Source organism: Lontra canadensis, unplaced genomic scaffold, assembly GCF_010015895.1.
Source record: "Lontra canadensis isolate GAN:19392208 unplaced genomic scaffold, GSC_riverotter_1.0 scaffold57, whole genome shotgun sequence".
Lineage (NCBI taxonomy): Eukaryota > Metazoa > Chordata > Mammalia > Carnivora > Mustelidae > Lontra > Lontra canadensis.
In genome coordinates, this window is record NW_022631051.1 from 3,549,231 (window position 1) to 3,837,588 (window position 288,358).

The window sequence follows — 288,358 nt, forward strand, 5'->3', positions numbered from 1 at the left end:
AGGCAGGCAAGAGGGAGAGGAGGAAGCAGGCTCCCTGCTGAGCAGAGAGCCTGATGTGGGGCTCTCAATCCCAGGACCCTGGGATCATGACCTGAGCTGAAGGCAGAGGCTTTAACCCACTGAGCCACCCAGGCGCCCCTGATTTGTTCTTTTTTATATTGAGTGTTTACACTCTTCTCTCCAGTCCAATGGGAATCTTTAAGATCATTATTTTTTTTAAGATCATTATTTTAAACTCTATTAGGCATATTGTTTATCTCTGTTTCATTTCTTTTTCTAAAGTTTTGTTTTAAATTCTTTCATTGGGAGCATATTCCTCTGGCTCCCCATTTTGTTTGACTTTCTGTGTTTGCTTTCATGAATTAGGCTGAAGAGCTACTTCTAAACCTAAATCATCTTGTGTATGGTTGTCCCTTATGTAGACTGTGTGTGCCTGGTGACTTTGGCTGTCTGGCTAGAGCTACGGCTGGTATGTGCTAGGAGTCATGCGGCAGTCTGTGCTGGAGCTGTCTTTGCAGTAAGGCCAGCACTGAAGTGGTGCAGGCTGCAGGGCTCCTGAGGATCTCTATGTGGGGGGCACCCTGGAAGGGCAGCTATAACAAAGTGGGTACAGGTCTAAGGGTTCTGGGTGTCTATGTGCAGAAAACACCCTGGTAGGACCAGTATAGTTGAAGTGGGTACAACCAGGGGGATCCTGAGGTTTATATGAAGAGGGCACCCTGGCAGGAGAGCTAAAGCTGAAGTGGATTTTAAGCCAGGAGGTTGCATAGCTCTACATGCAGAGGGCACCCTACCAGGATGGCTTATGGGTGGATGCGGTCCCTGGGCTCTCTGTGAAGAAAGTGTTCTGGCAGGACAGCTAAATCTGAAAGTTGGTACAAGTTGGACTGTCCTTGGGCTCTAGACGCAGAGGGCATCTTGGCAGGATAGCTGAAGCTGACTGACATAGGTGTAAGCCAGGATGTTCTGGGGCTCTTCACACGAAAGTTGCCCTGGCAGAGTGGCGGGAGGGGAGGCAGGTTGTGGACTGGGAAGTACTAGGGCTCTCCATGCAGAGGGGACTCTGGGAGGATAGCTACAGCTGAGGTGGGTGCAAGTGTGGCCTGGGAAGGACCTGGGGTGTTCAGAGGGCACCTTGGCAGGATAGCAGAACTAAAGTTGGGATGGTCCGGGACTCTCTACACAGGATGTTGTGGCAGACCAGCTGGAGCCAAGGCTGAGTGTGGGCCAGGGGATACTGGTGTATGCAGCCTAGGGGCAGACCTGGTTAGACAGCTGCAGCTAAGCAGGTGTGCATTGATATTGTGGCTGGGCTCTGTGAGTAGAGGGTGCCCTAGCAGCATAATTAAAGCTGAGGTGGGTACAAGCCAGGGTGTCCTGGGGTACTCAGTGCGGAAGGTGCCCTGGCAGGGTAGTTGGAACTGAGAGGGCACAGGCTGGAGGTTCCCAAGGCATTAGGCACAGGGGCACCTTGGTGGGGTGGCTGGAGCCAAAGCACACATCAGCTGGGAGGTTCCAGATCACTCTCCACCAGGGATGCGCTGCCCTAGCAAGCTGTCTAAAGCCAGAGTGGTGTGGGTCTGTAGTGTTCCAGGGTGCTTTGCACCTGTGTCACATTGTCATGACAGCTGGAGCTGTAGTGAGTGCTAACCCAAGGGTTTCCCTATGTGTACTGTTCTGGGACTGCCTTGGTGGGATGGGTGGGACTGGTGTGGGGTAAGGACCTGGTGCTCACCGAGGCAGCAGGCCAGCTATGGCTTCCAGACCTTGCTGGAGTCTACCCACTCAAGGTAGAGGGGGAATGTAAACCATGGCTCTTGCCAACTCCTTCAACTTCAGCAGCTTACCTGGCACTTGGCAGATTTCCAGGGGTGGATCTTTTATGTATTAGTTGCTCTTTTAAACTGCGGCTTTTTTTTTTTCCCCTCTGCCCCAGGGGACATGAATCTGTCTGCTCAGGGTCCCTCAATGCTCTTCTGCCCCACTGTAGTTCACATCTTTGTCAGGGGTGGGGGTTCCCTTTGTTTCCTCATCTTTGTCTCTCTTGCCCTTGTCTTATCTTTTGTTGTGTAGGAGTTGTTAAGTCAGCCTTCAGTTCTTCTTCAGGGGGAATTGCTCTATAAATAGGTGTAGATTTAGTGTGTCTGTGGAGGAGGTTAAGTTCAGGTTCCTCCTGTGTTGCCATCTTGGACTAGAACTCAGATCCATTTTGGTTTTAATTTGCATATTCCTAATGACTAATGACGTTGAGCATCTTTTCTTCTGAATGTTGGCCATTCATATTTTTTTGTGTGAAATATCTGTCCAAATATTTTGCTTATTTTTAATAAGGTTATTTATATTATTATAGAGTCCTAAGTGTCTTTTATATATATTCCAAATATATGAACAGGACTGCTCTTGATTAATTCTTTTCATTTTCTTTCATCTGAGAATGTCTTTTTTTTTTTTTCCACTTTTATCCTTGAAAGACATTTTCATACTTTCACTGGGTGTAGAAGTCTGGGTTGATCAACTCCTGCAGTGCATTAAATATGTGGTTCTGCTGTCTTCTGGCCTTCATGGTTTCTCTTGAGAAATTCATGGATATTTGAATCATTGTTCCCCTATACATAATATGTGTTTTCATTTTTTCTCCAGCTGCTTTCAAGAATTCTTTAGTGATCTTTGGATTTTAGAAATTTGGTTATTGTGTTGAGGCATTGGTTTGAGTTTATTCTATATGCAACTTGCTAAGTGTCTTGATTTTTTAAATGTATGCCTTTCACTAAATTGGGGAAGTATTTTGCCATTCTTGCTAATTATTTTATCTGTTTCAATCTGTCTTCTCTCTGTGGGACTCTAATTATACTATATTAAATCTTCAGATGCTATCTATAGACACTGGTCACTCTTTTTGTTTTCAGTCTTTTATCTCTGTTCGGCAGGTTGGATAATTTATATTTGTATATTCAAGTGTACTGACCCTTTATCATCTTTATTCTGATATTGAGTCCATCCAGTCATTTTTTTTCCACTTCAGATATTGTATTTCTCAGTTCAATAATTTTCAGTTGGTTCCTTTTTCTATTTTCCATTTCTCTGTTGAAAATTTGTATCCTTTCATATATATCAAATGTGTTTTCCCTGACCTTATGAAACATAGATATAATAGCTACCTTAATATCTTTGGTAATTCTCTCTTGAGATTGGCATTTGTTGACTGTTATTTTTCCTTGAGAGTTCATCCTATTTTCCTAGTTGTGTGTATGTTGAGAGATTTTGAATTATATCCTGGATATTGCAAATGTTATATATTGTAGCCCCTGGTCCTGTTGTAAGCCTCTGAAGAATTCTTAATGTTGAAAATAACTAGGTGTATTCAGACCCTAAGTTCTATCTCATTTGTTGTTAAATCCAATTAAAAAAATACATATATGCATATATTTCCACTTGATATTGGAGATTGCTCTAAGAGCAATAATTCATTTATTCACCTAGTCACTTTATTACTTTAGGATTCCTCTTTTTCTTTATTCTCCCTGATCTATTTCATTTCTAGTATAACACTTAATAAAAGGGGGGAGATGTTCTCTTTTAGGTTAGCCCATTAAGAAGTGCTTTCTTCAGTTCACTTCTGATCTCACCTAGAAGATCAAGAGAGTCTTCAATTTTGGAGATTTTTCCCCCAGCCAGTCTTAATTTCTCCTGCCAGATCATTCCTACTTTTTCTTTTGCCCTTTTCATTCATATTGCTTCTTAGATTCTGCCTTCACTTTAATCAGACTTCAAGGGTACAGAATTACATTGAAATCATACAGTACTAATCACAGTGCCTTCCTGCCTCCACCTAATCCTGAGTACCTTTCTAGTCCAGTTGTAGAGCCTTATATCTAACATCTGGTGTATCGGCTTCTCACTAGCTCCCCGCTTCTACCTCAACTGATGTTCTTTCCCTAACTGTTCTTTTCTGACCACCTAATAGAGACACAATTCTATTAGCTATGCATTCTTCAGTTTTTATCAAAGCTTTTGCTGCTTTTTGTTTATAAAACAAAATTTGGATTTTGAACACATGCTAAAAATTAAATTATTCATGAAATGCTTGATGCTTATAATGGTTCTGGCTAAAACCAGCTGCCAAAAACCTTCTTACATAGCTCTGAAATTCTTCTAATTATGCAAACAGAGACCACAGCTCTTCAATATTCAAACTGGAGGTTGTGCTTTAAAACTTTATAACTAAGTATTACATACAACATACACTATAAGAAGAAAATATTTCTAAATTGTGTTAGAAAAAAATGATTTCCATTATGTTCTCATCCAAGTCTTTGCTTCAGACAACTGCTCTGGGTTCCATTGCTCAACATTGAAAAAGTTTGAAAGGAACATGGGCTATTTCCTTGTTGCCCTTTGAAAAATTCTGATAGTTTTGACATTTCAGGATATATTAAGCTGAAAATTTCACTAATTATGAAAACTGGTAAGCTTCTAGAATTTCTTTTGGGAATACCTTGTTAAAGAGGCATATTTGCCTCTTTGTTTTATGCTTATTAGATAGTTCAGAGGAATTTGTAAAGAAGTTTTGATATTTATAGGAAGAACTACACTGGTGAGGTACTTTTAGAAAGAATGATAAACTAATGTTTGGTAATTACTTACTAAGAATCTTACACAAGTCCCAATTATGTTAGCTCTGGGAGAAAGGCCTAAGAAATATCCAACACAATATAGACCTTCCAGGAGCTGTGAAACAACTTAGAGGATCACAGAGGACCACATAGGGGCTGAGGACAAAATGGATTTTAATTAAGAGCCATTAGAACAATGACAGGTCCCTAATCAGAGCAGTTAGTGCTGCACAGGGCTGCTGTGCGAAGACATCAGCGACATTGGAAGATAAATATGTAACTTCACACAATAAAATAGAGTCATGAACTACACAGACTTGAAATTCATGTGGCATTTTTGGAATTTTGGAAATTATTTGAAATACTAACTTGATAGAGAAACTTTGAGGCTTCAGAATACACTTAACTAAAAGTGGCTACCAGAAGATGTTCGGTTTGACCACATTCACTTTGCTTTTCAGTGCTGTCCAAAAGAAAAAGTCCTGATGCTTTCCCACTCAGGCTTTTGCTGCATTTAGACATTTGGAACTGCACTAGAGATACTGTGTCATTAGGAACAAGTGATTCTGAGGCTGATATATAAACAATGAAGGTTGTAGTTGTGAAACACTCCTGGGTTGGGGACAGGGCAGAAATGCTTCCAGTCACAGTTCCAAGGAAGAGAGAAAAGTAGATAACCATGTGGGGGTTCAGATGCCTTTTATTTATTTATTTTTTTTTTTTGTTGTTTGAATCCTGAGGGTAGGACTTCTAGTACTATGTTAAACAACAGTGGTGAGTGGACATCTCTGCTGTGTTCCTGACTTTAAGGGAAAAGCTCTGTTTTTCCCCTTTGAGAATGATATTCACTGTGGGCTTTTCTTATATGGCTCTTATGATATTGAGGTATGTTCCCTCTATGCCTACACTGTGAAGAACTTTAAGAAAGGATGCTGTACTTTGTCAAATGCTTTTTCTGCATCTATCGAGAGATCATGTGGTTCTTGTCCTTTCTGTTAATGTAGTGTGTCACATTGATTGACTTGTGGATGTTGAACCACCCTTGCAGCCCAGGAATAAATCTCACCTGGTCATGGTGAATAATCCTTTTAATGTACTGTTGTATCCTGTTCGCTAATATCTTGGTGAGAATTTTTGCATCCATGTTCATCAGGGATATTGGTCTGTAATTCTCCTTTTTGGTGGGTGGAGTCTTTGTCTGGTTTAGGGATCAAGTTAATACTGGCCTCATAGAGTTTGGAAGTTTTCCTTCCATTTCTGTTTTTTGAAGCATCTTCAGAAGAATAGATATTAATTCTTTAAACATTTGGTAGAATTCCCCTGCGAAGCCATCTGGCCCTGGACTCTTGTTTGTTGGGAAATTTGGGGTTACTAATTCAATTTCCTTTATGGGCCTTTCTGTTTCTTCCTGTTGCAGTTTTGGTAGTTTATATGTTTCCAGGAATGCATCCATTTCTTCCAGATTGTCTCATTTGTTGGCATATAGTTGCTCATAATATGTTCTTATAATTGTATTTCTTCGGTGTTGGTGATTGATCGGTCCTATTATTTCAAAGAACCAGCTCCTAGTTTCGTTGATCTGTTCTGTTCTTCTGGTTTCTATTTCATTGATTTCTGCTCTAATATTTATTCTTTTCTTCTGCTTGGTTTATACTTTATTTGCTGTTCTTTCGTCAGCTCTTCTAGGTGTAAGGTTAAGTTGTATATTTGAGACCTTTCTTGTTTCTCGAGAAATGCTTAGGACTGCCTTTGCTGAATCCCAAAGATTTTGAACAGTTTTGTTTTCATTTTAATTTGTTTCCATGGATTTTTAAAATTCTTCTATAATTACCCATTCATTTTTTAGTAGGGTGTTCTTTAATCTCCAACTATTTGAGCTCCTTCCAAATTTCATCTTGTCATTGAGTTCAAGTATGAAAACACTGTGGTCTGAAAATATGCAGGGAGTAATCCCAGTCTTTTGGTACTGGATGAAACCTGATTTGTGACCCAGTATGCGATCTGTTCTGGAGAGTGATCCATGTACACTCAATAAGAATGTGTGTTCTGTTTTTGTAGGATGGAATACTGGAATATATATCTGTGAAGTCCATCTGGTCCAGTGTGTCATTCAAAGCCCTTGTTTCCTTGTTGATCTTCTACTTACATGATCTACCCATTGCAGTGAGAGTGGTATTAAAGTCACCTACTATTATTGTATTATTATCAATGTTTCTTTAATTTTTTTATTTGTTGCTTTATATAATTGGCTGCTCCCATGTTGAGTATAAATATTTACAATTGTTAGACATTCTTGTTGGATAGACCCTTTAATTACAGTATAGTAGTCTTCCTCATCTCTTTGATTTAAAATCTAATTTGTCTGATACAAGGATTGCTACCCCAGCTTTCTTTTAATGTCCATTAGCATGATAAATGGTTTTCCACCCCTCACTTTCAATCTGGAGGGGTCTTTGGGTCAAAAATGAGTCTTGTGCAGAAAGCATATCAATGGGTCTTGCTTTTTTATCCAATCTAATACCCTGTGTCTTTTGATTGGGGCATTAGACCAATTACATTCACCATAACTATTGAAAGATAGGAGTTTAGTGCCATTGTATTGCCTGTAAAATCATTGTTTCTGTAAATTGTCTCTGCTCCTTTCTAGACTATGTTACAAAGTTTGACTCTTCACAAATGACATGCTCTATGTGGAAAATCCAAAAGACTGCACCCCAAAATTGCTAGAATTCATACAGGAATTCAACAGTGTGGCAGGATATAAAATCAATGCACAGAAATCAGTTGCATTTCTATACACTAACAATTAGAAGAAAGAGAAATTAAGGAGTCAGTACCATTTACAGTTATACCCAAGATGGTAAGATACCTAGGAATAAAACTAACCAAAGAGGCAAAGGATCTGTAGTCAGAAAATTAAAGAAATTGAGGAAGACTAAAAGGAATGGAAAAACATTCCATGCTTATGGATTAGAAGAACAAATATTGTTAAAATGTCTGTGCTACTTAGGGCAATCTATACTTTGAATGCAGTCGCTATCAAAATACCATCAACTTTTTTTGCAGAGCTGGAACAAATAATCCTAAAATTTGTATGGAACCAGAAAAGACCCCAAATAGCCAGAAGAATATTGAAAAAGAAAACCAAAGCTGGTGGCATCACAATGCTGGACTTCAAGCTCTGTTACAAACCTGAAATCATCAAGATAGTATGGTACTGGCACATAAACAGACACATAGATCAATGGAACAGGATAGAGAACCCAGAAAGGACTCTATAATCAACCAGTCTTTGACAAAGCAGGAAAGTATATCTGATGGAAAAACCTTTTCAACAGGTGGTATTGGGAAAACTAGACAGCAACATGCAAAAGAATGAAAGTGGACCACTTTCTTATACCACACACAAAAATAAATTTATAAGGACCTAAATATGAGACCTGAAACCATAAAAATCTTAGAGAACACAAGCAGCTACCTCTGTGACCTCAGCCGCAGCAACTTCTTGCTAGACATGTCTGCAAAGGCAAGGAAAACAAAGGCAAAAATGAACTATTGGGACTTCATCAAGGTAAAAATGTTTGCACAGCAAAGGAAACCATCAACAAAACTGAAAGACAGCCAACAGAATGGAAGAAGATATTTGGAAATGTCTTACCAGATAAAGAGCTAGTATCCAAGATCTATAAAGAACTTATCAAACTCAACACCCAAAGAACAAATAATCCAATCAGAAAGTAGGCAGAACGCATGAACAGACATTTCTCTAAAGACCTCCAAATGACTTAACAGACACATGAAAAAAATTCTCCACATCCCTTGGCATCAGGGAAATACAAATCAAAACCACAGTGAGATACCACCTCACACCAGTCAGAATGGCTAAAATTCACAAGTCAGGAAATAACAAATATTGGTGAGGATGCAGAGAAGGGGGAGCCCTCTTACACTGTTAGTGGGAATGCAAACTGGTGCAGCCACTCTGGAAAATAGTATGGAAGTTCCTCGGAAAGCTGGAAAGAGAGCTGTCCAATGACCTAGCAATTGCACTATTAGGTATTTACCCCAAAGTTAGGAATGTAATGATCCAAAGGGGCACCTGTACTCCAGTGTTTATAGTAGCAATGTCCACAATAGCCAAACTATGGGAAGAGCCCAGATGTCCATTGACAGATGAATGGATAAAGAAGATGTGGTATATATGTACAATGGAATACTACTCAGCCACCAAAAAAAAAAGAAATCTTGCTATTTGCAGTGTGGATGGAACCAGAGGATATTATGCTAAGTGAAGGTCAATCAGAGAAAGACATGTGATATGATCTCATTCATATGTGGAGTTTAAGAAACAAAACAGAGGATTGCAGGGGAAGGGGAGGAAAAATAAAACAAGACAAAATCAGAGAGGGAGACAGACCATAGAAGACTCTTAAATCATAGGAAACTGGAGGGGAGGGTTTGGTAGCTGGGTGATAGACATTAAGGAGGACACCTGATGTAATGAGCAATGGGTATTATGTTAGACTGATGAATCACTGAACTCTACCTCTGAAACTAATAATATACTATATGTTAATTTTATTTAAATTAAAAAATGGTACTAGAAAAGAGAAAACAGTGTGAAGAGGTAGTTTATTATGGCTGAGGAGGAAACCTGTGCTTTTGTGGAACTTTAAAATATGTAATCGGCCGTTAAAGAGTTTCTGCTACTGAAGAAAGGAGAGTCATGAATTAGCACTATCATTATTAAAAAATCTAGCGAGACTTCCTTATTTCTGCTTACTAATTCCCTTATATTTGAAAAAAAAATTGTTACCTTTAGAAAATAAAACACGTGGTAGGAGACACCATTTGCAGAATCCAGAAAGGTCTCTGAATAGCTATTTTATGGAAGAAACTCCATTAAAACCCAGTAGTACTTAGAAAAGTGCATATGAACATTAATGTTCATATGCCCAATGAGAGTTTCTTAGCTGGTTTTCCTCATTGCAGTTCTAAGGTCTATCTTGATGTTTTCTCAACCAGGACTCAGTGGTGATCTTAGCATACCTTGGAGGCCCCAGAGACTAAATCCTCTGCTCATTGGCCAGCTCTTTTCTCATTCTGTCCTTATTTCTTTTCAGCCAGCCAGCTAGGACATTGTATGTCACATGTTCTCACCATCTTCTCAAACTCAATGCATTCAAAGCTTAAACTCACGATTTTTCTCACTTTATCTCCTATTCATGGAACCACTTTTCTCAGCGCTCCAAGCTCCCTGCTGAACTTCATAATCTCTTACTGCCTAAAACTAAAATGTTGCTGGAGCCCCTAACATTCCTATATGGTTCCCTTGTCCTTGTCACTGTCCTAGTTGTCAGCCACCATTTAGTCTTGCTCACATGGCAAAGGCTACACTCTCCAGCCATACTGATTTCAGATGTCCCATCTTGTTACAGCATTCCCCTGAGGAAAAACCCTATTGCTTCACAAGGCATCCTGGCATCTCCTTCCTTACCTGCTTGACTTGTGGGCTGGCCACTATCAGGACTCATCTACTCTGTTCTTTCTCCACGCCCCCTCCCATTGCTCCCAGCAGTGCCATTTCTTCACTAAAAGTATGTATCAAACTCCCATACACGCTGCTCCACACCCACCCACCACTATTTATATGAAAGCACTTCATAAACTGGGCTTCAGCCCACAAATGTGCCTATTTTTTTCTTCCGAATTTTTATTTAAATTTTAGTTAAATAACATACAACGTACTATTAGTTTTTAAGTAGAATTCAGTGATTCATCATTTACATATAACACCTAGTGCTCATCATTAACAAATGCCTTCCTTAACACTCATCCCCCATTTAGCCCATCCCCTACCTGTACCTTCCATCAGACCTCAGTTTGTTCTCTATCATAAAGAGTTTCTTATGGTTGGCCTCCCCCTCTCTTTCTCTTTTTTTTCCTGTCCCACGTGTTCATCTGTTTTGCTAAATTGTACATATGAGTGAAACATAATGATATTTGTCTTTGACTTATTTTGCTTAGTGTAAATACACTCTAACTCAATCCATCTTGCTGCAAATGGCAAAATTTCATTGTTTTTTGATGGCAGAGTAATATTCCTGTGTGTGTGTGTGTGTGTGTGTGTACACACATAACATATATATACATATTACATATATACATATACATATACCACCTCTTTTTTATCCACTCATCAGTCAATGCACACTTGGGCTCTTTACACAGTTTAGCTGTTGTTGATAACGCTGCTATAAACATCAGGGTGCATGTACCCCTTTGAATCTATATTTTTGTATCCTTTGGGTAAACACCTACTAGTGCAATTGCATAGGGTAGCTCTGTTTTTAACTTTTTGAGGAAACTCCATACTGTTTTCCATAGTGGCTGCACCAGTTTACATTCCCTCCAACAGCATAAGAGCGTTCCCCATTCTCCACATCCTCACCAACATCTGTTGTTTCCTGTGTTGTTAATTTTAGCCATTCTGAATGGTGAGAGGTGGTATCTCATCATGGTTTTGATTTGTTTTTCCTTGATGATGAGTAATGTTGAGCATCTTTTAGCTATCTGGATGTCTTCATTGGAAAAATATCTATTCATGTTTTTCTATTTCTTAACTGGATTATTTGGGGGGTTTTGGGTGTTGAGTTTGATAAGTTCTTTCTAGATTTTGTGTACTAACCCTTTATCAGTTATGTCATTTGCAAATATCTTCTTCTGTTCCATAGGCTGTCTTTTAGTTTTGTTCATGGTTTCCTTTGCTGTGTAGAAGCTTTTTATCTTGATGAAGTCCCAAGAGTTCATTTTTGCTTTTGTTTCCCTTGCCTCTGGAGATGTGTCTAGTAAGAAGTTGCTATGGCCAAAGTCAAAGAGGCAGCCTGTGTTCTCCTCTAGGATTTTGGTGGTTTCCTGTCTCACATATAGGTCTTTCATCCATTTTGAGTCTATTTTTGTATGTAGTATAAGAAACTGGTACAGTTTCATTCTTCTGCATGTTGCTGTTCAGTTTTCCTAATAGGATGTGTTAAAGAGACTGTCTCTTTCCATTGGATATTCTTTCCCGTTTTGTCGAAAATTAGTTGGTCATACAGTTGTGGGTCCATTTCTAGGTTCTCCCGTTCTGTTGATGTATGTGTCTGTTTTTGTGCCAGTACCATACTGTCTTGAGGATTACAGGTTTGTAATAAAGCCCAAAGTCCAGAATTGTGATGTCTCCCACTTTGCTCTTCTTTTTCAGGATTGCTTTGGCTCTCCGTGGTCTTTGGTGGTTCCATATTAATTTTAGGATTTTTGTTCTAGCTCTGTGAAAGATGCTGGTGGTATTTTGAGAGGGATTGCATTAAATGTATAGATTACTTTGGATAGTACAGATATTTTAACAATGTTAAATGTTTAACAATGTATGTTCTTCCAATCACGCACATGGAGTTTTTTCCCATGTCTTTGTGTCCTCTTCATTTTCTTTCATAAATATTCTATAGTTTTCAGAGTACAAATCTTTTACTTCTTTGGTTAGTTTTATTCCTAGGTATCTTATTGTTTGTGGTGCAAACAAATGCCCATATTGTACACTCTGTGAAGCCTTCTAACAGCTTTCCCTTTAAACCTTCCCAGATGACCTATGGTACTTCCCATCTATCCTGTGGTACCACAGTTTAGCCTTTGATTTCTAAGGTGAAAGTAAATATGCCTTCTTGGCACAGCGATTCTAACAGAGCATTTTATCTATTTTCCTCTCAATTTCTGATCTGAACACTAAATTATTACTTAATTCATAAACCTGTGCTGATAAATCGTTGTTCCATATTCAGCTGTGTGTGTATAATCCCTAATTGTAATGCATCATTATAGAGATGGTTGGAGAGACGAATACTATAAGAAAATCAATAGAATATTATATGAATGAGCCTTCTGAGCTTATTCTTGTTTTTGATAAAACTGCCTTTAAACCAACTGGCTTTTGGACTTCTTTGTGTGGAGGTGTGACTGAGGATTAAGTTTCACTAAGGTCAATGTTATTTGCCAAGATGTTCTCTTTCCTTTTGAGCCAGTTTTAATATTTCCTAAATATGTATTTTTTTGATATTGGTACCTAACCCTACTTTACAGTTGAAAAAATTGAGGCTTAAAAATAGCGCTGAATGCTGTGGGGAAAAGTATGGTGTTTCCTCAAAAAATTGAAAGTAGATTTGCCGTATGATCCAGTAATTCCACTTCTGAAAATATAACCAAAAGAACAGAAAGGGAGGACTTGAATAAAATTTATACACTCATGTACATAGTAGCATTATTTACAAGAGCCAAAAGGCGGAAGCAACTGTAGCACCCATTAATGGATGAATGGATAAATAAAATATGGTATATACACAGTAGAATACTACTCAGCATTAAAAAGGAAAGAAGTTCTGACCCATGCCACAACATAGATGTACCTGTAGGATGTGATGTTAAAGTGAAATAAGCCAGTCACAGAATGACAAATACTGTATGATTCCAGTTATATAAGGTAACTAGAGTAGTCAGACTCCTACAGATGGTAAGTAAGATGGTGGCTGCCAGGGGCTGGGGAAAGACAGAATGGGGAGTTAATGTTTATGGATACAGAGTTTGTTTTTGCAAGATGAAATGACTCCTGGAGCCAGATGGTGGTGATTGTTGCACAGCAGTGTGACTGCACTTAATACCACAGACCTATATACTTAAAAATGGTTAAAATGATAAATTTTTACATGAGCAGTATTTTACTACAATTAAGGAAATATCAGTGGTGGATTAATAGGCAGATTAAGCAAACATTTGGGTCCCCAAAAATAGGTTTGAAAAAAATCTGATGTTTCAATAAAAGTATTGTGGGAAAAATATGGTCTTCAGTGAACTTTGTTGCATGTCTTTTAAGCTATAGATTTAAAAAAATTTTTTTGAATCATTTGGTAGTAGGGAAGGGGTATCAATCTTTTTAGGTCCTTGGGGCCTGTTAGTGGGGTTGCCAAATTTAACAAAAAATATAGGATGTCATACAATAGGATATACTCTTATTAAATGTGGTTCATTGTTCATCTGAAATTCAATTTAACTGGGTTTTCTCCTGTATTTTATCTGGCAGCCTATCTCTAAAAAGTTGAATCCTTACATTAGATCATGAGGGTGGAGCCCTGATGATGAGAGTAGTGCCCATATAAGAACAGACAACAGAGCTCACTGTCTCTCTCATGTGAGGACCCAGCAAGAAGGTGGCTCCCTGTAAGCCAGGAAAAGAAACCTAACCAAAACCCAACCCAACTAGCATCCCAATCTCAGACTTCCAGCCTCTAGAATTTTGATAAGTAAATCTGTCTTGTTTAAGTCACCCAGTGTAGGGGATTGTTTTATGTTAGGCCAAGCTATGATAATATAACTTAATGTTAACAAATTGATTAAAAAACTGAAATTTATTTCCTTTTCATATATCTTGGATCTGTTGATGGGTCAATAATGTTATAAATACATACATGATTCATAATTCCACCCATTTACTGTATAATATTAACTTTACCATTTCTTCATTTTCTTCATTTATTGAAGAAATTCTTCAGTTTCTTCATTTTCTTCATTTCTTCATTCTTCATATTCTAAGTTGTAATTGAGATTTTTACATAATGTGTTTACATAGTTTACATTTTATTGATAACAGTGATCTAAGGATTTAAAAATAAAATGTAATTGTGTTCAAGTATGAAATTGTACAATAAATGAATATTAAAGTAAAAACAAAAATAAAGTGCTGAATCCTGCCTTGCTGAGCGAGGTTAAGGAACCAGCATAAGGCCCTGCAGTGGGTCAGAGCTGGGTATCTGACCTGGAGCTCAGGTTCTTTATCATCAAGGGGAGACCTCTAAACCCACATTGCTCTACTCTGTGCTCAGTGAGAGGCCTGAGGGGAGAGAAGTGGGTTTTCCCCTGAGGGGATAAACTATGACAGGCCCAAAGTCTGCTTCAGCTCTAGTAGTAGGTGGTGAAGGTGAATGGAAAGGAGGTAGACAGGAGAAGCAGGAAAGGGAACAACCTCTATGCAAGTCTATAGTCTGCTCTCTGTTGTGGTTTGGATGACCTCCTCCCCCAACTTGGTGGATCAACTTCTAGAATGCCCATGCCTTCATCGCCACTGTAGAGGGTTTCCACAGAAACAGAAAGGCCACCCCCTACACAGCGAGAGGACCCTTGTGCATTTTCATGCTGAGATCGCTGATGCTCCTTTCCTAATCTAGCTGTCCAGGTGAGCTGCCCTGAGATTGCACTTACCTAAATTCCTTAAATTGCCAGTTGCTATAAAACAACAAAGGTTAACAGTTGGCTATTACCTTTCTCTAGTATCTTTAAGCAGATACTATAAATTGGGAAGTAATTACAAATTTCGGAAACATCAGCCAGGACGTACATACAGATAGCTGCCAGGGTTCAGAAACAAGAGCAAGGTACAGAAGAGAGACAGGTACCAGGACCACAATTACCTTCCTTGTTAATCAAGTTAAAACCTCTCAGAGAAGTAGAAGTTGAATCTATCACTTTCCATATTGGAAAAGTAGGTCATTGCTAAGCGAAGTAGAGACCCTTCCCCCTTCCCTCCCCTACTCTTCCCCTCCCCTCCCTTCCCTTCCTTCCCTCTCTTCCCCTCCCTCCCTCCCTCCCTCTATCTATCTATCTATCTATCTATCTATCTATCTATGAGAGCCAGAAAGAGAGCACAAGCACAGGGAGCAGGAGAGGGAGAAATAGGCTCCCTGCTGAGATAAGGCACCCAACTATGCAGAGCTCCATCCCAGGACCCTGGGATCATGACCCTAGTCGAAGGCAGACACTTAACAACTGAGCCCCCCAGGCGCCCTTAGAGACCTCTTTTCAAGTAAGAATTTGAATAAGGAAGTAATTTTTTAAGAATTTGAATTCTTAAGAATTTGAATAGGAATTTGAATAAGGAAATAATTTGGGGGGCACCTGGGTGGCTCAGTGGGTTAAAACCTCTGCCTTCAGCTCAGGTCATGATCCCAGGGTCCTGGGATCGAGCCCCGCATTGGGCTCTCTGCTCGGCAGGGAGCCTGCTTCCTCCTCTCTCTGCCTGCCTCTCTGCCTACTTGTAATCTGTCAAATAAATAAATAAATAAATCTTAAAAAAAAAAGGAAATAATTTTGAATTTGAATAAGGAAATAATTTTCCTAAAGTATGTGCAATAGCAGCCATTTTGACCATAGCCATGGACACAGAGCAGAACTAAAATACATTTGTAGGGAACCAAGTGAGACATCAAAAATTGGGGTTTAAAACTGCTTAGTTCATCAAAAGAATGTACATGGGGGATTTTAAGATTTTTCCTTTTGAAATTATACATATCCTCCCAGAAAAAGTAGCTGATGAAGGAAACTTTATATATGTAACCTTTTCTTTTGGTCCTGAAAAATGCTTTTTAGGTCAGTCCTGATTAAACAACAATATATCTAAAGGAGGTTCCATCTCCTTCCTTTGCTCTCTTTGCCCCCTGTGACTGGAGTCTGTTTAAAGTCTTCTGTGGCAAACAGTTGTGCCCTCTGCTGAAATGTAACTAATAGCATTGGTGGTTTGTTGTAGAACTCAGAGCTTAAAAATCTGGTAAAAAAGTGAAAATGTTCATTCTCTGTTCTAATTTATTATAGGCTGAAGTGATACTTTATTTTTTAACTTAATTTTTTTTAACTGACTTAAAAAATCATTATTTCCTAGGGTTGAAATTAACATCCTGGAAAGGATGTGCCAAAATGCTAGTCTGTTCATTTGTATACGCCTCTTTAGACTTCAGACACTTTGAATAAAATAGAGAAGTGTTCTTTTGTTTTGTTTTATTTGTTCTTTTTGTTTGTTTTAGAAATAGGCTCTTATCTGGTTGTTTGAAAATGTTGTTTTTTTTATTTTTACCGGTGCTTCAAATTAAGATTGATGTAGTTGACATTACTTTTCTTTTGCAACTCAGTCTTTAAGAGCAATTTTTTTTAATTGAAGTACATTTGATATATAGTGTTACATTATTTTCAGGTGTACAGCACAGTGATGATTGGATAAGTCAATACGTGATGCTGTGTTCACTATACCTGTAGCTACCATCTGTCTCCATATGATGTTATTATAACACTATTTTCTCTATGCTATGACTTTCATCCCCATTACTTATCTGTTCCTTAAGTGGAAGTGTGTACCTCCCACACCCTCAGCCATTTCGCCTGTTCCCCCACTGCATGCCCCTCTAGTCATCATCAGTTTGTTCTCTGTATTTATGTGTATGTTCCTGCTTTTTGTCTATTTTATATGTATAATTTTCACTCTCTTTTATCCATTCATCTATGGATGGACACTAGGGTTGCTTCCATATCTTGACTATTGTAAATAATGCTGTAGTAAAGATAGGGGTATATATATCTTCTTGAATTAGTGTTTTTATTTTCCTTGGATAAATACCCAGTAGTGGAATTAGTGGATTGTATGTTATTTCTATTTTTAATTTTTTGAGGAATCTCCATACTGCTTTCCACAGTGGCAGCCCCAATTTACATTCCTAGCAGTGATGCACAAGTGTTGCTTTTTCTCTTACCAACACATATTATTTCTTGTCCTTTTGATTCTAGCCATTCTGATAAAGGTGATATCTCACTGATGTTTCGATTTGCATTTCCCTGATGACTAGTGATGTTGAGCATCTTCTCATGTGTCTGTTGGCTGTCTGTGGAACTTCTTTGGAAAAAAGTTTAGGTCCCCTGCCCGTTTTTTAATTTGATTATTTGGGATTTTTTGGTGTTGAGTTGTATAGGTTATTTATGTATTTTGGATATCAACACCTTATCACATATGTCATTGCAAATATCTTCTCCCAGTCTGTAGGTCACCTTTTGTTTCGTTGATGGTTTCATTCACTGTGCAAATGCCTTTTATTTTGGTGTATTCCCAAAGGTTTATTTTTGCTTTTCCCCCCCTTACCTGGGGAGGTGTATCTAGAAAAATGTTTCCATTGTTGATGTCAAAGAAATGGCTGCTTCTGTACTTTCTACGAGTTTCATGGTTTCAAGTCTCACGTTAGGTCTTTAATCCATTTTGAGTTTATTTTTCTGTATGGTATAAAAAAGTGGTCCAGTTCCATTCTTTTGCTGTCCAGTTTTTCTGGCACTGTTTGTTAAAGAGGCTGTCTTTACCCATTGTGTATTGTTGCCTCCTTTGTTAAAGATTAATCATATAAACATGAGTTTATTTCTGGCTCTATATTATGTTTCATTGATGTGTATGTTTTTGTGCTGGTTTCATACTGTTTTGATTACTACAGCTTTGTAGTGTATCATGGAATCTGGAACTGTAATACCTCCAACTTTGTTCTTTTTCAAGATTGTCTTGGCTATTCAGGATCTTTGTAGTTCTGTACAAATTTTGTTCTACTTCTGTGGAAAATGCCATTGATATTTTGATAGGGATTACATTGAATTTATAGATCCTTTTGGGTAGTCTGGACATGCTGACAGTATTCTTCCAGTACATGAACACAAAATAACTTTCTCTTTGTTTCAGTTTCTTTCATCAGTGTCTTATAGTTTTCAGAGTATAGTTTCTTTCACTTCCTTGATTAAGTTTATACCTAGGTATTTTATTCTTTTTGGTACAATTTGTAAATGAGATTGTTTTCATAATTTCTTTCTGATACTTCATTATTGGTGTATGGATTTCTGATTTCTGGGTGTTAATTTTGCATCCTGCAACTTTATTGAATTCATTTATTCTAATAGTTTTTTGGTAGAGTCTTTAGGGTTTTCTTTGTATAGTATTTTGTCATCTCCAAATAGTGAGTTTAATTTCTTTATTATGAATTTGGAAGCCTTTTATTTCTTTTTCTTGTATGATTGCTGTGGTAAGGGTTTCCAGTGCTGTGTTGAATAAAAGTGGTAGGAGTGGAATCCTTGTCTTGTCCCTGATATTACAGGAAAAAGTCTTAAGTTTTTCCTCTATAGAGTATTAATGTTAATTGGTTTTTCATATATGACCATTATTATGTTGAGGTATGTTCCTTCTCTAAACCCACTTTGTTGACAGTTTTTGTCATAAATAGATGTTGAATTTTGTGAAATACTTTTTCTGCATCTATTGAAATGTGATTTTCATCTTTCATTTTGTTGATGTGCATCATGATTGACTTATGAATACTGAATGTTCCTTGCATCCCTGGAATAAACCCTACTTGATTGTGGTGAATGACTTTTTAAATGTATTGTTGGATTTGCTTTGCTAATGTTTTGTTAAGGATTTTTGCATCTGTGTTCATCAGGATATTGGCCTGTAGTTTTCTTTTTCTGTATTTGTCTGGTTTGGTATCAGGGCAATGCTCCTTTTGTAGAATGTATTTGGAAGCTTTCCTTCCTTTCCTATGTTCTGAAATAGTTTGAGGAGAATAGGTATTAACTCTTTAAATGTTTGGTAGAATTCACCTCTGAATTCATTTAGTTCTGGACTTTGCTTTTTTGGGAGTCTTTTGATTACTGAATCAGTTTTATTAGTAGTAATTATTCTGTTCAGATTTCTAATTTTGTCTTATTCAATTTTGGAAGGTTGTATGTTCCTAAGAATATATCCATTGTTCTCAGTTGTCCAGTATGTTGGCATGTGATTTTTTTGTAGTATTCTGTTATAATCCTATTTCTGTAATATTATAACTTCTCTGTTGTTTCTGATTTTGTGTCCTCTCTCCTTGATGAGTCTAGATAAAGGTTTATCAATTTTGTTATCTTTTCAAAGAACCAGCTCTTGGTTTCATTGAGCTTTTCAACTTTTCAACTGTGTGTGTGTGTGTGTGTGTGTGTGTGTGTGTGTGTGTTGGGGATCTCTATGTCATTTATTTCTGCTGTGATATTTTGTATTTCTTTCTTCTGCTTACCTCCGGCTTTCTTCTTTTCCTAGGTTCTTTAGATGTAAGGTTAGATTGTTTATTTTAGAGTTTTCTTATTTCTTGAGGTATGTCTGTACCACCATACATTTTTTTCTTAGAACTGTTTTTTTTCTGTGTCCTAAAGATTTTGAATTACTATGTTTGCATTTTCATTTGTCTCTGAATTTTTTTATTTCCTCTTTGAATTCTTTCTTGACCCATTTACCTTTTAGTAACCTGTTTAGCCATTATGTGTCTGTGTATTTTGTAGTGTGTGTGTGGTTGATTTCCTGTTTCATACCATCGTGGAAAGGATGCACAATACAATTCCAATCATAAGCTTATTGGGACTTGTTTTTTTTTTGCCTGTCATGTGATCTATTCTAGAGAATGTTACATGTGCACTTGAGAAGAATGTATTTCTTTGCTTTGGGATGGAATGTTCTGTACATATCTGGTTTATGTGGGTTAATATGTCATTCAAAGACACTGTTTCCTTATTTTCTGGCTGGGTATTCTATCCTTTGATGTAAATGGGGTATTGAAGTCCCCTACTATTATAAAAGGAGAAATAGACAGTTATACAATGTCTGTTAATATTTCTGTTATGTATGTAGGTGTTTCAGTGATGGTGCATAGATATGTACAATCGTTATATCCCCTTGTTGGGTTGACCCCTTATCATTGTGTGTTGCTTTTCTCTGTCTCTTGTTGAAGGTTTTGTTTTTAAAGTCTATCTTGTCTGATATAAGTGTTGCTTTTTTTCCCCCCACCATATTTGCATGGTGTATCTTTTTCCATTCCTTCACTTTCAGTCTGTATGTGTCTTTAGTTTTGAAGTGAGTCTCCTGTAGGGATCCTGTAGATGGGTCTTGTTTTTGATCCATTCTGCCTCCATATTTCTTTTGATTGGAGCATTTAGTCCATTTAAAGTAGCTATTGCTATTTTATTCATTATTTTTAGTGGTTTTTGTAGTTCTTTTCTGTCCCTTCTACTCTTGTTCTCTTTTCTTGCGATTGAGGACGTTCTATAGTGTCATGTTTGGCTTTCTTTCTCCTTATGTATCAGATGCTTTGGGTTTTTGGTTCATATGTAGGATTCTAAGTATACAGCAATGTATATTAAGTTGATGGTTAAGTGTGAACACATTCTAAAAGAACTTTTTTTTTTTACTCCTTTTGTGTATACGCTCATATTTTACATCTTTTTATTCATAATTTTGTTTGAATTAAGACCTTTTGTTTTCCATTTAAAGAAGTCCCTTTAACAGTTCTTATAATGCAGTTTAGTGATAATGAACTCCTTTAACTTTTGTTTGGGAAATTATTTTTCTCTCTCTAAATTCTGAATGATAATCTTGTTGGGTAGCATATTCTGTTGTAGGTTTCAGCCTTTCAGTGTGAACATGACATGCCACTCCTCTCAGGCCTGCAAAGTAGTTGCTGAAAAATCAGCTGATAGCCTTATAGGGTTTCCCTTGTACATAAAATTTTGCTTTTCTTTTGCTGCTTTAAAATTGTCTATCTTTAACCTTTGTGTTCAGGTGTGTTCTCCTGTTCAGTTTGTTTGGATCTCTCAGTACTTCTGGATACCTTTACTTCCCCAGTAGCTGTTATGTCTACGAATAAGTTTTCTGCTCCTTTCTGTCATCTTCTTCTAAGATCCTTATAATATAATGTTCACTTGATATTGTCCAAGAGGGCCCTTAATCCATCCTCATTTTCTTAAATGCTATTTTCTTATTGCTCTTCAGCCTGGGTGCTTTTCATTACCCTTTCAGATCACTGATCTGTTCTTCTGCATCTGCTCATCTACCTTTGATTCCTTGAAGGTATTTTTTCAGTTATTTCAATTTTGATTGGTTCTATTTTGTATCTTTTCTTTGTTGAAATTCTGAGTTCTTTCACTTTTTTTCCATTCTGATGAGCATCTTTAAGAACATTATTTTGAACTCTACAAGGCATATTGTTTATCTCCATTTAGTTCTTTCTCTGAGTTTTTGGTTGTTCTGCAGGGAACATGTGCCCGTCTTCTCATTTTGTTTGAGTTTCTGTGCTTGACCCTCTGAATGAGGCAGATTGTACTTCTGAACTTGCAAGGATGGTCTTGTGTATGGTCATCTCCTGTGTGTAGACTCTGTGCCTGTTGATTTTGGCTGGCTGACTGGAGCTTGTCTGGTGTGGGCAGGGCATCGTGTGGCACTCTGGGCTAGGGTTGCCCTGGTGCGATGGCCAGAGCTGACATGGGCATCGGCAGGGCTGTCCCAGAGTGCTAGGTAGAGGGCATCCTAGCAGGACAGCGGAAGCTGAAGTGGATGTGGGCTGGGGGTTTTCAGGGCTCTCCATGCAGTGCACAATCTTGTGGGGCAGCTATATCTGAGGCAGATGCAGCCCAGGGGCATCTGGGGTGCTCCATGCATGGGGCATCTTGGCAGGAGCTGTAGCTGATGTGGGTATTGGCTCAGGCAGTTCCAGGGCTCTCTGGCCAGGAGGCATCCTTGGAAGACCACTAAAGTCAAAGTGGGTGAAAGTCCGGGTGTCCCAGTGTGCTCAGCACAGGGAGTGACCTAGCAGGCAGTTAGAGCTGAGGCTGGCACCAGGTCAGGATGTCCTGGGACACTCTGTACAGGGGCTGTCCTGGTGCTGTGGCCGAAACCAAGGTAGGCATGGGCTGGGGATTCCTAGTCACTCTCCGCATTGGGTATCTAGGCAGGATGGCTGGAGCCAAAGTGGCATGAGCCAAGAGGACCCAGTGTACTCTGCACCAGGGTTCTCTAGCAGGCAGTGGAGCTAGAAGTGGTACGGACGTGGCATCTTCTGGGGTACGTTATGCCTGGGTCACCTTACTGGGATGGCTGGAGCTATAGTGTGTACTGTGCTGGGGCAACTTTGCTGGAATGGCTGGGGTGGTGTGAGCTAGTAGCCCAGAGCTCAGTGAGGCAGTAGGCCAGTGATGGTGCCTAGACCTTTCTCCCATCTACACTATCAGGGTAGATGGGGAACATAAACCATGGTGCTCACCAGCCTCTCCAATCTAGAGAGAGATCCAGCAGCTCCCTCATTGTTTGCTGGGGTTTTAGGGATGGCTCTTTTCTACCATGGTTTTTTTTTTTGTTTTGGGTTTTTTTGTTGTTGTTGTTGTTGTTGTTTTTTTGTGCTCCAGGACACCCAGGGCTGCTATGAGTTAGGGACCCAAGCCTAGGTGGCAGGTCAACTCTGGCACCTGCTCCCTATCTGTGCTATCAAGGTGTTCAGGGGAGTGTAAACCAAGGTACTTGCTGGCCCCTCTGACCCAGAGAGAGTTCCAGCAGCTCTCCCATTTGGTGGAGTTGTAAGGCTGGATCTTTTGTATACTAATTGCTCTTTTAAACCTCCGCTTTTTTGCTATGCCCTAGGGCAAATGAATCTGCTCCAGGTCCCTCGGTGCTGTCCTTCCCCACTGGGGTTCACAGGGGTGGGCTTCTTTTCATCACCAGTTTCTACCTCACTTGCCGTTTTTGTGTGTGCTGTTGTAGAGAAGCCATTCCAGCAACCCTCAGCTCTTCAGGAGGACTTGCTCTGTAAAACAGTGCAGAGTCAGTGTGTCCACAGAGGAGGGGTGTTCAGTTTTCCTGCATTGCCGTCCTGGACCAGACTCAGTATTTTTATGAAGCTCAAAAGCAAAACATGAAAAATTCTCAAGTAATCAACAGAATATTCAGTGTTTAGGAAGAAAGAGCCAATGAATTCAATTGACATTTTCAACTATTTAATAGAGGTATCGGTTGTGTATATGATTTTAGTTTAATAGAAACACAAAATTTTTCTCTGGAAACACTTAACCTGAGTGGAAAATGAAATCAGAACTGAAGAGATTTTGATGCACAAAAACAATTCTCCTCCAACTATAAGCAATGATTCCCAGCTGTGGAGTTTCTCTGCAGTTCAGGGTTCAGACCCAGGACAGGAATGAGGGAAAACTCCTTGCAGGTCAAAAGCTCTGCTGAAGTCATAGGATTGTACTTGTGGGCCCTTAATCAGAGTGAGCTTTCTCAAACACCCCCGGAAGGAGGTCTGGCTGCTCAGGCAATTTTGCTTCACATCAGCTGTTAAAGAAGAAAGCAGACGTCTTAATTTTGCTAAATGACAGCAATAGCACAGTCGGAACAAAAATAATGTCAAGGGGTATCTCTATGAAAATTAGAATAATACTCTCCCACAATAGAAGGCAATGAAAATTTTAACACAACTGTACCTTAACCAAGTCACAACTTATGTATTAATTATTTGTAATAATTACTTGGAACCTCTGAAATGCATAATTCAAATCTGGAATTAGTGTGAGAAGTTAAGATCATGTTTGTCCCCTAAAATGATTTCCTACTCTGGGGGGTCACCTAAGATGAGTCACCTTGGTGAAGTCATCTAGCTTACTTTACATGGGATCCCTTATTCTCAGAGTCTTACTTAAGGGTGAATTTATGTGTGTTATTTTAAATTTCCAAGAATTCCTAGGTATTTGAAATAACCTTTCTAAAAATGTAATAACCTTTCTAAAAATGTAAAGGATTTGTCATCCAAACTATTTTTCTTAAGTGCTATTCTATATCCACCTGAACTAAGACTTCCTTAGTGACAATGCTTTTCAAAACTAAGTGAGCCAGGCAGACATCCATACGTACCAGGATAGCCACCGACATAAATAGGATTGTTGGTGTCTGCCGAGGTAGACTGGGTGTATGGACTTTCAGCACGAACTGCATTCCCATCAACAATCAGAACCAAGCGGTGTTTGCTTTTCTGAGCTTGAAGTGTGTGCCATTTTCCATCGCAGAGAGCAGTGGTAGTTTTGGGCTTGTATGTGGCTGTTATCCTACCGGCACCATTGTTAACATGAAACAAGATCTAGATCAGCAAGACACAGACAAATACCTTGGTGAATTCTTCCATATCTAAGGAACACAATCCATTTATATAACGCTCCTGAAGTGGATAAAATCCCAAAATTCTAAAAAGGAAGACAAACTATGAAAAACTGATTTTGAAAAATAGCCTCTAAAGGATGCAGATTTTATTACTCCCCAAATTACAGAAAGGACCAGTGACCACCTCCATGGGAATAAGCCTGAACCACTGTTTTTGAACTACATTCTCAAATCAGAGGCTCATATTCAGGATAGCAGGAGCTGATGGGTTGACTGAGGGTCAGTTCGTAGCAGTTGACTAGCACCTATGAAGGAATGTTTACTTGCTATCTTCTGACAGACTGTAGGCTCTCTACCATAGCAAGTGGTAACACACACAAAATCTATGACTTGCAACAAAAGATGGCAGGGAAGACTTGCAAGCATACCATGGTAAGGTTCTTATGCTGTATGTGAGGTGGGGTAGTGTATTTCAAGGTAGACTGTAACAAACTGTAGATTATAAACCCTTGGGTGACAGCTAGGCATAGTTTTAATGGAAAAATAATAGAGGTAAAATATACATCAGAAATTACATTTTTGGCAACTGTTATACTTCTGGTAACATTTTTCAGATGTCACATTTTTTCAAAATTCTTTTGAAGTGCAGATGAAGAATTTGGCTGCAAGCCCTAGTGCAGAGAGGCAAGCAGTATGATATCAAGGCAGCTCTGTGTAGACATGAGGATGAAGTAAGAGGGAGTGAAAGGGTGAAGGGTAAAGGATACTTTCTTATATCCTCATCCCCATTCTAGGATGTCCTAGGAGCCAGAAACCCAGTGGGGGGATAAGCAGAGTTACTAGAAACAAGCAAGTAAGATTGGGAAAAAATCTAGAGTACAAAGACTTGTTCCTTCCATTGCAGGAGGCAGTATCTTAAGAAGATTAAGCATTGGTCCCAGAGAAACACAAGTTGACCACAGTGCAAGAGAAGTGGTGCGAAGTGCAGTTGGGTAGACTGGATTTGAGAGACCCTCTTCCGCCCCTCCCTGGCCTAGGAGTTGGCTGGCAGAAAATCCCCAGTTCTCATATGGCCCTCGGGGGATGCAGAAGATGGCTAAAGAGGAAGAGGCAGCAGTGCTCCTGACCGGATGGGAGGGCTGATCTGCAAGGGATGCTGGCCAAAGCTCCAGGATCAGTCCTCACACACTGATGCTGAGACCTCAGACCACTCCTTACAGTCTGCACAAAAGACTTGGTTGTGCCTGAAAACTAGGAGACTCAAGTCCTACCTCTACTACTGTCAAGAGAGAGTTTGCAGAAAAGAAAGACAAGACTCTTCATTCACATCTTGCCTGCACCCAGATGGCCCCAGCAGGGTGAAGAAGGAGAATGAGAACAAGGAGAAACTCTGGAAGAAGTTTTCAAGCAAAAGAGACTAAGGTACTGCTAATTGTTAAATTTATTTTATTCCCAACATGAGAAGGACTGGAAGCTAAAAAGCAAAAGCAGAGTAGTTATAGAAAAAATTTGTTTTTTGCATTGAGAAAAATTAGATGATGGTATATCCATCCCATGGAATACTCTGCAATAAAAAGAAATGAACTGTTGACACATACAAGCCAGATCAACTACCAGGAAATGAGGTTGAGTGTAAAAAGCCAATTTCAAGAGGATACAGGCTGCATCATATGGTTTAGATAACGATTATGAAATAACAGAGAGCTGCAGAACAGATTTGTGGTTGCCCAGCATTAGGGAGGCACTTGGTGTAGATATGAAGGGCTGGCCCCACAGAGCATTGTGGTAATGGTACAATTAAGTGTCTTGATTGTGAGAGTGGACACATAAAGCTAAACAAGATATACATAATAAAATTGTATAGCGCTACACACACCTGTACACATACAACTGGTGTAACTTAAAAAAAGTCTGGATTGTGCCAATGTCAATTTCATGGATTTGATGTTGCATTAGAGTTATGCAAGCTGATAACCCTGGAGGAGCCTGGGGGAAGGGTACAACAGGACCTCCCTGAACATGTTACTCTAACTTGTTCTCAGCCTATAATTATTTCCAAATAAGTTAACAAATATTAGGGAGGGTAAGAGCATCAGTTTGGCAACTTTCAGATGGTGTAGTATAGTTGTAATTTTGCTTTAAATTTAATTTCAATTCTTTTGTCATTTGTAATCTTTTTAGGATTAATTGAACCTTTTCTGCACTCCATTGAAATGGATCATGGGAATCTGGATCTAGGTATTCCTACTGTTTCTTAGTTGCTCTGTTTCTGACCCTGGGGTAACCAGGAACCTCACCGAGATCAAGCACCTACCTTGCCATTTACAATCTCTAAACCGATGGCATCTACTTTGGCGCTGCTGATCCCCAGAAGGACACCGTTTTCAGAGGTGGTACGAAATTCCAGTGTGATGTTTACATCTGATCGGACTTTGTAGCCTTCCTTGACTGAAGAATACAAAGGTAACCTCCAGTTAGGGGTGAGCCTGGCCCAAGGCGGCTCAGGGTCAAAGAGGTCATGGGCTGGCTGGCTGTGCATTTTGCCTCCTGGCTCAGGAAGCCTGGCTCTAGCTCTTTCATCCTCACCAGCAAGTCATTTTCACCCTCTGAGCCTCAGCTTCCTCATCTGTAAGATGAAGTGATGCTCTTAAAGAAGACTTATGCCATCATCAGGGCTAAGCCAGACCAGAGTCCGGGCAGGCCCATCCTTTCATCTAGAGCCACAGAGGGGAAAAGCAGAAGGATTTGATCCATAGAATCCCATCATCATCTAGCCAGGAATAGTCCATTCTGTTTTCCCAATACTGGGTATGTCATCATTTACTGAGAAGATTAGCATTCACACAGGATTTTTTAAAGTGGGGTATAATTAAATGGATATTTTATTTAGGTGATAGGAAAACTGAAAAACCAAACTGGGGATATGTAGCAGGCAATCGTTCAGTTCAGGGTTAAAGGGGAATTGGGACTGAAAGAAAGATGTGTGCTTGCTCTTCACTCCCACCCACCCCTAATCTCCCACTAGAGCCTCCCTGGAAGCCAGAGAAGTGTGATTCCCTGTGGTAGAAAGCAGAACAGAGGTCAAGAGGAGCATGGTCCTGAGTGCAAGTAGGAGTTTAACCAGAAAGCCTTGAGTAATTTGCATTCTAAGGCATTTTTGACATTGAAATTCTTCTACTTAGGATCAGTATTTTTAACAGTCTCAATGGAGTCCTTTTCTTCATCAGACCTGACTTGATTTGGCTTGTCTAGATATTTTATGCTGATTTTTGTCAAAGACATTTATTAACTTGGGCAGTGACAATATGCCTTACATAATTCAGGGGAAGTACAGATGAAACCAGTACCACATGCGTGCCCTCTGCCAGGAGGTGCAGCATTGCTGGTGGGAGCGAGCCTGCATCAGGCCATCTGGATAGCATGCAAGGGAGAAGGCTTTTGTATTGGAAGTTGAGAAATCTGGATAAACTGGAACACTTAACTCACTGTTGTCTTGCTGCAGACCTGTCCAGGAGGCCTGTCCTAGCATTTCATTCTTGGATCAGTATCAGAGTACAGGCTAATAAACCCAAAGATTTCTTTCATGTTGATAATACATACCAAGAGCTGCATATCCACTTCCTTCAAAGAAAGTTCCTTCCTGGACCACTGCATAGCACCTAGTTACTGAAAATGCAGACACTGGCCTTTCCTTGTCCAGCTGTTTGCCATTCACTGTCACCTCCCCGATGCAGGCAGGGACACTATGGGTGATCTAAAACAAATGATAGGACAATAGATGTTCTAAGTATAATGAAAGTATAATGAGAAGGCCAGTTTTTCCTCTGTTTCACCAAAACATTAAAATATTAGCTTTTGGTTTTTAAAATCGGATTTCCACAATAGTCTACATAAACATCTAACTGAAAGAAAGCTACTAGCTAGTAGGATTTGGCTTTCAGTAAAGGTGTTTTCTATGATTTGGGTTAAGTAGTGTAGAATTCAAGAATGCTGGGTTTTCTAATCTGCAAATACAAATCCACTAGTTTTCCTGAATTGTACCAGGGCTAAATGGCTGTGGAAAGGGAAATGTTCATTAACTAACAGGTAGGAAAGTCTGGCTGAGCTTCAAGGGCTTCTAAGGGGAAGCCCAAACACAAAATCTGGGGAAAAGATTTTAAAAGGTTTGTATCACGCAGCCAAGCCCTGGTCTCAAACAAGATAATTTAACAAACATTTTCCTTTACAAAAGAAAAAAGACAAAAACACAGCCACAATAAAGGTAAAATGGGCTCCAGAAAAAGCTGCTTACATTCCCAATGTTCCTGGCCCTGTAGTCAGAGGGAAGGCCTCCTAAGTACAGCTTTCCTTCCACATCCAACATGGTCCCATCTCCCACAGCAGTCACCGTGGGGGCCTCCTGGCCATCGACCATCATGAAGCCCTTTCTTTTAAAGTGCTCTGTCTTGACCTAGAACAAAATGAGAATATTCAGTTTTTAAGGAATCTGAGAAAACAACAGATACTTGTTTGCAACATCTCTTCATTATTGCTATAAATAGCCTGAATGAGACCCTAAAGGATGGCTCCGATTTCCACACAGTTGGTGCTGAAGAGCCAGAGCCTGGCAGGAGATGGGGCAGGCACAAGTAAAGCACATATTAGAACAGGAAGTACTCCCGAGTCCTAGTTATAAGAAAGCAAATGCCATGATCTAGGGGTGGGCTCATTCACCCCACAGGTGGGTTTGATTTACTTCTCATCAAGTCGAGAACACGTTTGGAACCTTTCATTCATCCCACCACTGTCTGCCGAGTGCCTGTTAGGTGTCGGGCACCGAGCTAAGACCTGGTCATCACTTCAGGATGTCGCAAAGGTCCCAGCCTGCAAAGATCTTACATGCTGTAGGGGAGATAGTACACACAAAGCAAGCTAGAGCATTTTCATGACCGTGAACTGGGTGGAATAAAACTTAGCATGAGTGATTAAAAGCTTCCTGAGAGCATACCGTGTGCCATCTGCCATCATTGATCAGGGCAGGGTGGGAAACTCTTGTTCTGCCTTTCCCAAGATCAAACAGGAAGTGAAGGTGGCCCCCGTGCAGCTGGAGTGTGGCATAATCAACTTGGTTCTGATGAGCCATGTAGTAAACCAGACCGCTGGAGGCGAATGTTCGGATACTTAGCTGAACTGAGAGCCTGGAGGAAAACAAGAGCTCGGCCCTCAGAAAGGAATAAACTTTCACTTTTAAAAAGAGAACCCAATCATTGTTTCAGTCTTTACATTGAAAGGTCTCAGCCAAGAATCATTCATTCATTCATCCATCAATTCATCCAATTAATGGTTACCCTATATGTATATCTGCCAGGAACTGTTCTAGATGCTAAGGCTGAAGCAGTGAACATAGAGGAATGTCCTTTCTCCTACAAAACTAATACCAGAAATCTGTCAGATAAAACTGGGTCAAGAGAGGCAAACTGGTGGGTGGCTCTATTAAGTGGGCAGGCAGGCAGCTCTGAAAAGATGGTGTTTCCACTGAGCTCTGAATGATAGGAGCAAGCCCTACAAAGCCCAGCAGGATGGACCTGCCTTACGTTTTTGGACAGCACAGAGTATGTGAAAACAATGGCCTGATTTGGCAGGACAGCCAGGAATCCCCTAGCAGGGCTCTAGGGACACGGCAGCCCACAGCAGTGGACAGAAGCTGGCATCTAGGTGGTTGTCGCAGAAGGGAGCACAGCATCGCCAGAGCACTCAGGGACAAGGAAAGGGGAGTGTGGCCCTGCCCTCGTGGATGAGGGGCTCTGGGGGGGGCAGTATTTCCGTCTGTACTGCAGTGGGGAGTCAGTCCTGAGGGGAGTGGGCAGGGCTTGACTGACATCTTCCAAGTAACCTGTGCTGTGAAGAAGCCCTGTATGAGGCCAGGGGGCCAGCAGGCATTAGCAGGCAGCTGCCACAACCATCCACAGAGTCCGGGTCCTGGTGGCTTCAACCGGGGTCTTGTGGGGGATGCAGGGGGGATGAACTAATTCATGAAATGTTCTGGAAGAAGAAGCAATAGGACCTGTACATGGACTGAATTTGCAGAGAGAGGGAATGAAAATAACCATCTCTAGGTTAGGGTCCTAGGCACCAAGAGGAAGGGTGCCGATGTCTACTGAAAGAGCAAAGACGGGACAGCAGGTTTAGAGGAAGACTGAATTCTTTCTTGGTATGTTGGTGTGGAGGAGCCAGTTGGGGATACACCTCCACAGTCCTAAGCAGAGGTCAGGGCTAGACGTGTGGGTGCTGGTACAAATGGATATTTTAAAGCCACTGAAATATGGAAGTTCCCATGAAAGAATACACAGAAGAGAGCCGGGCCTTCTCTGATAGAAGAGGAACCAGCAGAGGAGACCGAGCAGAGAAGGCAGAGAGAGCAGGAAATCAGGAGCGTGTGGGGCTAAGACAGCCAAGTACCTGTGATAGTGCTGAGGTCCCAGCAAAGAAGGGCTCCCAGGATGCGGGCACAGCAGGTCTGGGATAACTGTGGCAAGAGCAATCAAGAAGTGAGGGGAGGCTGACCGGGCGGGTGGAGAGGAACGAGAGGGGAGAAAGGCAGACTGCCACAGGGGACAGCCTCCGTTTGTTTTGTTTTGTTTTGTTTTTAAATAAGGCCGTTCTTTCAAGAAGTCTTGAAATAACAGCCAGGATACTGTGTGGGTAGGGTGGGATATGGAGTTTCTCAGAGTTTAAGTTAGGAACTACCAGAGTGGGAATGGTTACCAGCATAAACACAGTGTCTGGATTTGAATCCCATTCTGCTGTGTGCCCTGAGCAGGTGACCTGACTTCCCTGTGCCTCAGTTTCCTCATCTATAAAAGAGCAAATAAAGAACATACCTTCCTCATAGAATAGTTAGGAGTCAGGGGGTACAGTTAAATACTGAGGGACAAGGATCTGCTCCTCTTGTTAACACTGATGCTGCTGAGGGTGATAGCTCTGAGAGAAGTGATGGGCTCCAGAGGGCATAGAGGGGACAATAGGACCCCTCTGTGGTAGCAGGGGAAGAGGTACAAGGTGCAAAGGCAGGGGGTGCTCTTTCTGGTAGTGGACAGATGAGGGAGTTCTCTGTGTTCACTGAGGCAGTCATCGGCTGGGGCATGGAGAGTGGCTGTGGGGATTTTGAGTTTTGAGATGAGAGAAGCTAGGAGAAGTAAAAAAAAAAAAAAATGAACATATTAGAGAACAGTACCAGCTGCCCATGTGATTTGGGAGTTCCATCTGAATTCGCTGGCTTCACGTCCAACCAGGGAGGGAAGAGATGCACACTTCTACAACCTTGACCACCAGTTTGGGTCCTGGCATGGATTAGCCAAGTAGCAGTTCTACCCAGGGCCAGTATGCAAAGGAACACCAGTCATAATGGCATTGGGCCCATCCGGGTCGAGGATAAACTGTGCTGGGGTGCTGCAGGGGGGTGGTGCTGAGAAAGCATGAGGGCTTTGAGGTCTTGATACAGTTGAGGAGCTGCTGGGATGGGAAGTAACAGAAAGGAGGCGGCGGCTGATTAATAGGATGCTTCAGATGGAGATTTTGGAGGTGGGATGGGTGTTTACAAAGTAGGGTAGAGTATGACCATGGAGAGACGGTGGCTGAGGAGAGCCCTCTGACAGGAGCCAGAGGACTTGGAAGGTCAGATGTGGAACTGCTGAATTCATGGAGAATGATGGTCTGAGCTGTGGAACAAAGACACTGAGTCAAGGTCTGAAGCCAGGGTGATGGAGGGGGCGGTAACGATGGGTGCAGTCTGAAGGTTTGGAGAAGTGGACAAATGTTGAATGTGGGCTCGCTAAGCCAAGCAAGGGCCCTTGGGGACAAGCAGGTGTGAGGGCAAGAAGGACCGGGCAGATTAGTGAATGGCACCAAGGAGTTTGAGGGGTGCAGTGAGAGAGTTTGGGGGGATAATTTGATCAGATTAGTAAGTGCTTACAATAGAGTAGGGTTGAAAATCCAGATGCTGATAGATGCCAAGAACTTGAGATTCTAGAATAAGAGGAATTTAGAGAGATAACCTACCTATGTGCTTTCCTACATTCATACACAGGGGCAGCAACCGGCCTTCCTCAGAAGGGGTAAGAACAAACCACAGGAACCCCACTGAACCACATCTGAAGCATCAGTTGTGCACAAGGCCTGCATTCCTGTTCTCTGCCTTCTCACCGCTGAGGAATACCTCTGTTCATCTCTCTGTGAGACGCTTAATAAAGACTTCAGAACAATACCCACCTCTTTCTGACAGCCAGCTGATTGAAAGGCAACACGAAATGGCTGCTTTGCATGAGGCCAAACTGGTGAGCACTGGGGATATAGTCTGGGGCTCTGTCCACAGCACACTGTTCCTGTAATAAGAGATGCAGACAGACTCTCACCACAGAGCCAGGACCGCCCCGACATGTACAAGTTTTTCCCTAAAGAAAACCTCTCTGAAGCAATTGGATCAGAACACCAACGGCTACAAATATGTGTTGGCACAGACTCAGTCTTTGCTTTGAATAGTTTACTTGCTATTTCTTCATCTCTGAGAAGGCAATTAGAGCTTCTGGCTTTCACCTCAGTCCCACTCAGGTTTGCTTAAAATTCCCCTGAATTTTCATCAGGGGAAGGGCCGGAGGGTATCTGCAGCCACAGGCTTGGCTACAGCCTGTGCACCAGGAAACAGACCCAGCAGGGCCTCTGAGGGGGTTGTCTGATGCCTCCCAGGCAGTAGCAGGGGAGGTCAGACAGCAGCCACTGTGGGTCTGCTTGGGAACAGCGCCCTCTACACAGTGAGTCCGAACCACGTGAGGCCTCACACTCCCATATCTGGCTTCTGGAGGAGGGAGGGGTGGGTTCGGATGCTACCAAGAGAGCAGGCTGGAAGTCCAAGATGGGCTAGGCTTGGAAGGTACTGCTCTTTGCGTGAGTGCTCCACCGTCTACATGATTAGAGTACATGCTTTAACCCAGGAAGTGGAGGAACCAGAAAAAAGAAAATGAAAACCAGTAACTGCCATTAAAAATATTTGGTCAATACATACACGGTGGAATCCTACTCAGCTGTCAAAAAGAATGAAATCTCGCCATTGGCAGGGATGTGGGCAGAGCTACACTGTGATGCCAAGTGGAATGAGCTGCTGAGTGGGTGAGGGGAACGCATCAGAGAAGGACAAGTACTGTATGGTCTCACTCACATGTGCAATTTAAGAGCTAAAACAGATGAACATATGGGAAGGGAGGGGAAAAAGAAACCATAAGAGACTTAATGATAGAGAACAAACTGGTGATGGCTGGAGGGGGGACTTGTGAGGGATGGGCTTGATGGAGGGGGTGCATTAAGGAGGGCATGCGATGCATCTAACATCCAGTGTTCAGCACAGCTGAAACTGTTGAACACTACATCTGAGGCTAAGGATGCACTGCTCTATGTGGGCTAATTGAATTAAAAAAAAAAAAAAAGATTAAGGAACGCCCCTCTTACCAGACGGGGTAAAGGCTGGGGCTCTGGCAGGTGCTCACTGTCCTCTCCGTGAAGAGTGAGCTTCGGCCTTTCTGAAAGCAAGCAGGTGTCCAAGTCCACCTGTTCATTGCCAGCCGCACTTGTGAAATCCAAATGTCTAGATACAGAGTGTTTACAAAATTAAGATACTGCAAGTCAACACAGGAACCAACATCATTTGATTATTGAACACTAAAATCCATGAAAAACCATCAATCTATTACTCTTAGAGTAACCAAATGGACTGTCTTCCACAGCAACTAGAAATCCATCTATCTGATCCTCTGGTTCTTTGGCACACCCCACTCCAGGCCCTCCCCATGTTGTCTACCTGGCCACCAGCCTCCAGAGTGGGCTCGAATGCTGTCTGCTCCTCCTGCAGCCACGGCAGAGCTAAGGGAAAGACTGTGGCTCTGGTCCTCAACAGTGCACACTGTCCTCAGTTAAACACTCATTTCTTTCTTACAGGTTTGCATCTGCCAGGAAGTCATGAATTACACTTGTCCTCCTTCCCTTCACTCTGTAGCCCTTGCAACATGTCCCGTCTGTATGTACCCTCTTGGCACTTTCTGAGGACATGGCTGTGAATGGCACAGAAACCTTTCTGCCTTATGGATTTCCCAGCCTCATCGCTTTCAGGAGGAAGAAGATGAATCAATTGTGTATTCATAAATAGAACTGGGTGAATAAATTAATCAGCTGTACAAATGAGTAAACCAAGCTCTGACATTAGAATTGTGCTGAAACCCAATGTACTTTTATTCTTTTACATTTCAGGGACTCTTAAGAGGTTCTTTTACGGAGGACATGGTGACTCTCAAAGATCCAAGTCGTTGTTTGAGGTCTCAAGGGAAAATCAGCCGCCCAGCTAGGAGGGGAGCTTCAGCCTCCTGATGCGCCCCAGCAAACTCTGGTTCCAGAGCCCCCCACCCCCACCCCCGTCCCCGCAGATCAGCACAGCATCTGACCCACTAGCACTCCTACCTACGCAGAGGGTGACTGAGGAAGAAATAACTGCCTGTGGGCACATGTCCGTTCTCTTCCTCCTCATGAGCTCCACAGAGGAAAGAGTTCTTCATTAGGCAGTCATTGTTTTATGAGGAACTATTAATAATCTGAAGCTGTAAGGAGCCCAGCTGTAAAGGTTCCTTTAAAGCGGTGAGCTCAAGACAGCAAGAAACTTGCATCACAAAATCTCTGTTCCCTGGAATTCATGTCAAAAGTGTATTTGACCTCTGATGTTTATTGATAGTCCTATAGAGCTAATGTTCAGTGGTTTTTGTTTTTTTTGTTGTTGTTGTTTCTTGTTTTTTTAATTCAAGGATTACCAGATCTATCCATCATTCTAATCCAGTAAAATCAATGTAGGTGACAGTTGTGATAGAACAGTGGGATTCACTTTTTATTCAGAAACTTAGGATTTTAGGCAATCTCAACAGCAGAGTTAGCAGATCAGTGTCAGTACTCAGCAATAAAAGATTTCTAGGAAGTGCAGAAACATGTTGAGAGCTCAGTTACACTTACTCCATATTAAAGATCAGGTTTTTGATACAGCCATGGAATGATTTTCTCATCTTGAGCACTGAGTTCCCCTCCTCTGGAATCCCCCCTATGTACAGCTTGGATACATTTATTGCCTTGCTTTCTGCTGAGGGGCCCAACTTCATTTCTATAGGATTGGTCTCATCCATTTGGATAGTGATAACTCTAAAAGATCAAAGGAGAAAAGGAAAGTTTTTAAATATAATGAAACATAACTGTCTATTAATACATAATTTCACAAGTTCATTCTGAATGATTAAAGTTCATACTGAAAGATAAATTTTAACATGACACTATGTGAATAAAAAGGTGAATCTTGAAAATGAAAACTTAAAATTGAACATTCTCCCCAAATGAGTGGGTGTTATTAAATACTGTTGAATTCAATTGCTTTTTGGAGGGTATTGTTTTTTTTTTTACACTTTACTGTACTGAAATAATCCAGCATGCTTTTAAAATATTTGGTCTATAGTTTCGGAGGGAAATACATAGGAATGTTGATATAACACTATTTACTATGCTACTATTCGCTATTTTTCCATTTGCTATTTAGTATTGATGTAATGTTATTTACTAACACTATGGTACTATTGGCCACAGAATTAATCTGATCTTAGAAAATATATACTGGGCTCCAGAAAAGAGCAGGGTTAAGGTTTTTCAATTTTGAAAATTCCAAATATCTTACTTTGAAGCAGATGAAATTAATTTCTAGAAAGGTATTCTAGCAAGGTTCCAGAATTATTTTGGAGCTATAAAATCTCTGAATTCTCATGACCTCATACTAATCATCCCAATCATTTCACTGCGAAGAGTATCCTAACAAGGTTCCTGTTGGTGAGGTCACCATGCCCTTGTACACAAATACCTCCCGGTCCTTATCAGGGAAATGGAATGTTCTTGTCCATCGCCATATGTGCCCTTGGGAGCACGCAGGAGAGCTCTTCTCAGGCTTGTTCCGTCCCCAGAGTTAATATGCACTTCTATGTGGCCCTCAATCAGCATGATGGAAAAGAAGGGCTGGGAAAGTTGCTAAGAGATTTCAGATTTAAAAAAAAGCATTACTATGTGATTTTTTTAAATTACTATCTTATGAAGGCAATGTGGAATATTAAACAAGTAAGCAATTCATTAAGAATATCACTATCTCCATCTAACACAACTCTTGTATTTTATATATGGCCTTCTAATCTCTGCTCCTATAACTTAACATTTGGCATTATGCTCATATCACTAACCATATCAGAGATTACCATTTCTACATAGCCTTCACACTTTTAAAAGATTTTATTTATTTATTTGAGAGAAAGCAAGATCACAAGATCAGCAAGGCAGAGAGAGAGGGGAAAGCTGTCTCCCCGCTGAGCAGAGAGCCTGATGTAGGGCTCCATCCCAGGACCCTGAGATCATGACCTGAGCCGAAGGCAGAGGCTTAACCCACTGAGCCACCCAGGTGCCCCGAGCCTTCACACTTTTTATTGCTATATTATGTGCCAACAAATAGATATGTTTGAAGTATTGATCAATTTTTTATTGTTAAAAATTTAGTTTCCAATTTTTTCTTACCGTACATAATGCTTTTGCCTGTGAAGTTGTTTCTAACATTTCTAAAAGTGGGATTAAAAGGTTTAAGAGTTTGGAACTTATTAAAGCTCTGAGAACTATTTTGCCACATTAAAAATAGCTCCACCAGAACTAGAATACGAGTGTCTCACAATCTCTTTGTGAGCCTTTGGATGACAGCATACCATTTTGCTGACATAGCAGCAATCTTTGATTAGCAAGTGGTCCTGTTAAGAATGGTGGAGGAAAACAGTCTGCCAGTTCTTTCAAAAGTGAACCACAGAATTATCATGTGACCTAGCAAGTCCACTCCTAGGTACATATACCCAGAAGAACTCAAGGCACTCAAGATACCCAAACAAATACTTGTATGGGAATGTTCATAGCAGCATTATTCATAATAGCCAAAAATGTAGATACAGCCCAAATGTCCGTCAGTGAATAAATTATGCCATGTACACACAGCAGAGTATCAGTTCAGCCATAAAAATGAAGTGCCGCCACCTGCCGCCACATGGATGAACCCCCAAAACACACCAAGCGGCAGACGTGGACAGTCACACGCTGTATGAGCCCGTGTCTGTGAAATCTGGAGAACGGGGTTGATTCACCAATACAGAAAGAAGACGGGCGATCGCCAGGGATGGGGAGTGACCGCTTCATGACACAGGCTTCCATTTGGGATAACAAAAACGTTTTGGAACTAGACAGAGGAGATGGCCTCACAACACTGTGAAACAGTCAATGCTACTAAATTGTTCACTTGAAATGGTTACTTTTACATGAATTTCATCTCAACTAGGAAAAAAAGGAAAAGATAGGTAGAGTCCATACACCACTGTGTCGTTGTTAGACCTTCTGTAAGTGGTTCGGGAGGCACGAGGGGTCCACAGACTGGTGTTCCAGTTCTGGTTCTGACCTAAATCAGCTGTGTGACCTTGGACAGGATAATAAGGTTCTCTGAACCCATTTCCTCAGCAAAATGTAGGAAACAGCATTCACCCCATGGTGTGGCTGTGATAATTACACAGCAGTGTCTGTGAAGTCTCATGCGCGGTAGAGGACAGCAGGCTGTGAGCTGCAGTTAGATGACCCCTACTTCATCAGACAAGACATTAGCATTCTGTAAAGCCTCTTCAGATTGCATGATTTATGCACGTTTGAGAAAGGAAAGAGTAAATATCTGTGCTCTTAAAATGGAATATAAATATGGAAAGCCATCAACTTTTCTCTCCTCCTACCACTGGTTCACTGTATTTATCACAGGCCATATTATTTCTTTCTATCCTATTTGTAGATAAGGGAAATTGTGCGTCTTGGAGCAGTACACTAAAAAAACTCTATAAAAATTAAGGATTTACTACTGTCTTAGCCTTAAAGAGTAACAACCCTAACATTGGAAAAAAGCCCAGTTTGTGCCATCTGAATGAGTTTGAAAAGAACTAGAGGTAGACAGCAAGTTATCTTCTCAGTAGCTAGACAAGGAAAATGGACTATGTAACACAGAGCAATCGCCGATTCTGAGGGGAAAGACGTTCAGCGGTGCAACTTCTACTTACTGAAATGCACACTCATAAGCAACTGGCCACGCAGCTACAATAAATGTTCATCACTAAGTCATTCTCCACCTAGTGTTTCTCGAAGTCAATTCCTTCCTGAGCTCCTGGCTGAATAGCAATAACGTTTGAGCCACTTACCCCATGGGCCCGCAGATGACCCTGCTTCTCCCCCTGTCCGCCCAGGGCAACCAGGATGATGCCACTGCTGTTCTTGGTGGCAAATGTGGCCAACAATTCCGATTCTGGTGACAAAGGCTTGGGTGACAGTTCAACGTAGCCGCCTTTCAAGAAGCTAACACTTCGGATAGGCTGGTCACAAAGGAGAGAAAGGAACACCATTAGGTCCACCTGAATGCTACATGGCCCATGGTGGGGGTTACTGCCAGTCTCCCCTTCATCTCTCTTCCATCCCCCCACTGGCTTAGATTTTGTTACCTTACTCCATGGGTAAGTCAGGGGACATTTATAGAAACTCATTCCAACATTAATAAAATGCTTCCCACCTCCAATATACAGCCTTTTCTCACTCCATAGGAATTTCTGAGTAAATCAAAAGTTGATCTGGCTATTTCCAGGTTTTTGATACAGCCCACATAGCTTTTGCTGGTGACACCTCTCCTGTGGGGAAGGGCATGAGAACAACAAAATTTGTATTTTATAACTCCATTTATTTTATAGTTTACTTAAAAACAAGATCTTTTTTTTTTTTTCTTTTCAGTGTAACAGTATTCATTGTTTTTGTACCACACCCAGTGCTCCATGCAATACGTGCCCTCCCCAATATCCACCACCTGGTTCCCCCAACCTCCCATCCCCCGCCCACACCCCTTCCATGAGAGACTATGGAAAAACAACCCTCAGGTTGTTTTTCAGAGTCCGTAGTCTCTCATGGTTCACTTCCCTTCCAATTTCCCTCAGCTCCCTTCTCCTCTCCATCTCCCCATGTCCTCCATGTTATTTGTTATGCTCCACAAATAAGTGAAACCATATGATACTTGACTCTCTCTGCTTGACTTATTTCACTCAGCATAATCTCTTCCAGTCCTATCCATGTTGCTACAAAAGTTGGGTATTCATCCTTTCTGATGGAGGCATAATACTCCATAGTGGATATGGACCACATCTTCCTTATCCATTCATCTGTTGAAGGGCATCTTGGTTCTTTCCACAGTTTGGCGACCGTGGCCATTGCTGCTATAAACATGGGGGTACAGATGGCCCTTCTTTTCACTACATCTGTATCTTTGGGGTAAATATCCAGTAGTACAATTGCAAGGTCATAGGGAAGCTCTATTTTTAATTTCTTGAGGAATCTCCACACTGTTCTCCAAAGTGGCTGCACCAACGTGCATTCCCACCAACAGTGTAAGAGGGTTCCCCTTTCTCCACATCCCCTCCAACATATGTTGTTTCCTGTCTTGCTAATTTTGGCCATTCTAACTGGTTTATAACTCCATTTTTGAAAGAAGGAATAAAAATGGGTCTACAAGTAAAGATGATCTGCTTCTGTATGTCATTCTGCAGAAACGTCTAGGTCTTCCTCTAAGAGGGATATTGATGGTGAAGACTTCAGGTCACATGAATGCTCTTCTTAGGACCAAGGAAAGGGGCTGAACTTAATGAGTTAGACTAAATGGCTACCTAAATAAAATGTTTACTATTTTAAGAGAAGATATTATAGTCACTGCAATTTAAATATACTCATTAAAACATGGGCCAATTACAAAAGACAGTACACAGTTATAAGGAAATAGTAGCATGCAGACTGAAACCCAAGTTTCATGTAGGATAGAACATGGATATAAGCCTCCCATGGAAGCAGGTGTGGACAGAACTACTCCCTAGGATCACATGGTTACAGAAGTCATTGGCCATTGCCCAACTACATAATCATGAACTTTGTCCTGAAGGAAATAATTGCATTTGGTAATGTCTAAGATTATCCAAATCCTGTTTCTTTGACTCCAAATCAGTATGTTATTTTTCTTAACAAGTTGCCACACTACTGGCTGGGGTGAGGTTCTCCTATAACCAAGCTCTCATTTCCAAAGCATGGAGATGACGGAGTTATACTCTGAAGCATCAGCTAGTCACAGGAGAACTCTGAAGTCACATGGTTTCCAGTTAGAGTCCCATCTCATTTTTCTCTCTTCTGTGTTGATCAATGAGCTGTAGACCAGTAGGCAACTACTTGATTTTGGATGTATTTTGACCTTTCTGGAACTCAGTTTCTTCTTTGTAAATGAAGAAGCTAGCCTTGATAGATACCCAAGTTCCTTCTAGCATAAAAGTCTGTGATTTGGGATATCTTCTTAGAAAATGGGACCTTTTCTCCACTGTCTACATGGTGTCCAATTAGGTCCAGCACAGATGAGGGGCAACACAGCTTGTTGCTACAGGAGTATCCACCCCTGCTATCACTATGTGAGGAAACATCTAGAATCTGGGATTAGGAGACAGGTTTCCAGTCCTGGCTCCATCTTGGCAGGGGTAAAACCTGGGGCAAGTGACCGCTGCCCTGAAGTTTAATTCATTGCCAAGATGGGATAGGGGCATAGTGACTGTGGTGGTAAATGGTGTTCTTTGGAACCTCCAGAAATTTCTGGCAAAGAGAAGGGGTGAGGAGTAGATCTGGGCTGCTTAACTTACAGCATCCAGAGTGGATGCACTTCTATGTGGCTTATTAGGATTCCCTATAAGAACTCGGCTGAAGATGGGATAGTGCTACTAACTTATCTGAAGACCACTGGGCTGGATGACTCAGTTGGGACACTGGATAAACCCACTCCCTGGAATCCATCTTGCCTTGACTGCTAGCCATTCCTATAGGGTTTGTTTGTTTTTTATGATGTGAAACTTAGGGCTTAATTTGTCCAATCCAAAATTGTAACACTGAGGACAATGACCCACAGAGAGCTTATGTCAATTATTAAAGTCAAGTCACAAAGCTAAACATGAATTAGTGTTACAAAATTATTTCACTGTCTCCTCTGCCATCTTTTCTCTAACTTCCTGATGCTGGCCTTTCAACTTTCACATACATTATTCTTTCTCATCACACAAAAGGGAAGTCCAGATGGGTCTGCAGAGAGCATTTTCTTTTTTTTATTTTTTTGGTCTGGAAAAAGAGTCAACTAAAATCTCTAGAGGAAAACAACCTATGATGGAAAATGGGGTCTCTAAATATTGTAGAATATTAGTAACAATTGGTAAAGATTTCTAGATGTTCTAAAGGCAACAAATAAAAAAATCATTAATTTTACTGTAGAAGAGTTTTTTTACATCCCAGTTAATACGACACATAGTGGTTTGAATCAAGGCAGGTGTTACGGGCTAAAATTTGTCCCCCACAAAAGATGATGAAGTCCTAACCCCCAGGACCTGGGACTGTGACCTGATTTGGAAATAGGGTTGTTACAGATGTGATCACGTTAAGATGAGGACATTAGGGTGTCTAATATGACCGGTGTCCTTATAAAAAGGGGAAATCTGGACACAGACACACACAGAGGGAGGACAATGTAATAAGGCACAGAGAACATTATCCACAAGGAATGCCTGAAGTTGCCAGAAGCTAGGAGAGAAGCAAGGAAGAGAGTCTTTCCCACAGCCCTCAGAAGGAAGCAACTTTGCTGACACCCCAATTTTGGACCTGTAGCCTCTAGGGCTGTGAAAGAGTGTACTTCTGTTGTCTGTCCCCTGGCTTGTGGTGCCTTGTTATAGTAGCCCTAGGAAGCTAACACATTTGGCAGTTACAGACATGATTATGACACGTGAAATACCTTACAATTCTTGACCTAGGTAATCCACCCACATAAATTGGATCTTTATCTAGACGATTGAGATCCGAAGACGCTCCTGGAGTTTCACCTTGCTTGGTTTCTCTATAACTGGTGTCATATGCATCGATAACTGCTAGGATTCCTAAAAAGAAGAACCAGGAAAATGAAAACCATTTTCTAACATTAAAGTAAAAACGAAGTTCATTTATAAATTCTTTCTTTATAAATTCCTTCGCATTCTGCACATTTGACCAGGGAGTGTTCTGGACTATTAAAGGACACATGAAAATCCTCGGTACAGAAGTCAATGAATCCAGAATACGTATTGCTGAAGGACAGCACTGAGTGTGTGGCAGGGAAGAGAATGGATCTGATCTTTGATTCCAATTCACTACTTACTGTTAGGTAATGCTCTTGGAAGCCATTAAAAAGAAGAAGTAGTATAATATTCCCCCCAGCAATATGTGAATCCTACCATTTAGTATTTCAAAGAAAACAATGGCTTTCTATTAGAAGATCATTCAAGAATACCAAGAAGCTAAAGTAAATAAAAATTGCTGATTTTGGAAGGATTTCTTTATTTCTTTCTTCCTTTCTTCCTTCCTTCCTTTCAAGTTTCTAGAGACAAGAGAGGAGGGGAAGAGAGAGAGAGAATCCTAAACAGGCTCCATGCCCAGTGGAGAGCCCTAAGCGGGGCTCGATCTCACAACCCTGAGACCGTGACCTGAGCCAAAATTAAAAGTCAGACATTTAACCTACTGAACTACTCAGGCGTTCCTGATTTTGGAAGGATTTCTATTCCTATGAGGGTGGCCTGTACCATCTCATTGCCCTTCTGTGCACTTAACTTGCTTTCGGTTTCTCTGGAAGGCGATTTTGTACCAGGTTCCATTGTTATAGCGTCTGTCTGTAGTAAGGGCAAGAGGCCCTGAGCCCAGGTCTACTGTAACTCTGACTCTGCCATGCACCAGCTCGATGGATAAAAAGTCCTTCTGTGAAGAAGAGAAAAAAGTTACCCAGGGCTACATTGTTCTCAAAGATTCCCTTTTCCTTTCTGTTGCAGATAGTAAAACCTTCCAAAGTCAAACTCAGAAATCTAGATCTGGCCCAACCATCAGAAGTCTCTGTTAGGAAACTGAAGTATCTGGGAAGACTTTCTAGAGTACTACACAGGTATAAAGGAGAGAAACACATTGTTGCCAAAATCTACAGTAAGAGAAGTGGAATCTTTGTATCATTTTCATTTAGATTCATGAATGGGCCAGTCCTACCAAAAAAAAAAAAAAACTAGAAGACTGAGAGAAATCAACCCCACAATAGAATAAAAACAACATTAAGTTCCCATAGATGGAATTCAATGAAGGCCACAGTGATCAGAATGAACATTGAACGAGATAGAGGAAAGTCAAAATTTAATAACAAATATCATTGATCTCTATAAATGGTAGGATGGCTCTTTTCTACTTGGTGCTCTCCTGTATTTTACAATGGTTCTTCAGTGAATTTATAACATAAAAATATTTAAAATGAGGAACTAGTATGACATATATATATCTTATATTTGTATATGCTCACAAAGAAGTCATTAAACATAAATATCCTCACAACAATTTGACTGAATATACTTACAGTGCCATTTGAAGTGAGATAGAGAAGAAGCCCGTTGGGTGAAAAGGTACTAAAAAGCATAATTATCTGAGTCCCCGTCGTCCGGAGCGTTCTCTCCACGACCGAATACCCACTCCCATCAAAATGGAAGGAGGAGTCTTCATTCTGGGGGCTGCAAGACAGAGCAGAGGAAACACAACCTATTCTCAGGAAGGTGGTTAAAAAGAAAGGATACCTTTACTGAGGGCTTCCCCTCACAAACATTGTGGTAGAGCTGTTATTTCCATAATTTGATAAGTCACTGTAAGACCTATCTTAAAATATGCTGCTAGATTATGCAAGGCAAAGTCCAGTTGCTTTTTACAGAAAAGAAAGTTAACATAGGCCGTGTTCACTGGAAGAAGAAAGGTCTTCAAAGGATGGATAACTGCTATAAATATTTCTACTTATCAGGTAGATTTTCATTTGTTCTGACTTCCTTTACTATCACTGCCCTTTCTTAATTCCAAAGCTTTCAGAGTAATTTTTATATTAACATTTTATCATTTATCTGCTGGTTTTTATATTAACATTTTATCATTTATCTGCTGGTTTTAAGCTATGCATCAGTTAAACTGGGATAGTGATGGAAAACAAGTATGTACCAATGTAGCAGAAGGACCACTTTACCAAAAAAAAAAAAAAAAGAAACAAACCATCATTGACAACAACACCCATCTCAAAAATCTGTGGGGTGTGCTTACAACAAAGTTATTTAAAATAGACCTTGGTACTTCTCAGGTCCGTGTGTTTTCTGGTCATCCCCATACCTCAAAAGGCTGACTTTATTCACTCTTCAAATACAAAGTAAGTTTATCTGGAACATATCACAATACATTTAAAAAATACATTTCTGGGCTTCAGAACCTGGATGTGGGTTTTTTTGGGGAGGGGATATGAATTTGCACTTTCCCCAGCTGAAGGTGTAATACCCAAACTCAGAGCCACATCTCTAAGCAGGACATGTAACCAAACGGTGACACTGTTTCCATTAACAAAAGAAAAATGCTTTATGAAACCTGAGGCTTCAAGCTGACAGCTTCCTGTGGTCCTGCTTTTTTGAAAGATTTCTGTCCCTTGACCTTTCTTAGAAGTATAACTTAAAGGAAATGCACCCTGCATGAAGAAGCTATGGTTTAATTCTCTAATATTTAATTCTGAAACCTGTGAATTCCTGCAGGTATGTTCCATTGCTCTGTTTCTTGGCTGGTCACAGTTTCATGTGGCTAACGACACAGACTCTAGAACCAGACTGCTGGGGTTCAAATCCCTGTCTCCCCCTTTACTAGTTGTGTGAACTCGGAAGAGTTACCTAACGTCTCTGTGTGTCATTACCTTCATCTGTAAAATAAGGACAATAGAAGCTCTCAGGAAGGGCTATATATGATTTAATACATGTAAAGTCCTTTAAACAGTACTTGGCACTTAAATGTTCACTCCAGTTAGCTCTGATTATTTTGCTATGTTCAAAGGTCCCCAAAGGGATGTCATTTTGCCTATTAAAAGCGGAGCCTCAAAGATTAAGTACCTTGTCCAAGGGCACACCCAAGAAAATGGTGAAGCCATTTTTCAAACTAAAGTCCAGAAATCTCTCTAGTCCTGCTGTGCACGCCCTCTCCCTCTCCAGAGCTAATGAGTTCCCTGTTCTTGAGAAGGGGAGCTCTCTGTTTCTGGTTTCTCTCCATCAGCGGGGCCTGGCCACATGAGTTAGCCACAGTGAGGGATGCACTCAAATGAAACCATGTTTGTGCATTTCCTGAGAAAGTTCTTGCTCCCCCTCCCCAGCCAATGACACTTTTCTGGGGCTTGTCCCTTTGTGGCTGAGGCTTCTGTTCTATAACCACGAGACCCACAGATATCACCAGTCAGCCCAAGTGCCTGTTCCCAGGTGGGCCACAGGAAGCCAGCTCTGGGGCCTTGCACAGGCAAGGGACTCTGGGAAAAATGAAAGCTGGGTGGTTGCCAAAACAACCTTACCTCCCCAGCTCTCAGCCCAACGAGCCTTTAAGAATCACTAGTCCTCTGATGCAAGCTCCCATGATAGGGGGTCACACCTGCTGTACTACCCATCAGCACTCAGGGCAGCTGTATGATAGTGAGTGGCAGGGACACCTGGGCCCCGGGCCTCTGATGCCACTTCATCTGTGCCTCCACTTGCCACAGCGGCAGAGAACTTTCTCTATGCTTCCACAGGTGTCTTTCCTAGAGACCAGGAGACGTTAGAGAAGATCACCTCCAATGACTAATGCTGACATCGCCAGCAGCTAGCAGGGGCCCAGAACACAGGAGACTGGCCTGTCCCAAAGGTCCCAACACAGCCTGTCACAACACCCACTCATCACTAATACAATAAAGACCCGTTAATTAAATAAAAAGGTTTTTCCATATTTAGATGAAAACTGTTAGAATCAGTGGCTTACTGTATAATGTCCTTTAAGAATTTAAGAGATCATAATTCTAAACATATGCCAAAAACATATAAAAAAGGCAAATATATTCAAAGAGGAATAAAAAAAGTAAAAAAAAAAATCAGCTCGTTTCCTTGGTAATAGAAGTCAAAGGTAAATGCTCGTTCTGAGAAAATTAATTTTTAAATCTAAAGGACATTAGAGGACCACACTAATGATTTAATAATGGCAGATTACTTAAACAAGGTCAAAAGCACATGAATTCTAATCACCGGTCTGCTAACATTGATTCATTTCCTAGAATTAGTTGGTTAACACTAAGCCAAAGTCTTCATCTAATAAGTAGGGGAGGTTGCCTAAAATGAAGACAACTCAATTTAAAAAGACGGACAGGCACACCTGGGTGGCTCAGTTGGTTAAGCGACTGCCTTCAGCTCAGGTCATGATCCCAGCGTCCTGGGATAAAGTCCCGCATCGGGCTCCTTGCTCGGCAGGGAGCCTGCTTCTCCCTCTGCCTGCCACTATCTGCCTGTGCTCATCTGACAAATAAGTGAAAAAAATAAATAAATAAATAAATAAATAATAAAAAGACGGACAGAAAGCGCCCCCTTGTGTCTGTCTCTGCACCTGCCCCTGAATGTTCTATGGAATGTAGGCAACTCTGAAATGCTTTTTAAACATTTGGGGATCAAGTGAGTTTGGGACTGCTGCAACTCCAGCTGCTCCCGAGGACACTGTTAGTGTGTGTAAGCATATCAGAGGCTCCGATGGCCTCACCATAAGACAGTGTACTTAACTGTTTCACTCAGTGTTTCCCAACAATTTATAGTCGGGACACACCTTATATCCCCACTTAGAAAAAAATATTAATATCCTATTAAACTAGTATTCTTTCAAAAAACATACTTTAGGCATGGTAGTCAACATAAGGATAGCCTGCTGATTTGCTCTGTACCCAGAAAACCTCTGTTTGAGCTAATGAGTCAATCTGATCCTGAAGTTCATGTGGGTGGTCAGCCTTCTACCAAAAAAGCCAGTTCCAGGAATAGGGTGGAGGCCAGTGGGGCAGTGGGAGCACCTGCTAATCCCTCCTCTCGGTCTGTAGCAACCTTCATCTTTCCCTGGGGGTCTGGGGTGGGTGGACATGTGGTGGGAGGGTTTTCTTTAGAGAAGAAAACAGATGGCCACATAGAAAGTGGACTTTCTCATTCCAGCAAACGAGGAGAAGAGCTAGTAGTCATTAAGTTCCCTCATTACTGCAATTCAAGGCCAGCAGTATTATTATTATTATGTTAGTCACCATATAGTACATCCTTAGTTTTTGATGTCGTGTTCCATGATTCATTGTTTGCATATAACACCCAATGCTCCATGCAATCTGTGCCCTCCTTAATGAGTATTAAGGCCCGGGGGTTAAAAATAACCCTGAAAATGATGGGTGAAATTAGGAATACTGCAACAGCTAAAGTAGGGGGCATTTTCTATATTGGAAATTTCTGAGCTCTCTTAAGACTTTCCTTTCTACAAGTAAGATTAATGATCAGGGGTCAATCTGCGACCCAGAGCCCAAGGGTCAGAACAGTTCTCAAGTTAGAATCACTAAATTGCTCGGGAAACTTCCCTATCAGAAAAACAGCATGAGGAAAAAGTGATGGGAAGTTTGGCTCCCAGAGTTCTAGAGCTGGTGTCATTACCTCACTGGGCAGTATCATTTTTTTATCTTATTTGCTAATTGCAAAACCTTGGGTTTCACATACTTATTATCAAGAAAATAATTGAGGCATCTACCTAAAAAGCAATGGACTGTGACTGCAGGAAGTTCAGAGTGGAACACTGGGGCCGGGGGTCTCGAGTTTATGGAGGATTTTCACATACATCATGGTTAAGTGTTCATCACCAGTGCTGGGAGGTAGGACAACAAGATTTTCATTTTCCTATTCTGGAAGAAGAAACCAAGTCTCCATGAGGTGAGGTGACTTATTACAAAGTCACTGAGAGAGATCTGGTAGGAGAGGGAGCCTGAAAAACTCAAACTCCAAAGCTAATATTTTTTTCAGTCATAAGGCTCCCAAAACCAAACTTCTGGTCATGACTTTGAAAGCAAGTGAAGTCAAGGGAAGGAAACAAATAAAAGGCTCAAACCACAAAGTCCCAAGCTACGAGCCCTAAGAGAAAACAGCTCTGACAGTAACAAAATGAAAACTTGCCCACGAGTTTCTAAATGTAATGGGAGCTGCTTCCAACTGATCTTGTCATGGCTCCTTGTTAATTACAGATATCTATCTGGACAGAGCAGCCCATTAGATGACAGAATTATATCAGATGTTACATTTCTCTAATGGCAGAAGCAATCTATTGTCTTAATTACGAAAGCTTGAGGAAACGAGATTTGTATACTTCTGGGGTTGCAGTTATCTTTTTAGAAACGAAAACGGTGGCTGTTGAGCTCGGTGAGATTGTTATTAAATGCCTGCTCCTATAGCGGTATCTGCCAAACGATGTTAGGGAGTTGTTCTCCATTGCCAAAGGCATTTAATTTCTAGAATTCCAGAATTTAAGAATGAGAAAGTATGTAGCTATAAAAACTGGTGGCAGAAACAAAATTCTCATCCTTGGAAGTATTTCCAAACTGAAGATGTACAGTGATTTATCGAAGATGTTCCCATGGCTCTCTGGGACAGAAGGTGCTTTGAGAAGATATCTGGTGCTTCTCAAGGATATGATACATGATGAAAGCATATGAGACACACTGAAAACTACTTCTTAAAGGTTAAAAATGATGCCCATGTTTCCATTAGCAAATGACCTATGCCCTATCCTTTGGGGTAAGATGACCGACATGACAGACTCTGGGCCACCGTGATGGGCATGGGAATTCCCTGAGCAGCTATGGGACATGAATGACACTATATATTAAATTGCGGGGCCCGTTACCTTCCAAAGCAGCCATGGCACTTGCCCTCCCGTTCAATATAGTTCCACAGGCCGATGGACTGTCCGTTCAGGAAGGCCTCTCCCATGCAGCCTTTAAAATGAGTAACCTTCACAGCAGGAGACTTCTAATATAAACAAACAAAACAAACACAACCCACATGAATCGGGAAAGGAATACGTTCTCTATGTGTACAGAACTCCTTGCTGGGAACTCAAATCTAACATCCAAATTTTGAGAAAACAACATCCAGAAAAATGGCCCCATTGTGATCACTGGTTTCCTCCCAATTATTAAGTGTAATTGTAGAATGAGCGATAACCAGACAGGATCGCAAAGATCACCTCGGTTACCAGGGACCCTGGAGAGAAGCCCCTTTTGCAGGTGAGGACACAGAGGCTCAGAGCATATTGGTCAGTAGTGAGGGCCCGGCTGGAACTGACCCCCTTACTCTCAGAACACAGAACCAAATCCAAGTGACTCAACTGCATCCAGTAAGGGGATAGCGGGTATAATAAAATATATACCACTGGCTCTGGTGTTAAACACTAATTAGCCTTATTCTACCACTAGGGTTAGAAGAGCAATAAAAGAAATTACAGAAATGAATATGGAATGATGAATTTCCTGTTTCAGTCCTGGGAAAGAAACTCAAATCGCAAAATGGACCATTGGCTTCTTTTCCATTTATGCTCTTTATTCGGCAGGACCCTCTGCTTTATAAAACCATCCCACCTCTGAAAATGTGCTGTCATTATGCAAAATCACAGAACTGAGAAATATTCATCTGCCTCGGATCTGTTCAATAGTTTAAGCACACTAGTTTTAGGGAAAAGCAGCCCATCAGTCCTGTTCAGATGAATGTCTTGAACGTTACCTTGATCTGTCCTCCAAGCCCTCCAACAAACATGAGCGTTGAGTTGTTTATATCGAGAACATTGGCGGTTCCAGGGGATTTACTTGTTTTTGTTGGTGGCTTCTGAGCTGCGCTCATTTCTTTTACACTCAATGAACCGATGTTTCCAAATCTATGGGTCACAAAGAATTACAGAAAGAACACTTTCAGAATCTCACGACTGTCCGCGTAAGTACACATCTGTTTCTAGGCAGCCTCCAAGCTTTTCTCCCCACATTCCCTGCAGCGGGTCCCCTCACTGGTCTCCGTCTTCCAGTCTTGTCCACCCTGTCCCTAGTTTACTCGCAAAAAGTTGTGGAGAAGGTCTTCTAAATCATAAATGGCATTGTGCTACCTCCTTGCTTAAACCAGTTACAGATGATCAGTTAACTATTTGAAACAGGCTACTGCCTTCAGTATTACTCCTTTTCCACAAATAATAAAGCAGAAGACAAGAATTCCCGGCAACAACAAACCGTAAGATTACGGGAAAGTAAAAAGATACACCTTAAGGGAGGCTTTGCAAGGAAGAATTTTGCTTTGTGTGTGAATTTTAAGAGACTACACTTCCCACTTGGATCCCTGCCTTCTTTCCTCTTCTACATACACACCACACCCCCCCATGTGGGATTTCTACCATGTTGCCTCTCACTTCTCTCTGCGGGGGAGAACTCAGTTTACTGGTCGGCCAGCTTTAGACCTAACATTCTAAAGGTAATGAACGTCTAACATTTTTCTTCTTTTGATCGTTGATTTTGGTAACAAAGTTTATTTCTTTTATAATGGGGGGGAGCCCTTATTTCTATAGTTAATCTAAACCAACTATCCTTTAACTATAATCTAACTTCCCCCAGGTTTCAAAGACTATGATATGATGTGACAAACATGTTATGAACTTATATATTTCAAAAAAAGAGACACTTGGAGAGAACTTTCTCTACTACCTGGTTACATAGATACTGTGCCATTTGTTGTCGTCAATTGGGAAGTCTGGAAATTCCAACCGCGTGGACCCAGAGCCCAGATCCCACAGAAAGGCCACCTTCCCTCGCCGCATCTCCACTGCCAAGAAATCAGACTGGGGTGCGGGCATGAGCTGGGATGAGTTTACATGCCGACTGTCTGCATGACTACCAAAACATGTTAAAGAATGAGCTCCTAGAGCATTTCCTCTATTCTTAAAAACAACAACAACAAAAAAAAACACAAAAAACCCACCTTTTGTCTTTAGATGTTCCCCTCCCTGGAGCTGGAGCATGACTCAGAGTCTTGGAGATGGTTACGCCATTGTTGGAATAATAGTGCCCCTTCCAACCTTGCCCTGCCTGGCCCTGCACAGTCCCTTCCAGAAAGTTCCTCAGAAACACTCACTGGGGGTCACCAGTAACTTACAGGGAACAGGAGGAAAGGCACTGGACTGGTCTGCCCAGTCTGAGAAGGCAGTGAGTGAACATGAAATACGTGGTAAGACAGGAGTCATGACACCCCTCAATGCGGACTTGCATCTGTTCTGCACCTCCGCTCCCAGGAAGATGTTTCAGAACTCGTGCTCATTAATATTTTCTGCTCTCAGACCCACAGGGGTTCTGACCCATTCCCACTGGCAGCCAAAGGTATCAAGTCGGTCTTCCACAGGGGACTTGCCCCTCTGGGAACCACCGAAATCTCATTGGGTGGAGGAGCCTGGGTGAAGCTGGATGGTTCTGATACGCCCCTTAGGGTACACACCCCCACTCCTGATGACAACCTCCAAGATCCAGTTTCCACCCCCAAGGCTGCACTCGGTGGCTGAAGAAGCTGCAGAAGCCATTAAGAAATGCCACCCTGCAGCTAGGGAAGACACTCTCCTCAACATCGCCGGGCCCTCCTCACAGGCATGCAGCTTGGGACTGTGTGTGTTTTTAATCTAATGCCACTAGTTTAGCAAAAGTTTAGTTCCCTTAGAAGGATTCCCGATTTCACCAAGGCCCTGTTTTTTTTGTTTGTTTTTTCTTTCATAAAACCCCCCCCCCCCCCCACCCTGCCAATTCAGAAACTACATACACTTGGAAGAGTTCATTGGGGCTTTCTACAGTCCATACTCACACTGGTGCTGCTCCCCAGGTAGAAGAGAAGGTTATCGGGTTCACTTGTCTTAACATTGAGCGTTAAGGTGTTATAGTTGGTAGAAGAAATCGGAGGCTGGTAGGCCCGAATGCAATCTCGGTCTGCAGACACTGCGACTTTGATCTGTGAAAGGGAAGAGGAAGTGTCCTAATCACTCAGTGATAAACACTGGCCGCAGGCCAGTAGATCAAACGTGCTGTTCCAGAACCAATTTTCACTGGTCCGCAAGTTTCCTCTCCTGAGGATGCATAAGGCTTTGTGTTTCATAATGTGAGAGATCAGGTGGTGAGGAAAATTATTTTATTTGGTGAATGACTTAAATATGGAAAAGTCAGTCTTGAAGTTTTAAGATTATTTTACATAGAAAATGGGCTCGCTCATGTGAGACTTAATTCCTTGAGACAAGGAGCTTATCCAGATCACCCTGGAATCTTTACCCCTGACATAGGGAGGACGTTTGATGATCATCTGTCAAATACGTGAAGGGATAATCTATTTATATATCCAGCAAATATTTATAGAGCAACCCCTGCACTTACTACACGTTTCTCTAAGTATCTGCATATATTTCCTATATTAGCTTTAAAGATTATACGTTTGTACTAATCAGAGCATTCAGAAGCGTCCGTTGGGCTTACGTTTCGTTGGTGACTTTCACTGAAACAAACAAAAACCAGAGCTCATGTCAACCTACGGCCATTTTCCAATATTGAGGTCACTCGAGGGAGGGGGTAGTGGAAGACTCCAGAACTGCTTTTTCTTAGCTAGCAGGGTTCAGGCGGATGAACGGGAGACCAGAGGTCACATCCGTCCTCTATAAATCCCCAGTAGCGTGTCAACGGCTTAGTCTCTTGAAGAAATTTCCCTGAAATGCCTCCCGTTTAGAGCATGGCCAAGGCCTGGAGCTACGGATGGCCGTAATGCATTTTCTTTCCAGTTCTCAAGTGTTCAATGCACTCAGTGCCCTGGATTTGTGAGCACCTGTGTGTGGAGGCTGTGCGGCCGGACTCCTGGGCAATGAGGCTCAGGGTGCGGCCACACTCTGAGGAACACTTGCATTGCCGCGTTCGTGAAACGATGGCCACGGAGCCAGACTCGGCCAAGGCAGCTTAGAGGTAGACACTTAGACCATGAGCTCTACAGCAGCTGGGAACAGCTGTGGACCGACGAGTCGAGGCTACGGTTATAAATCTCCACAAAGACGTGAGATCTCTTCACTATCATTTGGAACCAGGTTGAATGAAGAAAAAACAAAGAAAATGAGACTACTTAAGTCCACTTAAATATAATATCCAGGGCAGGAGAGATGGTATATTTGAGACCAAGCATAAGCACCATAAATAAAAGTCATAAGTCGCCATATATATCTCTCTCTCACATATATACAGATATATATTTATATACCTAAATATATATATATATATGTATGTGTGTAAATATACCTAACACAAAGTCTTAAATGTACTGTAGACAAGGTTGGGAGAAATGTAGGTGGTAAGGGCAGAATCGGTAGAAGTCAATGTGACAGTCCCCTCTACAGGAGTCCCCTGAGACCGGAGGTTACCGAGAGCTAACGGGAGGCCCGAGCTCCTGAGAGCCCCAGGAACCCACACTCACAGAAGCTGCTTGCTTCCGGGCCTGGCTGATGAGCAGTTTGATTTCTGATAGGTTTCTGCTCAGGTTCTCTTCTAATATCTTCAGAGGCTTCATCCGATCAAATAAAAGGCTGGCTTGTGTCTCGGCTTCTTTCACTCTTCTTCCAGCTAGCAGAGCTACCCAGTAGCAGGTGGCGAGAAAGACGGTGGCAGGGAGGAAACGAGGGAGGTGAATTTATTATTCCCAATGCACTGAATAAAACAGAACATCCTAATGATCAGATCCTTGAAATTTTGGTAAATACAGTTGACCCTCGGGTGACTCAGGGGTGGGGTGGGGGGCTCTCAACCCCAGGCAGTCGCAAAGCTGTGTGTAACTTCTGACTCCCCAGCACTTCACTAGGAATAGCCTACTGTTGGCTGGGAGCCTCACCAACCCTGTAAATGGTCAGTTAACACGGTTTGTAGGTTACATGCATCATACACTGTATTCTCACAATAAAGTAAGCTAGAGTAAAGAAAATGTTATTAAGAAACTCAAAGAAACTACATTTTCTGTATTCATTGAAAAAAAAAAATCTGTACAGTGGGCCTGCGCGGTTGACACCTATGTTGTTCAAGGGTCGACTGTACATGAAAAATGCGCCAGCAGCAGGCCCTCCCCAAGGCTCTTCTCTCGCAAATCTAGACATCAAATGCAAATCTAGACATCAGTGCGTTTTTAATCCCTTCGGGATGCTGTCTGTCAGCAAGACCCCACGGTACACCGGGCCAGCTGGAAATCTCACAACATGGACTTCTCTGCTGGGAAGGGAGACCGGGACGTACTGGTCATTGAGGAGTCCTGTAGAAGTCTGTTGGTTTCTCGTAAGGTGGCGTCAACCCTGGACAGGTCGGTGGATGTGTTCAGCAGCTTCTGGCTCAATCCCACGACGTCCTTTAGGGTGCTTGCTGCGCTCTGATTTGCAGATGCGGCCAGCTCTTTGACTTTGGTTCCCTTGCCTCGGATACCTGACAAATTTAAACGCAAGCATGCACTCCTCTGATCGCATACGGGGAAAACCATAAACCACCATAAATGTGACCTCTCATGGAAACATGTATAGTATTTCTTACAGGCTGCTGAACGGAAAATAGGGCTTCTCATTCCTTAATAGCAGTACGAAGACTGAATGCCCTATGCCTTACCACACCCTCTTAGGGACAAATGAAATAGTCTTGGTAACAATGTTCTCTATTGACCTTTCAATACACAGTGAGATCACCTACCAATTGTTGCGTTCTTGGCATCTTAGGTGTTAATAAGCTAAACTTCTTTATTTGGTCTCCCTTCTCCTAGTCATGAAATACCTTCTTGAAATCAGTCCATGTGTAGATAAGAAGTTTGGGGAATTTAAATTTGTAGGTAAGAAGGGCATGTCCTAGGCTGGAGGAGGTGGCATTTACCCACAACGTCAGCTGGCTACTAGACGGAACAGCAGAATAAAGACTAACCAGTCACAATGGATAAAGTGGAATTCAGTTGTTTTAGAAAATCTGGGTGATGATTTTTTTTTTTTTTTAAAGGCACTAGTATTCACGTTTAAAGTATCCAGTCACAAACAGGACAAAAACCAACACTAGAAGGATCTGGATAAAAAGTCTACAGGTTCCTTTTTACTCTTGCAGCAATTTTTCTGCAAGTTTGAAATTACTTCCACATAAAAAAGGTTTTTTTAAAAGGGGAGGTTGGCGGGGGGGCGCAGGGGTAGAGAGAATCTTAAGCAGGCTCCGTGCTTAGTACAGAGCCTGATACAGGGCTCGATCTCACAACCCTGAGATCATGACCTGAGCCAAAATCAAGAGTCAGATGCTTAACCAGCTGAGCCACCAAGGTGCCCCTGAAAAGGTACTTTTAATTATTTAACCAACACACATCATGTGTCCTAAAAGAAAGAAAGAAAGAAAGGGATGGAGGGAGGAAGAAAGAAAGAAAGGAAAAATGAAAAAGGAAAGAAAAGAAAATGAAATGAAACGAAACTTCATTAGAATGTGTTCCCATGATTTAAGGTTAGAAGTCAGTGCAAAGTGCCCCAAGCTCAGACCCCGACAGCAGTTTCCATGTTTACCACTGAGCCCACAGAAAGAACTCTGGAGTTGTTAGGGCATCTTATAAGGCTTATTATGAAAAGAAGGGAAGGTTGAGGGACTGCATTGCAGCTGGACTCATTTGTATTACACTTTTAAACAGTTTTCCTATTTCAGACGGTAATGAATAGTGCATTTCCAACCCATCAATATTAAAGTGATTTCTGAGCTTATTTTAGAATGCTTTATTGCCTCATGAAGGAAGATCACCAAGCAAGAGTTAATTGCCCCCATTTATAATGCATCTAGCATTATCCCTTAAAGTGGGAACATTCAGCTTCTTGCTGACTTCTTCAAATGACCCTTTCATTGAAGGGATGTGTCGAGTCATTTTAAAAGAAAGCAATTCATGGGTGGGGGGGAGTGATCAAATCTCCCAAGGTTTTTTGCTTTTCAGAGTATGATTTTAGCATTGCAATGCAGGTGTTCTAGAGCTATTTAAAAAATAGTTATCTGCACTTCCAAATCATACTCCTTTGCTAGTAAAAACTCTTTATCTCGGTCTCAGTTTGGAGCAAGGCTGCTAATCAGACTGGCAGTAGGACTTCCTTCTGCTGTGTAATGGCTTTACAAGGAGCAAACATTAATTAAATCAAGATTCCCCTTTCCACTTACCTTCAGGAATTGCTCTGAGTGTTAAGAGTGATTCATTGGTCCTCCTAGTAATTGTATCAGCATTCTCTTGAACTCTGTTTGCTGTATTTTTCAATTCACGCAGTTCTAACGCGATACCTATTTAAAGGGGGGAAAGTGTTTTCTTAGGGTAGCCTACTCAAAAGTTGCTTAGGCAAGGCTTACTTTCATCACTTTGACCCATCTACAGAATCAACAGCTTTCTACAGACACCCCCCCTCCAATATTGAAATTTTTCCAGCAAGACTTAACACCACTCCTTATAGAAAGTACGAGTGTTTTGGACTTCCTTGATCATTTTTTCTAGTTCACTTGTTGCCCTTCTCTCAAGTATTTCTTCTCAAATTGCATGTCCAATTTAATTAGAGCTCAGGCGAAAACTTGTGTTTAAATCCCTCAGTCTTAATCATTCGCTAACTTCCTGTTCACAACTTAATCTTGTCCACCTCTCTTCTCTGGGTTATAAAACCCCCCAAGGTTGTCCTGCCCAGGTAACTTCTTCGCCTGGTACCCCCTCTGCTTCCCCGGCTGGGGCCCCTCCTCTCCCCCCACCCTCCCACCACAGGACAGGTCTTCAACTCAACCTCCTTCAAGTCTGATCAAAGCTGTTGGATCAAAGCTTTTACTTTGAATATTTCTGTATAACACACAATCACATCTCAATGCTGGACACATGGTTAGAAAATGAATTATGGATAAAATAACTGATGAACACGACGGTTCTGCCTAAGGTTTTAATTGCCAGAAAGTTCACTGGTTGGTGGCCTCTGAAATACCTTTTTGCTATGTAAGCTGAACCCCCAGCCCGTGAATACAGATGCTAGAGTTTGTGTTTCATCTGCTTTACGGGCAAGTGTGAGGGACTTTCCATTCCATGAGATGACAACATAAAATTTAAATTGTGTCACTCACAGAAAAATAAAACCTATGCCCACACCCGGGCCCTTGGCTCAGACAGTTATGGGAGGATCCCTTACTGGGCATGGAAGTGTTCTTAGAGGGGTGTGAGCTTTGTTTTAGTCCACTGTCTACTCCTATAAGGACTTGATATTTTTTGTTAGAATATTTTACAGTGAAAGGTATATGTTTTTCTCACACCACAGATTCCTGCTGCCATTTTGTGTTGTGTTCACTGGACAGCCCATACATGTGTGAAATCACTGTTTACTGAACCCTTCAGGAAGATCTCACTGCATTGGTATTTATAAAATATAAAATTTAAATTTAAATTATGTGATGTTTCTATGACAGGAACTTGGAATGTCATTGTGACAAAGAAGAGTTCATGTTCAAATTCCTCAAGGAAAGGAGAACGTTCCAGTGATATGCTCAGAGGCTTATTCACTCTGCATATCAATACAGTTTGAGATAGAAACTTACCTTGATGCTTTCTGCTCAGGCTTTTGCCTTCTTTTAGAAATCTGGAGCTGACCTGGAGAGCCGCTTTCCCCTTAGAAACAAGGGATTCTGGGAACTGGAAAACAGGACACCTTAAACATGGCAATAGTGTGGGGAGCGGGGGGCCAGTGTGGGGGAAGGGGGAGGGGCAGGTGAACTCCCACTGGAGATGGGGAGAGCAACTCTTTCAGAATAGCCTCTGGTCTAGTTCCAAACATGGGAGTCCACGAGATAATGGGTAGGAACAATTTAAATTGTCCTAATTCATGGCTGAGGAGAAAGAACACAAATCATTTTTAAATATATAAAGACAAAACCCAGCCATTAAGTGAAGATTTCTCCAGAGAGAAGATGTCTCAAGTAGATATCAAGAAGTATTATCCTTTCGTTATAAGAAATTGTAAGATTTTCCTCATTTCCAGATCACCATTCCCTAGTCTTCATAAAGAAGTATTTACGACCTTAAGGGGTGGTGGGGTGGCCGAGTCGGTTCAGCAGCTGACTTCAGCTCAGGTCATGATCCCAGGTCAAGCCCTGCATCGGGGCTCTCCCCTCTCCCTCTGCCCCTCACCCAGCTCGTGCTAATAAATAAAGTCTTAAAAAAAAAAAAAAGTATGACCCTAAGAAATTAAAACTTGTATCACATGATGACAGAGCCAAACAGCTCTCACCAGACAAGAATGGTGACAAGCATGAATTTAAGCCACTGAGTCTTTGCTCACACCCTCTGGAACAATCTTCCACAGTGGCTAGAAAAGGAAGTCACACACTGTGGCCCCCGGGGCAGCTCTCACCAGGCTCGTCATAGTCACCATCTCAAGAGCATCTTTTGCCACTTTCTCTGATTCTTCAATCAGACTCCTAATGTTGGAACGAACGTGCGTTGCGCTGGTGGCATTCAGGGACACGTGTCTCACGTTGCCAAGACCACTGTGTAAGCAGCATATTTACAGACGTTAGCACAAACTAAAGGGAACTTTCCCACTATTCCTGAAAGCTTCCAGGTTTCTTACCCTTAGAAAAGTTCAAGGAATAACAATACAGGGACTCCCCTCTAATTCCAAAGGAATTCTTCAAAAGTAGCTACATCATCATGGGAACCCTCAGAAGCACAGTTTAATTAACACCCGCAGAATGGACTATTGCTTGTTTCCCATGGTTCTAACCGTCCACAAGTTTCCACCAGTTGCCCTCAACATTCCTTCATTTCTGTGCAGCCCCCTGCATCTGTCTGGGCTACAACTGTGTGTCTGCCTTGGCTGTCATCTCTCCTGCTGCACACATGCTAATTTCCAAAAAGCTTCCCTAAGCATATATAAGGATGCTGAATCTTGTTCCTCAAAAGATAGATACCAATTGGATGAAATTCACAAGAGGATTTGGAGGGGGATCAGATAATATTTCAATCATCTGAACTTCACTCTTACAAGTGGGCAAATCGCTTATGAACTTGCCAACTGGTAATGGCGCAATTTCATCCAGCTCACTCTATCTTGAAAATGAAATCTGACAATTGACACATCTTTGCCTGCTGAGTAACTCACTTCATTTTCTCCCCAAGGTTATCAAGTTGAGGGATTCCCAAACCAGACGCCAGCAGTTACTGCTTGATTGGCACAATCTGGTGATTTATAAATAAAAGATAATGATGTTCCTTAACTTCGTGTAGCATACCACATTGCTCTTACTAACTGTACTAGGCAGTATGGGTTTTGTCCTAGCTATGTATGTAGGCAGAATATTTTTTTTCTCTTTTGGGAAATAATGAAAGCTGATGAAAAAATAGGAGCGGAGTATCTAATTCCATTTTCTATTATGGATTCCTATGGCATGTGTAGGAGGTAATGCTTCTTGCAACACATAATTTATGCAACATTCTATCTTATATCATTTTTAATTGCTTTCCTTGTGTGAGCTAATCTTCTATGGCAGCATCCCTCAAATTGGAAAGATATATATTCCCCCCCCAACAAAACACACCCAACGTACAGCAGCACACACATTCCCAGTGAGTCCAGACTTTTTCTACATATAATTGTAACAAACTTAAAAGAAATAAATTAACCAATTAACTCACAATATTGTGTAAATGTCTGGTAAGAACGAAATGCTAGTTCCTTCATTTGCTGTACATTAGATAACATGGGAATCTTTAAAAACGTGACAAAGCTCAGGTCACGATCTTTGAGTGGGAGGAGGACAAGGGGACAAAAGTATCGGTATTTTTGAAATTCCTCCAGGTGATTCCAAAGTGCAGACCAGTTTGAGAACCACTGTCCTCAAGTCATGCTTCTCATTTAGAAGTGCTTTGTCACAAGTTGAGTACATATTTAACAAATGCTAAAAACATATGTTAAGATAACTGTAAGACAACAATAGGCCTTCAGGTAGTAGAAAATTAAGGGGATGGTGTCTTCCAGTGTGGGCAACCACAACTTCCAACCATGCATAAAGCCAGCCAAATCATAAGCTCCAGAAGGACAAGATAAAAATCAATGTCTTCATTCTGTCCAACCTAACAATGCCATGAGGACTGAGTCATTACTTAACAAGGCCTTCATGGCTTGATGATATCATGACATAATATTTGTTTGATTCCTAACCTGTTCACTGTGCATTTTCCCATCGTATGCAGAAGGATGACTACCTTATCAGACAGCGGAGGAAATCCTCCTTGCCACGTGCATAAAATAGGAGTTGTCGGTTGTAGACAAAAAAAAAAAAAAAAAAAGAGTGACTCAATACTGTGAGCAAAGTAGCCATTCTTACTCTCCTTGCTCTGCAGGATACCCGCCCTGGGACTCTTGCAAAGTCTGCTCTCACCTGTCCAGAGCATGTGCTCGTCTCTGGAGTTCAGCTGCATGGTCCTCTGCTCTGTAGACGAGGTCAAGTGCTTTTCTTTTGGACATCTGCATGACCAGATCATCCACGTGGCGCCTGATTTTGGCAGTCCACAGAAGCAGCTCATCCCGGTGATGTTCTAACTGCTACGTGGAGAAATTCACATTGTGAGCACAGGTGCCTCTGTGGACCGATGTACCCGCGTGCGTGGGAACAAGGTGCGGGAAGAGGTTCCGAGCCAGACTTACTGCCAGCGCCTTCTGAGTCGCCTCGGAACGGGCGGTGACAGCCTCTAGCAATCTTCTCCCTCTGGCAATTAGCGACGAGGTCAAGTTCTGTTCTTTTTCAACATGCCGCTTCTTTTCCTGGGGCCAAAAAAAAAAAAAAAAATTACTCACCTTTGAGGATGCTTCAAAAAGCGAGCCAACGTTAGTGCTTGACGCTACGTGCCGGAGTTAGTAGGTGGGGCTCGTTTCTAAAGAAGCTAAAAATGGAATTAACTACCTAGGAGAGTTGGGCTCCCAGCCCTAAGAGAGAAGGAAAGAGCCCACCCTTCTGGAGACTCACCTGAAATTCGTGCAGGTTGGCACGGACAATGCGCAACAGGCGGTTGGTTTCCCGAGTCCTCGCCTCTGCCTCCCTTGTCAGGTCTCCTGCTGTCTGCAGCTCACTGGTGTGTTTTGAAAGGAGGCTACTCACTGCTGCTTTGAAACCCTCCAGCATTTTCTGTGGCTTCTGGTAATTCTTCTGAATTTGTGATAACACATCTTCAGCAGCCCTGTTAGATATAGACGGTGTAGATAGTAAGTAAATGAACAACGACCCTCCTCTCATGAATGGACAGCAGAAGACTCTGCATTTCCATCCCTTGTGTCATCTTGCCATCGAAAGGGGTACATCGTCACCTCTTAAAAGAAGAAGTAATTTCTCTAAGACAGCTATAGGCATAGCGTATTTGCACTTTATCCTTAACAGGTGATCTTTAGTCATGAACTTCCTAACATATTTTAGTAGAGGAATTCAAAGAAATCTTCTCTCCATTTCCATCCAGGAAAACTGGGCCACGGTCTAGGGGTGGTGACAGTGGCCATCTTGCTTTTTAGTACCACAAGAAATTGAAAAGAGGCTATCCAGTGATTTGTTTCATTTGTTATAAATCTATCTAGAAGACATAAAGGTTTTCCTGCAGCTAGTTAAAAAACAGATATTATAAAAACTGAAAATCCAAATGCCAGAAAGATCTAACTTGTACCACTGGAAAGAGCAAGCTTTAGGAAATCAAACGACATGTTTTCCTATTCTTTTGTAAATATGCTATCAAACCACTTGTTTAAATCAGTTTTGAATTTAAAGTTACACAGAATAATACAATTTTCACACTATAAACCTTCGCAGAGGTTGAATATATCCAATTAACTTCCTGCTCCAATTTGTTGGGAGAACTCAGAAAAATTTCATGGAAAATGCCTTGTAAGTCACCCTCAGCTTCCACAGACAACCTATTGCTGTCCTAAGACACAACAGAAAACATTTTCCAAAGGTACATACTTAAACTCTGACATCGTTGGAATATCACCAGAACTTCGAACACTCTTACAATTTCCCAGGATTTCTCATGATAATTAGGATACAGGCAACAAGAGCTAAATGTACATGGGAAACATAAGTAAACCAATAGATTTCTGATGTCTGACCATGGATCCCTTCATACCATTAAACAAAGAATCTAAGACATTTCAATGAATGGCTTTACCACCTAACCTGTGATCACAGGCAATGATAGAGTCATCAACAACTTGACGAAGATTAAAAACAAAAAACCTCAGCAGCGCTCTTCATTTCTTCCTATAAAATTTGTCCAATGAATAAAATTAAACCAGTGTTTCTCAAATTACATTCCTCCATGGCCCTCAAGTCCCGTGAGTTAGAAGCAGGTTCTAGGAGAAAGAGCTCTGTGGTGAAGTTAGGCCGTGCTCTCTCAGCTCCCCTCAGAGACTCACCACACATGTCAGTGTACTAAAAGCTTTGAGAAGACTTGCCCTGAAGACCTTGCCTCTCCTGAGTGGACATGGCCTTTCCCAAACTTATGCAGTCACAGGACACATTTCTCAAAGATTCTTATTTGAGAGACAGAAAGAGAGTGCATGTGCACACAAGCTGGGGGGAGGAAGGGCAGAGGGAGAAGTAGACTCCCTGCTAGTCAGGGAGCCCCACACAGGGCTGGATCCCAGGACCCTGCCATCATGACCCGAGCCAAAGGCAGATGCTTAACTGAGTTCCCCAGGCGCCCCAGGGCACATTTCTTTAATGAAGCAGCTTTGGATAGCTCTGGCGACCATCATGGAAAACAGATGGGGAGCAGAGCTACGGGTGATAAGGTAAAACATGCCAGCAGGGGCACAGTGTGCAATAGGGAAACAGCAGGCCAGATTCGGCTCTCCTTTGCCAGCCTTGGGCTGCTGTCTATGAGTGCTCCCACTGTTCCCTCACTGAGAAGAGTGGCTCATGGCCTCAATCGCTTGTGCAAGCAAGGTGGTTTAACAGCTGCTTTCCTTCAGAGTCTGGAATTCGGCATATTCTAGGTAGAGGGTGCATATGGCATCAGCCCCCAAGAAAAACCTTGGATGCTGAATTTCTCAGTGGGCTCCCCCAGGCAGAAACATCACACGTGCGGTGTTGCATTTTCATTGCCAGGGGCAGAGCGTGATGTGACCCCCTCAGGAGGGAGACAGAGCTTAGGGAAGGCTGCATGGATTCTCCAAGCTCTGCTGTGTCTTCTTCCCTGTGTATCCCACTGTGCATCCTTAATACATGACCTAGAAATCTTGGCCAGGAGTTCTGAAGATCCTTAGGAAAACTCTGACTGTGGGCATGGTCTTGGGGACACCAACACAAGCATGATAAGCTACTGGAAGATGTGAGAAATATCCTCACTTACAAGAATGCCATACTTGGGGCACCTGGGTGGCTCAGTTAAGCCTCTGCCTTCAGCTCAGGGTCCTAGGATCAAACCCCACATCCTGCTCTCTGCTCAGTGGGGAGCCTGCTTCCCTCCCCCTCTCTCTGCCTGCCTCTTTGCCTACTGTGATCTCTGTCAAATAGATTAAAAAAAAAAATCTTAAAAAAAGAAAAAAAAATGCCATACTTGAGGTAAATGACTAGTTTTCTAAGAGTTATAATAAAAAAGCAGATACATAATTCCTAAAATTATCCATGAAATTTGAAATGGCATGAATACACAGGGATTATCTAGGCAAAATAGGAAAGAGTAGGCCAGAGAATACATTTTAAATTTTTAAAAAATAAAAGTTAGCTTTAGTAATGATTGCACTCACAAGTTAAAAAGAGATCAGCAATCTTGTGGATAACTTTATTCCAAATAGAAGCAGAAGGGCTACAACAGAGAAAGGGCGGTGGAGGGCCTAGCAGGTAAGGCAGATCAGGGGTGCTAAGGGAAGAGGGTGGGAGAAAGGGAAGAGGGTGGCTTCTCCCCTTCCTTGTAAATGCTACTTAGAAAATGAGCTCTTCCCAATTGGACTATGAGATCCAAGTGGACAGGAAGGCTCTGCTCTCCTTTGTATTCCCAACTCCTAGCACAATGCCTATCACCTAGGGACTCTAGTCATTTGACGAACAAAAGAATGAATGAATGAACGAACTAACCATGGAAGGGTAACAGTGGGTGAGCTCATCCCTACAATTGATTCCCAGGAATCTTCATCTTTAATAATCTCTTCTGTCTTTAACAAGACTCTGATGTGCAGCCAAGGGAGGGAACAGTAAGAAGAGACAACATCTCGGGGAGGGGGGAGGACACAGTGGGACCCACCGGGGAGCCTGGGCAAGCTGGAGATAGATGGAGCTGTAATCAGATACATGACATTTGCATGTAATCCTGGAGGCAGCAGGGAGCTAAGGATGGTTGGGAAGCAGAGCAAAGCTGCGCTGAGCCTGGGGTAACCACCTCAAGAATGGTGGGTCCCGGTAAGACCTGCATGAAGGTATGGTCCCCTTTCCCTGCTGCTGCCTACTTCTGCCATGCATTTTCAGGGGAAGGAGGATGCACATGAGAGGTCAGGGTCAGGGGGAGCAGGATTATAATGGAGCAGAGGTCTCTGACCCGGCGACTGACATTCTACCCACCTGTCTTTTCTGGACTGGGTCTCAAGTGGTTCTTCCTTTGGTGTTTGGTTGGAAAATCATGGGGTTTAGAGTGATACGGATTTAGGGGTATGGTCTGTTTTCATATTATCCTGGAGGTCTAACATCGGGCAAGGTGCTTAGAGTCTCTGGGACTGTTTCCCCAAGCAAGTTCCTCCCCAACCTCACAAAGCAGCTAAGCAGATTATGTGACAAGATGAGAGAAGTGAAGTCTTCACAAACCCCCTCCCCCAGCCCAGAGCAGGTGCTCCAAGATGGCAGCCCTCCTCTCCTCTCCCCTCCCCTTGTGGGTTTTATGATTATTTCTGGGCCCTAACTGTTGCTCTAGTGATTATTTTACTAGTTCTCTCTCCAAAGGCTACCTGACATGTTTTTTTTTCTTCACCTAACAAATCAACGACAATGTCAAAAATCATATTCAATGATGAAGAAAGATGTAAGCTCAACTTTGCAGCATGTTGCCAGTGGAAGTGTAAAGGAATTTTTAAACCTTAAGAAAATAATATGGAAATGCAAGTCAGGAGTCTTCAAAATGCAAATTCCATGATTTCACTTCTTATCACCTCTCCTAATAAGAGGATAGTGTAAAACAGAGGAAAAGATTTTAGTCTAAGATGGGCCATCACAACATTATTTAAAATAGCAAAATATATTAATATTGGTTAAATAGGACACTATAGGAAATGGAACTATGATGACCTATTGTGTAACTGTTTAAACCCTACTGAAGATATTTATCATAACCTGCAAGAAAGATAGCTTGCATCCTATTACATCAAGTAATAACTGCGAAAATTCTAAGAAAAAAGCCTAAAAGGAAATACAAGCTCCGTGTGAGCACGTCCCTGAATTCTCTGATCTGTCGCTGCATATGGTGGTTTTCCATGAGAGTTGGAACAACTGAGCTAAATCATTCTGGCATAACATCAGTCTGTGTTAGAGCCTACAGCCCAGGGACTAGCCACTAAACTGTATTTTCTTCCATGAGAATTTACCGCATTATAGTTGATCTTCAATAAATATAGCATCATGAGGTTCTTTTGTTTGTGTTAGATGGAAATGTTCTTCTGGAGCCACGGGGAAAAACCAAGCCCATGGCACAAAGATAGATATTGGCACTGACTGTATTTTTCTCTGTTCAGAGTGGCTGGCACCCATCATTTCATTTATTTGACAATCGTGCCCCTCTCTGACATTCTGCCCCCAGTGGGAGCGTTCTTTCCTTCCCCTCCTTGCACACATCTCCCTCTCCACAGCATTCAAACTCCTACCTCTAATTGATTGTGTCATGAATGGTATTTAGAAACTTACTTGAGTTCCAGTATGGCATTTTGGTACAAATGCATGAAATGCCTTTTCTGTATGGTTTCCAGCAGAGATGTAATATTCTTTTGCATATTCTGAAGAGCAGAACTGGGTAGCTGGAAATCTTCATCCAAGGTCTGATTTAGAGTTGCTGCTTTTTCAATCATTTCTATGGAGACAAGTCATCAGTCACTTAACAGGTCTCTCAAAAGTGAACAGCACTAAAATGGAAAAACTTAGAACCTTCTTCAGTGAGGCGGGCTTTGTTCATCCAAACTAGGTTGAACCTCAGGTCAGGCAGGTCAGCCCATGTATCCCGATGCACTCTGGTTGTCCCTTATCAAAATACTCATGGGCTTGAGATTACTGGTTGACTTAATGTTGGTCTGCCCCAGTGTCCATAAACTTGTAAGGGCTGTGCTTGCCATGTTTACCTCAGCATTTCCTGCACCTGGCACAAATGTTTGCACATAGAAGCACTTGGTAAATATTTACCTCATGCATGAACCACCAGTACTCAATATTATTCTTTTTAATAAACACATTATTTCCTCCAATAATTTCCTTACCTTTGGCCCTACAAAGTCTAATTTGTATTGGAATTTGTACCTTATGTATCCTTAAACTAATTCAACAAGAAAAGCAAGGATATGTTTCTGGTGCCAGAAAACTGCCAGCCAGATTGGATGAGATGGCCCAGTTAAGTAGGACTACACTACTCTACTATTGTGGGTATACTTTGGGACCACACTGAAGCCCCAAATCCTGTCAACATCTATTCTGGGCAAAGGGATGGGTGTTGAGAGTTTAGCTCCATGGTGTTGCTGCCGTGGGATCCATTTTGTTTGGCCAAGAAGCCTGCAATAACCTTGAACTGGACAGTAGTTCCTCATGCAAACCCGTGCCCTAGACAGCCTTGGCAGGGTCACAAGCAAATGTCAGTTTTGTTAATGACTTCCCCAATAGCACTTGCGACCAACAGTCTCCCCGGCCCCCCAGGGCCTTCTGCTTGTGGGCCTCTTCAGTGGGACCTCCATGGGGCTTACCCAAACCCCCCTGTTTTGGTTCGATTGACCAACCCAGACTTAGCCTGGGACCCCAAAAGACTCCAATGAAGAACCTCGATAAAGGCATGTGTCCCAGGTCATCATCTCTTTTGCTCTGCCGGCACCCTGCCTTAACCTCCCCCCGACATGGTGGGTACTTCCTGCTGGACCTGCGAGTCATAAACTTCTGTATTTCATTTTCTCTTGTGGTCTGTTGTGGGAGTCTGGCTCACCATCCCGCACCCTGTGCTCTGCTTAATAAATATTAATCTGACAAATTCTTAACAGATGGGGAGGCACCATGTCCACTCGATCCTTAGAAAATAAATATAAGGCATTATAAAGAAAATAAAGAAAACGTCCATTTTTTTTTTTTAATTTAAAGACAAACTCCCAGTGAAAGACTATGATCCAGATAATTCAAGATCCCCAACTATGGACTATTCCAGACCTTTGGCCCTCGGACGTCTAGTGCAAGTCACACACATCTATTTCTATGTTTAATAAAGGGAATGGAGCTTTTCCCACCAAATAAGCACAAGTCAGACACTGACCCCCAACCACACACTGAACACACTACCTTGGATATTTATCTGCAGTTTCTCAGTAAATGTTAGGAGGTCTTGAGTCTTGCTGAGGATTCTTTCAGTCTCCCTGGTTACATTTTGGCTACTCATCAACACTCTGGCGAGCTGACAGAAAATAAAGGTCCCAGGTTAGTTTGACTTGGACTGACATGCGAGCTTTGGTGTACCAGTTGTCTCTTTTAAGCCACAAACTATGTCCCCGAGTCTGGAGTAAAGCTGTGCACCGATTCGTGTAAGCCAAGTGAGTATTTCAGGGCAGAAACTAAGGGGCTAATGAAACAATTTACTCCTCACTCTGTGGGAGAAAAGACAGTATCTTTTTTTTTTTTTTTTTTTTTTTGGCTCTCAAATCACAACCTTCCTCAATGTCTATTGTGAAGACCTTATACTCCTTTCAGGACCCAAGGAGACAGAATATCAAAAGTACACTCTTGCTAATTTGTATTGAATAGGAGAATTCCATCGAGGAGTAAAGAACACCGAGTCAGGCAAACTGGGTTTCAGGCCGGAGACCCAGCTGCTCCTGAGCCTCACCGATAACATGGAGTCAGGTCGCCCCTTAACCTCCCGCGGCTTCCTGAGGCCAACATGTCACGATGTGTGTGAGGCTGGCAGACCAAGGGCAGAGACTTGGCTGTGCTCTGCTGTTATTTTCATTAGGAATGTTATAATTTGCAAAAGGAAAGCCTGTTTGTAATTTTCAGGAGCATCAAGGAACCAGTCTGGTTCTAAAAGTGTTTTCTAGTCAAAATCCAAAGAGAATCTTCTTTAATGGATAGAGAGAATTATTTTAATCGGCTTATCATTTCCTACCAAATGTTCGCTCACTGAGGTACTTAGAGCCACATTTAAACCCTTAAACTCCTCCCAAATCATCCTTAATTCTAAATTAACAGGAACCAACCTAATACTTTAGGGTGCATGAGTGTGTGTGTGTGTGTGTGTGTGTGTGTGTGTGTTGAGAGATGGAGACTAGATATGTATATGCATAGTATACATTCACTATCATACACATATGTATATACACACACACGTATGTGTAGGTGTGCGAACACGCACACATGAAATTCAAAAGCGAAAATTATAAATTTGACAATAGGCCTCCCTCCCCATCTGCAAATGAGGAGACTCTTTTTTGGGTGGCTTAAAACCACTCATGTGGCCTGGGCTGTACAGAAGTGATTCTCTGCTGACATCCAAACAGGCTCACTTGACATTCAAAGGGCACAAATCAGCAGCACAAGGCCCCGGGTCTGAGTGTTGCTCAGAGACCACACACCCACCCGCCCACCCCTCGGTTCACAGGAGGAAATGAGAGGCTGATGGCCCTGCGACGGCCAATTCTTCCCTCGGCAGAGGTGACAGCAGAAATTAAGGCAGGAGTCTCTTCCCACTGAAGCACGGAAACCGGCAGGGTTAAAACCAATTTGATGACAAAGTACCGGGAGCACTGCCCCTGGGAGGAAGAGGGTCCCCTGATTTAATAGAACCTTCCAGACCACCCCAATGCAATTGCTTTCAAGGGTTGGGTGGGAAGCGGGCCCTCCACGTGGAGAATTTACCTCCCTTCGCAGACTGTCTGTCTGTTCTGCCACACCTTCAAGCTGATCTTTTGCCAGTTCCTTCTGTGGATTTTCTTTTAATAAAGCTTCCTAAAAAGAACAAAGTAAACAAATTACAGTGCTTCAAAACAAATTTGCTGGCTCTTGACTAAATCGCTTTTGTTGTCGTTCACAGAAAGGAATTCTTTCCTTGAAACTGCATTAAGAAATAAAATGGATCACATTTACTTAAGGGTTGATTCTCGTACTATGGCTCTGTACCGCCATTTTTTGCATTACATTTCCTATATAGATATGAAATTAAAGTCTGATACGTCATGCAGAAGCAAATATCCACAGTTCTGACTTATGTCTGGTTTAATTTCAATATCAGAATCACATAAGTTTTCACTATAATAGCTAACATCTTAAAAACGTTTGCTAGGCTGAAATACAAAAGTATTATATAAAGAATAGCCTTTGTGATTCCTAACAATGCAGTGCTTAAATTAGGCTAACTCACCTCTAATTTTGTTACTTGTATGGTTTTATTTTCGTCTTATACCAAGCCTGGGAGGGGCCTGGATTATTGTGAAGGGGTAAGGGAGTCAAGGAAGTTGCCCACGGAGGCGGTGAGGTAGAAACAGTGGACAGTTTAAGAGCTCACTGAATACTTTACATAAACATAAAAAGTTGTTTAAAAATTTGACAAAGTCAGGGTGCATGGGTAGCTCAATTGGTTGGGTGTCTGATTCTTGATTTTAGCTCAGCTCAACCTCTTGGGTTGGTAAGATTGAGCCTCACATTGAGCTCCATGCTGGGTGTGGATCCTGCTTAGGATTCTCTCTCTCCCTCTCCCTCTGCCCCTCCCCTGCTCGCTCACTCACATGCTCTCTCTCCCTTTCAAATAAATAAATAATTGACAAAGTGGTTTAAATAAGAGCAAGTCATTGAAAAACAGCTAAAACTTAAATCCAATATTTAGCTTACTTGATAAATTTAAAATATTGTTATATTTCTAGGGTCCATACTGACAAAATAGTATTGATTGTTTGTGTCTATAGTGATTAGAAATTCAAAAATTTTTTGAGAATTTGTCTTTCAAAAATGTCTTACTCCATCTGAGGAAAAATAATATAAAAAACATCTCTTAGAGTTCCCCAACCTTTCTTTATGGCCATTATGTCTATAGAGAAAAGAGCACCATAAACAAGAATGGATGGTTGAAACAGCCAGATTCACACGCCTCAGGAAATGTTAAGTCTAAGAAAAGCGCTTTTATTTAAAAAAGGCATTCAGGAAGGACTATCCCTTTTATTACCACATGACACAGTGAATTGATGATCTCAGGTCTGAATGTAAAGATTTTAAGCAAAATTAAGAATCTCTTTTTTTTTTCCAGTCAGAAGAAAAAAGATGCTAACAGTAGAATGTTGTCTACTAAGCCAGTTTTTTCACTTCTCACCCTCTTGTTTTGGACCCAGATCCTGTTTGACTAAACATAAAACTATGATTTACCGCCAGAGATTTTTAGACAGACTTCTAGGGAGAAGAAAATTTTGTGGCTTACAAATCTAGTTAGGAATACATTTACAGAAAACAGTTGACCTTCAGCATATTCCAGCATTAAAAGAAGATACCATCTACTTTTTTCTCTCCTGTATTTGTAGTAGGACAACCGCTTTAAAATATCCAAGGAGGAGTGAGTGGGCTCTTGTCTTAGCCCAAAAGGCAGCAGGGCGGTTGGGAAGGGATTTATAAGGAGACATCTATGGAAAAACGCTTGAATAATTGGAGTAGTCCTGCACGGAACAGGTTAGTGCTGGGATGCTGAATTCCCGGGTTACCCTGCAGAGAAGCCTGGATGCCTGGTGAGAGGACAGACAATGACAAAACCCTGTCCTCAGCAACTCTCTCTCTCTCTCTCTCTCTCTCTCAGGGACATAGGTTTCTACCAATCTCTGTATTCCCAGTACCTACCCGGAGAGATTTTGTTGTATTTTCCAGGGTTGACAAAATTCCATATGGGACAGGGATAATGCCAGTGAGGTTCACAGAGAGGATGGTGTCACCAATATTCCCTAAGTCATTCAGCAGCACGCCTACACACTCATCATCACAAGCTAAAAGAAAAAGAAGTTGAGGTCAATGCAATGTGGTATGCACATTTTCTCATGGATTTGCACTAGCCATTCTGCAGGAGACATCCATAAGCAGAGCACATGGCAAGACTTGCATAGACCACATCCGATCTCATTCCCCCACCACCTGTGTGCCCCGGAGGTAAGCAGCAAGTGCTAAGCCTATTCTCACACAATACCACGGAGCCTCAAATCACATCAGTGACTTCCTCGGGGTCCCACAGAAAGAAACAATTGATCCCCTGTGTGGATCCTAGGCCTGGTGCGTGTTTTCTTCTACCGTCCCGACCTTCACAGTGCATGCTCTCTGGATCTTTGACTTAGACCAACCGCAATGAATTCCAAACGCACTTCCATTCAGAGCCTGGCCTGTCCTATCCTCAGACAGTTTGCAGACACACTAAATTTATCCCGCTGGTGCCACAGCAGGAACACAATGGAGAGAGAGAAAACTCTTTAAACACTGAGAGGAGAATACCCACAAACACAATCGCTCTCCAGGAGAATGTGCCTCGGTTTGCATTCCTGGCATCGGAGCCCCGTGGCGCCTGGTCTGCAGACGCACTGCCCGGACCTGCGGTCACAGTCCCCGTGCACGGAGCCACGCGGGCTGCAGTCACAACTCTGGCAGGTGCCACCCGGCACTCGAGGGTTCCCGTGATAGCCAGAGGAGCACCTACAGAAAGGAAGATACACATGTGGACAATAAGATCAACACCAGCCAATAGACACACCAGCTTCCGTCCAAGGACAGCGATCCTTTCTGCCAAATGAAAAACAAAGAACACGGGCCCGTGGACCGCATTCCACTGGCTGGGAATAGTAATAAGATTCCATATCAGTCACCCACAACCAAACCGAAAAAGTCTCCCATATCAGGTTAGTAAAACCGTCCTGTCTGCATGAAGGCAGGGGACATGTGTAGCGACTTCCGTGGGGCACCCCCCCACATACCTTTCACAGTACTGTCCTTCGTAGCCCAGAACACAGGCGTCACAGCGGAAATCGGCATCACCTTCCAAGACGCAAGTGGGGCTGAAGCTAGAAGGAAAAGAAAATATCTTTTTGAATCCTCAGCTCTATAACTTCAAGTCTCCCTTATGCGACTTGCTCATTACTCTTAGGATGGATGACACCAGACAACCTTTCCAGGGCTGAAAATCTAGTGGGGGCAAAAAGAAGGAAAACAAACACGTGATTGACACAAACACGTCCGTGTCTCGTATCCAAAAGATACTCAGTGCACACCCGTCCAGGGCCAACCGAGTGCACGCGGAGGGCAAGACTCGACAGACTGCCATGAATCTGTGCGATCCCGCACCTGACCACGAATCAGTCACCAAACAAGAAAGCTTTCCAGGTGGGAAGGGTCTTGTTCCGTGACTGCAGGGCATTATCACCTGGCTCCCAGGATGGAAAGGGGACTGGGGAACCGGGCAAGACCACGAGCAAGCGTGGAAAGGTGCGGCTGGACCTGTGCTGGTGACTAGTGGGAAAGGAAGCAAGGAGAAATGGCAGGGGAAGGCCCACGCACAAGGAGGCTACGATCTGAAAATAAATGAGCCTAAAGGTAGGGAGCCATGTGATACGCCTTTAGAGGCAAAACGAAAGAGCCATTCAAAATGTAATAATCCTCTCAGGTCCCCTCACTCCAGAATACAGCTTTGGGCTCTTCCCTCCCCGTTTAAATGACCAAGGCGCCTTGCGCCATCTAGTGGCACATCTGGGTATCTGCAAGCAGCCGAGAAAAACCGCGGGGAGAGCCTGATGTTTTAACCTGTGCTGAGTTTCCAGAATGACAGGCTTCTCTTATCAGCCCCGCTTCTGTTCGGACTTTTTTTTTTTTCCCTCTTTAAAGACTAAAGGGACAGGCTTAGTGGAAGCACAAGATATGTAGAAAGTAAAGCATGTCCGCTATGGTCTCTCAGGCGCAGAGCTCACACAGATAGAGGTTTCTTACCTTTGCAGTCGCTTCCTCACATGTAAGATTTATTAGTGTGCATTTGGGGGTGGTTAGAACATTTTTTTGATTGCAGAAGTAAAATATTCAAACATTACACAAATGTGCAAAGTAGAAGGTGAACTATCCTTTCAAACATTTCTCTGGGCTCATAGAGCCATGGAGCTATGGGCATGGATACACGTGGAAATACGAATTTTCACTAAAACAGCGTATCATGTTTTCAGTTACATAACTTAATTGGCCATTTCTCCAATTCTGCGCATACATATATACGTAGTTCTCGTCTCAGTGTTTGTACAATCTTTCACTGTGTGTGTGCACTATATATTTTATATTTTATATATATACATATTTTATAGAAAAAATATATATATGTGTGTGTGTATATATATATATATATATATATACACACACACATATATATATATTCCCTGTACATAGATATTTCGTTTTCCCCTGCAATTGCGGGTGAATTTAGTATAGCTAAGCCATGCTAAAATAGACCCGTCTTTACACACACATACAAATACTTCTATAACTTAGATGACAGGTGTGGAATTGGGGAGTCAAAATGGGTAATATATATTTAACACAAAACGTTAAATAGTAGTGAGTGTAGATTTTAAGACGCTTGCTAGTTTAGAAGGAAGCTAACAGTGCCTGTCATTTGGTACTCCTCATCAAGCATCACTCACTGGGAGACGATAAAGGAAGATTCAAGCAATGATTACAAAGAAAGCTGCATTTTAGTATACTAAGAGTTGGTTTTCTGTCTGTACATGTTCAATGTCTTGTCAAATAGTCTCGGCGATGATAAAACGGTATTTATGAATTACGAGTTCATTTAAACCAAACAGGACCCACAGATATTCCAGTTTCCACATAAAACCTCTGCTTCTTTTTTGTGTTCTGATAATTCTATCTGAGTATCACGACTTCAAGGCAGAGCCTGGCCCCATCTCATCATCATGAAGCATTTCTGCACCTCAACAGTCATGGGCTTAGACAAATTCTAACCCCATTCCCTGAAACAGGAACTGAATGCTCTGTATCATTTTTCATAAAACCAGTAACAACCCATCTCCAGTTATGCTGGACAGAGAGGTGGGAGGCTAAGATTATTCTCTGAGAAACAAAAATTAGAAGTCCCTTCTTGACTTGTTCCCATTCAAACACCCCAATACCAACACAGAGATTTTGCTTTGGAAAAGATGCTCTTCAAATGCTGGGATCATGAACACTTTCTCTTAAATGGAGCCTTTCTCGACAGATGGAGAAGATTAGTTAAAACAGGCCACTCGGAGAGCCTGTAAAACGAGGCGGAGGATGGAGGCAGCCCAGCTTCGCCAGCAAGGGCGTGCGGGCGCACCTCCGCGGGCTCACCTGGCGGGGCCGCTGCGGGGACAGGCGCATGGAGAGCAGTCACCCACGGAGCCAGTCACCTTCCCGTAGTACCCAGGGGCGCACACATCGCAGTGGTCCCCGGCGGTGCTGTGCCTACAGTTCTGGAGCCCCAGGTTTCAAGAGGAGAGGAAAAGAATGGGAAACGGTTTAGAAATCACCCTTACCTCTGGTAATGCTTAAGCAAGCCACACTGCTCATATCAGGGAGCATTTTTTTTTAAATAATAAAGAAGGGAGAGCATTTTATTCTTCCTATTTTTAAAATCCTGGAAACACTGCCATCTCTGACCTTCATTCATTTTAATACAGTCTAGAAATTAATACAGTCTTTGCATGGAAAATATACACAGGGTTAAAATACATACTTTATACACACATACACACACAGAGGGCTCCTAAAAGCAGCCAATCTTCAGTTCCTTAAAATAGGGATCTATAATATTTAGCAACAAATGATTTGAAGCACATCGGTTTTGCACACATGTGGGGCACTGAAAGAACAGAAGTGAACAGATGATTTAGGAAACAGGGAAGAAAATGCCAGGTGTTACAGCACCCCCAATAGATTTCTGCAAGAACCAAATCATTTCTAGTTACATTGGACGCCATCATTTCCATGACAGGTCCTACGATCCTGCCATTAAAAAGTTCCTGAAGCTAAAAGAACAAGTTTTCGTTGACATTTCTGAGATGAAATCTGCTTTGTCCACACAGTCCCTAGGCACTGCATTATGTGGCTGATGTAAGTAGAGAAAGACGGGTAACAATGACAAACTAAAGGACACTCTATCCGTGGCAGGGAGAGAGGCTATGGAAAGACACATCTTTATATATCTGAAACACTATTTTTAAGTTCCTTTTGATTAAAAAATATTCCAGTATTTTAGGTTTTAAAATTACATTCTTATCTCACCTGATAGAAGTAGATTTTATTAGGATCCACATGCCCTAAATGTGCTCTCTCTTTAGAAATAAAATTTGCAACCTCTTAAAAGGTGTTAAATATTTGTTTTATTTTTATTTTAGATTTATTTTAATTTATTTGACAGAGATCACAAGTAGGCAGAGAGGCAGGCAGAGAGAGGGGAGGAAGCAGGCTCCCCATGAGCAGAGAGCCCGATGCGGGGCTCGATCCCAGGACTCCGGGATGATGACCTGAGCCGAAGGCCGAGGCTTTAACCCACTGAGCCACCCAGGCGCCTCTCAATCCTTGTTTTAATGATATAATACAAATCTGATGAAGAATATTAGATGGGCGAGGACTGAGCAGATTTCCTGGCTGTCATTGCTAACATCAACTCTAGCACCAAACGCTCCCCAAATACACAAAGGATTATGGACTTCCTGGCTTTCTTGATCATAGAGGACCGAAGGCAAGCTGTCCCAGGGTGGCAGGGAAAGGAGAACCCGTTAACGTCCACTGACCTGCAGGATGAAATCCTTGCTGTGGGAAGTGCACAGATTAGGTGTGCCAGTCGTTCAATTGTAAAACCATTAAGTGGTATCTCCTGGGAGCGGGTACTCAGGGATAGGAACTCCCAGGATATCTTGGTGGTCCTGAGTCTCCCCATTCCTTTCCAGGTCACACTTCTGGCCAATCATTTTTATGATAATTCCGAGTCCCAGGGACATGAAGGGGTGGAGGGACACCTTATATGCTAAATGACAAAACCAGATCCAAAATGGCCTTGATGCCCACCTATGTAATAATCCATAAGGGGTGCTTAAGGGATTTTGTCAAATGGAAGTGCCCTGTTGCACTAAACCACAAAAGAGACCTCACAAGATGAAGAGGCAGCGGTGACCAGGCTGGCAAAACCCGTGGGCTGCATTCACGGCACACCTAGCGTCAGAGAGCAATGCTCCTTACGCACCTGTAGCAAAGGCGCTGGGCTCTGGGAAGGATACTTTAACCGCAGGATGGTACATGCATTCTACCTTTCCATTGAACCATCGGATATATAAACAAAGCAGATTTCATCTCGGAAACATCAACAAAAACTTGCTCTTTTAGCTTCAGAACCTTCAGACCAGGAGGGCTGAAGATTTAGAGGTATGAGAAGGAGGACTCTAACCATTTCACAAGTTACTAGCTAAGATACTGCCACTCTTCATGCACAAACTTGACCTAGCGGTTTGTTGCAGTGGCTCCAAAGATTCAAAATGCACCAATTCCAGGAATAATCAGGGCTGCCCAAAGAAGAGTTGAGCTGCTGTGGGAGTGAGCTTCCCATGGTAGGAGGTGTGTAAATGTTCATTAAATTACTGCTTGGCATGAATGCTGCAGTTCAGACTTAAGCCGTCTTGCAGCAGATGTATCCATCGTGGTGTACTGTGAAACTGAACAGATCCAGCTGACAGCGCTTATGAGTTCCAGGTAACATCTGGCCAACCTCTTCCCGCAGGTGGGGAGCTGTCCAAAAGCGCTCTTTGTTGATGCCAGGGAGACTCCCTGCCACAGTCTTTCCTGCACTGGGATACAAAGGCTGTGTTCTTTCTAGGGTACGAATCAACAGGTCAGCTGCTGATCTTAGAACTTCGTTCTGGGGGCGCCTGGGTGGCTCAGTCATTAAGCATCTGTCTTCAGCTCAGGTCATGATCCCAGGGTCCTGGGATCGAGCCCCACATCCAGCTGCCTGCTCGGTGGGAAGCCTGCTTCTCCCTCTCCCACTCCCCCTGTTTGTGTTCCCTTTCTCATTGTCTGTCAAATAAATAAAATCTTTTAAAAAAGTAACGAACTTTGTTCTGGTGGATTTGGGCTAGGAAAGGCAGGGTAGTAACTGAACGTCCTAGGAGTACTCAATCTTGTTAAAATGGTTAGCCCACCACGTAAAGATGCAGCGTGAAAAGAACTGATTGACTCCTTTAACTGTCCATGAGACCTTTGTCCCCATGCCTGGCCAAGGGACCTTTTCCAGCTAATTGCATCTCGATTTCAGTTGCCTGAAATCAATTTTCCTTAAATTCTTTAATGAGATTTTCTCATTTTCTCTATTAAGACTTTTTGCCCGGAGCATGAGCTGATTAAAGTGCATACAGTTTTTTTTTTTTAATAGTGTTGTAGCTATCTGCATCTTCATTAAGGCCATTTCACCTGCTATGACTGGAATAATTCTTCAGTTCCACATATATAATGGAGTCAGCAAAGGTTAACACATATCTTTTTAATGGGAGAAAACCATGCTGTGTGTCAGTTTCTAAGTTCACCTGCGCTCTGCCGTAGTTCAGCAGTGTTCCCGGTGGAAATGACCTTCCAATTCCACAGATGAAAAATGATCCAAATAGAAGACAGGTTTAGAGAGGCTGCAGGGGGTTGGGAGCCTGCTGTCCTAATTCTCCCATCCCTTCCCTTGTGTCTAGGCAACACCCAGGAGCTCTAAATCTTCATTCCTCTTGGTGGGCAGCTCATTCCCCTTCATGGAGTTATTTTACCTGAGGTGAGTTAGTCGTGGCACAATTTATACAAGTAACCAATGTTCCTACAAGAGTTACTATTTTTAAAAAAATTTCCAGAATAGGTAAAGAATATCAGATTATTCTAGGTTATCAATAAGACCTCAACTTGATCAAAATCACAGACACAAGAGCTGGACTTCGGTCAAGGTGACAAGACTTCCATCTGGACCATTTGTTCCTTTTCAGTAATCAGACTTCTCCTTATGTTTCTAAGGCCAATCTTGGTGTAGGGCATTAAAAAGAAAACCACAGGCCCAACATGGCATCCCTTAGGCCAAGACACCAAACCAGGGCTATTACATAGCCTAACTAGTTTCAACCTTCCCCCAAAATGTATTTAATCAGTCAGGAATTTTCTGATCAGCATCAATGAGGTAACCTGTCACATGGGCCCTTCCTCCCTGAAAAGGAAGAGGAGGTCCCAAACCTAATCAGACTCCTGCCCTCCCCTCTATGGGAAAGTGATCTTGCCTAGAACAATCTTTCCTTTTCACTAATAACTTCCTTGCCCACCCTCCTTCCCCCCCAAAATTCCATTTTGTACAACTCCTCAGAGCTCCCCTCTAGCTTGATAGATGGAATACTGCCCAATTCAAGAATCACTCAATAAAGCCAGTTATAACCTCAAATTTTGAATTTTGTTTTTATATAAGAGAAAGGTGGCTGAGAAGCAAATGCATACTAAGACATCCATGAGAATAAGCATTTAAAAAAAAAATGCAAGGACAGAAATAAATGCGTAACATGGGCATTAACTCATTGTAAGACCCCAGGTGACCCAGTTCTAGGACATAAAGGTCTCATCTAGTTTGACTCTAACCAACACTGCAAGTACCCTTAACTCCCAAATTGATGCCCACAAAAAAAAAAAAAAAATTCCATGACCAGGACTCATAAAAGATTTTGCACTAACAACATCTGACCTCTTAGCTGAGCCTTTTGGAAGGAAATTTATACAACGTTACAGTTAGTTTAGGCTCTCTCTAAACCAAGAACTTCGTAGGACTCTGGAGCAGAAATTCAAAGGCCGAGTGCCTCCTCTGAGAACCCACACAACAAACCTACCAGACACTTCCCAGTTTCTGGGTCACAGGTGTCACTGTGGTTGTTGCAACTGCAGGGTACGCAAGGGGCAAGCAGAGGGTGGGGTCCTCGGCTCCTGCCTTGCGAGAGCTTCTCCCTGCGGTAACCAGGTGCACAGTCCTGAAGGCAGGCAAAAGGAAATCAACAAACATGATTAAAACAATGGACAGAGGACTTGTAATGAAGCTGACACCAATTCCACTTCTGATCTCCATTTATGATCAATATGTTCTGGGACCAGTTCTGTTGTGTGGGTTTTTTTCCCCCCACACCAACCAATGTCTGGACACTGGCTGGGTATCCCACAATTTAATTCTGACACTACTTGCCTGAAGATAGCATCCAATCTTACAGATTAAGGGCTCAGTTCTAGAAGATTGGCCCTGTCCAACTACAGATACCAATCACAAGTTCAGACTGTCACTTGTACTCCTGACAACTGGCTATAGGTTGGAGGTTCCAATGCCCCCCTCCTCGGGTTTGATTAATTTGCTAGAGTGGAGTGCAGAACTTAGAGAAACATTCTAGGTACAAGGTCGCTGGTTTACTATAAAAGGATGTAACTCAGGAATAACCAGATGGAACAGATGCAACAGGAAGGGGCCTTGGAGCTCCCATGACCTCTCTGTGGGCACATCACATGTTCACCAACCAGGAAGTTCTCTGAACTCTATCCTTTTGGCTTTTATGGACTCTTCCTTACAGGAGTATAATTGAGGAGATCACTGGCCCCTGGCTATTGATTCAACCTCCCAACCCCTTCCCTCTCCCCTGAGGTTCAGGGGTAGGACTAAAAGTTCTCCAACTTGATGGTTGGTTCTTTTGGTGACCAGCCTCCATCCGTAGATGACCTAGGAACTTTTCAAAAGTCACCTCATGAACATAACAAAAGACACCTTCATAGATCTCATCACTTAGGAAATTCTAAGCACTTAAGAACTCTGTGCTAGGAAACAGGGGATGAAAACCAAATAGCTATTCTTATAAATCACAGTAATGCAACTTGAATAAACATTTCTCCAAAGAAGGTACAACTGGCAAATAAGCACCTGAACAGAAGCTCAACATCAATCATTAGGGAAATGCAAATCAAAACTACAATGAGCTACCACCTCACACCTGCTAAGATTACTATCAAAAAATAATCAGAGTTGTCAAGGATGTAGGAAAAGTGGAACACTTGTGCACTGCTGGTAGGAATATAAAAAATGGGGCAGTGCTGTGGGAAGCAGTAGGGCAGTTACTCAAAAAGTTAAAAACAAAATTACTACATGACCTAGCAATTCTTTTGAGCATAAGCCCCAAAGAGCTGAAATCAGGGTCTCAGAGATACCTGCATATAGCCTTTCAGGGCAGCATTACTCATGACAGGCAAAAAGTCAACTCAAGTGTCCACCGATGGATGAATTAACAAACCAAATGTGATAGATACATACAATGGGATGTTATTCAGCCTTAAGAAGGAAGCAAATTCTGGGGCGACCGGGTGGCTTGGTGGGTTAAGCCTCTGCCTTCCGCTCAGGTCATGATCCCAGGTTCTTGGGATCGAGCCCCGCATCGGGCTCTCTGCTCACCAGGGAGCCTGCTTCCCCCTTTCTCTCTCTGCCTGCCTCTCTGCCTACTTGTGATCTCTCTCTGTGTCGAATAAAAAAATATTAAAAAAAAAAAAAGAAGGAAGCAAATTCTGATACATGCTACAACATGGATGAACCTTGAAGACATTAGGCTAGCCAGGCATCAATGAGAAATACTACAGGATTCCACTTACATAAAGGACCTAGAGTAGTCCGATTCACTAGGACAGCACAGTGGTGATTGCCAGGAGCTGTGGGGGTGGGAGACTGCGGAGTTCGAGTTTAATGGGTACAAAGGCCTGTACAATAATGCGAATGTATTTAGCCCTACTAGCAATGCACTTAAAAATGCTTAGGACAGTAAAGTTTACTTTTATGCAATATTCAGCCATAATTAATTTTTTTTTTTTTTTGAAGAGAACACTTATATAATTCAAACTCTGATCATCACTTGGGAGTTGCTCTAACAAGCCTATTTCAGTTTGAAACAAGAAATGGATTTTATTTTTTAATTTAAATTCAACTAGCCGACATACAGTACATCACCACAGGTCATGGATTTGAACCACAGTCTCCTTACCTGACAGGAGAACCCAGCCGCGCCAGGAGGACAGAGACACTTCTCTAGGAGGGACGCCACCTCCTGTCCTGGGCGCGAATTTGCCGCCTTCCTGCCAACCTCCATGGAAATATTGGAGATTCTGTGAAACCGTTAAGAAGCATGAGAGGGAGGATTCATATGGAGAAAGACACTTTCTAGGAATCTGGCACATTATGTAATGGATTTGCACATATATTAAACCAGAGCTTTCCTGCCAGTTTGGGAGTAGCTCCTACCCGATTACAAAGGGAATGTGTGAGAGCACCTTAGGCCTGTCATTACACAGTGGTGGGCCCCAGCGGACATGTGAGGACTTAAAAATAATATTCCACAAAGCACATCTGAAACGACTGAAGTCCTAGTTTGGCCATAACCTAGTAGCTTCCTTTATGGGATAAGTACTAAATGAGCAGGTGACCGCATTCTTGATGTGTCATGACAAAGAAATACTATTCAAACTTAAGGGCAGAAAATAGAATTTTTGTTTTGTTTAGTTTTATTTATATGTTAATCCTTATCTAAGATATCACTATTATGTGCTTATATTTTATGTCCTCATTAATTGGAGGATGGATCCTCTAGGTCATTTTCCATATTTCATATTCATATTAAAGTTTGGTGAGGAACCAAGTATACATATTTGTGTACACACAGACACATACTAGTAAAGGTAGGAAGTAATAAGGGTGAATCAAATCTCTTCCGTTTGATTTCAAATTTAAAAAAAGCTTTTCATTCTAGAAGGTTCCGAGTACCTGCTTTGCTGTAATCCTTGACCGTAAGATGCTTTGATGAGGATGTACTCAATGTTGCTAAGGACAGACATGAAATCGGGGCGCGAGACAGGTTTTTCAGAAACGGAGTTAAAATACTTCCAAAAGTTCTGTGGACAAGAAACACCTTCGATTACATTCAGATTACAGATCGTCAGAGGCTTATGAATTTAGGAATTCTTTTATAAATTTCTCTGGGAGGGAGCCTGGTCTTGTGCACAAGAGCAAGCCTAACCAAGGAAGCTCTCCCGGGGGGTGGGGGGGGTGGCAGGAGTGCCAGCCTCGAGTAGCAGCAGACACACATCACCTGCGCAGGGCGAGCCGCGCGGCCCACCGTCCGCGGAGTCTGTGTGAGTGTGCGTGCGCACTGGCCAGGTCCACAGGAGCCCAGAGACTTCACACCATTACCTCCACACGGATAGAGACTTGTGCACCACGGGTAAAGGATTTGGGATGTAATTCACAGCAAGTTAGCATAAGCCTAGCATACAGTTCTTGAATATTGTTTCTACAAATCCTGCTAAGCCCACTGGAATTCTGATCCCGGTGGTCCAGCTCACTCTGCTACGAGCAGCTCTGTCATTCTACCGCACCCAGAGCTAATGTCGCACCGTCAAGGGGTGCGTAGGAAAGGAGGACATCCTCACCTCTTTCATTCCCACTTCCTGCTCTTGTCGTACTCCGTTCTCCGGGGCGGGCAGGTCCACGTAAATAACCTGCTTTCTGGTCCGGCCCCCTTTGATGAGCACTTGGGGCTCAAGGTTGAAGGTGCCGACGCCATCGGAAGAATAGAAGGCCACGCTGTACTTCAGGCTGCCGCCGTAGGCCAGGAGCTAGGGGGTCGTAAACGGTTGACTTCTGACATAGCCCTGGCTTAAAACTGTTTCTTTACAAGCCTGCTGCCATTTGCAAGAAATCCTGGGTCCCAGACATACATCACATGGGTGGAATTGGTCGTCTGGAATTTGTCTTCTTAATTCTACTTAATTGTGGATTAAGTTGACTCAACCCATAGCTTTTTTTTTTTAAGTGAGGTTTTAAAAAGTTTTTAAGAAAACTTTTGTTGGGGTGCCTGAGTGGCTCAGTGGGTTAAAGCCTTGGCCTTTGGCTCAGGTCGTGATCCCGGGGTCCTGGGATTGAGCCCCGAATTGGGCTCTCTGCTCAGCAGGGAGCCTGCTTCCCTTCCTTTCTCTCTGCCTGTGATCTCTGTCAAATAAATAAATAAAATCTTAAAAAAAAAAAAGAATATTTTTGTTGAGACATGTCTGGCATGTAAAAAGCTGTACATATTTAAGGTGTACAACTCATTGAGTGTGAGGGGGAGGATACACGGGTGAAGCCCCCAACCCCATCAAGTCCACAGCCATCACCTCCCAGAACTTTCTCTCCATGGCACCCATGGAGGTATGGCCAAAGTAACAGATCAGTGGGGTAATGGTCCTGATTCTTTTCAGGCTCCTCTGAATTTAAAAGGACCTAGAGCTATGGGAATGTTGGACACATATTGGCAAATTTTAAAGATCTGGGTGATTTCACACATGAATGCCAGTGTTTATTTAAGCAAAATAGTGCCTTCAATACCCTGTTATACCAGGTTTTTACTTTCCCCCTAAATGAATATCGATTTGTTGAGAAGAACCATAGCACTTGAACTTACATTAATAAAAAAGGAAAAATATTTGTTGAAGGACTATTTGAGGAAGGAGAGATTTTTAAAAGACTAAGATTTTAAGTAATCTCTACACACAATGTGGGGCTCGAGCTCACAACTCGGAGATGCATGCTCTTCTGAGCTAGTCAGGTGCCTTAAAAATTTTTTTTAATTATTTTTGTAAAGATTTTATTTGACAGAGATAAAGAGCACAAGTAAGCAGAGCGGCAGGCAGAAGAGGGAGAAGCAGGCTCTCTGCTGAGCAGGGAGCCTAGTGTGGGACTCGATCCCAGGACCCTATAATCAAGACCTGAGCTGAAGGCAGCTGCTTAACCAACTGAGCCACCCGGCATCTCTTCCCTCCCAACCCTACAAAGACTTTCAAATAAAAATTATTTGAGAGCCATATACATTTGGGGGGAGGGATTTTTGTAAGCATTAAACTTCTCCAGCTCTACTTAGAGGGAATAACCACCTCGGTTAAGGGTAGGCTAACGCAGTCCATCATGATTTCAAACCACACCTGTGTCCTCCGGGAAACGCAGACTGGCTCTAGGCTGGTGGGGGAGGGGAGCTCACCTGGTCTCCCTGGAACCACTCTGGCAGCCGCCAGTAAAACGGTTCTGCGTGCACGTGCCGCCTGACGGTGACGGCGTCCAGGAGGACATCAGGGGCCTGGTAATACACCCCCTCAGTCGTGCCCCTGAGATTGCTCTGAGAAACCACTCGCAGGAGGGGCTGCCCTGAGCCAAGTGTCACCTGGTCATGGAAGGGAAGAAAAACAGACCTGAGAGCCCGAGTTTACTCCTCACCTTTGATTCACCAGATTCTACTATGGTTTCACAGACCAGGTAGCTTCAGTATTAAAACGGGAGTCCCAGAGACATCACCTTCCAACTCCAACACCTGGGTTCATAGGAAAACTGGGTGTGTTTTACACTACTGCCCTGAGGGGCAAACTTGCTCCGCTGGGGCAGGATATGGTTACGTGAGGAAACTGGTGTGTGTTGCAGTTCTGGCTTCTCTCCAACGAAAGCTTTTGGTAGATTAGCTCAGGAGCAACCCTGAGCGCCTTCAGCTCCAGCTCCACTGATTTCCTCGGATGGCAGAGACAGAGCTTGGATTCGTAATGAACCCAATTAGCTTCCTGGAATTTCTAATGCTCTAAGAGCAAAATTTAAAGTAAGTCCTTGACTCTGTCCCTTACTGTCACCCGACTTCCATGGAGGGGGTGCAGGGAGGGAGGGAGGGTTTAAAAAAGCACGTTAACACATTTTCCTGCATGTGTAACTTACTGGTGTCCTCACATAACCCTCCAGCTCGGAGCAGACTTGGGACAGCCCGAAGCAGAAGCAGGGGGTACATCCCAGAGGGTCATCGGCACGGAGGGCATAGGTCCCAGCTTGACACTCGCTGCAATGAAGACCCAACACATTTTCCTAAAGAAGAGAAAGGAGGACTCATTTATTTTAACCTGAAAAGAGAGAGAGAGATGTGACTTCTGAACAGAAATGAAATGAAACACAAAAATAATTTTGGACCCGCAAGCGTCCCCAAAGCAGCTGTTTCCCTAGGCAAGCACCCTAACCTCAAGGCACATCCACTCCCTCAGGCACCATGGGTGACTCATCAGAATCCTCATAGAAGCTTTGGGAATATATAGGGTCCCTGATGAGCCTCTCCTGGAGCAAACCCGGGACACCGCCCCGAGAACCCAGGTGACTTTGATAACGGGTCAGGAGGAGGTGATCACTGAGGCAGGCCCCTCCCATTCTGATCTCTGTAACGAAAGCGGCTGTCGCCTACATGGTAAGCCAAAAACAGGTTCACTGATTACCCCCAGGCCAGAGTATCTGCATGAGTTTCCCTTCCTCCTCCCTAGTCACTAAGCAGCCCGTTACTCTCTCTCCCTTATCACCGGCACCTGGAAAAGCCCCGGCGGAGGTAACCAGTTACCTCCTAATAACACAGCACAATGGGGAAACCAGTGGAAATACACGGAATTAAACAGGAGGTTGAAATCTTACCTGCTGGGAAAATACAAAACACAAATTTCCTCCATCCTGGTCAGTACATAGGAAACAATAATTACTCACCAGTTGGAAAATCAAATCTTCTTTTATTTATTTATTTTTATTATTTTAAAAATTTGGGGAGGGGGCAGAGGGAGAGAGAGAATCCCAACCAGGCTCCATGCCCAGAGTGGAGCCCAGCCCGAGGCTCAGTGTCACCACCCTGAGATCATGACCTGAGCTGAAATCAAGAGTCGGACACTTAACCCAGGTGCCCTGAATCACAAATCTTCTTGAAGCCCCGTGCTATCTATTTTACCTGTATACCCAAGATAGACAGGCTGCTCAGCTGCCTGGAACACCTGCCAAAAAACTCAGAGTGTTTTTCCATTCAGGTCTATCATCTGACACTCATAACGACCAGTAAAAATTCCATTTAAAGAATCATCCATTGTTCTAGAAGAGCATACCCAGAATTTAAGGTCAAACCCAGAAGGTAGTGAGGACTCACTAAGAAAAGTGTCTAAAACCTAGCTGCTGATGTAAATGGTTACAGATTTCATTTGTTTGACAGAGAGAGCATGCAGAAGCAGGGCGAGAAGCAGACTCCCCGCTGAGCAGGGAGCCCAAAGAGGGGCTCCATCCCAGGACCTCAGGATCATGACTTGAGTGGAAGGCAGATGCTTAACTGACTAAGCCACCCAGGTGCCCCTAATTTAAATAGTTAAAAGCCTCAAAGTCGTAATGATGAGTGAGAGAGGGAGCCATTACCTTGCAGGAGCAGGTACCGGTTTCTGCTGCACAGTTGCACAGACCCCGTTCCTCATCACAGGTGTCCGCCAATGTCCCTCGCAGATCACAGTCACAGGCCACACAGTCTGGAAAGTCTCTGTACCCCAGGGAGCACTGATGACAGCTGGGTCCGCTGAAGGCCGGCTTACACCGGCAGTGGCCAGTGAGCACATCGCAGCCGGGACTGAAGGCCCCAACCCCACTACAGTTGCAGGCCTGGGAAAATAAACTCACTTAATAAAAAGGTACCTTCTACATTTGCATCATGTACATAGGTTACAGAACACTAACTGTGGGGACTTTATATGAACACGGGGGTCTCTTTCACGACTCACCTTGCCATGAGCCAACAGCAGGCAGCAGCTGCCAGCCTGGGGCACACGCGCACGGGGCTGACCCTGTGACCCCACACCCAACCCAGCAGCAGCATCCTACACGTCAAAGTCAAGTCTGTTTCCAAAAGGCAAACTATACCCAAGTTCAACTGAGGAAAGGTACCCTGAAAATAGAACCGCTGCAGATGGGATTCAACTCCCCCCGCCCAGGAAAATGACTTCTGCCCTTCTCCTGGAATATCGTGTCCACAGCAGCGCCTGTGTCAAGGGCACTAAAATAAAGTTTCCAAACCATCAATTCCACGGTGGGGTTCTTGGAGAAAAAAGAATAATGTGCTTTAAGGCAGCTGCTTCTTGCACCTGGATGCCTGGACCCGTACTAAGTTTTAAATAGAAACCAGGGAGCTGTTCAGCAGGTCAAGGGCACAGATGAAAGAAAAGGAGTGAACCTCGCCCTGGCAAAGTACTTCCCAGCGACGGTGGTGCATACCTGGCATCCCAGCTCTAGGTCGTGGCCCCAGTATCCGTCCTCACATTCATCACAGGTGGTGCCCCGAGTATGAGGAGGGCAGATACACTCCCCCGATTCAGGGTGACAAGTGTGCTGTGTGTGAGCGCAGTCACAGGCTACAACAGAGAAACACGCATCAGGACCCTCGTGCAGTCGAAGGGGTTAGAGCAGATGCCACAGGTTGACTCCTTTGGATTCACTATCTAAACCGTTCTTCTAGTTCCTAATAGAGACCTTGTGATTCCCAAGGGCACCTATCCCTGTCTCTCGGGAGGGGGCTCTTCCTCCTTGTGGAGAGATGTGGTTGCAAAAGGGGTAATCGGGACAGAGAAACAGAAGCAGGTGTAAAACAGGCACTGCGGAGCATTGATTGTGTGCCAAATGCCGTGGTAAGGACTTTATGTCCCACATGTAAAGTAACTTCTGGGTGGAAATTATAATTAGCTTCTCTCTTCTACAGATGAGGTAACCAGAGCTAACTGAAGTAATTAATCTAAGTCCCCACAATTAGTAAAGCCTGATCAGAGATGACAGACAAATTAAGCATGGGATCAGGAAACAGAAAAAAAAAAAAACATAGGAAATCCTCCAGGTTAAAAAGAGAAAAAGTAAAGGAGCTTAAGAGAACTGGAAGTCAAAGGAGAGCTCAAAGAAAAGTCTGGAAATCACGATCAAGCCTCAGATAATGAATTCCAGAGCTCACGTGTACAGCCGCCATCCTGGTAGGCGTAGAATCCGTGTGCACACCTGTCGCACTTCTCCCCAGCCACGCCTGGGACGCAGCGACACTGGCCATCCTCAGAGCAGTCGTCTGACACAGAGCCTGACACGTTGCAGTCACAAGGCAGGCACCCGAGCCCCGCGTCCAACCCGTAATAGCCAGGCTGTTGCACAGTGGGGGCAGGAGCGTGGAAGCCAAAGTACATTTTAGTTAGCCACGAATCCTTACGAGCATGTTTCCCAAATCAAACGTCAATGTTTCATAGAATCCGAGAGTGGTCATGACATCACTCCAGTCCTTTGTAAACCGAATACAGACTCTGTAAGTCAGGACACCTGGCAATCACCAGCCGTGCTTAGGTCAGTAGCTCTTTCTGGCAGTCCTGAAGGGCATTCCGCTTGAACCAAGGTCAAGGTATCAATTATAGAAATCGCTGACAGGGGGCGCCTGGGTGGCTCAGTGGGCTATGCCTCGGCCTTTGGCTCAGGTCATGATCTCAGGGTCGTGGGATCAAGCCTCGCATCGGGCTCTCTGCTCAGCAGGGAGTCGGCTTTCCCCCACCACCCCTGCCTGCCTCTCTGCCTACTTGTGATCTCTATCTCTGTCAAATAAATAAATAAAATCTTAAAAAAAAAAAAAGAAAAAAAAGAAATCGCCGACAAACACGTGAATGTCTGTAATGGCCAATAGGCATCTTACCAGGCACTGGTCACACTGCCGTCCAGTCACATGTGGTTTGCAGTCACAGAGTCCAGTCTCCAGATGGCAGACATCAGAAAGGGAGCCTTTCCTGTGGCATTCACAGGCTAACACACACACAAGAGACATATTTGTGCCCATTTCTGGGTGTGGTTGTGGTAAGATCCCTTAATCCCCAAAGGAAAAACATTAAACATTCATGTTTCAAATCCTAAAACTAAAAGAAAAGATTACTCTGCAAGAACTGTTAATTTAGTGTTTTTCCAAAAGAGTAAGCCAACCCAGGGTTGGTAGAAGGAGCCATTTCACAGAAAAACCACTGAGGCTCTTGAGATAACAATTAGCAAATTATCTTAACCAATTGCATGAATTCCTTGAAATTGTAAAAATGAGCCACCAAGGTTTATCAACAAATCTTCATAAAAAAACATACAATGGAGATTTCAAAACCAATTTAGCCCTCTCGTCTTATTCCGATCATGTATTCAATATTTAAATATTTTAAAGCTCAGTTATAACAATCTAAATAGCTAATATTACATTTCATAGTTTAATGTAAAACATTTCCCTGTTCTAAGTCGTGAGTCACCTGTGGCCCCAATATACTCACCTTCAAGCCAAACATTTCAGTTTTACCTACGGTTATAAGGCTGATGTTCAAAACTACAAAGCCCCCCACCTTTGCAAAGTGGTACAACTTAATGGTTCCTGAAATGTTTAATTGATATTTATAGCACAGCTGTCAATATGTACTTCATTGAAAATACCTAATAAGCTCTTGACCAAATACCCCAGAAATGTGCATGGTCTTTGAACACTTGGACTTCGGAAATGTACACTCTCTCATATGTTGTAATGATATAAGAAAAGAAAAGGAAAACTCCACAAATTCTTTCAAGCCGAGCATACTTTGTCCCACAATGATCTGCGGGGGATCATGGTAGATGCTGGAAGGCTGAGTTTCAGAAGAAAGGCAGTGGAATTCTGCCTCCGTAAGGAACTGTGTCCAAGACGCCCCTGGAGGTGTTCCCCAGTGTAGGTGGATCGTCTAGGAATCCCCCCCAGGCTAGGCAAGGGCAAGTGGCAAGAGCCACTCACTGCTGCCCATTCTTCTAGCTTACCCTTGAACACTCAACTCACTTTTGCATTAAACACGGTTCCTGGGGGGGCCTTGCTAACCCTGGACAGACTGCCCTAGCCAAGGCTAGTCAATTTCTAGAGCAAGTAAACAGCTTGCCTGCCAGACACCTTTCATAGGCAAACAACCCCATCTAGAGCCCACACCCACAAACACCTTCGTAGGAGCCTTCTCCTTCATTTGGGCTTCACTTCCTCTATCCCTCTGACCTCTCACCCCAAGCCCTGCATCAGACAATTAGGGACAGCTCCTCTGCCCCAGAGCCTGCTGAAATTATTCAAAGTAGCCAATCCTAAACGTGCTTACCCTGCCTTGCCCTTTCCTTCCTGAGGAAACCACAACAAAGGCTCTAGCCCACATTTCCCCTCCCAGCCAACCTGGGCGCTTCCGGAATACCAACCCCCCCCTCCCCCCGCCCCCAGGGCCTTGGTGTGTCCCCTCCTCCTGGCCTCTGCTGGCCTTGCCATACCTAAATAATAAAACCTGTATTTTCAAACACTCCTCAGCATCCAACTATTCTCAGTTGTCTCCCGCAGAAAACGGTAGACACACATTTACTCACGTGCGTACATGCGCGCGCGCACACACACAGACACACACAGACACACACACACACACACACACACACACACACACACAGAGCTGTCCGCAGTCCCATCTCCCTGTCGCCCTCTTTTCCCTTCAGCACCTTCCAATTCAACCTCCCCTTCCTGCCTCTTGGTTGCTAAGACTGCTCCTCGTAAGAAGTCTCCCTGGACTTCCCAGGAGCAAATTCAAACAGCACATTCTGGGTCTTCAACTTGCTGTGTCTTCCTGACAGATGGGACCCATGGACGCTCCTTCCTTTTCGAACCTGGCTCTCACTGAGGTGAGGTACGACCTCTGGTTTCCTCACTCCTTCTTGTATCTCACCCTCCTTCTTCCCCTGCCTCTGGGGAAAAGTCAATGTTCACCCTGTGATCACCACAAAATACTGACGATAATGAATTGTACTTCCTGCACTGGCCCTTTGTGCCTGGGTCACATTCTAGTATATTTCACTGAAAGTTCATTATAAACTGAGGAGGAAAACACTGCAACTTTCTTCCTCTTTCAATGTGAAATCTACAACTTAGAGACATGATGTCTCACCGCTATTTGTAGTTGTCTTTCTGTGATAACAATTCTAACAGTAAATAGTAGTTATGACTAAAAAGTTGTTTTCTCTAGGGGTACCCAGGTGGCTCAGTCGGTTAAGCATCTGCCTTCAGCTCAGATCATGACCTCAGGGTCCTGAGATCAAGCCCCACATGGGGGGGTCGGGCAGTGTCTCTGTTCAGTGGGGAGTCTGTTCCTCTCTCCCTCTGCCCCCCTCCCCACCAGCTCATGCTTTCTAATTAAAAAATCTTTAATTTTTTTTTTTGCTGTAAATAATATTAATTTAAAATAGTTGCTAGTAACTGACTGCTAGGAGCTTCACATGTATCTTAATTCTCCTAAGAACCCCACAATATAAAAATTATAACCGCTTAACTTAATTCATATAAGTTTCATTGAACAGTAGAGCTGTTCCTACAGGCTCTCCCTCCCTCGGTTGCTCCCATGCTGCCCTGGAAAACCGGTTCCACACGCACCAATCCCACTGCCACACCGAAGCTGACGACTCCCCAGGCTCTATTTCTTCCCTGATTCTTGCACGCCTGAATATATAAATGTCTCCCCCCAAAACCCTTAGGAATTCCCATGTCAGCAATATTGAATACTGACACTTCCACTGGGGTTAACCTAGTAAAATACAGGAGTAGATTCACATGCGGAGCCTCTGGGAAGTCCATAAGGAGGATCCCATTATAGGCCTGGGAGGATTTCTAATGAAATACCCAGAAATAACAAGAATTCATCTCATCAAAGCTGGGGGACAGGAAAGAGGAAATGAGAAAAGAATAAAACTTATAAATGTGTAGAGACTAGAAAGAATCCGGACAATGTCAGTCTGTAAACACGCCAGCTGCTTGGGCCACCAACCTGGGCCCAGACCCCAGTCCTGCCTGTCCTGAACCCACCCCCTCCCACCCTCCAGTCAACACAGAGATTTCCTAGTTTTTTTCTTTCTTTCTTTCTCTCTTTCTTTCTTTCTCTCTTTCTCTCTCTCTCTCTCTCTCTCTCTTTCTTTCCTTCCTTCCTTCCTTCCTTTCTTTTTTTAAAATAAGATTTATTTATTAGAAAGAGAGAGGTTGGGAGAAGCAGAGGGAGAGGGAGAGAGAGAATCCCAAGCAGACTCCCCACTGAGCACAGAGCCTGACATGGGGCTCAATGCCGGGCTCCACGCGGGGCTTGATCCCACAATCCCAAGATCATGACCTGAGCTAAAATCAAGAACCCGATGCTCAACTGACGGAGCCACCCAGGAGCCTAGAGAGTTTCTAGTTTCTTTTTTCTTTTTTAAAAATTTTTTTAAGGTTTTATTTATTTGTTTGACAGAGAGAGATCACAAGTAGACAGAGAGGCAGGCAGAGAGAGAGGGGGAAGCAGGCTCCCTGCTGAGCAGAGAGCCTGATGCGGAGCTCGATCCCAGGACCCTGAAATCATGACCTGAGCCGAAGGCGGAGGCTTAACCCACTGAGCCACCCAGGTGCCCAAGTTTCTAGTTTCTATCTTCCCTTTTACCCCTATGACAAAGGCTCTACTGGAAGCCCTCATTAACTTCCCCAGCAATTTTTTTTTTCTGGCTTCGTCTCTCCACTTGTCCACCCTATCCTCTGCAGGGGTTCCAGGGCGACTGCTCAACACAGATCTGGCCAGATCCCATGCCTGTTCCAGTGACCTGGAGTCGGGGGACAGACAGCACAGCCTCTGCAGGCCAGCGCTGTCTATACCCATCAGCCATGGCTCCTGCCTTGGCCTGACCCTGCCTTTCACATTCTAGCACCTTCTTTCCAGACTCTGCCCCTCAGGCCTGGATAACACTTTTCCTGCCACTTGTCAGCCCGCTGGAGCATCTCGGACCCATCCTGCAAGACTCACATCAAGTGATACTAACTCCAGAGCCCCACACTATCCTGGGCCCTTACTGAGCTTTGTGCAAACGCCAGGGATAGTCACTGATCACCGTGCAGAGCTGCCTGTCCTATTGGTCTGACACGGCGTGCACGGGTCTCCCGAGCCCTGTGGATGAGGCTGATGCGACAAACATGATCTCTGATGTCACTGAGACTAAGACCTGGGCCAACAACTCGGACCTACCTCTGTTCATCACCAAGATCTGCTTTCTACACAAAATACTGAAGCAGTTTTGTCAATGTAGATGTAAATATAAAGGAGAATGATTTTTTTGGTCATGAAGAAAACTTTTAAATACATTTGAACAACTTGGGTAAGTAAATTCCCTTTTGCAACTATGAATTTTATGTAATCAAAATACAGATAAATGGTTTCTTATGAAAGTTTAGCATCCTAGTTGAAATAGGCTATAAAACATGCGCTGAATTTTGAAGACTCAACATTAAAAAGGAAAGCAAATATCTCATAATACTTGAAAAATCTGATTATGTGACAAAATGACATTACTTTTATAATTGGGTAAAATAAGATATATTACTGCAGTACATTTCATCTGTATCATGTTATTAATGTGGTGACTGGAAATTTTAAAATCACATGTGTCATTTACATTTCTACTGGACAGCATTAATATAGAAAAATAATAAAAAAGCACTGTTTTTATTGTTAGCACTTAAAATAGCTGTCATTTATTTCATTTCCAGAACTTTAAATTTTTATCTCAATTAATCCTCACAAAGGCCTTTATATATATATGTAAAGCACATATATATATACATATACATAGTTTTGTGTGTGTGTGTGTGTGTGTGTGTATATGCTTTACATATATATACACAAAACTATGTCCATTTTATGTAATGAGGAAATCGTGGATCAGAGAGATTAATACATTGGCCTAATATCACACAGCTGGTCACACAGACCAAAACTCAGTTCTAACCCACATGAGTCAGACTCCAAAGCCTGAGATCCACATGTGTGTTTTGCCTCCCCAATAGACCTGGGCCACAATTTTTCCAACTCCTCTGATGATACTTAGAACAGTGCTTGGGAAGTAACAAATGCTTAATAAACAAGAAATGAACAGAGAAATGAATCATCAAGGTTTGCAGTAAAGAGGAAAAGGAACCACATGAGTATAGTGAAAGCATTCTGTAAACTTTGAAGCTTTACACAAACACCAGTTATCATAATTATGCTCCTGTGATAACCAATCAAGGTGGCTGTGCCACCAAGATCCAGTCGAGGGGCCCATGGTGACAAAGCCTTTTCCCTCTCTGGAGGCATGCCTGGGAAAATACCTTTTCTGTATCGCTAGTGCCCTCTTGTGTCTCCCTGTTGTAATAGCACGTCAGAACTTTGTATTTACAGGAAATTATTAAAATAATGTAAAATTGCCATTTTTGCTCTTTTCACACCTTCGAGAACTGTACATAAAAGTCCAAGGGCTATATCAGCCCTGAGGCTACAAGTTAGTCATCTTGGGTACAGGAAAGCCTGCTGTCTTCAGTGAGTGGTTCTAAGTGATCCCTAATGTCAGAAAGGAAGAAAGCAGAGTCCTGTGGGGCAACGTGAGAGTCAGTAGTTCAGGAACAGATCTGTGAGACTCCAAGGATAGAGCCTTCCCATTTCACACTCCATATCTTGAAATCCCACCTGACTCATGAGACCCCTGAGCCTGTCCCTCATAAACACTGCAGGCTTCAAGCCCAGTCTGCCTTCCCTGATCCCGGGGAGCATGTCAGCACCCCATCAAGCACCACTTCCCCACCCCAGTGGAAGGACATCTGTATTTTCCAGGCCCCCCTGACCTGCTCTGTAGGAAACGGATCAAGCTAAGGCAGGGCACACCGGGAAGGGGAAGAGTGAGGTCTTGGGTCTACACTGGTATTAACACAAGCACCAATCAGGATAAAGTTACCCCATATGCTGAGCCCTTTCCGACACATGTAAGTAGATGGAGACGCCACATGGCCATGAGTAAGGGCTCTGACTTCACAGCCCCCACACTCACCGCGGCAATTTTTGGCGGTCACAGCGTCCCCGTAGAAGCCATCAGCACACCTCTCGCAGTGGGCGCCATCCGTGTTCCCAATGCATTTCAGGCACTCTCCGGTGACGGAGTCACAGTGACCCTCCTCGAAGGGGTTCACGTTGCCGCTGCAGTTGCAGGGGACACAGGATTCCCCAGGGACTGTCGGGTTTCCATAGTAACCGTCTGCACATCTGCATAAAAGTATTGAAAGAGGGATCCAAATGCATGCACTTCCTCTAGACATTACCCCCGCCATCCAGGGAAGCTCTGAATGGTTAATAAATCAGACTGATTCTTTTTCCATAAGACTGATTGGGAAGCCATGCAACATCTAGTCTCGACATCCAGATTGACTCCACTCATTGTGAAGACAGAGAGTGTACCCCAAATGAGCCATAAATCCCAGTGGATGTGCCCTCAGCTCCGGGGCCAACTGGACCGGCACGCCGCGGGTGTGACGTGGCTCTCCCAGGGAGAGAGCCAGAGCTGGGCACTAAGCCTGACACATGGGAAAAGACAGCGTTGGCTTTCAGGCGCCAGAAGACAGCTATTAAATCAAACCACCCCTACTACAGAACTATCCAGAGTTATGGGGTATTTCAGTGTGTGAATGGTAAACCCTGGCCCCTCGCTGTTTTCTATTGTCATTGATGAGAACTCCTTTGAGTTCAAGGAGCCCAAATGCTGTTCTTGAAAAATCCCCCGGGGAGTTTTCACACGTGCTTTCTAATCAACATACCGGCTTCTCTATAATTATGCAAAATAATCGTTACACACCAAAACTCTAAAATCATACTTATCTATACGTTTGAAAATAAACATGTATCACTGATATTTAATTAAAAAAAAAGTTTGATGAGACTTTGAAAATCAGCTGAGTGATGCCGACAGAGTACCTCTCGCACCAAGCTCCCGAGTATCCTGGGGCACACTGGTCACAGACCACTTCGTCCCCATTCTCTAGGTGGCATGTGGGGCTGAAACTGTCAAAACATGACAAATGAACACAATTATCCAATGGGTGGCACAGAATTTCTAAACATTTATAATTCTTGTGTTTTACCACTCCTTATGAACGTTCAATGGAACTTCACTCCGGAACCCCGGCCCCCAACCATGCAGCCCACCTCATGAGCCTCTCTCCTGGGCACTGGACACTCCCGTCTGTACTCTTGCTTGTCCCTCAGCCCAGAGGGTGTTTCTTTTCCTCTCTGCCTGGGATCACCTTATCCCTTGTGCCCAACTCAGCTGTCCTCTCCTCCAGGAGGCCTTCTCTGACACTTCCTGGCTGAGCGGAGCTCCCGTCTGTGGGTTCCCTGGCACTGGGTAGCCTGCCTCAGAGTCCTGCCCACACTGGCCAGGAATGAACTCAAGCTTACAAGAGACAGCCCGGGAACATTCTCTAAAGTATCCCCACTGCTCACTGAGGTCCCCTCAACCTTTACTCCTGGGGTCTAGGGGGGCCTCTGAAGGGAGGTATGGGGGGCCACTATGATTTCATCAGAGTAGCCCTGATTGTATCTGTTTTACACAGTGGAGTTTCAAATAAAAATCCCCGTGGGGGAGTTCTCTGGGCTGGGGGAGGAAGAGTCCTAAAGGGTAAGCCAGTGAGAGATAAATAAGCTTTCAGATCCAAGTGTTCAGACACACGGGGCCCAGCATGGTGAACGAGGCCTTGTGCATCATTGACCCTTCTCACCCCCCTCCTGTCCTGTGCTCCAGGACTATCTACAATTTCACAAATGGGATCTGCTCTTTGATGCGGCCATAACTTGGCATACATTCCGTTCCTCCTGCCCATAACGCCCTTCTCTGTGACCTTCATCCTTCAAGCCTCAAATCAGGGGCTTCCTCAGAGTCACTCTGGACAGATTCCTACTTCCCTGAGAGTGGATGGTAGTCATGACCACACGGTGGTCCCATGGGACCAGCAGCCATGGATGAACCCTCCAATACTTGAGTACCTTCCATGATAACTCAGTGTACGGTAGGCACTTAAATATTGGTTGAGGGTGCCTGGGTGGCGCAGTCATTAAGCCATCTGCCTTCGGCTCAAGTCATGATCTCAGGGTCCTGAGTTCGAGCCCAACATCAGGCTCTCTGCTCAGCTGGAAGCCTGTGTCTCCCTCTCCCACACCCCCTGCTTGTGTTCCCTCTCTCCGTTGTGTCATTCTCTGTCAAATAAATAAATAAAATATTTGAGAAAACCTCCTAGCCTACGGGCACTGAAAGAGTTAAGCCACACTAGACCAAGAGGAACCGAAGTATGCATATTTTCTTGCCATCCCATGATCTTTCTTATATAATTTAGTATACCAAACTTGTTCTTTTTAGAAAGAGAGAATTCACCCCTCCATCTTTAATCTTAATTAAGTACCACCTGGGAGGCACACTTTTCTCACACACAAAACCCTGCTCTGAACATATCCGTGCACATCTGAATGGACTCTCTGGCCACACTGGGCCTGCTTCCCTGGGGGGGGTGCCGTGCTTACTTGTTGGAGGCTGTGGTGAGGGGGCAGGCACACCGCTGGCAGTCCCCCGAAGTCCCTCGGGAAGGCAGCCCGTAGAAGCCGGGCGCACACTGCTCACAGTGGTCTCCAGTGGTGTTATGCTCACATGCCTAAAACACATGCATGAAGAGAAGACTCAGTTCAGGCTTCCTTAAACAATTCTCTGATTCATCGAAAAATAACTTAAAGTCAGGGTGGGAAAAAAATGCTCAAAAAAATCACCAAACTGTGACATGATGAGAGGGCTGCCTGTTTCTAGATTAATACAAAATTTTAATTTGTATAATCCATATACATGGGAAGCTTTTCCTTCTGCCCACGTCAGAGTAACTGCTATCAGACTTGTCTTTCTGTGGGAAAGAACTAGAAAACCGGAACAAAACATATCGAACCACTTCTTTTAGACACTAGGCAACAGAGGTGAGAGAAAGGAGGTGATGGGATGAAACCCCAGGATCTCATGTCTTTTTCCTGGAGACTCTTGATAAGTGGGCAGTGGAGTGGGGGAGACCCAAGCAGAGTGTGGCATCCTGTTGAGTTGAGGAGACAGAGGTCTGAGTTTGGGGAGACTGGAACTGCAGGGATTTGGCCCGAGAATTGGAGTTTCACAGAATGAGACCTCCAGAAATCTGCACAGGAGACCCCTTCAAATAGTTACTGAATATAAGCTTCTTGTGTGTAGTGTGATTTCCATGCAGCCAGCTGAAAAATTAAGAACTCACGCAAAGCCCAGGGCCACTAGAATTGTAACCAGCCAGTGCGGGGCTTCTCTGTTAAATGCCCAGAACACCCAGTAGAGACCCCAGAAGAAAAACTTGTTTGTGATAGGGCTACACCTGCCCTAGAGTAGAGATTCTATTAGACCCGCCCTAACAAAACTTAAAAACAAACCTTGAAACAATCCAGCTGACCTGTGATAATTTAAGTACTTGCCAAAACAAACTCTGATGTTCTTTCAAGGAAAGTAACGAAATCCAGAAACTTAACAATGAACAATATTCATCGTGCAATCAGAAACTACTGAGTATGTTTCCACCAGTCACATCTGGGAGAATTTGGAATCCATGAGTCCAGACAGATAACAAGTAGGTAAGCGAATAAACATTAGAAAGGAGGATTCTTGCTTACAGTAGAATGCTGTGTGACAACTGAGAAGCATGCAGAATATCATACAAGTGTTCATGGGGCAAGAATCCTCAGAGACTGCTAACCCTAAGGGAGAATTTGATGACGAATACGATACTTGTCCAGTCTTAGAGTGTCTCCCTCACACTGCTTCTTAATTGCAAAAGAAAAGATCAGTAAATGTATAGTAATTGACCAATAGCTGGGAGTGTGTAATCAGAATTCACACCACCAGTGAGGGGCAGTGGACACTGTGGGCTTCCACCTGTGGTTCTCTGAGAAGGCCACAGCATCGCTAATGAGGTGTTCTGCCCTGAAAGGTATAACCTGAATCAATTCATGGAAAAACAAGAGAAAAACCCCCAATAAGGGACATTTTATTCTTTGAAAAATGACTGTGTTCTTCAAGGTGCCATTATCCTAAAAGACAAACACTGTGGAAGTTCTTCAGATTAAAGAAGACTAGGGAGCTATGACAATAAAATGCAGTACCTGAACTATATGGGGGCCTGTAACGGTGGGAAAAAAAAAATGCTACAAAGGACATAATGGAGTCAACTGACCAAATGGAAAAATGGATGGTAGATTAGAAAAAGTAGAATACTAAAGTTATATTTATTGAAGTTGACAATGTTCTGTGGTTATATAAGAGAAAATCCTTATTTTCAGGACAAACACCCTGAACTATTTACGGATAAATAGCACAATGTACGTGACTTATTCTCGAGTGATTTAGAAAAAACATTATGATTAGACAAATAGATAACGAGAATAATACAGCAAATGGGGAAAATGTCAACGACAAGGTGAATCTGGGTAAAAGGTGGGTGCCCTAAGTACTATTTTTCTTCCTACAACTTCTGCTTACACTTAAATCAATTTCCAAATAAGGGTTTGTTTGTTTCTTAATGCAGGATAATACCTATTACATCTGAGAAGAAGCAAACAAACAAAAAGCAAATGTGAATTGTAAGGAGAAAAATCTAAAAACCAAGCAGAGGAAAAAAAAAGACAACCCAGAGAATTACATTGATAAGACCAACTACTGACTTTTCATTTGAAACAATGTAAGCCACAACAACTTTTAAGTCTTGAAAAAAAAATCTTCAAAAATCTACTTCCAACTCGAAGGTGAAAGAAAGCCTTTTTCAGGTCAACAAAATGTGAGAGAATTTGTTGGCTGTCAGATCTGCACCGAATGAAGGCTAAAAACAGTTCTTCAGGAGTCAGGGACACAGAACCAGGTGAAATCCTGAATTTATACCAAAAATTGAAGAATATCAGAAACCATAAATACAGGGAAAATATGAAAGACTTATTTCCTTCTTGAAAACATGTCTTTAGAAAGCAGAATGGCACCACATCAGGTGTGTAGGAAGTACCAGGAGAAACAGGATGGGCACAGCGGGCCACACAGGAAGCAACACAGAGCATGAGGACGGCTGCATGGCTCAAGGGAAAGCTGAGCCAATACTCCACATTCTTCCCCAAGTCCCTGTCAGCCCATGACTCTGTCTCCCCAGGTCCTCCCATGACCCCAATGCCCAGGCTTATGCTACCCAGAGCTTTCTCCTGCCATCCCTACCCACCCCTGCCCCACCTCCCACCTGTGGGTCTACCTTGCCACTCACTTTCCTTTACCCCCTTCTCTGAGAGCCACTCATTTTACAGATCTTATTGGCCTTTTTTCATTCAACGGTTTAAATAATATTTCCAGTTTCTAAACTGCATACTTTTCTATAATTCCTGAGGTTGGCAAAAGTTTTCCCATAGGTTAAATTTAATTTGGGACTATAAATATTTGTATTACATCCTTTTAAATAGGCTTTCACCAGTTTTTTTTTTTTTAAAGATTTCCTTGTTTATTTTAGAGAGAGAGGGAGAGAGAGGGAGAGAGAGTGAGAACACAAGTGGGAAGGACAGAGGGAGGAGAGGGGATCGCCAGCAGACTGCACACTGAACACAGAGTCTGACTGATGTGGGGCTTGATCCCAGGACCCTTGATCCCAGGATCCCAGGATCCCTACCTGATCAGGTAGATCACTACCTGAGCTAAAACCAAGAGTCAAGTGCCCCAGGCTTTCACCAGTTTTATGTAGAGGTATCCTTGACAGGGCTTCTAAATTTGAATTTTTACAAATCACCTCGGTTCAGGGTCGATTCTGATTCAGGAAGTCTGACATAGGGCCTGAATTCTACATTTCTAAAAAACTCCTGGGTTTTGCGCTGCTGCTGGTCCTCAGGTGACATTTTGGTAGGAATGTCTTGGGCTCTTTTTTTCCTCCCCATCCCCTGTATGACCTTGATTTTGATTATTAACCCAAATTAATTCAAAATGTCACTGGCTTTGGTAGATGGCTACATGGTTGAGCTAAAAGTATAAACAAAATAACTAGTTTCATTAAAAAACATTTAATTATGTCCACTTGCAAAATATCTATGATAGGATTTCTTTGCTCAAAGGGCCAGATAGGGTTCTCTTTCTTTTTGGGAAAGCCTTACATGGTTCTGCTAAAAACAAAACAAAACAAAACAAATAAAAAAACCCAAAGCTACCAAATCTGTTTCAAGGTTTTCTCAGGTCACTGTCCCTTTAGGTGACCAGCTCTATTGGTGGAGCTGGTATGTGAGAAGGAGAACGTTCATCTCCTCGGGAAGGAGAAACACCTTCTCTTGAATGAAAAAGAAAAAGCAGGAGGGTCCAAGGTATACAACTGCCTATTAGGCCCTTCTCTTTCAGAAGAAATGAAACTGGTTTTTCCTCCAGAGACCAGCAGAAAAAGCTCAGAGAAGGGGCTAATGTAAACCGTGGACTTTGGGGGGCTGTGATGTATCAGTGTGGGTTCATCAAGGGTACCAGTGTGTCCCTCCAGTGGGGAGGGTGGGGACTGTTGATAATGTGGGAAGCTGTGCGTGTGTGGGAGCAGAAGGTACATGAGAAACCCTTACACTTTCCCCTCAGTTTTGCTGTAAACCTGAAACAACTTTTTGAAAAAGAAAAGGACAGGGTACTAAGTAAGAACAGTTGGAACTTTCTCTCTGATAACCTACAAATCAGGAGTGGATTCCTGGAAGCTGGATGGCTACAGGCAAGGCCCAGGGCTGGAAATGGTTATCCAAAGGGGAGAATTCAAAGGTTTCTTTTTAAAATAGAATAGAAAAAAGAAAAAAAAAAGTTAGATGAAACCCAGATAAATGATGCTACCAAGTTTTTAGGTTTCCTTAAACTTCAATCTAAATTTTTACTGTTTTTGCCCCTTCAAATGTGAATGACTTAAAAAGGTAAAAATAATAATGTGAAAGCGGAAAAAGTTGGCAGCCAGCACCTCACCCAAGTGTCCGAGGCTAACATCCCCTGACAGTGTGCCCCCAGGGGGCATGTCACCTTCATGTCTTCTTGCCTAAAACGCACAACCTCAAGCTAATCATGAGAAAACAGACATGCGCTAGCTGAGGACGTTCCAGAGAATGTCCAGGATTCCTCAAAAGTGCCAGAGTCATGAAAGACAAGGGAAACCTGAAAAGCTGTCCCAGAATGAAGGCGGCAAGTGCAATGCAGTTCTGGATTGAGGCTGGAAAAGGGACATGAGTGGGGATTCTGATGAAATCTGAGTGAAGTCCACTATTCCGTTGATGAGATTGTGCCCACGGGAATTTCTTAAATCTCGATCAGCATACTCCGGTAATGCAAGATGTGAGGACCAGGGGAGGCAGGGTGAAGGCTGAACAGGACCTCACTGTGTTATTTTTTTGTAGGCTTTCTGTAAATCTAACATTATTTCCAAAAATTTTTCAATTAAAAATTAAAAATCAAATTTTTAATGAAAATTTTCAATTAAAAATTCCATTAAAATTATTATCATTTATTATATTTAGAAAGTAAAGGCCAGTTGCTACTTAGCATTTTCACTTTAATGTGAGTATATATTTTTGTAAAGATACAGTAATAGAAGCACATGCAAATACCCTTTTGGCTTACCTATACCTAAAGCCTCTGATGCCACCACCACAACCTGCTGGGCAGCCCGAGCTGTGGGCTGACTTCCCGGGAAGGCTGACCTTGCAAACCCAAATGGAAAGGCAGAGGCATTTTAAAAAAGCCACCACCTCATCAAGCTCGGGGAAACTGAAACTGAGGGACCGAGTGTGTGTGTAAAACATCACTTTGTATAACTCCTATAGGCACTTGCTTTCCAGAATGATGAAACAAAGAACAAAACGAAAGCTTTCCTTACAGAATCAAGAAAAATTAGGTTCTGGAGAGAACAAGCAATCCATGGCATCGTGATGAGATTTTCTCCACGGGTCTCATAATAAATTTTCCCTATCCTTGGGACTCGGTCTCTTTAGGAAAGAGCGTGAACATTTCCCTGTATGGTGACAAGCTGATCGATACAGGCTTTCACTCCATCTCTGTGCCGCAAATCCATTAGAACACAGGAGTGTGGCCTGGCTTCCAGGCAAAAGAGCCTAAAAGAATTCCTGATTGAAGTTAAAAAAAACAGGTTCATTCTCAAGATTAACTGCATATTTGTCAAGCCACATTTCAACTCCTGTTGCAGGAAAGAAGTACTTGTTTGAAGAGTGTACCCGAGCTAATAACTGTAAAACGTTATATATTGCACAAATGAGTGTGGTTATTATGTCTTAGTATTCCTTTTAGGACATACTGTATAATATGTTAAAGAAATTCTAGCACTTTCAATTTAGAGACCGGATTCTTTTTAATCACCGGATAATATTTTCTACCTTTATATTGCTTTCTAATCTTACGAAGTGAATATGGTGTTCTAATAAAAAATCTGCAATGACATGATATATCCCTTTTCCATTTTCACCAAAGTAACTTTTTTTCAAAAAAGAGCAAGGGGAAAAATCAGGAAACATATTATACCATGATCGTAAGTCTATAAATTTCCTCTGGAGTCTACTAGGGCCAGGATAATCTCCTATTGAGGAAGCATTATTTTTTTAACCACTGTGCACAGCAGGTGGCTTTGGGGTGGGTAGGATGGGGCACTCCATTCCAGATTTTAGCAACAGACTCACAAGGCAAACGCCATGAATATCACATCCAGCTGCATGGCCGTGGCAATCACAGGGTTGACAAATTCCTCCGAAGAGTATTCCATCCACACGGTAATAGCCAGGGAAGCAGGACTACAAGAGAGGGACGGGTGACACACGTGGGCAAAGGCAACCTTGTACATCATGCAGATCATTTTCTTGTCAATAGGCTAGGAGTATTACCTGCTCCATTTTCCACATGTAGAGAAACGTACTTCTTTTTCCCCCTGAACTTCTTTATTGAGGTATCATTTACATGCCATAAAATGCACCCATTTTAAGGATATGGTTCAATGATTATTTAGTAAACTTACCAAATTGTGCATCATCACCATAATCCAGTCCTCTTTTTTTTTTTTTAGGGTTTATTTATTTGAGAGAGGGAAAGTGCACACACGTGGGGGATGGGCAGAAAGAGAGGGAAAGAATCCCAAGCAGTCTCCCCACTGAGCATGGAGACCTACATGGGGCTCGATCTCATGATCTGAGCTGAAATTAAAAGGGGGATACCCAACTGACTGAGCCATCCAGGCACCTTTCCTCATTTCTTTTTAAAGGTTTCTACCTTTAAAACCTAGTGGCTACCATCAAAACCTAGTGGCTATCCACCTTTGTGGTATCCTGCCATAATATTATCATGTAAATCTCATGTAAATCTCATATGATCATGTAAAACTCAGTCACTTAACCAGGGTTTCAATCAAGAGGACATTTTCCGCTCAACTTGATTTTGTTTTCTTTTCAGTAAGAGTTACTAAATATTACCATCAAAGTGCTCGAGGGTGGTCTGTGTCAAACCGCAAACATTACAGGCATGCTTTCCATGGTATCCAGCAATGCTGTCCCTGTCTGGGAGGAGCAGGGGGCCATCCCAGACAGTCCTTCCCATCATTCTCAGGATGACCTTGAGAACTATTCTATTTTATAGACGTGGAATCTGGAACATGGAACAGTTAGACCCCATGCCCACTGTGCTAATGGAAAGAGTCACACCTCCCAGACCTGTGGCCACAGAGCCTCTCAGGACTGCCCCAGATATAAAACAGTGTTTCGAGTGCAGACTGCAGAGTAATTAATTTGGAGGTCTACATACTCCCATGGAGCCATCAGAAGAGGGGCGTGGATCTGGTTTTTACTCTTGTAAAAAATATTAAAATTGCATTTTCATCATATGAGTACATATACATGTGTTCATTCACACTGACCTTTTGTAAGTTCCCTTAATGCCGCCACACAGCCATGCTCCCATCAAGGACAATGGGCTAGTCTACAGATGGGCACTGAGGGGGAGCTGCCTAGGGGTCTGTGTGATGGTTACAGAGCTCTTAAGGAAAACAGTCCCCACCTATGGCTGCCTGATTCCTTATGTCAGTTTCTAATGAAAGAATGAGTTCTTCTGCCTGACAAAAACACTTAAAATTATGTGTTAAGCTTCCTGTGCTTCCTTGAGCCATTGTCCTAAGCACATTTTCCTCTGAACCCATCAGACCTGGAGTTCTCCAGCAGCATCTGCTCACTGCTGCCCCCTTTTGGTCTAGCTGGCCTGGGCTTCTAATCATCTACTTCATCTACCCACCACAAGCCACACTCTATGAGGTAGCCTTAAGGTCATTTATCTGATGAGCAAACAGGACTCAGGTCCTACAGATACTTCTTTGTCCTAAAAATATATGTTTTAGATCTAAAAAAAAGTTCATGGGGTCAAAAAAGAAACAACCCTGTAAAATATTTAAAAGAGAAATAGGAATATTTCATTAAAAATCTACATTATGAAGCACAGGCCAACTATTCACTGCAAAGTTATAATTGATAAAGATTTGTAAAAACAACTCATAAGTTAAATGTTCTCACTTTATAAAAATCATGGCCCCAATCTCACAGCCAAGGACACGGGTTCATAATTATTGTCAGTCTTTCTTTTTTTTTTTAAATTTTTTAAGGATTTACTCTTCTATTATTCTTATTTTTTAAAAATTTTATTTATTTATTTGACAGACAGAGCTCACAAGTAGGCAGAAAGGCAGGCAGAGAGAGATGGAGAAGCAGGCTCCTTGCTGAGCAGAGAGCCCGATTTGGGGCTCGATCCCAGGACCCTGAGATCATGATCCGAGCTAAAAGCAGAGGCTTTACCCCACTGAGCCACTCAGGTGCCCCAATCATCGTCGGTCTTAAACACAAGAGAGGCAGGACTGTGTGGTGGTTAATGGGGAAGATGAAGCTTGGAACCTGACATGACTACTTCCTAGCTCTTTCCTACAGAAATAGGTTAAGATTGTGCCAAATACATAGGAAGTCCTCGGCAGGAGAGAGTTATTATCGATATTTATGTCCAAATAGTTTCAAACTGTATTTCAAAAAAATTTTTAGCAACAGCTGACTTTTACTGGTGATAGCAAGTGTGTTCTCACACATTTCATTGTGAAGTAGAGCTCACCTCAGTTAACACAGCTAGGGTTCCTAAAAAGTCTCAAAATGGGCCTGGCTTATCTCATGTTTTCTAGGTGTCATTATGGTGATGTGTAAACGTTCAGATACAATCAAGTCCAATCCTCTTTAGAAATGCAAACTACAAGGGTGCCTGGGTGGCTCAGTTGGTTAAGCGGCTGCCTTGGGCTCATGTCATGATCCTGGAGTCCCAAGATGGAGTCCCACATCGGGCTCCCTGCTCAGTGGGGAGTCTGCTTCTCCCGCTGACCTCTCCCCTCTCAGGCTTTTTCTCACTCATTCTCTCTCTCTCAAATAAATAAATAAAAATAAAAATCTTAAAAAAAAAAAAAGAAAAGAAATGCAAACTACAGCAGGGGCAGCGCAACTTTTTAGTTGACTAAAGCAAGAGGGTAGACTGAAGTTGGGCCATTTCCAGGTGTCCCAGAACCACCTCCCTCCAGAAGAGGCACCAGATTGCCTTAAACACTGACGTCCAATATTCTGATAGTCCCCCGATGTCTGATCCAAATGGTAGGTTTCTAAAGTTAAAATTCAAGTACGGCTCATTGTATCACATTTAATGTGCTTTTTTTTCTCCTTAAGAAAGAACAGAAGGAAGGAGAGGGGGAGGGCAGAAGAGGAGCCTCACCTCACAGGAGATCCCTGCGTAGCCTTGGGGACATTCGCAGTGTTCCACCTCGGTGGCCAGGGCCAGGTCTATGACGTTAGGGCTAGCTGTATCCAAAGAGACAGAATCCAACCTACCAATAGACAGAGGTCACCCCGTGACTCAGACGTCCTCCTGCAAATGACAGCTAACACCTCGATGAAGGTAGATTCTTTAAAAAGTTCTGTTCAAACAAACAGGTGATGGGACCTTTGTAAGGAGCCACGGATTTTCACAGCAATATGATTTCTGAAAGCTGTCGGTATTGCCTGGAAGGCATCTGCAGCATTTGAGACATTTGCAACATTCTCTGCAAAGAAAATCAGGTGCCTAGACAGCCGTGGGAAGGGTCTGATGTTGTCCAGTTGGAGCTGAAACACTTCAGAAAGACAAACCCATTCAATCATCCTATCTCGAATAGAGAGATTGTTCCTAAATGTATAATCCTGTGTTTGTTTATCTGTGTCCAACGTTCATGCGTAGACTGGCATTGCCAGAAATTGGCCTATAGGAAGTAATGACATGGCCAAGGATGGGAACATTAGCTTAAGTATACGGTAAAATCTAAGACCATTAACATCAGGAGGGTAAAAAACGCATGCAAGGTGGTCCAGACAACTGTGAACTTATCAGGCATTTCTCAGAAAACCACCCTGAAGGTTTCCGATCCTGACCTCAAGATGATCTCCTACTGAGGCATGTCATGGACAGCTCTTCTTACATCTTCACTAAAATTGTAATAAAAGTATTTTTTAAGACAACCAGTTCCATTAGCTGTGCTCTTGAAATAATCAAGTAAAATATACTGCACTGAAAACACATCATTCTTAAAAGATGAAGATGAGATCAAGGACCCTCCCCACGAGCTTTCCCTTTCTCTCAATACATACCTGTAAAGAGCCCTTTTTGCAGAATTGTAGTTGGCTCTGATCAAGAGATGCGTCACGTTGGCAAGGACAGTCATCAGCTGGTCGCGATCTATCTCCCTTTTTTTATTAAAATCTCGGAAGTTCTCCGGCACAAGTCTGACCACGTTCAAGTACTCTTCATAGGGTTGTAATGACAGCCCCTCAGCCTGGGTGCTTAAAGTGAGTCCATTTCCCTAACATTTAAAACAAGAGGGAATGTATTCGTAATTCAACTTCATGATCAAAACATAAAATCACGTTTATATTCAGCAATGTGGCTTTTAATTTGTGCTTAGGTGCTCGGGTCGAAGGTGTAATCATGTCTGTAAATCTTGGTCCAGAATGACTGGGGGGGAGGTGTTTCATTGTATTCCCCTCAGAGGGATTCAGAGAATAAATCTAAAGGTTGGGTCCTGCACTGGGATCTCAGGAAAGAAGCAGCATGTGTGTGCCACAGTTCCCCTATACCCCTCATCTTCAACCGAAGAGCAAAAGTAGAAAAGCATACGAAGATACCTCTAGCTTTCCCTAAAACGGCCATTCACCAAAATACCTTATGTCATACTCTTCCCACTTGCGGCAGACTGGACACGGGGATGCACATCAAGGTGCCGGGAGATAAGGACGCCCGGGTGGCTCGGTCGGTTAGTGTCTGCCTTTAGCTCAGGTCATGATCCCAGGTTCCTGGGATCAAGTCCCATGTTGGCCTCTCTGCTCAGCAGGGAGTCTGCTTCTCCTTCTCTTTCTGCCCCTCCCTCAAAGCCTCTGCTTGTTCTCTCTCTCAAATAAGTAAGTAAAATCTTTAGAGAAAAATAAAAAAATCAAGGGGGCAGGAGGGGGCGTGGACACTGCTGACTAGAACCTGAGGTGGTTTCTTACCTTTGGGAAAATTTCCAGTGAGGCTGAGCTAGGTCATTGAGCAATGGGGGAGGAGGAGAGTGAGAGTACAGGGTTAGGGACAGTGGCTGAGGACAGAAATGGCAACCCGTCTCCGTCCGCATACTGCCAAGCACTGCCGCCTAAGCATTCACGTGGGAGGCAATGTGGCAGGAGGTGACAGAGGGACTCAGAGGGCTGACAGGGGACTGCCAACATCAGGGCTAACATCGGTCCCCCTTTTCAATTGAAAAGCTGGGTCAGCTTCAGGGATGGAGGGACAAGCCCCATGGGCTGTCCTGAGGCAGCTCCAGTGATGGGCTCAAAGAGAACTGTCACATTAGGTCTCGGTGATGTCCAGACGAGGCAAAGCCTTGCTGAACAGCCACCTGGCCCTGGGCTCCCTGCTACTAAGCTCTCCCTCAGCCACTCGGAGTCACAAACTGTCCCTCGGCTAAGCCCTTCTACTCTACAGCAAAGCAATGTGAAAGCAAGTACCTTAATGATGACATCAGCGTGAGACATGAGGTCGCCATCCACTGTCTCCACGGGAATATCATAAGACACCGTGTACTTGAGGAAGCCACCAAACGCAGTCAGCTGAAAAAGGTAAGCGAGAGTGAACACGGAGGGCCCATGACCACAGTCCCTCCGAAAGAGGAAGTGGTGGCCAGGATGCGTCGGGAAACCATCTGGCTGCAAGGTGTCCCAGGGGCCACAGCACATAAGTAAGTCTGCAGTAAGGCAGCAAAAAGAAAGTCTATTATATTATAATACTGTTTAACCAATATTACCAAAATACAGTATGTGATTTAAAGGTAGAGAAGGAAGATGTGCTCCTTCGTAGAGAGCCCAAGGTGAGTGAGCCCGTTTCTGTGAATCACACAGGAGAAGGTATTTCACTTAAACCCTTTCTGAGTTAGGAGTTAGATCTATGATGATAATCCCAATATTCTGACCTCATTGCCCTGCTTGCAGAAGAATAATAAAGGGGGCACCTAGGTGGCTCAGTGGGTTAAGCCTCTGCCTTCAGCTCAGGTCATGATCTCAGGGTCCTGGGATCAAGCCCTGCATCAGGCTCTCTGCTCAGTGAGGAGCCTGCTTCCCCCTCCCCCTCTGCCTGCCTCTCTGCCTACTTGTGATCTCTCTCTTTTTGTCAAATAAATTAAAAAAAAAAAAAAAGAAGAACAAGTCTCATCAGCTAAAAGAAGGGCTAAAGGCTTTTCCTCCTGGTCATATCCTTTCATGTAAAATGGAGATTTTCTTCATGACAGATGTGTGACAACAACACGAGGTTCAGAATCCAGTCTCTGAACCATAAAATCAGAAAAGTGATCTTAATAGAAAAAAAAAATCATTAGCCTTTAGTGATAAGATCCTATTATAAATAGAGCACATCTTCTAGGATTATAATTTGAAGGGAAAAATAATCATTTTCAAAATAAACACTACTTAAACCTAAATCTACATAAAATCTAAATAAAATAAGTTATAAAATTAAAATATGACCAACAAATGGAAACTTCCCAAGCTATAACACCTGCACTGTGATGAAACACATACCGTTACTTCAAAACAAACCGAATGCATGGGGAAGGGGAGCAGGGAGCTTGATAGATTGCACTGAGTGTATTTTCAGATCATCAGAATCTGGACAGAAGTGGCAATATTAGGGGTGCCTGGGTGGCTCAATAGGCGCCTGGGTGGCTCAAAGCATCTGCCTTTGGTTCAGGTCATGATCCTAGGGTCCAGAGATCAAGCCCCACATTTGACTCCCCGCTCAGCAGGGAGTCTGTTTCTCTCTCTCTCTCCCTCTGTTCCTTCCCCCTGCTTGTGTTCTCTCTCTCTCTCTGTCTCAAGTAAAAAAAAAAAAAAAGAAAAAGAAAAAAGAAAAGAAAAAAAGAAGCGGAATGACCGGTGAGGACGAAGGGGACAATGGAAGGTTAAACCCTATTAACCAAATTTCCATTTTGTAGAATCACCATTTTGCATTTTCTTAAAATGAGAAGTATCCTGTCCATTACTAAACGGGAATATTAGGTGAGAAATGGTCCATCTTGATAATGAAGCTGGCAGGACCCCAGCCCCACTGCCCAGTCTGTCCCGCCTGAGTGCCTTCTACACGCCAGGCTCTAGGGCTAAGGTAAGTACAGGGCTAACCAAACAAAGCAGGAATGTGCCCCACACTTCACAAAGCCCCAAGTCATTGATCCAGGAATGCAGAGGAAAGCAGAGAGCCTATCATGGGAGGTGGGGACAAGACTTCCCACAACAGACCACCCATGACCCAAGAATAAAGTTCACAGTTTAATGATGTAATAAAGTCACACAAGGCTAAGCCAGACCATGTGAGTTGACTTAAATTCCCAACAGAAGTTCTTTCTTAATGTGCTCTGAGATCTTTGCCCAAGATGTCACTCCCGGCGATGGCCCTACCTTATTTCCGAGGTAGGCCTCTGGGGCTGACCAGTAATACTTGGAAGTCAGCCTCTGTGAGACCACCGTGTTGTTGATGCTGATCCAGTGATGCCCGCCCAGCGCGTCTTGCTGAGACGGGATCTTGCTTGGACTGACCAGGTCAGTGACCAGCCACCCAGACATATCTTTTACCTTAAAAAAAGATTCAGAATTTCAGAACATGAAATAGAAGTCCCCTGAGATGTCACCCAGTGCAGGACTAACATCCCTACAGTGAAGAAGTAGACCCAGATACCTCACTTAGGGACAGAGTCAGTACCCTGTGGCCACAGACCCACATGACTTGCAACCCTTCTACTTGTCAAAGGACCAAGAACATCTGAGAATGAGTCAAATTCTCCCCAGATCCCCAGATCAATTATAAGCAAGCGAGTGAGCAGAACTGTCAAGGTCATGGACATGTATTTTAGATTAAAAAATTAAAAAATAGCAAAGACCTTAATAGGTACATTGAACAAAATGTCTTTTGCTAACTCTGATTTCTTCATCATTGCTTCCTGCTTTTTATCAAAAAAGCTGAAAATTGTCTAAAACTAACCTTCAATCCTATCTTCCTAATTTGTCATCTACAAAGACATGATAAGCCATTACCCCAGCATGGTGGCCACAGGGATTCATCTTCCTTCTCAGGTACTGTTTGGGGTTCCCACTCCCTCCCCCATGTTGCTCCCACTCCTCACCAACCTGCCAGGGAGGGAGGAAAAGAAGAGACAGGGACTAGCATGCCCCCCTGCCAACACATACCCTGAATGCAGTTCTCCTGAGATGGTCATGGGGAGGCCAGGTGTTTACAACAGATGAGCCCTGTACCCTGGGGTCCACCCTAACCTCCAGCCATTCCACTGGCCTCCCAGGCACCCTTTAGCATCCCCCCAAGACTCCCCATTCCCAGAACAACTGAGGATACCTTGCCTGCCCTCATACTCCCTATGTCACTTATTGTTGTTCCTACTCTCACCAGGTTCCCTGAGCTAGAAAGTTCTCCATGGCCCCATGTCCTAATGAGCTACCCAGCCTGGGACCAGTGTGGAGCAGTGGGCCCAGAGCTCACCTTTGACACCACACCCAGATGCACTTCCCCACAGAAAACACTGAAACACGGTACATTCTACAATACAATAATAACATCCTATTGTTTGGATAGGGAAATGTATGTAGGAACAAATACATGACCAAGGAAGAAAGTTTTGTGATACTGTAGTAGCGGGTTGCCTCTGATCCGTGCCCACGTCATTCCAAATGGCTGGGAGCGGTGGTACAGGGAAAGGCAGCCCCCATGCTTTAGAACACAGCTCCCAGATTGCTCATTAGAGGTGGCACGCATCTTAAATCCGGGCTCTGGGAAGGTACCCGCACCTGACTGATGGACCAAGAAAGGCTGTCGCAGACATCAGAAACACCAAAGCAGAAGCACTCGGAGCAGCCCTCAGGGTTTCTCTCCTTCAAGTTATAGAATCCTGGCTTGCAGAGGTCACAATTGTCTCCCTCAACATTTTCCTGCATGGAGTAGAGAGAAGATTAGCTTTGAAACCAGTGTGTCTAGGTAGGTAGAATAAAGTGGCATTAACATGACATTAACAAGAAAGGTGTTTGCAGAGGAACAGGTAAGAAAATAGATGCTCCAAGGAGATGTATAGCCTCATGAAGTAATTATTTCCAGAGCAGATATTTTTGAAATTATGACCACTTAATTTTATAGTCAAGAATGAGGGTCAAGAGAGGCGCCTGGGTGACTCAGTGGGTTAAAGCCTCTGCCTTCGGCTCAGGTCATGATCCCAGGGTCCTGGGATCAAGCCCCGAGTCGGGATCTCTGCTTAGCAGGGATCCTGCTTCCTCCTCCTCTTTCTCTCTCTGCCTGCCTCTCTGCCTACTTGTGATCTCTGTTAAATAAATAAATAAAATCTTTAAAAAAAAAAAAAAAGAATGAGGGTCAGGATCCCAGAGCTCAGTCATTTATATTGAAATGACTTTTATCGTATTGCTTGGTTCTAAATCTTCCGTTTTTGCGATCTTTTGAGAATTTTAAAGCCTGAGGAGGGTACATATTTGTCTTATTAATATAGAAGGGTATATATTTGTCTTATTAATAAGTGCTCAAGATTATTTTCAGTCACTTATAACATATGCTTAAGACCCTGCTTACATGGGAAGAAGCACAGAAGATATAATGGGAAGTCCAACAAGTCATGGTTATTATGCGGAAACGGGTCTTAATATCAGATAGCAAAAGATCCCCACCTCCTTGTTACCTAATGACAGATTTTTATCACTGTCCAATTCCTTTTTAAGAGAAATCCAAAATAACATCTCTGACTTTAATTAATATTTTTATAAATTTAGTATTTATCTGCTTCTTGTTGAAACATTAAGCTGGACCAGAATGTCAGATAATGTCCAGGCTTAAGAAATGCAGTATTTGGTTTCACCTTGGAAGTCACAGAAATGCCTCTGGAATAGACAGTCATTGCCCAGAAAGCAAAAAAAGAAAGAAAATTGGGTGCCCATCTAAGGCTAAGGACAAGGACTGTGACAGAACATCATGCTTCTCAGGAAGGTACAGGAAGGAGACTTCTACTTAAACCTTGCTGCTTTGCTCAAGAACTGATCGCCTGAGCCTATGGGCTGTGTTGTTTTCTTAGGACACCTCAAAGGAAACCCAGGGTCATCTTTAACCTGCACACGTACCTTACAGAGACAAGGCTCTGAGCATGGGTCCTCATTCACACTCCCAGCCCGACTACACTCACAGCGGACGCAGGCTGGGTAAGCCTTGTAACCAAACTGGCAGCGATCACATTTTTCTCCTGCATAGCCTTCCTTGCATGGGCATTGACCTGGCCGCTTCCCTGGGAAGAAAAGGATGGCAATGCCCAATAGTAGAGCAAAAATGTTAAAGCAGGGGTTGGGAAACTATTTCTCTAAAGGGCCAGAGATGAAATATTTCAAGCTTTGTGGCCAGAAATCTCTGTTGCATTTACCCAACTCTGCCCTAAGTGCCTGGGACCAGCCACACATAATACCTCAACAGATAGGCATAGTTCTGTTCCAATAAAACTTTATTTACAAAAACATGGGGTGTACCAGATACGGCACACAGATCACAGTTTTTCTTGGTTTAAAAAAAGAAAACAGAGATGAAAAACAGAGGCTGGTGGGAGTGCCCAATGGTGACATGACTTTGGAAAACAGGGCACATGATATGATGAACACTGGTTGTTAAACACAAGTAATAAATTATTGAACAGGACACCTAAAGCTAAGGATGCCTTCTATGATGGTTAATTGAATTTAAATAAAAAATTAAAAAAAAAAACAGAAAGGAAAGCAGTTTGGCACTTCTTCAAAGTATGAAGCATGTTACTCTACGACCCAGCAATTCCACTCCTAACCATTTACCCAAGAACAATGAAAACATACATCCACAAAAAAAGTTAGACATGAATGTTTGTAGCAGCATTACTCATAATGACCAAAGAGTGGAAACAAATGAAATACCCATCAACTGATGAATGGCTTATAAAATGTGGTACATACATATGACAGAGTAGTATTCAGAAAAGGAAAAAAAAAAAAAGGACCAATGGAGGCTACAGCATGGATAAATTTATACGAAGTGTCCTGAATAAGCAGCTCCATGGGCAGAAAGTAGATCAGTGTTTGCCTAGCACTGGGGCAGAGGGCGTGGAGGGAAATGGGAAGTGATTACCACAGGGAAGGGGTTTCTTATGGAGTGATGAAAATTGTCTAGTAGTAGGCTGTGTTGATGGCTGCACACACAAATATACCCCAAAACATTGAATCCTATACTTTAAATGGGTGAATTGTATGTTAGTGAACTGTATCACAAAATAAACTTTTTTTTTTTTTTTTTGAAAGCACAAGGGAAATGATAAAGGGCAATGAGCACTATTTTTGCTTTTAACACCAGCTCTGAAATTTCCTAGTTGTGTAACCTCAGCCAGGTTTCTTAACTGCTTTGAGTTACAGCTTCCTTGCCTATAAAATGTGTTAAATAATTTCTATCTGCTCTGGTTGAATGTTTAAATGATTTATTTCTTAAAATGAACCCAATCAAGGGTAATTGTCACTACAGTCACCATCATCCTCATTATCATTAGCATCCCATTACCAGTCACAGTGAAGGATTAATTCAATTGTGTAAATTACCCCCTGCATTGCGGGTGGGCTCCACACTTGGCAAACCCTTCCCTGCTGGTCAGTATCCACTTTAACTGATAGTGACCGAGAATTTGATGAGGTCACAAAAGTCTTTGAACAGATGCAACCTTTTCAGGAGATTGTGGTATTTGCAAGTCCTTTGCCAGTTTTTGCAACAAAAAGAACACTGACATTTACAAAGTCAGCAGGAGAATTTGTTTGCTTTGCCAGATGATGTATGCAAAAGCCTTGTGAGTGTCTTCTAAGAGCTAAAGAGAGGGATTGTTATTTACTGTGTTCCCCATATGGCTTTAAACTGAGACTTATTTCTTCTTTCATCAAATGCTCAATTATCTGCTCAAATGTCATTCCATCACCCCAAGATTGCCCTCTTTACACCCCACCTCCCTCCAATCATGACTCCTAATTTTGCTCCATGCCCATAGCATTCATCCCTCCCTGGAGTTATACTATGCGTGTACTTCATTGAGTGTCTGCCTGTGAGCAGAACTTTTGATCATCTTGTTCAAGCACATATTCCTGGGCCCTAAAAAATTGCTGGCCACATTGTAAGTAAGTTGATAAGTATTTTGTAAACAAAAGAATCGGTAGAGAATCATATCATCTGATTCTATCCAGTGATGATAGTTCCACCAAGTACAAATGTTCCATGCACACCCCCCCCAAAAAAAAATCAATTCAAGCACAAAAACGAATCAAGGAGTTACCTTTGTGTAAGTCCGATTGGAGCTCATCTTTAATACAGACTGAACTGAGGGACCCAAAAGGGTCACAGTCACAGGGACGACAAGGGTTGTCTTCATAAGGAGACACCTGAAAGGCAGAGTTTGTCCTGGATTATCTTACTAGAATGAATGGCAATATTAGCAATAATATCAACAATAATACCAATGACAAGTTATTGGCTTTTTATTCAAGATGTAACTATTATAATGATTTTGTATACCCAGGGAGTGTAGGTCTCAGGAAAATAATGTGAGCTCAAGACAGAAAGCCCCAAATGTTTTTGGATGGGACAGCAGCCAGTGTCATTAGTAAGGTGCCTTCCTTCTCCATGATCACTGTTACAGGGCTCCCCTTGCTCCTCTATCTCTCATAGCCATGTATAACTGTCACCTAGACCAGACCTCTGTAGGACCCGGTTGATAACTACTTATCAGGTCAGCAGAGGATGGACCAAGCACTCCCTACGGGCAAGATACAACTGCGATAGTTTTTGGCTGACTCTTCACATTCACAGTTAGTATTACAAAACCAAGACTACACAGACAGTAGGGCCCCAAATCCAAGTTAAATTAAAAAGTGAGCATCCTACTCTGATTAAGAAAACAGGACAGACTGGATAGGAAGTGGATATCTGAAAAAGGCTACTAGGAGAATAAGAATATAAAGGAAATATTACAGAAGGAAATGAGTTTCCAATATTGGAGGTGACCATTAGCAAAATCTCTTTTCCATTTTGGAAAGACAATGAAATTCAGCTCTGGTGAAGAAACACTCTCACCTTGTATGGTCTATAATATAAACACTCTCACCTTGTATGGTCTATAATATCCGTCAATACAGGTTTCACAATTGATCCCCATGGTGTTCTGCAGGCAATTGATGCAAACCCCGCCTCCTTGGAACTGTCCAGCAGTATTCAAACTCCTCCTCTGACTGGCAACACTTTCATCATAGTAACAGTCTTGGGCTTTATTGTGACAATTACATTCTAGGAGAATTTGAAAGTCTCAATTAATGTATTTATTAAGTCCTATATAAAGAAAACCCTTCCCTCCCTAAGTAAGTTTCTAGGACCGTAAATTAAATCAAAATTCCAGAATAAATAAATTTAACAGATTATGGGCAATCTTACGGAGGGCGATTGGGAGTAGACATCAAAATTATACACAAGCATACCCATTTGACCCCCCAACTTATCTTCTGGGATCATAATCCCACAGAAACACCTGCATTTATGAATGATGTCTGCAGGCTTGATCATCACATCGCTGTTTGTGTTAACAGAAGACTGGGAACAACGGACCTATCCATGGATGGGTAGCTATTTTAATTATATTGCATCCATTTAATGGAATTCAGTGGTACTGTTTTTAAAAACAGCATTCCAATAGAGAACAAACTGGTGGTGACCAGAGGGGAGCTGGGTGGAGGGAAGGGTAAAATAGGTGAAGGAGATGAAGTCACGCTCATCCTCATGAACACTGAGTAATGAATATATCGTATACCTGAAACTAACATAACACTGTGTTAATTATACGGGATTGGAAGAAAAATAAATAAATAAAATTAAAAAATAAGAACAGTGTTTCATATTGCTAACATGGAAAGATTTTCAAGACATACTGTTAGCTATAAAAGCAATGTACAGAATGATAGGCATAACATGTCAGGTCCCATGCGGGAACTATGGTGGGGGGAGGAATATGCTGATGTATGTCTTATTTGCATAAAAATTTCAGGAAGAACATAATAAGAAATAGTAAAAAGTAGGATGGATGGAGACAGAGTGGAAGTAATACTTTTCCCTACATATTGTTTATATATTGGTGGATGCTGGAATCGTGTGAATATATTGCTTACTTAAAAATTAAATCCAAAAAAAATTAAATCCAAATTAATAAAGAATACATTCACATATGGGAAGTGGAAACCAAAATAAAATGGCCAATCCCTAAAGATACATGTAGGCCTTAATATTTTAAATCGTTTTCAAGTAATACATCACTTTGGGAACTCTTTGAATATATAAGAGAACGAGTTACATACTAGTCAAAATGTCAAGTCATCATCAGAGTAAGCCTATTAAGAAGGAAAAACGCTACATCCTTCCATTCTCAGGAGACCTACTTTCGCACGTGTTCCCGGCGGAAACGGTGCCGGGCCGCCAGGGCTGCTGGTGGTACCCCGGGCAACACAGGCTGCAGCTCTCTCCACAGGTGTTATGCTCACACTGACACTGTAGTTTCTAGAAATGGGAAATACAAAATGACATCTGGAAGTTAACCTGCATAATTTTTGTAACTTCATTTGTAACAGAACTGATCACAGTCACATATCCAGCATGGCGGTAACCCTGAGGACATATGGCTCCAACAGAACGTGGAGGCATTCATTGTTGGAGGAAAATATATGCACGTGACCTGGTTACAAACAGAAGTGAGAGAGAATAAAGCAGAACTAAAACTGAAATGGGCTCATGAACAAAAAGTTTTCCAAATAAGATGCACTGATATTCAGGTTTTATAAGTACCTCCTAAACACTTTGTTGATCTGCCTCGTTTTCAGCCTCAATAGAGGATAATCCTATTCGAGAGTCAGCGGATTACAAAGACTGGAGGGGGATGGAATACCAAGTCGCTACATATAAGTTGTTTAAGAGGAAACAGCGCGTCATATTATTCACTTATTATTATGCTAAAATGGGTAAAATTGATTTTCTCTTGATTTAGTACCACAAACATGGAAGAGGGACAAAATGGGAGGAAAGGAACCATTCTTTTAAAAAAAAATATAAGCATAAATTATATAAATTATAACTGCATGGTTTTTGCTTGACAGTCTTATACAGAAAAGAGCTTCAAAGATCATACACGGAACTATATACTTGAAAATGGTTAAAATGGTAAATTTCATGTTACGTGTATTTTACAACAAAAAAATTCATAGTATATATTTAATTAGAAATACATCACCCAAACGAAAAAAATAAAAGAAATAAAAGGCATTGAAACTGGTATGGAAGAAGGAAGGCATATTACTATATATGGAAACCCCAAAGACTCCACCCAAAAACTACTAGAACTAAAAAATGAATTCAGTAAAGTTGCAGGATGCAAAATTAACCTACAGAAATCTGTTGCATTGCTATGCACTAATAATGAAGCAGCAGCAAAGGAAATTAAGAAAGCCATCCCATTTACAATTACACCAAAAACAATAAAACATCTAGGAGTAAACTTACCCAAAGAGGTGAGAGAACTGTCCTCTGAAAACAATAAAACACCAATGAAAGAAATTCAAGATGACACAAAAAAATGGAAAGAAATTCCACACTCATGGATTGGAAGAACTAATGCTGTTAAAATGCTTGTACTACTCAAATAAATCTATAGATTTAATGCAATCCCTACCAAAACACCAACAGCATTTTTCACAGAATTAGAACAAACAATCCTACAATTTGTATGGAACCATAAAAGACCTCAAATAGCCAAAGCAATCTGGAAAATGAAAAATAAAATTGGAGGTATCGCAATTCCGGATTTCAAGTTATATTACAAAGTGGTAGTAATTTAAACAGTATGGTACTGGCATAAAAAACAGACATATAGATCAATGGAATAGAATAGAAAACCAAGAAATAAACCCAGAATTATATGGTGAATTAAGTTTTGACAAAGGAGGAATGAATATATAAGGAGAAAAAAATATCTTCAACAAATGGTGTTGGGAAAACTGGACAGTTACATGCAAAAGAATGAAACTGGACCACTTTCTTTTATCATACACAGAAATAAATTCAAAATGGATTGAAGACCCAATGTGAGACCTGAAACCATAAAAATTCTTGAAGAGAGCACGGGCATAATTTCTCTGACATGGGCAATGGCAACATTTTTCTAGATATGTCTTGTGAGGCAAAGGAAATAAAAGCAAAAATCAACTATTGGGACTACATCAAAATAAAAAGTTTCTGCACAGCAAAGGAAGCCATCAACAAAACTAAAGGGCAACCTATTGAATGGGAGAAGACATTTGCAAATGACACACCCAAGAAAGAGTTAGCATCCAAAATATATAAAGAACTGATCCAACTCAACACCAACACCAAATAATCCAATTAAAAAATGGGCAGAAGACAAAAAAAGATATTTTTCCAAAGAAGACATCCAGATGACTTACAGACAAATGAAAAGATGCTCAACATTACTCATCATCAGGGAAATGCAAATCAAAGCTACAATGTGATATTCCTTCACACTTGTCAGAATGGCTAAAATCAATAACACAAGGGATGAGGATATAGAGAAAGGAGAAGAGGTTACACCTACACTCCTGGTGGGAATGTACACTGGCGTAGACACTGGAAAACAGTGTGGAGGCTCCTCGAAAAATAAAAAATAGAACTACACTATGATCCAGCAAACGCACTACTATTTACCCAATAAATATAAAAATGCTAATTCAAAGGGGGTACTCGTACCCTATGTTTATTGCAGCATTATTTATGATAGCCAAACTATGAATGCAGCCTAAGTGACCGTCAATAGATGAATGAAGAAGTGCTATCTTCTATACAATGGAATATTACTCATCCATAAAAAAGAATGAAATCTTGCCATTTGCAACATGGATAGAGCTAGAGAGTAAGTCAGCCAATGACAATGACAAATACCACATGATCTCGTTCATATGTAGAATTTACAAAGAAAGAGAGGCAGAGGCACACCAAGAAACAGACTCTTAGTCAAAGATCATCATCAGATAACTGATGGTTATCAGAGGGGAAGGGTGTGGAGTAGGGAAGACAGGTCAAATAGTGATAGAGATTAAAGAGTATGTTTATCATGATAAAAAAAATCTTCTTTGGGCTGGACAAATGAGGAAAAAACAAACAAACAAAAGAAATATATCTTCCAAAGAAAGTGGAATAAATTTGTTCAAAAAAATGAAACCAGTTAAATTACCTGAAAAATTTTTTTTGCAGCATGATTTCATACCTTTCAACATCAGACTTGAGTAAAGAAAAAAAAAAAACAGTAAGGCAAACACTGTAGCTATAACTCATCTTTTAAAGTTTTAATAAACTGTAAAATACTGGAACTCACCTTTGTAGTTTCATCCCAGGGGCAGCTACTGGCATGTCCATAACAAATACACATTCCTCCAACAGAAATGTCTTTGATTGAATAGTAATACTAAGGAAAAAGAAAGTGACAAACAGAAATTAAGGCCTCTTTTATTTCAGTTCAAAGAAAATGCTGGGCTCTCCAACATACAGCTCAGCTGTTACGGGTAACCTAAAAAATAATTTGATACACCTTTTAAATTATACTTCATGCACAAAAATCCTTGTGTTGATTTTAAACAAAAAGTGCCCCAGTAAGCTCATCAACAGAAACCAAATGAATCTAAAAGAAATTCTGAACTCGGCTGCACCTCATACCAGCCAGTCATAGTCAAAACCCATAAAAAACACTGAATGCAGCACTCTACAACTGAATATAGTACTTTATACAAAAGATAACAACTCATGACCAAGTAGAATTTTCCCCCAAAATGCAAAGTTCATTCAACATAGGAAGATCAGTAAATGTAAATCACAATATTAACAGGATAAAGGAGAAAAAAATCATTTGATCATTTCTATAAATTCACAAAAAACGTGTTACAGACATGTTTACCACCATTCATTTAAAAAAACCTGGCAAGCCAGTAAAAGAATCTGTTCAGCCCTAATAAAAGGAATCCATGAAAACCTGAGAGCTAGCAGTGAAAGATTAAGTGCTTTCCTCTCGCAATCTGCTCTCATCATTTCCATTCCACATCTATGGGAGGTCCCATCCAGTTCAATAATGCAAGAAAAAAGAAATCAAAGACAGAAAGAGTGCACAGTAAGGCCAAATTCTCATTATTTGTAGATGATATTGTGTACTTGGGAAAGTCTAAAACAAACAAACAAACAAACAAACAAAACCCTACTAGAAATAATCTGTGACTTTAACAATTTAGCAAAAGTAATATGCAAAATCAATCAACAAAAACGGGCTGTATTTTTACACATTAGCAATGGAGAAACAGAAAATAAAATTTAGAAAGCAATCTATTAAGGCTAACAGACAAAAATGTATATTAAGAATAAGCTGAATAATAGAGGTACAAATAAATAACGAAACACTGCCAAGAGGAACTACAGAGGGCCAAGACAGGTGGAGAGATACAGGATGTTCACAGATTAGAGGATCCAGTATTATCAAAATGTCTTCTGAAGTCCTTCTCAAACTGATCTATCAATCCAGTGGAATCTCAATGAAAATCTTAGCAGGATTTTTTTTTGGGGGGGGGAGGCAGAAATTAACAAACCCATTCTAAAATTTATAAGGAGACAAAATGAATCTAGAATAGCCAAAGATATCGAAAAAGAACTCAGTTGGGCTATTTTAGTACCTGACTTCAAGGCTTAAGTCTAAAACACTACAGCAATTGAGAACGTTTGTTATTAGCATAAAGACAAATGGTGCTGGCACAGTTGCAGACATATACAGGGAAATGAAGAGCCTCTACCTCACACCAAACACAAAAATTAATTTGAAAGACAATAGATATAAAAGCTAAAACTATAAAGCTACCAGACAGAAGCCTAGGATAACATCTTTGCGAACCTGGAATTAAAAAAGTGGTTTTCAGAAAAGATACAGAAAACATGAAGTATTAAAGAAAAATAATATATGGGACTTCATTAAAATTAAAACCTCTCAAATGTCATGGGAAAGTGAATACGCAAACTCCAGACAGAGAAGATATTTGCAATGTGGAGATTTGACAAAGGACTTGTACACAAAATATACAGAAGTCTTTTATAGCTCTGTAATAAGGAGACAGAATGACCCAAATGAAATATGGACAAAAATATTCGATCAGATACCGATAAGCACGGGCTCATGCATGTCATTAGGGAAATACAAATTAACCTCACAAGGAACCGTCCCCATATGCATATGAGAATGGCTGATCTGAAAATGGGTTGAGGGGTACCTGGGTGGTTCAGTGGGTTGAGCCTCTGCCTTCAGCTCTGGTCATGAATCTCAGGGTCATGGGACCGAGGCCCACATCTGGCTCTCTGCTCAGTGGGGACCCTGCTTCCCCTTCTCTCTCTCTGCCTGCTCTCTGCCTACTTGTGATCTTTGTCATATAAATAAATAAAATCTTAAAAAAAAAAATGAAAACGGGTTGACAACCCAAATCTGTGGCAATCTGTCATACAACAGCACTCTCACCGGTTGTTGGTCTACAAAATGGTAAAACTTTCCATATGGCTTCTTGAATTCTTCAATATTAAACACACAGCTACACTAGAACTCAGTAATTCCACTCCTAGTTTATCCAAGGTATTTGAAAATATTTGCCCACATAAGCCTTGTATATTTACTATACACTTAAAATCAGTACATCTTTTTGAATGTAAATTATAACTCAAACTTTAAAATTATCTTTTAAGTGAAAACAACAGCTTGTTTGCTAAAGATCAGATGTGGAGTCAGACCAGAGTGTAAAGAGCAATACCACAGCATTCGTTAAGAATGGCATTATGGAAGGGTGGGGGGAGGGCAAGGACGCAATGTCAGAACCATCCCCTAGTTGAGAAAGGTGGCATGTTAAACAAAGCATATATAATGATCTTCAGTGAAATAAGGGGGAAAAAGGCCAACCTGGGAGAACAAAGCCAATCAAAAAGAAAAGTCTGTGTTCCTTAAACAAAATAAACCTTTCACAATGGGCGGGAGCTCTGCCATAGATTTACCCGTCTTGTAACAATAGGATCAAGGTCTTTAGGATCACGGTGGCTGAGGGTCATGAGATCGGCATTGAGGGTTCTAATGCGCTGTAAGCGAAGGCGAATGTATCGGGCGGAAGTAAACTCCAACAGCTTGGGTGAAAGATCATCAGCGCTTGGTCTGCCGTTGATTAGTGATGTGTGAATCTAACGATAAAGACATCAAAATGAACAAATGTCCATTTTAAGCACACAAAAATATAGCCCTGATTGTTTAACTTCAGGACATAATCTTTTACTGATACTACTCAAAAATCAAACCGAACAACTAGATTCTTGTAGAAACCCAACATTTGTTAAGTACTACCAGTAAACACCATGATCACAAAACATCTTCAATTAATTTGAAGTTATGCCTTCTGGCAGCTCAGAGATGGCTAGAAAACTTAACAGGACCACTTCTCCCAGTGTGGAAGGCATTTCAACGTGCATCATTAGGCTATAACTCCTATGAAACAAATTCTAAATGCCCAGAACAGACTGGAGAGAGTGAGAGAAGGTGCCAGAAAGCTTTGTATACCCACTCTCTGAATCTCGGCTCTTGAAACAATGCAGGCTTGCTACGGAATTCCTGTGGTGAAGAGTCCTCAGGAGAGGATTTGTAGTTTTATCTCATCAAACCAGATGCTACTAAAGAATGGCTTGTTTTTTGGGGGCGCCTGGGAGGCTCAGTTAGTTAAGCATCTGACTCTTGATTTTGGCTCAAGTCATGATCTCAGGATCATGAGATCGAGCCCCTCACTGGGCTCTGCCCTGATTAAGAGTCTCTCTCAGTCTGCTCTTCCCTGCTCCCCCCCATCCTGCTTCCTCTACTTACAAAAAAAAAAAAAAGAATAACTTGTTTTTCATTATACTCTGCCTTTTTTTTTTTTTTTAAGATTTTATTTATTTATTTGAGAGAGAGAGCGCATGAGAGGGGAGACAGTCAGAGGGAGAAGCAGACTCCCCATGGAGCTGGGAGCCCAATGCAGGACTCGATCCGGGACTCTGGAATCATGACCTGAGCCGAAGGCAGTCACTTAACCAACTGAGCCACCCTATATGAAGTGTGAATTCCACTGTGGGCATGGTGAGCATTGAGCTGGAGTATTTCACTAGCCATCTCCAATCCTCAACACCTCCAAACAGGAGAATGTCACAGAGAAAACTAGAAACTACATCTTTTAGAGGCATTTTCGCTCTCCCTTTAATATTTTAACAAATGTGCTTTCCCTGGTGTCATGGTAAAGGTGCTTTAAGAGGATCTGATAGAGTTATTGAGTCATGGCAGACGGAAGACTAAGGGCTCTTCTTGAAAGGAAGAAATCAATAAGGTGAAATGTATGGGTTACAACATCAATCATCAGGAGACTACCGTCAATACCTTGAACACAGCTAGATAGTTAAAGATCTCTGTAATCTGTACTCAGAGAGATCGACCTGGAATGTCTGATATTGACTCTTACAACAGCTATCTTTACATCAGAGGTGAGGGCTCTGGAGAAAAGCGCAACATCGCTGTGGTAGGCACAGTACCTCTCCATGCTCAAGGGGCACCAGGCGAGAATAGTAAGAGGTGCAGATCACTTCGTCATCAGCCCTGTAGGTGGGTGGCCCCCGTCTCGGAGTGATATTGTAACGAGTCAAACACTCCGTGTCACTAACTGCATAATACTGCCAGGGGCTGAACGTGGTGCCGTCCAGAGAACGTTCCAAAATCCAGTTCCCAGGTCGAGGCGCATTAGCAGCTTTGATGATGACATAGGCGACTTGAAAGACCTAAAACAAGGATAGTAAGAAATGTCAATCAAGAATCAGTAGAACCTCTTGAAAATAAATTGCCTCTTGAGAGACTGATAGGATGATCCAACGTCTCCTCACGCTTTTGGGTGTAATTCCATATAAATGTTGATCAGAAATAGGTCTTGTGAATGTTCCCCTGGAGGCATCACTTTTCCAAATAAACTCAAAAAAATACTCTCACAAATAAATGTGTATTATTACAATCATCGTGAATAGTAGTAATATTAACATAAGTGCTTGTTCTCTCGTTTTTGGTGACACTGGGATCCTGAATGATCGTAGCGACATCACATTACACCAGTGGTAGCTCAAGTGTATTTCTTATAGTAATTTGGAAACAACACATCTGAATATGAGGGGAAAAAGTCAGTCCACTACATGTGTGCCTATTTGAATGACGTCAATCCAAAACATGAACAATACAGAAAGCCGACAAGGATGTGGAACAACAGGAACTCCCATGAGTCGCTGACAGGAATGCAAAATGGTAAAGCTGCTTTAGAATGTGGTTTGTCAGTTTCTATAAAAGCTAATCATATTCTTACCGTACAAACCAGCAACTGCACTGCTCGGTACTTACCTAAATGAATGGAAAATTTCCAAAGGCGAATGGATGAACAAAGTGTGATACACTGTCCACTAACATATTATTCAGTGATAAAAAGAAATAAGCTCTCACACTACGAAAAGATATAGAGGAAATTTAAACGCATGTTGCTAAGTGAAAGGGCCAATCCGAAAAGGCTACATACAATATAATCCCCAAAATATGGCATGCTGGATAAGGTAAAAATACAGAGACGGAAAAAGATCAGTAGTTGTCAAGGGTTGAGGGGGAAGGACAGATGACCTCCAGGGGGCCACAGAGGATTCTTGGGGCCATGAAGCTACCCTGTAGGATATGTAATTGTGGACACCTGTCATTGAACATTTGTTAAAACCCATAGAATGTGCAACACAAAGAGTGAAACACAGTAAATGAAGGACTTAATTAGTAATAATGTATCCACATCAGCTCATCAGTTGAAACAAATATTTTACACTAATGCAAGATGTGAATAAGAAGGGGAATAGATGCAGAAGAGTGAGGGGTGGATGGGATTCCGTACTTTACACTCGTTTCTCTGTAAACATTAAAAACTGTTCTGAAAGATTAAAAACTGGTCATTTAGAAAGAAATAAAAAGTTAGAAAGTGCAGATTTTGCATACAGGGGGAAATGGGATATAGATGAGCACTAGCCAGGTAAATCTTGCATTTGGAAGGGAATCTTGTTGCTGCGGAGCCCCAAATTCAGCACTAAGAAGAAATCATCTGTCCACCAACCAGCCCCTCTTGGAACATTCCAGTGACAGGAAATTCACTTGTTCTTAAGATAGTTCTTTTGTTTTATGGAAATTTCCTCTGTTAGGGGATCTTTCCCTGAATTGATTCTCAAGGTGCCTCATAAATTCCATTCTCTGGAGCTGCAGAAAACATGTGGATTCCATTTCATGTAGCTCTCCTACAGACATTTAAATAAAAAATCATGTATCATCTCCAGAATCCAAAGTTCTCAGCTCCAACTTCCTGTTTATCTGAAAATATTTACCATTTCACAAGACTCTAAAAAATGGAGATACCCAGGAGTGCCTGGCTGGCTGAGTTCGTTATGTATCTGACTCTTGATTTCAGCTCTGGTCATGATCTCGGGGTGGTAGGACTGAGCCCCACATGGGACTCCAAGCTCAGCAGGGAATCTACTTGAGATTCTCTCCCTCTCCCTCTACCCTTCTCCCTACTTGTGAGCACTCTCTCTCTCTCTCTCTCAAATAAATAAGTAAATAAATCTTTTTTTAAAAAATGGAGGTGCCCAGTGAGACAGCATGATGGGGCAGCCCATTAGAGAGGGATAGAAGGAAAGGAAATTCACAAAGACAGCTGAAATGAAATGTATTTCCCTTCTGCTTTCCAGTTTCACACTTAAAATGGAAAGAACTAACAGGATGACTTCATGCATGTTAAAACTTTATGTGTATCATCTCATTTAATCCCAAACAACTCCTTGAGTTCCAAATGACTGTTGTGCCCATTACATATTTGGAAACTGAGGTATAGCGAAATTGAGAGACAAACTACCGAGTCATAGGTCCCAATAAGAGCACTGGCCCCCAAAAGTCCACACATACCTAAGGCTGCTGAACTTCCTTTTTGTAATACCCAAATAAAAGACACCTATGTTCACTTGCACACTGGGTTCATCTAAACAAATGCAGTGGCAGCTGTTCCAACTAACTCTGGAGTTTCTATTGGGAGAGCCTGGGATGAGCTGGGGGGGGGCGTTGGGGGGATGGAAATGAATGACAGCTAATGCTAATGGAGCTCGTACTGTGGCCAACAATAAATTAATTAATAATAGTCAATGAATTGTTAATAATACTTATTAATAAAATTAATAAGTTAATTAATGATTAATTAGAATTATTAATGCCTCGTTAGGATTATTGGCTTTTCTAATTCTATCACTAGGTTCTTCTTATGAAGTATATATTGTTATTTCTGCCACTTTACAGGTGAGAAAACTAAGGCATGGAAAGGTTATGTAATCCCAGGATCTCACAGGTACTGTGAAAGCCACAGAGACTCCCGGGTGGCTCAGTCAGTTAAGGATCTGCCTTTGGCTCAGGTCATGATTCTAGGGTCCTGGCATCAAGCCCCACATCTGGCTCCCTGCTCAACGGGGAGTCTGCTTCTCTCTCTCACTCTGCCACTCCCCCTGCTTGCGCTCTCTTGCTCTCTGTCAAATAAATAAATAAAATATATTTTTAAAAATGTATACTGTAGGGCTTTGAGCCCAGCAGTCCTTACTCAATAACCATGCTTTGCTGGTACAGAAGGCAAGGGAAAGGAAGGGCAATGTTCCAGGCTGGGGCAACGGGTGGGTGCTAACCCAGTTTTTCCATTATTGCAATACCATGTTCTTGGATTTTCCTCAAACTCTTGTCAGCTTTCATACTGAGAGCTTAGCCATCTACAAGAAAATCACGCTAAATTGAAGGACAACCATGAGGGGGAAACAGGACAATTCTTCAAGGAAGGAAATGTTTAACTCTTATCTTGATCAAGGCCTTGGGCTGTGAAGCTGGGCATTGTTCTCACAATCTCTCCATAGTCCTCAAGGTCCCCAAACTGGAGACCAAAAAACAAACCCAGAAAGGCACTACAAGCTGTGAATCAATGAAAGAGGAAGAGGAATGCATGAAGCATCCAAACATAGTTCGTCCTCAGTGAAGCCATGTTTTTGACTGAATTGTGTCTCCCTAAAATTCTTATGTCGAAGTCCTAACCCCTACTATCTCAGAATGTGACTCTATCTGCAGACAGGGTCAAGAGGTCATTCAAGTTAAATGAAGCCATGCAGGTGAGCCCTAGTCTAACACGACCAGGGACTTCAGAAGAAGATTAGTAGGACACAGATGCACACAGATCTAAGGGTGACCATGTGGGGAAGCCATCTACAAGCTAAGAAGCTAAGTTCCAGAAGAAATCAACCCTGCCAACATGTTGACCTTGGACTTGTACCCTCCAGAACTCCGAGTATATAAATTTTTGTTGGGTGAGCCACCCAGTCTTCGTTACTTGCTACGGTAGGCCTAGCAAATTGATATAAGCTCTGATTCACCAAACGTGCATTGATCAGTAGGTCCTGGCTCACAACAGAGAAAAAGTTAGGGATTCTATGTTAGTAGATAGAATCTTAAACATTAACGCAAATGAAATCTGTGATACTTCTGTTGCTTGTGTGTGTGTGTGTGTATGTGTATGTGTGCATGCACACACGTGTGCATGGTTGACTCAACAGCCTTTCCTCTCCATCTAAGGTTGGCCACACACAAGCTGAGGATGCAGATTTTCACCAGACTCACAGTCACTGTGGTCTTGCCAAACCTGACGCTGACGCAGCGGTTTCAAAATCCACCTTCATCACTGTTTTCCACCAGTGGCCTTTGTTAATGATCACCGCAATGCACATAAACAGCGTCACCTAAACACAGTAGACTTACATCAAACACCACTTCCTACAGAGGAATCCAGACAGGAATTTCCATGAGGCCTGCTGTCTTCACTTACTTATATATTAAATCCACCTCAGGCACAGGCATCTGACAAGCCAGGTAGTCTAATTCTCCAAAGGTGAGGGTTAACTTCCAATGTAGGTGGTGAAGTCAAGTCTCTCATCTCCACCGAAAGCTTGGCCTTTCTCTGCTGGACCTCGGCCCATAATCTGTGGGGGACCCAGATACCATGCGGGAACACCCCTCTGGAAATTTTTACAAGCACTTACGGCCTCTGTGATAGACTAGAGGGATGTTTTCCCTCTTATGTGCTGGAAATGAGATTTTCCCAGACAGAAAGTTTTAGGTTATATGTCAAATGACATTTAAAAAGACTTAAGTGTGGAGCGCCTGGGTGGCTCAGTCAGTTAAGCGTCTGCCTCCGACTCAGGTCACAATCTCAAGAATCCTGGGATCTAGCCCCACACTGGGCTCCCTGCTCAGTGGGGAAACTGCTTCTCCCTCTCCTGCTCCCTCTGCCTGTGCTCTCCTGCTCTTTCTGTCAAATAAATAAATAAAATCTTTAAAAAGAAAAAAAGAGTTAAGTGTATTTGAAAGTAGTATTTCTCAATTATCCCCATAAAAGTAGTGAATTTATGCTTTGAAGCTTTATTTCCTATGACATTAGAAGATAAAATTCAAAATAATCATTTGAATATTTATTACTCAAGAATAGAGAAGTTATTATTTACTAGAAGGCCATCTACTACCACAGACACGAATCGCTTCTGAGTTTAGAGTATCCATCACTCAAACATCTAGTCAGTTGATAATCTTGTGAAGTAACAAGCAAAGTTTGGGGCAAGGAAATCTCCTTGGCACAAGGGATACATGTAATGTACATTTTAGGTATGCCTCTTACAGACAATTACCTTAAAACGTCATTTCTACCATATTTTAGTTGACTATTTACTGTTATCTCTTGTTTCAGGACAAGCATACAAAATTAACAGACAGAAGGAAACAGATTTGTGAATGAGAAGAGAATTTTGGAATAAAACTAGATTTGTTTTTCTTTAAATTTGGTGTTGTCATTAGAAATGCAAAATAAACATGTCAAAATCCAATCTCCCCTGCCCCAAACTTTCTTCCCTTTTTGCCTTTTCTTTTTATTGGGGAGAGAAAGAACTGGTTATCAGTAGTGACAAATTTAGATCAACTCAGTTTCTTTCCTTAAATTTTTTAAGATTCGTGTCTCAGAAAATTGGGAACGGCCACTTTGGAAGCAAGCTCAGACACTTCAAGGAGACATTGAGGAAAAACAAAAGTACTAAAGGTGGTCACCAGCCAATAGAGGGCACAGCCGCAGGAGCCTATCTGAACAGTGAAGAGGCACCTAGAACCAGCAATCTGAAGACAGGAAAGGGATATTAAAAACAACTGCCAGAAGCAGTTCTGTTTCTTGTCACCTAGAAAAGCTATTTTAAAAAGGGCAGACCAATAAGCTGTCCCATGAGCCACATGTCACAGTTTCCATTTAAGGATCACTAGCAGTGTTGCAATGGAAAAGGGTTGAACCACTTTTAAGAAGTCAAAACTGAAGAGGAAGGGGTTGGTTTTCATTCCCTGTTCCCATGTTATGTCTCTGCATAATTGTCCCCAACACTCAATGTCCCTGAGCGTTCTGGAATGATTTTGCTAAGTTTTGTGGAAGCTTAGTTGGAACCACCTCAAAGGCACAAGCAGGGATGTCACCAAATGCCATTTGTGAGCATGTCTACCTTTTTTCCCATCCTGTAAGTGTCATGTGACAGCCCAGCCCCCCGCTAGAATGAGATAAACACACTTGTGAGATATATTCAGAGGTCATTCTCAGATCTGAGAAATACAAAAGGCACCTTTCCTATCCTCTGATGCATAACCTCCGCCAGGTTTTCACCTATGAATATCTTAGCCTTTGAAATTATATAAGGATTTTCCCCAATATGCAGTCTTCCCTTTGTCAGGTTGGAACAGGGGTGACAATAAAATAGCTTTCCTTTCTTCCACTATTGACCGTGGAAGTAGGCTCAGGTATGTGTCATGGAGACTGAAGAAAGAAGTTAGCAATATTCCAGAAAAAAAAAGGAAAAATGGACATCGTGGCTTCAAATGAGTGGTCTGCCTGACATAGAGCCTCTGTGTCATGGGCTGAACAAACGTGTGCACACCTGCTCCATGACCTTGGCCTGTGGGCTGGGAACCCGTGTCCTGAGAATAATCTGCTCAGTAAAAGAAGAACAGAGATGTGACCCCAGATGGCCAGTTCTTCAGCCAGGTAGAAAAATGACTGCTCCTCTCCTGGGGAGCAGGAGGGATGGGGAGAGAAGCAGAGATGTTATTCTCAGAGATGTGCTCCAGCAGGACCTGAGGGAGGGAGCAAGGAATGAGCCTTAACAATTTTCCACTTACGGTTCATTCAATATACATGGATTGAGCATCTGCTTTGTAAGAGGGACTGTGACAGATGCAACCAATACAGCAGTGATGTGGGGGGGACGAGTAAAGGGAGAGAAGGGACAGAAGGACAGGGAGTGAAGACCCCGTAGGGCCAGAGCACAGAGAAGTGTAGAAATGGCAGGAAGCCAGGCTGGCCTGAGTATAGACAGCGGGAGGGAGCCTGGGCAGGGCGTGGGTCCTTGCACTGTGTTCAGACTTATAGACCATGAGAGGACCTTAAACCAGGAAGCCGCAGGGTCAGCAGGGATGAAAAGATCACGCACCTGGATGTGGGTGCCGGGAAATCAGGAAAGATGCTGATGTTGACGTAGCGAAGACCAAGACCTAAGCAGAGAAAAGGTCAAGTGGGTCTTCAAGAGTTTTCTAAAAGGTCAAATGTGAGTGAGAAAGAAAACACAAAGAGGCCAGGCAGAGCTCTCCAGCTCTCAACTTCTCAACTCAGCTTCTTTCTGGTTCATCTGTTAGATCTCCTGTTGGCCCATGATACCCGAGTTGCTCTAGCGATGCTTTTTGTACCTATAGCTCCATATCCCTTCTCCTCCTCCCTTAGCTCACTCGATGAAAGTAAAAGGGGCCCCTAATCATTAAGCCTCGCAAATCCAACAGGCAATACCATCCAGAAAAGCTGTGCAAATCTGCACTTGACTAACTCCATTAAACATTAACCTGTTCGTTACACATTTACAACTCCTAGAAACAATAATTGTGTGTTTCTTTGTTCATGAAATCTAGCTGAATCGTTTATAGTTTTAGCACTAGAGAGATTAGAAAGCATTTTTTGTTTGTTTGTTTTTGCAAGACTTTGTTCTTTATGTGGAAAGTTGGTCTATGTCCTATTTAAAGATTCTCATTATCCTTTAGAAACATCAAACTTCACTGAGCATCTGTCACTTCTCAGGCACTGAACTGATGGTTATCACATTTAAATCATCGCATTTAAAGCTTTTTTTTAAAAGACTAAATAAGTGTCTTATGCAGGAAGGCTTTTGTTTACTTAAAAAGATGTGACAGGAATGTAAAAGGGTGCAGCCATTATGCAAGACAGTATGGGGGGGTCCTCAAAAAATTAATCATAGAATTCCCTTTTGAGCCAGTAATTCCAATTCTGAATATATGCCCACAAAAATTGAAAGCAGGGACTCAGACAGATACTAGTACACCAGTGTCTACAGGAGCACAAATCACAATATCCAAGAAATGGAATTAACCCAAATATCCATCAATGGATATATGGGTAAACAAACTTTGGGATATCCCTATAATGGAATATTATTCAGTCTTAAAAAAGAATGAAATTCTAATACATTCTACAGCATGGATGAACCTTGCAGACATGATGCTAAGTGAAATAAGCCAGATACAAAGGAAAAATAACTATAAATACCACCCACATGGGTTACCTAATGTAGTCAAATTCATAGAGACTGAAATTAGAAGTATGGTTCATTGGGGTTGGGGAAGGGTGGGAGGAACAGGGAGTTAGTGTACAAAGTTTTATTTGGGGATGATGGGAAAGTTCTAGAGGCAAATAGTGGTGATGGTTGTCCAACAACGTGAAGGTACTTAACACCAGTGAACTGTACCCCTAAAAATGGTTCCTCAAGAAATAAAAAGATGTGAAAATAGGGAAAGAACATTAGATGATATGAAGATTCAACTTTTCATGGAAGATGGAGATTTCCAAATTGAACGTGAGTGGGAGTCCGGTATCTCCAGTGAGGGAACTCTGGAGAAACCAGTGAAGCCATGTGGAGGTCAAACACACAGTGTAAGGGCACATCTAGAGTCTTCCCTTTCCTACATGACCCTATTTCTGTCATGTTCTCATGAGCTCCGGTAAGACATGATGGTAGTTCACTACGTATAAAACCTGAGCCCCAAACCATTAGGGTTTGAAAAGGAAAAGGAGATGCCAGCAATGTCTTGTCTGGAGATCCACAGTTCAGACAGAATGCTTTCCCTCTGGGGCTCATGAGCTGACACCTGGGCAGCAGCTTCCTGTCTGGCCCCCCTGGGTCATTCTGGTGGAAAGCAAGAAATAACGTTCAGTGTTGGCCATCTCAACGGAGGCCATGGTCATCTCACTAGCTTTCTTGTGTTTGTGTCCTATGAAGATCAAAGGAACTAGGCTCTGATAATATGCCAGAAGATATTAGAGAAGAGAGAAAAATGTTAAATTTTAAGTCTGACAATTCTCAGTCACCTTCTAAATACCAGGGGGCAAGTTTGCAGGAACTACAAAATCTGCACTAGCTCAGCCACTTGCTCATTTGCTTTTAAAAATATGATGACTGCCTAAGTTTGGCCAAAAGCTTTTCTAGAGGGGGTTTTGGGAACCCTGATACTCCCCACTCCATTTTTCTGTCAATCTAAAATTTCTCAAAAAAATAAATAAATAAAGTCTATTGGTTTTTCAGTGACAAAGAAAGCTGATTTACACATTATTATCGTAGTTATCAGTTACTCGAAGAAAGCCTACACCACCCCCACTGGCTCATGAGTGGTTTTAAGTCTTCACCAAACTTCTCAGGATGTCTGGGTTTGGACAGCTGTGCCTCCCCAGCTAATAATTTGCAGGTTTTAATTTGATCTCACAGCTTTCCCAGCTTCCATTTCCGTACCTTATGGCACATAAAGGGCAGGCCGGAGCAGGTCAGTGCCTTCCAAGTCACTGCAAAAATATTTTAAAGGGCTCCCAGGTCTGAGGAAATGTGCGGGCATCTACACTGTCATCCCAGTCATTAGAGTTTCTACCTTTGTCACTGTGACGGCTTTGTCATCCCACCGAGATTAATGCTTCTAGAGTAAGACTTCCAGAATCGCTCCCCCCAGTTCATGAGTTTTTAATTTCTTACCATCTAGAGAATGATAAAACTCAATTTGATGGTTTCTACAACTCAGGCTTCAAATGACAAATCCAGAGAATATTTTCTCTACCTTCCACTGCATTTTTCACAATGAATAACGGGAATATGAATCAGTATGTTCTTCACTTATCTCGCATTGTAAGTCTAGTGTGAAATAATATTTGCCGGAGAAGACTTTACAAAATTTTGTAAATTGATGTGAGCTACCACTATTGGATTTTTAGTGATTTTCCTCAAGCGCCATAGCTATTCTTGGCACCTCTCAAACAATGATATTTAGAGTTAATTCTTTTTTTTCTCTTTTGTTACAATAGGAAAATTCTATCCTGCCTCTTGCATTGAGATCCAAATGTGTCTAAAAAATGCCACCACCATGTTACAAGCAATTTGATTGCTCCCATAGAGATTAATAATCATGACACAATTTATCCATGTGAAGATAATAGACAAGAACAAATAAGCATTACTTAAGCATCTGAATTCAACCCAGTACTCCCAAATATATGTCCGATATAGTGACGTAAGTCAATAAATATATGTTACAGTGCACAAACAAATGAATAAATAAACAAGAGAGGCTCAGGTATTCAATTGGTAGAGAACAAAAACTGAAAGGAAATGTTAATTTCTGTGCTCCTGAGGGGTTGTGAAACACAAACTTTGATTCACTGTTAGTGAATCTGTAAACGGAATAGTATTTTTGAAAAAATAAGGCACTCCAGGTTGCAATGAAAGGATGTTTAAACTCTTTGACCCAATAATCCCATTTTTTGCGATCGACATGAAGATATAATCAGCACTGTGGTCACAAAAATATGTAAATATGTGTTGCAGCCTGATTTTATAAAATTGGAAACACCTGACATGTCCAACGATGGGAACAGGTTGAATAAATTATCACGTACCCAGATGGTGACCTATTATTCTGTCATCAAAAGTTGTTACAGGAATGTAGATGCTGGCATGAAGAAGAAATTGGTATGGCCTGGCCCTCCTGGAGTAAACAATTGGAAAACTGGATAAAGATATTAAAGAGTGGTTCTAAAATATTGGACAGCAGGTGGCATAAGACAGTGATTCTGGGGAGAAGAGATTTTTGCCTAGAGACGCTTGCTGGACAGTGGTTTGTCAATGTCTTATAAAGTTAAATACTGACATATCCTTTGGCTATGCAATTCCAACCCTAGAGATATATGTCCCCAAAAAAATTTTCATAAGAACGGTCATGGCAGCTTTATTTATAACTGTCAAAAACGATGGCAACTAGTAGATAAGTGAGTTTGGATCTAATGCATAATACAGTGATTCTAGTCCACAATACTGTATAATAATCTTCAAAGTTGCTAACAGACTAGATCTTAATTGTTCTCAACACAAAAAAGATGTAATTACATGACATGATAGAAATGTTAGCTAATGTCCCTATAGTAACCATATTGCAATACATGAATGTCTCAAACCAATGAGTTGTGCATCTCAAACTTACCCAATGCTATCTATCATTACATCTCAATAAATTAACAGGCATTGAGAAAAAGAACTGGAATAACCCAAACAACATAATGAGAGGACACACAAACAAATGTTGTTACATTTGTGAAATAAAACACTCAGAAATTAAAGAAGAAACCATTCACACAAGCAACAGTGGATGAATCTCGCAGCTACGAGGCTAAAAGAAGCCAAACACAAAACGACACACCATCTACTCCCATTAATATATTATGTAACAGGTAAAGCTACAGTGAGAAACATTCAGAACCCTGGCTCCTCCGGTGGCGGGAGGTGGAGGGGCTGGAGGAGCGCCGACCCGAAGAGGCACAGGGGGAGATTCTGTATCAAAACCCATCCAACTATACCCTTAAGATGGGTGAATTTCACGGTGCGTAAACTGTATCTCAATCAACAGAAAAAATTAAAGACATTTATTACAGGACTGGATGTACAATTTTAGCTCTATAAACATGTTTTCCCCTAGCTGCTCTATGTACATTTCCTCATTGCCTGCTCCCTTCCTTTACTCCGTTCATTTGGGTTGTCTCCCTGAGTCCCTAAGCTGCCCCTTCCTCTGTGTTATCCAAGCATCTTTAACCCCTGCACAACCTACACCACCGGACCAAAGGGGTCTGCTTACTTGCCTGTTTCTGCCACCAGACCAGAAGGCTCGAGGGCCCAGCTCGGCCTCACATAATAGGTGTAGCAGCAGAGATAGTAACCAACATGTATACGGAAGCTCCTGTTTGTTGTACACTTCTCTGGGCTAAGGGCTTTCCCTGGATGTCATCGTTGTCTTGTTCATCAAGGAATCTTGAGACCCTGGCACCCAATAAGCAGAGATCATGAATTATTAACTATACAGTGTTCTCAGATATGATAGACTAGATCAAAAGGTAAATCCTGGTAATTAGAAACACAAGTGGTTTTTTATTTTTGTTTTTGTTTTGTTTTTAAAGGTTTTATTTATTTATCTGAGAGGGAGCAAATGAGAGAGAGAAAGAAGCGGGGGGTCAGAGGGAGAAGCAGACTCCCTGCTGAGCAGGGAGCCTGATACAGGACTCGATCCTGAGACCCCAGGATCATGACCTGAGCCGAAGGCTGTCACTTAACCAACTGAGCCACCCAGGCACCCCACAAGTGGTTTTTTAAAAACTTTTTTCTCTTATGGGATGCCTGGGTGGCTCAGTTGGTTGAACGTCTGACTGCTTCTCAGCTCAGGTTTTGATCTCATGGTTGTGCATTCAAGTCTCACATTGGGCTCCAAGCTGGGCATGGAGCCTATTTAAAAAAACTTTTTTTTTTTTAATGAAAACTTTTTTCTTATGTTTTCCCTGTATTTAAAAATTTCTGCTTCTATATCAAAATAAAAGACATTTCTGCATAGAGAAAAGGTCAATTGAAAACCTTAAAAACACAAGAGCTCTTCTGAGGTATGGCCGAGGTATTCATGAGCTACTTTGCTCTTTTATTTGTTACAACTTTATAGAGATAATAACATTGCAATTTGAGCAGAATGTTAAGCAAAAGGCCAAAAAAAAAAAAAAAGTTTACAATGGATTCCAACTGCAACTGTATTTTTCAAAGAAATATTTCTTCAGGAATTAAAACTTATCTTTTTTTAGCTTCAGTGTAACAGGAAGAAATAATGATTTCAGAACAGACCTCCCTTTCTTTCCATATATATACAAACCAACTTTATTTTGAAGCCAAAACAGTTGGGGACAAGCAAAGTATATTTTGATAGGGTCTTGAGACTATCTTTGCTGATTTCCCAGAATCCTTCCCAAGGTCCCATCTAAGGGGCCCTGTTGACTAAGACGTATACGGTCATCATAAGGCCAGCACTCTGCCATTCAAGACAGATAAAGGGGAGGAGGGGATGGAAAATGAAACTGGGCTAACTGGAAAAATATTTATGCTTGACTGGTAAACTATTGATAGTAAGCTTTATCATTGAAAGCTTAGAAGTAAATCTTGTCAAGAAACTGAAACTCCACATAGTTCTTGAAGCCTGGCCTCAGTTATTTGAATTTATTCAGCTCACTGGTCATGAACACTGGACAGCTTAAGGTATAATATTTGTATTCCCATTGGATCCCCTAGCTCTTTAGGATTCCTAAAGATAAAGGTGAGGCCCCTAAGGATAAGCTGTGGGAGGCTGACAGGAGAAGCCCCTCAGAGGCAGCCATGTTCAGAAGGATGAGGAAGTGGTGGTTTTACAGCAGGTGTCCAATTGTTCACCCCTCCCCCATTGAGAGGCCACCATTGCTTCCCATTTCCTCTACTTCCTCTACTGCTGACCTCAGTGACCTGGTGGCCCATAGAGCACAGAGAAGTGAAGCTGTATGACTCTGGCGTCCAGATCTATGTGGGGACACAACTTCTGCCACTTTTTCTGGAACCCCTTTGCTGGAGCTCTGAACTGCCATATAGGCACTCTGCCTCCAGGCTGCCACTCTATGAGGAAGCCCACACCAGCCCACGTGGAGGGACCTCCCAGAGAAGTGTTGAGACCACATGAAAGGAGATACTGGCCAGCCCCCGGCTGTCCCGGCACCCTCTTCCCAGCTATCTCAGTACCCCCTCTCCACCTGCCCAAACCCCCCTCCCCAGCTGCCTCAGCACCCCCAGTCCAGCTACCCAGCACCCTCCCTAGCTGCCCACACTCCCTTTCATAGCTGTCCCACCTCCATCCCCACCATGGCCTGACCATGGACTGAAACCTTAGGCCTACGCCCACTCAATCAAGCCCTTCCTGAAATTTTGGCCCATTGAAACCAGGGTAGATATAAAATGAATGCTGTTGTTTTAAGTCATAGAAGTTGGCTGTTATTTCTTACACAATAGCTGTGCCATAGATAACTGGAGAAGTTGTGTATGAAACAAAAGAATGAGATAAAAGTGTGAAAACAAAAGAAAGATATATCTATGAGAATAGGAGCTTTGCAGAGAACAGGACGAAAAAGATAAGAAAGTCTGAAGGACAAGAATTTACTGTGGCTGACTTCCAAATCACAACGAAGAGCTTAAGATTTCTTCCAATCTGTTCTTTTTGCCAAATTCAAGAAAAACTTAATATCTGAAATTGGCTGAGACCAGTATAAAGTAACCGAAAGTTGAAACGGAATGAATCACTTTGAATACATACAAGGAAATGGTAATAGTAAATCCTATCACAGCTTCCAAGAAGGGTCTCTGCCTGACCTCTTCTAATGAACAGCCAACACTCACTTGTAATGAGAAGCTCCAATTTACATGCAATTCTTGTTCTAAGAATCTTTCAAGATTTTCTGTCTTAAGACTGTGAAATCTGCCTGTTCTTTTCTTACTACCCTATGCTCAATGTGCTTAGCAAACACTTTCTATTTGGATGACACGATTAAAAAACCTCAATCTAGTTCTGGACCATATTTTAGAAATTTTAGGGAAAAAACAACAGACATCCAAATTAATGAGGTTTTAGAAAACCCAGCAAACAAGCAGCTATTGTCTCAAGGTTTGTATAAAACAAAGGCCCTTCTGTGATTATGTTCCCACAACAAAATGCTACTTCCTAATTAAACCAACACAGAAAATAAAGCACTGCTTCAAAAAGCAGCTTTATTTTCAGGGCCATAGGAAACATTTCTTTTTTTACGAAATACATTTTATCTTCTAAAGGAACGATACCAAGTTTTACTCACAAATCTGACCACCCCCAGTGAAACTTTTTGCCCAGGTTTCAACATTTTAATACAAAACACGGATTCATTTTCCTGATCCTTGGCCAAAAAGCACACTGTAGATAGCACCCACATCTACCAGTCACCACAGGGAAAGGAGCAACAACCTGAGCAAACAGGACGGGGGAGAGATTAGGAAGAACGTGAACTATCCCAAATCAGGAGAAAATTATAAGAGATCTGGCCAGTCTCCCCATAATGCAGAGGAAAACAGCAATTCAAGACCCGGAACAGAGAGGTGAGACGGCGTAGCATTGTGCGGAAGAAACCAGAAGTCCTGGTTTCCAATCCCAGCTTTAGCACACAGAGCCACGTGACCCTGGGCAAGCCACTCAACTGACCTGTCCTGCAGTGTGCTTACCTCTTAAAAGGGGGCCATCTGTATTCCAGGATTGGTGGGAAGAGCAGATTAAATCATATGGATGAGGAAAAAAATGCTGTGTAGTCTAAAACCTATACTTTATACTTATGCATATATTTGTATAAATAGAGATTCCTATATATGTTCATAGTATATGAACACACAATATAGAGATTATATATTCACATTCATAGATGTGATAGGCTATAGATTCTATACGTACTATATATAATTCTATAACACTATCTTACTAAATTCTATATTCTTCTAAGTCCTATAATATGAAATACTATATATTACATGCATATATTATATATATATTATATACAATATAGATACATTATATATACATACTATATATAATCTATATACTACCTAGAGTTGACTGTTGAGTAACATGGGTTTGACCTGCACAGGTCTACTTATACACGGATTTTTTGGTGATACGGTACATGCTGTAAATGCATTTTCTCTTCCTTAAGATTTTCTTAATAACACTTTCTTTTTCTCTTAGCTTATTTGGTTGTAAGAATACAGGATATAATACATATAACATAAAAATATGTGCTAATTAATTATGTTATCAATAAGGCTTCCAGTCAATAGCAGGTTGGTAGTTGGGTTTTGAGGGTCAAAAATTCTACACAAATTTTCAACTGCATAGGTGATCAGTATCTCTAAGCCCCATGTTTCCAAAGGTCAACTGTAAAAGTCCTATACATACACATTAGATATTCATGTTCACATATGAAGTGTATGTATAGATTTCTATACATATACAGACAATAAATGTTCCTTTTTTAATGGGAAAATCAAAATAAAGCTAACCACAAACTTGCAATATGAACCTTTAAACTGGAATACTTTCACTCCATTACTCCATAGGCATACATATGATATTAATCCCCCTTTTTTATTGAAAGCTTAAGTTATTACCCATAACAGAAAACAACTAAGGTGTCAGGCTTGGGAATTCCTATGCAAGTGATGGGTAAGCCATGTAGAAGAAAATTATTGCAGCTTTAAAAAATATATATAATAATGAGTTTTAGTTACATTTGGAAATCTTCATGCTACAAAGTTAAATAAAATAACAGGACACTACCATATATGTCAAAATATTTATTTTAGGATTGCCCAGTGATGCAGACAGAGCCCAGGCTCTTGAACCTCAGGGAGTCCTACCCTTGAATGAGTTACCTGAATTCCCTGAGTCTCAGTTCTGTCATTTGTCAAAAGGAGATAATAATAGGACCAAACTCATACTGTATGAGGATTTGATGAGATAACACCCACAATAACAAGTTTTGCTACCTCTTTACCTTTGCCTGACCCTTCTAATTTTTCTACCATGAGCTCATATTATTTTCCTAGTCAGAAAAAAAATAGAATTATTGACTTATGAATTTATTTTTCAACATCTACTTAATTGCATCCCTTAACCTAATCCTACTAGCTAACTCCAATTAGATTATATCAAGGTCTTGGTTAACATTTCCCTCAGTGATATGTAAAGATCTTTAGGACTTCAAAGTCATTTGTGAACTCTAAATATGACAGACGGAAAGAGTTCACATTTATTTAGTGTGGAATTTGTCAGGTACTTGACTAAAACAATCCTTCATTCTTAATGCTATGGCCTTCTACTTTATAAATTATGAAAGCATATCACCCAACTACATTTTCTAGGTCTCCACCATGCCGCACAATCAAAAAGTAACAATAAATACACACATAAATAAACGGAACTGCCTCCTCTTTTCCTCCACTACTGTCCTTAAAGTCACAGCACTGAGGACAGTCTCTCGACCGAGATCTAAGGACCCATCCAGTCTGTCAATGTTATCAGAAGGCAGTCCATGATTTCACCTTGAAAATTCTAAATTTTGCATCTTTGTTCCAAAGTGGATCTAAAAACTTACTATAAGCACATTCAGGACTGGACAATGATGGTTATAACACAATTCTCATCCAGGATTTCAAGGGCAGGCCTCTGTGTTTATATGGTCATACTAACAAAGGGATCACTTACTGAGAAGACAGGACTTGTGCCTTGGGGAGCAACTGCAAATCTGCCTTTCTATACCCTGCTTTGTGGGGCTCTGAGTGGAAGCACTAGCAGGAGCCTGGAAGGCTGGAGGAGGGAGGGAGGGAGATGGGGCAGCCTCCTCCGAGCCTCAGGGTATGAATAACCCAACGCGTCCCATGGTTTCCCCCAGCCATAAGCAACCCTGAGTTCCCTTGGTACTCTCCTCCCCATCCTCGAGCACCATTTAACCTGTTCCTCGTGCTAGATCCATCCCTCTAAATAACTGGTGTGGCTTCTGGTTTCCCGAGTAGATGGACCTAGGCTGATAGAAAATGGCATGTAAGTCACAGTAGCCAACTTTTAAAAATTGGGGTCAAATGTACCTAAACATCGAAGAGGACCATTTTTGTCATTCTAAGCGCGCCAAGTCCATTCACACTGCTGTGTGAGCATCACCACCATCCGCCTCAAGAACTTTTTCCTCTTCCCAGCTGAAGCTCTGCACCCCATGAGCACAGGCTGCTCATTCCCTCCTGGCATTCGACTTTCTGTCTCTTTAGACAGGTCTATTCTAGGTACGACACGCAAGTGCAGTCATACAGTGTTTGTCCTCCTGTGTTTGCCCTATTTCACTTAGCGTGTTTGCAAGGTTCACCCGTGTTGTTGCAGGAGCCAGAATTTGCTTTCTTTTGAAGGCAGGACTATCTCCATTCTATTTATGTACCATCCCCGTTTATCCATTCACTATCAGCAGACACAGGTTGCTTCCATCTTTTGGCGACTGTGAGTAATGCTGCTCTGAACAGGAGTGTGCAGAGATCTTGAATTCCTGCTCTCGGTTCCTTTGGGGATGTATGTCTAGAAGTGGAATTGCCAGATCGTGTGGAAATTCTAGGTTTAACTTCTGCAGGAACCACCATGCTGTCCTCCACAGCACCTGTACCATTTTACGTCCCCATAAGTACTTATGCACTTATGTATGTATGTGTCTGTAGAGAGATTCCTATATATGTTCATAGTATATGAACACAGTGAGGCACAGTGGTTTCGTGTCTCCACACCCTCACCAACCCTCGTTATATCCCGGGTTTCTTTTAGTAATAGACATGTTCATGGGTGTGCAGTGGGAGCTCCCTGTGCTTTCAATTTCTCAATTTCCCTAACAATTAAATGTTCTGCCGGTTGTCTTAACTCTGAAAGTCTTGTGCCTCAAACTGGAAATCCTCAGCTTCTTCTATGGAGAAATTCTGTCAGAAGGAGTACATTTTCATACAAGTGGCAAGGCCTAAGAGAATGGTGACAATCATTAGAATCAAGATCCATTGGGGTGCCTGGCTCAGTGGCTCAGTGGGTCAAGCCTCTGCCTTTGGCTAAGGTCATGATCCTGGGGTCCTGGGATCAAGCCCCACATCAGGTTTTCTGCTCTGTGGGGAGCCTGCTTCCTCCTCTCTCTCTGGCTGCCTCTCTGTCTACTTGTGATCTCTCTGTCAAATAAATAAATAAAATCTTAAAAAAAAAAGATGCATCAAATGTGCCTGCTATCCCTCCCCCAGAATGATTTCTTTAAAATGTTAAGTTTTCACAAAAGACCCCTGATTCAGTACTGGGGAGGGGGGCAGGAAGGTGCTGCTGATGAACGAGCTCCTAACTCACTTGGCAGTGAGCAGGAGTTCATTTTGTAGATCACCCTCATAACGTGTTAGCGTTACATGTGTTAGGGTGACTCTTAAATTTTATTTTTCTTTAAACAAAATACCACACTCATTTAACTTTCATGCATTGTTTTTTAAAGGAAGATACTGCTAAATATCTAACAGCGTAAATTCAAAATTTTGTGAGTCAATGCCAGAATGAATAGGAGGCATTATTTTAAAGAAGTAAAAAATAAATCTAACCGGTCCTCTGGTAATGTGTTACTAAAGCAAACACTGTGTAGTTAAGTCCTTCTGCAAACCAGACGACGTTTATGGACTTTCTGATAACACCATTTTTTCTCATTTCTTTAATTTATCTTTCATGTAACCAAACACAAAACATGGAGGCTACAAATGCCAGAATTTCAGCAGGGTCATCAACTAGAGAATCAAGAATGGGACAGAAGTCTTTAGCATCTGCCAACACAGAATGAAGCTGATAATTTGGTCCTAAAACCTCAGGAGCTGACCTATTAAGTTACACGAACACGTCTACAATATGATGCTGTTATGACTCCCAACGATATTAAGATCTGTCTACACTTTTACTTTAGAAATCTGTACTACAGAATTTACATTTTTACAGAAGTGAAACAAAGCAGTCAAAAGGCTCGTTTGGTGACTATCATCTTTTTCATCAAGCTGTGAACAAAAAAGCGGAGGGGAATGTTCTAGAACAAAGGGTGGATTTGCAGTGGAATTATTTAGTCAGAGTCTCAACTCTGCTGAGGCCTGGGTGTGCAAGAGTGAGCAAGGCAAGCCGCAGGGAATGTTAACAGGCAAGGAAAGTGAAAGAGAAGAAGAGGAGGAAGATGAAGAATACGGCTGTTGGTCCCTACCTTCCTGGAGTGTACCTAGAATAAACGAGTAGTTGGATAATGGCTGGCTTGACAGGAAAACACACATATTCCGACAAGGGTAAAAAAGTCATCAGAAAGTGTAGCCACACTCTAGATCTGAGTCTGGATAAGACCCAGGAGACAAAGAGGAAATGGCTGGGGGAAAGGCAAGATAACTTTATAAGGGAGATACCGCCAATATCAGATATAAAGTATACCTTTAATACTTAATGGATTAGCCTTCTTACTAGTTGGACAGCCAGCCTTGGGAGCAAAAGAAGTAGCCAGGATCACAGATGTGTTCCGGGCTAAATTATTTAACTGGAATTTAATGAAGTCTTTAGAGCTGAGTTGAGTTAATAGGAAATCAAGGGCATAAAAGAACATGTTAACAAGACCACAATGAAACAATCCAGCAAATCAAGATCATGGGATATTCTATAAGACAATTGGTCTACTCTATTTTAAAAATCAATATCCTTAAAAAAAAAAGTAGAGAGCAAATCAGATTACAAAATATTTAAGAAATCTAATGAACAGGTTTTTATGGATCCTGCTTAGAAAAAGAAAAGAAAAAGCTCTAGAAGACATTGGTGGATAAATTGGGAAAATTCGATACAGGTGGTGAAGCAGTTGTTAGGAAATTGCTCTTAACTTTGTGGGGGCTGCTAATGGCATGACGCCTCTTCAGGACAAATCTCTATTTTTTGAAGATACAAAAAATACTGTATTGGTACAATATCACAATGACTGCCATTCACCTGGAAACTGGGAAGATGAAACCAACATTGCAAAATGCTTAACAATCTCTGAATCTTGGTGGGTATATGCATGCCCACTGAGATATGCTTTCTACCTATTAAAAAATGCCCATAATAGAAAGGCTCAATAAATAAACAAATCTGAAAGATTTGCTCAGATATAAGCACAATGCACTTTTTTTAAAAACTGAAAGCATGACAAAAATTGTACACCAAATAAAAAGTAAAGACATTTCAGAATACCAATTAGTTTATGTAATCTTCATTTGGAAGCGTATCTAAAAATGCTAGAAATTACCTAAAGGTCTTTAAGTATGCATACATGCCTATCTTTTTTTTAAAAAAGATTTTATTTACTTATTTAACAGACAGAGATCACAAGTAGGCAGAGAGGCAGGCAGAGAGAGAGGAAGGGAAGCAGGCAGGCTCCCTGCTGAGCAGAGAGCCTGATGTGGGCCTCAATCCCAGGACCCCGGGATCACGACCTGAGCTGAAGGCAGAAGCATTAACCCACTGAGCCACCCAGGTGCCCCACATGCTTATCTTTGAAATATGCCTTCAAGACCTAAAACTGACATGCCCCTAGAATTGCTCAAGTTGGGTCTACACAACCTAAGGGGAAAGAGCTCGCTCCCTTCAGAGTGAAGTCAAATGTGACATACTGCAAGATAAGTGATAGCCTAACACGAATCTGAAATCTACATGGAAAATATCCAGCTGGGTATTTTGGCTCTAAACTCATATCACACTCCTGATGGTGAAAATTGTTCTATTTATTCCCTTAAAAAGAGAAAATAAATAGAAAAAGAGATGGGAAAACCAAAATCTCCTGCAGACACATTCTCGCCATTGGAAGAAAAACAAAGTCCAGGCCAAAAGGGAGGCTCTTTTCTCTTTTTCTTTAGGGAGATTTAAAAATATGAAGACATGATCTATTACTTCAAGACATATGGCTGAAAACAATTGAAAATGTTATTTTACTTAAATAAATACTACAAACCTAAATATGGGGGGGGGAATCTCCTGAGCTTCACATTTTGCTACTTGGTTTACAGTTCTTATTAGAAATCAGAAGTTCACTCACTGTATGTGAATATACAGAGTACCACTTTGTCTTCTACTTAGAATCCTGCACATTTTAAAAACTACCATTTCTTCGAAGAATTTTAATTATTCGCCATTAAATTTCCACAATTCCTATTTCAACCCTACACGGCATATTTCAATATTTTTCTCTTTCAGCCTGTGTTTAGCATGATACTGATGAGTTCCAATGCAAGAGTAATTGAATGGAAATATATAAGAACGTCAGGTGACGGCTTTTCTGAAGAACTCAAATAAGAAATGTTGATAATAGCTCGCAAATGCCTGCCAGCTCTCTTTTCATTCTACCCACTCAGATTTCTTTCTTTTTCCTTCCCTTTCCCAGAAATACTGGGACCACGGGGACCCACATCATATTTCTCTCCATTCTTCTGTGTAGTCTGGAAGCAAAGCAAGAGGATACAGGTGTAGCTGGAGCCAATTATGCCTTGCCTTTGCCAGCTCGTACTAAGGCTTGCTAGCAGAAGTACTGGACCACCCCAGTTCTGTCAGCCTCACAGACGCCATGACAGGGCGGAAGCATGGCCAATAGGTTTAACGTTATCCCTTTGTTTCCTAGGCTTATTACTACATACAGCCTTTCTGCAATAACTTTGTACAATGATAACAGCAAGATAGTAACCTCAAAAGGAACAGCGTGTGTGGTCCCCCACCTCTGGGGTGTCTGAGGACATGTGACACACAGCCTGACAGAAAATCCTGAACAGCAGCGTATGCTCCACTGACCCAGCTTCCCAGAACATCAGACCCCAGGCAAACAATGTCACTCATCTCCCCACAGATGCCTGGGAATGAATATTGTGACAAGAAACGATACCGCAGACTACTTCTATACCTCACATGAATTCACCTGAAGGAGAAACAATCTGACCAGAATGGAAACATGTTCAGCAGCAAGCCAGACTTTCCTGAAGGTCATCAGAAGAGTACAACTCAGCAACCCGGAGACATTCTTCAATGGTTCCACCAGACCTACCTGTCTTAGGTCCAGAGTGATCGTGACCCAGTGATATTCTCTCCCGTTTTGAATACTGGGACTTTGCCACCAGTTATTGGTCCCGTCAATTGCGTTGGATATTGGATGGCGTTCTGTGAAAAGAAAACATACATGGGTTCCTCTCAGCTCTTGGTTTCAAATTTTTGACTTCCCAACTGCAAGGCTAGTGGCAATGAAAAGTGGGGAAGGTGAACACAATGTTCATGACTCCTAATAATAGAAGCCTTCAGTCCTCATTTTAAGGAGGACCAATTCTCAAGGGTCCTTCTGAATAGGAGCGACACTTGCCTTTGGGGTTGGCACTGTTGGCATCACAGATCTGGCACTGAGCGTTGCGCACGGGACGACCTGGCACGTGCTCCACAAGCTTGCAGGACATCTCGGGCCCTTGCTCACCACAGGTCGCATTGGTGCTGATGTGTGCATTGCTGGCAAGATTGAGAATGGCAGGAAACAGCCCTGAAAGTCAGGATCCACAAGATTAGCTCAGCTACTTGAAATCAAAAGAATCTCACACTTTGCAGGTGAACCAATAAGATTTTTAAGTCTATGCACTGAGTGAAGGGAGCCTTACACAGAGCAGCATATATGGCAATTTCATTTCTATGAAACTCTAGGACAAGCAAAACACATCCATGAGGAGACACTCAGAATGAGAGTTGCAGGGGGTGGGGATCGCCTGTGAGGGAACACGAGGGGACTTTTGGGGGTTAATGTTACATTCTATATCTCAACGAAGGTTTGGATTACACAGACAAATGCTGTTATGAAAAAATCATAGAAGGCACAAATCTACAATTTGGGCAGATTTGAGTATTTCACAGTATGTGCATTTTACCTTGAAAACAAAAAAGAATTATAAGTAAATATCGACATTAATGCTTAAAAGTTTAGGAGCAAACTGTACTGATGTCTAAACTCACTTTGAAATGCATCCAAAAATAAGCCGGGTTGATGGATACAGATGGGATATGGATGGATGCATAGGTGGTACGGGAAGAATGAAATGTTCATTGTAGGGTCTTGGTGGGAGGAGAGATGTTTACTATACAATTTGTTCCACTTTTCTAATGGAAAATCTTCATAATAAAATGTTGGAGGGGGGCACCAGGATGGCTCAGTGGGTTAACCTTCTGCCTTTGGCTTAAGTCATGATCCCACGGTCCTGGGATCAAGACCCACATCAGGCTTCTTGCTCAGCTGGGAGTCTGCTTCTACCTCACGCTCTCCCAGCCCCTCCCCCCTGCTTGTGCACGTGCTCTCTCTCTATCTCTCTCTCTCAAATAAGAAAAATCTTTAAAATAAAAAATGTTGGGAAGATAGTTTTTAAGGCAAATTTCGAATGATCTAATGCACGAATCTGCCAATGAAATTCTGACACCTTTCACTTAAAAGAAAGGCATCTATTCTTGGCTCATTTTGTTACAGTTGCTTCTGCTAGAACTTACAAGGTCCTTCCTATAATTATCTAGGATTTTTTTTCTCCCTCTTGTCTTTCTTTACTGCCTGTTTTTGCTAGTGAATAAAACTTTAGAACACAATAATTTGGGTTTCAAAATTTCTCTTCAATTCACTATTAATCTTTGCCTTCATACATTCTTTTTTGTCTTGAGTGACCTGGTCCAAACTATTCAGAAAACAATTTTTAGATGACTGTAAGAAGCATAACTCCTTTAGGTTCTTTAGAACTTTGGCTTTATCTTGGTAAAAGAAGATAATAGCTGTAAAGATTCCATAAAGATCTAGAAATGATGGTGTACATGACACTGGATAGGCATTCTACCTAAATGGACATTGTGGACTGAGACAGAGCATTGAAGGAGGGTGTCTTGGCTAAGTGGGGTTTCTTTAATTGACTCGAATTTGATCTTCCAAGATCACAGAAGATAATCTTTTCTTTATAAAGAACACAGAGTCAATATATCTCTGCAGTATTTCTTTTCCAGTGAAATCTGAAAAAGCACAATGTAATCTTAGTAATATAGAAGGAATTCATGTCTTCCATTTTTTTTAAAGATTTTATTTATTTATTTGATCTACAGAGATCGCAAGTAGGCAGAGGAAGGCAGAGAAGAGAGGGGGAAGCAAGCTCCCCGCTGAGCAGAGAGCCCGATGTGAGGCTCAATCCCAGGACCTTGGGATCATGACCTGAGCCGAAGGCAGAGGCTTTAACCCACTGAGCCACCCAGGCGCCCCCATGTTTTCAATTTTTATTTTTTAGATACTTCTTAATGTTTTCAATGATCTGTTCTATTACAAATATTTTAATAATTGAAGTTACAAAATAAAAATTGTTATTTTTATAAAAGTTACTGCATTTAAAAAAACTTAGTACATACTAATTTAAAAAACATTTTAGTTAGTCTTCCAAGGGCTTTCCACATAAAACAGAACTACCCATTCATAGTGTCCTATCCTAGGAGAATGACCCTTAGCCTCTCAATAGAAAATAGTTATTGAATATTTGTGTTCTAGAGCATTATTCCTAACTGTAAAACACTGCATACACTTACACCAGATTCAATATTTAATATATAATATATATTTGTCACTTTGAACTTAAAGTTGGTTATTTTTATCATGTTCCTTTAAAGGGAATTCTTTAATTAAAAAGACTTTATGAAGAAACAGATGAATCATTATATATAATTATACAGCTCCCTAAAGGATTATTTTTATCAACCAGTGGTTAGACACTTATCTTTTCTATACCTATCGAGTTTCTAAAGTGACCTGTAATTCCTGGGAGTGGTACTTAGATGGCAGGAGGAGCTGATATTTATTGTTTGGTACTGAGGTAAAATACTAATTTTCTCCATCCTTTAGGACCACGCTATTCTAGTAAGCTGGTTCAAAGATATCTTATGAGCCAATCGTTTAAAATACAATATGGTTTTGAATGTTAGTGTTTTATCCCCATAATTAAAGAGATGTTTTTCTGGCCCTATAGGACATGTATTAGATTTGTAGCACAACCAACTCTATCCATTCCCTTTGCACAGATTAGTCAAGCAAGAAGAAGAAACCAAGGTCATGGGACTTGATTTAGCAATGCCTTTCTCTTTCAACAAATACTTTACATGGTAACCTAACAAGTGTTCCCACTGCTTCTTTACTCTCCTCCTCCAAGTGCTCCCCATCAAGGGAACTCCCCATTTCCTGCCCAAAGGTCCTGCCCACTCAGGAGAACTTCAATGGCCTTGAGCTACTGGGGGTAAGCGGGGGTGGTGAGGGCGCCTACTCTCTGTTCTCAGAAGTCTCTGCCCTGAGTCACTGAGAAAAAGAAGCTCAAAACTCATGAACATAAATGTAACATAATTTGGTCGAACAATATCTTAATCATAGTAATCAACACCAGGTAGGTGTTTGTACTAAGTAGGCTTTAAAGAACTTCTACATGTCTTTACCTTGCTGCTATCCCAAATATATTTCTAATAAAAAGAAAAATAAATTCCTTCATTAACATGGTTGAGTAGAAAAACCTTTAAAGAGCTAATGTCATAAAAATAACCTGGTTGTCTTTCACTAAAACTGAATCTTTCTTCTCAGATAAGCCAGTGTTTGGAAAAAAAAAAAAAAGATTCACTAAACATTCTTCCTTACATAATACATTTATTTTCACTTCACCGTTATAGAATAATCACAGTTCCCTGTTGCATATGGATCGTATCTGCTAGAAGATGAAAGAAAGGTAGAAACGCACATCTGAAAAAGCATGTGTTAAAAATAATCTTTTCTTTAAAACCCTTCAGTTTGCTGAATCATTTTAAAGACCACTGAAATATTTCAATAAAGGGAAACTATTGGAGCTTCAAGTTAGAGGAGGGATAGGAAATCAAAGGGTAGGAAAGGGCATTGGGATCAAGAACCCAGCAAGAACAAACGTTTGATTTTATCCATAAAAATCAAAGGCAAATGAGGGCTCCCTCAGGATACATGTGTGGCACAGTTTTCCCACTGCCTGGCCATGCACTTAGTAAATCAGACTATACATTTTTTTGTTGAGAGATATTATTTACTGTAGTTAGTGCCCACTGTTACACTAATCTGTGTTTTTCCCTCACTCAGGACCCACAGTGGAATCATTTCTTTAGGCTCGTATTTAGCCAGTAGCTAAAAACTTCATGAGGCCAAATTCCATTGAGCATGAAATAAATTCCTTCTCATTCACCAGTAGTTGTTTTTTTTTTTTTTTTTTAATCCCCTTTCTTCACAGCCTGAGAACATTTGGCCTTCCTAAATGCATTTCAAGACCATGTAAATCTACTGGAAATTCCCTTATTTATATGAGGTTAAAAAAAAATGCTACCACAGAGCTGGCAGCCAACAATGTTACTATACATAATTACCAAAGTTTTCATCTGAGAGACTTCTGGATTGTTCAAGAATTCATTTCTAGAGATTTCTAGATTTTTTTTCCCCCCTCAGGAGAAAATATTTTTTTGCTTTAAAACTTAAAACTGGCGGGGCACCTGGGTGGCTCAGTGGGTTGAGCCTCCACCTTTGGCTCGGGTCATGATCTCAGGCCTGGGATCGGACCCTGCATCGGGCTCTCTGCTTGGTGGGGAGCCTGCTTCCCCTCTCTCTCTCTGCCTGCCTCTCTGCCTACTTGTGATCTCTCTCTCTGTCAAATAAATAAATAACATCTTTAAAAAAAAAAAAACTTAATACTGGAGTATCTAAAATGTAGAGTAGCCCTAAAGCCAATTGTAACAACTTTTTCATCAATATTTCTCAAATGGTTTAGGGGCATTGGTTGAAGGCCTCAATGCATTTGTGTGTAAGAGAAGCATGAGGTTTGTTAATGAAGGGTTGTTTTTTTTTTTTTTCTGTTTTTGGGGGGGGAAAACATTTTTGAGTTCTATAAAGTGTTAGTATATAATGACATACTAACCCATACTCAGAATCAATGTGATATTTTGAAAAGAAAATGATTTGCAATTCTTAGCTAAGGGATCTATGGCTATATTTGCAGATCACTTTACTCCTCAGAATAGAATTAAAAATGATGACTGTTTTAGGGGCGCCTGGGTGCCTCAGTGGGTTAAAGCCTCTGACTTCGGCTCAGGTCATGTTCCCAGGGTCCTGGGATCAAGCCCCACATCAGGCTCTCCGCTCAACAGGGAGCCTGCTTCCTCCTCCTCTCTCTCTGCCTGCCTCTCTGCCTACTTGTGATCTCTGAGAAATAAATAAATAAATAAAATCTTTAAGAAAAAATGATGACTGTTTTATAGAGCTGAATAACCAAGGTGGCTTCTGCTGTTGGGAGGTTTTATTTCGAAAACAATCAAAGCCACTCATTCAATCATGGAGTAGAAAAATTGGAATGTAAATTTCTGAATGAAGAAGTCTGTGATTTTTTAAAAAAGCATTCAAATCCATTTTGTTCTCCATTTACCCACTTCTCACTCGCTTAACCCCGTTTACCCAACTAAACATCTGTACAAGCATCAGAGAAGGTTAGTATTCGAAATAAACTACCGTTTACCAGCACTCTCTTAGAAGCATGGTAGTCCCCTACATGAACAAGAAAAATAATACCTCTAACAACTACAAAAACCCTGGAAAAACCCTGGAAGCATTTGACACTATTCCAGGAGAACAACATTAAGGTATTCTAATAACTTAATATTCTAAGTTAGTAGCATTAAAGTATTCTAATGACTTGAGTTTTAGGAAGATAACATGAAATCCTACTCAGTAATGTAGCCACATGAGTCCGAAAAAGCAGATGAGAATGTTTAAGTTCAATAAACTTTTAGTGAGGATCTCTTTGGTGCAGAGCACTGTGCCACGCCCCTCCCTGAGATGCAAGGATGAACGAGCTGGGCTGTTCCTAACCCTAGAGCTCTCACAGTCCGAAGGAAAAGAGAAGCATCTATTCACAGATTCTAGTAAGCATAATATTTAAAATGCAGCAATATTTTAAAATATACTCGGGGAGAGAGTCTGGGAAAAGACACGTAAATTAGGGACAACCCAGGCAGACAGGACGGTGTGTACTCAGGCAAAGGTGGGTTTAAAATCCTTCCAGGGCTGGGCTTGTTGGTCTTCAGATCAGTTTCAATTTCCTTGCCTTTGCACATTTCATGTAACCTTTCATGCCCTACTCACCCTTCCAGCTAAGCCCTGGTCTTTCCTGAATCCCTGGCTAATATAAATGTTCTTCTTTCGTCCTGCCCTTCCTCAGCATGCCCATCTGCTCTTCCCATTTATACCAGCTCCCTGCCCCCTCCCACGGTTTTCCCCTCAGTATCCTTCTCTGAAAACTAAAGACAACTCTGATCAGTCTGTGAACTACTTCGGGGGCAGAACCATATCCTACTAGCCCGAAGTTAGTGTCTGGCTCATGTGAATGCCCAATAAAGCCTGAATGGAAGAAAAGATAAACGAATGAAGGAATGTCCCATCGCTCCTGGATTACTACCAAGTGTACAGAACCAGGAACCTAAATCTAGACTCTTCTCCTGGCTCCACACTGACTATGTGTCTTCAGTCAAATCAAACTTTCAGAGCCTCTACTTCTTCAATTATTAAGGGAGTATTTTTAAGAGCCCTTTTTTCCTAAATTACTGTGATTCTGAAATTTAATAGACTATCAGGTAAATTTGTTTACCATTCTCGCTCCCAATAGCTGGAAAATGAAGTAAGAAAAACCCAAATCCATTCAATGTACAAAAAGGCAAAGAAAAGTAATTTGTTAACTCTTTTATCTTTTTGGATGAGAGAACCAAATAGAAGTATAAAGTGACTTCTTCCTTCCCTCCCTCATTCTCTATTTCTTCCTTCCTTCCTTCCTAACTTCTCTCCTTCTCTCCCTCCCACCTGCCCACCCGCCCGCCTGCCCTGCCTTCCTCTTTCTCTTCTTTCTTTCCTCTTTCCTTCTTCCTTTTGTTTCTTTGGGAGTCACTCCTCAGAGCTTCTGGTTCTCGAGAGGAATAGGAGAGAAACAAAGGATGTTGCATACAATGTTTATCACAAGCCAGAGAACCCTCAGAGGCTAGCTTTGCTTCTGATCTATGTCTATGGCAATAGCATTTCCTTGACTCTTGCCTATCCCCCAGTGTATAAATCTACATCATGTAGAATTCTTCCAAAACAGTAAGTTCTACTTAATATAGCATATTTAATGGGGCAGTTAAGCATCTGACTCTTGATTTTGGCTCAGGTTATGGTCTCGGGGTCATGGCATTGAGCTCTGTTTCAGGCTCTGAGCTGGGCATGGAGCCTGCTTAAGATTCTGCCTCTCCCTGCTCTCTTGCTCTAAAAATAGATAAATAAATAAATAAGGAAGGATGGGACGTCTAGGTGGCTCAGTTGGTTAAGCCTTCAACTCTTGATTTCAGCTCAGGTCATTTTATCTCAGGGTTCTGGCATCGAGCCCCGCATGGGGCTTCACATTCAGCAGGAAATCTGCTTGAGGATTCTCTACCTTTCCCTGTGCTCCTCCCCTCCCCCCACTGTGTGCTCTCCCCCTCTCTCTAAAAATAAATAAATCTTTAAAAACTATACAGCATATTTAATGTCAAATCTGTACATGTCCAGGTTTAAAATGGAAATTAACATTCTAATCAAGTGTTTTCTATGAATTCTATTAGAATGTCAAGTCTACTACAGTCACCACTGCTTATGAAAGTCGGGGCTGGGTGAGGACTAAGAACATGAGTCATACAGCCCTAGATGTGAATTACACGTCTACCAGTTGCCAACTGTGTGGCCAAGGTTGAGTGGCTTTACTTCTCAGTCTCATTTACGCCACAAGAAGAACAGTCCCTAGGCACTTTTGTGAGCATTAAATGAGATTATGGGTAAAAGCCTTAATATAATGTATTAAGAGCTCAGTAATTAGTTGTTATTATTATTATTTTCATATTATAAGTGGATGCCACTAATATCAATTTCCTCAAATATAATAAGATTTACATGGTTATATTTCATGTATTTGAGTCTCTGTTTCTCTGATTAAATTTTAGATGAAGAACCACATTTGCATTTAAAGGCCATTTACGAATCTAGAAAGTATCTTCCTTTCGGTAGATGAGACACCCTCAGCCCAGAGTGATGTGCATCAGTAAGGAGGCCTGGAGGAAACCCAGACCCTCCAGGGCAGGGACTCACTGAGCGGAAGGCTGGCCAGGACTGTTCACTTTGGTCACACCTGACCCCCTTCCCTCCTGCCCTGCCTCTTCCCTCTCTTCTTCTCTGATTGTTCTTTCTGATGTTGCCTTTGCAACGCTCTGTGCTTATAAATCCCTGTAATTTAGGTGCCCGTTTGTAAATCGCAATCTTCTCTGATTGTCTTATAAGGTGACAAGGGAAGACATCTTGGGGGAGGTGACATTTGAACAGTCACACCAAAAATGAAGAGTTAGCCATGCGAGGGCAGCACTGCATTTTAATATATTCAGTTTTCTTTTTAACATAATTTTTATTCACTTAAAAACATACCAAGAATGGGTCTGTGAGCTTTGTCAAATGGGCCCCTTGGTACCAAAAGGTCGAGAACCCAGGAGCGGAAATTGTTCAGACTAAAGATTTGAGACTCAGGAGCTGACAGCATAGAGAAGAGAACTGTTGGTCTTCCTTCCCGCCACCTCTGCTTCTGGGAATCTAGTTCATTCCTGGGCAAAGGCAGCCAACAGGTCCTTGACCTCTTGATCCAGGTGGGTCTTGAAGGTGTGTGAGAGGTCAAGAGTTCATGTCCTGCTTATGTGAAGTCTCAAGTGATCTGGCTGGTGGGGGCAGGGGCAGCAGTGCAGCTCAGAGGCACTGAGTGAAAAGGAGCCCTTAATGTCACCCAGGTTGCTTGGGCCAAAAGGTGAGATGCCTTGAGGAGCCTAAAGGAAACTTCCGTGACATCTTTATCTCCTCCCTCCAAGGGAAGAAAATCACCCTCATAGAGTTATCCTGTGATTTCTTACATGTGGAGCTGATCTCTGGAGCTCACATCGGGGCTGACCTTTAAGGACACGATCATAAATGTGGGGGACTGTGGGCGTAGGTGAAAGATACGAGGAAAGACTGAGGAGGGGTTAAATTGGAAGTAGTTATAGTGGCACATCCCTAATCCCTAAAATTTGTTCAGGAGGCTGCTTACAAGTTGTGGCAAAATGTATCTTACCTCAAATTTTTTTTTTCTAGAAAACAACACCAATATGCCTATATATTATGAATTAGATATACATGAAAAATAAGTATAAAGGAAACTGTTTTTCCACTTTTACTTCTGACTGACCAACAACGGACAGCAGCTCTTTGCACCAACGGTCCCTTCCTCTTCTGTGCCCTTCCAGGGAGAAACCTGCAAACACGCTATCCTTACAGGAACGCACCATTTAAACCAACTCTATCTCAAGTCATTTGTTATAAACTAAAAATCATTTTAATCACTCGTGAGTGAACGTGTTTTGTATATCAAATACCATCATCCTCAGAATGTTCAAATAATACACGATCAAGGCTCATGTTGAAATATGCAAAAGGCTTACTTGCTTAGTGTTAAACAGGGCTTGTGTTTCCAATGAGAATTTTCACAAGTAACCAGTGAGTTATTTTATTTCTCAAACATCTAACACTAGGGAACGCTTTTAAATGAAGACAGCTTGGGGTCCTTTCAGCTCAAGATGGAAGCCAGGCACCAGGGAGAGAAAGGCTCCGGCCCACCACTCCTTCTACCTCAAAAGCAAATACTTGGGTTTTTGGACTAAATCAATTTAATCATTCATGGGTGTTAGTAAAAGAAAAGCTGTAAGATATTCTAGAGATTCAAAGGCCCTTTCCAGCACAGTGGGGTGGGGGGAAAGGAGTGAGGAGAAGGAGAGAGAAAGAAAGAAAGATCATAGGTAATCAGTGAAGGAAAAGTCAAATCCAAACTCCCAGGAGTTTGACATTTAACAGGGCTGACTTTTTTTTTTTTTTTTTTTTTTTTTGTCTCCCCTGGGAAGATGAAGAGAAGTTTAATCTCAGAAAAACCAGAGGGGGTGGTGAGCGAAAGACCTTCACAGCGTTTTGCGGAGTTCCATTTCCATAGCAATGGACTTAAGGTGCCCTTGACAAAGACAGAGGTTTTCACTGTAAGATGAGTAAGGGGAATGAACCAGCTAGCCACAAATATTGTCAGCAGAAAACAGCACCTCGTCAGGCTCTGCCTACTCCTCCCACAAGGCTCGTTTAAGGCTTACATTCCGTGACACCGTGGGTTTTGATTCAGCACAAAAGTTTAGTTGCGGAGACAAAAAATATGATTCATTCATCAGGAAGTATTTTTCTTTTTTGTTGCCGAGGGCAACAATTTAAACACCCAATCTGTGGAAAACATTATTGCATTTAGACAAAATACCAAAGCTCCTCAACGCACACACACGTATTTTGAAAATTTCCTATCATTCCCACTGCCCTGGAAAGGCACTATCCCTCCGCTCTCCTTCCAGATCCTTACAGAATGAACTTGAAGGAAAGTCAAAAAGCAAATATGGCTTTTAAGTGGAATACTGACAGCCTGTTGAAATAAACTGTAGTCATATTATATTTTGCTTATGTCATGTATAATGTGTACAATGTTTATATCATTTGTTTAAATATCTGAAAACATCAAATAATTCAACATTTCTCTAACCAGCCAAATATTTCCAAAAACCAGCAAAATTTTTGCAAACCCTTCAAGGTCTTAGTTATTTTCCCCTCTTTCTTCTGCCTGTGCTTTATTATATAGATTTTCCTTGCTTCTGCTTTAAAACTTCGGCATTCCTGTTGAGGAATGTGCCCGCGGCCGCGTCAAGGGTATAAGACCAGTGGCCTCACCCTTGGTTTAATGCTTTGTTGAAACCATCCTCAAAGTTTCCATAATTTAAACAGAGGGCCTGCTATTTTCATTTTGCATTAGTTCTTCATGTACCTAGTAGTAGCTTCAGTCCAGGACTGTCCTCCCTAGTGCCCACGTCCCTCTGATCAAATCATTCGGCATTCAAGTCACCACCTGTAACTGAACGCCAGTACGATAACCCCAAAGTGGCCGGACCCCCCAGATCACAGCTCCTCTTACTCCTGTACATTCCTACACGAACATCTTCCAAACAAAGAAATCATTTGCGGTATCGTCCACCTTGAAGACCAGTGGTAGACAAATACATTTAACCACGAGAGTAAATGCTCCAATCAGAAGGACACAGACTTAAATGATCTTAGTGACATTCTCACTGGGATTGATAACACTGTGTTTTCTCAGTTTCAGTACCATTGTTTGTTTCTGAATTCAGGCTACCTCCTTCAATGGATGTATACATTTAATACAATCGTTCCTCTATTTTTTTTTTTTCAAAAAGCTGTTACGATGCCAAGGATGTATATGAGAATTTCCTTCACTGTCTTTCCCGTTCCTTGTCTCACATCCGCTCTTCTTCACTCAATTTCAACTTTTCCTTTAACTCGCTCAAAATGCCCTTTTCAAGGGCATTGACTCCCATGTTGTCCAATCCAACCTGCAAATCATGTTGTTTACTTGACCTTGCAAGAGCTTCTATCAAAACTGACCTTTCTCTTTTCCTTAAATCCCACCTTCTTTTGGCTTCTATCCTATTATAGACCCTCAGTTCTCCCTCTGTCACAGTAACTGGGTCCCTCTCTGCTGGTTGTCCTAGACTTCCACCGCAGCAACCGATTTCCTATGGAAAGCCCAAGATCGCCCCAGTGTATCCTCTTGGGGAAAAGGGTGAAGAAGTGTACTTTCCCAAAAAGTAATCTTGAAAAACAAGAGAAGCCACCTAAAGTATATTGAACTGAAGGCAGAACACTTGGCTTTTCTACTTCGTGTACTCAATGCTTCCTTGTTCAATACTATTAAACCTAATTTAGATATGATATAAAAAGGCATCACATGTATGGGGCATGAATACATGGGCTCATGGAATTAGCGGAATCCCAGCATGGCTGAAATAAAACCAGCAGAACTGTAACAGGGACAAATGCAGAACCCTCCACATTTCCCCCCAAATCCATCGGCAAACAGAGCCTAACCTTGGGGAAGGTAGAAAAGATATTAGGGTTCCTTGTGGTAGGTATACATAATATGAAAACAATACTATGAAAAAAGCTGTCCTAAATCAAGGTTGAATTAGTAATGCCATGCTATTAAAACAGAAGCTGACCATTAACATCTACAAATTTGATCATTATAATTTAGCTATGCCAATATATTCGAAAGCCATTCTGCACTCAACTGTTGAGAATCACAGTAGCGCTTCAACTTTGCCATGCACAGATCGCCTGGCCATCTTGTTAAAAACACAAATTCTGACTGCAGATCTGAGGCGGGGCTGGGATGCTTCATGGTGCAGCGTCTCCCAGGAGCTGCCATTTTGGATTCGAAAGATTAAATGAACTCTTGGGTTGTTTCTAGCTTGAATACCCTGAGGCTGGCTAATTCAGCCAAGCCTTGGCAGAAAGATCAGCAGACTGATTAGTAAGATCACACCTCCCCCAGTACTTTTCTGTCACTGTTTAACCAGAACTCCAAACTCCCCATCCTCCATTCTAGTCTTAGGGACACTGGGCAACTATTTCCAGAGGGAATGGGGTACTTCAGTGAAACAGAGGCTTTTGGCTTACCGTAGAGAGGAGGGAAATCTTCAAGAGTCCCAAAATTAAAGACATGATAGGGCAACAAGGTCAACCGAGCATTAACCAGGGAAATCTGTTAAACCAAACCAGTGGTTTGATTCCTCTGCTCTGTTCCATTCGAATGATGCTGCCGCTGGCCTGTGGCTCAGTCACAGTGAAAATGATGTTGTTGAAGACACGGTGAAATGCTTACAACATAATGTTAAAATTTAAAAGAAGCCTATTTATATAGGACAAGCTAATTCTGATGAAGAATTACACTTTAAGCCTGTGTGCCACAGGCTGTTAATATTCTAACCAGGTATCTATCTTTTCAGAGAGGACTGTGAGGAAGGTTTTGCACAAGGTGGGGAGAGGTGGACTGGAGAGGACAGTGTGACATTTCTTCCCTTGCTGCCTTGGAACCTTGCATTTGAGCTTCCAGGAGAGGGTCTAGGTGATAGAAGGAGAAGGAAAAGTTTGCAAAACGCCTCTGAAGGCAAAAGCTGGGCCTTCACAGAAGGTGGGGCCAGCTCCCCAGTCTGGTAAAGAAAACAGCTGAAGAAAAGTGGGGAAGGCCAAGGAGACACAGTTCATCACCATAGCAGTACCCCTGAGGCTCTTTCTTTTTTGTCTTATTAAAAGAAGATTTTTAATATTATTATCCTTTTATTTTTTAAGTTCTTCTCTATATTTATATGCCATTATATGAAAATCTAGGCAACGCAAGTTTATTTGATTTCCACATGTTAGTAATGAAGAAATCAGAACCCAGGTGGAACCACATTAACAGATTACTCTCAAATAAATCACATTGACATAAATCTTCCATAGCCCATTTTGTTTAGAACAAACCAGTAAAAACCCAATGGCCCATCTTTACTACACTCTCCACACCAGTGTACACACATTGCCCATTCTAAGTTTTTTGGTTTGAGTTCAAGTTGCAGGTTCTTCTCAGAGGGTTTTCTCCTTCCCCTTCCCGCCTTTCCCCTGTCCTTCCCTCCCCTTCCCGCACCTCAGCACAGACCTCCCTCTGTGTTTCCCCCACTCCTCTGGCTCTCGCCCGGAAGAAGTTGGCAAGTTTAGGGGCCTCATTTGTTCCCAGGAGAATGTCAGCCCTTCTTCCAACTTCTGGGGCCACGATCCCAGGCTGCCAACACAGCAAATCTTTAAATGCGGTGTTCATTTCCTCGTGGGGACTGCATTTCCCACAGAGTTCCCTTTTACTTGCTTGTGCTGACAAGTCAGACTGAGGATGACCACTGAGGTCTGAGTCACGATGAACATCTACTTAAGCATGAGTGGTAACTAGCATAATATCTCAAATTTACTTTAAGATACTTCAGTATAAAGTGTGATAGTTGTGTGTGTGCACGCGTGTGTGTCTCGGGTGAAACTACCCAGATGCCGCTAGTGTTAAAACTGGTGAGATACCTCCTAGGGGCAATCAGCTGGTACTCCAGTCAGGAACACTGGCCACATTCCAGAGATGCCCCCCTTACTGTCTGTTCTCTGTCTCTGTCAACACAGGCACTTCACTAATTAGCAGGGTAAGTATCAGAAATGTGTTATTAGGGAAATCAGTGGGCTATTAATGGCATGATAATAGGTAATACCAATGGACTCTCACCAGAGAAATTCATGGTGGTCAAGGTACCCACATACGTTAAAGTATCTTAGAGAGACTTCTGGCTCCAGCACGGAAAAGAGGTTGACAAACCCTCCCCTGGAAAAAAATTATGTAATTGGACAAAACGGCTGTTTTAAGAATAACCATTTCAGGAGTCTGAAATCAGCAAAAGACCAACGAAAAATGAGAGGATGTTCTTTACTGTTCCTTATACAAAGCTGCCAGGGTTTCAGGTAAGACCAGGGGGTGACCTTCCTGACCCTCACCCAGCTCCTCACCACCGAGGCAGTTTCTCAAGGCAGGGCAAGCACGGCCATCAGCAGCTTCAGGACTGGGGTCTGACCACAGGCTCCCCTTGGAGCGGAAAAGTGGAAACACAGTGATCTTGTTGTAAAAGTTGTAAATTCAGTAGAAAACAAATAAATGAATAAATGAATGGGGATCGTTTAAGGCCCTCCCGGCCTAAGGTTGCAGTCCCAGAGGGCAAGCTACAGACAGCTGGACCAGCCAAACACATTAACAGCAATGTCCTGGAAACATGAGCATCAAAGAAGGGCATGGTCAGCTCTCCATAGGTCCCTGGGTTTGTGTGTGTGTGTATGTGTGTGTGTGCGCGCGCGTGCGTGTGTGTTTTTAATTGGAAAAGAAGAAAACACTTAAGAATTCAGCAAAAGAATTAAGACCAACACAATGAAAACTACAAAACACTTCTGAGAGAAATGAAAAAAGACCTAAATGAATAAAGTGATGCATTTTTCCTTGGGAAGGAAGACTCAGTGCTATTAGACAGCAATTCTCCCCACACTGTTTATAGATTCAGTCTCTGTCCTATCAAAAGCTCAGTTAGCATGTTTTGTAGAAATTGACAAGCTGATACTTAATGGAAATACAAGGGGCCTGAAACTGTCAAAGCAATTTAGAGAAAATAACCAAAATTGAATGTCTTAAACTACAAATTTTAAAACTTACTATAAAACCTAACAACTCCCGACAGCATGGTATTTGCATGAGAAAATACATATGAATCAATAGAATAAAATAGAATCCAGAAATATACATTTACATTTGCATTTACATTTATGGCAAAGTGATTTTTGGCAAAATGCCAAGGGAATTTTGTCTTTCCAACAAATGTTTGGGAATACTGGATATCCATATGCACAAACCGAATTTAGATCCTGCCTCCTCACCATGCATAAAAGTTAACTCAAAATGGATCACAGAACTAAATAGAAGAGCTAAACTTGAAAACTTCTAGAAGAAAATAAAGGATAGAGGAGAAAACCTTTGTGACCTTGGATTGGACAAAAATTCTTAACTATGAACCAAAAGAACAATCCATAAGAAGATAAACAAATTGATAAAATGGACTTGAAATAAAAAAAAACTTTGGTGCCATGAAACACACTGTTAAGAAAAATTTAGGGTGCCTGGCTGGTTTAGTCAGTAGAGCACATAAGTTTGTAAGTTTGAGCTCCACATTACTTAGAAATAAAATCTTTTTTTTTTAAAGATTTTATTTATTTATTTGACAGAGAGATCACAAGTAGGCAGAGAGACAGGCAGAGAGAGAGGAGGAAGCAGGCTCCCTGTTGAGCAGAGAGCCCGATGTGGGGCTCGATCCCAGGACTCGAGGATCATGACCTGAGCCGAAGGCAGAGGCTTTAACCCACTGAGCCACCCAGGAGCCCCTTAAAAATAAAATCTTAAAAAAAAAAAAAAATCTAAAGACAAGCCATAAACTGAGAGAAAATACTTCCAAATCACATTTCTGATAAAAGACTTATATCAAGAAAATATGAAGAACTCTTATAACGCAATATTCAAAAGACAGAAAAACCCAATAAAACCAGGAAAAATATTAGAGTAGACTTTTTTAAAGATTTATTTATATTTATTTTAGAGAGAGAGAGTGCACGAGTTGGGGGGAAGGGGTAAAGGGAGAAGGAGAAGCAGACTCCCCACTGAGCAGGGAGCCTGATGAGGGTCTGGATCCTAAGACCCTGAGCTCATGACCTGAGCCGAAACCAAGAGTTGAATACTTAAATGACTGAGCTACCCAGGTACCCCTGGAATAAATATTTTTACCACAGAAGATAGATGAATAGCTAGTAAGTGCATGAAATATGCTCAGTAAATTATAGGGAAATGGCAAGTTAAAACGCAAAATGCCACTTCACAGCCACTAAAATGACTACAATCAGGAAGACGGTGTATAGTGTTGGTAAAGATGTAGGGTGACTGCAATGTTCATACGCTGCTGGTAGAATGCAAAATTGCACAGCCACTTTGGAAAAGAATCTCATAACCACTTTAAAAAAATTAATGTAAGGGGCTCCTGGATGGCTCAGTCAGCTAAGTGTCCGACTAGATTTCAGCTCAGGTCATCATCTCGGGGTCACAAGACTGAGCCCCGGGTCTGGCTCTGTGCTCAAGACAGAGTCTGCTTGAGAGTCTCTCTCTCTCTCTCTCTCTGTCTTTCCCCTCCTCCCCATTCTCTCCACATCACAAAATAAATAAATAAATAAATAAATAAAATCTTAAAAAAAAAAAAGGTCAACACAAATTTATGATATGACCTATATTCCACTCTTGGGAATTTCACTCAAGAGGAATGAAACAGGTCTCCGGGAAGACCTGAATGCAAATGTTGATAGCATAATTCCTAACAGACCCCAAATAGAAACAATAAAATTGTCCATCGACTGGTGACTGGCAAAAAAAAAAAAAAAAAAAAGGCTACATACACAAAGGAAACATCTTCAGCAATCAAATATAACAAACTCCAGATACATGCCACAACCTAGATGAACCTAGAAAATATTATGTGAAGAGAAAGAAGACAGACACAAAAGAATACATATACTGCATGGCTATATGCGTATGAAATTTCCAGAAAGGGTAAATGTAAAAGTACCGTAAGCAGATGATTGGTTCCGGCTGAGGTGAGGATGGAGGCTGGGACTGAGTACAAATGAACATGAGGAAGCCTTTCGAGGTCTTGGAAATATCCCACACCAGATTGTGGGGACGACTGTGCAACACTCTAAATTTACTAAAAACCATTGCACAATACACATCCAATTGGTAGGATTTTATGGTATGTAAATTATATCCTGATAAAACTGTTCAAACATGTTGGAGTTTCTCCTCACCCTTGCATTGTACTGGGTGTAAAATCATGCAGGCTGAGGCCTCCATTCTGAAGGATGGGGATGCCGCCTGGGGCTTGGTCCCTCAGATGTCTTGGATCCAGACAGTGTTTAAGGGTGTGTATCGCTTGACATTGATTCAGTGGAGTCTGTGCTCCCAAAACGACAGAAGGCTGCAACTCTATCAAGTTCACTGCATATGGCCTATGACCGGCTTTGGACCTGACTGCTAATTAAGGTACGTTAATAATGTGTAAGCTATGACTTGACGACATCTAGTGGGTTAGGTTGTCAGGGAGCAGTACATCCTCATGTACCTCGAGCTTCTTGGTAGGAGTCATCATTCACCAAAAAAGAACCCAAGCATTTTATATAACAAAATTGGCTTAGGTCAGCTGGTAACAGAAACCAAAGCGATGTTTATTTTCTTCCCTGTCTGATTCCTTCAAATATTATTTTGGAAATATTTTCCTATTCAATTTGAAATTATTTCCTTTACAGAAGACTGAATTATGCCCAAATTTTCAGACATTTCAGACGTTTGAGTGCCTCAATGAGGCATATCTTAAGTCAGTCAATTCTAATAATGAAAAAGAAACCAGCAAAGTTAGAAACCGCTAAAGACACAGGAGATGTTATGCTCATATTTCTAAGGAGAATAGGCCATTCTTTCATTCAGCAAAAAGTGATTTTTATCAAACAAAAATCCATCTGTGACATAAATTCTGTATGCCTTTGTTCTGCTCCTGAGAAGAAAGGATGCCTTAGCTCAGAATGCCTGGAGGAGAGCAGCTGCTCTTCCACTTAAACAAAGTGCTCCAACGGCAGGCAGGTAGTGTTCCCTTAAAAAAAAAAAAAACCCTCAACTATGAAAATATAACCACAAGAACGAGTTAACAAATGCCAACAAGGCTAAAGTCACGCACCATAGAGTATCCTGAAGTTACACCCTTGCCAAGGAACGCCCACGGCAGTAGACATGTAGATGTGAATCGGAGTTCTCATTCTTTTTATGGCAATATTATTCTAATGCAACAAGTGGGAAGTATATTGGTGTTTGAGGCCTTCAGAAGCAAAAATCTCTTCCAGATCAGAGCTGAGAACACACTTACTAGGATTCTCTGGGTACTTCTCATGTTCATTTGACTACAAGCCCTGGAGGTGCAAAAACCACGGGTCACAAGTATGTGGAACATTCTAGTAAGTACTTGCTGTGTGTGTGAACACGCTGCTACCTTGAGATTCTTAGATGTTAGTGGTTCCAAATCCAGAAATAAGATGTTAAACAAAATCAGGCTTTTAGATCTGTATTGAATATTCGCCACCAGCTATTATTTTAATGACAAAAATGTAATCTGTGTTTTCTTTGCGCTGAATTGTAGATGGGAAAAAAAAAACAAAAACAAACCCAACAGATCAATAACTCCTCTAGTTGTTCAGCCCCTCCTGATTCCCAGACTCTGTGGCTCTTCTCTCTCCATATTTGGGTGCTATCTATGAGCACAAAAAGCATCTGGACTTCTCATTTCCCACACTAGGTGGTCCCTGATCCTGTGTTCTGGTTTAGAATGAGAGTGAAGGTTTTGGTCCCCAAAATGTTGGTCCGTCCTCTGCCCTTGTTTAATTACCTGGATTCTTCCTCATTCCCTGTCCCAGAATCCTGTTGCCGGGCTTTCTTGATCTGGCAACCTGTCCTTTCCCTGCTACTGCTTCCCAGGAGACGGTCCCTCTGCTCAGTGACTTCCCTGACCCCAGCTGCCTGTCTGCCCAATCCCTAAACCATTCCCACTGGATTCCTTTCTACTCCTGTTGCTTGTCTGCACTGGGCCCTCCATTCATGCACCCAACTAGTATTCAAAGAATTGACATGAAATGCCAGGCCCTGTGCTGGCGATCAGAAGTAAGAACAAAGCTCTCTGCCCCCCAGGAGAGACACGCAAGTTAACAGTTAAGAAACGCCAGGCGGCAGGTGTATAAACAAATTGCTATGGCAACAAGCAGGTGGAAAACCTGAATGACGGGGGCTGGTGGGGGCATGTCAGAGTGGCCACAGACTTGCCATGGACAGTGTGTTCAAGGCTCACAGACGCGAGCCTCTGCGTCACACTGGGGGGAACCAGGTATCTCAGAATGGCCAAAATAGGGTTGGCATTGGGAGAAGAAGCCATGGACGGGTCTGAGCACAGAGGGCCCTGGAAATTCTGCTCACAGAGACTGAGAAGCCGTTCAATGGAGGTAGGGGACACTGGTCAGCTCCATGGTCCCGAAATTCACAGGGCCTCTGGATACCAACAGCTTTCTGATCTCTTATTGGTTATTATGAGACTTCAACTCAGCCCCTGCCGCTGGACTGGGGCTTCCTGGCCCTAAATTGGGGCCCGGGTCCAGACTCTGGTTCTGGCCAGTCTGTGGTCAGTTAGTACAATACCTCTCCAGGTACCCTGAACTGGGAGCTGGTCTGCAAGGTCAGTGCAGGGGTTGGGTCTGGCATGCAGCATATGTGGGCTATGATGTGGAGGGAATGTGATGGGGGGGGTGGGAGGTGCTGGGGATTGAGAGGGAAGAACGGCTCTTATCTGGGGAGGTGGATCTAGAAGGGAAATAATAAGCCAAACATGATTGGGGTAGGGGGAGGTAACAACTTCTGAAGGAAGGCAGGAAAAGCAAGTGCACAATGGATGATCAATTAAAGACAAGATTGGGGAAGGATAAGAGAAGTAGGTGGATAAGGACAGCTAGACTTTGTAGCCACCCGACCTGAGAAGGTGAAGCTTGGATCTGGAGAGAAGGAGGTGGCCCAGATAAACCCAGAGAAAAGAGTATCTGTAGTTTGTCCATTTAGAGGGGTTGGGAGGGAGGGACATGCCTATATATAGAATGGATTTACGAAATTTTGGATGAATTATTTAAAGTATAAAAAAGTAATCCAATCAACCAACCACTCCACCCTACAAGGCCGGACCTTGTCCTTAGACAGGAGGGACTCTAAATGTCATATTTCATGAGGAGGGATTTTAACAAAAGAAGGGCCTTTATACACGGCAACGTCAGCAAACGGAGATGAAAACTGTGCTCCTCTAATCAGAATCGCGACACTTAATAAGCATCAGCTGAGCACTTACCAGTGACAAACACCTGTCAAGGGACTCCTGGGACACAAAGAAGGGACCGTCTTTCTCCGAGCAATTTCAGTGACACAGGCCGTGACAGCAGGGATCCCTCATAACTTTGAAGTGCTTGATATCATCCCTGCTTCCCGGAGGAGTGGGAATCGCATGAAACAGACATGAGGCGAGCAAGGAGGGTGCTTGGATCGGAGGGCTTGGTATCTGCACAAGGCATTAGCCTCCAGGCAACGGCAGATTCAGGGGCCCCCTGAACCCCCATGAATAAGGTAGGGACGACCACCAGGTACGGCATCCCTTTCCCAAGCCTGCATTGCAGTGCGATCGTGTTCACTGGCACAGCAAATTTCATGTTAACTTTGTGGCTCTCAACCCTGTCTGCACAGCAGAATCCCCTGTGGAGCATTTTTATAGACTTTTTTTTTTTTTTAAACAATTTATGTATTTATTTTAGAGAGAAAGAGCAACACAGGGGTAAGGCAGTGGGAGAAGGAGAGAGAAACCCAAGCAGTCTCTGCACCAAACTTGGAGTCCGACGAGGGGCTGGATCCCAGGACACTGAGATCATGACCTGATCCCAAACCGAGTCAGATGCTCAGCTCACTGGGCCACCCAGGCGTCCCGCCCTCCCAGGGAGCATTTTTAAAGTGCAAATGGCTGAGTACCACCCCAGACCACATAAGGGGTAGGACCTGGGCACTGGTGTTATTAAAATCTAATGTGCTGTCTGGAGAGAGAACTTCCGTATTAACCGTGCCTCTTCACCTGGAGCACGCTAGGCCAGCGGGGGAGATCTGAATTTCCTAGAAAAGAAAGGAAGCCTAAGGAAATGGACATCCCTTAACAGGGTGTCTGGTGTAGAAGCTGCCTCTGTCACTCCAGCTAATGCTGAACGCCTCTCGGCCTCCCTATCTCCCGCCTTTCCCTGCCCCACAACTTGGCCTCCTTGGGTCAATGTGAATCTATGTGACTATAAGTAAACAAAATATAGATGGTAACACCCATGATTGAGACTTTAACCCTTCTATTTCTGCTCTGCCCATTATTGCTCATGGAGAACATTTTTTTTTTTAATATGCACTTTTCAGTTCTGTGGACTCCAAAAACAAGCCCACTAAAAACGTCAAGAAGTGCCTGGAATCATAGCAAGGAATGCAGCTGAGAATGGAGTCCTCGAGACACACTAGCCTTTGTGCATCCCTGACTCGGGGTCCCAAGACATGTTCCCTGCATAAATGAATGAAGAGGCAAACACAGGAACAAAACTTAGAAACATGGAATAGAAACAATCTCACCAGAAAATAGTATTCCCTACTCCAAGAAGCTTTTAACTATTTAAAATGTCAAGTGCCTTTAAGAAAAGCGAAAGAAGCTTCCAAAGGCATTTCACGTGTTAGTGAACATCTCAAACTCCCTCCACCCCACACTTCCAGAAGAAAACAATGCCCATGAATCCAGGAGCGTGTAAAGAATTGGGAAAACTAGACTGTATACAAAAACGAAGAGAGTGTTTGGGTGAAGGAGATCAGAAGGCACAAACTTCTAGCTATATTTATATAAATATCATATGTTTATTATGTAGAATTATATGCACAAGTCCTGGGGAGGTAATGTGCCACATGGTAACCAGTTAATAATACCATGCTGCACATTTGAAACTTGCTAAAAGAGTAAATCTTAAAAGTTCTCATCACAAGAAAAAAAATGTGTAACTGCATATGGGAATGAATGTTAACCACACTTATGGTGATCATTTGGCAATATATGCAAATATCGAATCATTTTGTTGTATACCTGAAACTAATATGTCAGCTGTATCTCAATTAAAAAAAAAAAAAAGCCAGAATTAGAGATTCAGAATAAAGGGGCTAGAAGGCTAGACTGGGAATTGTGAGGGTGGGCAAAGAGCACTAGCCCACTGTAGCACATGGTAACAGGGACAGACGGTAAGCCCAGTGGCAGAGAGAGTAGTGGAAATAATGATTTAAACTAGAAGAGTCAGCTTGAAGACCAACTGGCAAGTTGTGCCTTTCAAGTCCTTGTACCTCTGGATACCAAAATGGGAATAAGGTTTTTGGAGACACAGATCCCAGATCCCATGTTGGGCTGTGAATGCTAATCCCTTCGGGTGAAATGAAACACAGGCGTCTAGAGGAACTCATGCCCAGCACAGAGCCAGGACTCAGGGCTGGGCTGGCAATCCAGGGGCTGGGTAAGGGTTCCATGGTTGTTAAGCTCTGGAGCATTTGTGGGTAGCCCCACTCTCCCACTGCCAAGGGCTCAGGTCTGAGCCCAAGAACCTTCTACCCTCAAGTTATCGTTGTATTGAAAGAAAAGCTGGGAGCTAAGGGTTTGATCTTTGCAGGAAAGAAAATCTTACGGACCTTGACTTACAGAATTCTAGGCAAGCCATCCAAAAGAGGACCGGACAGCATCTTCTTTATTGTCATAGAGAATTTCCTAAGGTTCTAGCAGGAAGTTAAGGGACAATGGAACAAAATGCAGGAAATACTTCAGGTAATGGGGAAGGGAGGGCATTTTCCGTACATGCTCATGGATCTACACTCGACATTCCCACCAGCCTCGCAGGAGGCTCTCTGGCACGAGAATTTGAGCTGCACGGCCTGCCTGGCCAACAGCTCTGACTTCAAAGGTAGTTCAGGAATGAAAAGATGCAAACTTTAATGCCTGACTTATCACCAAAAAAAGTGCAAATACAGAAACAGGCTGGTTGGTTGGGGTCATAATGACAAGGCTGGCCCAAGGCAGTAAGCAGCATGCCGTGCGTGGGCGGTCAGGCTAGGTTTTAGGTAAGAAATGGGGGTGCAATTCAGATAAGGAATAACATAAACAAATCATGCAGCTGCAATCAGAAAGGAAGGAGGCGCCTGGGATAGACAGAGATAGAGAGATAGGCGCCCCGGATAGAGAGAGACGCGGCTAAGTCTAGTAGTCCTGGCTGACCAGAGGGATCATGGAGGGCCATGGCTGTGACAGGACTGGAGCTGGATGAAGCATGGGGCACAGGATGAAGGCAGGACCCCGGCAGCATGAGCCTAACGGCAGTGTTAGACCCGTCAAGGAGAAAGCGTGCGAGCATCAGACAGTTACTACAAGCAGCTGGTTATGAGGATGCCTGGTGGCTCAGGCGGTTAAGTGTCTGACTCTTGATCTCAGCTCAGGCCACGATCTCAGGGCCCTGGGATCAAGTCCTGAGGTGGGCTCTATGCTGGGCATGGAGTCAGCTTAAGCAAGATTCTCTCTCTCCCTCTCCTTCTGTCCCTCCCCTTTTCTCTCTGAAAACAAACAAACAAAAACGTGGCTGGTCATAGTCAATTCAGACAGCAGGTGACTATTCTCCTGGTAAGAGGGAGAAATGAAAATGAAAAAAAGAAAAAAAAAGTCAGAATTTTTTTAAGGGAAAGAACAAAAATTCGGTGGGACAATCTGGATAAGGGGACAAAAAAAGTAAAGGTAGACCAAGCCAAGGGAACAGAAAGAAAGTCATGAACTGGGGGAAATCCAGAGGGAAGACACTAGAGCGGGCTCCCGTGCCGGGCCCCCCAAGGTAACAAGATAATCACTTTTGTTGGTAAAATTCTGTCACTACAAAAAGGTTGGGAGACATTTAAACGGGTGCTATACAATAATCAGCATCGTTATGTGAGGGCCCCCTTCCAAATATTCTCTTTTAACTACAAATTGTCGGCTACACTGTAGCATCTTTATTGTCAGAGAGAATTTCCTGAGGTTCTGGCAGGAAGTTAAGGGGCAATGGAATAAAATGCAGGAAATAGTTCAGGCAATGGGGAAGCGAGGGCATTTTCTATATATGCTCATGGATCTAAATTTGACATTCCCACCAGCTACGCAGGACGCTCTCTGGCACAAGAATTTGAGCCACACGGCCTGCTAGGCCGACAGCTCAGACTTCAAAGATAGTTCAGGAATGAAGAGAGGCAAACTTCAAATAGTAAATTCAGAAGAGAAAAAAAGCAAAAGTGTGCATACAAGCTGAAGCCGGGATCTTATGTATTTCCACACTCCGCAGTTTCTGGATGAGCGCTTGGAGATAAATGCTTACCTAGGCAAGAATGTCATCCATCGGGCTGATTCGGATTCTCACTGCCTCCATTGTCTGTCTCCTGCCCCCAAGCAAGACACACATTCGCTGGCAACAAGTTAACCCAAAGAAAGCTCTCCTGATCCAGCCTTGAAAACACAAAGACTCAAGTGGAGGAATTCTGAGCTATGAAATCGTTACTCTGAGCACGGACTGTCACCCTCACCATCGAGTCCATGAAAATACAGTGAACCCAGCTGTCTCTGTCTTGCAGGGGGCTTTGGGCCGAAACAGCTCCCGGGCTGGCATGTTCTAACAGAGCCCAAGTTCATGACCTTAACTAAACTACTTCTTATAAAGTTTTTTTTTTTTTCTCCTCATTAATTTTGAAATGCCTTTATTTATTTACTTAATTGTCCATGGAGACATATTAGTATTTGGAAAAGAAAACAAGAGAAAGAATTATCTGCAAGCGTGTAGATAAGTTACAGATATCTTTCTCAGGAAACTATAGTTTCTCTTGGTTGTCCAAACATTTCTAAGGAATGTAACTAAAAACATCATCTAAGGCCCAAAATGGAGAGTTCTCTCTGGTCGTCTCCATTTAATCCCTGTATTCAAAGTGCAGACTTAACTTTATTCACTGGGAATTATTTTCAAAAATTAAATTTTTCTGTGTCTGCCATAGGTGTTCCAGTAACAAATCACACTGAGTTGGTAAAATAAATAACACACTGTCTTAAACTTCTAATAGAATTATTCTCAAACTTGACTTCTCTGTATCATGAATCTCCTAAAATACATTTTTAAAAAGTATTTACTGCATAAGGAAAAGCTTGTTAATGCACAGTAAACAAGACGTTCAGAATGAGTACAGAGTACAATGTCATGAAATCAATTGGTGACCTAGTTTTTAAAGTCCATAAGATCTAGGAAACACTGCTCTAATACCTTTCTGTCAAAGACCATTTTGGAAGGGACAAGTTGAAGGTGACAAGTTTACAAGTATGTACATTCATTAAATGATGTATTAATTCCCTGCAATAGGTCCACTGAAGTATTAGAATGCGGAGGGGGCAGTGGAGAGAGGAATATTGGTCCATGTTTTGTCAGGAAATGAGTGGGACCTCCCTTATACTGTTGGAGAAGTAGGTTTCTACTACCAAAGAAGTTGCTTTTGAGAGTTCCATGAAAAGATGTCCATGGAAGAATACACAAGAAGCCAAAAGTAGTGGTTACCTCAGAAGAAGGTGACAAAGGTTAAGACTTAACCTTTTCTACAGACCCTTTAGTACACTTTGAGTTTTGTACCATGGGCATGGATTACCTATACAATAAAACGTTTTGAAGTTACTTAATTCCTAAACAAAGATATTCGTTTCAATTTGACTCAATGAAGGTAGGTGGCTATTCACTGCTAGGAACTTTGCAAAGCAATGATGGTGCAGATATGGATAAAATGCTCCCCGCAGGGGCGCCTGGGTGCCTCAGTCCTTGATCCCAGGGTCCTGGGATCAAGCCCTGCGTTGGGCTCCCTGTTCAGTGGGAAGCCTGCTTCTCCCTCTTCCACTCCCCCTGCCAGTGTTCTCTATCTCACTGTGTCTCTGTCAAAATAAATAAATAAAATCTTTAAAAACAAAAATGTTCCCTGCCCAGTCAGTGGGTGAGAAGGATTGGTCAGCCAATTGTTCACGCCACCATGTTAAGTGGATACATATGACGATAGCGCTAAGTGGAGGACCGCTGGGAGTTTAGGGAAGAGAGTACTTCAGCATCGAGGGACTGGGAAGGTTTCCCAGGGCATTCGAACCCAAACAGCAGACTTGTCTGACACTTCGCAGCTTGTGTGAAAGGAAATACTCGTTGCCTATGAGTAGGTACAAGTGTCCTAAAATAATGCCCCTCAGCTCCGGGATAACAGGCCAGCTGGAGTCCCAACCCCCTTGGTTTATCCCCCGTGTGATGCACATCACTGTTATTTTGTATATACATGTGAAAAAGTGAGGGGTGTGGGTGGTAGCACAGTCTGAGCCCCTAGGGTGGTGTTTCTAGAAAAATCACAGAGGCGGCCGCGCTGAGAAGAGAGACGAAAGGAGGAGGGAGGTTTGGCGAGAGAACCATCACAATATTTCATGGGAAAGACAAACAATTCCTGAGCCTGGTCAGCAGTGGGGACCAAAAAAAAAAAAAAAAAAATGCAGACAGATCGCACAGACTTTCAGGAGGTAAAATCAACAAGCCCTTAGTGAGCAAATGAACATGGGCAATGAGAGAGGGAGGGGTGCCCAGTATGGTGAGCGCATGTGACAGGCTTAACAGTAAGGGTCATCGCCACAGATCCTACACCTGTGACAGTATGTCGTGCCCAACGCCATGCCAATATTTTCATGTGTTATTTAATCATGTGAATCCTACCCATTTTATAGACAGGAAGACTGACATTCAGAGCTGTTAAGGTGTTAACCAATGCCATGGCTCATCAGAGGGACAGGCCTGCTATTTAAGCCCAAGACTATTTGATTTCAATTCCAGACTCCAAATTTTGAAACAATTACGCATCCCAGAAACTATAGCTCCAGAAGAGCTCCCATAGTTCTGTGTAAAATAGTAACAATGATGCTCCTAGATAAAATATTTTGAGGGCTAACTCTGTACTAGACACTGTTCTGACACTTTTCTTGGATTGTTTCATCTCATCGTTAACAGCCTCTCCAGGGAAACCTCATTATTACTCCCAGTTTGCAGACGCTGACACCAAAGCACAGGAAAATTAACTTGCCCAATTTCCCCCAGCTAGTGAGGCCAGAGTATAAAACATCTAAAGCTTAAAGGTATAGCTTGTCACTCCTCCCCCAAATGTACCATAGATGATAATGGATATCCCTAGGGCTTTATGAACAAATTATTATAAAATGGTAGAGTGTTTCAAGGATGATTACTTTGAAATAAGTGGGTATATAAACATTTTAGGATACTTGGTTATAGAGCAGTGCAGTTCTAAGAATGGCTCAAGACATTACCATATCTTTGTGGCATTTGAATTCTTTATGACATTGTATTAACTACAGCAGTAGGCTTCATATTTAATGTCTGGAAAAGAGGAAGGAAGAAGGAGTGGGCCAAATCCAGGATATGCAAATGGTGGGCAGTGATGTTTTTACTACACATATCCTTGCTTCCAACTGCTAAGACCAATATTTTTTTATTGGCACTTATGTGGCAATACAGCTTACAGAAGAGAAAAGTGTGCCTTTGAAATCCCTTCAGGCACACATACTCCATACTGTGGAATGATACATGCTAATTCGAATGCTATGCCCTGTTGAGAACGAAGTACATGTTCTTCTAGTCATACAATAGATTTTTTTTCTCTCTCTACTTGGAATGATCTATTTTTACTTTTAAAAAAGAAAAGATGATTTAAACAGAAAAGCTGATGAGCCAACCTGTGAAGCAATTATAATTCTATATTGTAATCATAATTCTGTATTGCCAGCTGTGGACTCAACAAGGCACTATTTTAAGAAACATACCACCTCTTATTCTAACCTCGGGGAATAACTCACTTTAAACAGGTTACATTTCAAGGTCAGTGAGCCACTGGGTCCTATACTGTGAGTTGTATGGTAATCCAGAGAGACACAGATATTACAGAGGACTGCTAATAATCTGAGTGGCTGTTAGATAATGATCATTTTTAAAAATGTAGGCACCAATTAGCCAACTCAGCAGTGCCACAGGTCAGCTTGATTTCACTACGACCAAATCATACCATTTCACTAATCATTTATGCTATATATGTAGAGTACAACTTATTTCTTTTAAAGATTTTATTTATTTATTTGATAGATATCACAAGCAAGCAGAGAGGCAGGCAGAGAGAGAGGAGAAAGCAGGCTCTGGATCCCAGGACCCTGGGATCATGACCTGAGCTGAAGGCAGAGGCTTTAACCCACTGAGCCTCCCAGGCGCCCCAGAGCACAAGTTATTTCTTAAAATGAAAACTCCCTCAAAGGTGCTTATTAGGAAGCATGGTGTTGGCTGATGGGGTGGGGACAGCAAATATGGAACCGGTGTGAAAGACTCAAAGACTCCCCTGGTGGGTGGTTTTCCAAGGCATCTTAAGCAGGAAAGCCCCATGTGGTCCCACTTTCTCCAAACACCATTCATAACCTCCCACGCCAAGTGCTCAGCTCCTAGGGGCAAGAAAAACATTCCGGGCATTGCCTCCATCTAGGACTTTCAATTTCTTAAAACAATAAAGCTGAACCAAGTGGCTCTCTCCCCACCCTGTGGGAAACTGGGACTCGCTCACTTTCAGCAACCAGAGAGAAAGAAGTTGGGCTTGCAGCGCCAAAGCCTTCTCTCCCTTAAAGGCGGGCTCCTTTCTCCGACGCATAACTATGTAAATTCCCTCTATGTCCCAGCCCTACTCCACGCAGAGCAGGCGCTGGGTATTCAAAGCTGTGTAGCCCGCTCCGGTCCAGTGCGTTCATCACGAATGCCTGAATGAATGAGATGGACACGTCTCTGTAGAGTTCACAACTCAGCACAATGCCCAAACACACATTTTTCCCACGAGGGTATTTCGCATTCCGCCTACCTACTTTTGACCTGTACTTATGTATTTATTTTTTAATGAAATGTGTATCTGTAGGGACGTGTCCACGGTCACATGTTGCGCACATTACGATGCAGTCAACAAGTATTGTGACCGCCTAGCCAACTAGAAAGCGACGCCGCCAAGACTTCACCGAGTGTCCGCTTGATCGAGTGGGGGAATGGAGTGGTCCGCAGAAAGGGAAACAGGGCTTCTCTTTCTCTCTGGCATTGATAGAAGCCTTGAAAATTCGCTTGGGGTTTCCGTTCTCCCCAAACCTTGCCAGGAGAAACACTGCACCACTGCAGCAGGCGAGCGTGCAAAGTCGTCCCTTCGTCACCGGCTCTGTCACCCCAGGGTGACCGCGGTCTAACCCCGCACGGGGAATGAGCCGGTTTGGCCACCTCGGGGGCTGCACAAAGAGCGCCCTTTCGGAAGGCGCATCTGTGGCCGGGACGCCGCGGGCGGGCGAGTACCCAGGGCTCAGGACAGCCGGCCAGGGGCCCGCTTCTCACCACAGTCTGTCCCCACGAGCCCACCTGAGCCGCGAGCGGCCCCGAGGAGCCCGCCCTTTCCGCGTCGCGGACCAGCGGGCTTTCCACCGCAGGACAATGAGGGCGACTCGGGAGGACGCCTTTCCCATTCATTCCCCGCGCCGAGTCAGCAGCCCGCACCCCTGCCCGCCGCAGCCCGGGGACTGCAAGCTGGGGACCTCTGCGCGGGTCGCAACCCCCCTCCTGCACCCCACGACCCCCGGCTCCCCCCACCCTGCGCCGCTCCCGTCAGCGGCGCTCCGGATCGCAAAAAAACGGAGCGGATCCTCACTCCCCACCTCCCCACCCCCGAGCCCGAGGAGTTTCAAGCCCAAGGGTCGGAGGACCGGGCTGCGTCCATCTCGGGTGGCGTCTCCACTCCTATCCCGCCCCGCCCGGGAGACGCCTCGTGGGGGCCGCGCGGAAGCCCCACGTGCGCGATTCCCCCGTCCGAGGTGAACAAGGATGCGCGCCCCCACCGAAGCAGCGGCAAAGCGGCCGGCTTTGTCCCGCAGCTGCTGCCGCCCGCCGGGGGACTGGGGACCGGGGCTCACCTCTCTGCTGGCACCGCGCGGCGACCCAGAGCAGCGAGGCCAGGAGCGCGATCCCCGCGCCGCCGCCGCCACGCATCTCGCTGCCGCCGCTCGCGTGGGCTCTGGGAAGAAAGGCGCCTCCGCGCGCGGGGGCTCTCCGCACAGCGCGAGTCCGCCCTTCCCCGCCCGGCTCCGGCCTTCAGCCCGCGGGCCCCTCGGACACACCGCCCCCGACCTGCGCCGCGCCCGCCCCTCCCCGCCCCCGCCCGCGCAGACCCCTCCCCCGCGGGGCCCCTCGCTCTGCCCCTGCGACCCGCGGGGACCCGCCGCTCCAGCTGGCCGCCGGCCCGGCGCGGTGCTCAGAGCGTCCCCGACTCTGGGGGTGTGGTGGGGTGACCAGCTCCGAGCCGGGGCGGCGGGGGTGGGGGGGGATGGGCGGAGAAAGTGGCTGGGAAGGAGGAGAGAAATCTGCTGAAGTTGGCCCGAGCTGGTGAATTCCGAGAAAGCATTTGCCCTGTTGACCCTTCCGGCCCCACGGCGGCTCTGAGCCCCCGCCGGGCCCCGGGAGCCGGGAGGACGCGCCGCTGCCCACACCCGCGGCACCTCCGGGCCCGCGCCCCTCCCGCGCCAGACGCTCCCCGGGCGGGCGGCCGGCCTCCCCTTTGGAGCGCGACCAGGGTGTAGCTGACCAGCGTCCCTCTCCCTCCGACGGTGGCCCGGCCTCCTGTCTCCTGGTCGCCAGCCTCGCGGACGGGACTCGGGGCTTAGCTGACCAGTCTCCCCCACCGGCTGTTGGCGTAGGATTTTGTAAAGATTTTTCTTCTGAAAATGAGTTGCAACTTGTTTCTCACTTTGTCTAAGGAAGGCGAGAAGGGTCACTTGGACTTAATTATTAGCCTACACTTACCCCTTACAGCTGGAGGAAGAGGTTCTCCCCCACCACGCCTTTTTTTTTTTTTTTTTTGGAAGTTAGTCTTAACACAAGAGTTCAACTGCTTTGTTCTTTTTTTTTTTTTAACTACATCTGGTCCCTGTTAAAGAGCTTTTAATTTCCTCTGATTTTTTTTTCAATTAAAAGTATTCATAACACTTTGTAGATCTCATTTTCTCACGATGTAAACAGAAGACTTACTAAAAGCCACTTAGTACCAACCCACGCCCTCATTTTGTTTTTAGGGTTTTTTTTTTTTTCTTTTCTCTGTAGGGAGATAATTTTATCTCATTATGTCAATCAATTTGACCACCCTAGCAATTCCAGTTTTTCTAAAGATACTTCCTTAAGCACTTAGTGAATAAAATATTATTATGTTAGCAATTATAGAAGCAAAGAACAAAAAGGTAGAATTGAGGCCTTTAAAAAGCACTTGCTGTGGGGTGTCTGGCTGGCTTAGTTGATAGAGCATGTGACTCTTGATCTTGAGGTTGTGAGTTTGATCCCAGAGCTGGATGTGAAGATTGCTTAAAAAAAAAAAAAATTTTTTTTTTAAAGGATGCCTATGGTTGAGTGAGAAAGTGTTCGTCACAGGGTCAAATTTAAAATACAGGGTTTTTTTGAACTATTAGAATACTTAAGTATTAAGTATCAACTAATTCAGTAAATCGGTATTTAATAACTAATCAAGTGTCAAACCTTTAAATATTAAATAAAAATTATCTTTCTGCACTGAAACAACTGTGTCCACACAGACATTTCACACGTACACATATGTCTTTTAGAGTGTCTCAAGCACATTCACATTGGTTATCTTATGTGATATTTCCAATTTTGTGAGATTCTGCCCAGCCACATTGGGGCCAAAAGGTCTGCCACCTTTGAGCTGAGGAAATGAGTTCAGGGGGTTAAGGTGCCAAGATGAGCAAATGTCCAGGTGAGAGCAAGCCCCCAGGTCTGGTTTCTGGTCCAGACTTCTCTACATCACTGCACTGATATTCTCCGTGGGGAGGATGAGATCAAATGCAGCGGGAATAATCATAAGGGGTCATCTGTCTCCCTTTTGTCCTGGGTTCCTGGAAATTCAGTTCAGACTCCAGCCAGACCTTATCTTTGAACTGCAGACAAGTAACTCATTTGTGATTTGAGGAAGCAAAGGGTCAGCACACTTGGGGAGTGAATAGGACACATCAAAATGTGCAAGTTGGCCCAATTTGTCATTCCTCAAAATTAAGCAGAGATAATTGAGGGAAAGAAGAATTTACAAAGCCAATTTAGTGAACAAGCTTAGATAAGATGGAAGAGTAAAAATGTCACAATTCTATGTGTCTTATAAAAATAAAAAACGACTGCAGTACAAATTTTCCTATTCTTTAGCACACTTCATAAATTAGCTACGGCACCTTGAAAGTTCCGGGGGTGGCCCGTTCAAGGTGAAAACGAGATGAGAATGTTTATGATTTGTGAGAAAGAAGGAACTCAGTTCAGGCAGGCACACGAAGATGTGTGGTTCAAAGTCACCTAAAAAAAAAAAAAATGACTAGTGAAAATGCCTAAATGCTAAGCAATAGTTAAGTGGTTAAGTAGTTTATAGTAATTCAGTGTGACAGTCTATTACATAGGCATTTTTAAAATATCAGACTTAAAGTTTGCAAAAAGCATTGTGGTATGTCCAGTGAGAAAAGCAAAATTCTAGACAATATGGGTATTCCATTTTATAAAATAAGCATTCATACAAATAAAAAACTCAAAAGCCTCATACAGAAAATACAGTTGTGTTCAGCTGATGAGAGGTGAGTGGTGGCATGGAGGTTAGAAGTAGTGATAGGGGACTTAGACTGAGCTCACAGGAAGCTCACATTCTTCTAGCTCATTTACTGCAAGAAACATCTTGAGCAAGTTCCTTCATCTGCAAAGTAGAGGTAATAGAAGACAGACATATTATGGTCCTCATCTTTTTTTGTGGAATGTTCAGCCTGGCAGTTAAGAGAGAAAAAGGTAAAGAAAAAATATATATAAAATAAAAGTTCTATTAAGAAACATCAAATGGCAGAGAGATAGGATGGGAAATCAAGCACTGAGTAAACAACTTAGAGAGATTTTACTGAGGTAAAATCTTCATCCTATTAAGATTGAATGGGCCATGGCACCTGGGGGGCACCGTGGGTTCAGGGGCCGACTCTTGATTTCTTTTTCTTTCTTTCTTTTTTTTTTTTTTAAGGATTTATCCATTTATTTGACACAGAGAGAGAGAGAGAGATCACAAGTAGGCAGAGAGGCAGGCAGAGAGAGAGGGGGAAGCAGGCTCCCCGCTGAGCAGAGAGCCTGATGTGGGGCTCAATCCCAGGACCCTGAGACCATGACTTGAGCCAGAGGCAGAGGCCTTAACCCACTGAGCCACCCAGGAGCCCCCCAACTCTTGATTTCGACTCAGGTCCTGATCTCAGGGTGTCAGCTTGTCCTTGATCTTGCCTGCAAAATCGATGGAGTTTTTTAAAATATGCTGATTTATACTCCCCAAAGATTCTGATTCAATTGGTACCAGGTGCAGCCTGGATATCTAGATGTTCTAAGGCTCTCCAGGTAATCCTGATCTCCTCCAACAACATTTTAGAAACACCAAGGTAGATTTGACTGATTCCTGCATGAAAGGCAATCCGGGTCTGATTATTGGTGGCTGCGCCCACTGGAGGAGCCAGCCTCAGAGCAGTATGGTCCCAGGCAAGAGGATGAAGCCCCGCTTGGCAAATATTTTTCCTGTGTGGCCTGATATGCGCACAGCAGAGACCCAGCCATGATGCCCAAAATAAGGGGCAGGACTGTTTCTCCGGAGGTAGCTGTAAAGGAATTGAGGTTCCAGGCAGGGACTTGGGCCCAGGAGCATTAAGCCAGGATCCAGGAAGCAGGCCTGGAGTACAAAGCTGGGAGCTTGGTTCTAAGGAAAGAGGTGAGAGTCAGTTACTGAAAGTGGGTTATGGTGTCAGAGTCTCATCCAGGACAAAGCTAAAGAGGCTGAGTAGAAGCTAAGCTCCTTAAGGACCCATAGGAGGAGATAAGGTGATTAGGACACTCAGCCTTAGGCACTGTTGAGAAGTGGCAGGACAAGGAGACCAAGGAGGCAAATCAGGAGTAGCAGGCAGAATAATGGCGCCCCAAAGATATGCACATGCTGATGGTGGGAACCTGGGAATATGTTATATTACATGACAAAATGGACTTCCCAGAGGTGACTAAATAAGGATTTTTTGTAACTATGTATATTTCTTCATGCATGGTCCCAAACTGGAACCAAGTCATGTGATACGTCCATCAGTAGGAGAATGGATTTCAAAACTGTGGTCTATTTTACAACGGAATATTACTTGGCAATACAACAGAGTGGACCACTGACTCACGCAACATGAATGAACTTCAAAAACGTTGTGTTAAGTGAAAGGAGTCAGACACAAAAGGGTATTGGATAATTCCATTTAAGAGAAATTTAGCAACAGGCAAAACTAGTCAGAGGAAAACAGTGGCTGCCTATGGAGAGTGCGAACGTCGATGGAAAGAGGACAGAAGGGAAACTGGGGTAAAGGAAATGTTTTATGTCCTGAATGGGGTGTTGGCTGCATGGGTTTAAACATTTACCAAGATTCATTTAATTACATAGATTTAGGACCTTGCATTTTTCTGTGTAAATAAGGATCTTTTTCGAAATTTTTCTTTAAAATTTTATTTATTTATTTGACAGCGAGCACATGAGAGAGCAGCAGAGGGAGAGGGAGAAGCAGGCTTTCCACTGAGGAAGGAACCCCAGGTCCCAGGGATCATGACTTGAGCTGAAGTTCATATGCTTAACTGACTGAGCCACCCAGGCATCCCTAGGACCATGAGGTCCCCAGGACCTTGAGGTGAGGTAATTTTTCTTGATTATCTGGGTAGGCCCAATGTAATCCCAGAGGCCCTTATAAGTAAAATAAGAAGGCGAGAGAACCTAAGGCATTTGGTGTGAAAAGGACTCAAACTGCCATTGCTGGTTTTGAAGATGGAAGGATGGTAAAGGAATTCCTTTGGTAAAGGAATGAGGAGGCCTTTAGATGGGGAAAGGCAGGGAGATAGATACTTCCCTAGAGCCTCCAGAAAGAACGAGCTCTGAGAACACCTTGATTTCAGCCAGTGGAAGGCCATGCTGGAATTCTGACCTCCAGATCTGTTAGATAATAAACACATGTTTAAAGCCAGTAAATTTGAGGTAATTTGTTACAGCAGCCATCAGGAGCTAGTGCATTAGACTAACATCGTCTCCCAGAAATCAAGTGGAGATGGTGTTGAGGGGAGAATAATAAGTAGCTATATTATAGTCTAAACAGATACTGAAGATTCACCTCATGTCAGTAGTAATGGAAAGGTCAGGGAAAGAAAGAATTTGAAGGAATTATGTGAATTATTATGGAGGTGATGAAGAACAGAGGGTTCAGAGAGCAGTGGTAGAGGAGAACCTGGGGCCTGGGGTGGGACAGGATTGGGATTCTGAAGGACTAAGAGGTTTATAAGCTTTGGTCTTCTTGCAAGGACTGGTGTGTTATAAAGCCCATAACCAACTGGGCAAAGCAGCTGTCAAGAGGTAGGCAGGGCTCTGTTGATGGCGCCAGGTGACACATGGCTAGTTGCCTACTGGAATCCAGGCTTCTTTCCATCTGTGGACTTGATCCCCCAGCTGGGTACCGCATTTCTGGCCTTTCTTGCAGCAAGCCATGAATCTGTATTAGTCCGCAAGAGCCACTAAAACAAAATAGACTAAGTGGCTTAGGAAAGAGAAATTTATTTTCTCACCGTTCTGGAGGCTGAAAGTCCAAGATCAAGGTTCCTGCCTGTTCAGTTCTCTTCCTGACTTCCAGACAGCTGCCTTCCCACTGTGTCCTCATATGGCCTTTCTTCTATGTGTGCACAGAGACAGTGGGAACACTCTGTGGTATCTTCTTGTAAGGACACTACTCCTCTTAGATCAAGACTTCACCGTTAGGACTCAATGAACCTTACGTCCTTCCTTAGAGGTGCTATCTCCAAATACAGTCACACGTAAGGGTTAGAGGTTCAACATGTGAATTTTGAGGGGACACCAACGTCCAATCCACAACAGACCCGAGTAGTCCAGGCCAATAGGATGCGAACAGAGGTGAAGTTGCTACTTCAGGCCTTTTCCCATGACAGAAGTCCTCCTTCCCCGCTGGCTCTGTCCTCCTTTCACCAGCCTCAGCTCACCTACTCCAACACACAGCTTCAATCCCATTGGGGTGAATCACTCCTGGAAGGTTATGAAACAGAGTCACTCTCTGCCTGGCCTGCATTCTGGAAGAAGGAAATACAATATTCTCAAAGTCAAGCCATTCTATGTTGGAGTCTTTTATAAGGGCAACTTAGTCTTCCCCTAATATATCCTATAACCCGAATAACCAGATTCGCCTCTGTGCAGTTAGCAGAAGTAAATTATCATGACTTGCACCAGATTACGTTGAAATTAAAAATGGAACCTTATTAAGATCACTTAGCTTGACTGATGAAGTAGCTCCCTCACAAGTCTGTCAAAATGAGATCGAATAAATCCTGCCTTAGAGCCTGATCTTGCCGGGAGAGTGCTCAGGCCTGAGTAGTACACATCTTTCTAACTCGTTCTGAATTTAACTTTTTATTAATTTTGATTCACATATCATGTCCTCACTAAATATGGCTTTTTTTTCTTTTTTCTTTTCTTCTTTCTTTCTTTCTGTCTTTCTTTCTCTTTCTTCTTTCTTTCTTTCTTTCTTCTTTCTTTCTCTCTCTCTTTTTTTTTTTTTTCCACCTCAAACATCCTGTCATATATCTGCTTGCATGTCAGGGAAATTTTTGTTTTTCAAAATCCTATTGCTTCTATTTGTTTGTAAGAGCACAGACCCACACAAGCAAAATGATGACTGATGTCAGAAGCCTATCATGCCTGGCCGAGAACTGCTTTGTCAAATGAGAACATTTTTTCACCATTCAGTTCAGGTCTTACCTTTGACAACATTTCTTAGAAATCATTTCTTAAGGAAACTTCTTAGCTTCTCCATTGTATAGGACATCCATGTCCCACATACTTTCTGAGAATTACCTTCCCATGGTTCTGTGGCTACCACAAGAAGACCTGATTTGCACCAACATGACCTCACCCTACCCCGCCCACACTCCGTGGGTTGGCTGATCACAGTCATTATCTAAGACATCCCCCACCCCCACCCCAGGTGGCATACGTGACACTTGGCACCACCTTGGCTTTTCAACCTTCCTTACATTCACGTGCCAATGAACTTTCCTCTTTCCTTAACCATTGTGAGTTGGGTTTTTGTCACTTAAAACTCAGTCTTAATGCACACATTTTATATTGATATACTTTCCATTACTGGTCACAGAGAATGTCAGTAGCATCTGCTCTCTGATGCTTCATGGTTTCTTAATGGACTTAGAGTATTTTATATTCACAAGTCTAAGTTTCCAGAGCATTCCTTAAAAAAAAAAAAAAGAACACACTTAAGTGGAATTTAACAAGGATTTCACACAAGAAAAAGTAGTGGTGAAACAAGGAAGGAATCAGACTGGGACCACATACCAGTTCTCACATTTACTTGACTGGGTGATCTTTGGAAAATGATTCAACTTTCCTCTGTTCTCATCTGTAAAATGGGAGGTGGGGTGGGGTGGGGAGGGTGATACAAGACCTATGCCAAAAAGTGGGAATCAAGATTCTTAGCATAGTGCCTGACATCAAGTAAATACCCAATAATTATTTTCTTCAATGACAAATATCATCGTCACACATGGATTAGGAAGCAACATTGTATAGCTACTGTGAGACTATAAAAGATGAGCAGATCTGTCAGCACATGCTTCTAAAAGGCAGCTAAATGCCTATGAAGAGATACACTGTCATTCACCTTCTTATTTCTATGGAAGAAACACAGCAGACTCTGAAGGGAAATACAAGCCAGGAGAGAGCATCTTCCTGAAACCCAAGTAATAGGTAGAGATTAAAATAAAATAGCAACAAGCTGAAGGAAAACCCAAAAAGATTTAAAAATATATTTTGGCAAGGAATCAGGCACTAGGGAAGTTGGCAAGTGTGCTTTTTCTTTCATCAAGGAAGAGGAAGCCAATTGGGAAGAGTCTGGAAGACAGCTGTTCACAAGGACAAGTAAACAGCATTTGTCCCTGGGACCCCGCAGGATGTCCTTGCCTGCTGGGTATTTGTAACAATAAAACCCTTCAACAGGAAGGTTCAACTTTGAAATCAGGGTTTTCAATGATAGCAGCACACAAGAAATTTAGAGCTGGACATTATCTGAAAAATAAGAAATAGATGTTTATAAACAGACTTGTCACTGTGTCATTTTCATCTGCCAGGCTTGAAAGAGGATACTTACAAACCAACACTGTTAATGATGCTTCCTTCTGTTTTTCATTTGTTTGTTTGTTTGTTTGTTTATTAAGTTCTCCTTTTCTTCACTCTGGATAGAAGCAAACATTCTACACTAGTCTGCATCTTCAGTTTTCCAAGCCCTCTTTTTCTCCATGTCTGCCTCCAGGTCTCCATCTGTTGTCATTTTATGACACCTTCTCCAGACTTTTCATCAAGAAGCCAATTTATAATCAAATAACTCATAAATCTGACTTTGGTTTCATGGCAGAGATAATATTCAAATTTAAGGAAGAAGACAATACTAAGAAACAGGATTTGTTGTAGGAATGGACAGCATTCTTTTATCAACAGGTTCTTTTTTGGGAGACAATAGTTAATCCTGGAAGGTGATGCTGGAGATCAGAAAATCAGAAGACCTGAGATTAAAATCGTGTTTCTAGAGAATATCAAGTACCCAACTCTCAACTGGGTCAAATCCCTTCTCAGAGCCTCAGTGTTCCTCCTCTATAAAATCTGAATGAGAACCTCTCTTACTAGAAATGGTAATGACAGTAATAATAGTAACAGCTGCTATGTGTTGAATCTTGAACGTGTACTGTACATCCATGATCACATTGATTCTACTTAAATCTCCAACTACCCCTCTCCCATGACAGCCTCATGGCATCTGAATGAGGCTGGAGAACCATGCTGACCAGTCTCTCTTCAACTCATGCCCACACTTATTAAAGTTGGCCTTTCTAATTGCCTGGCAATCACACTACCTTCTCCAAGCTGTCCATTCTCCAGTGAGCAGCCCACCTTTTCAGAGCACAGCTACAGCTCCCTCTGCCAAGGATGCCCATCCCTCCCTCTTCCCATCTGTTGCATTCCTGGTCCTCGTTCAAGATCCGAATCAAACACCTCATTCCCTAGGTGGTCTTCCGTGACTGTTCCAGTACTCATAGACTGCTTGCTTACTCCTTTGTACTATAAACATACTTTGTAGTACAATCTCTGTTGTAACTGTTCTGTTGATTTTATTTTTCTGTTTTTTAATTTTTATTTTCTGTTGATTATTATTTTTCATATTAAATAAGGAACACATGGCCCTTTTCACTTTCTTCTGTCTTAACACTTCCTACAGTGCCTGAAACTTGACAAATATTTGTTGAATACGACAAGGATGTAGTATTCAACAGTATGCAATAATGTTGTACTCAACATATGTAATAACGTGGTTGCCATTTTTGTGTATGCATTATGTTCCAAGCATTATGCTAAACATATGACGTTAATTATCTCAAGTGCTGTAAACATCCCGGGGTGGCAGAAGTTAACGTCAGCCTTGAGGTATAAACAAGGTTCTGAGTTACAAGCAACAAAAGTTGACACTGGCCACCTCTAAAACAGTCCAGGAGATTGGAGAGATATCAGTTGGGCCAGGAAAAGGAGATTCACAGAATCCACAGGAACATGGAAAACAAGGCATGAGAACACACAGCAAGCAAGAGAGTTCCAGATGCTAGGCAGCAGAACTACAGCCAAGGTCATCCCCCACAAACAGTAGGGCTGGAGCAGACTGCAGCATGGGGAGTCATTTGATCTTCAGATGCTCACTTCATCTTTATTCCACTAACTCCAAGTTCAAAGCCTGGGGAGCCCGTAGCTGATGGACTGAGCTTACATCGTGTGTCCAAAGTCGAGGTAGAAGAGGCATCGGCCCCTTCTCTTCCATTCCACAGTAGCCATTGGGAGTGAGGAAGGGGGTAGAGCAGCTTACACAATAGGAAATCACCCCCACCCAAGGATAGAACCAAATGCTAAGAAAAAGGACAACAACCAAAATAGCAAATGTCCCCTATAGGCAGTCGGGAAGTACGTTATGGAGAGAGTGGAACTTAGTCGGCAGTATGACTCAGAAAGGCAGGACAGAAAGTGAAAGATGGTGGAGAATAGCCCAAGCCAGGAGATAGCCTCAGGGTTGGGTATGTCTGGATGCGAAGGGTCGCCGGAAGCCTGTAGGAGACACAAGCTGGTGGGTCTCCTCAGATTCCCTCCATGCAGGACCAACCAGGCCCTGATCTTGGCTTTGGACCCTCCCCTCTGGCCTCTTCTGCAGCTGCTGGAGTTCTGACGCCCCCTTAGACCTTCTGGCATTGGCAGAGACCACACAGCCCTGTGCCAGATGTGGCCCCAAAGCAGCTCTCGAACAGGACAAATGAAACCCAGAAGTGGGGGGCACTTGACTTCCTGTTGGGGCAACTTGGATGGATAAGAAATCGGAGACAAAGGAACCAGACAGAAATCCCTCCTGTTTCTCTCTCCCATGTGCTGCTTGAAGGCCCAGCCCCTCCTTGCTGCTGGCCAGAGGAGGCCAGTGTGTGGACATACCTGCCAAGCTCCTTGTGAGCAACTTTTGGTTCATCATGAAACAGAACCAGCACCTAACGCCTCACTCTGCTTTGCCTGTCTCCCCCCTTCCTTCTTTCTGCATCTTTCTCTTCTCTGTTGCCAACCATGGATTTCACTTTTTTTAAATAAAGCGTTTGTGTTTTCAGCTTTGCCAGCATCTGTTTGTGGGAGATGGGGCCCATCCCGGCCACTCTTGAATGGAGCCATTAGTCACGGGTGGGAAACAGGTTTATATATGGCAATGAGGCCACAAGGTGTAGGAATCTGACCTAGAAGCATGGGTGGGGTGATTTAGGGGTTCTTAAGCAGAGAAACAAAACAGCAAGATCAAAATCTTAGAAAAATCAATCTTCTAGCAGTTACCAGAAAGAATGGAATCAAGGGATGTGGAAGGAGGTGACTAGGATAGTAATGGGGGTCGAGGTGGGGAGAACCTAGAACAGAGGACTGGCAGTGGGAAAGGAGAAGAAAGAGTAAAATGAGATTTTGAAGGAAGAAACATGACTTAGTAACTACTTGGATACAGACAATAAAGGAAATTGGGATTTAAAAATTTCTGAGAATGAAAAAGAAAAGAAACAAAACAAACCACAGATTAGATGGGAAGGTGAGCCAATGGGAGAGGAAATACTAAATGTAGTGGATTATTGTATTTCAGACTTTATCGAATAGTCAAGTGGAGATGTGAGAGAACTAGTTGGAAATGCAAGACAGAGAGTAGCGTCTACTCTGCTTGATCACAAAATTCCAGACGGGAGCGAGCTCACCAAGTGCCGCTGCTCAGAGACAAATCCAGGCAAGCTTTTTCCTTGCCTGGAAGGTGGGGGAAGCCTCATGTGGAAAGGAGGTGCACAACTGATCCGTTGATGGTAAGAGTGAGTAAGAACAAGGAGTGAAATAATGGTGACAACTCCAAGAAGTTATAGGGAGCCACACTAGCTTTACTGAGAATTTAGTGGGCCGGCTGCTTAAACCTCATTGGCAAGATAAATCGTATCTCAATAACGAAATGCATGAAGAACTACTTTTTAAGTGAACCACTCAAGAGAGGAGTACCATGGAAGAAATATATGTTCTAATAATAAATGTCTTCTTCATTAAAAACAATGTCTTACAAAAAAATTAAATAGTATCTCCATTTTACCAGTAAAACGATAGAGGCTCAGAGAGACTAGGTGATTTGTTCAAAATCACACAGCTAGAAAATGTGTCAGTTTTGGGTATATCATAAATCACCTAAACTGAATGGTTTAGAACAATAACCATGCCTTTCCTCAAGGCGATTCTGTGGGCTGGAAGTTCGGCTGGCCCTCCTTGGGCTCATTCCTGTGTCCGTAGTCAACTTCAGGTCAAGAAAGGAAGGGATGTGGAAGGTGCCACAGCTGGGAGGTGTGGAGTTCAAACACAGGAGTCCACCAGAGTCAAGGGATGCCATTGGAATCCACGAATTAGGAATTCAGACAAAATCAGAATTAGAATAAAGTGTTTAAAACAACAGGAATGGAGGGGAAAGCTAATGCGTGCGGTAGAGAGAGCTCTCCCACAGCACAGCACCATGGTGATTGCTGGAGCTAACTGCTCTGGGGCTTTCGAAACGGGCAGGGCACTGATACTGAGAGTTTTTGTGCATTATCTCACTTAATCTTCACAAGAATCCTGTGAGATAGGGATGGTTCTTAGCCTTCTTTTTCAATGAAGAAACAAACACAAAATACTTAAGTAGCTTGACCAAGATAAATCCAGGTAGAAGGATTAGGGGTTTGGAATTTGGGAGAAAGGCTGGATGTAGCGATCGCGATCTTGGGGTAGATGCCTTATAATAATGAGTGCCAGGATACGATACTGCCGGACACTGACCAGTACTAAGGAAAATGGTCTAAAGACCAGGAGGGCGAGCACTACAGGTCTAAGGTGGTGGAAGTCATAAACATGGATGTTGAGGTCAATGAGGATCATGGGGATAATAAGGCATAAAACAAAAAGTGCAAACCAAGTGCTAAAAGCTCCAGCGAAACACAGGATATAAAAAGGTTGTACAATACTCAAACAGAAAAATAAAACACAAACATGGGAGAAGACCTATCGTCAGGACACGCAAGGTTATGTTGCAACAACTCCCAAACCTCAGAAACTTCGAACAACAGAGATATCGTCTTGATCGTTATGGGTGAGCAGTGGGCTGTGTTCATTTTTGTAACACAGGGGCCCAAGCTGATGGAGGCTCACTCCAACGCGTGCTCCCATCCTCACTGAGGCAGCAAAAGAAGTTAAACCACATACTGACACTTAAACTTTCCCTTTACGTTCCATTGGCCAAGGCAAGTCATCTGGCCATGCCTCACTTCAGTGGGATCCTAGTGTGTGCCTGTAAGTGGAGGAGAACCAGAAATATTGGGAGAAATGGTACTAATGGCAACCACAGAGAAATCCTTAGGTAGTATTCTAAGACATGGTGGGCAGACACATAGGAACTACATGGGTTGAGGGACCCCAGCTAAGCACATAAATGAAATGAAGAGCCAGAGCGGGGGGTGAGGCCAGGTTAGGGTGGAAAGCACAGCTAGATTGCTCCCCAGAAGGGAGTTGTGTAGAGTGGGGATGCTGTAAACAGGGAAGCTTATTGTGAGAGAAGCCCCAATCCAGGAAACTCCATTCATTGTGTGCTCGGATGGGGATGCTCTTTCTCTTCTGACCCAGACTTAGTCCGAGTCTGTCCTGGGACACAGCACTACCCGTTCAAGTGGCAGAATGGGGACTTCACTGGAGGCAAAAAAAAAAAAAAAAAAAAAAAAAAAAGGCCTTAAGTAACAGCCTTAAGATTGGAGTGGAGTTGTCCCCAGGTCTGGGCTGTCTGTAGCTGGGCATGAGCTCTGGGCAGTGGCTCTGACCTCAACCATTCGAAAAACCAAGTATCTCAGCCATTCCTAGGTATCTAAATTAGGCTCATCATTACAATTCTTCAGAAAGTGTAGCTTTCATGTTTCCTAAGACAAAAATGAAAGTGCCAATGGCTACCTAGTTTTTGTTTTCTAATAAAAGAAATCGGCAGAGATGGACATTTAAGTATAAAGATAGCGTTAGTGTATTGTTTGTGAATTTTAGAACATAATGGACAATATATTTAGTTACAGGTTTTTAAAAGCCAGGGCTATGCAAACAGAGTCTTCTATTAACCTTCTCGGAGCCCAGGGCACAGTCGCCCCTCTGTAACTCAGGCAGGGCTTTTTTGATGGGAGGGGTTATAGGGATAATGAGCTCAAGTTTGTTTGCTTTTTTATTACCTACGTCCCTAAGGTATTTAGGACCTAAGAATCTAGAAGAATGCACTGATTTCTTTTCTACTTGACTGTCTTACTTAAATATCAGATGTTTCAAGTGAGCTTGTACCCGATCTGTCAGTTTCCGCCTGAACTCTCGTACAACTAGGGGCAATGCATCACAAACAGCAGAACATGAGCTATGCAGGGCTCTCTAACTCACCCATAAAAAGCTATGGTCCTGAAATTGACATAGAAATAGGGACACTAGCCCAGGCCTATTTTAATGAGAACCACTGGTGTAAGGCAGACTTCTTACATTTCAGCACAGACATTAGAGAAGGAAGCAAAACATATGTAGTGGGGAAAAATAAACAGATTTCAAGAGCAGAATACCATATGTCTTTCCTCTCTGAGGGTTAGGCCAAAAATCTCCTCCCTTCAAAGCCAGAAGGACAAGCGAAGCAGCCAAGGATTGGAAACAAAATAACCCATATGAAGGGATGGAAAAGAGGAGTTGAAAAAGGTCACATACCACATGTGCTGGTTACAATGTCACAGAGCGTTCAAGGGGGAACTCCATCTACTCGTCCCTAAATCGCCAAGCCCATTAAGCCTGGAAGATTTGCTTGGCATACGTCTTTTAATCGAATAACTATTTTTCGGGAATATTCTTCACGGTTGTGGTTTCCAGGAATGGTACAATAGGTAATTACTACTCACGAAAGGCTGGATTCTAATGACAGAATGAGGATTATTTATGATTAACTTAAATAAAGACGTTAGTGTTCTCCAAAGCCTGTATATATGAGCCTGGGTAGGAGAAGCTGCTAGATGGAAAGGCACCTTTTCTTCTCGCTAACAAACCCCCGTGTCATGCAGGTTTAAGGTGGTCTGGGCTTGACAGAGGCGTCTCTTTCCCACCCTAGAGTGAACCTTGATAAATGTAGATGGAGCAAGTTCATTCTGTTCTGAATGCCAGAGATTGGCTTCAACTCAGGCTCCTGACTCCGTGATTTTTTTGCGTCAGCATTCCTGAAATATAGTTATCTGTGAAATAAAATCCAGCAATTTTAAGGGTACAATCTGGTAAGACCGACAAAAGTAAACAACCATGTGACCTCCGCCACACTCATGACAGAAAACATTTCCTCAACGCCCCCCCAAAAGTTTGCTGCTGTCTTTTTGCCATTATTTCCTTCCCCCACTTTCTGGAAACCACTTTTCTGCTTTCTTTCACTACAGATCAGCCTTTTCTAAGTGTTCCTATAAATTAAATGACACAGTGCGTAGTCCTTGTGTTTATCTTCTTTCTTTTAACAAAACACACTTGAGATTCGTCTATGTTGTATGACTCAGCAGTCTGGACCTCTCTCGCCCAGTGGCTTTCCATAGTATGGCTACAGCACAACCAACGGATCCATTTGGAGGACTTAACAGATTTTGACTCCTGTGCATAACGTTGCTGAACATTCAAGAGCAAATCTTTGGGTTGTCATTTTCTTTTTTTTTTTTAATTTATTTAAATTAATTAATTAACATATATTGTATTAGCAGTTTCAGAGGTGGTGGTCAGGGATTCATCGGTTGCATAGAAGAACACTCACTCCATCATGAGGCTTCCTTAATGTCCATCACGCAGTTACCCCATCCCCCCACGCCCCTTCCCTCCAGCAACCCCCAGTTTGTTTCCTAAGATTAAGAGTCTCTTATGGTGCTATCATTTTCTTAAGTAAATACCTAGGAGTGTGGTTTCTGAGTCATACGATAAATATATAAGTATATATAAGCTTTCAGAAGCTGCAAAAGTCTTTTCCAAAGCAGCATTCCTATCAACAATATTGACGACTTCCAAGATTTCCAGTTCCACCACCTTCCTCACTTGCCTCTGGAACTGTTATCCTGCCTAATACTAACACTTCCAGTAGTGGTACCTTTGTGTAGTTTAATTTATATTGACTATGATAACAAAGGATCAGATATGATAATGAACATCTTTTTATGTGCTTATTTGCCACTTTTATATCTTCTTTGACAAAGTGTGTTTGTTCTCTTGCCTTTTTAAAAAATTCAGTTTTTGTCTTCTTAATATTGAGTTGTATCAGCCTTTTATAGGTTCTGGATATAAACCCTTTATCAGATATGTTTTAAAAATATTTTTATTGGCATATGCTTGCCTTTTCATTTTCTTTTCTTAAAAAAAAAACACTGAGATAGAATTGTCATATAACACCCTGTTAGTTTCAGGTGCACAACATAATAATTTCAACATTTGTATAGATTGCAAAATGATCACCGCAAAAAGTCTAGTTAACACCCATCACTGTACATATTTACAATAATTTCTCGCCTCAAGAGGCGAGAACTTTCAAGATCCACTCTCTTCTTTCACTTTTTAAAAAGATTTTATTTACTTATTTGTCAGAGAGAAAGCCCACACAAGCAGGAGGAGCAGCAGGCAGAGGGAGAAACAGGCTCCCCCCTGAGCAGAGAGCCTGATGTGGGACTGGATCCCAGGACGCTGGTATCATAACTTGAGCCAAAGGCAGACGCTTGATGGACTGAGCCACCCAGGCGTCCCTCTTAGCTACCTTCAGATATGCAACACAGTATCATTAACTATAGCCGCTATTATCATTAACTATAGCCGCTATGCTGTACATTACATTCCAGGGTTTACTCATTTTATGACTGAGAATTTGTACCCTTTCACTCCTTTCACCCATTTTACTCACTCTCTGTCCCCCTTCCCTGCCAACCACCAATCTGCTTTCCGTATCTCTGAATTTGGTTTTTTGATTTGATTTGTATTGTTTTATAGATTCCACATATATGTGAAATCCCATGGTATTTGTGTTTCTCTGGTTTGACTTATTTCACTCGGCATAATGCCCTCAAAGTCCATCCATGTCGTCACAAACGACAAGATTTCCTTATTTTTATGGCTGAAAGATATTTCATTGTACATATTTTGGTTTACATTTCCCTGGTGATTAGTGATGTTGAACACCTTCTCATGTACCGTTGGCCATCTAGATGTTTTCTCTGGAAGAATATCTGTTCAGATCACCTGTTCATTTTTTAAATGTTTGTTTTTTGTTTTTGTTTTTTTGGAATTGAGTTTTAAGTGCTCTTGATGTATTTTGGATATTAATGTCTTATCAGACATTCGACTTGCAAATATTTTCTCCCATTTGGTAGGTTGTTTTTTCATTTTAACATCTTCTATTGGTGTGGCACATTTGTTGAAATTAACTAACCAATATTAACATCTTAACTGTAGTCCATACTTTATTCAGATTTCTCTAATTTTTACCTAATGTCCTTTCTTCTGTTCCATGATCCTATTCAGTATGACACATTATATTTAATTTCCACGTCTCCTTCAGCTATGAAAGAATTTCCTTGTTTTGGATGACCTTGACAGTTTTGAGGAGGACTGGTCAGGAATTTTATAGGACAGTTTTCCATTGGAATTTGTCTGATGTTTTTCTCATGATTAGGTTGTGGTTATGGGTCTTGGGGAAGAAGAGCACAGAGGTGAGGTGTCATTTTCATTGTACCACATCACATGATGACATTATATACGTACATGATTGATGACTGTTTTAAGGTTGACTTTAATCAGCTGGCTGAAGGAGGGTTTGTAGGGTTTCTCCAAGTAAAGCTATTCTCGTTCCCCTTTCTGTGTTGTACCCTTTGCAAGACACTCTGCACAGCCCACACTTACAGAGTCGGATTATGGCCCCCTTCAGTAGAGTATCAGTATGTTATTCTTTAGTTTATAATCCAGCACTTTGTTTATTTTATTTATTAATTTTTTCCCCAGCTCTGACCACTGAGAGCTCTTTCAGTTGGCTCCTTTGGCATTTCTCCCTTCCCCCATCATGGTGGGTTTGTTGTTTTGCTTTGTTTTGTTCTTTGAGCATTTGCCTGCTTTCTGGCAGTGCAAGGTGCTCAGGGCTCATCTCCTGGATTTCCTGACCCAGACCTAACATAAGCAATTTCTCCAAGGAGTCCGAGTTCCTTTTATTGGAGAATGGTATTAGAAACCAAGATACCAACCTGTGTACATACACAAATTTATAAATATTTCTATGTATGACCATTTATATATATATATGTCAGGTTAAACGTGAGTTCTTACCAATATCTCCAATTTTGATCCATTACTAGATGGATCATTCTAGCTTTGTCCCCTTGATCCTCCCCGAATTCATACCCCAACAGCTAAAAACCTGGCTATCACCATTTACCGTTTATTTGCTCAATTGTCCAACTCCGGTACACATGAGTCAGAATGTGTATCAGCAGTATCAGAGCTGTTAGTAACTCCTACCTCCTTGGGAAATAATGGTATCAACTAGGGTTTGTGTGAAGCTCCTTTCATCCTTAATCGTACAGACGACATTCATGTTCAAATTTACTTAGTTCAGCATCTCTGTCTCCCACTCCCATCAGTGAGGCTGTTTCATACCTATATAGTACACTTGATTCTTTTGTTGCAGTCTGTATTTTTTCTTGGAATCCCCCAATCTACTAAAAAACTCTGAGAAACAAACTGAGGGTTTTGGAGGGCAAGGGGATGGGGGGTTGGGTGAGCCTGGTGGTGGGTATTAAGGAGGGCACATATTGCATGGAGCACTGGGTGTGGTGCATAAACAATGAATTCTGGAACACTGAAAAGAAATAAAATAAAATGAAAAATTATTTAAAATTTTCATAAACAAAGGTCTACCCCTTGTGTTATACAATTGTGTGGGTTTTCACAAATGCATAATATCATGTATCCATCATTACTGTACAATACAGAAGAGTTTTATCATGAGAGTGACTTTTGAAGAGCAAAAGCTTTAACTTTTAACAAAGTTCGAATTGTCAATTTTTTTCTCTTACAGTTTGAGCTTTTTGTGTCCTGCCTATGATATCGTGCGTAACCCATGATCACAAAGTTTTTCCTATGCTTTGTTCTAAGTTTTATAGTTCTATTTCCTGTATTGAGATTTATGATCCTTTTAAAGTTTACATCTGGTGTATTTTATGAGGTAAGTGTTGAGGTGCATTTTTAAAAATCTGGATGTTTAATCGTTCTAGTACTGTTTGTTGAAGAGAATATTCTTTCTTCATTGAATTACCTAGGAACCTTTTTGAAAATCGATTGGCTATGGATGGATGAACCTATTTATGGATATTTTATCATGTTCCGTTGGTCCGTAACTCTATCCTTATGTAAATCTCACACTGTCTTGATTACTATAGCTTTATATCAAGTTTTGCCATCAGATGGAATATATTTTGTGAATTTATTCTCCATTTGCAAGTTTGTTTGGACTCTTTTAAGTCCTTTGCATTTCCACATACGTTTTAGAACATGTTGGTCAATTACCACGCATGGACATGAGAGCCTATAGGGATTTTGACTGGGAATGCAGGGATCTATAGATCAGTTGCAGGACAATTAACATTTATAAAATTAAGCTTCCAATCTATGAAGCAGCTTATCTCTCTCCATTTACAACAGTCTCCTGTGATTTCTTGGAGCAATGGTTTATAGTTTCAAATATAGGTTTTGTATGTACCGTTTTTTATTGAATTTATCACCAATTCTGCCATGGTTTTTCAGTGCTATTATGATTTTTTTTTTCAATTTCAAACTATTGCTAGGAGCACATATAATTTTTGTCTAGTAACCTTGTATTTTGTGACCTTTCTAAACTCACTTATTAATCCTACTGGCTTTTTGCAGATTCCATAGGATTTTCTACATAAACAGTCATGTCATCTTAAAAAAAAAAAAAAGACAGTTTTGCTTCTCAGTTTCCATCTTAAAGCCTTTCGTTCCTTTTTTTTTTTTTTTTTTTTTTTTTGCGCTGTTGCCCAGGTTAGAAGCTCCAGGTGATGTTTAACAGAAGTGATGAGAATGAACATCTTTGCCTTCTTCTTAATCAGACTGGGAAAGAAATGAGTCTTTCACCATTGAGAGCGATGCTAGCTGCAGGATTTTTGAAGTACTTTATCACCCTGACGAAATTTCTTTCTCCTCCTATTGTGTTGAGAGTTTTTATCACATCGATGTTGATTATTCTGAAATATTTTTACTGTAACTACGGGGTTGACCATATGGATTTTCTTTTTCTTTCTCTCTCCCTTCTTTCCTTCCTTCCTCCCTGCCTCTTTCTTTCTTTCTTTCTTTCTTTCTTTCTTTCTTTCTTTCTTTCTTTCTTTCTTTCCTTCCTTCCTTCCTTCCTTCCTTCCTTCCTTCCTTCTTTCTTTCTTTCTTTCTTTCTTTCTTTCTTTCTTTCTTTCTTCTCTTCCATTGTATTAAACTGGCCTGTCATTCCTGGGAGAAACTCCATGAAGTTACAACATCTTAGTTAATGTGTCACATTTACTCTATGACTGGATTTAGTTTGCTGAAATTTGTTGGGGACTTCTGTAACTATGCTTTCAAGGGACATCGGCGGGTAGTGTTCTTTGACAGTAAAGGATTTTTAGGGTTGTGGCATTGGGGTAATGCTGGCCTCCTGTCCAGAACCCTATCCCACAAATCCAGGCAGGCCTGGCATCGACACCCCGATGTCAGTCTCCTCAAGTCAGCGAGGCCAGCAGACTCTGTTTTGGCTGTCTTTTTGTGCCTTGTCCTGGAAATAATTTCCACGCACTAATCTTGAGCACATGGAGGGCTCACTTCATTAATCTCCCTCCCCTCATGGATTTCAGTTGGGCACTGCCTGTTGTTTAATGTCTAAAAATGTTGTTTCACATATTTTGACCAGTTTGCTATTGTTTGATGTGGGAAGTTAAATCTAGTCTCTCTTACTAGATCCTGGCCAGAAACAGAAATCCTGAATTCTGGCTGAAATCTCACAAGGAAATCTCTGCCATAAGTTTAAACTGGTTTTCCTCAGTATTACAAAAAGGGACAGAAGGAAGCCTTTAGACATTATTGTGTGAGAATACGGTGCCTCGAATTGCGTAGCCATCCTGTGACGGCAAGTGTTGACGCACTGAGGAAAGCATACAGAAACAGGCAGAGGGTCTGGGCTCTCGATGATGTTGTTGGGCTGCTGAATTAAATGATCCGGAGCCAGCTACTTCCAGAGTGCTTGTCCTGTGAGATCCACTTCTGGAAATCATTGAAACAAATTTTATTTGTCTTTTCTGGTACACGCAGTCAAAACCATCCTGAATGACATGTTCTTTTAAATATCTGTATCGCCAGATTTTTGCCAGTCTGGTCCCCTTTACGGGGGTGGTGATTTTGAATTTTTTTTTTTAATACAGAACTAAATAAGGATCTATTGAGTGAGACACTGTGCCAAGAAATACAAGAGGTGTGGAGATAAGTGTGACCTGGTTGCCACCTCCAAGGCACGTACATCCTTGTATTAAAAAAAGCAAGAGTAACAAAAGTCCTAACAAAGGTGGATGGACACTAAAGGAATAATAGAATACATGTCATAAAAGCAGGAAAAAAAAATAAAGGAACTGGTTAATAAGCCTTTTGAGCGAATAGTTAAAGAATCCAGTTGAATTTTCAGGAATGTCTGTATGGGTCAAAACGGTAGGTGACATTGATTGACCTGACTTCTAACAAGACCCCTCCTCTGTTATCTGGATCATTCTATTAAATACTATGCATATTTAAATTTAATGAGGGAGCAAAATGAAACAAAAGAGCAAAATCTTCCCAAATAACAAGTGTAGTCATAGTAATAATATGTTTCCACTTCAAATATTTGCTTAATAATAGATTGAAATATTTATATAGATAAAGGCAGATATCTATGTATCTGTCTATGTATCTATCCTCTATCTCTCTGTTTATATACAGAGAGACAGAGAAAGTGAGGGAAAGAGGGAAGGAGAGAGAGAGATCTGGCTCAAATATGTTTCCTTCTGCTGCTCCTACTTTTTTTTTTTTTTCAATTGATGGAAAAATCCTCAAGAGATCCTTCACCTCTTGGAAGCAAGCATACATACTTTTATCTCAGAAGATATTACTGTTAGCCCATTGTTTCCTAAATTAGGTATGGTTAAGAATGTAATGAATTCCTTTTTTGGGAAAAAATCTGTTTGACAAATAGGCAAAAGTTGGACTTTGCTTCTCCTGAGAACCTATTCGTAACAATGCTGCTTTTTGTCCCATTTATGTGTACAACTGGTCGAAACATGTCTGTGGATGTGCGTTAGGTTATGTGGAGAATGTGACAAGAAAATAATCAGAGTCAAAAGTTAAACGGGGCTATCTCAGAACACCTCAGGGCAAGGAGAAAGAGTAACCATGAAACATAGGGGGTCCTGGCTTGAGACCCAAGAAGAGCTGATGGTGGCTAAAAGGGGAGATTGGGGCAGCAATGCCTCAGGGTCCATGGAAGTAGATGGCCACAAAGATCATCACTGACAATGAAATTGCAAGGAGCAGGACAATCTCCTTCCTACATTTTTTTTTTTTTTTGAGAGGAGAAGACAAACAGTAGAGAACAGTGTGTGTTTAGATTGTGTGTGTGTGATTATAATGTGTGATGTAAGTGAAGATAATCACTTGTGTGATTAGATTAGGCTCACCCAGGAAATCTCTCTATGGTGATATAATGTATTATTGACACAGGAACAGTATTTTATCTTATTTATGTTTCCAGCAGCAGGGGCAATGGTCATGGAGGATTATTCTTAGAACTCGGTCTGCCGCAAGAATGAGCATGCTCAGACCGGGATGAGAAAGAGGAAGAGAGAAGAACGGACTGTTCCTTGAGGACACCTAGGCTTGGATCCGCTTGCTGATAGAATAAGCAGAGAGCTCACAGAGGGGACTTAGCAGAAGAGAAGGCCAAGTAAGAGAGAGAGAGAGAGAAGAGAGAGAACGAGAGCTAGCTGGGTCTTTCCCAAAACAATTTGAACAGCTCAATCCCACACAAGTATAGGCCCTTTTAATGCCCAGTGTCTCTGTTGACCGACAAATGTGACCTCACCAATGCCTTAACCTGTGGGATTAGCATTTCCTGTTCTGCGAGGAAAGGGGTAGACAGACAGGTGGATAGAGAGGAAAAAAGCTCCTTTTTCCTTACCAGAGGAAACCAAACTTTCTAAACCACTTTTCTTAAATAGTCCTTTTCACCTGGAAATGTATTTTTATGTTCAGAATCCTCTAGAGGTGGGTTTGCTATTTGCATTTCTTCAAAAGCCATTGCTTGTCTACGCTCCCGTGAATGGACATGTACATGGTTTCCAAGACTTACATCTTAAAATTGAGTCTATGAGGAACATCCCTCCACACGTATATTTACAGACTTTTCCAAATACAAGTTGCTGGGGGGTGATCTATACCTGAAACTTAAATGTTTGCAAGGAAATGCTAACCAGGGACAAATTTCTCATTATTCTAATATTTCTCATTATATGGCAATAACAAATGCCTAACTGCTTACCAAAGATAAAACTAAAAGACGGCAAAATGACTGCATTAAATAATAAAGTCCAGTGGCACCCGAAATTAAGCCAAACTTCAGAGTTTAAGGGCACCATCCGTCATGAGATTACTTCCTATACCCCCCAGTTTCCACAAGTTTGGAAACAACCCAGATGTCCACAGATGGATGGATGTATAAACAATATGTGGTCTCTACATCCAGTGGGACATTTTTGAGACTTGAAAAGGAAGGAAATTCTGAAACATGCCACAGCGTGGATGAACCTGGAAGATACTATGGTAAGTGAAGTCCCAGCCAGACACAGGAGGACAAATACTAGATAGATCTACTTCTATCAAGTACGTTGAGGAGTCAGATTCACAGAGGCAGAAAGCTGAACGGTGGTTCCCAGGGGATGGAGGAGGAAGGAAGGGGAAGTCTTGCCCCTGTTTCTTCTCAGGGCCTTCCCTGTGCCACTGTGTTCCTCTGCCTGCAATCTCTTACCCCCAGGGGCCTGTGGGTCCGCAGTGTTCCATGTTTTACATGTGCCCTGGTGCTCACCACACTTTTAGTGGCCTCCAAACGGATATCACAACTTGCCACTGTTCCCCTTTCCTCTCGGAGTCAGTGGAAACAGAAACCAGTTCTTCTAGAGGCTCCCTGAGAAACCTGGACTTTCCAAACAAGTGTAACTCTTTCCTTCTTCCCTGAGGGAGGAAGGACACAGGAACTGGGAAGCTCCCCTCTAAGTGCTTTGCTGGGCTGGGAATTGGGCAGGGCAAAAAAAAAAAAAAAAATCCCACAGAGTCTCCTGATGTTTTGAGTGTGTGTTTTCTTCACTAGGTATTTGGTTCTAGTTTTTGGGTGAACATTCACTTTCAGATGAGTTGGGTAATTGCCTGCAACCGTGATGGTAGAGTTGTATGGTAGGAGTATGTCTAGCATTTTTTTTTTTAAGATTTTTAAATTTTAAGTTTATTTTAGACAGAGAGTGGGAGAGCGTATATGAGTAGGGGAGGAACAGAGGGAGAGAGAGGGAAGAAGACTCCTGGCTGTGGGTGGAACCCAACACAGGGCTCGATTTCAGAGCCCTGAGATCATGACGTGACCCGAAACCAAGAGCTGGATGCTTAACGGACGGAGCCACCCAGGCGCCCTGAGCATGTCTAGCATTTGAAGAAATTGCCAAAGTGTCTTCCATAGTGACTGTGCCATTTTGCCTTCCCAGCCGCCATGATTCAGAGTTCTTGTTTCTCTGCGTCTTTGTCAGCTCTTGGTATTGTCAGTTTTGTGGATTTTAGATATTCTAATAGGTGTGTTGTGAAATCTCGTTGTTTTAGTTTGCATTTCCCTGATGATGAGCGATGTTGAGCGTCCTTCCATCTGCTTGTTAGCTGTACATCTGCTTGTGTTTGTGGCCCATTGAGTTACTTGACTCTTGGTTGATATTTTTCTTGTTTTAGAAAATTCTCAGATGTTATTTCTTTGAATATTCCTTCTCTCCAAGTCTCTCTCTTCTCTTCTAGAAATCTAATTACACATTATTTTAGACATTTTTACTCTGCCCCCATTTTTCCTATGCTTTATTCTATTATTTCTACTCTTCTTTCTTGTTATGTTTCAATTTAGATATTCTCTGCTTACCTTTCTGCAAGTTCACTATTCCTAGTATTTTTTATGTACAGTTGCTTATTAATCTTACCCAATGAGTTATTCATTGCAAATTGTTTTGTTTTGTTTGTTTGTTTGTTTGTTTTTAGTTCTAAAATGCCCACTTAACTTTCTTTATAAATCTGGATTCTCTGTTGAGGATTTTCAATTTCGACCATAATTTTCTCTGTGTAAAAGAAATGTATTACCTGTATTAGACTCGGGGCACTTCTGTTTTCAGATGTTTTCAGCTTGAGATCTGTTGCACGTTCCCTGCAGGGCTCTCCCTCCCAGTGGAATCTGTCTCCCAAGCAAAGTGAGACTGTGGGAGAGTTTGCTCTGCTTTTCCTGCTCAGCCTTATAGCCTCACATGCCAGCCTCACACTCAGGAAATGGAAAATCTGCCATTCATTGTGTTCTCTCCACATCTAAATCTATCAAGCCAACTCAGATGACCATAAAAACTGTGCTTCATTTCCTTTCGCTCAGTAAGCCCCTCTGCCTTGGCCAATCTTGGGTCCAGACTTAACAATGCACCCTGTTAAGAAAATGCGACCATCTCAGCCTACACAGATGGGGTTCTTTGCTCTGTAGAATGTAGTGCCGTTCATTTTGCTTTTTATATTTATACCTCTCCAATGTCCGGAACCAGACTGACTGGATTGGAATGGGACTCTTCCATTTACTGTCTGTGTGACCTCTGCAGATCATTTTACTTTTCCGTGCCTTAGGGTTTTCATCCAGAAAATTATAATGACAGTACCTGCTTCACATGGTGATGGTGGTTAGTGCACATGAAGGAGTTAGAGCTGTGCAAAGCTCTCTACATGTCCGTCATGATGATGGTGTTATAGCCCTCTCTTAGCTTTTTTTTTTTTTAAAGATTTTATTTATTTATTTGACAGACAGAGATCACAAGTAGGCAGAGAGACAGGCAGAGAGAGAGGGGGAAGCAAGATCACTGCTGAGCAGAGAGCCCGATGCGGGGCTTGATCCCAGGACCCTGGGATCATGACCTGAGCTGAAGGCAGAGGCCCAACACACTGAGCCACCCAGGTGCCCCAAGCCCTCTCTTAGCTTTAAGAGGCCAAGCCAAAAAGACTTCCATGAAGATGCTGCTCCCTCGCTGGGGCTCTGATACCCTCACTGTGGCCCCAAAGAGTTATACCATTTCAACCCCTACATACAGCCCAGCAGGCTAGATACCTGTGCCCCTAAACCATCCCTCTCTGTCACCATGCTCAGGTGCCGACTCTGAGATCTCTCTTGGGATCCCACTGTTCCTTCTCCACTCTGGTCTCCATCAGAGTCCACTCAGCCCATCAGACAATTTTGTCCAAGTTTGAACCCCAATGATGGGTAAGTTCAAGTACTTTGGCCAGGGGCTCTGTGGCCACTATGCAAATATGGGGGTGCAGACATTTGTCCGGGAGACAGAACAGTGGCCAACCTCACTCTTTAGAAGCTGTGTTACAAAATTGGAATTTGCAGGAAAATGGGAATAGAGGAAGGTCCCACTCATCTAAGATGCTCTGTTGCGAAAGAAAGTGGTTATTTGGTCTGTGAATCTTGCTGGGGGCATTCAGCATTTCAAGAACTTGCACAATAGCCTGGAAGGGCATAGATACTAGAAACCATCTGAGCAGGCTTCTTCTGAAGGTGCCTGTATGTCTCCAGTGATCTCTCCAGTGATAGGTCTGGACTGGCACGAGTTGATGTATGGATAACCCTGAGCATGGTGACAGGTGCACGATCAGAGAGGGTTAAGTACTGGTTACTGTTGTCTACCACCACCATTGCTTATCTGGACGTTGTAGGAAGGTGCACCAACCTCACCACAGCCTCCGTCTTGCTGCCAAGGTGCCTCGGTTGTCAGGCCCGTGTCAGACATCAGTCATGTGTCCTCCAAGCTCAGGGAACACACTTTCCATCCATTAAGGGAGTCATTAAGGGCAGTTCACACATACTCCATTTCTTCCTCTTCGGGAGCTATGGTAGGATCACGATTCCTGATCTCCTTGATGTGGACAATGAAACACTGCAGAGTTTACTGCATCCTTTGCAGGTGGATGTTTGAAGAGGCCGTGCATGAGTTGCTACATTCCCTCACCCCTGCTGCCGTGATCATGAACCTGTGCGTTGAGATGGAAACCCCAGCAGCCAGAACCTTCAGAGATGGCAGTGAGCTGAGCCCCAGGTGACCTGCCCTGGACATGGAGTGTGAATGGAAACAAACCCTTATTGTGCTACGTCACTAAGATTTGGGGACTGTTTGTCCCTGCAACATAATGAGTCTGCCTTGAATGTCATGCCCCCTAACCAGGTTTGAAATAAACACAGCAGCACCCCACACATATGCCTGGGAGTGGGGAAAGGTGGAAATTCTTTGTTGTTCTTTGCCTGTCTGCCTGGCCTCTAGAGCTGTTAGCTCCTGGGAAGGAGCAAGTAGATATTTTTACCTGACCGTCCAATGATCTTTAAAAAAAAAATTGTATTTATTTATTTGAGAGACAGAACGAGGAGAGGAGCAGTGAGGGAGGGAGAGGGACAAGCAGGCTCTGCGCTGAGCAAGGAGCCTGAGACTGATATGGGGCTCGATCCCATGACTCAGATCATGACCTGAGCCTAAACCAAGAGTTGGCAGTTTAATTGACTGAGCCACCCATGCACCCCATCCAATGAACTTTTCATTAAGTTTCTTAACACCCCTGTGCCTCTGTTTCCTCATCTATAAACTGGTCAAATTAATAATACTTAGGTCAGACTTCTAGTGAGTCTATGATTAAATTAAATGAACCAATATATTTATATGGCTTTTAGATCACTGTTAGAACAGTGCCTAGCACATAAAACCCACTATGTGAGTGTTAGTTCTTATTTTATTATTCCTGCCTCGGGTACCCTGCTTCTGGAAGTCATCTCTGGGAAGTTGAGGGGCAAGCCCTGATCTGTAGGGTTTACCAGTTTCCACGGTGTAAATGCTCCCACAACGACTGATTTCAGGCCACCAGCATGATGTCACTAGCTGCAGAATTGAGAGGAGATTCTCAGAGCCACCTTCTACCACACAGTGCAGGAGACCCAGTAGCTTCAAGTGTGTAGAAAATACATTAGGAAATGACAACTTATGAGTACTTAGTATCTTCATTTTTAATGGGATTTAACCAATTTTAAGTTTATATAGTTTAATTTTTAATCAGGGTCGGGTTTAACAACTGGCTTGCAAAATTCCAGCTTCAGCCATCTTTGGCACACTGAATATGGCCACCGCCCCCCCCCATTTTCCAAAAAGGACAATGCAACTTACTGGGCTCAGTTACACACTTAATGGGACATCAACCTCAGAACCCTCGCCAACACCGAGTCCTACACAACTTCCGCCCATCTACTGAAGTTGGCAACCTAGTTGACACCTCTCTCTTTTCCCCTGTGTTGCCTCCCACATTAAAGATAGTCACATTTTTTTCACTGTAAAAATTGAGAAAGCATATTCTATTATGTTACTTTTGAAATTATTTGGCAACAATTCCTTCATTGAATTTGTAATCCGCTCCCTCACAAATCATCCCTTATATTTAGGAATTCTTACAAAGACACTATTAAGAAGAACTAACTTACAATGTTAATGTAATCAAATATTTATGAATCCTAAATACAACAGTTTCTGAAGTTAATGCGATCTAAGTTAGGTAATCATTTACACATTTATTCATTTCTATTTTGAAATAACTTTGTTGTTGTTTTCAGCAAACACACCGGTTGGAATCCTGAATTATTTGTGTGAGACTTTCCATTCTGCGAGGTCCCAGGACTGTGCCTAATGGTTGCAGGGGGAAAACAAGCTAAGGATGAATGGGGCCAGGATTTCTGGCTCAGGTGAGATGGTGGACACTACACTATGAACCAAAGGAGAAAACGGAGGAAGAATGGATTTAAGAAGAAAATGGATTTGGTTTGGGCATATGGAATTTAAGGTTCCTGCAGGTCATCTAGGGGGAGATGAATGATAGGCATCTAGAAATGTGGATTTGCAAGTAAGACACAAGATCAGGGAGGAGTTGTAGATGTATGAGTCATCAACACAGACCCAGCAGTTAGTCATGAGGCTTGAGGGACAAGGACTGAGGAAACTCCCCAAGGGGGTACCTGTAGTCAAGGACAGGAAAGAGGAACGGGAATGAGCCTGCCATTGGAATGGCAGAGGTAATGTCTACTAACACCTCGAAATTTAAAAATCAAAAATAAGAAGTTCCTCATCTATCAAAAAATATAGACTTACGAATGTTCTGGACAGTTGTATAAACCCAAGCTTCTCTCCCTAAAATTTAATCTTAGAGTGCCCATGTGTGAAACAGATTCTCTAGAACATCAGAGTGTGCACAAATGACTCTGAATGTCCCATACGGCATCCCATAAGGGCTGTCCCCACACTGACCCCCAGGTGTGTCCAGGGCCTGGTACGTGGTAGGTACTCGGTAATATTTGTCAAATGATAAAATGTTGTTGGAGCTGAAGATATAGTTTCCTTCTTTCATTCATTCCCAAAGTTTTAAATCGAAGATATTATAGACATGCAAAAAATATTTTCTCATTCAAATTTTATTGTAACCTGAAATAAATGGAGTTTTTGATGTGAAAGTGGTCTAGGCTCTTTGTGCCCCAGACCACCAACTGTTTGCTCAGTCTGCCACTAGATGGCGCTGAATATCCATACAGCAGGAAAACCTGCCCTTGGAGGAGCTAGTTTCCAAACATGGTATTCAAAAGTGGCAAGTGTGAATTTCTATAAGGAATCATACAATGATTCTGCCATTTCATTTGTCTTTGTAAATACTCTATCACTAACCAAAGAGCACTATCTCCAGCTTATGTGTAGCACACTTAGAACATGCTCAACCATCCATCGAACTTCATCCCCTCCTTGGGTCCTTCTAAGTGTTCCAGGAAAACAGTAGGAGCAAAAGGTTTCCTCTTCCCCTCCAATAGCAGACACCTAGAATTTCCTTCTCTGCCTTCTTTCCTTCCCATCTACCCTCTCCTTCCTCACAACCCTATTGTTCTAAAGTAGTCAGAGCCCTTGACCTCTCAATCTAGGGACTGACACCCTCCATGGGATGCCAGGCAGACCCCACTTGCAGACCTCTGGCCTAGCTCCGGAAGCCATCCTCAGAGACCTGGTACTGGAGTTCAGCTCCTTCTCCTTACCATGTGGGAAGGAGGGGTTCCTATCCTCTCAAATCTTCTTTTAGAAAACGTTGTTTGGCCAGGTGCCAAAGGCAGTGTTTTACATCAACTAGACAAGGGATTGAATGGGTTTGAGGAAGATTATGGAGACTATAGCTATCAGTCCTAACAATTCTATCATTTAAGGAGCCCCAAATCTATAGGGGATGATTAACAGAGTTACAAAGGGATCACAGTTAGTCAAAGAAGATGACGTGCTGAGGGCTACAATGCAGCTCTGGAAAAAACACAGTGGAGCAGAGGTGGTTCCTTCTTCCCCATAGCTGAAGGCTGGAGGAGGTCCTACAGAAGAAGCGATTTTTAGCTTGAAATACAAAGAGTTTATTCAGCTGAGGGGGTGGGGAGGCATGGAGAGGCCCACAGAGATCATGACGTGTCCCTATGTAGTTCACAAAGCTTGAGTGTAGAGTGAGTAGGACAACTGGTCGACCATATGTCTGGAAGGGAGAGACCTGAGGATGGACCGTGAGGGACCATGAATGTCCCGCTGATTTTTAGACTTGGAACATGAAGCTTTGAGGGGTACCTGGGTGGCTCAGTTGGCTGGGTGACTGCCTTTGGCTCGGGTTATGATCCTGGAGACCCAGGATCAAGTCCCACATTGGGCTCCCTGCTCGGCAGGGAGTCTGCTTCTCCCTCTGACCTTCCCCTTTCTCATGCTCTCTCTCAAATAAATAAATGAAATATTTTAAAAAAGAAAAAGAAACATGAAGCTTTGATGAGCTGCCATAGGTTCTCCATCTGTTATGGGTTGAACTGTGTCTCCCCAAAAAGAAATGAAGTCTGCACCTCAGTGAATGTGACCTTATTAGGAAGGAAGGTCATTGCAGGTGTTATAGTTTACAGTAAGATGAAGTCATACTGGGGCAGCACGGCCTCTAAGGCCACATGGTTGGTGTCTTCATAAGAGAAGAGACAGGTACATAGGAGAATGCCATGTGACCACAGAGGAAGAGACTGGAGTAATGTAGCCAAGACCCAAGGGACACCAAAAATGTCAGCCTCAACCACCAGAGCTGTGAGACTGTGGCCTCCTACACATAAACCCTCCGACACCTTGATTTTGGATTTCTGGCCTCCAGAGCTATGAGATAATACATTTTTGTTGTTTTAAGCACCCCCAGTCTGTGGTGCTTTGTTACAACAGCCCTAGGAAAGTAATACAAGGTCCTTCCTCTGTCTCTACCTTGTCTCGCTGGAGCCACCGGAGCCTGGCCCAGAAGGCACACCCTGGCCCTCCCGTTGGTGGCATGCTTCAAGGACTGACTCAAAGCCTACATCCTCATTGCCACCTTCCAGAGAGCAGCAGGATAGGACATCCCCAGCTGGGCATGCATGTACCTGAAGAACCCACGAGAGCTGCCCGAGTGCCACAGGGTCATCATGGGACCTCTGCAGCACGGGGTAGTGGGGGTGGGGAGGGTGGGGGTATTGATACTACACAACCAGTGCCATTCAGCCTTCTGTCTCCATCCTAACTCCTCGCACCTGCCCCGGGGCGTTCTGGAACCTGGGCAGGCCTGAGCTCTGGGAAGCTCTGGACTGGACGTGAGAGGTACCTTTTGAGTCATGAAGGTCTGAACATGAGACAGTTCTAATCCTTGAAAGTGATAGGCTTCAGTGAAGGCTTAAGGCATCTTTCGGGACTTGGAAATAGAGATCAGACTGCACAGGTGTAGAAACAGTGAGGGGCGAAAAACACTTTGTTCCTCACAAGGTTAGCTCATCCAATAAACCGGGTAAACATACAGAGTGTTTTCTCCCTACTGGCTTGATTATCTTCTGTTTTTGACGAGTTGGCATTTCAAATGATCCTAATGACACCAAATCTATCTTAATTATAAACTTTCCTCTCAGGGACGCAGAGTTATCTGTGGAAGAATTTTCTAAATTTCTTAATTAACCTGCAGTGACTTTAGTTTGCCAGAGACTGTGCTCTGAACCCATTAGGAGATAGCCTCTACAATGCGATCCCCGAGTACTTAAAACCAACAGCAAGAACAAAAAATTACACCATAAAGCAAAAAAACCCTACAGCAATAAACTGCTCATTGATGAAAGGTCAGAAAGATTAAGAAAACAGGCAACAATGAGAGGAAAAATGTAAAGATCCAAGGTTGCAGAAATTCATGTTCATATTCTGCACACATCATTTCCAATTTAATGTTTGAAGATAAATTGTATTTTTTTAACCAGCTTCAAATCTAATTTTTGATGATGAGGGTTTTATAAGTGAGCTTTAATTCATGAATATGTGGGTTTTTACTATCTGCTTTATCTTTCAGAGAAAGCGGTTAATCCTTCCTCTACACAGAGACTATACCTCGAATCTAATAGAATTGAGCCGAGATGTAATCGGGAGGAAATTCATCATTTCCTCAGCCTCCCTTTGTGCTTTTGTCCCTTCCAACACAGGAGGATGTTCCTGGAGACAAATGGAACTCAGGCTCCTCACCCATGCTCCTTGTAAGGCCGCAGGGGGACACTACAATGTCTCCAAGGGCCAGAAATGGCGTAGTTGGTGGACAGGATTAAGATACAGTGGGTCAAAGCATCTTATCTTTTCATTCCCACTTGTTCTTTCCAGAACTTTCTTTGGGTCAGGTGGTCCTGGGGAGGCTGTGAGCATTTTGAGAAACCAACGAAGGCAGAGTTGAGCTGTTCTGGGTTCAGGGGATATGAGTCTGAGGTATTGGAAGAACCTCTATCTCAGGTTGGTTCTTGGTGGGCACCGCCCACCCCTCAGGCACTGTCGCTGGGTTGTTGGGGTGCCTGAGGCCCACACAGCCTGCCTTGGTGAGCTTGGCGGATGCCCCAGTGCCTGGCATCATCAGCCCCCACCTCCTACACACACACACACACACACACACACACACACACACACACACACACACTAGGCTTCTCTCCACCAGCGTGGCTGCTAGGCACCCCTCTTCCAGACCTCTATGGGAGATCTCCTTGCTCTGCACCAAGCTCAAGGCAAGCCTCCTGGGCAGATCATCTAGATCCTTGCCTGGAACTTCCACCATAGCCTTACCAATCTGGGAAATGTACCACTGTTAAATGCTTTCTTGTATATGTTTTTCTGGAACTTTCCCTGAGCGGGGCAGGGGTGGGGGGTAGGTAGAGAGCAACCATGGCTTTCTTTGCTTTCTGAGCTTCCCTGACAGAGGAAATTAGGAGATGTCTTTTTGCTTCTTTCTAGGTGTCTCTCTACTAGCTCTCCCCCTACCTCATGTAATGAGGGCTGACATTTATTAAGTGCTCACTGGACAATGTATATTAACTCCTTTAACCTTCACAGATATTTTATCAGGTGATTTAATGTCATCTCCTTTCTATGGATGAAGAAACCCAGGCACAGTAGCCCAGCCACCTCCCACTGTCTTCCAGACTCATACACCCAGGGGACTGCTCTAAGCGGTACAGAGTCCCTCCTGGTTCTGTGCTAAGACAGAGCTGAGGAATTGGGAAACCCCTCTCTCAAAACAATAAAACAACAGTCTCACTTTCAAGCCTCTAATTTTGCTGGAGAATGAGACCCACCCTCTAGAGACTCCTGTGGGTGGGAAGGGAAGGTGCATATAAGATTTTGGGGAAAATTAAAGCATCAGCTTAATATTTCCCAGGTTCACAAAGCTTTGGGGGAAAAGACAAAGTCATTGCATTTTGGAATATTGCATAATTTTAAGGGATAAAAATCTTTTGGAGCCCAGATGAGTTTTGGGTGAATGCTGTTGACAGTACATAGCTAATCAGGCTCTGAGTTCTTTGATACTCTGGTTCAGGAGGGGAGGGCTTTTGAAATCATTCAGCTAATATGAGATATTGAGATCAACATCCCATCACTGGCCCCAAACAGGAGAGAGGCTTAGGTGTGCGATGTCTGGGAAGCAGGATCCTGGAACCCTCCCTGACACTTAGCTTCTTGGAACAAAGGACAGTGGAGTGTGTGTGTGTGTGTGTGTGTGTGCATGATGACTGAGTTTTTTCCACTAAAGTTTCACTCTTTAGGTTGAAAAGAAAATGAAGTGGTAACATAACAGGGGCCCTTCAAAGTACTTATCAGACAGTTGGCAACCTGAGGCCTGGAGAAGGGCAGCTTTGTAGGGGGCCCTGTGAGGTGACTTTGGATTTGGGGAATGTGGGCTCAGTGAATGGCTGCCATACAGGTGCCTGGGAGGGTTGAGCAGGAAGGAGTGAGACTAGAAGGGGGCCTGGGGTCTCCAAGTGGGTGCACGGGTGCAAGAAGCTCCCTCATTTTCCTAACGGAAATTATTTTTATTTAAATAAAATAGAGTTTGGGGGGACCTGGGGGACTCAGTCATTAAGGGTCTACCTTTGGCTCAGGTCATGATCCCAGGGTCCTGGGATTAAGCCCCGAATTGGGCTCCCTGCTTGGCTGGAAGTCTTCTCCCTCCCCCACTCCCCCTGCTTGTGTTCCCTCTCTCCCTATCTCCCTCTCTGTCACTTAATAAGTAAATAAAATCTTTAAAAATAAATAAATAAGATAGCCTTTTACTGTTATAAAGGCATATATATGTATATATATTAGAAATATATGTATTAGAAACATATACTTATATGCTAGAAAACATAGAAATAAGGAATAAATAAGCAGGAATAAGGAAATAAGATGTCAGGTTTATACCAGTCCAGACTCCTACTGTTAATGCTCTAGTGTGTATCCTTTCTACGGATATCAGTTTTACACCCTGGACAAAGAGCAGGGAGAAAACAGAGAGGGGTAGGGGAGCCCCCCGAGGACGGGCACCAGTGGGGTAGAGCTAGCCACCTGACTCCTGGCCCTTGCTCCCACCACCCTACGCTCCCTTTTCTGGGGGGCCTTTGTGGGGCCTCCTGTGGTTCTGGGGCTGGAGCCGAGTTGGGGCGCCAACCCGCACTTGCTGTTTAACAGAGACAAGCGGGGGCGGAGGGCCTACTGGAGGCCTGTGGGACCAACACACCTCCTGACCACGGAGCCTCCCCAGTGCAAACAGCCCTGAGCCGGTGCCCACCTAGTCCTCTGCCTCTCCGGGGTATGCTTTGCCCACGGATGCCTGCAGTGCTCAGGTACACCTGTGCCTCCCAGGCTGCTTGCTTCCATGCTCAGCCTCTCCTTCTCACTTGTTTCTCTTATTTTCTGTAGCTGAGCTGAGAATCTTTAAGTCATACAACAAAGATGCCTACAACTCCGACTCCTAGACTGGATTTAAGCCCACCTGGGTTCACATCCCCCCTCCTAGGCTTCCCCAGTCCATACCTCCCTCCCCACCCATACCAGGTCCACACCCTCCTTCCACACCCCTCCGGTGGGGGTCCCCATCCCCCCCCCCCCCCCCCCCCCGGTCCACACCTTCCCTCCCCCCCCCCCCGACCCCCCCCACCCCACCCCCGCCTGAAGCCCACCAGGATCACAGACCCTCCCACTAGGTCTCCTTTGGTCCTGCCCCCTGAAAGCCCTCTTTCCTTCCTCCTTTGGCAGGAAGTGGTCCCCAGTACCTCCCATGGTTCACAGCGGCTGCCTTAAAAGAGTGATTGCGGGTGTAGAGGAAGGCTGCCCACAGCAAAGAAGACAGACTCTCTGAACTCTGCCCTCTTAACAGAGCTGCCCGTGTCCCTCCTCTTGTGGGCTGAGTTTAACGCTGGTGGGAACTGAGCTTGGAAAGACTAAAACTGAATCAGCTTCACAATCCGTGAAGCTAGAAATGCTGAACTAACGAGTCTTCTCTCTGCTTCGGGCAATCCTTTCTTAAAATGTCCCTACTAGTACACTTCTGGAAGATTATTAACATCCTGGGCCCTCCTTTTGGTAGCAGGATGCCAATGTGCCCTGGCAAGGGTCAAGAAGGGACCCCCTCCCAACCCACTCAGCCTAGTTCTGGCGAAGGACTGTAGGGGTGGACAGGGGAGTGGTGCGCAGAGCTGGAAGCTCTTGGAGAATGGCTGCGTTCCTCAGAGGGACACTCTGAGATGGCAGTCTGTCCCCTCCAATGCATACACGTACACACAGCAACACAGTACATATGACACACCACACGGACCACAGACACTATAGGCAACACACATACCAAAACATAACCCACACCATAGGCGCAACACATCTCAATACCCCATGCCGCACACAACACATTCACACATGCACACACAATACACACCACACAGAGCACGTGCATAACACTCACCATACACAACACCCATACAGACCATACCACAGACACAACACACAGCACACAATACATTACACAGGCAGCACACACATATACAACACACACAGCACACACTCACATCTACCCAGATGTGCCACACACAGAACACCCAGCGCACAAACACGCATACACCACAGCACAATATATACCACCCAGATCCTACAGAACATGTATATGTCCACACGGCACACATGCATAGTTCACACCACCCAGATCACACGTACACTGAGGCGTGGGCACACCACCCCCTTCCTTCGGCTCTTGGATGCCGGCTGCCCAGGTTGTGCGTGGAGGATTCACTCCCTTGGGGCAGCCCTCAGGAAGCTGCCCCTGGGCCATGATGCCGCCGATCTTCTGGATTGGACAATTCTGTCCCCCTCCCTGGCTTCAGACTCCCAGTTCTATTAAAAAAATAAATCTCTCTTTTCTAAGTAATGTTTTCATCGTGTATTCTGCGATTTGCCGCTGAAATCAGCCTAACTGTATCGGTGGACTAGATTATAAATTTGTAGGACCCTGTCTTACACATTAGTCAATCCTGCACGGCACCAAGTGGACTGTCTTTTACAGGTTAGATGCTAAAGGGATGCGGGTTGAGTAGGTAAGTGAGTGAAATGGGACCGATGCAAAGACACCATGGAGGAAAATCCTATTAGTGAGTACACAGCCACCGTGTAAATGCGTTACACTTACCAACATAATTGATCTTCACAATGACTCTGAGACAGGTACTGTTATTTACACACACACATACACACACACCCCGGTTTGATACAGGAGGAAACTGAGATGCAGAGAATGCACATGACTTTGCAGAGGTGACACGGCCCAGGAAGTGGGAGCAGGGATGGGACCAGGGTGGGGCAAGTGAGCACTCACCTGGGTGCAAAATGAAAGGGCCAAACATGCCCCAAACAATTAGTTATCAAGACAGACCACGTCTTAGTGCAATCTCGCCAACATAAAAATGAACATAAAAATTCGGGATGGACAAGAATATTGAAATTGTCAGTAAAGACGGGATTCGACCCTGTACTTGTACCACCTGGCCTCACCTGACCCTGATTTCAGCTCTGAAATGAAACATGGTTTACAGAACCAAGCGATCAGACTGGGGCCATAGTCTTTGGATGATTTTTTTTTTTTTAAATACTGCATCAAAATATGATTTATATTGATGGATGAGTTTTTAGATGCCTCCTTTAATTTCATACCCAAGTTGAGCACCCCGCTCCCCTCGCTTCCAAAGCAAAGATCTTCCCATGGCCCCTTGGAGTTTCTGTATATATGGAAACATATCTAGTATTTGCAGTCTAGAAACTAGACACATATAGGCCCAGGACAAAGATTTTAGCCTGGATGGAAGCCAGAGATACACAAAGGGGTAAATAGTCGCGATGGGTGTGGGAGTGGAGGGGGTAAAGGGGCTGGCGGAGGAAAGGAGAATGCATTTTGCAGGGGCACAGGAGGGATGTGGGGAGAGGAGAGACTTCGAATTGCAGGGGAGGCCCCGCCCAATGCTTTCATGAGGGGAGCGCTGTAGAACTAAGTGTAAATGCTGCTATGAAGTACCCGGAGGAGATGACACAGATGAGAAACGAGAGGCTGGAGGGGAAACGACCCGCTTGCCCAGGGGCACATGCTCTCAGCGGTGATGCCAGGACCTGCTCGGAGGTGAGCCCAGGACTCCTGGCTCCGCATCTGCTGCTTTTCCTATCCGATCAGGCGCCTGCATCTGGGAAGGAGCAGGGTTGCAAATATGTGTCCCTCAGGGGCTCAGTCTGAGCCCAACGTGATAGGCCACTGAGGAAAGAAGGCATAGTGGGGCAGGCAGAGGTGAATCCCAAATCAGGAGAAGACACGCCCCACCATGTCCCGCCTTCTTATCTTTCTGTATAGTTCGGCTCACTGGCAATGACTTCCTAGAGCTGTTAGAAACCCCTGGGCCTGGCCCTGGCTTCTGTTTGACGTGTTATGCCCATTTGTGTACATATCTGATATGTCTACGAATGCCAAGGGCTGAGGAGAGATTCTGATAATATTAATAAAAAGAACTTTCTCCCAGGTTCTCCCGCCAAAACCCTTCTACTGGCGGCAGGGAGCCAGGGTGCATGCGCGGAACCGCAGGGTTTTGCCTGAACGTATGCTGTTCCAGGCAGAGACATTCCCCAGACTTAAAGGCCTGATCACCTGCACACGGCCACACAGCCCTCTGTCTGCAGTCACGTGACTTCGCCATGCCACTGTTTTCCTCGAGCTAACTTCACTCTTCTAGAAAACTCTTGCCCAGAAAGTTGCAAATTACTTTGTCATTCCAGAATCTTCCAGAAAGACCCATCATCAGCTTTTCAGTAGAAGGTATCATAGATAGTTTATACCTCTGCTTCAAAATCATTGCCTCGTGGTGCCCACCAGTCCTAACCATTGCCTAATGGCTGCTACCTTGTCCTAATCAAGGCCCTTGCACTTGAAAACCGACCTGAAGCCAGACTTCAGAATCCTGGTGAAGATTCCTGGCTTTGGCCTCCTCCCTCGGAGTCTCCTCCCTCAGCATAGGGTTAATACAGCTTCCTTTGTGTATCAGCTGATTATTTGGGTGATATTTTCAGGGAGCTGAAATTTGATAACTGGAAAAAAAAAAAAAGAGGTGAAAGAGAAAAGACATTCACTAGGGACAGGGCATGTCACCGGGCAGCAGTAGGGACATTACTGGGCCCAGCTCCCTCACGGTACATGAAGCTTGCTTGTACCCTGGAAGAAATAGTGGCCAGCTTCGTTGTCATGCCAGAGTTAAAGCCCCTGCCCTCATGGCACCTGTGTAGGCAGGTTGCAAACATGGTTCCCAGCCCCCAGGTTGAAGGGAAGGATACATTTGCTAAAGAGGTCTTCCAGTTTCATTGTTCTTTCAGGAGAATGTTCAGTGTTTCAGAGTCCACGGCCCACCTGTCGCTCCCTTCCCAAGATGATGTCTGGGTGAGCCGATAGTGAGCCCTCAGTGGCCTCTTAGCAAGGGCTACTCCCCACTTGGTGGCCACTTCAGCTGGGGCTGGGGATGCTGCCTGCTGGCCTTGCCTCATGTCTCTCTCCAAGGGACAGGGTCTGACCGTGACCTCCATTCGCTCCTCTGCAGGAAGCACAATAGGCAGGCTTACCTGCCAGGTCCTGATTTCTCCTCCACAGCAGCCACCATCCTCCTCTGACATGTGAGTGACCTTCTGTACCCTCACGAGGACCACACAGGTATGAGTGACCTGCCAGACATTTGTCCTCTGTGCCCCACTTTGCTACTCATTGCACACAGACGGGATTCCCCACGTTGGCTTAAGGACTCTGCGATGTTTTGTGCCCAGAATCCTGCATGGGCCGTAGGGCTGAAGACCTGCTCTCCACATCCCTTTGACGTCTTCACACATCAACTCTTCTCCAAAACATCAACCCGGAGAGGGGAGTCAGAGCCTCTCTGGTTACCCCAGGGCTGCTTTAACCAAACCCCACAGACCGGCAGACTTGACCAACAGAAATATCTTGTCTCATAGTTTTAGAGGCTGGAAGTTGAAGACCAAGGTGTCAGTAGGGTCGGTTTCCCTGGAGGCCTCTCTCTTTGGCTTTCAGATGACTGGCTTCTGCCTGTGTCTTTTTTTTTTTTTTTTTATAATTTTATTTTTTATAAACATATATATATATATTTTTTCCCCCCAGGGGTACAGGTCTGTGAATCTCCACATTTACAAACTTCACAGCACTCACCATAGCACATACCCTACCCAATGTCCATAACCCCCCCCAACCCCCCTCTGCCCAGCAACCCTCAGTTTGTTTTGTGAGATTAAGAGTCACTTATGGTTTGTCTCCCTCCCAATCCCAACTTGTTTCATTTACTCTTCTCCTACCCCATTAACCCCCCATGTTGCATCTCCTCTCCCTCATATCAGGGAGATCATATGATAGTTGTCTTTCTCCGATTGACTTATTTCGCTAAGCATGATACCCTCTAGTTCCATCCATGTTGTCGCAAATGGCAAGATTTCATTTCTTTTGATGGCTGCATAGTATTCCATTGTATATATATACCACATCTTCTTTATCCATTCGTCTGTTGATGGACATCTAGGTTCTTTCCATAGTTTGGCTATTGTAGACATTGCTGCTATAAACATTCGGGTGCACGTGCCCCTTCGGATCACTACGTTTGTATCTTTAGGGTAAATACCCAGCAGTGCAATTGCTGGGTCATAGGGTAGTTCTATTTTCAACATTTTGAGGAACCTCCATGCTGTTTTCCAGAGTGGTTGCACCAGCTTGCATTCCCACCAACAGTGTAGGAGGGTTCCCCTTTCTCCGCATCCTCGCCAGCATCTGTCATTTCCGGACTTGTTAATTTTAGCCATTCTGACTGGTGTGAGGTGGTATCTCATTGTGGTTTTGATTTGTATTTCCCTGATGCCGAGTGATATGGAGCACTTTTTCATGTGTCTGTTGGCCATCTGGATGTCTTCTTTGCAGAAATGTCTGTTCATGTCTTCTGCCCATTTCTTGATGGGATTATTTGTTCTTTGGGTGTTGAGTTTGCTAAGTTCTTTATAGATTCTGGACACTAGCCCTTTATCTGATATGTCGTTTGCAAATATCTTCTCCCATTCTGTCAGTTGTCTTTTGGTTTTGTTAACTGTTTCCTTTGCTGTGCAAAAGCTTTTGATCTTGATAAAATCCCAATAGTTCATTTTTGCCCTTGCTTCCCTTGCCTTTGGCGATGTTCCTAGGAAGATGTTGCTGCGGCTGAGGTCGAAGAGGTTGCTGCCTGTGTTCTCCTCAAGGATGTTGATGGATTCCTTTCTCACATTGAGGTCCTTCATCCATTTTGAGTCTATTTTCGTGTGTGGTGTAAGGAAATGATCCAATTTCATTTTTCTGCATGTGGCTGTCCAATTTTCCCAACACCATTTATTGAAGAGGCTGTCTTTTTTCCATTGGACATTCTTTCCTGCTTTGTCGAAGATTAGTTGACCATAGAGTTGAGGGTCTATTTCTGGGCTCTCTATTCTGTTCCATTGATCTATGTGTCTGTTTTTGTGCCAGTACCATGCTGTCTTGATGATGACAGCTTTGTAATAGAGCTTGAAGTCCGGAATTGTGATGCCACCAACTTTGGCTTTCTTTTTCAATATTCCTTTGGCTATTCGAGGTCTTTTCTGGTTCCATATAAATTTTAGGATTATTTGTTCCATTTCTTTGAAAAAAATGGATGGTACTTTGATAGGAATTGCATTAAATGTGTAGATTGCTTTAGGTAGCATAGACATTTTCACAATATTTATTCTTCCAATCCAGGAGCATGGAACATTTTTCCATTTCTTTGTGTCTTCCTCAATTTCTTTCATGAGTACTTTATAGTTTTCTGTGTATAGATTCTTAGTCTCTTTGGTTAGGTTTATTCCTAGGTATCTTATAGTTTTGGGTGCAATTGTAAATGGGATGGACTCCTTGATTTCTCTTTCTTCTGTCTTATTGTTGGTGTAGAGAAATGCGACTGATTTCTGTGCATTGATTTTATATCCTGACACATTACTGAATTCCTGTACAAGTTCTAGCAGTTTTGGAGTGGAGTCTTTTGGGTTTTCCACATATAGTATCATATCATCTGCGAAGAGTGATAGTTTGACTTCTTCTTTGCCGATTTGGATGCCTTTAATTTCTTTTTGTTGTCTGATTGCTGAGGCTAGGACTTCTAGTACTATGTTGAATAGCAGTGGTGATAACGGACATCCCTGCCGTGTTCCTGACCTTAGCGGAAAAGCTTTCAGTTTTTCTCCATTGAGAATGATATTTGCGATGGGTTTTTCATAGATGGCTTTGATAATATTGAGGTATGTGCCCTCTATCCCTACACTTTGAAGAGTTTTGATCAGGAAGGGATGCTGTACTTTGTCAAATGCTTTTTCAGCATCTATGGAGAGTATCATATGGTTCCTGTTTTTTCTTTTATTAATGTGTTGTATCACATTGATTGATTTGCGGATGTTGAACCAACCTTGCAGCCCTGGAATAAATCCCACTTGGTCGTGGTGAATAATCCTTTTAATGTACTGTTGAATCCTATTGGCTAGTATTTTGGTGAGAATTTTTGCATCTGTGTTCATCAAGGATATTGGTCTGTAGTTCTCTTTTTTGATGGGATCCTTGTCTGGTTTTGGGATCAAGGTGATGCTGGCCTCATAAAATGAGTTTGGAAGTTTTCCTTCCATTTCTATTTTTTGGAACAGTCTCAGGAGAATAGGAATTAGTTCTTCTTTAAATGTTTGGTAGAATTCCCCCGGGAAGCCGTCTGGCCCTGGGCTTTTGTTTGTTTGGAGATTTTTGATGACTGTTTCAATCTCCTTACTGGTTATGGGTCTGTTCAGGCTTTCTATTTCTTCCTGATTCAGTTGTGGTAGTTTATATGTCTCTAGGAATGCATCCATTTCTTCCAGATTGTCAAATTTGTTGGCATAGAGTTGCTCATAATATGTTCTTATAATTGTCTGTATTTCTTGGGTGTTAGTTGTGATCTCTCCTCTTTCATTCATGATTTTATTGATTTGGGTCCTTTCTCTTTTCTTTTTGATAAGTCTGGCCAGGGGCTTATAATCTTATTAATTCTTTCAAAGAACCAGCTCCTAGTTTCGTTGATTTGTTCTATTGTTTTTTTGGTTTCTATTTCATTGATTTCTGCTCTGATCTTTATGATTTCTCTTCTCCTGCTGGGTTTAGGGTTTCTTTCTTGTTCTTTCTCCAGCTCCTTTAGGTGTAGGGTTAGGTTGTGTACCTGAGACCTTTCTTGTTTCTTGAGAAAGGCTTGTACTGCTATATATTTTCCTCTCAGGACTGCCTTTGTTGTGTCCCACAGATTTTGAACTGTTGTATTTTCATTATCATTGGTTTCCATGAATTTTTTCAATTCTTCTTTAATTTCCTGGTTGACCCATTCATTCTTTAGAAGGATGCTGTTTAGTCGCCATATATTTGGGTTCTTTCCAAATTTCCTCTTGCGATTGAGTTCTAGCTTCAGAGCATTGTGGTCTGAAAATATGCAGGGAATGATCCCAATTTTTTGGTAACAGTTAAGACCTGATTTAGAACCAAGGATGTGATCTATTCTGGAGAATGTTCCATGTGCACTAGAGAAGAATGTGTATTCTGTTGCTTTGGGATGAAATGTTCTGAATATATCTGTGATGTCCATCTGGTCCAGTGTGTCATTTAAGGCCTTTATTTCCTTGTTGATCTTTTGCTTGGATGATCTGTCCATTTCAGTGAGGGGAGTGTTAAAGTCCCCTACTATTATTGTATGATTGTCGATGTGTTTCTTTGATTTTGTTATTAATTGGTTTATATAGTTGGCTGCTCCCACGTTAGGGGCATAGATATTTACAATTGTTAGATCTTCTTGTTGGACAGATCCTTTGAGTATGATATAGTGTCCTTCTTCATCTCTTATTATAGTCTTTGGTTTAAAATCTAAGTGATCTGTTATAAGGATTGCCACTCCTGCTTTCTTCTGATGTCCATTAGCATGGTAAATTCTTTTCCACCCCCTCACTTTAAATCTGAAAGTGTCTTCGGGTTTAAAATGAGTTTCTTGTAGGCAATATATAGATGGGTTTTGTTTTTTTATCCATTCTGATACCCTGTGTCTTTTGATTGGGGCATTTAGCCCATTAACATTCAGGGTAACTATTGAGAGATATGAATTTAGTGCCATTGTATTGCCTGTAAGGTGACTGCTATTGTATATTGTTTCTGTTCCTTTCTGATCTACTACTTTTAGGTTCTCTCTTTGCTTAGAGGACCCCTTTCAATATTTCCTGTAGAGCTGGCTTGGTGTTTGCAAATTCTTTCAGTTTTTGTTTGTCCTGGAAGCTTTTAATCTCTCCTTCTATTTTCAATGATAGCCTAGCTGGATATAGTATTCTTGGCTGCATGTTTTTCTCATTTAGTACTCTGAATATATCATGCCAGCTCTTTCTGGCCTGCCAGGTCTCTGTGGATAAGTCTGCTGCCAATCTAATATTTTTACCATTGTATGTTACAGACTTCTTCTCCCGGGCTGCTTTCAGGATTTTCTCTTTGTCACTAAGACTTGTAAATTTGACTATTAGGTGACGGGGTGTGGACCTATTCTTATTGATTTTGAGTGGGGTTCTCTGAACCTCCTGGATTTTGATGCTTGTTCCCTTTGCCATATTGGGGAAATTCTCTCCAATAATTCTTTCCAATATACCTTCTGCTCCCCTCTCTCTTTCTTCTTCTTCTGGAATCCCAATTATTCTAATGTTGTTTCGTCTTATGGTGTCACTTATCTCTCGAATTCTGCCCTCGTGGTCCAGTAGTTGTTTGTCCCTCTTTTGTTCAGCTTCCTTATTCTCTGTCATTTGGTCTTCTATATCGCTAATTCTTTCTTCTGCCTCATTTATCCTAGCAGTGAGAGCCTCCATTTTTGATTGCACCTCATTAATAGCTTTTTTTATTTCAACTTGATTAGATTTTAGTTCTTTTATTTCTCCAGAAAGGGCTTTTATATCTCCCGAGAGGGTTTCTCTAATATCTTCCATGCCTTTTTCGAGCCCAGCTAGAACCTTGAGAATCGTCATTCTGAACTCTAAATCTGACATATTACCAATGTCTGTATTGATTAGGTCCTTAGCCTTTGGTACTGCCTCTTGTTCTTTTTTTTGTGGTGAATTTTTCCGCCTTGTCATTTTGTCCAGATAAGAGTATATGAAGGAGTAAGTAAAATACTAAAAGGGTGGCAACAACCCCAGGAAAATATGCTTTAGCCAAATCAGAAGAGATCCCAAATCGTGAGGGGGGCGGGGGGAAGGGGATAAAAAGAGGTTCAGAAAGAAAAAAAAAAAAAAAGAAAAAAGAAAAAAGAAACAAATAAAAAAAAGAAACCAATAATGAAAAAAATATAAAAAGGAAAAAATATATATATATTAGATAAACTAGTTAAAAAACGTTAAAAAAGAAAAGGGTAAAAGTTTAAAAAAATTTAGCAGAAGAAGAGAAAAAAATTGAAAAAGAAAAAAAAAATTAAATTAACTGCAAGGCTAAAGAATCATGGGGAGAAAGCCATGAGTTCCGTGCTTTGCTTTCTCCTCCTCTGTAATTCCCCTGCTTTCCTTGGTATTGAAACCGCACTCCTCATAAGTGAACTTGGTCCTGGCTGGGTTTCTTGTTGATCTTCTGGGGGAGGGGCCTGTTGTAGTGATTTTCAAGTGTCTTTGCCCCAGGCGGAGTCGCACCGCCCTTACCAGGGCCCGGGCTGAGTAATCCGCTCGGGTTCGCTTTCGGGAGCTTTTGTTCCCTGAGCGCTTTCCGTAGAGTCCGGAGGACGGGAAGGAAGATGGCGGCCGCCCAGTCTCCGGCCCGGAGGAGCCGAGAGCTCGGGGTCCCACTCCTCAGTGCGCCCTCAGGGAACAGCGTCCAATTACTCCCGTCTGCCTGGCCTCCGGCCGCGCTCCGAGCCGACCGAGCCTGCGAGCGGTTCAAGGTAAGCCCGAGCTGTGAGCTCACTCCTCGGCTCCGTCTCTGTAGCCGGCTTCCCCGTTCTAATACCTGTAAGCTCTGCGACACTCAGACACCCCGATCCTTCTGTGACCCTGCGGGACCTGAGGCCACACTGGCCCCGCGTGGGCTTCACCCCAGTTAAGCCTCTGGAGCGATGTCCCTCAGCGGAACAGACTTTTAAAAGTCCCGATTTTGTGCTCCATTGCTCCGCCGCTTGCCGGGAGCCGGCCCCTCCCCCCGGGGTCTGTCTTCCCGTCCCTTTGGATTCACTTCTCCGCCAGTCCTACCTTTCAGCAAGTGGTTGATTTTCTGTTTCTAGAATTGCTGTTCTTCTTCTCTTCGATCTCCCGTTGGATTTGTAGGTGTTTGCAATCTTTAGATAAGCTATCTAGCTGATCTCCCGCAACCTGAAGTAGTCTCAGCTGCTACTTCTCCGCCATCTTGACTCTGCCTGTGTCTTTACATAGTCTCCCCTCTGTGCCAGTCTGCATGCCAAACTCCTCTTCCTGTAAGAACACCACTCATGTTGGATTAGAGCCCTCCCCTGTGACCTTATTTCACCTTAATTATTTCCTTAAAGGCCCTATCTCCAAAGGCAGTCACAGTCCGAGGTACCGGGGGTTCGGATTCCACATAGGACATTTGGGACCACAGGGAAGCGAGGGGACACAATTCAGTCCATCACAGGGCCCTTCTCTGCTGTGTCCCATGTGTTCCATTCTGTTCTCTCTGCAATTCCCAGGGGCCAGAAGCCCCAAGTGTGAACCTCCTTTTCCTTTCCAGATGGGGATTTTCCTGTTTTCTCTTTTTGGTGTAAGTTCTTCCCTTCCAAAAATGGCAAAAATGCAACTATGGGACACTGTTTCTAGGGAAAAGAAAGGAGAAATCCATTACTATAATATTTTCAAAGTATTATCTTCGTTACCTTTATGTGGAGGTGGTGGGTAAGCCTGGCGAACTGGTTGAGGAAAGGAGGTCACAGAAGGACAACGAAGGCACCTGTGAGCCAGGATGCCCCAGAAAGGAAGGGTGCGTGCACAACGGGCTGATCTGGGCTCCGGGAATGTCATGAGACTGAGTCCTCCGCCTTTACATCCTAGGGAAGAAAGACCCTCTACCATCTGAAAGAGTTTCCTCCTTGCCTTGCCAACCATTCAGACCCCAGTAAAAACCTGAACCATAAGAGAAGAAACCTTTTCCCCACTGGAGAGCCCCCCTGGGGCTCTGAGATTCTAGAACAAAGGGATGACTTCTAAATGGGGTCAAGATTCTGCAGTGACCAAGTGGGATTAGCAAGCTAACAAACATTCAGATCTTGGTGATAATAAGAACCTCTTTTGTACCCTCAAGCCACGAGGGCTAGGAATACCCAGATTCTTTGAGTTGGATTGAAAAAGAAAAAAAAAAAAAAGTAAAAAAAGAAGAAAAAGAAAAAGAAGGCCAGGTTAATTGACAACATTTTCATGGCCGTTTTTTTTTAAATAAGAAGTTTTGAGACCACTTATCATGTAACTTTTGACCTATGATCCCTTTCAACTTTAATGAAATGTGTTTCTTGTGTGGAATTTCTATAATTTTACTTTCTGTATTAGAGTAGTTGTCAGTATCTGATGTTGAGCCTGAAGCCAGTGGAACATTCTTTAGAAGTTTTCAAGGTATCTGATTGAGTTTATCAGCTGCTGTTTCATAGCTTCTTTACTGCCTCTCTGAATGATTAGAGAGTTCTTTCAAAATTGTGCCGAGCTTGAAGTGATAATGAAACACTCCTAATCAGAAAGACCTGCACGTGGCAAGGCAGATGCCAGTGCTGGTTTCCTGAGTAAGGAAGGACCAACAGCTCCCCCTAGTGAAAAAACAGGGCTACTAACTGTTTATGTCCCCTAACCAAAACTCCAGTCAGTTGGTCCAAATGCAGGTGTAAGCCTTTTATTGCAGATTTTCACAAGGTGAATCAAAAATTATAAATGAAAATTCTAATTATCAGGGTGCCTGGGTGGCTCACTCAGTTAAGCGTCTGTCTGCCTTCAGCTCAGGTCATGAACCCAGGATGCTGGGATCAGTCCCTTATCAGACTCCCAGCTCAGCGGGAGTCAGCTCTCTCTCTCCCAAAAATAAATAAATAAAATCTTAAAAAAAGAGAAAATTCTAATTATCAGTTAGGAGTAAGTTAAACAATATATCAATTATTCTTTCTGCCACTCAAAGACTTTATGATATAATGCATTTGTTTAAATAGTCTTAAAGCTGGAGAAACACAGATAAAAGTGAATCTAATTATCTCAGAACAATCATTCATCTTAGCTTATCAAAACATAAGCATAAGGATTTATTAAGAAAAGGCATATATTGCATTACTGTTGGTAAAACTGTAATGTTTTGATGGAATTTTCATGAGATGTTAACAACTATGGTTAATTTGGGGGAACTTGGGGAAAATTCTAAACTGCCAAGAGAGAAATATATATTTAACTTTTCTTTTCAGAATTTTCTTCAAGTGTGAACAATGCTTAGTGGAGATTGGAAACATTCATTACTGTCTTTTCTAGTTGCCTCATTCAGCTAAATGGAAAATTATTCGGCATAATTTTAAGTTAATGTACAACGAGAGAGAAGCAATTCCCAGAAGATTTTGAAAATTAAATGAAAGAGACCCAAAGGCCAAAGGCACACAGAACCACAAATTGCATAGAGAAATAAAATCAATAAGATTTGATAATCTAATGGAAAAGGCTTGACAGGAGAGAAATATTCTTTCAGAAAAAATCACTTCTTTCAGACTCTCCTGGTCATTGAATATAAACATATTGGTGGTACTTATTCACAGTCTAATTGCATTCACTGAGGGTTAGAGGCAAGCAACTATCAAATTAAATTTTAAAACGTAAGTCGCATAGAATTGGTTAACATTTAATATAAACCCATCGTTTTTTGTTTTTTTTTTTTATTTAATAAAATGAACAAAGAGAAGATCAAGTCCTGAACCAGGAAGTGAAACACTCCAAGTTGTTTGGGTTTTCAGGCAGAAAATCCAAATGTAATGGTTCGTGGTCAGTTACAGGGTGTTTGATGTAAATACCTAGAAAAATGAGTTTCAGAGAAATCAGTTTTCATTAACAGAACCTGACGGGTCAAAACCCAGTATGTCTTCACGTGTATAATTTCTGGAATGGGATCTAAATTTAAAGTCCCAGTTTTGACCAGCAGTGGTTATTTGGGCTGATTTATCCCACGCAGGCCTCTTCAAGTGCACCTGTCCATACCACAGAATCACACGGACAGGAGCTGAGCTCACTCTTCCGGCTTCGGAAGCAGGAGATCCTATCTCCCATTTGCGTGCTTTTAAAAACCCTCTGTGCCTCTGTAGTGACCTTGTTTTTTTTTTTTTTATTGTTTTTTTTTTCTCTCCCTATATATATACTCTCAAAAACTTAGCTATGAGGACAAAATAATAATAATAATAATAGTAGTAGTAGTGGTAGTAGTAGTAGTAGTAATAGTAGTAGTGGGTTTTCCAAAACTAGCGTCTTTTCAATCATTGTAAAATGAGACTATGTTGACATAATACAACAGTTGTTAAGAATAAGGTGAAAAGGGCTGCCTGGGTGGCTCGGTGGGTTAAGCCTCTGCCTTCAGCTCAGGTCCTGATCTCAGGGTTCTGGGATCAAGTCCCACATCAGGCTCTCTGCTAGGCAGGGAGCCTGCTTCCTCCTCTCTCTCTCTCTCTCTCTACTTGTGATCTCTCTCTCTGTCAAAAAAAAGAAAAAAAAAAGAATAAGGTGAAAAGACAGTAGAGAGTTTGTGATTTTGGGATTCCAACAGTCTGGGAACAGATACCCTGACCAATTTTTCTGCTTACATATGCTAAAACGCTAGGCTATGAGATAACTATCAGGTAGTGATATGCCCACAAGCAGTTCAGGCAAATATAAAGGCCAAGAACGAATTAACAGTGAAACCTGAAATAGAAAATAGACAGGAGGAAGGTTTAACCCCAAGTACATTTGCCAAACCTGGTGCCTTGGTCTTTGGTTTTCAAGGTCGGTCCAAGAAGAAAAATGGAGAACCCCTGGTGTTAAGATGGAACCGTGAACAATTACCCACATGTTGTTAGTCTGGTGTAAAAGTACTGACCCCCGGCCCCCAAGAGATAGCAAGGCCAACTGAGTAGCTTGAATCTGGAGCTAGAGAGGGGAACAAATCTTCCTGAAGAGTGATGGCTACCAGGTGGCCTTACCATGGTTTGTACCTTGGATTCACTCTGTTCCTGTGGTCCAGAATTTTTTGAACCATCATTTAGTTTCTAGTCATCCAGGGCTGTTGGTGGCCTGAGATAACTGGCAGAAGCAGCCCAAAGCGATCTCTGGAACCATTTTCCTTCAAGTGAGGCCTCCAAGAGTTCCCTCAAAGAAAATTCCAGAAAATACGACTCGACATTAAAAATCACCAAACACACAAGGTGTCATGGTGCCATGATCAAGAGCTGGCAAAAACACAGACAGCAGAACCAGACCCGCCAGAGAGCAAGTATTGGAATGATCAGCTACAGAATGTAGCATAAGGATGTTTAATATGTTTTAAAGAGATACAAATGAGAGCTTAAAATAATAATAATAAGGCAGTTTTAAAAGTAACTGAATAGGGGTGCTGGGGTGGCTCAGTCGCTAACTGTCTGCCTTCAGCTCAGGTCAAGATCCCAGGGTCCTGGGATCAAGCCCCGCATCAGGCTCCCTGCTCAGTGGGAAGCCTGCTTCTCCCTCTCCCACTCTCCCTGCTTCTGTTCCCTCTCTTGCTGTCTCTTTCTGTGTCAAAAAAATAAATAAAATCTTAAAAAAAGTGACTGAATAATTCCTAGACAAGATATATATATATGTATATAGATGTATAATAATTGACATGAAAACAGTTGACTGGGTTAGCGATACTGTATACCTAAAGAGACAGCAAAATGGAAGCTAATTCTGAAGACATGATCCAGGGTTTGGCACCTGGGACCAGCACCTGCAGCCATATCTGATGGAGAGGTTAAGAGACCCTGTGGCTCAAAGGTCAAGGTCCCCGGCAGTAATCTGTCCCAGGAAATATTTGATGAGGGAATAACTGTGGATTTCTCCAAAGCTGATAAAAATCTTCAATTCCCAGACTAAACCCAACAATTTCCAAGTACATTTAATAGAAAGAAAAAAAAAAAACATGCACAGTTCGTTGTATCATGGTGAGACGAACACTTCTTTGGAAAAGCTAGAGAGAAAACACGGACTAACTCCAATTGAATGACGTCTTGTCTGAGATCTGATTTTCCAACAGGCAACAGTGGGAGGCCTGGGACATGAAACGGTATTTTTAGTGAGCTCAGAGAAAGGAGCTATCAACTTAGAATTGTATTCTCAGCAAAAATTATCTATCAGAAATGAACGTAATACAAAATCGTTTTCAGGCTGATACAAACCAACTTTGTTAAGAAGATTCTGAAGGATGCATTTCAGGAAAAGGCAAATGACCCCAGCTCTAGATCTGAGGTACAAGGAACGGATGCTGGGAAAAGATACATCTACATAAGCTGTATAAGACAACAGCAATACATCCTGTAGGATTAAACAAAAACAAGGAAAAAATGCACTACAAAAGGAATTATCAAAATTACAGGATTTCAAATTCCCTGTATCGTTTTTTTAAAAACCCATAAAGATATGCACTGACTTTAACCTTGGTGAAGTTAAATAATTTATCAAAATTTCTGGCATGACTACTATATGTTGCCCATATGCTAAAGGTTCCCATATTTGGTCTCCCCAGCACTCCAGGTGGATACATCAAACTTCTTATTTGACATCTCTTCTTGGATGTCTACTAGAAAACCCAAATTTACCATGTGCAAAGGGTAACTTGTCCTCTGCATCCCCCCGAAACCCCCGTACAGCCCCGATTCTGTTTGCAAGCTCTCCCATCTCCTGTGACTGCCACTTCATCCTGCCACTGGCTTAATACAAATGCCCCGTCTTCACTTATCAGGAAGACTAGGGGACTGTTTCTTAAAGCCGTTTCCAGACCACCTCTCTACTTTCCACGGCTAATATCCTGCTCTGAGCCCGCAGTGCTTCTCCCCTGGGTTCCTGCCATCGGCTGCTGTCTCCCCACCACTGGCATTTAGGTTCTGTTTCTCCTACAGCATCAGGGTAATCATTCCAAAGTAGTAAGTCCGTTCCTAACAGTCCTCTGCTTAAAAACCTGAAATGGTTTCCCATTTCGGCCTGGAGTAGGAGCCAAGGGCTTCACGACCGTCCTCACAAAAGCCCCCCAGGACTGCTCCCTCTGCTCCTCTTTCGCCTGGCTGCTCTAACTTCATCTCCTGTCTGCCCCACCTGGCTCCCTCCTCTTCCTGGAATTCCAGGCACACTCCTGCCTTCTGCGATCCGCTGGTAGTTTCCTCTGCCTTCTCTCAGACAGCTACAGGACTAATCCCTCACCGTCTTCAAGATTTGCTCAGATGCCCCCTTGTCCACGCGAGTCACCCTAATAGACACCGCCGATCCCTCCCCACTCCTGCCGTCCCTCACTCCTGACCTCATTACCCCACTCCATTGTTCCAATTTCCCTCCTACCCATCCCTTCTAGCATACTGTTTAATTTGCTTATTTATTGTATCTGCTATTTATTGTTTCTCTCGAGTTCTGTCTCACAACATTAAAATATAAGATCCGTAAGGATAGGAACCTTTTTCCTTCCTTGCGTACCAGTCTACCCAAGTGCCTATGACCGGGCAGCATACCTGGTGGTGTGAGCCCAGCTTCAATCCCAAGGACACTGCGCCCTTGGCCATCATCCCTTCTCAGTTCAAGGGTGCTGACTATTTAGCCACAGTCCCGATGGCCAGATGGGACTCATGGATCACCCGAGTTCCACACGGTTTCCTTCCTGCCCCACCGGGGAAAATCGGCTCTAGTTCCACCAAGCAATCAGGTCATTCCTCTGCCTGCCTTCTTGTCCCCGGGCACAAGGAGGCTGAAGCATCCTGCAGTAGATATGACACAGAGTTCATGCTCTGTCTCTGGGCGGGCGTGTTTCCACAAGCAGAACATACATAAGCCTCAAGGACACGATTTTGAACAAAAAGGGGGTTACAACAAAATACATGCACTGTGATTCCAATGTTACATGAAGCTCAAAAACAGTCTATTATATGCATAATATATATAAATAATATTTATGTTTTATGTACATATAAAACATACTATAAAAAGATACTTGGGAATGTGAATATAGATAATAAAATTGTGTAAAAAAAGCATAGGAATTATCAGTTGAAAATGAAAAATGACTGCTCTCTTGACGTGAAGAAAGAAGACAATGGGACATACCTGGGACTTCTAAGGTCATGGTCATGAGCCATTTCTTAGTCTAAGATTTGAGCACACAATCAGAATTATCTCCATATCCTTTTCCCTGACCTCTCTTTGTGTCTACTCAATATTATTGGATTACCCAGGGGGAAGGTTTCATGTGATGTAGAAAACTGAGTAAAATACAGTAGTGCCCTCGAGGTGCTTGCCCTCTAGTGAGGGAAATAGACGTGTCCTTAGATGATTATGGTACAAAGCAGAGATTGCAAAGGACACAGGAATCGTGCATATCAAATACCATGAGGACAGAGAGCCGAATGGAGCACATTCAGAGAAGGTTTATAGAAGGGGTAGCCCTGGAGGTGGAGCCGGGGGAAAGAGTGCATGGTGATTGCTGGTGAGTCCTGGTGAGGAGAGCCCAGAAGGGTCAGCATTGGGACTGGAGGTTACAGGGCGGACAGCAATCACTGCAGACGGGATTCCAGCCGAAAACACATGGGAGGCATGGACATATTGTCTAGTTCTCAAATTTTGTCTTGAAGAGTTTAGGGTAGGAAATTAAAAATAACAACACCAATTGTGAATGGTAATTCACACTCATTTCTTTATATATTTTTTAAAGATTTTATTTATTTGGCACAGAGAGAAACAGAGAGGGAGGGAGGGAGAGTGCAAGCACAAGCAGGGGAGGGGCAGGCAGGGGAGAAGCAAGCTCCCTGCTGAACAAGGAGCCAAGTGTGAGGCTTGACCCCAGGACCCTGGGGTCGTGACCTGAGCCAAAGGCAGCTGCTTAACCGATGCAGGCACCCAGGTGCCCCACATTTCTTTATTATTATTATTATTTTTAAAGATTTTATGTATTTACTTGACAGGCAGAGATTACAAGTAGGCAGAAAGGCAGGCAGAGAGAGAGGGGGAAATAGGCTCCTGGCCAAGCAGAGAGCCCGATGCGGGGCTTGATCCCAGGACCCCGGGATCATGACCTGAACTGAAGGCAGAGGCTTTAACCCACTGAGCCACCCAGGCGCCCCTCCCCCACATTTCTTTATTTCTTAGCAAGGCTCTACTGGAAGGCCAACATTGTTCCATCCTTACACATCCCCATGGAGCGAGTGACCTGTCTTTATAGCTACAACTTGAAAGCTGGTGCTCTGGTCAAAGTCTCACCCAAGACCTGTGGCTGGTGAGGACACAGAATGTCATGTTTTCTGGAAGCTTTCCAACCTTGCAGTAGACCTTTGCATTGGCAGAGCAGCCCGTGTCCTTCGCTGGCTATCAGATGTGTTTTAGATAAAAGAAAAAGTCAAAGGTAAGTATGGCAAGAAAACACATCCCTGGTGACAATGAGATTGTCACTAGGAATCGGAGTCAATGGAGATTATGTCATTTACAAAGAACACTCTTTTATGGACTCTTTCTTCTATTGGGGATGACATGTGCTCCAGGGGCAGTTCTTAGTCCTGGAATTTCCAGGGATTTACAGTGATTACCCAGCATGATGGGTAAACCGGCCCATGACTCTCCAGGGTTGGCTGGAGTGTGATGTACTTTGCATTTTGTGATTGAAAATCCTCTCAAGCTGTCACTTGTAGCTTTTTGGTTTTATTCTAATTCTAGTAACCTATTAAAGCGCTGTGATTTGGGGGGATTTATTGGTTGAATTTGGGCCGATAGAAACAAAATCTCTAAGAAGCCAGTTGCAGTGTTTCCCACGAGATTTCGATACTAAACAGAGCAGGTACTGTGATTGGTCCCCTAGTCAGACAACCTGAATCGTACCCTGGATCCAGCACTGCCTGGGCCTGGGAACTTAAACAGAACACCTCGCCTCTCTGAGGTCAGAATCATGTTCTGAGTAATGGAAATAGCACCATTCTGCCTCCCAATTCCGCAGGGCTCTGGTGAAAATCAGAAAATGAAAGTCATATTTCTTTGAAAACTAAAAGATCTCACCAAAAAAGTAAATATTATTTTTTCCTAATTAAATAATTTAGAAAATGAATGAACTTTTTCAGTTTTATTGAGGTAAATTGATATGATATGAAAGTGCATGTTTAAAAGACAATTTGATAAAATTTGGCATTATGTATATATATACACACACACCGTATGTAGACGTCCCCTGAGTTTTCTTCATATCTAACCTTTCTTGCTCCTCCTCTCTGCCACCACACCTCTGGGTCATAAGCAATGTACTTTCTGTCACTATAGATTAATTTGCATATTCGAATTGTTATATATATACACATATATATATATATGGGATCATAGAAGTATACAGTCCTGTGTGTGCATAGCTTCTTTTGCTCAGCGTAATTATTTTCAGATGCCTCTGTCTAGTTATGAGTATCCATAGGTTGTTATTTTTTGTTGCTGAGAATTATTTTTATTGCTGGTATTATTCTGTTGTATGCATATACTGTAATTTGTTTCTCTGTTCACTTATCAGTGGACATTTGGGTTTCCAGTGTTGGGCTATTATGAATAAACCCATCGTTTCTGTATCTTGTCCTATTTTTCAGATATCCCATCTTGACCAGAAGTGAAAATCTCAATTTTACTATTTATACTAATTTTGATTTCCATGATTCTGTCTTTTACGCTTGCCGTTCCAGTTCTATGTTAACAAACCAAAGCCATGTTAAATGGGAACCTAGGGTTTGGAGGAAAAGAGGAACAGGGGGTTAATAAAGTTAAACACAAAAATAGTGTAACACACCTTCACTACGTTCCTTCTACCCGTGAGGCCCTGTGCTTGGTGCCAATCAGGTATTAGACATTTGCATACGCCACAGTCCCCCCATAGGGAATTATAAAAAGACTTGAGGATTTTTCTATGAAACAGGGGATACTGCTATTCATTGCTTTTGTTCCTTGCCTCTCCCTCCATTCATTTCCCAAGCCTCTCATAGAAGTATTTCCTCAACCAGAGAGTCTGTGTTTGCTGCTTGGAAGCTGTGGGTGTCTGTGATCCTTCCCTGTTGCTATGGGCTTCCTAAGGCTGCCTACTCATCCATTCAGCCCTGATTTGAGAAGAAATGATAAAGCCCCATTAGCTGCATCCACTTAGGGATGATCTTACAAAACCTGACTCTTGTCCTCATCTCGGTTCAATTATGTGTTCTGTTTTCCTGAATTTGCTGATGCTGTGTTTATGTTGGGCACGCGGACAGCTGTGCTGGCCTTGTTAGAGCAGTTTGTGCCCTTGCAAGAGCACTCCGTTCTGCTACATTTGTGTCACACATTTGCTACACAATGGAAGGCTGAAGCTAGGAGGTTCAAGGAAATGTCAACCTGTGATGGGCGTGAAGCTCTACTACGCTCTTCCATCTTCTGGAATAAACATCACTTTAAATTGATTTGTCATTTGCAAAACCACAATCCTAATAAATATTTCATTAGAAGGTGCTACCAGCTCTTACCAGGACACTGATGATCTCTGCAGACTCCCAATCTGATCTTAGACTTTTGTCTATTTTTTAAACTGCCAAGGGAATCAAATAACAACTTCTTCATAGAAGTTTAGCCAAAGAAAGGGCTATATGGGGTGGGGGGTAGGCTATGCCCCATCAGGCCATCCCATACAAAAGGGAAACCCAGGAAATTGTTCAGAAGGAGTAAAGACAAGCATCTGTTAGGAAGAACCTACAAGTGCGTGGACCAAAGATACAAAGAAGAACATTCTTTCCTTCACCGTCACTAGGAGATGTAGTTCACATTGGGCTACAGTTAGGACTGGAGCTTTAGTTGCTTTCCTTTTGTTTATATACCTTGTTTGTCTCTTCCTTGAGGCTGAGATGAGACGAGGTGGCTTGATGTGATTGGTGAGGTGGCTTGATGTGATTGGTGAGGCGCCAGAACAGAGGCTCACACACACGGCATTGTTCAAGGGTAACCCAGATGGCACCCTCTCATCTTCCGGACATCCTTTTGCACGTGTAGTCTCCATCCGCTGAGACAACCCCAACACCTGTTTCAGCTCGTCTTCAAGTTCAGTTGCAAGCACTAGTGAGCACCGTCAGCCTCAGTGAACACTGGGTGGTGGAGATGTAGGAGGCAGTTTGGATCACTTGCTCCTCAGCAAACAACTGGAAAATCCTGCCTAGACACCGGTGTTTTCCAAAGTTGATCTCTCAGCCGTAGAGCTGACTACAGATGATTGTCTCATCTTCCCACCAACCCATACCAGCCTCTCTGGCTTCTCTTCCCTTACCCTGAAAGCTCTTCTCAGAAGTTTCAAATGCCTTTCTCTTCTATTATGGAAAGGACTTCATCACCGTATCAGCAACTGCCTTCCAAATTTGCACATGCAAACTTAAGACTATTGCTGCCCCAAACTATGAGCTCTCCAGGTAATAGATTCCAGCATCTTCGGAAGGCATTTTGTGGTCACTCTTTGTGACTTATTCTTTCTTTTTGAGTCTCGCTTTTAATCAAGAAGTTTTTCAAAGTTTTCTTTTCAAACACATACGGTGATTTTCCCCAACAGAAATCTGATGGAATAAATCTCCATCACTTTACATCAGAGTTCAAAGACTAGGCAGATCACTAAGAGATGGAAAGATCAGTGAAGGTTATAAAGAGAAGATAGAAAAGGAGTTGGACCTTGACATAGGGATAGACTTAGCATGGAGATGCTATTTTCTGAACTTTCAAGCTATTCATATGTTAACTCTTTCTAAATAAAGGCATGGCAGAAAGAGCAGGATATTCTCATCACATTCTACACAGAAGTTGGTTATGACAATTTCTAAGTCATTTAGGAAATGTCAAATCTGGACCCACAACAGAACATGGGAGAGAAGGCATGGAGGCATGGGTGTGTGTCATATGATAGTGACCACTGCAGTGAAGACAGTCATACTCATGTGCATGTAACATAGGCAAACATGAATTAATATTGCCTGGGGGTGTAAGGCACGGGGTCCTGAGCTGAGCTATGCATTTATAAATCAGGTATAAATTTAATAAAATAAAATCCCCCAATTGTCATTGAATTTGGATAAATATATATGATCATGTAACCACCACTGTGACCATGATATAAATAGTTCCAGAACCCAAAAATGTTCCTTTGTGCCCCTTTATAGTCATCTTCTTCCCACAACATCCAGGAATCACTGATCTGTTTTCTATCACTATGGTCTTGCCTTCTGGTTAAATGGAATCACAGTATGTAGTCTTTTGTGTCTTCTTTCACTTAATGTAATACTTCTGATGTTGATACATGTTAATTTGGCAGCTCTTCAAAGGATGGATTGAACAACTCAAGTATTAATGGCAAGGAAATTAGATAGTTGACTATAGCTAAGGCCCAGGCATGAGATAATAAGAATGTTGGAATGAATTTGTTGAGGGAATGACAAGTAAGACCAAAACAGAGAGAGAAAGAGGAGAGAATGGAGGAGTGAAAAGAAGAAAGGAGGGAAGAGGAAAGGAAGGAACAATCCAGAGAAAGAGAGTTCTAGTAATTGCTTAATGAAGGGTGAAGAAGATGGAAAACAGGTTCCATCCTATAAGAAAGGTTCATAGTTTGCCAGTTTCAGCTTCCATCCCCAGTAAAGAAATCTGAGTTTAGATAGAAGGGGGGAAAATAAGTTCAATATTAACTAGATTCACCTTGAAAAGCTTCTGTGAAGTCCAAATGGACATCCAGAACTGAGAGCTGAAAACGTGGTCTTGAACTTTTAGAGAGTGGCCAGGACGGGGACTGCCTTTTCAGAGTCATGCCTTCCACATTTACAGTAAAATCCCAAGAGAGAAACGGGGAGAAGAGCTCTTACCTGGCAAGTGAGATCTCCACCAGGCCCACATCTTAGGTGTGGGAGAAAAGCCAGAACCCATTGAAAAATGAGTTCCTGGGAGAACGAGAACAACCAGGATAGTTGTGGGAGCCAAATGAAGATAAGAGTTAAGGAGAAAAAAAGATTTATAGTATAGATACAAAAGAAAATGAGCCTCAAGAAAGAGACATCAAGCTGAGAGAGCCATCAAGCTGAGAGAGCCCAGAGGAGTCTTGACCACACATTTGCTCTGCTCACTAACAGGTGGAGTAAAAGTGAGCTTTAAGCCAGCGATGCAAGCTGGATCCAGCCTTATAGGCCAAGTAGTCCAGTGGTTTAGTAGGGAAAAGAAGGTAAAAAGTAAGATGGTATCTGGAGTAGCAGGAGGCCAAGCCAGAAAATAAGAAATGTGCCAGGGAGGAGATATGATTCGGGAAGAAAGGGAACATTCTTCAAGTAACTGGCAGAGCTCTCTGTGTTGCGTGAATAGAGAAGGCTATAGGCATCATCCATACAGAGGCAGGATCTGACCTTTGTCAAACACCTGTTCTACACAAGAGGAGACACAGAGAGAACAAAGGTGACCTGCTCTGGTCATAAAGAAATCCAAGGAAAAAAACAGAGCAAACAACCAAGTCACATTTTTTTTTTTTTAGAGTTTGATGAAATTATTCTTAATTTCACCTTTAAAAGGTAAATGTTCCACAGTAAATATATATGCCACTTAAGACAAGCTATTTGATTTCTCTAAGTCTTGGTCTCCTTGGTGGTCAGATAGAGACAATTTTATTTAAAGAAAGGGTTTGTGGGGATTAAAAGAGGTAAAAACGTAAAGGTCTTTCCTCACAGTAGATAATAAATACATGTTAGTTATTTCTGTTACTAATTATTGTTATCATTCAAATAATCCAACCATCCCAGACCTTTTGGGTTTCTAGAACATGATATGTTCTCTCATTTCAAGTTCTTACATGGCTCTGTCAGGAAAGTTTTGCCTCAGTCCCTCATCTAGCTCAATTCCTTACATCAGCTTCACCGCCACTTCCAACAGAAGCCCTCTTTAACCTCATGAGACCAAGTTAAACACACCTCACTTCTACCATATCGTAAAATCACATTATATATGGGAATCAAGTTATAAAGCTAGCCTGAAAGGCAAAAGTTACGCAAGTATTGGCAAATAATGTAAAATTAGACACACACATACACACACACTTGCACTTACTCAGACACACACATACACACACACACACACACACACTCTAATAACGTACCCTAAATATATCCAACATACCTAATTTCCCTGCAGCATTGGTACAGCAATGCAAGAAGGCAGAAATCAAACACATGAATTCAAAACATGGGGACCAGCTAGTTACCGTGCCTTATTCTCCTTTCCCATGGCACAAGTGTCCTGAACTTATGTCAGAGGATTCAGGTCTAGCTAAGACAAAAGTCTCCCACCCCACTTAACTGTAACACATCAACCAGGCCCATGGGGCCAGGAGATCTGAAATGTCTGTTTAATGGGCGTTTCCCATGGGGAACACCAAGAGATATAAAAAGCCCAGATCATTTTAAATCAGGAGGAAATTGTTTTCTGTTAACTAAACTGTACTGAGATAACCAGATAGCTATTTGGAAAAAAAAAAAAAAATACTAAGTTGGATACTTACCTCACACCTAACAAAAAATAACTTGCAGTTGGATCCAAAATTCAAAGGTTTAAAAAGTTAAAACTGAAACCCAAATGTGCTAATATTTTAGAAGGAAATATGTGAAAAAAAATGTATGGAAGCCATAAAGGCAAAGATTGCTCTAACATGTTACCTACCTAGAGAGATGTGTCATTTTTCATCCTCTCCTACACTCCTGCTTTGCCCTTCCCCTCCCATTTCTTTCATCACACATAGTTTCACACTTTAAAAAAAAAAATGTTTTCCTCTTCGGATTGTCAGGGCAGCACCATAGTGCTGGGAGCACCATAGTAACCTAAGGCCACTCAGATCTCATGGTGCCCCAACCCCCATCTTGTAAACAAAGAGTACAGATTGGACAGAGTACAGATTGGACCATTGTTCAAAGGATTCATTATCTCAGCTTTATTGATATATAATTGAGATATAACATTGCAAAATGATTACCACAATAGTGTTAACTAAAACTTACCTCATGTCACCAAATTACCATTTCTTTTTTTGTGGTGAGAGCATTTAAGGTCTCAGCAACTTTTAAGTACATAATAATCGTTTACTATAACCATCATGCCTTACAAAAAGCCCCAGAACTTCTTTGTCTTCCAACTGGAAATTTGTACCCTTTGACCAACATCTTCCAATTTCCCCCACCCCCAGTTCCTAGTAACCGACACTGTAGTCTCCATTTCTATGAATTTGACTTTTTCAGATTTCACATGTAAGTGCTATCATGCAGTTTTTGCCTTCTGTGTCTTAGTTCACTTTGCATAATGCCTTCAGGGTCCCAGCCATGTTGTTGTAAGTGGCAGGATTTCCTTCTTCGTCATGGCACCATCTTCTTTATCCATTCATTTGTCAATGAACACTTCGGCTGTTTCCGTATTTGGGCTACTGTGAGTAATGTTGCTGTGAACATGGGCATGCAGCTATCTCTTTGAGATCCTCTTCTCATTTTCTTCAGAGAAATACCCAGAAATGGAATTGCTGGATCATAAGGTAGTTCTATTTTTAATTTTTGAGGTACCTCCATACTGTTTTCCACAGTGGCTGCACCAGGTTACATCTCCACCAACAGTGCACCAGAGGTCCCTTTTCGGCACCCTCACCAACACTTACTACCTCTTGTCTTTTTTTGACAGGTGTGAGATGATAGCTCCTTGTGGCTTTCATTAGCATTTCCCTGATGGCTGATGGTGTTTGAGGACGTCTAGCCTCCATTGTTTTATTTATGGCCGATACTCCAGTGAATTCATCCACTTAACATTCTGAAGTCCCCACAGATGTTCTTCTCCTTGCTTGGTGCTGCTTTGCCCTCTTGTCCATCATTCTGATTTCCAGCCTTGCACCATCAGCCACTATCTATTTATGCTCTTCCTTCCTCATTTCCATTTCATAAATTTTTAAAATACTGGCTTTGACATCTGACCTCTGTTTCACACTCCCAAAGCCCTTAACTGGTTTTTCAGAAAGCCAGTGAGGAATATTTTAAAAAAAATAACATTCCCAAAGAATGACATAAAATACAAAACAAATACCAAAAGCCAAACCACTTTAGAACCAAACCAAACTAGATTGTGGTGGGTAATTTCTAAAATACCGATAACCTGAACTTGGCTGCTTGGGTCTTCAAAAGACTACAAATCTGGAGGGAACCCAACTGAAAATGCCAAAATTCTTGATCAGGGGGAGACCTGCAGGATTGGTGGGAGTAGCCTACAAGGGGACATGGTGAGGAGACCCTTCTGGGTGGCTGGGGTTGGGAAGGGCGTGGTCACAGAAGGAACTGGATGACTCAGTGGAGAGAGTTGGGGGAGAGGGTGGAGGGACATGCAAGGACCAACTCATGCTGGACCTGAGGAAGGGCTTTTGCCTTGATTCTCAGGGCATGGTTAAGATTTGGAGGCAGGAGCAGCTTTGTGATGAGCACATATGAGCTGCCAACGCACCTTCACATTCTATTCCAGCTGCCCCAACATACTCCAACCGTTGCTCCCAGGATCCTGAAGCAAAGTGCTAGCACATTTCCATATGAAGCAAAAGAACAGGCATGTGTATACGCGTGCATACACACATACACGTGTGGTCCAGAAAATTACAGAGTGCCAGCTTGTTAACATTTCTCAAAAAATTCCATTCTCCACCTGGTACCAAATATTCAGACTAAAATATCCAGATTATAAGCAAGGCTTGACACATCCATGTCTGCATCCCCATCTTTTCCCCTTTGAGATGGCATTAATTTACAGAAAATCATTGAATAATGCTTCATGTTTAAATACTGCCTAGTCTAAGAAATAAGGAGTTCTTTCCATTTAAATTAAAATTATCAAGTAATAAATCTCCAGGCTAAAGAATATAGCCAATCAAATGATATGAATATGGCTTAATTTATATTCCCAAGTTCATTTTATGAATTCCTCATTATACTGTACAGAGTTCCATGAGACCTTGCCCTGTGTGGAGAAGTGAGATGGAGAGGGGAGATACGAGAGTGAGCAGTACAAGTGGGTGGGTTGTGTCCCCAGTCTTGCAGCTTTCGGTGTATGTTGGAAAAGCATCCTAGTTTACATGCCTTGGAGTATCCCAGCACACAGCCTATGAGTGTTTTTGGACTCCCATTTGCTTGGTCCTAGGACGAGCCCAGGCAAGCATCTCCTTTGTATTTTAATCCTCAGGACCAAATTCTCTCTATTAGTTCCATGGGGAAGATAAATCTTAACTCCTTCTGCTAATAAATGTAGTTAGCATTCTGAGGGCAGTTGAGTCTATGGGAGGCCTTGTGCAAAGCACGGTGCATGTGCTCACTCCTTTACTGGTTACACTGACCTGAGAGATAGGTGGCTTGGCCATCTCCATTTCACACAGGAGGAAGCCGAGGCTGAGAAAGAGTAAACAAGTTGTCCAATGTGCTGTAGGACAAAAGATTGTAGGACCTTATTAAAATTCAGATTAGTAAAACACCAAAGTCATTTCTCTTAACTATTAATTTAGACTAACCTGGTCAAACTGAATAGGTCCATCTAAGCATTTCCTAACTGGCTAAGTAGCACGGATCAGAGTGATGTATTTTTTAAAAAGTGCACTAATTAATGAGACTAATAATAACTTCAATCTGCGCAGTGAAGTCTTGTTTACAATGAGTAAACACAACTGTTATCCACTGGATCACCCCAGAACCTTCTAATGTGGAGGGCGTCCCCACTTGAGGTTCAGAGGCTGAGCGAGAAGGCAAGTTCCCTGGGAAATCAATGGAAGAGCTGGTTCTGAAAGCCAAGTTTCCCCATTACAAACTGAATTTTCCATCCAGCCCCCAATGTCATGATGACACATTTCCTCCAGTGTCTTCTGGGAGGGGTGGAAGAAGTTTTGGGGCTCCACATCAATACCAGCTGTTCTGCCTGCCACCCAAATTCTCCTTTTCCTCCCCCAAAGCTCATTTTCCCCCTTAACATACATATATACATACATACATGCATTTATTTATTTATTTATTTATTTATTTTATTTATTTCAGAGATAGAATGAGAAAGAGCAAGAGTGAGTAGGGGGAGGGGCAAAGGGAGAGGGAGAGGGACTCCCAAGCAGACTCCCCCTGCTGAGCGAGAAGTCTAACTCAGGGCTCGATCTCAGGATGCTGGGATTGTGACTTGAGACAAAAATCACAAGTTGGATGCCTAACTGACTAAGCCACCCAGGCACACCTCATCAATTATATGGAGAGCAGGCAACTATTCTCTTCATGGGGTGATCTCTGAGGCACAAAGCAGGCCATACTTGGTGACCAGAATGAGTCTACCTACTGACTAAAGGCTAGAAGTCAGCCAATTATAGTCTCAGTCTTTTTATTCGATTCTGGCTTAAAATACAATTTCCCTAGGAAAGGTAGTACTTCAAGTTGTTTTCAGGAAAGGGTCATGTAGGAGAGTGGGATGTCACTGAACCTGGAGTCAAGAAACAGGTTCAAGTTCAGACCAGGCTTGCCATTTGTGGGGACCAGGGAGCATCCCTCAATGGCACCAGATCTCAGTCCAATTATCTATAAATTCAGAGCCAGGGAATCAGAGAACTGGGATTCCCTCCAGCTTTAGCATGGTAGATTTTTAAGTTTTGTTGTATGTTCTTTGTTGATGTTTAGATCTTTCAACTGTTCTGAATTATCTGATTAGAATCAACAGTGGAAGAGTACAGACTCTTGTTGATGATACACTTTAGGGAGTCTTTAGTGTTGACTGGTTAAAAATACTTTGCTTGGCTCTAAAAAGATAGTTGTGAAACTTTCTGGCAGGACTTCATGTGGAAGAGCCTGACTGTGGTTAGCCTGCTTCAAATGATACGTGTTGAAGTTGCTGAAAACAAAATCTTCCTTGAATACTCTTTTAGAAAAAGGTGACACCACGTCAGCTCGATTCTGAGAACTGTTACTCTCCTACAATAACTTTCAGAAAGGGTAACCTTCACAAACCCTTCCCAGCTCTTCTCAATAGTCTGTAAACCCTACGTTCTTTTCATATTTTCTTCATGAATGTTCATTTTTCTTTCCATTTCTTTTTTCTCTCTATTTTCTATTCCATTCACTCTCGCGGTCTAGTCTACTCTTTGGAAAAATGCCTAGAGCTCAATGTCTTATAGACTTTCAGTAAACAGAGGAATTTTATGGTATAATTGGGGCTAATCTAACTGGTTGATAGATCTGCTGACTCTGTTAAACCTGCAAAATGTCATTCTTGGGATTATGGTAAACCTTGTAATTAGTTAATAAAAAATCACTGCACTGCAGAAAGTCTACTCAACCTTCCAGCTGCAAAAGCCCTCCCTATCACCCCCTCTTTATCCTGGCTGTGTCTCAAGGACACTGTCCATACCTTGGTGCCTTCCCATAGTGAATTCCCCATAGATACCAAAGTGTCTATATGTAACAGTAATGCTTGATTGAATAAGAGACAGAGATACACAAACAGATTGGAAAGGGAAGAGTAAGGGAAGGTGAAGCAGAGTCATTCTCTCTTTCTCTAGCTCTCTTTTTAATTAAGCTTTTTATTTTAAATAGAGCATACTTAACATACTGTGGTCTATTAGTTTCAGGTGGACAATACAGTGATTCCAGATTTACTTTCTTTGATGCTGACTGCCTGACTTTCCTGCCAGGCTTCCTGTTGTCCATTACATCTGCCCCAATTTCATTTAAGTAAGCCACCTCTGTACTTGTATATGGGAAGGGAGAAGCAAGATGCTGAAAATGATGGCAGCTGTCACTTAAGGGTAAATCCTACAATGAGCCAGACTCTGAGCTGGGGCATACAGAGTCCTTACAAAAATTCTTGAATTTGCAGAGAGATACTAAGGTCCCCAGACACAAAGCCAGTCCCTCAAGGGAAAAGTTGCTTCACTTCTACCTTTTTTTGGAAAAGGAGTAATTTTTTAAAATTGGGAATCGATTCATAGGGAAGTGATTCTCAAAGGTGAGGAAGAAAACACATGCATTTGTACCTATTTCAAAAGAACCAGGGTCTTAGAAAGAGCATAAAAGAAACAGAAATGTAATTCCCAAGCTACTGCAAGAAAAACACTAGACTCCCCAGACCGGAAAGAACACTTTCCAAATTGTATGTGAAGAACATTGCCCTGCCATCCTCCCTAGCTCTCTGGTTTCCATCCATCCCCCACAGATTTCTCACTAAAAATCAGCACAACCCTTTGGGGACAAACATAATAGCAGGGTGAGGGGAAGTTGGGGTTGGGAGGGTAAATGAGAAAGGAGAAGCTCACAAAGTAATGGCAAGTTGCTGTTAATTGCAGAGCTGTTTCCTAGCAGGACATATCGGAATTTGTCCGGGACCAGAGTGAAGAAATGATGCCAGCTGTTGTCCTGGAGAACCAACGTCCTTCTTAGGACAATTGGAGGAGGAGCCTCCCTTGCTGCTGGGGCTCCAACATCTTCCCTTCGGGCTGGTAGTCTCTGGTCTGCTACTGCCTCCCCGAGATTTCACCTGAAAGCTTTTCTACTTATTGGCAATACAGTTCCCCCGACTTGGCAAATTAATCCTTCCAAATGACAGAGGAAAGAAAATATGGCCCTGATTTTGAAGCTTATACAACAGCTTCCTTCGTCCTCCCCCACGTCTTCTTCCTTTTTCTCTGGGCTCACTTTTCAAATCTTTTCTTAGGTTTTTTTTTTGTTTGTTTGTTTGTTTTTGTTTTTTTGTTTTTTAATCTTTCCTTCCTTTTTTGTTTTATGGCTCTCTATGTAAAATGCTGCGTTTTAAAAGAAAATGATAAAATAAAACAGATGACACGGACTTACAGAAGCCCTTTTACAAATGGGAGCTTGACTTGAATGCACTTGGAAGAACACAAGTGTCAGGTGCACAGAGGAAGCCCTGGGCTCTAGGGCACTGTCAAGGGCTCTGATGACAAGTTGGCCCTAGTTGTACCTCCATCACCCCTACACACTGCCTTTCAAGATTTTTCCTCAGCTCCTGGGGAAAAAGTGGCTCTTGAGAAATCTTGAATATCAGGTACTCAGTGGCAAAAAATACACCAGATGAGGTGTCTGCAGTTGCAAGATTTTGACCCAGCTTGATCTCTACTGTTCTGTTTGTCCTTGAGCGCATCACTTAATTTCTCTAATCCCTGTGGTTTCTCAGTTTAGAGGGATGGTCCTTAGAGTTCTGTCAGCTTTAAAATCCTCCTCATCTGAGGTCTCTGATTGAATCCTGGAGACGTGAGGCAAACCGAGTGTTCTCTTGGCAAAGGTTGATTTGTCAGATAAAATCATGGACAGGAGAGGAATTGACAGCAAACTTCCCTGAGACTGAGTGAGCATTTCCTTGAAAAGGGGATTATAGTGCTCGGAAGAAAGGTTCTTAGAAAAGAAGAAAATTAAAAAACACTAACAAAAGCCATTCAAGGAAAGGAGAGGAAGGCAAGTTTTCATGCTGTGAGGAGACAGTTTCCCTGTACTCTTTCTCTGTAGCTTCTCTGCTTTCCCAGGGCCTCTAGAGGCCCAATTTTTGGTCTCTTTGGGTCACAAAAGTGAGATTCATGTATTGAACAATCTGAACTTGGTACAAGAGTGAAATGGTTTTATTTTCTCCTATTGCTGCCTTCGATGGTACTTCTTTCCCTTTCCTGTCGTTTAAAAACAGCTTGGGTGAATTCTTCAGCTCTTTTATTCAGTTTAGGCATTAAAAAATGTCCACTCCAACTTCAAGTTTCAGTTTCCTATTGTCTTGTCTCCATCCACTGTGTGATTCTTAGAATTTGCTTTCCACAGACAGAATAATTTTGACTTACTTAAGTATTCATCTTTGATCATTTTTTTTCACATTCCATTATTTTAAATTTCTTTAAAGATTTTATTTATTTATTTTAGAGAGACAGTGAGAGTGAGCCTGTAAGTAACGACTTTAAACCACAAGATGAATTCCTCTCACTCAACCCAAACAAGGTGCATTCCTTATCCAAATCCCCCTTCTGGATCCCAAAAATGTTTTACCACTTTAGTGCCACTTGAAATGGGGGGAATACAATGAAGGGGAAGTCAATGGACTATAGCTAAAATGCCTTACTTTTGTACATTTTATTTTTAAAAAGCCACAGTGTCAACGTATCACGAGATTTCAGCTAGTGCCTTGAAGGCACTCTGGACAAGTGAGGAAGGGCTAAGCCATACCAGCTTCACAGGAAATCCCCCTCAGCCAGAAAATTCTCCAGAACACCTCAGGTGAGGACAGAGACCCAGCTCTTCTAACCACAGGTTCATGCACAAGCAGCCAGAAGCCTCTGAAAGACAATTAGACTCTACACCTGGGTATTTCTCATGCTTATACACAGAGGAGATTTTGAGAGGCACGAGGAACTATTCTAGACTCAGCCTCTTGGAGCATATTTGCTTCTCAAAGGGCAAATACAGTTACAGAGATGTGACCTGAACCAAACACCAAAGTAAACAGCTCCAATTTACTGAACAAATTGAATCCCAAAACACAAATTTTTACAGAGCCACGAACCACAGCAAAGGCTGATTTCTTTCCCTTTTAAAAACAAAAAACAAAAAACCCAAAAAACATATTTGCTTTCTTTCCCATAATGTTTTCATTAATTTTGTTTTTGAGTTTTAAAAAGGTCGGTAGGTATAGTATGTGTGATTTTTAGCCAAACTGAGCTGTGCGAAATAAATAAATAAATAAATAAATAACACTCTCGTTTTCTTATAACTAAACTTAAATCTATCCCAAGCTCTCATAGCTGCCTAGAAACTGAAAACTCACACAAACCCATTCCTATGAATGCAATTTAAGTCAGTGATTTTGTAGTAATTTTTGGTTTCAACTCAGTTAAGTTATACAATTTCTCCTTCCCTCCCCTTTGGTTGGTTCTGACCTGGCTGTTGGACTTCCCACTTAATCACATCGTGGGGTGACCAGACCAGAACCTGGACCACCCACTCTCTGTACTTCCAGCATCTGGACTGTGTGGTGATTCCATCAGTCCTCAGTACCCCAAGCAAACCCCATGCTCAGGAACTGAGCTGGGGTGGCAGGCATTGTACAGGGATTTGCAAAGATGAGGGCTCCCCGCAGTACCCCATGGGTCTGGATGTGGGGCCAGCCTGGTGAGTGTCAGAGCATGAGTCTGCACGCGCGAGCACGCGCGAGTAGAGCTTGCAAGAGGACAAGCGCGGGAGATGAGAATATGCCATCGCAGGAAAGGTGTTAATGTAGCAATAGAGTTTGCTTAGTTGGACACAATATATAACTGCAAAGCTTGTGAAGCATTTGTAGTACTTAAGACTTTTTTCTGTGGGGCACGTGGGTGGCTCAGTCAGCTGAGTGGCTGACTCTTGATTTCAGCTCAGATCCTGGTCTCAGGGTCTTGAGATCAAGCCCCAGGCTCTGTGTTCAGGGAGGAGTTGTGTAAGATTTTTTCCTCTGCCTCTCCCTACTTGCACACTCTGGCTCTTTCTCTCAAATAAATAAAAAAGAATCTTTTAAAAAAGAGACTTCTTTCAATGGGCAGAAGACACGAATGGACATTTCTCCAAAGAACACATCCAGATGGCCAACAGACACATGGAAAATGCTCAGCATCAGCTCAGCATCAGGGAAATGTGAATCAAAACCACAATGAGATACCACCTCACACTAGTCAGAATGGCTAAAGTCAATAAGTCGGGAAACAACAAATGTTGGTGAGGATGTGACGAAAGGGGAACCCTCCTACACTCTTGGTAGGAATGCAGCTGGTATAGCCATTCTGGAAAACAGCATGGAGGTTCCTCAAGAAGTTGAAAATAGAGCTACCATATGACCCAGGAATCGCACTACTGAGTGTTTACCTGAAAGATACAAATGTAGTGATCTGAAGGGGCACCTGCACCCGAATGTTTACAGCAACAATGACCACACTAACCAAATTGTGATAAGAGTCAATGTCCATCAACAGATGAATGGATAAAGAAGATGTCATATGTACATACAGTGGAATATCACTCAGCTGTCAAAAGGATAAAATCTTACCATTTGTATCGATGTGGATGGAACTGGAGGTATTATGCTGAGCAAAGTAAGTCAATCAGAAAAAGACAATTATCATGTGGTTTCACTCATATGTGGAATATAAAAACAGCACAGAGGATCATAGGTAAAGGGAGGGAAAACTGGATAGGAAGAAATCAGAGAGGGAGAAAAACCATGAGAGATTCTTAACTTTAGGAAACAAACTAAGGGTTGCTGGAAGGGAGAGGGTGGAGAGATGGGGTAACTGGGTGATGGGCATTTAAGGAGGGCACGGGATGTGATGAGCCCTGGGTGTCATATGCAACTAAGGAATAACTGAATTCAACCTCTGAAACTAATGAAACATGTTGGCTAATTGACTTTAAATAAAACAAATTAAAAAAAATAAAAAGGGACTTCTTTCTATTCCTTTTAATTATTTTAAGAGATACTTAAAATCTATTACAATATTAGATTATTAAATCTTGTGAATATCCAAATGCATGCTCATCAGACCCCTGGGGACCTATGGCCAAAACCATGTATTTTTCTTTACAAGTAAGACACCGGAACAATGAAAAAATAGGTTAAAGACCTATTTTTGTATAATGATGAGCAGAATAATCATTATACAAAAATAGGTCTTTAACTCTGAAGTCAAATAACTCTTTAAAGATGAATTATTCTGAGAAAAGTGACACTGCAGGGGTGTGCTTCCCATTTCTTTTCTGTGCTAGTCCTCTCCCTCCCTTCTCTGTCCTGTCCGCTGCTGCTCCTCTCACCTGTTTGTTTCTGAGCCTCCACTGCAATGTGCCCGCACTTTCTGCTCCTGCTTCTAGCTCAGCCCAGCCTGCACATGGCCAAACCAGGCTCCTGCCTCCCCCGAACCCTCCTGCACCTTCCCCATCCCTCACATGGGTTCTTCCTCCCTCTGTCTCTTCCTATAGCACCTTAGACAGATTCATCACAGCCCTTGTAACCATGCATCGAAGTAGCTAATTAGATCGAAAGCCAGAATTCAGTAGGAACTCAGTGGAGTCGGCTTCATTTTCTGTTTCCCCAGTGACTTTTTCTTCTTTGCATTCTTAGGACCTTGTACCTGGCTTGGTAGACAGCAAGCGCTTCATTAATGCTTATCAAATGAATGCAGGAGATGATGTGGCATGCACACACTTGAGCATGGTCCTGGTTACTTTGAGCCAGCTGGAGTGAAGTCTTCAGTTGAGCCAGACCCTTTTACTTTCTGTTCCATACCCTTCATCTGCTTGTTCCAGAACAATTGTATTGTCTCCTTTATTTATGAAAGTTGTTACAATTGACAATACTGACTTGAATTTTCCTTCATGATTTAAAAAGACATTATTAATTGTTGAAAGTGGCTGATAGGTTATATAGGCATATTATTGTGCTTTTACATAATAAACTTTTTTAAAGCACTATTATTACAGTTATAACATCAGTAGAAATCAGAGAAAAAGGTAAAACCTTCATCCACATGCCTAACATCACAACCAATCAGTTTCTATTCTTTCCTGCTTTCTTTCAGTTCTTGCCCATGTGCATATATAATTTTTATGCAGTTGCAGTAATTTATGTAGATGTTTCTAGGCATATAGGTGTCTTATCATAACCCTCTTTCTTTCAGCTTCCATGCAATCACTTAGAAGTTGGGTGACTACGAGACAATGGTGTCCATGATGATGATGGTGATGACTGTCACCTAATAGAGCTCCAACCCTGGGCCACTGCCATGCACATTCCATTTCTAATCCTCAGAACAACTCGGTGAGGCTGCAGCCTTGTCTAAAGTCACAAAACCAGTAGAAGAGAAACAATACTTGTCATCCCTAATACCAAGTACTCCACTCTAGGCCAGGACCCCAGCTAAGAAGTTTACCTGCTTCATCACATTTACTCCTCACAGCCAAGTCACATTATTATTAAACTGAGGTTTCGAGAGCCTAAGTAATCAGCCTACGTCACACCGCTAAAAAATGGCAAAGCTAGGAATTGAACCTCAGCTCTCTGACTGCAAAGCCCAGCTTGTAACCAAGGATTTGAAAGTGGTCGTGCACTCGCTCAAATGCACGGCTTCCGCCCCTTTATACTCTACCCTATTGCCTTGACAAGGAGGGGGGTGAAAATCTGAAATGAAAACAGTAATAGGTCATTGGAGAAATATATATATATTTAAATATTTAATTTTTATATATGTATATATTTAAATATTTTATTTATTTATTGGAAATATATATATATAATATTTTATATATTTATTTGAGAAAGAGAGAGAATGAAAGCATGAGCAGGGAGGAGGGACAGAGGGAGAGGAAGAAGCAGACTCACCAATGAGCAGGGAGCCAGATGCGGGGCTTGATCCTAGGACCCTGGGATCATGACCTGAGCCAAAGACAGGCTTTTAACCGAATGAGCCACCCAGGCACGCCTGATGGAGATTTTTCAAACAAGATTTTATTTTTATTTATTTATTTGAGAGAGAAAAAGAGAGAGAGCAGGAGTGGGGAGAGAGAAGCAGACTCCCTACTGAGCAGGGAAGCCAAATTAGGGCTCCATCCCAGAACTCTGAGATCATGACCTGAGCTGAAGGTAGATGCTTAACCATCTGAGCCACCCAGGCACCCCTAAACAAGATTTTAAACTTTTAATTTATGGAATGCATAAGTTAAATACACACCCATGCATATTTTAAACTCCCTATTGGAGAAGCATGCATCTCAGATTGGGACTGAATGAGTTGAACTTAGTCCTCTAAGTTCACCAAACTTAGTCTCTCTGCTTCTATTATTTTTTAGCCATTTTTAAATTTATATCCTAAAATACCTCAATAATTTGAAACTTCTCAAAAGGAGACTTGATCTTTAATGAGCTCTGCTAGTCTGGACCAAGGCTATCATATGGAATCTCATTGCTCTTAAATCCATGACCTTGCTTTCTGTGACAAACTTCAAGTGCAGAATGCTGATTTGGTTTGATTACTCCCTCGACTTTTAATCAAAACATCATTTTATTTCCTCTTTCCTTCAGTGCCATTTAAGCGTACTTTGATGATCAAGCCCAAGTGAGCAGGACTATAAAAGCCGTCACTGTCACTCAGCTCCGTGGAGAGACAGGGAGACGCTGGGAAGACTGAGCTGGGCCAAGTGGGGTTCGTTAGCCCAGTGGAGGGATTTCTTGAGAGGAGAAAGGGTGCAGTAACAAAATACGTCTCTTTCTGCAAGCAACCCTTTTTAAAAACTCAGCATTAATTTGTTGGGGAGGATTTAATAAAACACAGCTGGCCGGCAAGGGTAGACTCAGTGTTTTCTGAGAATTGCACAACCCTCGATTTCTCGGACAGGCCGGACCTGTTGATGTTCAGAATCTGGAGCAAAGTGGCCTTGCTGTGGGCTCTGTTTCTGAAGTGAGCAGTGCACTTCTGTAGCAATAGAAGTCGGAGACCGGTTGATAAACAAGGCAGGTTGTATTCATGTTTCTGGTCACGTGGGCCGCATAGTAGTAGGGGGCAGTAACCCTCTCAAAATAGAGTGGGCTCAATTCATGAAGAAGAAATCTTAGCAGGGGAGGAGACAGGATTCACAGAATAGGTGCCATCCTCTGGCCAATCTCCTGCCCTCAAGGGTAGCAAACAAGAAGGAGTAAGATTTAGCTCCAGCTCTAGTGAATATATTTATAGTCCGGGGGAGGAGACTGGCATAGAAGCTGGTGATTCCCGTGTGGTCGGGTCTCTAAGCCTCAGTACGGTTGAGATGTGGGGCTAGATAACTTCATGGTGGGGCTGTTCTCTCCACGGTGGGATGTTAGCAGCGTCCCTGGCCTCTACCCACGAGATTCCGGTGGCACCTGTCCAACCTCACGGTGGACAGCCAAACCTAGCCCCAGACGTTCCATGTGTCCCCTGAGGGCAAAACTGCCCCAGTTGAGAACCACTGCTCTGGGGGGCAGTGAGCACTGTGTGTGGCAAGGAAAAGGCCAAGATGCTTTAGGAGGGGAGGCAGGATGCCCAGGCAGCCTTGGAGTCAAGTAGGGCTGTCATGAAAGCTCCCTTGAGTGACACTGTGTCTCATGGGAAGCAGGAGTGGTGCTAGCATGTGAAGTAAGGGACCCACGTAACAAAGGAGCCTCATCCTGAACCCTCAGAAGGTATGCAGGCCCATCAGCCGCTACCTCGGTATTGCTGGGAAGTCAAGGGTGTGTGTGTTGCGGGGTGGGTGGTAGGGCATGAGACTATGACAGGGCAAGTGTGTGACCATGGGCTGTGAGAAGCATCTGTGGGCCCAGGTGTGCCATTGCTGGGCCTGTAAGCAGCTAGTTGGTAGGAACAGACTTCTGGAACATTCTGGCCACAGTGCCAAGGATGGATTGCAGTGGGCTCTAGAATGTACCAGGTGCTGTGCTACTCCCTTCAGTTACTCCAGTTGTTCCTTACAATAGGCCTGGGAGAAGGAAGCAGAGTGATCCCATTTATGGACAAGGACATAGAAAGGCCAGACCTCCCCACCTCATGCTGGGTGTCACGTGGGAGAGGAGGACCAGGACCTTCTGTGAGCAGGTATAGTGGCCTCTTCTGCAAGATGAAACAGGCCCAGCTTGTCTGATAGAGTTTTGTTCAGCACGTGCTGTGATGGAGGTGACATTAGGGTTTCTGGGATCAGCCCGTGCACACAGGGGGCAGAGGAAGTCCTCCCAGGGACCTGTTAGGCAGACACAGGTCAGTATATAGTCACAGAGAAGCAACTAAAAACAAGCAGGACAGCCAAGTGCCTCCTGCATTGTTTTTTCCTCACATCAAAGGTTCATCAGGCCCCAGATGTCTGATCATTTCAGCAAGCATTTATTGGGTGCCTACTATAGCTTCAGAATTGTCCCATGCCTCTGGGGGGACAAGGAGCTAGAAACCTGAGGATAAATGATTTTGCAAGAGAAGTTTAATTTCAAAAGAAAAGCAGCTCAATTTGGATGTGCCTGAGAATCTGCCCCTGAACTTCTCCCTCTCTAGGAAACCCTGTTTTCCTCTGGAAGGGATTAAACTGAGCTGAAAACTTGGGCCAAGGGAAGTTTCCAGGAGAGGAAGGGGACCAGGCTAGCCCTGTCACGGTGAAGTTCCTCGCACTTGAACCCCTGGACGAAGCAGTGGAATTGGCCATCTTCCCCAAGCTGTGGTGTTCTCAGGCATGGAGCCGTGTTCTCTGTGTCTCATGTGTATATGGGCATCTAATTCCCAAAGGAACCTTATAGGTACTGTGACTGTCTCCTCTTCGCATATGAAGACATGGAAATACAGACAAGCTAAGTAGTTTGCCCACATATAGAGACATGGAAATACAGACATGACCTTTCAGTAATAAAGTCAGGATTATAACCCAAGGTGGTCAACCACAGCAATGAGGGCCCATGACATTGACTGCCAGGCTGTCTGCCTCCCGCTGAGCTGGTTGTGGGCTAGAAGGCTGGGATGTATTCTAATCAGAACAGTAACAGACTACTTTACTAAAAGACCGTGCAGAGGCAAACAGGGTAGGCACTTGGTAGGAAGAGAACAGAATTTAGTCTAGACATCCCAGGTGGTCACTGCCACTAACTGGTTTTGTGACCCGAATGATCATCAGCAAACCCCACCAAAGCTCAGCTGTCTCATATTGAAAGTGAAGTTAGCAACATCACCCTCCCACATCATTTAAATATGAGATAGACTATCTAACAGGGTCTAAAACAGCCCCTGAGACTAAGTTAATACTCTCTAAGTAAAAAGTGAGTGAAAGATGAAAGAGGGGTGCTTCCTGAACACAGGTTTGACTGGCCTCGAAAAAAAAAGTGTTAAGTTCATGAACAAGGGAAAAATAAAAATAAAAAACACGCAGTGTGTTCAGTAAACAGGCAGAAGACATGGGTGTGCATGTGTGCATTGGGGCCATTGACCCTGAGGTCGTGCCATGTACCATCACTGTCCTGTGGGTCATAGACCATTAATAACCATGTGTTCTTAATGTACTTAATGTTATTAACCATGTACGTAACTGTTGCGTACGTCAGTTTCCCCATTACATGTATTTTACAGATGCTTAACCACAGGCTGTTCTGAGACACAACCTCTCCGCAGATAGCTGCAAACTTAGCGACAAGCTGCGTTTGATGCCGAGTGTGTCGGGCTCTGAGTGCACAGCTTGATTTTGCTCTCCCTTCCCGTCCTACTTCCCAGGCTCCCCCCTTACTTACTTGCCCAGTTGTACTCCTCAATAAAACATTAGCCCACAGCTTTGGCCTCAAGCACGGCTTCTGAGGAAACCTGCACTAAGACAGATTTTTTTTTTCTTTTTTTGATAAAAGAAAATACATGGACGTAAATATTCGTGAGGGAAAGAACTACCTTTCCATGTGCAAGAGGCTAACCAGATTGTCTATACTCTTCTATAGTTTCTATTTTTAAAATTTTAAATTAGCAAAATGTTGTTTTGACATACTATTTAAAAGTACACATTAGTTTCTTCCAAATTAAGAGACATGATATGTAGACATAAGCTGGAAAGCCACAGTGAGAATAAAAAGAATTGTTTTCAGTAGATATACCGTTAGTGTGAATTCAAGGGGCAGCTGTAGGTGCTTTTGTAACCTACGATTTTATACTCTCACCATTTTAATTTTATTTTTTAAAAACTAGAGACATCATATATGTTGATTTTCATTCGTTGGAAGAAGAATCAATTAGAATATACAAAAACGTAGTAGACACATTGAGCATACTAAATACATTTCAATTATTCCATAACTTCCTTAGGTGTTAAAGACAATCACATGATTTACCATGATTCGGAATTTCAAAGATCTGTTCAACAAAGCTTTATTCTGAGGCTTATTCCAAACCAAATTTCATTCAGAGAACCTTGGGAAGTCTCTTTCTCGGCCTAAGTCTGATATGCAAACTGCACAGCAAATCCTAAAGCCAACAGCATTCCCCGTTACTGTTAATTCTCCAGGGACTGATAGTAATGCAAGCAAAAAAAAAAAAAAAAAAAAAGTTGCCTTGAATTTTGCATGCTTTCACCAGAAAAAAGGTTAAATATCTTTCACTTCCCTAGGGTGGTCTGCTTTGCTGTGAGAATCCCACTGGCCTAGTGAGAAGGAGCTGTGGGGAGATCACCCTGCCGCAGCCCGTTTTGCAGATGAGGACACTATCCAGACACAACGATCACCCTTGAGGTGACCACTGGGCAGTTTCTACATTTCAAAACCTGGAAGAAACAGTCAGCTATTCATGTAGTTCGTTCATTTGATAAATAAGAACTTTGCTAGAGAAGAACCGGGCTATTTTAGAAGGAATCAAACTCCTTAAGCCAAAGTGTTCTGGGATGACATTTTAACTTTGCTTTTCTTATTTGTCCTGTGGGGGGTAGACTGAGAAGGGTTAATGCCAATTTATGTAGTTATTTCTATGCATGTAATTATGTAGTCATTTCTTTATCCATGTTTCTTTCAGTCCTAGCAACTTGAAAACGGAAGTCCATGTCCCGGCCATATTGATTCCGACTTACTACCGGGCTAAGCCCAGAGTCTTCTTATGGTTCTAGCTTGGGCTGTGAAGTCCGACTAACTGGGTTTGAATTCTGATTATCACATTGACAAGATACTTGAATTTGGGCAAGTGACTTGATTGAGCCTAAGTAGCCTCTCTATCCTCGCTTCCTTATCTGTAAAACTGAGATGATTTTAATGCCCATCCTGCTTGCACAGTACCTAGTGTTGTGCCTTAAAAAAAAAAAAAAAAAAAAGATTTTATTTATTTGAAAGGGAAAGTGAGAGAGCCCAAGCAGGAGGAGCAGCAGAGGGAGAGGGAGAAGCTGACTTCTCACTGAGCAGGGAGCCCCATACGGGACTCCATCCTGGGACCCAGGGATCATGTGTCTAAGGCAGACGCTTAATCGAGGTACCCTCCACGTGCCCCCCTAGTGCCATCCCTTTCACAGAGTAAACATGTGATAAACGTTGGCTATTGATAAGTGTTTCAAAAGCATTTACTGGAAAAGAACATGTTAAGAGGAAAGAGGGGGATTACCACAAAGAAGAAAGTTGTCGATTCTTGCCAGGACCATCTCAGCTCCCATATTTCGGGAACCCTAATATAATTTCTCATGCTCGTGGAGGGAAAGAGGGAAAGAGGATGCATATCTAATTTTATAACAACAGAACCCTGTTGTCAAATAAAATCTACACATATAAGGCATAACATGCTTCCCAAACTTAGGATACAAATTTAGCCCATTACCTCCCCCCACCCTAAACCCGCCCCAGGTAATAGCTAGAATACTCAAGAACTCCATCTTAAAAAATGCCCAAAGTATCCACCTTTGTTCAAGAGTCCCAGGGGGCTTGTTGGGTCAATGCCAAGTGGAGGGAGAAATAGCCTCGCCTGGTTTTGCACCTCCTGCTGCTCCCCCTGTCCAGGGTGTGGAGGGACCTGCAGATCCCCCGGGTGGTGTGCAACTGGGGCTCAGCTCCCACTCCTGGTTTGGTGGTCACAGCTCTGAGAGCACGGTCATAGGACAAGCATCGCTTTCCAGGATATAAACTGCTGTGCCAAGGGCTGCCAGCAAAAGCCACATGCTTCCGAACCAAGCCAGCCTTCACTCCAGACCACAAGCCCTTTCTCTGAACCTGGGTCCTCACCCTTGCTATCCCTTCTCTCCTTAATTACGACCTATGCAAATGTGTCCGCCTCCTCCTCCAACGTTTGCCAGGGCTGCCGTAGCTAAGCACCACAGACTGAGAGGCTGAAACAATACAGGTTTATTTTCTCATCCTTCTGGAGGCTGCAAGGCCCAGATCAAGGTGTCAACAGGATTGGTTGCTACTGAGGCCTTTGTCCTTGGCTCACAGACGTCTGTCTCTTCCTTGTGTCCTCACATGGCCTTATCTCCAAATACAGTCACATCTGAGGTACAAGGGGGTGGGGGGTGGTTAGGACTTCAACATTTGAAATTTGGGGGGACACGGTTTTTAGCTCATGATGCCAACAGTTAACCCTACATACTTAGAGGTATAAATGAACCATTTTAATTCAAGAAAGAGTGTGTTGAAGGAGGGAGGGAGGAGGGAGAGAGAGATTGATTGGTTGATGTGTTCCAGAGAGGTGATCCACACTGCTCTTCAAGGACAATGGGCACCCCATGCTAACCTTACTAAGGCAGCCACTCGAACACGTAAAGCGTGTCTTATTCCATCCAGAAGCCCAGAGTGAAGCAGAGGACCGCAGAGCATCTCTGGTTGAAATGAGCATGGCGGGGTTTGGGCCCCTTCATCCTCTCCTCACTGAGTCACCTGTGACAAGCGCCTTGCAGAAACCTTAACCCTGGGGGGAGGACTGCAGGTGTCCAGACTCCTCCCATGACTTTTTCACAACTGTGCAACTCATCAAAGTTTGAAAACAGGTGCGCGCCATATCATCTGACCATCGCGGCTTTGGAAACAGAGCTCTGTCACTAGCGTTCATGAAGCTCACGGTCACTCTGAAGGGGTCTGGATGATTTCCCGCGGCCACGCACGCGGTCTGGCCCTTGCATGGTTGGCTTTCTTTCTCCACTTTGCTGCTTTTTGGGGATGGGCTGCTTTATCACCTGCTCAGCTCCAATATCCAAGAAAAGCTGAGAAGGCTAAGTTAGGTGCAGCCTCCCCGTGACCTCTTTGCACACACACCAGGCCAATAAAACTGGGGCCGAATGACAGTGACAGCTGCCTTGTGGCAGTCAGAGGGACTCGAGCGGTTCAGTTCCGCAGTCTCAGGGACGAGTGTATCATTACAGTCCGGCTGTTCTGAGAGAGGCCACCTAAACCCACCCTCGGGGCTGGACCACGGCGGGGCGGCTCGGGCCTCTGCAAGGCGCCGCTGAGACCCCTCCGTGAGCTCCCTGCCGGCAACAGCTCAGCTTTCGGCAGCTGGTGACCCCCTCCCAGCCTCTCCAGAGGCCAGTGAGTGGAAAGGAAGGAAGATGGGAGCCAAGCAGTCAAGCGCTCGCTGCAGGGACAAGGGCCCCAGGGGGATGGTCCTGCTCCGTGGGAGGCAGCCCTTCTCCCCGTGGGACGACAGTCTGCTCTCGGGAAAGGACCCCAGGGCTCTGCTGAAGCGGGGCATGCGCCACGTCAGCTTCAGCCTGGTCACCAAGGGCATGACGGACGTCCCCGACTTTCTGTGGAGCTTGTCTGAGGTCCAGAAGCTCAATCTGTCTCACAACCAGCTCAGGGCTCTCCCGCCCGACGTGGGGAAGCTGAGCCGGCTGGTGGTCCTGAACCTCTGCGGGAACCGCCTGCGGAGCCTGCCCCGGGAAATCAGCCTCCTCAAGAACCTCAAGGTCCTGTTCGTGAACATGAACTGCCTGACCGAGCTGCCCGCCGAGCTGAGCGCTTGCAGAAGCCTGGAGGTCCTGAGCTTGTCCCACAACTGCCTCTCCCAGCTTCCCGCCAGCTTCGCCGACCTCTCCAGGCTGCGAAAGCTAAACCTGAGCAACAACTACTTCACTCACATCCCCGTCTGCGTGTTTGCGCTGAAGGAGCTGGATTTCCTGCACGTGGGCTCTAATCGCCTGGAAAACATCGCCGAGAGCATTCAGTGTCTGGCCAGTCTGCAGATCTTCATCGCCGAGAGCAACAACATCCACTCCTTCCCGCGGTCGCTCTGCCTGCTCACCAGCCTGGAGCTGCTGAACTTGAACAACAATGACATCCAGACCCTCCCGGACGAGCTCTACCTGCTGTGGAGACTGGGGCGGATTGCTTGGAATCCCATGGACAAAGGGCTCCACATTTCCTATAACCCGTTATCCAAGCCTCTGCCGGAGCTGGTGGAGGGGGGCCTGGAGATGCTCTTCAGTTACCTGAAGGACAAAAAGCACAACTGACTGGGCCCCAGAGGCATGGCCCGGCGCCAGCTCATGGACACCTGTCCACTGGGTACTGCTCCAGTCTCAGCTTTCTGCTCTAACCGTTCATGTTGGTCAGTGCTTGCGTTCAGATTTGACAACTGGTATGGAACCCTCATTCTATGGAGGTGTTTGCTTTGACCTCTGTGTGTGCCTAAGAAGCCCCCTGATGTGATGTTCATCTCATCCCAAACATAAGTGGAAACAGGTCTTCGGTTTTCTCCGAAGAGAAACCATTCTGATTCTTCCGATGTGCCGCGGGATTCAGCCCTTGGAAGAGTAGGCAGCAGGTCTGATCAATGGAACTCAGAAGTCAGGTATTTGCTAAGGATGTGTTGTGGGCCAAGTATGGTATGAGACACTGACACCATCTGGTTTCAACCCTTGAACTGGCAGGCGGCCGTCAGAGAGCTGCAGTGAGGCGTACTCCTAGGTCAGCCTCGATCAGACATTACTGGGGACCAAAGAGCAAGCTGGAGGACTGTTCTGCTGGCAACGACCGCGTCGGGCAGAGCTTCCCCACCCCGAGTTCTGGGGGAAACAATCATAAGAAATCTGTCTCTAAAATGACTGTAGAGTAACACTCCAGCTGCTTATGCTTACGTCTGCTGGTGAGTGATGGGAATAGCACGATGGCTTTCAGATAATAAATACAGACTCTTTTTAATGCACAGTTTCAACCTTCTTTTCCAATCCTCGGGTACCCACTGTCATATCCCTGAGCTTTTCCAGAGACACCAGCCGATGGTTAAATCAGCCAATTCTATTTTCTCTTCTCCCTTACTAGATTTGCCTTCTCAGGGGTGAGGCTAATAATTGGGGGAGAAAACGGCCAAATGGCAGGAAGGAGGAGATAAGGCACAGACAAGTCACACACAAAAGAGTAATTACCCTTTTCACATTCAAAGGAGGGTAATATTTGCCACTTCGCTTTTGCATGTGGACATTTAAAAAATGAGTTTGGTGACATTTAAAAGCTCTTTGGACAAAAGGCTCTGTAAAAATATTAAGGTTGTTTTGTTTTTAATTCTTAGAGTACACAGCTGTTAGTTAAAGGTGGACATTCGGGTGAGCAATTACAGAGTTCCTGCCGCCAGGGTTGTTGGGTCTTACTGCTGTCAGCAGCCAAGAACCCCTAAGACAGGGCTATTTATTCAGAGGTAAAGAAATTCCAAAGAAAAGATGGCAGTGAAGAAAGGGCAGTCCCTTCAGATCAATGGAGAGCCAGCCAAATGCTCAGGTTTGGGGGCTGATTTCTCTACAGAGTATACCAAACAATATCAGGACTTGGGATTCGCAGTTGTTGTAAGGCTTGCCTAATTTCTTAACACCCTTAGTTTAATTTAGTTAAACTTACGTTTCTCAGCACCTTCTGCAGGCTGGACACTGGGCTAGGAGTTCAAAAGGAATAGCACCCCACTGCTTCTACCAAGAAACTCATGGTCTGGTGACAGACAGACCCACATGGGTTTCTACAATATATAGCACGTCATGATCCCTGCCGAAGGGAAGCGTAAGCAAAGGCCAAGCCAGGATGACACACTGGACAGTGTAGACTGGATCGAGCCCTGAGTCCTCAGTAACCAAAGAACAGTGACCGAAGGACCTGACTGGGGTGAGCCAGTCACACCCTCCTCGTCCCAATCCCCCACCCCCCACTCGACTCGGGAAAGAGTGGCAAAGCCCTGGGGCAGTGGGGAGCACCCTCTCGGGTTCTGAGCTTAGGCGACATTAGCATGGAGCTGCTCAAAGGGGTCCACATAACTTCTCCATAGGAAAAGTGATTTTCCCAATGGACCCTCAAGTCCATCTTCCTGTCCATAAAAGAGGGAAGCCAGTCCCTGCTGTTAGCATCAGATACCAGAATTCCATTAGCACGTTCGTTCGTGCATGAGCTCTTATGTTGAACCACTGCAAACAGATCTTACCAATGTCACTGGGAGGCAGCTGAAGAAGTCCCCTCCATGCGCCCCGCCTGCAGCACTGAGATCTGTGTGTCCCTGCCAGGCACACACAGGCACACTCCAGTAGCCTCAGCCCCTCTGGCTTGCTGGAGCCAAGGCTATTTAAAGATTTCAGTGGCATTCTTCCTTGACCTCATGACTCAGTGGGGCACTGCAGGGCGAGCCTTCCTCCGCAGAGCAGAACCGGGCAGATCGCTTACTGCAGCTTTTTGGCTGGAGCACATGCAGCTGTCAGACAAACGCCGGCTTGTGCCAGGATCACGCCCGTTGCTGTCTGCTGCTGAAGAACCACTTGGGCTCACACTGAATTGCCATGACCTTGCACTGGGCAGAGCGGCAGGCCAGCACGGCAGCACCGTGCTTTTTCCGCTGAACCATCCGTTTATTTCCTCTCCTCGCTTTTTCAGTCACTTGATCCCACAGTAACTCGACTCCAGGGAAAGCACGGGACCATATTTTGAAGGTGACCGAAGAGCTGATTATACCTTCTTAGAGGAAAAAAATTGGTATCGATTTGGTTGCCTGCTGCCATGCTGCCATTGGTACTGTTCAAAAGTGCCAAGGTTTGCTTTGTTAATGCTCGGCGTAGCGGAAATCATTAAAGTCATCGTAGTTGCCCGGGATGCTTTAGACATTGATTCTTTGTGAATACTCCTTTTTATTGATAAAGGGAAGTGCCGAGCAATGCCCCCCCCCCCAAAAAAAAGAAAAAAGAAAAAGAAAAAAAGCATAAACGTGCTTAGTTATTCAAAACACTAACGTGGAGGGAATTAGATACCACCTTCAGTGTCTTTGCTATCAAATTCTGCAGTTTGCTGACTGACTGTGAATGCTTCTTGCTTCTCTTTTGTAGTTCTAATACTGCCACATTCAAATAACTCCCAGGTATTTCTAAGGCTTTGGAAATCAAAGCGCTGTCGATGGCTGCACTGGCAGAGGAGTGTGTTTAGCCAAAGAATACGCACTAATTGGGCGTTTGATGTGGGGAGCGGGCGTCCCGCATTCCCGAGGATATTGTGGTGCTCAAGTCACTCGGCTCTCGGTACGGAGCAATCTCCGCGGTGTGTTCAGAAACACCTTTAGAAGCTGTTGCAGACTACAAGCATACAATTAAGAAAAAAATCCTACGTTTATGGGAAAGTAAGAGGACTTTGAAAAGACACATCTGTTCGAGGAATAATACTGCTAAATGCATAAAACTGCTGCACATGAGAAGGAAAAATGAAGTCATTTCTCAGCTCGTTGACTTAATAAATGGTTAATAGAAGAATTGTGCTCCATTCTGGGGCTTTCGTTAATAGAGACTGCTTTTCTGTAGTTACCTAAGATCGAGCGACTTCGGAGCAGCGCACCTGGATCTCACAACGGGAGTCATGCTGGCGACAGAAAGGGAAAGAGGGATGCTGTCATAGTTTGCAGGGACCCATTAACCTAAACCCCTTTCTTGTGGTGGTGGATTATTGCTTTTTAAGATTACATTTCATATGCCTCAAAGCACATACTGAATATGCATTTTCGCACATATGCATTACAAACAGAAGGAGATTAAAGGACCCTGGGCTTTGTCTCTGGAAGACACGGGCAGGTATCAGCACCCGGAGATTACTGGGTGTGTGAGGCTGGGCTAGGGTGCTTCTCTTCAGTAATATGGATGGGCTAGGGAGAGTCTGGACTGAGTCACTGAGGTACTGTTACAGATGATGAAAGATAGGAGGTAAGTTCAGAAAATGGTGTAAAAACCAAAAAAGGCAGAAATTCAAACTGCTAGATTTAGCTTATGTGAAGGTCCTCCTCAATTGTTCCACTGATTACAATTGAAGTCCCTATGTGTGCTCTATCTTAACTCCACCAAGGAATTATTTTCAGTACTGTGTGAGATCTATTTGAGAAACACAAAATACCCAGCCTGGATGAAATGTGCAACTAATTACCAGTACCCAATCATTATAATTCACCCAAGAATACCCAAATACAACACCCTCAAATATTTTGAGAAAACATAATAAAATTCAGAGAACATTAAAGCTAATATAAACAATAATGGGAACAACCTTGACCTTGTGGAGGAAAGAACTTTTTACAAATATTCTTTTAAGCTACCTGTCAAGTTATGCGTTGAATCCCGATCATTACTAATTAAAAAGAAAAGGACAGCATAGTAATAAAAGGGAAGCAGAGAGGGCTCATAATGAATTTGTAAGAGCTTGGGCGTCATTAGGCAAACATCACTGAAAGTGATTAGCATGAAGCTTGCTGTGCAGATTTTTAAAGTAGTGTCCAAGGAATCTACTTGCAAGGGGCGGGTTTATTTTCTGCTGCTTTTAGACTCACTCCTTAGTTCAGCACAAGAGAGAAAATAAAAGATGAATTGGCGTCTATCTACAAAGTGTCAAAGTATTTCCTGATGCTCAGGAGAGAAACAGGCATTGTGAAAGCTACAAGACTGCTGGCTGCCAATGAAACATTGTATCATCAGCCATGTTCTTTGGTTTCGGGAGTTCCCCAGAAGCCAGTGCGCGGCTTCGGAGAAGCCTGTGTTCTTCTGTCTCCTGAATGTCATGCTGATCACTCCTGTGTATATACACGGGGAGAGGCCCTGCAGGGGGTAGGGAGAGCTCCGCACTAAGAGTGGGATGCGTCAGTTGTACAACACGAAATAAGCATCACTGCATCCTAAGACTATGCAGGTGTTGGGGACATGACAAAGGAAAAAGATCCCCACACTCCAGGGGCTCCCATGTCCAGGGCCGAGCTCAGCTAAACAGCTAAATGGAGGAAAACTACCTTAGTAGATGCATAAGTGAATACAAAGACATGTGGGTGAGCATAGAGGAGGGGCAGAGGGATGATGTGATAGCAGTAGTGTGAGGTACACACAATCTGACTTGTTTTTGAGCTTTGTTTTGCTTTGTCTTTTGGAAAATCTGTGAATCCCACCTCCCAGAGCGGTCTGCTTTGTAACAATGTTGTGGCTTTTCTTTCCCCTACCTGAATCCAAGATGAAGGGCACGCACATGGCCCGAGAGAGAGCATGTTGTCATAATGGCGGCACCCCGTACTGTGGATTCAAGTCAAGCCTCATTATGGGCAAGGAGGCTTCTGAAAGCACCCAGGTTGGCAGTGGTCCCCAACACTGACCGCTCATCAGAATCCCCTGAGGGGGGGAAAAAAAAAGAATCCCCTGCGGAACTTCAAAAAAGAAAGCCTCCATTTCAGAGATTTTGATAGAGCTGGATTAAGTGGGGCCTGGGCTTCTTATTTTTACTTTTTGTTGTTGTTGTTGTTAGTTTGTTTGTCTTTGTTTTTGTTTTTTAATTCCCTCGCTAATTCTATGCTGGGAAATGCTGATGCAGGCTCTTCCCTGAATGGTGTGAGGTAGAACTGTTAGCCAATGGTGGAAGCTACCCACTGAGAGAGGGCAGTAAGAGGTGAGAGATCCTTGACCCTGGCTGTCACACAGAAACACTGCTGGTGGATTGTGGTAGGGTTCATCTGGGCACTTGTTAAACATTGAGAATCCCAGGTTCCGTTGGTGTCCCTTCAAATTCAGGAGGTCCAGGGGAGGGCTTGGCATGGGTAGGTCTGACAAGCGCTCCCCGTGATTCCTATCACATGGCACACTGGAGAAGACGTGGGCTAGCAGAATGTGTCCCACTGGAAAATGAGAAAGGCCCTGTATTCCAGACTCAGCTACAACCTGGGTGCTGCTGATTCTCCTGACCGGCTCTGCCGTCAACTTTGAACTCTTTGCTGACTCTTACCTTTGCATCCAGGTATTGCAATTGATGCAATAATTCATTGCATCAATGAATTATCATTATTGAACGAATGAATAGCGAATAAGGAAGTGAACCCATACACACAGATGTTACCCTCTCCAGGCCTCCGTTTCCTGTGAGGTGAGGTAAACTTATTTTAACAAGAACTTACTTCAAGCTTCCTTCAGTTTTAAAATTCTGACTCTATTTTGTTTTTTTGCTTTGTCTTCCCTTTATCGAATGCCTCAGTGAATAGACAGCTGAGCTTATAATCACTGTGATTACTCAAGAAAAGCAAAAAAAAAACTGAGAGCTTGGTCACGATCATTATGAGTGTTTTAATATCTCCTTGCAGCACCATAGAAAATATCATTTAATTTTGATGCAAGTTTGTAGACCTCCAAACTGTCTGAATCCCACCTCTAACTTTTTTATTGGATTGAAGGCTCAGAAAAGAGAATCTAGTTTGGCTTTGTTGATTGGCTGATTCAAAACCCCTTCTGTTTTGCTGGAAGAGAAAAGAATTTGTAATTATCCATTTTCCATTAAAAACAAAAAGCTCATTGGATTTGGTTCAATAACATGATTTGGGCACTTAGAGTGGAAATCTTTCCTCTTTACAAAAAAGCATTATGTGATCCTAAGTGTGAGTTGAACTCTTGTGATAAAATGCACGCCTCCTCCCCAACACTTCCCTGTCCACATAGGCAGATGAGTCAAACTTGAATTTCAGTATACATTTTCAAAAGCAGTTTCTGCAAATGAATTCACATAAGGCTGCAAAATAGTTCTCCCCTTGGTTTCTCTGATTCTTCATAATGGTCCTCTCTCTGCCTCCGTTGCTTTAGTCAAAGCCACACATATCTACCTACCTACCTACCTACACGGGTAGAAACTGGAAATTAACTACCTGAATTTGTTTTTGACTAACCTTCCTTATAAGAGGCTAAGTTATGGTTGTGTTCAATAAGAATTCTTTTTTTTTTTTTAAAGATTTTATTTATTTATTTGACACAGAGAGAGAGGGAGAGAGAGCAGGCAGGGGGAACTGGAGACGGAGGAGCAGGCTCCCCCACGGAGCAAGGAGCTCAATGTAAGGCTTGATCCCAGGAGCCCTGGATCATTCCCTGAGCCAGAGGCAGATGCTTAACCCTCTGAACCACCCAGGTGCGCCTGATAAGAATTCTTGAATAATTTTGTTGCCGTAAGTACTTAGAGAATCCGGAAGGGCAGATTTGGTTTTATCCTCCTGGGCCAACATACAGAAGACGAGGTTAAGGAATATTTTCATTCTGGGAATCACAGAAGTAGTCTAAACAAAGAATCTAGCAGAGAAGAATACAAGTCTTTATGTTTTCATAGTTTATATTTTCTTATCATAATTTAAATGTCTACTGTAAATAATCTAGAAATCTGTTTAATATCCCAGAAATGTATATAATGTGTTTGTTACAGAAAACTTCCATTGTTCGTGATCATGGTATCTCCCCTGCCAGGTACTGGGTGGCTCAGTGGGTTAAGCCTCTGCCTTCCGCGCAGGTCATGATCCCAGGGTCCTGGGATCGAGCCCCGAGTCGGGCTCTCTGCTCAGCAGGGGGCCTGCTTCCCCCTTCCCCTCTGTCTGCCTCTCTGCCTACTTGTGATCTCTCTCTGTCAAATAAATAAATAAAATCTTTAAAAAAAGTATATATATTTATATATATATAAAAGGAAAAGAAAACTTCCATTGTTCATCTGAACATGTAGGATGTTGGCTTTAGAAAATTGAGTTTAATTATTTGGTTTGTAAATGAACTTGCCAGGCTCTTATTAATTCACTACTACAAATACCATTTTAGTGGACTCTCTCTCTTGTATGGCCAAAGGAGGAGACTTTCTCTGTTTCTGATCAGTCAGGATGAACAGATGCATTTTTTTATGCCCTGTGAGGCCAGTTGCTTCACAGTCATTGTCCATTGTGCAAAGGTTAAGGATGAATTTGACAAAGGCACCTAGTCTGTGTGCACCCTAGCAGGGCTAGGGTGTTCAAACTGCATATTTGAAAGAAAAGCCTGGCCTTTGACCAATTCCTGGGAAATAAACTTTAAGCCCTCGGAGTACTCTGTCTGACTAGTATCTTTGTATATACCTGGGCTACACCAGACGGTCTGCACTCACAATGTGATTTACGGTGTGGCCCGTGGCAACACATTGTCACTGTGACCTCTGGAGAGGCTAGAGACAGGAGCTAAGTCAGCCACATGGGAGCTCCCACTAAAAATCAACCAATCACCAAGGCTCAGGTGAGCGCTCTGGGTTGCTGTTACTCTGGACATGTCACATGTCTTTGCCGGGAGAATTCAGCACTGTCAAACAATTGCCTTTGGGGAGGGGATAAAGGAGACCTTGTGTCTGGTCTCTCCTGGATTCTGCCAAATGCTTCTTTAACTTTGCTGATTTCGATTTCTGTCTCTTTGCTATAATAAATGATAACCACGAGTATAACAGATTTTCAGAATTTTATGAGTCCTTCTAGCAAATTGTTGAACCTGAAAGTGGTCTTGGGGGTGCCCCCAAAGCATGGGTTAGAGAGATTTTATGAGGAAAGCAAGAGAAGAGAAGCCATAGGCTCTCAGATGCCACCTCCATGCTGGCCACCTGTGGCAGGGATGCCTTTTGGGGAGAGAATTCACTTCTCTGATTGTTCTCCCTTTTTATAGGGAAAGACTAGTTAGAAATCTCTTCCAGGCCTCTGGGTGGCTCAGTTGGTTAAGTGTCCAACTCTCGATTTCAGCTCAGATCATGATCTCCAGGATTGTGAGATTGAGTCCAAGTCAGACTCCATGCTGGGCGTGGAGCCCTTTCTAAAAAAAAAAAAAAAAAAAAAGGAAAATAAATCTCTTCCAATATTCCTTCTTTCCTCCAGTATTTTCAATGACAGATGATGATGGTGGCTTGTACCAGGGTGGTGATGGAGGAGGTGATGAAATTGTGGAGATAATTTTGATGATAGCTCCTGCAGAAATTGCTGAAGGGTTGAATATGAAGGGGTGGGGGAGAGACAGAGAGACACAGAAACAGAGAGAGAGAGAGAGAGAGAGAGAGAGATCCAGAATAAATTCAGCGTGTTTGACCTGAGCAGCTGGAAGTTTAAAGTTGTCATTTATGGAGAAAGGGAAAGGTTCAGGGGAGAAGATCAACATGTTAAGTTTGAGAAGATAAATAGATTTTCCAATGGATCTGATGAAGAGACACTAGGATAGAGAATCTAGGGTTCACGGGACAGGTGTCCCTGAGAATATGCATTTGGGAATCCGTAGCAAAATATACAGGAAGAAGTCAGGAAAAGATGTGTTCGTTGTGACGCGTTTCGGTCAAAACCAGCAATTCTTTTCCTTTAACTTTTAGTAATCTCAGTGTGATACTTAGTCATCTGGAAAATTCCTGCAGGTGGTAAAGCTGGCTTTTTTTCCAGATGTTGGATAAATGGAATTTTACTACTTCTAGATCTCAGACTTATGTTTGTGAAAACCCCTGCAATTATTGGTTGCTAGGAAGAGAGGGATTCTCTAATCACATAGAAATTAGATCATAGAAGGGCAAATGTCCTGAGGGGACACTTAATGCCCCATCTGCCTTTGTCTACTTCCTAATTGACAGGGGATTTTAATCCATCACCAAGGAATGATCTGTGTTGGTATCCCTCAAGTTTCCCTGAAATACAGTCGGACAAGTCTCAATGCATCTCCCCTCCCTCTTTTTCCTTCTCCACGGGTTTTAATTTGTCTTGACCTGAGGGAACATCAGTACGTTTGCAAGTTACATTATTAAAACCAGAGTGAGGAATAGCAAATTCACAGTCACATTAGATTTTCTTTTTGAACTTTGGAGTTTGCCCCTGCAGTTTCTCCTGCCTACGTACCTGATTCATCCCCTGGGTCCACAGGACAAGGGCCCACAAGGCCTCTCTGTTACTGTTGTCTTGTGTATTCTTCTTCTTTCCTTGTTCTGAATTACCAAGTCTCTCCAGTTTAAGTAGCGCAAACAGCCTGGCTTTGGAACACCAGCTAAATACCATCTTCTATTTAACCTCATTTCGTATTATCTCTACAGACATGGAAATACCATAAAGTCCTGCACAAGGAGAATTATGAAGCTTTGGATTTTTTATTCTTGCACGTGGGGCAGAAAAATTGTTCTATGCGTCCTGATCTATTTTTACACAAATCACAGAGAGAGGGGGACTTTGGGATCAATGCAGGTTGTGATCTATTATTTCCTGTTTTTCTTCTACATAGGATATTGAAAGAAAATAAAGCGGCTGAACAATTTTGAAAAACAAAGGAAAAGTTCTCCTGGCAGGGATGCATGATTTTTTCCACACATTGGTTAAAAAATCTGATTGTCATTTATATCTTGCTAATATAAGCTCTTTTGAACAGATCCTACACTCCTAGCTCAAACTGCAGAGACAGCCCGCAGGATTTTATCTTCTCACTGGGAAATTATTTTCTCCATTGTGTTTTGATGATGACAGGCCTTTTTCCATCTCACAGTTCCTCCTCCTCGAGGGAAAAGAAATTTAAGGAATAACTTCTGATTTGATACTTGCTGTTCTCCCCACATATCACCGAGGTTTAAATACTGTCTACAAACTTGCTAACGACCTACTTTAAATCTACGCTCTGGGAAAATGAGAAACAAAGGGGAAGAGAAGAAAGATCCTTTTTAAAAGAATATATCTGAGAATATGTGTGAAATATTTTTACTGAGTGCATAGCATTGTATAAAGCTACATCTATGGGGGGGTGTAGGGAAGATTATTTCTAAGCTAAAATCCTGTAATTCTGCTACGTAGAAATTCTCACTGCACTTGGAGATGCCTTCCTCTATATCTTAATTCAAAACTTCATAGTTCATCACTAATTCCAGAAAAGAAGAATCAGTGTTTCTGTCTACCAGCCATAGGAAAGCCACATTAACACACTTCAACATTCACAGGATTTGTCAGCTTTGAAATCACAGTTCTTGATTTTTTTTAACCTAAAGGATTGACATTATTTTGAATTTTGTACAAAAGTAAGACTTTCTCAATAATGTTACCACATTATTTCAAATCTTTGAAATTCACATTTTCATATAATGTAACAATATCTTATAGTGTAGAGAAGTGTTGGTCCGGTTGCTATCAAAGGCAATAAAAATTGTACATTGTACCCAGTTCCGTAGTTCAAGGGCTGACCGAAACTTCATCTATATTCTCGTCTTAATCTTCCCAGGCTAACATCTATCCAGTAGTTGCAAACTCTAAATGTAGGACAAACAAAACTTAAAATTCACCTAATCTGAACTTCTTCCCTACACATCTTTTGAAGAAACATTTGTGCTCAAGCACATCCAGGAACTGGGCACTCACGCACATGTAAACCGTCCAGCCTTTTTATCTCTTGATATTTTTCTCTTAAACCTGATCCTGGTGCCTTGTTCTCCATCTCCGTAAATGGCACCTCCAACTGCCAGCTCCAGCCATCTGACTGTCGTACTCCTCTCATATGATCTACCTCCCAGTCCCGTGTGTTCCCTCCGAAACCCTTCCCCCAGTCTTTGTCGCTGTCCTTCTGTCCACGCCAGCATCATGCCTCATTCTGATCTCCCTTTTTCCTTCTCTTGGCCCCTTTTCATGCATCCCCCACGCAAGCACTAAGAGGGATATTTAAAAATGTGAACAGGACCATGGTAGGCGGCTGCTGGAAGGCCTTCAAGATGTATTTGCAATAAAATCCAAAAGCTTTAATATGATCTACAAGGCCCTGCAATCTCCACTCCAACTGTTTCTTCAGACTCATCACCTTCCTCTGTTCTCTCACGAATGTGCACCCAGGCTGGTCATCTTTAGTTCCGGAAGGGGCCAAACACTGCTCCATCTTAGGGCTTTCGAGCACATTGTTCCCTCCCCTGGGAATGCACCTGCCCAACTGCTTACCCTTTACCTCAGATACATTTTCTCAGAAAATCTTTCCCTATGGGATACCTGGTGGCTCAGTGGGTTAAGCCTCTGCCTTCGGCTTGGGTCATGATCTCAGACTCCTGGGATTGAGCCCCGCATCAGGCTCTCTCCTCAGTGGGGAGCCTGCTTCCCCCCTCTCTCTGCCTGCCTCTCTGGCTACTTGTGATCTCTCTCTCTCTCTCTGTCAAATAAATAAATAAAATCTTAAAAAAAAAAAAAAAGAAAAGCTTTCCCTAACCTTTTCCTTCATGACTTTTTCTTCATGGTCCTCACCACAATCAAAAATACATGCATGTGTGTGTGATTGTGTGCACACATAATGTGTGTATGTAATTACAGATAGACATGCACTGATGTGGGACGTATATAATATCTCCCATCCCAGGACAGTGGACAGCATATCTGCCTTATTTAACTGTTGAATTGTCCCCCATACAACTTTCTTCCTGGCCCACCTTAAGCACCCAGTACATTGCCCAGAATATATATAGTCACACCTAATTATTAGAAATCATTAATTAAGAAATTGCATCTTAGTTGAAATTTGTTAATCAACCAAAGGATATATGTGTATCCCTGATTAAGAAGTGCCTTTTCCTATAAAGCTAAGTCAGGCTCATTAAGAAATATTGTACTTGAGAAGTAAAAAATAAACATATGAAGTGCATATCGCTTATTTAGGTTAACTTTAACATGAGCAGAGCATGCATAATTAAACTTGCAGTCATGAGTTAAGTAAATAAATGATGAGCTTGGGGACAGAATGGCCCCCATTGGCAGGATCATCTCCTTTACCGTTTGTTTGACAGAGGATGTTACCCAGGTTGTTGGTGGTACGTGGAACAAATAATAATAAAGATTAAGTATGATCATAACACAGTGTCAGTAACATTTATGGAGTATTTACTTAGCACAAGTCAGGTCTATTTAATTCTGACAAGATGCCTCTCTATTACGTAGGTACTCTTATTGTCCCATTTTACAGTTTGGGGGACTGAGACTCAGGGAGCATAAATTACTCGTCAGTGCAGTCATTGAGGGAGTGGGGCAATTCACTCCAGGTTGTCTGACGCCAGCACCCTCCAGAGTAACTGTCGTACTGTGTCATCTACCAGCTGTGTTGCCCTGATCTGCCCATGGAGAGCATCGGGATCTTGCTGGCAGGAAACCCCCTTCTTTGTGCTTGGATATCTCCTCTTACTGGCACACAAAAGAGTTCTTAACTCACACCTGTATAAGAACGAATTCAAGGGAGCTGTTTACTGACAATTACATTTGTTTGTAACCCGAGTGTGTATTTAAGAAAGAGATCATTAATACGCTAGCATGTCTATGATCGTTTTTGGTATTACTAACGATTCCCCCAATGTGGGTACTGGGGAAGCCTCATCTAGAAACTGATCTACAGTAAGTCATTAGGTAGTGATGCATCTCTCCTAAATAATTCCTATGACAACCCTGTTAATTGGTTATTTTCCATAAATGAAGAAAGTGGGGTGCAGAGTGTGCCCATGGTCTTGTCCTCAGGGGCAGCAAGCCTGGAGGAGGCTGATACCTTGCCTAGCCTGGCCTGTGCTCAGTGAATGCTACCATAGGGAGATGTTAGGATCAGCTTGAAGAGGAGGCATCATTTAAGGCCGTCGAGGCAGGGGCCCTTGTGGGGAGAATTGGAAGTCGATGTAAGTTGAAGCTGGAGAAGACAAGAGAAAGGAGGAGTGGGTGGGAACAGAGGAAACCAGACTCAGGTTGGATTTCACAAGCTTCCAGAACAGGAGGTTCTGTGGGGAAGTGCCAGTGGTGGGTGGAGGGGGCAGGTAAAGGTTTCTAAGTAGCTGGGACGGGTGGGCTGACCCCTGCCCATTCCTATTCCCCCAGCTGCCCAGCCAGGAGCTTCCCATCCTGCTTCTGGGAAGTCCTCTTCCTTTGACATTCTGCTCCTTCCCTTCTCTCCTGCCCTGTCCCTGCTGTCACCATTAGAGCAGCCCTAGCTTGTAACAAAAGCTGTGCGCTCCTCTAAGACAGCCTTGAGCATTGGGGCCATCATGGGCTGCTGTTAAATTCTCCAAGGACAGATGTCGCACTTCAGCTGTATGGAGTATATCTCCCAGTCACATTTCTCCCAGCGACGATCTTTGAGTTCTAGTGGTTGATGCCCACACTGGTACCACTCTCATGTACCAGTCTCTCAGGAGTCAGGATGATTCCAATGTGTGTCTTCCACTGCTGGCTCCAGAGGGCCCACGGCTCTCGTGGGCACATTCCCAGACTCTCTCAGTGTTTGCCGGGAAGGGGATTCTCATGTGGGATGCATGCTGTCATTGTCCAGGCAGCCTGTCCTCTCCTCATCTCCTTCTCTCCCCACAGGCGTCTTCTGTGTGACTCTGGGCTGAACACCGTCCCTGACACGCTGCCAGAGCACAATCCAGGCTGCCCAGTGTGGTTAACCGCGCCGCCGACTCCAGATCTCCAAACACGCCAACCTGTCCAGATGTAATAAGTCTATCACTTCCAATTCAAACAGGTCTTCAAACATTGTAGGAAGTATTTCACTGATTAGTTTTCCTGATAAGTGCATACAAATAGTTTTACACCCTGGCTTCAGTTGTAACAACTCTTACAATATTTGGCTGTGGAAATCGAAGACAGGTTAAGGAATGTTTTAGACATCAACTCAGCCCTTCAGTAATGCGTTCAATACCTCTAAAAGTGACAGAAAATCAAGGATGAAATGAAACAGTAAGCAGAGTGAAGGCAGATTTCACATACGGTGGCAGCTCTCTCATTTCAAGCCTCAGACGGAGCACTGGATCAAAATGCCGAATGGGATGGGTGGTGCTTGCACGTCCCAGATGAGTTGCTTTGGCTGCTGACAGAGAGCATGCTTTTTGCACCATGTGTTCTAACTCAAAAGAAAAAAAAAAAATCAAATGTAGGGCACAGTTTAGTGTCATCCCATGGGGACTTCGATGGCCCGAGATATTGTTGTGAGACGTGCAAATCCAGGCTCGTTATTCTTCAGTTTTCTCCTCTCTGGGAGAGAGCAACAGTGAAGGAGAAAGAGGTCAAGGTCTCCACCAGACACTGAGGAGGGCATGGCCTGCTGCAGAATCCCATGTGTCAACCCCAACTCCCAGGCCCTTCCTGTCTCCTGAAGTCCAAGGCACTTTCCTCCAGGGCTTGCCCTCTTCCTGTTTCCTAAAGGTCTCCATGTGTTAGGGCTGTTAGGTGAACTCTCTGCCCACTGCAGCCTCTGCCAGTTCCTATCTGTCCCTGCTTTGCATTCAGATTCCTCTTATTTTTCTCTGCCTGGTGCATTTTTGTTGAGGTCCAAGTAAACCACTGCCTTCTCTGATCCCAGGACATTCCATGGTATCCCTTTTCTTCCCCCTTCCTGAGTTGTACCCATAGTTCTGGGAAAATGTATCCCCACAAGCTGCACATTTGCAATGTGTTTCTGGAATTTCTTGTTATGGCTGAAGGGGACTAGCGTCACTGGACTCTTAGCCTCTTGCTGTGCTTCTAATTTCAAGAGTCATGAGGTAGAGCCAGCCCTCATCCACCGTTTTAATCCATACATTTATGGATTAATAAATAAGGTTAATCCCTCTACTGTACAGGACATCACCCAGGGGGTGCCCGAAGCCTCCATGGCTGACATCACAGCATCACCTTAGCACAGTTGTGGCTAAGAGTCTGTGAGATGCACATGGTAAAGATGGCACCTAACGGAGTGACCAGATCCTTCTATGTCTACTCTGGGTGACAGTAGCTTTACAACATCATGAACCCCAGAGAGCAATGTGTGAATTACCTGGCACAGCCCCACTACTGCCTAAAGTAGTCCTTACATGAGGTCAGCAGCCTCGGTTGCCACAGACACCATGTTACGGAAGGGACTTGCGAAGTCTTTAAAAGCTGGCATTAATTCTGGGAGAAGAAGAAAAGCATGCATCAAATCTGACTCACTGCTTATTTGTGTAAATAAAGTTTTATTGGGACACAGCACACCTGTTTCTTTGTCTATTGGCTCTGGCTGTATTCATATTACAACAACAGAGTTGAGCAGTTGCAACATAGACCTCCAGACCGTGTCACTGAGGTTTGGTCCTCAGTGAATGCCGGATTCCCACAATGTTGTGAAAGCATTCACAGGATGAGATCTGTGCTTCAATAGAATTTTGTTGGTAGGGTGGTTGTGAAGAAGATTCATCCGTGCCAAAGCGATGGACATTGCATCTATCAACCATCCAGCAGTGGCTTGAGGAAAGAAGCTAATCAACTTCCGATTTTTCCATTTACTTACACATTTAAGGTTAATAACCATGGTGCTTCAGAACGGATGCTCTAAATTCTATGTGGAACTGAGATTACCTTTCTCTACCATCTATTTGGCCCTACACTTCATTTTATTGTGCTTCCTTTTATGAAGCTTCAAACATACTGCATATTTTTTCCCATAAATTGAAGGTTTGTGGCAACCCTGTGTTGAGCAAGTCTACCCATGCCATTTTGTCCAACAGTCTTTGCTCTCACTTTGTGTCCTGTGTCATGTTTTGGAGACTCTCACAATGATTCAAACATTTTCATTGTTGTTATACTTGTTACGGTGATCTGTGTTCAGTGATCTTTGGTGTTACTCTTGTAATTGTTGTGGGACACGTATAAGACGGCGAACTTAACTGATAAATGTCAAGCGTGTTCTGACTGTTCCATCAGCTGTTTCTCTGTCTCCCTCCCTCTCCTCAGTCCTGCCTATTCCTTGGAACACAATATTGAAATGAGGCCAATTAATAACCATAAAATAGGCTCCAAGGGTTCAAACGAAAGACAAAGTCCCCAGTCTCTCTTAGTAAGTCAAAAGCTAGAAATGATTTAGCTTAGGTGAGGAAGGCAGGTCAAAAACTGATAGGCTGAAATCTAGACCTCTTGGGCCAACCAGTTAGCCACGTTGTGAATGCAAAGGAAAAGTCCTTGAAGGAAATTTAAAATGCTACTCCAGTGAACACATGAATGATAAGAAAGCCAAACAGACTTGTTGCTGAAACAGAGGAAGTTTGAGTGGTCTGGATAGAAGATCAAACCAGCCGCAACATTCCCTTGAGCCGAATAAAGCCTACTCCAGAGCCAGGCCTGATTCTCTTCCATTCTGGGAAGGCTGAGAGAGGTGAGGCAGCTGCAGGAGAAAAGTCTGAAGCTGGCAGGAGGTGGTTCACAAGGTTCAAGGAAAGATGCCGTACCCATGACATCAACGTGCAAGGTGAAGCAGCAGGTGTTGATGGAGAAGCTGCATCTAGTAATCCACAAGACCTAGCTTAGATAATTCATGAAGGTGGCTACAGTGAGCAACACACTTTGAGTGTAGAAGAGACAGCCTTCTACTTAAAGAAGATTACATCTAGGACTTTCATAGCTAGATAGGAGAAGTCAATGTCTGGCTTCAAAGCTCCAAACGATAGGCCGACTCTCTCGTTAGGGGCTACTACAGCTGATGACTTTAAGCTGAAGCCAGTGCTCACTGACCATACTGAAAATCCCAGGGCCCTGAAGAATTATGCTAAATTGACTTTGCCTGTGCTCTGTAAAGGGGAAAACAGAGTTTGGATGACGGTACATCTGTTTACAAGATGGTTTACTGAATATTTTAAGCCTGTTGTTGAAACCTGCTGCTCAGGAAAAAAAAAAAAAAAAGATTCCTTTAAAAATACAATGGCTGGGGGCACCTGGGTGGCTCAGTGGGTTAAAGCCTCTGCCCCCGGCTCAGGTCATGATCCCAGGGTCCTGGGATTGAGCCCCACATCGGGCTCTCTGCTCAGCGGGGAGCCTGCTTCCTCCTCTCTCTCTGACTGCCTCTCTGCCTACTTGTGCTGTCTGTCAAATAAATAAATAAAATCTTTAAAAAAAAATAAAAATACAATGGCTCACTGACAATGCTCCTGGTCACCCAAGAGCTCCGATGGAGATGTTCGAGATGAATGTTATTTTCCTGCCTGCAAAGACAACATTTATTCTGGATTGTTTTGGCTTTCTAGTCTTGCTTTTTAAGAAATACTTTCTATAAGACTAAAACTGCCATGGACTCATTCCTTCGGTGGATTTGGGCAAAGACAATGGAAAACCTTACAGAAAGGGTTCACCGTTCTAGATGCCATTAAGAACACTTGTGATTCATGGGATGAGGTAGGTCAAAATAACAACATTTCCAGGAGTTTGGAAGTTATTTCTAACTCTCATGGATGACTTTGAGGGGTTCCAGATTTCAGTGGAGGAAGTCACTGCAGATGTGGTGGAAATACCAAGAAAACCAGAATTAGAAGTAAGGCCTGCAGATGTGACCGAGTTGCTGTGACCTCATGACAATACTCACGGATGAGGAGTTGCTTCTTATGGATGAACAAAGAAGGTGATTTCTTGAGATGGAATTTAGTCCTGCTGAAGAAGCCATGGAGATGGTTGAAATGACAACAAAGGATTTAGAATATTCCAGAAATGTAGTTAGCAAAGCAGTGGCAGGGTTTGAGAGGATTGACTCTAGTTCTGAAAGAAATTCTATTCTGAGTAAAATGCTATCAAATAGCATTGCAGGCTACAGAGAAATTGTCCAGAAGAAAAAGAGCCAATCAATATGGTGGAGTTTGTTGTTGTCTTATTTTAAGCATTTGCCACGGCCCCTCCAACTGTCAGCAGCCACCGCCCTATTCAGTCATCAACCACAACATCAAGGCAAGACCCTCCAACATCAAAAGGAGTAAAATCCACTGAAAGTCCAGATGATGGTTAACATTTTTTGGTAATAAAGTATCTTTAAATTAAGGTATGTACATTGTTTTTTAAGACATAATGTCATTGTACACTTAATAACCACGGTATAGTATAAAATTACTTTTATATGCACTGGGAAATCAAGAACTTCATTTGTCCCACTTTATTACACTACCCCCTTTATTACAGTGGTCTGGAACTGAACCCACAATATCTCTGAGGGAAGTTCCTATTTGTCCGGCCATCTACTAATTTCTTCTTTCCTTTATTGCTTTCTTTTAATTTAATTTTTCCCCTTCATTTCACTTTCCCCTCTACTAGTTGGGAAGTTATGCAATATATTTTTCTAATTAACACTTATCAAATTCTATAGTTAATCTATGTCTCTACTGTCTTATACAAGGTCTTTAATATAATTCTGATTACCTCTGTATGTGCTTATCATGCACTTTTTCACATGGCATAATTTAGTTTTCTCTCTTTTTAAAATAAATCACACAAGATATTTTTACTATTGCTTCGTACAGTCTATCTTTAGTGTTGCCCCCATTTTAGCCCCTCCCCCCCTCTTTAATCACCTCATTGTCCAACTTAGATTTCCCACCTGACAATCACATTTCTTCTTTAACTGATGTACATCCTTTCAAATTTCCTTTGGTTAGAGCATGCTAGTCATTATTGGAAAATGTTATTCATTTTTACTTCCTAAAAATATCTTTGTCCTTATTACTGAATGACATTTTTTATCAGCTATATAACTCTATGCTGATTGTTATTTTCTTTTAGCATGTTGGAGTCTTTTTTTCCCACTGCAATATTGGCTTCCATTGCTTTGTTTTATTTTGGTTTGAAAAGTCGGCTGTCGGTCTACTTACCGCTTTTTTAAGGCAGTTCATCTTTTATTTGTGGCCGATTTCATGAAATCTTTTCCCTTGCATTTGTTGTTCTTCACTTTCATTATGATGTGTCTTAGTGTTTTTATTTCTCAGTCTTGGCTGGGATTCACTAGCTTCTTGGATCTGTAGATTGATGTTTTTCCTCTGTTCTGGGAAATTCCCAGCAGTGATAAGATTGCCTCTCTCTATTCTAGCTACTCTTTCTGAAACTCCAATTCAGAGTTTGTTAGATTTTTCTCACTCTACCATAGATCTTAACCTCTTTTTTCATATTTTTCCTTACCTTTTTCTCACTAGGCTGAATTCTAGAAAATTTCTTCAGATACATATACCTCCTACTTAATCAATATTCCTTCAGTTAAGTCTTGATTACCTAAGCAACATTCACTGAATTTTTTTTTAAAGATTTTACTTATTTATTTGAAAGACGGAGATGACTAGTAGGCAGAGAGGCAGGCAGAGAGAGAGGGGGAAGCAGGCTCCCTGCTGAGCAGAGAGCCCGAAGCTGGGCTTAATCCCAGGACCCTGAGATCATGACCTGAGCCAAAGGCAGAGGCTTAATCCACTGAGCCACCCAGGCACCCCTTTTCACTGAATTTTTAACTTCAACTGTTACACTTTAATTTCTAGATATTCTCCTTGGTTCTTAGTCCAGTCTTCAAGGTCTCTCTTTCTAATCTTTTCCTTACTACTATTTTTGATCCTTTTCCTTTCCATGTCATTTAACATATTAAACATGCCTTTTTTTTTTAAACTATCATCTCATCACTTTAACACCTAATGTCCTGTTCCAGTTCTGCTAATTTTTGCCAAGGCAACAGAAATGATCATTATCATTATGATTTTTGACTGTGGGGCTTCATCTGAAGGAACTGGAGGAATCCTTTGAAACCAAGGTTGGAGGTGGGGAAGAGATTCCTTTAGAAAGGATCTGCATTTCCTTTTGCTGATTCTTGTGTGCCTCACCTGCCTGGCATAGCTTTCTGCTCATGTACATGATTAGAGCTTTACCCATACTGGGAAGATTTGGGCTGCATACCTGCTGGAGATTTGGCATGATGTTATGAACCCAGGTGGACATATTTTGTCACTACTCTGCCCAAATCTTTAAGACAGGATATCTCTATAGCTATCCCCTCGCAGAGGAATATGGGTTTACTCCCAGTTCACCTTTCTTGAAGGTCAGCTACTTGGTTGGAATTGACATTTTCTTTGCAGAGCAGTGGGCAGACTTCTCACTTTGGGCAGATCCCAGGCTTTGTCTCTTTTTCCTCTTGCCCTAAAAACTGTGGAAATTGAAGCTCAGGTTCCTCTAGGTTTGGCAAATACTTTGGTTTGAAGTGCCTGTCTCATTGATTACTTTCCCCTCTCTGAATTCCCACTCCCAGGTTACTGCAACATCTAAAAGTAGTTTTTTTCAAGATATGATGCCCAGAATTTTTATTTGTTTTATGTAGGATCATCACTCAGGCTTTGTTATGAATACTTGTGACAAAAGCCTGAAATTGAGACTTTATGGAAATATCAGCTTATAGCTGGAGCTCTCAAATGACTTCATGTGTATATAACATATATTTTAAATGCAAATGTTTCTGATAAAATTTCATAAAGAAGAGTTACACAATGTTCATTGTGTTTGTTCTGGTTATATTTTTACCTGCTTATTATAGACCCTGAATGAGATGGGAAAGTGTCAGTGAGAAACTTCATATTATCCCTCATCTCACCATCCAGAAGTGGTCACTGTTCATGTTTTGTTAAATCTACTTTTGTCCAGCTTTTGGTAGGCTCTCCTATTTTTAAATAGTTGAAAACACATAGTTTTAAATGGATTTGTTTATTGGAAAGATGATCATTCTTTTTTGAGATGTAAGTCATAAGACAGCATTATTTCTCTCCCTGTCTAGTCTGAGGTCACGGCGGATCAGTTAACGGCCGGTAAGATACACTACATTGCTCTGCATAATCTATCCTGGTGGATCTAATCAAAAGAATCCACTCGGGAAACCACGAGGGAGCAGTAATGGAAGAAACAGTACCTCTGGGGAGGGGCAGTAAGGCGCCCAGCTACTGAGGATCAAGGCCATGCAGAAGAGGCGTGGCCATCTTGTACACGCTGCTGCAGGCTGTGTTTGAGCTCCATTAACAGAAAAGGGTTGTATGATTAAATTGCAAGTGGGATTGAAAGGGTCATTTGTACTTTACAAATAAAAATGTTTCAATATAATAATGCAGTAATAGTCCACAGGTTTCACATGAGCTCAGACCTCTGTGGGCTTGTCTCTGAGACACAGATTGAATTGCACCCTCCTCAGGCCCCATGCAAAGGCCTGAACACAGCCCATCTGCACTCCTGGTGCGAGATAGGGACTTTTTATCCAAGTTACTAAAAAACTCTGAAAATGACAAAAAGCTGCAATCGATCTGAATTGATTTGCTCTATAACCATGCTCTCTTTTTACTGAAGTCTGGAAAAGAGCTTCCTACAATGAGCTTGGACCCCATGTTTCCTGACCGGTGGAGGTGCAAGGGGTCCAGGACATGGTGGAATTAGATTCCACCAGAAGAACCCAAGGACATAGATGTGAGCAAGAACAACAAAGCCCTAAACGCCGTCCTGAGACCTTGATGAGCACAAAAGATGATGTCATTCTTAAATTCCTTCAACAAGAAGTCCTAGGCGAATGTACACTGTCCTTTGACTATGTGGAGCCAAGTGAAGGATAACAGTCATTACACTTTACCTCGGGTGAGTAGGAGCTCCTTCCATGACAAAAAGCAAGGGCTCTGGTGTCACAAAGATCTGAGTCTAAATGCTAGGCCAGCAGCTTCCTGACTGGGTGAACTACAGGGGGTTTAACATCTCATCCATAACATAGTGAGGATCATATTTATCATTGCAGAGTTGCTGGAATGATTGAAAATGATCTCTGTAATGAACGTGACACAAGGTACAAGGCAGAGATTTCACCTGGTTGTGTAAGTCCATGAGTTCTGGACCATTCCCTGATCATTATATCTTCTAGAGTAGCTAGCAGCTAGTAGGCGTTCTACAAAGAGTCTTCAAATGAATGCGCGCGGTACTCGGGGATAGAATAATGATCTTAGAGGACAAAGATAAAAGGTGCATTGCTGTCCTATCAAGAAGCTTTCTTGGGACTGACCTTGTTGATGACTTTTGACTGGGATGTCCCAACAGTTCCAAGGATAAAAGTTGTTCATTCTCTGCCTGCTACAGCCCCAGGCGTCTGGACCTGTGGGTGACCCTTAAGTTCCATGCTTATTGTCTGAGTCCTGACTCTGTCCAATGAAGACCAGACGTCCACCCATACCAGCTCTGATGTACCCTCACCCCCCTCCTTTGCCCCTTCCCATTGACATTTCAACCTGTCCACCTGCTCCACTCATGTAGCCAGGATTCATGCCACTTGTGGGAAATAAGACCCTTGATGGAACAAAAGGGAAGAGATGCACTTGCAGGTGTGGTGGGAGAGGACATTGAAAGTCAAGCCCCGCCGTGAAAAACGATCAAATAGTTTTACCAAGAGGCAGATTTAATAAATTATAGCAGTGAGTCAGTAGGGTGATGTCAGACAAATGAAATATTTAACACGATGTAATAATCCCTCCAGTAATGTTAGAATGTTTGCATTTGTTAATCTAAATCACTCCCCGATGAGCCAGCTGAATGGTGAACATGCTAGAAGGCTTCTCTCTAAATCATGGGATCCCCTAGAGTCAGAGGCAGGATGTCAGCTTTCCTGGTCCTCTCAGGGTGGTGAGATTTATCCCTCAAGGCAGCATCCTTTCTTCTAATTAGCAAATAATGAGCTTATGAACACCTAAAAGAATTTCTCTCTTGCTCTCTTCATCATGAACAGAATTTACTCGTGCCACTTACATGCTCTGTTCTTAGGGTGGAGAGTCTGGTAGAAGTGCTTCTGCTTACTCCCACCCTGTAACTTGGTATCTGCTCTGAGCAGAGGAGACATACACTAGGCATTTCCCATCCTGGTTGTCCGTTTGCTTGTTCAGGAAACTGGGATCTGCAGAGGCTTTGTCAACTTTCAGATTTCTATTTAATGACATAAAAGAAAAAAAGAGAAAGAAAAAGAAAAAAAAAAAAAGAAACCTTTATTTAGAATTCCCAGGCTCACATAAAATAGAGTTGTTATTTTAAGACCAAACTGCCTAGATAATCAACTCACGGCACTGTTATTAATTTATGTGTTAAGTAGTTGGTATGCATTTCTGGATTATTTTCATTTGTTAATTAAACATTTCCTCTAAGGGAGACAGAGACAATTGAATTGTCACTGTATCCCAGCGGTCCCCTTTGCTGGCTGATAAGTCTTTCCACTGTACAATTGCGAAATCACTGAGGGCCAGATTACTGCAAGTGACTGGGACAGGTGCTGTTGCTGCCACCAACTAGTCACTCTGGGATTCCTCTGCCTGGTCCTCTACTCTGAATTCACTGCTGATGGCTCCCCCTTGCAAAGGAAAGCTGGAAACCAAATGAGAGGCCAGACACATGGCTCTTGGCACAAACAATACATTGACGAATTCTTTCAAGCCTGGGGTGAATATATGGGTTATTGGTCAATGAATTTAGGATATGAAAATTATCTAATTAGCCAGATCCTGATAGCATACGCCTCCCTGGGGGGTAGTTCCCATGTTTCATCTGTAGTATTTCTGGCTGATCGAAGTAGAGGATGCCAATTATACAGTTTGGGGCAGTGGCTAAATATCCATCAGAGGCTGGACAAGAATCAGCTCTGTTATTTGCAAGCAAAGCAGGTTTTGTCCTGACCTCCAGAAGTCAAAGGCTACTGATTTTACTGGCTGCATCCCGGAAATGTTTCTATTTAGACAAGGAGCTGGCAAGAACTATATTCCCTTACTTTGCAGAAGTGGTTAAAACAGCTCTTTTAAGATGTTCTTCTAGAATGGCAGATAATGATGAACTCTCAACTGTCTCGTGGCTTCTGGGACCATCAAGGCACACTGGAATTGGGACAGCTGTGAATGAGCCCATATGTATACCCTTGTTCCCTTGGACACTTGCTTATTTGTTTGTGTATCTGTTGGTTTATTTCAAGATCACCAGGGCAAAATAAAGAAGGTTCTTTGGTCCCATGTATCTTAGGACAATTCTGATACATTATTCAGAGAATTCTGGAACATTTTTATTTCTGATGCACAATTTATCCCTGATTCAACAACACAGAGAAGGGTGTGTTTTCCTCTTTCTTATGCTAGAATTTCTCCTAATCTCTCACATTCCCTCACCATTAGCTCCTTCCGGTAGCAGGACAACCTGCCCTGTTTCTGAACTCCCAGTCCCCAGTGACCTTATTCTCCATCTTTTTAGTAGTTTTGCCTTTATATCTCCTCCAGTATTTGATCTCCTCTTGACCACATATCACCAATAAAAAAAATTAAGATATCCAGGATCTATAAAGAACTCCTCAAACTCAACACACACAAAACAGATAATCATATCAAAAAAATGGGCAGAAGATATGAACAGACACTTCTCCAATGAAGACATACAAAAGGCTATCAGACACATGAAAAAATGTTCATCATCACTAGCCATCAGGGAGATTCAAATTAAAACCACATTGAGATATCACCTTACACCACTTAGAATGGCCAAAATTAGCAATACAGGAAACAACATGTGTTGGAGGGGATGTGGAGAAAGGGGAACCCTCTTACACTGTTGGTGGGAATGCAAGTTGGTGCAGTCACTTTGGAGAACAGTGTGGAGATTCCTTAAGAAATTAAAAATAGAGCTTCCCTATGACCCTGCCATTGCACTACTGGGTATTTACCCCAAAGATACAGATGTAGTGAAAAGAAGGGCCATCTGCACCCCAATGTTTATAGCAGCAATGGTCACGGTCGCCAAACTGTGGAAAGAACCAAGATGCCCTTCAATGGATGAATGGATAAGGAAGATGTGGTCCATATCCACTATGGAGTATTATGCCTCCATCAGAAAGGATGAATACCCAACTTTTGTAACAACATGGACGGGACTGGAAGAGATTATGCTGAGTGAAATAAGTCAAGCAGAGAGAGTCAATTATCATATGGTTTCACTTATTTGTGGAGCATAACAAATAGCATGGAGGACAAGGGGAGTTAGAGAGGAGAAGGGAGTTGGGGGAAATTGGAAGGGGAGGTGAACCATGAGAGACTATGGACTCTGAAAAACAATCTGAGGGGTTTGAAGGGGCGGGGGTTGGGAGGTTGGGGGAACCAGGTGGTGGGTATTAGAGAGGGCACGGATTGCATGGAGCACTGGGTGTGGTGCAAAAACAATGAATACTGTTACGCTGAAAATAAATTAAAAAAAAATTTAAGAAACACTCCAACAGAAAAAATGAAAGGTTTGATAGATTTCTAAATAGTGACATACTGCCAGTAACTAGCAGAGAAAAAGGTCAGTAAATATTCTTCATCTCTGGACTGAGAAGGATGGAGCCTTGACTTTTTGAGAGGACCATGTCTCCAAAACATACAGGACCCACCGGGCTCTTCTCCCTGGCAGCCGGTCTATGGAAGTGAACCTGAGGGACAGGGAAAGGATGGGGCATTCTTGGTTTGCTCCAAGGGCTAATCAGGAAAAACTGTTACCAGATCCAAAATCCTGGGACACCCCCCAAAGGTCTTTATTAATAGAGTCATCCCTGAAGGCCAGCAAAGTCCTGCTCCCCAAGTTCTTTGGGATGGAGCTCTCCTGAAGGCACAGTTATATCCCCTTATCTCCCAAGACTCTGGGGTCACCAAAGACATTGAGGGAAGTAGAGGATTAGAGGGTTGTCACTGGAGGTCTTGTTGATAGGTTTTCTTCTGCCAGAAGATTTCTGGGGTAAGGAGAGAACACAGTCATAATTCCTACTCCTTTGGCCATCTGGCTGGACTTGTTGGCCTAGTTCTTATGCTAAAAGCCAAGCAGAGAGGACACGCAGCAAACCTGACATTTCTACTCTGTGCAAAGCTCTTCGGTGCTGTACCTATATTTCCTCACTGTGCTGTCACAGTTTGGCTACAAGTAAATGCCAGAGCTAAGACTTAATGCATGTCTTCTTACTCCCAAAGTACCCATCTTTCCTTCCAGTAACAGGCGGAGCCCGACATGTCCAGAATCCAAATCCCCAAGGGCACAGAGAGAGATGTGAGAGAGTGAGAGAGATGCTGGCCACTACGTGGTGTTCCAAGTCCGTTCCTCAGAAGGGTTTGTGGCTGACTTGGGAGGGGCCCTCTCATGCCCACAGACAGACCCAAAATTGCTGAGGTGAAGGTCCTCTCCACCCACCCCCACTCCCTTGTGCTCTCTTACAGGGGCAGGCTTCTGGGCCACAGGGAGCCCTGTCCCCAGCCAGGGAAGGAAGCAGGCTCAGACAAAAGCTAAGGCCCGCTGGACAGGCCATGTTATTTGCCTTTAAGGATCCAGAAAGTTCAGTAAAAGCTGATGATAAAATCTGGATTTCTGAGTAGCAGTTCATTGTCATAACTGATCCTCTCAGCAGTTGAAAGACTTTTTTTAGAGAGAGAGAGAGAGAGCATGTGAGTTGTGGGGGGGAGAGGGAGAGAGAGATTCTTAAGCAGGCTCCCTGCTGAGTGTGGAGCCCAATGAGGGGCACAGTCTCAGGGCACAGAGATCATGTCCTGAGCCAAAATCAAGAGTCAAACTCTTAATGGACTGAGCCACCCAAGTGCTCCTCAGCAGTCAAAAGATTTTGTTTCATTGTCATTGTTGAAATAATGTGTTTAATTGAAATTACAAATAGTGTGAATGCTTTTTTCTACTTCATTTAATCTCCCTTCTCACCTAAAACCCAGACATTTCAAATAACCCCAATTATGTGAGGGGATAAAAGGAATCTCCAAGCTATTGCAGGCAGGTGCTAACCCTAGAGCCCTAGAGGACTGAGGGTGCCAGGTCCCCAGGTCCCCCAGGGCTGGCCTTTCCATGGGGTCATGGTGTGGGTGTCTGGGACAGCATTTGATGTGGTTATTGATGATGATGATGGTGGGGGTGAGGAGGGGGTGTCTTCTCATTAACCAGGCATCACCCTGGACTCCCATAAGAGATCAGGACCAAGGGAGGCACAGCATCAACTTCTCTCTGGATCTGCTCTCCAAAGAGATGCCCTGGCCACAGACAGGCTGGGATGAAATATTCTTTTTTTTTGTTTTGTTTTTAAGATTTTATTTATTTATTTGACAGAGATCACAGGTAGGCAGAGAGGCAGGCAGAGACAGAGAGAGGGGGAAGCAGGCTCCCCGCTGAGCAGAGAGTCCGATGTGGGGCTCGATCCCAGGACCCAGGAATCATGACCTGAGCTGAAGGCAGAGGCTTTAACCCACTGAGCCACCCAGGTGCCCCTGGGATGAAATATTCTTATGGGGCAGTAAACACTTTATCCCATCATTATCATTCATCCCCTTTTATCTGTTTGTTGATTAGATACTTAAAACTTTCAAGGTTCACTTCTTTCAGAGTTAGTCAGTGGTGCAGTAATTTTAGACTGGGGGGAGGGAAAGGCCAAGGTTTCTAATTGTAAAAGGTCATCTGTCCAGCAGGCCTGATGCCATCCCCCTAAGCTCGCCTTAAAATAATTATCACTTTATAAGAAAAAATATATTCACAACTCCCTCTTGCCAGAGTTTGGAAAGACTTTCCATAGACCATAGCACTAATGTGACTCAATGGAGAAGGCAGAAACTGGCCCATCGCAGGGGTTGGGGGGGCAGGAATGAGTCATCCTGCTGTGGGGGGGAGTAGGCATCCCGTTCATCCTCCCCCAACGCACCCTCCCCCAGTTCAGACGTCCTGTCTCTGCAACAAATAGGAAGTGTAATGCCCTGACTCTCTGATGGTCCTTGTTGACACAATCGAATTCTGTATTCCTCCTCCCCAAAGAAGTTACTTCCATTATTAGA

The 288,358-nt window shown here is 42.8% G+C and overlaps 2 protein-coding genes across 2 annotated transcripts; one reads left to right on the top strand and one right to left on the bottom strand.

The window, feature by feature from the left end:
- Positions 1–23,256: 23,256 nt before the first annotated feature.
- LAMA1 (laminin subunit alpha 1) lies at positions 23,257–178,928 on the bottom strand. The gene is made up of 63 exons (XM_032875723.1): positions 178,759–178,928; positions 148,793–148,963; positions 148,484–148,596; positions 125,835–126,077; positions 124,287–124,466; positions 121,594–121,683; positions 118,613–118,730; positions 117,295–117,473; positions 116,467–116,572; positions 114,266–114,426; positions 112,937–113,077; positions 111,539–111,712; positions 109,601–109,702; positions 108,209–108,420; positions 107,301–107,412; positions 104,207–104,317; positions 98,015–98,142; positions 96,416–96,502; positions 95,499–95,710; positions 89,305–89,411; positions 88,588–88,768; positions 87,864–88,000; positions 87,018–87,254; positions 85,530–85,673; positions 84,814–84,993; positions 83,231–83,416; positions 82,566–82,693; positions 81,790–81,910; positions 79,618–79,755; positions 75,077–75,198; positions 72,685–72,771; positions 72,213–72,406; positions 71,570–71,712; positions 69,611–69,700; positions 68,042–68,153; positions 66,422–66,584; positions 61,517–61,727; positions 61,198–61,314; positions 60,932–61,095; positions 58,903–59,038; positions 58,091–58,184; positions 56,693–56,809; positions 54,779–54,961; positions 53,973–54,127; positions 52,335–52,478; positions 51,194–51,327; positions 50,232–50,382; positions 49,357–49,481; positions 43,997–44,147; positions 43,215–43,359; positions 42,368–42,509; positions 39,089–39,203; positions 38,724–38,894; positions 36,332–36,495; positions 35,446–35,628; positions 33,904–34,039; positions 32,674–32,786; positions 29,414–29,603; positions 28,718–28,876; positions 28,027–28,180; positions 26,741–26,874; positions 24,184–24,406; positions 23,257–23,607 (listed from the first exon to the last, which is right to left on the bottom strand). The coding sequence occupies exons 1-63, from the start codon at positions 178,832–178,834 to the stop codon at positions 23,447–23,449; spliced, it is 9,258 nt and encodes a 3,085-aa protein (XP_032731614.1). The 5' UTR covers positions 178,835–178,928; the 3' UTR covers positions 23,257–23,446.
- Positions 178,929–258,847: 79,919 nt separating this feature from the next.
- LRRC30 (leucine rich repeat containing 30) lies at positions 258,848–260,803 on the top strand. Its single transcript, XM_032875663.1, has one exon. The coding sequence runs from the start codon at positions 259,105–259,107 to the stop codon at positions 260,008–260,010; it is 906 nt and encodes a 301-aa protein (XP_032731554.1). The 5' UTR covers positions 258,848–259,104; the 3' UTR covers positions 260,011–260,803.
- Positions 260,804–288,358: the final 27,555 nt, after the last annotated feature.

Bases quoted from the DNA above. Each gene is read 5' to 3' on its own strand.
- LRRC30 (XM_032875663.1), top strand. From the start codon at position 259,105: ATGGGAGCCAAGCAGTCAAGCGCTCGCTGCAGGGACAAGGGCCCCAGG.
- LAMA1 (XM_032875723.1), bottom strand. From the start codon at position 178,834: ATGCGTGGCGGCGGCGGCGCGGGGATCGCGCTCCTGGCCTCGCTGCTC. The intron at 68,154-69,610 runs GTAAATTCTCCA...ATTTTCTGTCAG, and splicing joins CAGACAGTCTGCGAAGGGAG to CTCGCCAGAGTGTTGATGAG. The intron at 66,585-68,041 runs GTAGTGTGTTCA...TTGTCTCCATAG, and splicing joins ACTGCAGATAAATATCCAAG to AAATGATTGAAAAAGCAGCA.